Source organism: Rattus norvegicus, chromosome 18 (genome assembly GCF_021556685.1).
Source record: "Rattus norvegicus strain SHRSP/BbbUtx chromosome 18, alternate assembly SHRSP_T2T, whole genome shotgun sequence".
In the NCBI taxonomy this organism is placed as follows: Eukaryota; Metazoa; Chordata; class Mammalia; order Rodentia; family Muridae; genus Rattus; species Rattus norvegicus.
In genome coordinates, this window is record NC_141551.1 from 46,392,583 (window position 1) to 46,680,940 (window position 288,358).

Consider the following 288,358-nt stretch of genomic DNA (forward strand, 5'->3'; position numbering starts at 1 on the left):
ACCTTCATGGAGGCAGTGGGGGGCATGTGATGGGTATTTCCAGAAGGGAAACTGGGAAAGGGGATAATGTTTGAAATGTAAATAAAGAAAATATCCAATAAAAGAAAAGAGAGAAAACTAAAAATTGGGCTGAAAAGATGGTTGAGTGGTTAAGACTGACTACTCTTCCAGAGGTTCTGAGTTCAAATTCCAGCAACTACATGCTGGCTCACAACCATCTGTAATGAAATCTGATGCCGTCTTCTGGTGTGTCTGAAGACAGCTACAGTGTACTTAAATATAATTAATTTTTTAAAAAAACTTTGAGAACAAGGGCCTGTTTGCTTTGATCATCATTTGCTTGAGACAAGGTACATAATATATTATTTATAATTTGCAATAAATATATAATCCTTTATATTAGTTATGCTAAGTAGAAATTGTATGAAGCAAATATTAGGTAACAGCACTCCATTCACCATAAGCCATATACTTGACTGATGCCTTGGCCATCATATCTAGGGAGATTTTAGTGGATATTATCCAATAATTTTCTAATGTCTTTGCTAACTTAATGTGAATAAGCAGCATGCGATTAATAATAGGCAGTAAGGTGGGTAGTGTAGTGTGTTCTTATTATCCACACAGTTGGTAAACCCAAGCATAAGAATCATGAATCAAAGCCAGCCTGGTCCACAAAGTGACTTCATGGCCAAATCCAAGCTACATGACATTCTTTCTAAAATGAATTGAACAGAAATAAATTGTCGACAATATTGTTAATAAGTCAATATTATTTTATGTGTAATTCCAGCACAATCAGATGAAGTCTCGTTTATTTCCTCACTTTATATTGATTTCCAACTTTGACTTCTGTCACATTGACCTATTTATTGTTATTTATTCTTAAAATTTCTTTAAATATCTACATTATTTTCATAGTAATTAACATCTAAATATGTCATTGTAATCTAACTTGTTATGATCATAGGTTTCCCCATTATTAACTCCCATTAAAATAATCTTGTATCCTACAAGTTTCAGTGTAATGTTTCTCTACACCTCAGGTTAAAGTAATTCATTAGTATTTCATAAATGAAAACGTTTAACCTGTAGCTTAAAAAATTAAATTTAGGGCTCTGATACCTATGAGTCAAATACTACATTACTGATGTATATCTTTTTCCCCTTTCAGTACCATTACAAATAGATTTTTAATATTTTTTATTACTCCTTACTGCTCATGAATAAAGTAGGTTTGTTGATTTGCTGTGGTGAGCAGCCATTTAGGATGTTAACTCTTCAATTATTTCTGACTTTGTCCATTCCTTAAAGCTTTCATATGTGTGTGTTGAGAAGACAATTTTAGTTCCTCCATTTCTTTTTTACTTCATTAATCTAATCATTTTCCTCTACTCTTACACTATCAGCTTACTGTGTTTATAGCTGTATATTGTTCACTGATACACTTTATTATGTTGAAAAGTTTGTCTTGTAACTACTGTGCTGAGAATGTCATATTTAATAACAATGAGATTTAATTTTATTGATATGGAAATATTCTTCTGCCTTATTCTTTAAATGTAGTAAATAAAATCATCTGTTTTTTGAATTTTAGAGAAGTCATTCCTTCCCGAGGCAAATATCACTTGGTTGCAATACATTATTCATTTTTATATACTGCTTAGTGTCATTTTTAAGTACTTTGTAAGAATTTTTGCCTTGCTGTATGATGGATTCTGAACTTCGATTCTCAGTATCTTCACATGGAGTTTACATATGATTGATATTTCTTTCTTATAAGTAGATATAATTCATTAGTGAACACAGAGCTTCTGGAGAATAATCACTGTGCTTTAAAGTAGAGAGAGGAGAAATATTTTTTTTTTACAAATGATTATTCTCCTGGTTTGCAGCCTATATCCTTGCCTTTTCCTCTCATATTTCATGTTACTCTCTAATATTATGACTAAAAGTACAAATTAGATGAAGACACCATCCCCAAGCCATTGCTCTTGCATGCCCTTCTCTGGAGTGAAAGGGCTAGCATAAAAATTTATATAACAAAATTGACTGAGTAGATTCCCAGGAATGGTGCAAGGATAGGAAATCAGAGGTTCAAGAACAACCACTCAGGTGAAGTTTTCAAAGCTCAAGTTCACCTGCGTAGAGAAAACTGGAGAAATAAACTTTCTCTCAGATGAGAGGGGGAATTCATTAACTCATAAAAATGATGCAGATATCACATAATCTTCCTTTTAGGCAAATTCATTATGGAAAGGTTAGGTTGAAATTCACACAATCTCCATGCCCTCTTTCCACCTTTCAAGCCTGGTACATTCATCATCAGAATAGATGAATCTGTAATTATTGTCACTATTGATATTTCTTTTTTTTAAAAAAAACACACAAGTATATATTTATTTACTTTTGTTAATTAATTTTATTTTGATGCTGACCTTAATTTTTGTGGTGCTAAGGATTGAATCCACAAGTTAAAACACTGCACACAAAGAAAGTCTTCTACTACTGAACCCTAATCCCCAAACAGATATTTTTTTTATTAACTTGAGTATTTCTTATTTACATTTCGAGTGTTATTCCCTTTCCCGGTTTCCGGGCAAACATCCCCCTCCCCCTCCCCTTCTTTATGGGTGTTCCCCTCCCCATCCTCCCACTATTGCCGCCCTCCCCACAACAATCTAGTTCACTGGGGGTTCAGTCTTAGCAGGACCCAGGGCTTCCCCTTCCACTGGTGCTCTTACTAGGATATTCATTGCTACCTATGAGGTTAGAGTCCAGGGTCAGTCCATGTACAGTCTTTAGGTAGTGGCTTAGTCCCTGGAAGCTCTGGTTGCTTGGCATTGTTGTTCATAAGGGGTCTCGAGCCCCTTCGAGCTCTTCCAGTTCTTTCTCTGATTCCGTCACTGGGGGTCCTATTCTCAGTTCAGTGGTTTGCTGCTGGCATTCACCTCTGTATTTGCTGTATTCTGCCTGTGTCTCTCAGGAGAGATCTACATCCGGTTCCTGTCAGCCTGCCCTTCTTTGCTTCATCCATCTTGTCTAATTGGATGGCTGTATATGTATGGGCCACATGTGGGGCAGGCTCTGAATGGGTGTTCCTTCTGTGTCTGTTTTAATCTTTTCCTCTCTATTCCCTGCCAAGGGTATTCTTGTTCCCCTTTTAAAGAAGGAGTGAAGTATTCACATTATGATCATCCGTCTTGAGTTTCATTTGTTCTAGGTACCTAGGGTAATTCAAGCATTTGAATAATAGCCACTTATCAATGAGTGGATACCATGTGTGTTTTTCTGTGATTGGGTTACCTCACTCAGGATGCTATTTTCCAGTTCCAACCATTTGCCTATGAATTTCATAAAGTCATTGTTTTTGATAGCTGAGTAATATTCCATTGTGTAGATGTACCACATTTTCTGTATCCATTCCTCTGTTGAAGGGCATCTGGGTTCTTAACAGCTTCTGGCTATTATAAATAACGCTGCTATGAACATAGTGGAGCACGTGTCTTTTTTATATGTTGGGGCATCTTTTGAGTATATGCCCAAGAGAGGTATAGCTGGATCCTCAGGCAGGTCAATGTCCAATTTTCTGAGGAACCTCCAGACTGATTTCCAGAATGGTTGTACCAGTCTGCAATCCTACCAACAATGGAGGAGTGTTCCTCTTTCTCCGCATCCTCGCCAGTATTTGCTGTCACCTGAGTTTTTGAACTTAGCCATTCTCACTGGTGTGAGGTGAAATCTCAGGGTTGTTTTGATTTGCATTTCCCTTATGACTAAAGATGTTGAACATTTCTTTAGGTTTTTCTCAGCCATTCGGCATTCCTCAGCTGTGAATTCTTTGTTTAGCTCTGAACCCCATTTTTTAATAGGGTTATTTGTCTCCCTGCAGTCTAACTTCTTGAGTTCTTTGTATATTTTGGATATAAGGCCTCTATCTGTTGTAGGATTGGTACAGATCTTTTCCCAATCTGTTGGTTGCCGTTTTGTCCTAACCACAGTGTCCTTTGCCTTACAGAAGCTTTACAGTTTTATGAGATCCCATTTGTCGATTCTTGATCTTAGAGCATAAGCCATTGGTGTTTTGTTCAGGAAATTTTTCCCAGTGCTCATGTGTTCCAGATGCTTCCCTAGTTTTTCTTCTATTAGTTTGAGTGTATCTGGTTTGATGTGGAGGACCTTGATCCACTTGGAATTTAGCTTTGTACAGGGTGATAAGCATGGATCGATCTGCATTCTTCTACATGTTGCCCTCCAGTTGAACCAGCACCATTTGCTGAAAATGCTATCTTTTTTCCATTGGATGGTTTTGGCTCCTTTGTCAAAAATCAAGTGACCATAGGTGTGTGGGTTCATTTCTGGGTCTTCAATTCTATTCCATTGGTCTATCTGTCTGTCTCTGTACCAATACCATGCAGTTTTTATCACTATTGCTCTGTAATACTGCTTGAGTTCAGGGATAGTGATTACCCCTGAAGTCCTTTTATTGTTGAGGATAGTTTTAGCTATCCTGGGTTTTTTGTCATTCCAGATGGATTTGCAAATTGTTCTGTCTAACTCTTTGAAGAATTGGATTGGTATTTTGATGGGGATTGCATTGAATCTGTAGATCGCTTTTGGTAAAATGGCCATTTTTACTATATTATTCCTGCTAATCCATGAGCATGGGAGATCTTTCCATCTTCTGAGGTCTTCTTCAATGTCTTTCTTCAGAGTCTTGAAGTTCTTAGTGTACAGATCGTTTACGTGCTTGGTTAAAGTCACACCGAGTTACTTTATATTATTTGGGTCTATTATGAAGGGTGTCATTTCCCTAATTTCTTTCTCGGCTTCTTTCTCTTTTGTGTAGAGGAAGGCTACTGATTTATTTGAGTTAATTTTATACCTAGCCACTTTGCTGAAGTTGTTTATCAGCTTTAGTAGTTCTCTGGTGGAGCTTTTGGGATCACTTCAATATTCTATCATATCATCTGCAAATAGTGATATTTTGACTTCTTCTTTTCCGATCTGTATCCCCTTGACCTTCTTTTGTTGTCTGATTGCTCTGGCTAGAACTTCAAGAACTATATTGAATAAGTAGGGAGAGAGTGGGCAGCCTTGTCTAGTCCCTGATTTTAGTGGGATTGCTTCGAGTTTCTCTCCATTTAGTTTATTGTTAACAACTGGTTTGCTGTATATGGCTTTTACTATGTTTAGGTATGGGCCTTGAATTCCCATTCTTACCAGAACTTTTATCATGAAGGGGTGTTGAATTTTGTCAAATGCTTTCTCAGCATCTAATTAAATGATCATGTGGTTTTGTTCTTTCAGTTTGTTTATATAATGGATCACGTTGATGGTTTTCTGTATATTAAACCATGCCTGCATGCCTGGGATGAAGCATACTTGATCATGTTGGATGATTGTTTTGATGTGCTCTTGGATTCAGTTGGCCAGAATTATATTGAGTATTTTTGCATCGATATTCATAAGGGAAATTGGTCTGAAGTTCTCTTTCTTTGTTGGGTCTTTGTGTGGTTTAGGTATAAGAGTAATTGTGGCTTCATAGAAGGAATTCAGTAGTGCTCCATCTGATTCAATTTTGTGGAATTGTTTGGATAATATTGGTATGAGGTCTTCTATGAAGGTCTGATAGAATTCTGCACTAAACCCGTCTGGACCTGGGCTCTTTTTGGTTGGGAGACCTTTAATGACTGCTTCTATTTCCTTAGGAGTTATGGGGTTGTTTAACTGGTTTGTCTGTTCCTGATTTAACTTCCTTATCTGGTATCTGTCTAGGAAATTGTCCATTTCCTGCAGATTTTCAAGTTTTGTTGAATATAGGCTTTTATAGTAAGATCTGATGATCTTTTGAATTTCCTCTGAATCTGTAGTTATGTCTCCCTTTTCATTTCTGATTTTGTTAGTTTGGACACACTCTCTGTGTCCTCTCGTTAGTCTGGCTAAGGGTTTCTCTATCTTGTTGATTTTCTCAAAGAACCAACTTTTGGTTCTGTTGATTCTTTCTATGGTCCTTTTTGTTTCTACTTGGATGATTTCAGCTCTGAGTTTGATTATTTCCTGCCTTCCAATCCTTCTGGGTGTATTTGCTTCTTTTTGTTCTAGAGCTTTTAGGTGTGCTGTCAAGCTGCTGACATATGCTCTTTCCTGTTTCTTTCTGCAGGCACTCTGCGCTATGAGTTTTCCTCTTAGCACAGCTTTCATTGTGTCCCATAAGTTTGGGTATGTTGTACCTTCATTTTCATTAAATTCTAAAACGTCTTTAATTTCTTTCTTTATTTCTTCCCTGACCAGGTTATCATTGAGTAGAGTATTGTTCAATTTCCACGTATGTGGGCATTTTTCCCTTATTGTTATTGAAGACCAGCTTTAGGCCATGGTGGTCTGATAGCACACATGGGATTATTTCTATCTTTCTGTACCTGTTGAGGCCCGTTTTTTGACCAATTATATGGTCAATTTTGGAGAAAGTACCATGAGGAGCTGAGAAGAAGTTATATCCTTTTGCTTTAGGATAGAATGTTCTATAAATACGTTAAGTCCATTTGGCTCATGACTTCTCTTAGTCTGTCTACGTCTCTGTTTAATTTCTTTTTCCATGATCTGTCCATTGATGAGAGTGGGGTGTTGATATCTCCTACTATTATTGTGTGAGGTGCAATGTTTGTTTTGAGCTTTAGTAAGGTTTCTTTTAGGTATGTAGGTGCCGTTGTATTTGTGTCATAGATATTTAGGATTGAGAGTTCATCTTGGTGGATTTTTCCTTTGATGAATATGAAGTGTCCTTCCTTATCTTTTTTGATGACTTTTAGTTGAAAATTGATTTTATTTGATATTAGAATGGCTACTCCAGCTTGCTTCTTCCGACCATTTGCTTGGAAAGTTGTTTTCCAGCCTTTCACTCTGAGGTAATGTCTATCTTTGTCTCTGAGGTGTGTTTCCTGTAGGCAGCAGAATGCATGGTCCTCGTTGCGTATCCAGTTTGTTAATCTATTTCTTTTTATTGGGAAGTTGAGGCCATTGATGTTGAGAGATATTAAGGAATAGTGATTATTGCTTCCTGTTATATTCATATTTGGATACGAGGTTATGTTTATGTGCTTTTCTTCTCTTTGTTTTGTTCCCAAGATGATTAGTTTCTTGCTTCTTCTAGGGTATAGCTTGCCTCCTTATGTTGGGCTTTACCATTTATTATCCTTTGTAGTGCTGGATTTGTAGAAAGATATTGTGTAAATTTGGTTTTGTCATGGAATATCTTGGTTTCTCCATCTATGTTAATTGAGAGTTTTGCAGAATACAGTAATCTGGGCTGGCATTTTTGTTCTCTTAGGGTCTGTATGACAACTTTTGATATTTCTATCATTTAACATTTGCCTTCTTTGTATTGAGCTAATCTAATACTACAAAAGTTGATTTCTAAAAAAAATAACAGCTTCATAAGAATCCTTAATGAATCCACATTCAATCTCACTTTGAAAATTCTATTCTTGGATATAATAAAAAGGGCAATACAAAGCAATAATTATTATATTTCAAGGTGGAGAAACATAGCTGGAAAAATGCAAGCCGTGTTTGTCCATTTCACTGCATGAGACAGCTGTACCATGTGACCCCTGTTACGCTGTTACATTATCAGCCATTTCCGTTTCTTCACTCTTCTCTTTCATAGCGCCCTTTACATAATTTACTAAATAGATTGGCTTTAAGCTTTATTTTGAGAGTACAAGTAATTTGTAGCTCTTTTTGATAAGATTTATAATTGCAAATATAGTTCTAAATTATTTATCAGACTCTTTATTATTCTGTGTTAGCCCAGAGACTCCATTTCATGACCTTACTCTTAGGCTGTTCAAATAATGTCACCAATGATCCACAATGGTCAAATAACAACTTTAACTTTGAAGCCTTGTACTCATGGTCATTAGCTAAAAGTAAATTCTGCTTTGATACCTCTCAGTAGAAAGCATTTATGAAAATGTTTTGCAAGCTTGTGGTGGACTCATCTAACAAAACTTAAGGAGTGGGGATTTACAAACATGTTTTTGCTTCTGCACTAGTCAGGCTCTCTCAGTATAAATAGGTTGTGGATAGATGTTTCAAGTGAAGTAACAAAACAGTGCTTTAGTAATTCAGATTTTTTTTACTTTGATGTTTATTTGATTTATATAAGAAGCATTCAATAAAATTAAAAAGAAAGTGTAAAACAAAAAGTTGTTTGTATCAACTTGCAAAGAGACAGACATGATGATGAGTAGAACAGAACAGAACAGACTGGTTTGGGATGGCATAGGATGGGATGGTTTGGGCTAGGATAGGATAGAACAGAAGGGAATACACAGATATGAACCCATGTCACTATAGCCAAGAAATTTTTGACAAAGATGATAGAATAAAAAGTAAAGGAAAGATAACTTGCTCAAGAAAAAGCATTGGAAAACTGGGTGTCTGCTCATAGAAGAATGGGACTAGATTCTTATCTTTCATGCTGCGGAAAATCAACCTCAAATGGATCAAAGTTACTAATGACCTGAAGTTCTGAAGTTGTTAGGAACAGGGAAAGCTTCTAGATATAGGCACAGTTAAGGGCTTTTTATCTAGGATCCTAGCTACTAACGAAATAATGCAAAGAATCAATAAACAGAAGCTAATGAAAATGTAAAAGACACTGTACAATGAAAATGTATAATAAGTTGAATACATATCCTAAATGATTGGAGAAAGTATTAGCTACATATCTGACAGGACTAATATCTAAAACACACAACGAATTCAGAAAACAAAATACCAAAAACCAGCAAACCAATTAGTGAGTATGCTGAAGAAAGAAGCAGACGGTTCTCCAAAGATGAAGTCCAGATGATAATAAAAATGCAACGAGATTTAATCTTGGTGGCCCTTCCTTAAAAACAAAGCATTAAGAGGTCATCTTACTTAAATCAACCTGGCAACAACCAAGGAAATGGAAGGTCTGGCGTGGCGACACATGCCTTTAATCCAACACCTGAAGGGCAAAGGCAGGTGGATCTCTATGTGTTTGAGGCTAACCTGGTCTATACAGAAATTTTCAGGGCCAAGTAAGTCTACCCAGTAAGACTCCATCTTTAAAAGTAAAAAAAGCAAGTCCTGGAAATGTTTGTGAAGGTACAAACAGTTGAGACCTCTTATACATTCCTGATGTGATGGAAGATAGTAGAGCCGTGATGAAAGTCAGTATTAAGGCTTCTCAGAATCTAAAAGTGTATCTGCCATATGACCCAGCAATACATTCCTGTGTATTCATTCACAGAGATCAAAACCAGCACAAATCAGAGATAATTGCATGTCCATTACTTACTGTAACACTACTCACAATAGATGCATTGGTCTGTGCTTTCTGTTGTTCATCAACCTGATACAAACATAGTCATATCTGGGAAGAAGGAATCTTAATTGAAAAAAATGGCCTCATAAAATTGGTCTGTGGGCAAGCATTTAGGACATTTTCTTGATTAATAATGAATGTGTGAGGCCCTGCTCACTGGAAGCAGTGCCATTCTTGGGCAGGTGGTCCTGGGTTGTATAAGAAAGCCGGTTAAGCAAGCCATGGGGAGCAAGTCAATAAGGAACATTGTTCTATGGCTTGTTTCGGTTCCTGCCACCAGGTTGCTCACTAGGCTCTTGGCTTGCTTTTCTCAATGGACTGTGACTTGGGGGATATATATATATATATATATATATATATATATATATATATATATATGCCATATAAAATCTTTCCTCCCCAAGTTGCTTTCAGTTATGGTGTTTTTATCATCAAAATAGAAATGTTAACTAGAACAGGAGTCAAACTTGGTATTATAAAACAGTAAGTAAAGAAAAATATGGTATAGATATGCAATGGACTTTTTCAGCCATAAAGACCAAAAAACATTATGTCATTTCAATGAAGAGACGCAATTGAAAATAATCCATCTTAAGCAACTTCATACTCAGAAGCATAAACATCCTGTTTTATCTCCTTTGCAGTTCCTTAGTCTAATGTAGACCCCTGACATTCTCAGGTATATATTACATGGAAGTAGAGATAAAAAAATCAAAGGAATCAAAGAGGATTAAACAGGAAGTGAGCAGGAAATGAAGGCTATGGAGAAATACAGTGCATATACAGTATACACTTGCATAAAATAATATGTGAGTAATAATGAAAGTTGGCATCAATCAACACAATTCAAAAGAGAAAAAGCTTCAGAACAAAGATATTCAATATCATTGACACCATTTTGTTCTGCTTGCAGAATGCTTTTCTTCCTGTCGGGATCTTTTAAGCATATTTTCATTTGGTTATTGAACTTTCCACATACATTTTTGTATTCGTTATGTATAAAAACCACTTGTAAACTTTAGACAAAAAAAAATTTTGAGAACCCCCCCAAAAAAAGTAGCCTGAATGATTGGTACAGGAGTCACATGAAATTAAACACTAGATTGTGTGACACATTTAAAAATATGTTAAGTGTTCTCCACATCTTTCTCCATTGTTCATTAATAGTGTTCTTTTGACTGTATAACACTGTCGGATATTCTTTGAGAGATTTAGGAGCAAGAATCCAACTATATTCCAGATGTTTGCAATAATGTGTGGCTAATATACATTCTAACAATGGAAAATACTTTGTAACAGGAAATAGTTTGCATGTTACATTAGCATAAAGCAAAGAGTTGGAAAGCTCTCTTATGGAGTCAGTTGAAAAACAACTACTAATTCAATACAAAAACCCCACACATAATGTGTCTCACCATGTAAACAAGTGTCTCACTATGTAAACATATCAGGAGAAACAAACTGAAAAGAGAGAACTTAAAAAACAGAGCTCAATGCATTTAACATCAGATTTGAACAAAGCTCAATGTTATACTATCAACATATTGTATTGGATGGCTAAATATTAAACACAATTTTAACATTTAGATTATAAGATGTCTAGATATTGTCACAAAGATTGTTACACATGATTTCCATTTTAATTACATTTATACACTCAAATTACATTGAATTGATTGCATATGCTCAAATATACATATCACAGAGAATACTGGCTATTAATAGATTTTACACAATGACAGAGAAGACTTGTGTATACAGATAGTTTACGGTATATTATGCTTTACATACAGTAGCTATATACGCATTAGACGGCCTAGTTTTAATATTAGGAGTGAAAAGTCTGAGTGACCATGATGAGATTTATGAATATAAGTAGTGTATAAGAATTGTTTTATTTGGATGACTAATATATCTTGCTATAAATCCCCCCTAGCAACTTATAATGGAAGCCAAGAGAAATGGCACATTGGCACCAAAGAACATTAAATAAAGTTTATTACAGTAAACTATAAAAGGGTTTCCCAAGGTGAAGGGCTCATGTTCTGAAAGGAGTGTAGCTAAAGATACCCAGAGAATTAGTGCCCTTATTAGGTTCTTATTAGATGGCCATGCTGAAATCAAGTCACCTACAGGAATAATTAGGCAGCCTTCAGCCAGTCTGGAAGGATGGGATGCCTGTATAGGGTCTCTCCTATTGGCTGCCTCATGTGGGGCTTCGAAGGCAGAATGTGGCAGGTTAAAAGATACTTGATCAAGCACTACAAACACTGTTCACAACTTCATCCTAAGAATAACTGGGGAAGAAATCAACTGTTTAGTAGATTGTGGTCAAATGCAGAGTTAAGAAAGTTAAGCTTTAAACTAGAGATATGTATATAGATCTAGGAATGCCTCAAGGGGACATTACAGTGGTGGCTCCAGAAAGGAGTTGGGCATGCTAAGGTATGAAGTGTTTATGAAGCACACTTAAGAATATGCTTTAACAAGGACTGCTCAACTGTTAATACTCAGGTAACTAAAACATACGGTCACAGAAAATCATTTCACTGTGGAAAAATCTATATATGTTCTTATAGAATATAATTATAATAATTCATTTTAACAAAAATCATTTTAAATAATGCAGAGAAGTTTGTACATTTTCTGAGAAGATCAAATATATAAGATGCACTTGGTATTATGTATAGTGTGTTGAAAGATGGCTACCTTCAAAAACAGCAATATTGTCTTAATATGGGAGATTTTTTCAGAGTATTAGACATATGATAAGAAATCCTGCATAATATAAAGCCTATATTCTTTCCTCTGTCTCACAGAGGGCGAGTACTTTTTCTTTAAGACAATAGGAAACCCTTCATGTGTCCTTGGCTAAACCAATGTTTGTTAAAAAGTTAGGTCATACTTTAGAAGTTTAACATACTTTTTACATATTTATAACAAAAAATCCAAATTTACTTCTTGTCTACCCAGATATACCTAGTGAATGTAAAAGTTCTTTTTAGTAATGTTAGAGCTGAATCAAACCATTATAGCTGGAACAGAATATTCTAATTTTAGACCACTTCAATGAACTGTCATGGCCCAGGAGACGCTGAGGGATAAATGCTATTTGGCATGTGCCTTAAAGAAAAACATCTTCTTTATGTTTTTAAGGTGGCTTTAAAAAGTGAGAAAAAAGTGAAGGATATTGATAGAGAAATATTTAGAAAGTATTAATATTTTTTCTCTAGATAAAAGATGATTCATACACAAATATAGAGTGGTTTTTCATTCTTACAACTCTGAGTATACTAGGAGTTTACTGAAAAATGAGCCCCAGCAGGCCTGAGCAGACTCTCATAACAGAAGACAGACAGATGGTAAGTCAGCAAATGAAAAGACTCTGCACATCATGTGTCAACAAGGAAATACAAATTAAAATAGTTACACACCCATTAGTGTGGCCAGAGTCCAGAATGCTGACAATACCAAATGCTGGCCAGAACATAGAGTGACAGGACATTCATCAGCCCTACTGAAGATTGCAAAGGGCTACTGACACTTACAGAGGAAATTCAGCAGTTTCTTCTCAAACAATGACTCTGGAAAAGAAAACTATTGACATGAACATAAGGTCAATTAATTGAAATAAGTAAACATTGTTGAAAAGAGCAATGGTCGCCAATGATCAGTGAGAGTAAAGGAAAGGCACGTGGGATTCTAAGTCTGTGACAATACCTTAAATGACACCCTCTAGAGAACACAAGCTGTAATTTGTATGTCCAGTTGCAGATAATGTACAGCATCAAGAATGAAGCTGGTGTGAACCATTAATTTGGGGGTGATGATGATATGTTACTGTAGGTTCATCTATTATAACAAAGCTACCAACAGAAGGGGATTCATTGACAACAGAAAAGGCTTTGCATATGCAGACAAGGAAGGAATGGAAGTTATTTGTACATTCTGTTCAATTTTGATGCAAACATTTAAAAAATTATATTTCTATTAGTTTGTGGGCCTTTCAAGAGCACATGTGGAGGCCAGCTTGTAGGCATCAGTTGGTCTTCCCTCCTCTCCCATGTGGCTCCTAGGGATCAAACTCATTCAATCAGGCTTCACAGCAATTGTCTCTACCCACTGAACCATCTTGCCCATCCTGAACTTCTGTTCTTTTAAGTCATTCATAAACTTCACACTATTCTAACACAATTTATTCAAAACAGCCTGCCTCAAATGATCTTATGTAATAAACAATAACCATAACCTTAATTTATCTTACCAGTGTCTTGGACCGGTGTCTTCCAGTCAGTGGAAAAATTTGTGAGTTTGCTTTTCCAACAATCTCTTTACAGCCTATGTTCAAAAAGGAGAGATGCTTAAAAAGTCCGTAGCATATGCATTATGAAATCACATAGTATTTTTCATTAGGATATCATATGCTCACTTGAGCAGGTTAGATAGTAAGTGGGATTATTTTATAATTATGACTCATCCCCTGTTTCTCAATCCACCTTCTTTTTATTCAGTCAATTGCTATCAAGAAAAAAAATGAATGATTAGCGAATCAACAAAATGACATAAAGTATTATGAGAAAATCTACTTCAAAGCCAATATCCCTAAGATCTGTTCGGTGTCGTCACCTGCAAATTCTCTTATTGACATGTGCTTACTGTGCCTTGCTCTCAAGCTTGTCCCTCAATCTAGTGCTGCTCTGTTTCATTTGTATGTTTATAATGTATCTTCCAGTTATACATTTAAGAGTATTAAATATGCACACTGGGGCTTCCTGGGCTTAATGTAAAATTATAATTCATGAAAAGCAGTTAATATTTCACTGAATATTACTAAGAAAAAGCTTCTGATTTTTCTTTTTGTTTGCCTTGCCATTTACAGCTAATATGAAAATGACTTTTCTTTTATCTAATAAATGTCATGTTGAGAGAATGTCAAATGTCACTTACTGAGGCATATGACACTCTTTTTAAAGATAAATGAAAAGGAGAATCGAAAATGGTATTGCATATACACAAGTTCTGTCATTTCTGTCACAGTCAAAACATGGCCAGCTGCTTTTGAGATGGTATCAAGTGACAATTAAAATAGCGTCAGTAATGTTACTCTACAGGGAGGTACAGAAAATATTCTATGTGGTAAAAGCAAGAATTATATTTGGGTGGTTGGGATTTATATTCCACATGAAAAGACCAGATGTTCTGAAAGATTAATCTCTGGTGCCACCATGTCTGTTTGTGCATAATATTGGACACAGTGTGGCTTCTTTCAGCCAGATTCCTACTTTGTCTAACTTGATTGCACTAAACTATGGTCTCCCAAGAATCTCCTGAACACCACTATTTCTGGAGGTTACTAATAGAAATTCTATTATGACTGGGTTCCATAGACAAATAAGATCTTAAAAACCTAGTTAAAACTGTTCATTTTTTCTCTTCAATGAAGTGTCAGACATTTAATATTCTTTAACATGTTATAGGGACTCCTAGGAAAAAATCATCACTTTTACAAACTATTTAACTACAGACCTTGTGTTAGAATAACCATTAGCCTCTAGAGAAATAAAATACATGTTTGTGATCAAGAAACTAAGGAACCATTTTATATGGGAAATGAATATTCGCTTCAAGCACCAAGTAAGATTATACTTGGGATAACATAATTTAATTAGATAATCTACTTTACTCTAAACCCTGATGTTCTAGTTGTGCAGACACAGTAGATATGAATATAATTCAATATCTTACAGAAATCCACTATGTAGTTAGCTACTTAAAGTAGCTTAAAGTAAAGTCATGACTGCAAATATAAATGGAGTGCAGAGGAACCTGTGTGGTGGATAATCCTGCTGCTAAAATCTACAGATTATTAGACAAAGTTCCAGTACCAAGCTTGGGATACTACCTGATAAGCCTTTGATCAATAAGGTCCCAAGAGTCCCTTAAATAATAAAGGCCTGCAGCATTGCTCGTGGGTGCTCACTAGAACTAGATGGCAGAACCCTATTGCTGAAATCAACACATACTTTACTAGTGTAAAGTGTGAAAAAATAAAGTTGGAACTAATTTATATTATCTGTTGATTAGCATCCATAGTTTTTATGTGGGAAGCTAGGGGAGAAAAGACATGAAGCAGTGCACTTTTCCTTCGATTAGGTATGAACGTGCCAGGCAAGTGCAGTAGGAGTATGGCTGTCTGAGCAGTAAGCAGCTACTTCTTCTTCTTCTTTTCTTTATTAACTTGAGTATTTCTTATTTACATTTTGCTTGTTATTCCCTTTCCAGGTTTCCAGGCCAACATCCCCCTAACCCCTCCCCCTCCCCTTCTTTATGGGTGTTCCCCTCCCCATCCTCCCCCTATTACCGCCCTCCCGACAACAATCTAGTTCACTGGGGGTTCAGTCTTAGCAGGACCCAGGGCTTCCCCTTCCACTGGTGCTCTTACTAGGATATTCATTGCTACCTATGAGGTCAGAGTCCAGGGTCAGTCCATGTATAGTCTTTAGGTAGTGGCTTAGTCCCTGGAAGCTCTGGTTGCTTGTCATTGTTGTTCATATGGGTCTCGAGCCCCTTCAAGCTCTTCTAGTCCTTTCTCTGATTCCTTCAACGGTGGTCCCGTTCTCAGTTCAGTGGTTTGCTGCAGGCATTCGCCTATGTATTTGCTGTATTCTGGCTGTGTCTCTCAGGAGAGATCTACATCCGGTTCCTGTCAGCCTGCACTTCTTTGCTTCATCCATCTTATCTAATTGGGTGGCTGTATATGTATGGACCACAGGTGGGGCAGACTCTGAATGGGTGTTCCTTCTGCCTCTGTTCTAAACTTTGCCTCTGCCAAGGGTATTCTTGTTCCCCTTTTAAAGAAGGAGTGAAGCATTCGCATTTTGATCATCCATCTTGAGTTTCATGTGTTCTGTGCATCTAGGGTAAGTCAAGCATTTGGGCTAATAGCCACTTATCAATGAGAAGCAGCTACTTCTTAATTGAGTTTTTGGTCCATTCTACAGGAGGTAATACATTCCTGTTACTGAAAGCTTGGTCAAGTACTCATGGTTATGGAGGTTTATAAGCTCTAGTGGAAGTTATCATCCATCATTGTCTTATTAAATAGACACTGTTGTATTGTGAAACATACTTGTATATATTTTGTCTATATATTGTCTATATCCATACATCTGTACAACAATCATCATTGGCCAAACATACTTATTTTTGAAGTGGTTAGTGGTTATTGTAGAGTCATTATTGCCCAAAAGTGAAGAATAAGTGACTGTTGGGTATTTAACCCTAAATGGTTTGTCTAAATCACATCTCCTATCGAGGGCTCAGGAATGTCATGTAAAACAAAGCTAAAAGAATATGTAAACCAAAGGGTAGGGAGAAGTATTGTGAAAAGCTGTCTTTCAGACCTGACATAGCAATAGTACTCAGGAGCTCCCAGCACTTATTGTCACCTTCATAAAATCTACAAAAGATCAAACTAATAAATATTACAGCATGTTTGGGAGATGAATTCATGAACCCTCTTTCTCCCCAAGGAACTATAGGATACTAATGATTTCTGGAGACTTAGTAATCTTTTTAGTTTTTCAATAACATAAACACTGGAGTTGAGCATGCTCTAGTAAATAACTTCACATATATAATCATAGAAGCAACCATTATTAAACTTAATGGATCATTGTGTATGAGAGTGTGTGTCTATGTACTGCATATATATATATATATATATATGAAAATTTTAAATAATAAATTTAAATTGTTGTTCAAGCATTTTCTTATAAATGGATCTATGATGAACATGTCTGAACAAGTATCTAATTAGAAACAGGTAGACATCTTTGGGCATACTCCCAAGAGTGGTATAGCTGGATTTTGTAGCAGATTGCTTTTCATACTTTAGCAACTTCCACATTGATTTCCATAAGGGTTGTATTAGATTGCATTCCTGCCAGAAATGAGCCCTTTTCCACATATCCTCAACACCATTAGCTGTATTGCTTTTTGACATTGGTCATTCTAGCTAGGGTAATATGTAATCTCATATCTTTACTTTGTGTTTTCATGATGACTAAGGATGTTGAACATTTTAAAATCTTCTCATCCATTTGTGGTTTTGACTACTATGTTTGGTTACTGGCTTAGTTGCTGTGAAGAGTCATGACCAAGAATTTCTTTTCTAACTCATTTACTTTTCCCAATGCTATGATAAAATACACTGACAAAAGCGACTTACGGAATTAATGGTTTGTTTTGTCTCACAGTTCAAGGGTACAGCCATCATGTTAAAGAAGTCATAGTTAAGTAGCTTAAAGAGACTGCTCAGATCACATCTGCATTTTTAATAAGTGTGTAGGGATCTTTCCACCTCTCAATTTAATCAAGATAATCCCTTCTAGTAATAGCTACTGACTAACCTAATCCAGAAAACCCCCCATATGTTTGTTTGGAGGCTTGTCTCTTGGTGATTCCAAGTCTTGACATGGTGACAACCAGCACAAAACACGTGTGTACCAACTGCAAAGTTATGAGTTTCATCTCTCATGGCAAGAAAAAAATCAGTTTTAGTACTTTACTTATTTTAACAATAGATATTACATTCACAGTCGTGTTCGTGCAATCACTGTCCTGTCACGTAACTTTCAAAATGAGAAAAAAAATTAAACAAAACCTATAGCTTAAAAAACTAAAATATCAAGTAGTATTAAAAAATAAAATTGTTATTCATCCTGCTCAGAAGTAAATAGATATTCCTTAAAACTGATAAATTCAGAATGAAGCTGATTAATTATAAATGCAGAGGTAAATGTCATGAACAACACTAGGAAACTTACTGTGTATTATCCTTAGCCAACAAAACTAAACATAGAAAATATGACATATTCCTTTTTTTCTCAATTTTATTACTTTAAGACTTTGTCAAGGCTTGAGTATGCTTGGCCTAGGGAGTGGCAGTATTTGGAGGTGTGGCCTTGTTGGAATAGGTGTGTCACTATGGGCATGGGCTTTAAGTCTAGAGTCTTCTACTAATAGCTCTGTCTGCACCATGCATGCCTGGATGCTGTCGTGCCCTCACTTTGATGATAATGGACTGGACCACTGATCCTGTAAGTCATTCCCAATTAAATGTTGTCCTTATTGACGTTGCCTTGGTAATGGTGTCCGTTTACAGAAATAAAACCCTAACTATGACAGACTTATTTGTTCAATTATTTCCATTCTTTTGGTTTACCTGTATACTCTTTAATATTATAGTTAATGTTAGAGTAAACCATCTGTAGAAGAATTTTAATCCAGAACATGGCTGCTCTGGCAAGTGATCCCATCCAAAGACCTTCTGGGTCTGTGTAATCTGGCTGAAATATAAACACTCCTTTAACACTCCTTTAATATCAAACAATATAAGTAAGGTAAGGTTAGTTTATCAAAGAAAGCAGCAATGTTTGAAGGTGACATCTAATTGAGGGGCAGACAAAGCATTGAATTAGTAAAAGATTTGACAGAATGAGTCAGAGATAGGATATACCCAAAACTTAAGAGAGCAGGAGAGAGACAGACAGAGAAAGAGAGGGGGGAGGGAAGAGACAGAGACAGAGACAGAGAGATAAAAAGACAAAGAGACAGAGGGGGATCAGTTTTACTGTGAGAGTTTTACAGAGACAGGTTGCAAGTAAAGACAGAACAGTCCATAGAGTGAGAAGTAGCCAGAAAATTAGAACAAATTGCCAGAGTTAGTTTCAGGCCAACCAGAGTAATTCAGTGATAAGTAGGGAGAAGCCAGTTTAAATCAATAAACTTGGAAAGGAGTGTGAGCCAGGAGAGCTGAGTTGAATTAGCCAGCCAGTGTTCAGAAAAAGAGAGAGAGAGAGAGAGAGAGAGAGAGAGAGAGAGAGAGTTTATTCATCAGTAAGCTTCCAAGATGACAATTACATTACATCTGGATAATAAAACTTACTCTTGCTGACAGAAGCCCAATACAACTGTCTCCTGAGGCTCTGCGAGAGCCTGACAAATACAGAGGTGGATGCTCACAGGAATTAGAGAAAGGATTGAAGGTGCTGAAGGCATTTGCCACTCCATTGGAAGAAAAACATTAACCAACAGAACCCCCACCCCTACCCAGAGCTCCCAAGGACTAAGCCACCAATCAAAGAGGACACATGGAGGGATCCATGACTCCAGCCACATTTGTAGCAGAGGATGGCCTTGTTGGACATCAATGGGAGGAGAGGCCCTTGGTCCTGTGATGGCTCGATGCCCCAATGTAGAGGAACACCAGGGCAGGGAGGCATGAGTGGGTGGGTGAGTGGGTAGGGGAGTTCCCTCATAGAAGCAGTGTGGGGGGGTGAGTGGGATGGAGGTTGCTTGAGGAAAAAAACAGGAAAGGGGATAACATTTGAAATGTTATCAAATAAAATATAATTTTCTAAAAATAAAAGTTATAAAATAAAAAAAACCTTATATTCATGGTCGTCATGGTCATCAACAATGTTGTAATTGTTGTAGCCATTGTTGTTGTTGTCATCGTCATCATCATCATCATCACCAGCATCTATATCTGAGCTTGGATATGCAGACCAGCATCTTATCATTTTCAGCTGTGTTGCCTCAATTATATGCCAATCTCCAGCAGTGGCAGAAGAGTGGGAGCATCTTCATAGAAGCATGGAGAGATGGGAGAGGGGGAAAAAGGGATAAATAACATCTGAAATGTAAATACATGAAATAGGCAATAAAAATATATGAAAAAAGAAAGATCATTGGCCTTCATCCATGGATAGCATCAATGGCTAAAGTAAATATGAGAGTTGAAGAGAATGTACTGTTTTGTGCCTAAGAACTGTGTGGAGAGATGCACTGTGCTTGGCCACAACAGCTACTGTACAATTACTCTGTGATAGAGTAGGGAGGAAGAATAATTAAAGTAGGATTTAGTTCAAATACCTTGCCATTTTCACTGAGCGTATAGGTCCTTATATCTTTTTGTGTTGTTGGTTAGTCATACTACAATATGAGTTTCTTAAAATATGTATACATTAAAAAATGGTTTAATGGATTTATCCTTTAGTTAGGGTATCCATTGCCATGAAGAACACCATGGCCATGGCAACTATTATAAAGGGATTTAATTGGGACTGGTTAATAGTTTCAGAGGTTCAGTCCATTATTATCAAAGCAGAAAACATGGCAGCATCCAGGCAGACATTGCACTGGAGGAGCTGAGACTTCTACATCTACATCTGAAGGCAGCTAGAAGACTGACTCCCACATATTAGGAGGATGATTTCATTGCCCACCCCTAAGTGACACAATTCTTCCAACAGCACCAAGCATATTCAAACCCACCAGACATTCCACTTAGGGAACAATTTACCAACTAGACACATCATTCTAACAAATCCAAGCTCCAGGACCAGGAATGAGTTTCTTCTTTTGAATTCTTAACTCATGGGGATTATAGACATTCACACGTTACAGTTTATGGCTGATAATTTTGGGTAATCTCTAGAATTTGGTGATAAGATCTTGTTGTTTATGGTACCATACACTTGAGTCACAGAATATTGAGAAATTAAGGAGGTAGACAAGGACCTGAAGGTTTTGTCCCTATGGGCAGGGTTTCATATAAGTACACTATCACAGGAGAAAATTAATCTTTAATTTCACTAAGATATGAACCCTATAAGCTGCAATAATGACTATCCTGGCATGATATGCCCATTTATATAAGTTGCATGAGTGTTATGAGAGTGATCAGTCACTTTATAATTGGATCTAAGGCTGTGTTTCAGAGATATAAAATAGAACACATACCTGAAACTGTCCCAGACACCAGAACCCATGTCCATATAGGATATAGGTCATGGTAGAGAACCCAATACTATTGTTTTTGCAGAATGGATTTAAGATTATTCCTAATGACCTATTGCTATGCTAATGGATCTGCACATCTTTCAACCCTCAACAGAGAAGCTTCTCATAGTAATTGGCACAAACATCATGACAATGTTCAGAAAATAAGAGACTGTGCTCAGCTGTAACTGGGCCATGTATATTACACCCTATCCCACAAAACCTAGGACCTTCTGACAAGAGTTGGGAGAAAGATTGTAAAACCAAAAGTGGTGGATAATATCATGGAAATATTGTTTTACCAGACACAACAGGGCACCTGCACATATGAGTTCATGGTGATTGCAACAGCATGCCCAAGACCTGTACAACTTCCATTAAGGAAAAATCAAAACACAGAATAGGAACGTGGCCATACTTTCTCACCATTAGCTGAGGATCTATTGATATCTGAGAGCTGCTCAGAAAGGGAGCCTGTTTTCTTTAGTGATGTGACCCTGCTAGACAGACCACACACTGGACAGTCCCCATGTTTAGTACTAGCTGTGTAATAGAAACTGGAATCAATGGAGAAGATATTTCAAAGTTGGATGACAAGAGAGATGGTAGTTACCAGTAAAATTGGGGGAAGCCGGTGAATATGTTCAAAATACATTATATGAAATTCTTGAGGAATTAATAAAAAAGTTAAAATATGTGTGTACTTGTTTATTTCTCTTAAAACCATTTCTAAATAACTGCACTCTTGATTTTAAAAGTTAATGCTCATGCTTGTCACTTGTTATTTCCTTACATTTCCCTTCCAGAGATGCCTCTTTTTAATGAGGTTTTGATTTTATGTGAACAACAACACATCTTAGACATTTGAAAATTGTTCCTTTAAAGTGATTATAATGCAACCTAGCTTTCAAAAATTTTAATTACAGAGTGATCCATACATATTTACGTGAAAGACATTATGTGAAGAACGGCTGTTGTAATATTTAATTCAAGGTGATCAAACTCACCTTATACTCATTCACCCATGAAATAATTCTTAAGTGCCAGTTGTGTTCACTGTTCCAAATTGTGAGAATTTTGACAAAACCAAAGATCTGCTTTGACAGCTATATTCCCTGATTATATATACATATATATATATATATATATATATATATAATTGCAAACTGATTTCAGAAAATAATAAGCACCATTATGAAAAAAATCAAATTAAGTCTGGGAAGTGATATGAACTTCCACATGTAACAGTCACCATCCCCTTTCACCCCATCAAAACAGCAAAATAAAACAAACAAACAAAAACAAACAAACACCAAGTACCAACTCATTTGGACTTTGACAATATGTGTATTTAGAGGATATATGTCCACAGCAGTGTTTAGATCTAATAACCTGTAAGGATTACTTCTCTGCTTTTAATCTCAAGTGTATATGAAAATTGAAGACAAACTAATAGATTCCTTGATTGCTTCCGATTCTGTTTTTCTATATGAAAATACACTTACTCTGTATGAATAGAAATTAAGAGAAAGTAAGAAAGAGAAAGTTCTTCTAAATCTTATCAGGTATTACTAGAGTTAAATATTATAAATGTCAGAATTCATTGTCCAGAAAGTAACTTTTAAAAGTGTGGAAAAATACAATGGGATTTTATTTTTAAAATGGGATTGGAAGAACTAAATCCCAACTTGGTTTTATGCATTAATATCCCTAGATGAAGGATTTTTGAATATTCACTGTAAATGACAAACAGCAAGAATCTATAAATTGCCTTGTGCTATCTGTGAATGCAATCATAATTAGCTAAGGCAAGCTTTTATCCTGGTTAAAAAGACAATAAAACTACTGTGGAAATCACCATGTAATATTTATGCACATAACATCATTCTAGGGCTAGCGGTAGGATGAAGATAGCCCTATAGTTACTCTACTCAACTGCTTTTGTCTGGAGAAAATTATTGTAGGAACTGAGAGGCAGGGATGCTTTCTTTGTATGCTCTGCCAGAACACACACACACACACACACACACACACACACACACACACACACACACACAGAGAGAGAGAGAGAGAGAGAGAGAGAGAGAGAGAGAAACACAGAAAGACAGAGAGACAGAGAGACAGAGAAGACAGAGAGAACTCAGTAGGTAGATATGCTCACAAATTGCTTCTCTAAGCAGAAGTTTCCCTGTGTGGCAGTAGGTGAGAGGAAGGATATACTATGGCATGCAAAATATCGCATTGTTTTGGGCATGAAGTTGGCTACAAAGAAACTATGCAAAGATTGGACACATTTTTTCACCAAGCTGAAAATAGGCTTGTTCCAAGGATTCAATAGTCTCTGAGACCAGTCTCTTCAAGAGTTCAGTCTATGCTAGGAGAGAAGATTATTTCATAATAGAATATAGGCCTGTGGCTTCACTTTGCCCTTAATGAGTTGAAATATATATATATGTATATATATGTATATATATATATATATATGTATGTATATTACAAACATAAGTGCACCGAGAATGAGCTACTACAATTTCATATATAGAGCTTCTAGATTCCTGCCAGTGAAGTACTTGGAGGAATAATGTGCAGGGCATTGTCATGTTATTTGTGTTAAATGAACAAACCGAAACATATGAAAGAACTATGAATGTCAGATTCTGAATAGATAACATACAATGAAATAAATTAGCATGATGAATAATGAACGTGACATGTCATGGTAAAATGCCTTCTACAGTCATTTTATGAACGAATGGCAATTAGCCATATATAATGGGAGCACTTGAAAGTGACTAGAATACCCAAGAAATTAAAATTTAAAACATATTTGATTTCACCTAATTTTAATCTAACCACATTTTGCCAATGGCTCTTGTTTTATTCACTGCCATTGTACAGATCTGAGAAGACACGCATGTAAATCAGTATGTGGGTAAGCCTAATGTGGATAGCATTGGATGTCTACCAACTTGTCTTTGTACCCTTATTAACATTTATACTACTTCTCTGGAGATCCAATAGCCCAAAGGCTGAACAGAGCTTGCTATGCTTGGGAAGAAAGTATTGGGCACGCCGTTGTACTTACGGGCTCTTATTCATTATGTGACACTCATGAATATGCCCCTCATTTGTCTTTATAGGTTTTCTTTCTGCTGTCAAAATGTCCTAAATGCTTCTATATTGAGGATGCACTTCCCACAGTTTAGTGTATGGGATATTGGGAGTTCTCAGGATTCTTATCGATGATCCTGTAGGTGAAAATACATATTCAAAATGTATAATTAGTGTATTTGACTTTTAGCTCTGTGCTGACATTAGCACCAATTTTACAGAAACTCCCAACCACAAGAGTGATAACACACTAAGCAAACCTTAATTGCATTCTTTATTACCAAGCACTTATAGTTTAAAATAGCAAATTTTATTGGAGAATATTTTAATGAGGCAATATAATTACTAATTTTATTGAAATTAAAATAACATAAAAGTAATCATTAAAAATGAAAGCTAGATTTAATATAAAATAATCCATAAGAAAAATAATTTTATTAAATTTCAATCAACACTATATCACTAAAGAAAAAAATTGTAGTTTTAATGACAATTTAAACTTCTTTTTTTTTAAACAAGGTTTTTTTTTTTTTTTTTTTTTTTTTTTTTCCGGAGCTGGGGACCGAACCCAGGGCCTTGCGCTTCCTAGGCAAGCGCTCTACCACTGAGCTAAATCCTATTTTTTTCAAGGTCAAAATATTGATGATGGGATTGGTTAAATATATTATTTTATTTTTTTTACCTCTATTCTTTTTTTTTCCTTTTTTTTATTAACTTGAGTATTTCTTATATACATTTCGAGTGTTATTCCCTTTCCCGGTTTCTGGGCAAACATCCCCCTCCCCCCTCCCCTTCTTTATGGGCGTTCCCCTCCCCATCCTCCCCCCATTGCCGCCCTCCCCACAACAATCTAGTTCACTGGGGGTTCAGTCTTAGCAGGACCCAGGGCTTCCCCTTCCACTGGTGCTCTTACTAGGATATTCATTGCTACCTATGAGGTCAGAGTCCAGGGTCAGTCCATGTATAGTCTTTAGGTAGTGGCTTAGTCCCTGGAAGCTCTGGTTGCTTGGCATTGTTGTACATATGGGTTCTCTAGCCCCTTCAAGCTCTTCCAGTTCTTTCTCTGATTCCTTCAACGGGGGTCCTATTCTCAGTTCAGTGGTTTGCTGCTGGCATTCGTCTCTGTATTTGCTGAATTCTGGCTCTGTCTCTCAGGAGCGATCTACATCCGGCTCCTGTCGGTCTGCACTTCTTTGCTTCATCCATCTTGTCTAATTGGGTGGCTGTATATGTATGGGCCACATGTGGGGCAGGCTCTGAATGGGTGTTCCTTCTGTGTCTGTTTTAATCTTTGCCTCTCTATTCCCTGCCAAGGGTATTCTTGTTCCCCTTTTAAAGAAGGAGTGAAGCATTCACATTTTGATCATCCGTCTTGAGTTTCATTTGTTCTAGGCATCTAGGGTAATTCAAGCATTTGGGCTATTAGCCACTTATCAATGAGTGCATACCATGTGTGTTTTTCTGTGATTGGGTTACCTCACTCAGGATGCTATTTTCCAGTTCCAACCATTTGCCTACGAATTTCATAAAGTCATTGTTTTTGATAGCTGAATAATATTCCATTGTGTAGATGTACCACATTTTCTGTATCCATTCCTCTGTTGAAGGGCATCTGGGTTCTTTCCAGCTTCTGGCTATTATAAATAAGGCTGCTATGAACATAGTGGAGCACATGTCTTTTTTATATGTTGGGGCATCTTTTGGGTATATGCGCAAGAGAGGTATAGCTGGATCCTCAGGCAGTTCAATGTCCAATTTCCTGAGGAGCCTCCAAACTGATGTTTTATATCATGTAGATTATTTTATATCATGTAAGTAAAGTATGTAAAATCTTGAAAGATTGACAAGGGCAATGAAAGCATTTCCCAAATGACCAATTCACAATGATTCCTGAATTAACTATTCAGACAGGCTCACGGAGTTTAATGACACACAGCAAGAGAATGGTTGTGATAGTGTCAGCATGCACACTTGTTAAGAATACTATTTTCATTTATGTATAAAGGTTTTGGAAAGGGAATAACACTCGAAATGTATATAAGAAATACTCAAGTTAATAAAAAAGGTTTTGGAAATAATTCCTGCTGTTCAATTACACAACAATATGAGGTAGAAATCCACAGGACAATAGGATTGTATTACAGGAGCAGTAGCAGTGCAGAATATACCAAGAAAGCAAAAGTATTAAGATTTCAAAGGGATCCGTATGATTATAAAACAATACACTTTTCAAACTTCTAAATAGGTCGATCTTTCTGTAAAAAATGTATTTTATAGGCACGAAATTAGTTTTAAATGAATTAATTAAATGCCTTGTAATTGTGTCCCTTAATTTATAGTGTTTACATTATATATACAATATTAGAATCTACCTGAAAAGGGCTCTTTAATAATATGTATCTCATACTCCCTCCCATACAAGGCTCAAGGAATATCTCAGGAGAGGGGCCAGAAAGACAGACATTTAGAAATACTGCTGGAAAACCACATCTTTTGGTCAATATAGAGACAATGCACTCATGAGTGCATAGCAGCCATGGTTGACTACACAAAACCAAGCTGGTATATTTTCCAGCATTGGTGGAGTAGTGGCTCAGGAGGTCTTATCTCTAGCTAAGGACCTATTGACCATTGATGGCTACTGAAAAATTTCTCCAGTGGTGAAACCCATGGTAGGTTGCCAATGACTCATGGATGAACCTACATCCCTGTTCATATCCACAACACTGATTGAACTCAGTGAGTTAAGTGGGGAACAAAAAAAGAATAAGAGGACAGGAATTTGGAAGCTGGATATGAGTGGAGATCTGAAAGGAGTTAGAAGAAGGATAGAGGGACAAGAATACATTAAACATATTGTGTATGTGTGTTAGATTGCCAAGAATAAATACATTTTAAATGGAAAGAATTGTAGTGTATGGAGGATAAAAGAATATTTGCCATATTTTAAGAAAAGAAAAAGTAAAAAAATAGAAATAAGTGAGACTGTAATTTGTTTTTTGACAATATAGAGTGTATTCATGTTGATTCATGAAATGAAAACAGGGAAATAAAGTGATGTCTCCAAACGTGGTTTACTCAAAAATAGTGTTGAAATCCTAGCCCCAGGGTAGTAATATTGGAAGGAGATTAAGTCATGAGGTCTCGTCTTAGTGTTTTTTTATTCTTTTTCTTTCTTTCTTCCTTCCTTTCTTCCTTCCCTTCTTTCTTTCTTTCTTTCTTTCTTTCTTTCTTGATTGACTGACTGACTGACTTTACATCCTGATCATTACCCTCCTTCCTCCTCAGTCCCTCCCTCCTGTAGCCACTTTCCTCTCCTGATTTCCTCTGCTTAGGAGGAGGGAGCCCTAGGCACAAACCTACTCTGGCACATCAAGTCACAGTAGAACTAGGCACATCCTTTCTCACTGAGACCAGAAAGGCAGTCCAAATAATGGACCAGGATATAGGGACAGACTCCGGGACAGTCTCTCTTCATTGTTGGAGGATTGCATAAGGACAAGTTGCATGTCTGCTAGATTTGGGAGAAGAGTTAGGTCCAGCTCGTATATGTGCTTTGGTTGCTGCCTCAGTCCTGCTAACAAAAAGTGCAAGGATAAAGTAGAAGCAGAGACTGAGGAAATCACCAACCAATGAATGGCCAGCTTTAGACTCATCCCTTGAATAAGAGCCCATCCAAGCCATTATTAATGCTACTCTGTTATACTGGAAGACAGGAGCCTAACATAACTGAACTCTGAGAGGTTCTACCCAGCAGCTGACCAAAATAGATGGAGAGACCCACAGCCAAACATTAGATGGAGCCCAGGGAGTCTAGTGGAAGAGTTATGGAAGGATTGAGGGACCCAGGGAGAAAAGGGAATCCACAAGAAAACCAACAGAGGCAACTAACCTGGACTCTTGGGGTCTCCAAGACTCTGAAGCATCAACAAAAGAGATTGGTGTTCTTACAAAGGGGACCCAAAAGGGTTGTGTTACTCTTTCTACCAGGTATGCTAGAATGTGCCAAGGGAAACAGAAGTCATCATTCGCTAAATCCACCATCACCCAATCTTTAACTCCTTTGAAATATAAACTTGTGGCTTACAAAGCAAATGTTTATTTTGGCTTAAGTAGATAATGAGAATTTATTTTAAAAAGATGTTAATCCCCCACCATTGAAGAGGAAACCTATATGAAAGAGAAGAGAAGAGGAACTTTGCAAGTTTGCCACTATGGTCCTTAGGCCCTGTTATAACACAGAGACAATTTGAGAAGATTTGCTGTGAAGTAGAGAAGGTATGGCCATTCTAGGTAGCTCAGAACTTTATTAGTGCTTCCCTGAATAAAGTCTGTCTGTCTCCATAATATAAAACAGAGCAACTTGCTCAGACTGTGAAGTTCAAAGCTAGTGGAGAGTTAGTGAGCAGCTTTGGCACTCAAGGGATTCTTGGGGGTGTGGAAAGGGAGGTTTATTTGTTTGCTTTACTTGGCACATTTAATTGTCTATTTAATATAAAGTAAATTACACTAATAACTTACACTGGCAAACAATTGGTTTATGTTATCATCTTTGATGTCTGGCAAATGCCTAACTTAATTAAGCAACTTTACTAATTATAACTGCAATCATAATTCTTTTATGAAGGACAAGGAGACCTTGGGGTAAAATATACCTTCTGGCCTAACCATAGAAAATTGTGAAGCCTGGCACCATGGGACTCCTTTTATCAGCAGTTGCTCTTATATTAGCTCCCTGTCTCACATTGGTATGGTAGATTCTTGATGATAACAGCTTATAAAAAGAAGGGTTTGTTTTGGCTCTTGGATTGAGTCAATATGGTCCATAATGCTGGGGGATCATGGTGGCTGTGGACGCTTAGGCCACAGTTCCAGTTGGGAAGCAGAAATGAGAGCATGGATGCTCATTTTGCTATTTCTTTTTCCTTATTTACTCACATCCAAGGCAGGCTACCACTCTTCTGTTAAACCCTACTTAAAATGTCTTCAAGGACATGAGCAGGTATCTTACGTGATCCTATATCCAGTGGAATTGACAAAGAAAACTAGCCACCACAAGTCTCAAAGAAAGTTGATGACAGCAGAAACGTTAATGTGAAATATAGCCTTTTATATTATTTGAAAACTTCATCTCAAGATGTATTAACATACTGCATTTTCTTTGCTACTCTTTTTTCCCATGTAATTGTCTAGTGTTTTGACCTGTGAGTGTGTTTGTGTGTATGGTCTTCAGGTATGGTTTAATACATCTATAAACTCAATCCTAGATAGATAGGGGCAGGAAGAACTTAAAGCAAGGTTGTTCCTAGATACATATTGAGTTCCAGACCAGTTTATTATACATGAAGCTTTGTTTGAAGAAATAATATTTAAACAACAATAACCAATGGGTTGGTTTATTTCTACCATGGGAAGCCTTTAATTCATCTGCCAATAACCTGTTGACTCCTTCAAAAAGCCTTTAAAAAATTCCCAAAACTTTTTGAATGTCTTCTTACTGGAATTCCATACTGTGAAGATTGGAAGGTACCTTAAGAAGAGGATGGCTTGTGGATTGGTTCCAGCTTTTACCAGGCGTATCATAGGGATCAAACTGAGATTGTCAAAGTAGACAGCAAGCACATTTCTGACCATCTAGCCAGACTTGTTTTTGGTTTCTTTACAGTGAAACTCATGCTTAGTTTTCATCTCGTCACTCGGAATATTGTTGCCACAAAGAATTTTAGTTCAGCATCAAGATACCTGCACCCATTTTTATTGCAACACCATTTATAACAGCCAGGTGATAGAGTCAGCCAAATGACAATTAAAAGATGAATGTATAAAGAAAATGTACTATTAGGAATGAGTTATACCTTGTTGGATCACTGCCCATGGCAATCTTACAGATCTCTCCAAAGACAACAAATTATTCCCAAGGCTGTTACTGTCTGTAATCTGATGGTAATGTTGTATTGCTGAAGACACAACTTACTTATTTCATCACACATGCAGAAGTTGAGCTGGTTCCCAACTGAAAGTGTCATCCGTGACATGCATTCTTTTAAATACCTTCAAGTATTCCTGGTAATCACCGGTGTCACCCATCTACAAATCCTACAACCTATAACAGTGATTCACCTGCAAGATATACTGGTAATATATATTGTGTCATAAATATTGTGCAAGCAAACAACCAGATTTTGGTTGAATTTGTTAAGATCTGTGTAAAATATTAATGCCTGGAAGGAATGGTAAAGGCTAAGCAACTGTTACCTGGATAACCTATCATTATAAGGAAACTTTCTCATATGCTTCTTCTGTTACTAGGAAACTTTATAAAGCTGAGATGGATTACATAGTCTATTATGTTCTGAACCCTTGGGGACTAATCATGATGGAAGTCAGTAGAACTGTTTTATATAGTTACTCCAATAAGCTTAGACCCAAACCATCCATCTAACAGCACTTCCTACACACACACACACACACACACACACAAACACACACACACACACATACACACACACACACACACACACACACACACACACACACATATATATATATATATATATATATATATATATATATATATATATATATACTTTTGGTTATAAGCTGCCCCTAGAATGGATGGACCCCAACATAAGAGAGACATTTGCACCAATATAAGAAACTATTTTGAATAAGACTTCCATTTTGAATAATGTTCTAATAAAGTTTAAGTTCCCAAGACCTCCCTAGGAACTGACATCCTATTTGCCAGAAAGAAATATGTATGTGGATAACTGATAGCCTGGTTGGCAAGTTAAGACATGAAGACTAGACAAACCAAGTCCCCTGCCTAGAGTTGAATACCCCAAAGAATGGAAACAGGATAAGTATACAATAAAAACATGTCCCTAAGGAAATATCACTATCCCTAAAGCCAAATTGGCACAGACTTTTGTGGATTTGTGGATTAAAAACTGCATAGAATCTTAACTCAATATCATGGTTCAGTTCAGTTCCTGAATCTGGACCCTGGCTCTGGACAATCAGTCCTGGGGCAAGTGCTTAATAAACTATCCCTGTTTGACTGAGATTAGTGGTTTTGTGTTTTATGAGGCTATTCCTTGACCCTAACAGGATTTAAAGCCCTCTCTGTGAGATAAAACTAATGTATGACACTGCCAAAGTGGCAAAGAACCGGAGAAAAGATAGCCCACAGGCCTAGGGGAAAAAAATCTCATTACTATTAGGCTGTTATAGGAACATAGCAATAAAATTGATCCTAATGACTTATTGCTAAATCTGTAGATCAGAGCATCATTTGACTCTCATCAAATAAACTTCTTCTTGCAGTAGATGGGAATTAACATCGAGATCCACAACAAGACAATGTGCACATGGTAAAGTCTTGGGAACACTCGGTCCTTAATGGGATGTCCTGGTCAAAGCCATTATTATCTCAAGGCTCAGGATCTACACAGTAAAGCCAGAAAGAGTATAAGAGCCAGAGGTTGTGAGTATTAAGAGCCAAGGAAAGAGTGTTTCCACGGAACAGGACTTATGCCCAAATGAACTCAATGAGACTATGGCGGCACACACAAGACCTACACAGACTTAAACACAGTCAAAAACTCCAGCACTGAGAAGGGGAAGTGGACACAAGGCCCTATTCTTTACCAAGAAGCTATTTGCAATTTAAATCTGTTGGGAAAGGGAGAAATAGCTTTTCTCCAGTAGAGTATCACTCTAGAGCAGACTCATGTCCTGGAGGAGTTGACCAATACAACATGGCCTACACTTTTTGTTTGTTTGTTTTTTACTTTTTTGTTGTTTTAATATTTATCATTTTACTGATCTTTTTCTCCTTTTTTTCCAGTGTATTTTGATTTTATTTTTTCTCATTGCTGTTCTCTCAGTTTTATCATTTTGTTTTGTTTCATTTGAGACAGAAAGAACATGAGGTTGGATAAAGAAGGAGATGGGAGTTGAGAGAGAAGAAAAACATGATCAAATATGGTATAAGAAAAGAAAAGAAAAATTAAAGAAAGAAAACATTCCTTACATGAACAACATATTTTATTTGGTCATGAAGAAGAATGTGTTTTTATCATGTGCAGAAAAAGGGTTGAAACTTAAGGCACCGTATTAATTGAAATGAGTTAGACACAGATGCACAAATACTGTGTTTTTTCACATATGCAAAACCAATTTCTATTAAAAAATTCTGTAAAGAAGCACACTTTCTCACATATGCAGGACTAGTTTTTTTAAATGCTGCAATGAAACAAGTCGTTCAAGATAGGAAATATGTAAATAATAAAAACAAGAATTTAAATTATGTAATTAGCAGTTGTGCTTCTGAGTAACTGAAAACAGGATCTTGGGAAAATGTTTCAAAGGGATATTTTTAACACAGTCCAAGAGCAGAAGAATGGAAAGGCAGGATGTAGCATATGCATGTAGTAGAATATCATTTTTTAAAAATGGCGAAGCATCTATTGTCCCAGTCCTCAGTAGGCAGAGGCAAGAGTTCAGGAGTTTGTTTTTTCAATTAATTTATTTGTTTATTCATTTCTATGTTCCCAGTCCCACCCTCACAAGCCCCTCTCCCCATTCCCTCCTCCCCTTCTCCTCAAAAAGGTGAAACTCTCCCCCCTTGGGAACCAGCCTGCCCTAGGACATGAGTTTGCTGCAGGACTAAGGCCTGACCAGGCAGTCAGCTAGAGGAAGGGGATCCAATGGCAGTCAAAAGGGTCAGAGACAACCCTGCTTGCGGTTCAGGAGTTTATCAAAGATCATTTTAACTTCATGGCCAGTCTGTAATACATGAGACTCTGTGTTAAAAGCATCACCTGAAAGAGTATTCCCACTGTGGGAAAATCATCTTTCAGTTGGCTGCGACTTGGCTTCTTGAAACTTGCTGAATGTCGTTCTTCTTTGGGCTCCATACTATTGTATGCCAACACATTGCTACAGAATATGTCAGAAGATGGAGGCATGCGTATTTATTTGCTTATCTGCACTTCTCAGACAGTGATTTTACAAAGATAAAGATATGCATGAACCATATTATCATACAGGCCAGCCCAGACTCAGGACCTGGAACAACACGCAACTAGTAAATGTTTTTGATAAAATTAAACAAATACATAAATACTAAAGAAACAGTGAATGTTTTTAATTTCAGGTGAGACAGATCGACACCCAGGCAGGGTATTCAAGGATGGACTGCTATGGTATAACACAAGCTGTTCTTTATTATGTGGTGTCAGGATGCTTTAATATAAACATTGTGGAGATGGTCAAAAATAATTCCTTATCATTTATTAAAGCAATTGGGATCCTATGTTCTGTCACTCGTAGTAAAATTATTTAAATATATGGAATATTTCATATAACCTTCATATTCATTAAGAAAATAAAAACAGTAGCCAAAAAAATCTGGGCCATGGTGAATTGTCACAATTATTTCTTTCAATATTTTTTAAATTAGAAAAGATTTGCCCACCTAATTCTATCTTAGAAACTTAGAAAGTTTGGAGATTACAGCTAATTGGACATGATGCTTTGAATACACAGTACATAAAATAGGTACATTATTCCAAGATTGTAAAGGAATGTGCATAATAGAAGAATTCTCCATTATTTCCAGCTGACCCAGCCACCAACCTCTATGTGCTTATGGCAGACACTGAAAGATCCAAAGATAATTCGTACAATGAGAGCTTGACTTAAGTAGAGCATATTTCTAGGATGCAGAGAACCTCCTGGCTTCTTCACTGTGTTCAACTATCATCTGCTATATGAATTCATGGTGTTAGGTAATTTTCCCTTTATAAAATCATATCCAGAATTTTTTCATGATTAATATGAGTATAATTTTCAAACCAGGTAAGAAAACGCATGGAGTTTATGAGCATACCCTTAATTTCATCCAATACCTCACACAAGGTACTGACATGTATAGAGAACTTGATGTAATGTTTCTACCAAAGAAAATGCCATCTAAAAATTATTGCCTCAAAGAAGATAAATTAAAATCTTGCTATCTCAAAATGAGTGTACTACATAGGTATTAAATTTCTATGTGCTCAAAAGACACTTCAGGCAAACTCTGGGAATGTGTATCATCATACATTCAGCAGTGAATAATGCATGTTAATACCTGCAGACTAAAAAGAAATATGATTGGAGTGGTTTGAATATGTTTGGCCCTGGAGGTGGCACATTTGGGAGGTGTGGCCTTGTTGGAGTGGGTGTGGCCTTGTTAGAGTAGGTGTGACCTTGTTGGAGTGGGCATGGCTTTGTTGGAGGAAGAGTGTTATGGTGGGGGTGGAAGCCAGTATTCTCCTAACTTCAGAACAAGAGCTAGAACTCTCAGCTCCTCCAGAGTCATGCCTATCTAGACACTGCCACGTTATGACAATGAACTGAACCTCTCAACATGTAAGCAAGCCTCAATGAAATATCATTTATAAGAGTTGCCACAGTCATGGTTTGTCTTCACAGCAATGACACCCTAGCTAAGACAATGCTCATTTCTGGCAAACTGTGTATGTCAAACAACTACAAACAAAATGTATAAAATATCAAAAACTATTTGCTTTTCCATAAACAAGAGCATTTATAATTTCTGAAATATTAAAAATAGTATGATCATAAAATTTTCTGTTTTTTGAAACCAACTTTGTGATTCAAACAATATGTTTGACCATCAGAAAAACATTCCAGACCCTTATGTATATAAGTATTTTTCATTACTCTGAAAAAACAGTGTCAATTACATAAATATGGAGTTTCCAGAATGTAAGCTATGTATCTAGAATTAAAATGTTATTTGTAAAGACTTATTAACAGGAGAGAAACATTGATATATTGTGGTTTTGTCTGAAATAATTTTGTGCATATTCATGGAAGGGAGCAAAAAAACAAACAAAGCAGCCTTTGTCTTACTGTTTCTTTGTTGTTGTTGTTGTTGTTGTTATCTACCAGTGCAAACACCCAAGTAAGAGAAACTCAAAAATAAATAAATAAATAAATAAATAAATAAATAAATAAATGCTCTTGTCATGGTAAAAAGGAACGTTTTCTACCAGTTCCAGTGAGCTGTCTCCACTCCTGCTTCTACTCTACCACAGAGTCCACAAGTCACCCTCTCCCAGCTGTCTCCCTTTTAGCCGCCCTCTCTGTGCGGTCCCCTAGGTGGTAGTTACCACACCTGGCACACACACACACACACACACACACACACACACACACACACACACACACACACACATCTTGTTCTGATCTCGTTCTGCAGGCCCTTGAACGTTCTCACTCCATGTGGACAACAGAACCAGATCTGAATGCTCTAACTGCCTCTCAGTCATTTCTTTTACACACTGTCCTCTTTAGCCCGGTAAATCAAAGTTCTAGAAACTTGTAATTTAGCAATTAGATTTACAAGTTAATTTCTCAATCCACAATATATTCGCTGCCAATTAATAAAGATATAAACTGCCCACCTAGACAAGATAACATTGACCTAGTCCACCTGGATCTAGATCATCCTGCTCTGTCATCTCCATCTTGATTCCTTTCCTCCCTAGACTTTTCCCCACCTACCCTTCTTTCTCATCCAATGATAGGCTATGCCTTATCCTGGACCTGCCTGGCTGCATAATGACATCATCGTACATGCTTGAACTTTCATTGCTTGGATTACTTGCTGATGGACTTCAACATTTCTGAGTACATGTTGCAAGTTCATTAAGTAAATGACCTGTGGAATATTTGGAGTACGGTCAGTGGAAAATTGCTTAGAAATTAAATAAAAGATGTTCAAGATGTTGGAATCAAAAGAAGGGCAGCATTTACCCCAGTTAGATACCTACTATTGTTCAAATAGAGAACCAACCTACCCATCACCCCACTCCCCCACATACCTTCCTTCAGAATGATTAAGAATTTGGGCATATGTATCAGAATTGGGATCAGTTTCAGAACTGAATGCCCTCTTGTGTGACCAGGCACAAAACTGTCTTGTTCCTTTTCCTTAACGGTACTTAGAGAAAAATGTAGCATCTAACTGGGGAAAGTTTGTAAAGATGAAATGAAGCAATGATGGAAAATGCTGTTTAATAAAAGCTTGAGACTGGGTGTGGTGGTTAATGCCTTTAATTCTAGCACTCAGAAGACAGGAGCAGGCGGATCTCTGAGTTCAAGGCCAGATTCGCATACAGTGAGTTCCAGGACAGCCAGGGATTTTTACTTAGAGAAACCCTGTCTTGAAAAAAACAGCACAACAACAACAGCAAATACAAAGCAACAATAAGAAAGAAAGGAAAAACAGGAAAGAAAGAAAGAAGGAAGGAAGAAAGAAAGGAAGGAAGGAAGGAAAAGATGAAAGGGAAAAAGAAAAGAAAAAATTTTGAGCAGAGTATAGGCTATTTTCTTAGTCTATAGCAATACCTTCTGATTTTCCAACAAATAGTGCTCAGTTGCTCATTTGAATTGGAGTTACATTCTATCCCTGTGGAGACTTAGAGGAGGAAACACTAATCATTCCCATATTATAATGGTATTTTCCTTATGATTCATTGTGAGGTAATAATATCACTGTGGTATCTTTCTTTCCCAAATGGTCTTGATTTCTGCTCCCCTAATAGTTTCCTTAGCCATAGTAGATAGCCACCTAAAATCAAACCGATTTCCTTAATCATGTAATTTGTATATTTAGGTAATAAAAAATCCTTTAAGTATGTCTTCATTGCATTTAGAGGATAGAGATTCAAGAGGGCCTGTGCTTCTTGGCCAGGTCATTTTTCTGTTGAGGTCTAAAGTAGGGTGTTGATGGCCATTTTCCTACTATTGACATTCTAAAATGAGCACAAAAAGGCAGCAATCATGAATACTATTGATGGCAATGCACCGATTAAAAGTTTCAACATTGGATAAACATCAGCTGTGACTGTCGAGAAGATCATGCTAAGCACATCAAATGCCATCAAATGCTCAACATTTAATCAGACAAAGTCTCTCTCTCTCCCTCCATGTATATGTGTGTGTGTGTGTGTGTGTGTGTGTGTGTGTGTCTGTGGTGTCTGTGTCTGTGTGTGTGTCTGTGTATACTGAACACTACCAGTAGCTGTCTTAAAGAAAAATTGTGAGGTGAGCAATACCAGCTTCTTATGAAAGTGTTATTTGATTGGCTCAATGAAATGTGAGGACAGAAGCCTCGCTCTCCCAACTGTGAGTGAAAGATACGTTAGGTAGAGGTCACAAGGAGTCATAAGCAGAAGAGCGGTGGCAGCATCACTGATAACTGGTGGCTGAACTGCCTGTGATTGGTGGCAGCTGCTTAGCATCATTACTACACTAGAAGCTGAAACATAAGGGCTCTACAAGATTAGCTATTGGCTTAAAGTAAAGTAACACTAAGAGAGCCCTTGTCTGCTGTGTCTGTGTATTCTCATCTTCTATGTCCTGTAGTCAGGAAGGTGGTTTCTCTGAGAAGCAGAGTCAAGACTTACTGGTAAAATGCTTAAAATGAATGTTTGTAGAAGATTAAACTCACAACCTTGCCAAGTGTCTCATGCCAAACCAGAGCCTTCCTAAAAACAATGTGCTAGGCAAATAAATAATTCTCCCCTAGTCCTGGTTTCCTAGACCAATCTGGAAACTGAAAAACAGAAGAACTCTTGGAGTTTGCACAGTGAATTTTTTGTACCAAATCACTGCATGTGAGAGAGAGCAAGGAGTGTATGTGAGTTTATGGATTCAAATTCCTGTTCGGATGACTTTCCTGAAATTTCAGTTCATCAACCTACCATGTTCTTGGTGTCCAGGATCCAGAATCTGAAAACAGAATAAATTTTAAGAATAAGTTATTTTTAATTCTCATTTTTGTCTCATAATTCTGTTATTGTACAAATTTTCACTGAAACAATTTTTGTATTGTCTGGATGTCAAAATAATTAAGTTACTTTTATAATTCCCAGTTTGCTCTGAATTTTAATGAAATATTATATATTACAATATTTTTTGGACTTTGTTTAATTCTCTCATACAACACATCCCTATTGTAGTTTCCCCTCCCTGTACTCCTCGAGTCCCTCCCCCACCTCCCCGTTTACCCTAGATCCACTCGTCTTACGTTGCCCTTTCAAAACAAACAAACAAACAAGAACAAGCCTTCCAAGGATATGAACTGAATGTGACAGACCTAGTTAAAATAAGACTAGGCACAAACCCTAATATCAGGACAACCTATATTGAGGCACCCTAGAGCACTAGAAGGAAAGGGGTCCCAAAAGCAGGCAAAAGAATCAAAGATATTCCCACTCCTGCTGTTAGGAGTCCCACAGAAACACCAAGCTAAAGACCATACATGTTGGCAGAGGATCTCTTGCAGACCCATGCAGGCTCCAGGATTGCTGCTTCAGTCTGTGTGAGCCTCTGTAACCCTTCCTTGGGTTATTCTGTGGACTGTGTTCTCCTGGTGTTCTTGACCACTCTGCCTCTTATAATTCTTCCTTGATACACTTCTGGAGGGTTCACCCAAGCTCTGAGGGAAGGACCCCCTGGAGCTAATTTGAGGCAACTTCACCTAATGCTCAGCTGTATGTCTCTGCATCTGCTCCCATCAGCTGCTGGAAGATTCCTCTGATGAATCTTGGGCACCAATCTATAAGTATAGCAGAGTATCATTAGGAATCATTTTATTGATTTTTTTTAATCCTAGGTGTCTGGACAGGTCAGCCTCCAGTGTTTGTTATCCAGGCAGTGTCTTGCATGAGCTCCCTTGTGGTGTGACCAAAGTACATTCTTATGCTTAAAAACATTCATTTTATCACACAAATAAGAAACAGTTTGTATCATTATAGGAATTGGGAGTGAATATTGTATTGATATTAATTTAGTAACTTTATAACCAATATAAAGTCAGAAGAAAATTAAAACAAATGACCACATTATTAAGGTATTTGCTTTTGATAATGTCCCTACTATCTGTTCACTTGGTGGTAAGTCACCTAGGTGACCTGTGGGGGAGAGCCCTATGATTGGTGCTCTGTCAACTTAGTAAATGCTGTGTTTCACAGTCCTGTGATGCTCTACTGGGCAGTCCAGAAATCTCAGCAACTCTACTGACAATGTGTCCAGTGCAGGTACAAATTACAGGATGCAAATCTTTTTCTTTGGTGTTCTTGATTGTATGAATATGTTGGAACTTTTTAACATCTCCAGACAGACATTCAAACAACTTTTTTTCTTTCATAAAATGTTGGCATGCCCTTATGTCAGGGCAATATTCATTATCAAGTATGTGTTATACAAAACTATCTCAAACCACAAGGATCCAGAAATGTCTGTTCTTCAGAAATTTTGAAATAGCCAGTATCTTTGAAATTCCTTGAGTAGTTCTGAGTCTGTAGTTGAGAATGGGATATTTTATTTTATTTTCCTTTTGTAATTCAAATCAGTTAGCAGTATCCCAATGGTCTTTTCCTGTTCCAAATATCCTGTTCAATTATACATAAAAGATCTGATGCCAGATAGATAAATGTAAATAAATTTTATCCTTTATGTTTGTAGTATGAGGAAGAGGATGCAGCGATTTAAAACACTTAAGGTCAGCACTCTATGTGGTTAGACTCAGAATAATAGGAGATGATTTTACATTAGAAAACAACTTGAAAATTTGTAGGGATGCTTTTTTTTTTTTAAGAAGAAACTCAGAATGAATGAGTACAGTAGAATAAGATTTGATTTATAGAAAATACTGCTGAAATTGGTATCTCTACCCAGCAGCATACCACATTTATGGACAAAAACCTTCCAGATTTGGTAATTTAAGCTTAAAGAATCAACCTTTGAAAAAGCAAAACACAAGGAAAAACAATCAGAGAAAACTTTAGTACTTACCAAGGTGCGTTTCATAAAAGCTGTTTGAGAGTTATTTTCAAGTTGTGTAAAAGGAAAAAGGAAAAGAGATTTGCAGTGATGGAGGGAGAAAGGAAGTCACCAGGGTTGAGAGGAGGAGGGACGAAGGAAGTCACAGAGGGGGGGGAGAAAAAAGGAAGACAGGAGTGCAGGAGGGAGGCAGAAGAAAGAAAAAAACAGAAAAAAAAACGAAACAAAGTAAGCTTTGAAACCAAAACTAAATAGATAAAATTTTCCGATTTTATCCTTATATTTGTACTTATGAGTGGAATATGTAGTTTGTAGTGACCTGTCCCCAGTTCGACCACTGAAATGGCTGGAATATACTTTGAAAAATGCTGCTATAGAATAATTTCTTTAAATGATATTTTTGAGAAATCAAGCAATTCTGGAATGTATCCAAATCCTTTAAGAGTACAGGTCCCACATTTCTGGATGCACAGAGTATATTTCACAACAAAGACAAAACCATATATAATACCATACTGGTGAGAGCTGACCCAATAATTCACAGATTAGAAATATTCCTCAGAATTATCTCTTTTTGTTCTCAATATACATTTTTATATATTTTTTTTAGAAATTAGTATTACATCTACACACCCAAATAAAGCAACTAATGCTAGTGGAGTTGTGGCCTTCAACATTCCAAAATCAGCAACAGAATATCCATTTCAAATGCAAAATCCTCCAGCTTCCATCCCACCGCCCCTGCTGCTGAAGTGTTCATTGGCAATAATTAGAAAGGAAAGCTCTTCTACAGTTCTTTAAAATGAAGAAAAATGAAGGTTAAAGATTTTCCTCTGATACATATGCCACACTTTCCGTGAGATACCCCCACCCCCGCCCCAAGAGAACGGAAGCACTCTATAGAAGGCTTTTCAAGTCCTGAGCATGAAATGGTGTTTGGCAAGCCAGGGATGCTACATATCAGTCATCTGTGGGAAACGCTTGCACCACTTTCGAATCTCATACTAAATTGACAGTTTAACAACTGTCAAACGTACTGAAAAATGCAATGAGCTGGGACTTTGGGCATGGTAACACTTAATAAATTTCATAAAACTTTAATGAAATACTAACTAAAATAGGTGATGGTCATTTTGATAGGAATTCCCTGTGGAATACAGACTGTGCCTTGCCACTTAGCAACATTTCTGTCATCTCTAATAGTGCATTTGCTAACTCAGGCTAGGTTAAAAAATCAAAATAGGTATGGCAAAAATGGCAAACCATTTTAAATATACAAAGGGATATAGTGCAGTCAGTAATCTGACATAATTAGAACAGAATGCTATGAAAAGAGTGGAAATATTGAAGTTAAATAAATGGTTGTTATTATGATCTTTACATATTCCCATCATTTATATATATTTACACGTATACACATTGTAATTGTAATTTTGAAATAATATGGTGACAATTCTGTTTAGAGAAACATTTTCTCTAAAGTATTTACTGAAATTGTCAGGGTGCAATATGCACACACACACACACACACACACACACACACTCACCCCCCACACACACACAAGTGTGATTAAATTTGGAGGTCTTCTATATAGCTTTCTAGAGCCACTAGTTAGGGTTTTAAATCTATTTTTTATTTAAAATTTTAAAGTACTAGAGACACAGGGAGCACTTAAGATGGAAATTTTTCTTCTGATACCTTGTTGTCATCACACCCTGTCATGGAAAGATTCAGTTGATGAAATTTTCTGTCTTCTTTACCTACTTGTTTCAGTGTAGAGACCACTGCTTGACCAAATATTGGCACTTCTGATTTTGGTTACTTTGATATCCTGTGGCTTTGAATTAACAATGTAATTTGTATTAAATAGTGTTCTATATTAATAGAGATAATGGATTTGTACTATATTCAATATGACAGTATTTCTAGCTTAGGAGTTTTAAGATCAAAAGTAAATATTGTATAGTTATTGCTGTATACCAGACAGAGTGCACGCGTTCATAACATTAGAATATTTTTCTACTGTACATTTTGAGTAGTAGGTAATCTCTGAATAATTTATCATTTATATACACATTTGAAGGCCTAAAAGAGCACAGTTCATTTTCATTTGACTTCACACCATGTCATATGTATTTTCTTTAAGGTTTTTCTTTGATCTATATCACTACCTGATTATAGGTGATATTTTATGTCTTTCAAAATACACTAGAGCAAACACTTTCAGATAAAAAGACTTAAATTAGATGATTTGAGCATGTGGTTGATGGCTTCTTATTCCCTCCAAATCTGTGGCTTTTCCAGTAGAGTGGCACTACATCAATCTGGTTTACTCCCATGGGTTCTTTCTATTGCCTATCCATAGCCACAACCTTGATCAGGCAAGCTTCTCTCTCATCTTTCCACAGAACCTCAAAAACCAACAATACAAGCTCTGTCTTCATTCTTGTCCAATTGCTGGTCTTCAGGCCTTATCTCTGACTCTGAGAAATGTGAGCATTTCCATGTGATTTTAAAATTCTTCTGGAATAAGTCACATCTGGTTTGAGTAGTTTCAGTTAACATACAATTAAAAATACATTTTTTCACAGCGCAGGTGGTTTTAACCACTGTAAAACTGTTATCTGTTCTCACAGATTTAGAGAGCAGAATAATTAAGGTGAAAGTGTTAACAAATTGGTTTGCTGTAGAGACAGACAATTTATATCTTAGGAATACCACCCAGGTTCCTAGGTAAGAATCCTCTCTTCAAGTCTTAGGCACAGCCATCGTGTACTCAAGGAGTTTGAGGCTGAAAAGTAATATGATGAGAATTAAAAAGTCATGAATATTTCCTATGGTTTCAGGATGATTAGAAGTTGCTGAAAATGTGAGCGAAAGGGAGGGAGTAATCAAACAAGGCTTGTGCATGTAGTAAGGATTTGATATCTGGTACCCAACACTGAGATTAAAAAGATGTGATATTTGGAGGCATGAGGAAGTAAAATGTCCAAACAAACATGAGTGATGAGAAACTAACACACACACACACACACACACACACACACACACACACACACACACACACACACCTTCAAAATGCCAAGCTATAACTGTGAGATTAAGTGGATAATTCTCTCCATAGGATATCTGGCAAATACATACTGAGTTTGTTTTCCAGTGAAATGCGTCCTTTTTGGAGGAGTACTTAGCTGCATGGGTAAGCAACTGCATAATGAATCATTATACAGCCTTAACTTGGCTTCTGATCCAAATAGGATGACCACTAGTTCATGTGGCATATTTCTCTGTGTGAACTTTGAAAACAGTGTTGCTTTGTTGAAACCTGTTACTTCTATCACAAATTATTACCTATAGACCTTGATGGGAAAAAACAAAACTCCTTTTACTGCCACCTACTGGAGAATCGTGTCCCACAAATATGTGACAGAGTAAGAAAAGATCAGCCAAAATAGTTTGTGCACTGCAGCCATACCTTGATCCTGGTGGTGGCCCACTGAAGTGTCTGTGTTCAGGACTTGCTGTGACGATCTCTTCTGTTTATAGATACACTGTGGTGAAGAAAAAGTTTGTACTTTTCAGTGACCAAGATTCAGTTTTGTAGAGAAACTTTATAAGAGATTAAAGAAAAATAATTTAAGTGGTCCAACGTTTTTGTTTTTGTTTTTGTTTTTTTTTTTTTGGTATGATCCTTCCTAAATAAATTTCTCTTCCCTTCCCTTCTCCTCTCTCTCTTCTTCTCTCTTCTCTGTTCTTCTCTTCTCTTCTATTCCCTTCTCCCTTCTCCTCTCTTCTCCCCTCCCTTCCCGCTCTTCTCCTTCATTTCCCTCTCCTCTCCTCTGTTCTCTTCTCTGTTCTCTCTACTCCTCCCTTCCCTTCCCTTCTCCCTTCTCTCTCCTTCTGTTTTCTCTCCTTTTATATCTACTCTTCTGTAAATCCCTAATAAAGTAGGCATTATTATAGACTATTTTCTATAGCCAAATGTATATGTATATGTATATGTATATGTATATGTATATGTATATGTATATGTATATGTATATGTATATGTGTGTGTGCAGAAAGAGTAGAATATATATATATATATACATATATATATATATATATGAATGAAAGTGGTAAAAGAACTACTTGAAATGTGTGTGTGTCCTGCTTGAACCCAGGGTCTCCTGCGTACTAGGCAAGTCCTCTGCCATTGAGCCATATATCCTCAGCCAAAAGTTCTTTATTCACAAGTAATTTTTAGCTGAGCAAAAGTTCAATTTCCTGTCATATAAGCAAATTATTGCCCAACTAACAAACACTAGACATTATTTTAGAACAAGTTTTCTATAACCAATATGGTTATATAAATTTAAAAACCGTTTCACAGTAGTGAGGGCTGGAAGATCAAAATCAAGGTTATGGAGAACACAGTCTCTAGTGAAGGTCCACTTTTATAGAAACGGATCCTTCTAAAGGTAGCTTCAAATTATGATGGTGGGGGTGTAGTACTCTGGGGGCACTCTTACAAACACTCTAATGCCATTTATGAAGATTTCCCAATGTCTGAGCAATCAATGTGCAATCAATGCCTGATCATCCCTCAAAGGCCCCACTTTCTAATACTATCTCATTGTCCGTTAAGATTCCAGGGGATCACAAATACTCAGACCCTAACAGAAATTCAGGAAAATGGCCTGGCCACAGTTTAGCAGGGAAAGACAGCTGGAGACCACTCCCTTTTATATTAGACTCATCTGTGAAATTATCTATTTGTTTCTATGGGGGCAATTTCTTATCCAATGCAGTGAATGTGTACTTCTCAGACTAGATTCTTATCCAGAATAACCATTTAAAATTTTAACAAGAATTAATTTGAAAACACATAGAAAAAGACCCTATTCAATCATTTGATTCTTTGGTATTTATAGAGAAGTTAGTTTTCAATAGTTCTGTATGTTGAGTATAAAATAATATAGTATATTATTACATAACTATTATGCTAAATCAGTTAATAAATTAAAAGGACGCATTAGGTGTATGATGTGGTATATATTTTTGACCCTGGAACTGGGGAGTAATAATCTGCATGAGTTTGAGGCTAGACTGATCTACATAATGAGTTCTATGTCACCCAGGACTACACAAAAGAGATATAACTTTGTTTGTTTTGTTAGGTACGTGAAGATTGAAGATGCCCTTTAACCTACCCTTAAAGTTTTACTTTACTCATTATAAAATAAATAGATAAATAATACTTATAGCTTATACAAGGCTTAGTGCAGCTAAAAGAAGCTTAAATCTTTCCAACAATGTTTTGCACAGTATGACTACCTCCAAGTGTACAAGTCTGAGTGAAATTCCCAGACACACTTGCACACCTACTAAGTCAGGTCTTCAGTAGATTAAGATCACTAACCTGTGTCTTTAACAAGTTAATATGTGTAGTAGAGTCTGACATTCACAGCCAGGAAATGCATGATGCATCTGATAATCAATGTGTTCATACCAACAGTGTCTTTTCTTAACTTCTACCTCTACTAAAACTTCCTCCTCTCATCTCCCAGGGAGAAGTATTTTAATGAAGATGAAACTTTTCTTTGTGCTTCAAGACTTCAGATATTCTTAATGGCTAGATGGGATATTACAAACAAAATGGGCTAATGTAAAGGATATATATTAAAATTAATCTCTAAGGTCTGTAGAGATTTCTCGGTGCTTAGCAAGCTCGCTGTTTTTATAGAGCTCAGTTTGCAGCGCACACACAGCAGGTCATAGCCATGTCTGAATCCAGCCCCACGGAGCCAACACTATTTTCTGGCCTCTGTGGCCATTGCATATGCATCGAGCACTTATACACAGTCAAAACATTCAGACACATACAATGAAAAGCAAAATTTTAAAGAGTAATCTTGATGATTTTTTGAAAGTCAATGTTGGAAAATAAAGTAGAATTAATAGTATCAATACAAGTTTCCAACTAAATAAGCAGGGAGGAGTATTTTGGTGCCATTTTGTGTTCAGTGCTAATAGTTGGGTTGGCACAGGAATTTCTCCTGAAGGCTAATCTTTAGACACAGCTGTGATGGGTTAAAACCACAAGCCCATGACGCACTTTAGAACAACCACTAAGTGATCTCCCATATATATCCGGCTCTTTATGCTACAAAGCAAGGCATAAAAGTGAAACTCTCTATATAAATGAAAAATATCTATATAAAATTCTGGGCACAAAATCACTTCATAAAATGAGGATGACTCCTCTCTGTTTTCAAACCTGTTATCCTCTCTAAGTTTATAATGTGGTCTGGGATAACACTCTCGTGCATATTTGGTACTGGTTTTTTAGGCACATTTATAGAAATGTTTAATCAGAAATCTTATTAGGTGTGCATGTGTGCTTTTGGTCCCTATAATTGACTTTTTAAACATTACAAACCCTGATTTCTGAGGGAGTCTATTATAGTTAAACTTGGGCCTGGAAAACAGTTTTGACTTTTCACTTTTAGTAATTGGATAATAAGGAGAGATGTAGACAGGGGCATGATTTGAGAAAAGAGGAGATGATGAGTTCAAGGATGTGCTTCAGAGTGACTGGGGTTTGGTTATGAGCTAAACCAACCAGGTTTAATAGCAGCAGCAGTGGAAATTGTGATGGTGGATTGGGATCGTTTCTGTTTAATCTGTAGGGGAAAGAGAATTCAAGTGACTTAACATTGACCTGTGTTTTGAGAAAATTACTCCATGATATGCAGGGAAAGCACTTCTTCTCTTCTCCATTACCCTTCCCGAAGATCATTGTTCTTTGAGTTCTTGGCTTCCTCACTCATGGCCAAGACTCAAAATTTGAATATGAGTGATCACTCTTTTCTCTTCTTCCTCTCCTCTGCCATCTCTAACATCTATTTTCCTCAGATTCAGAATTGGAAGAACATCGGGGACTTGGAATGTCCAGGGGTGGCTTCTGAAAAGCAGAGGCTTTACTGCCATAGCTTCATAAAGAATCAAAAAGACACTAAAGAAGACAGGACACCTCAACTCTTCCCCTCTCCTTAGGGAACTCCAGCATGTTGGTCATTTAATGCTTCCACATTTTTCTCTGCCCCTTCTATCTAGTTTGCAAAATGGTTCTTTTATTATTTGACTGCTATGTTTCCTGGCTACTGTTAACTGCTTCCTACCTTCGTTCTGTGTTCTTTGTTTGTTTAATGGTTTACCATCGATTTGACACCATTTTATAGCATCTATGCTTAAATGAATTTTTATTTCCTCCAATCCCAATCCATACGTAACTATGCAGAGGGACCATTGATTCACTCGAAGATTGAGTATTATGGCAAGGGGGGAGCTATCGGGTATTTTTCACTTGTGAAGCATGGCCTCGGCTCTCCAGACTTGAAGTGAGAGAATCAAGAGCTGGAGTCCAGCTAAGGCAGGAGCAAGCCTCTAAAAAGAATGTTCCTAGGAGTTGCAGAGTAGAGCCAGCCTGCTAGGTCAGTAGCTAGCAGCCCATGAGCTTGCTACTAAGGAAATTAAAACCTGAGCTGATGAGATGTCAGGCAGCTCCTGAGATGAGCTGCCTACTAATTTTCTTTTCTAGGTATCTTTCCCTAAATAATCTTAAAGTTGTTTCCTATTTGTCTAGAAGCACATTTATAGAAAAGAAGTTGGAGGCCAGCTCTTAAGACACTTTCCCTGGAGATGTTCCTTATCAAAAACATACCCTAGCATGGGTCACCAGAGGGGAAGGGGGGTGGGGAGTTGGCATAGATAAGAACACCATGAAGATGACTCAGGCAGTCTCAAGGGGGATTTCTGACGCGAGGGCATTAACTAATCTGCTTTTGGCTTTGTAATCAGCAGTGCTTCCCAGCACACTACTGTATTTGGAGAATTTCAGGTGTTGAGCTATCCTAACTCTGTCCCCCCACCCCCAGTCCCCGAATCCTGACCCACTACAGAAGTCTATTCAACTTGGTTACCAAGACAGTGATTGGAGGTCGCTGGATATCCCCTGGTCCTGAATAAACATTTAGGGTTACTTTACAGACTGGGACTCTAGATCCTGATAACGTAGTAGTTCCTTAAGAAAAGAAACCAGGTCTTGGCCGGAGGGAGAAGCCGAAGGAGTCCTGGCTGGCTGGGTGAAGACACACAGCTGCAGGCTGCGGTGATAGGGTCATTTCGGAATGAGGATGTAAGGGTGGACAACTTGTGAACTTGTCCCCAGGCACCATGACACCTCTGAGGAGGTCTAGGAGAAACCCTAGCAGGATGTACCCAGGGCGGTGCAGCTGACAGCCCCCGGCGGCGCCGCGCGGCCCCTCTCCACCCGCGAGTGTGCGCGCGAGCGGCGGGCGGCGGCGGGAGGAGGCGCAGGCGCGCTGCTCGCCCGTCTGCAGCTCCGCGCTGAGTGCCTCGTCTCGGGGAGTTGATGGCAGCACCACAGTGCGGCCGTCCGGCCGAGCGCACCGCACAGCCACCCGCGGCTGCCCGCCGAGCAGTCGACATGTGGGGAGACTGGGGTGGGAGCGGCCGGAGCAGTGCCCGGGACCCAGGCGCGCAGCAGCCTCCGCTCGCTCGCCTGTCCTGACCTGGCTTGCTCGCCCCACTGAAGAATGTCAGCCAAGTCCAAGGGGAACCCCTCCTCGTCCTCCGCAGCCGAGGGACCGCCGGCAGCGTCCAAAACCAAGGTGAAGGAGCAGATCAAGATCATAGTGGAGGATCTGGAATTAGTCCTGGGCGACCTGAAGGACGTGGCCAAAGAACTTAAGGAGGTGAGAGGCACGGGGGTGGGGGAGGGAGTGGAGCTCCCCGCAACCCTCGGGTGGGTTTCGGTCCTCCTTTTGGCTTGGGACTATCGCATTTCCAAACTCCTGGTAACTACGGAGGGATGCCTGCAGACCGACTTTCTTTGCTCTGGCTACTCGAGAAGAGTTGGAGCACTTTCTTTCTCTCTCTCTTTTAATCAGACAGAAATCAACTAGTGTTTTAATTGATGGACTGGATAGGATGGTGGGAGGGATGGAGGCAAGCTACTGTCTCCACAGGACTGTCAGTGGTGTCAGGGGAAGGGGTTAACTGGGGGTGTGTCGACCAGAAAAGACGTGGGCACGGGCTGGCCAGAGCTAGTAGGATGCTCTTTGCCTGCCCTGCTGCTCCTCCAGAGTCCTTTGGCAAGTCCGTCCCTGGTCTGGCAGCCCCTGGAAGCTGAACTGAAGGGGGGCGGCTTCTGGGCCCTGGGCCAGGCCAGGGAGGGCACTGGGAGGGGGAAGCCCAGCTCTTGCTCGCCTCCCTATTCTCAATCCCTATCCGAAAGAAGGCGACTCTGGGTGCTGACCGGAGAATTGAGCTTGGGTGACTGAGAGATGTCTGGGACTTTCTCACTTTCGCAATTCCTGAAACATTCCCTGTCCTTTCCCAAATGTTTCCAGCAACTCTGGGCCTTCGCGCCACCCTGAGTGTCGCCATTCTTCACTTCCTTCCCTTAATTCTGTCATCACTTGGCACAGAACCTGAGCAGTAGTGCTTACAGGAGAGTGTGTATGTGTATATGTGTGTTGCTTGTGTTTTGTGGTCTCGCCATTAGCATCCTGGCTCTTTAGAACAGGAATTGTTTTCCCCTCCCCCGCCAGTATCCGACCCCCAATGTACTCCGCCCCTCCCCACCCTGGTGAATTGGATTGGAAGAGGTGAGGTGTCAGGTTGAGGCTGTGTAACTCAGGCAGTCTCAGTGGCTCAGGGCCCCAGTGAGAGCCAGCGTGCTTGAGGTGGGTCTCATTGTCAACCTGGCTGCCTCCTGTGGCTGGGGGAGCTAGTGGCAATGCCCAGCGCGGTGCTTCACTAAGGAGTAGGCTACTGGTGTGGCTCTTGGTATCTGCAGCTCCAGCTGCAAGAAGGCAAACTTCTTAGGTGGTGGTGGTCTCCCTGGAAAGATAAGGGGACAGGAGATCATAGCCTAAATCTGAAATTGTAACTCGGTTTTCGGAGCCAAGGGGGAGGAGATTTGGGACTGTTTGGATGACTGACCCCTGGAGATTATCCTGACATTTCCAGCCCAAATATGAGGACTCTCCCCGGCATTACCTCTATGACCAAAACCCCGGGTTTGTGACCAAATTCAAAGCTCCTTAAGATGATCCATTGCTGGCCAGTGATGAATTCATTCCTGCGTGTTTCTCCGCAAACAGAACAGGATTACAGCTCAGGTCCTGAGATTGGTTTTGGATAGCGATGGATTAGGAAACTTGTTAGTGTTTGCAAGGTTTTCCTAGGCTTGTTTCACAACTAGTTGGCAGATGGGAAGGTTATGCCCTGCAATCCAAGGCTCGAGATGTTTCTTTCTTCGTTATGTTTCTACCTTCTATGTTCGGCAGTTTGTGTTTTCATTTGTAACGTTCTCATCGTTTTAAAAATGAACAGTTCAAATGAACTCCTCCTGGCACACCCCTGGTTTATATATTTTTTTAAGATAGTGGATATAGGAAACCATTAGCACCAAAGGGTATGGACTGTTTTGTTTACAGGGTGAGACTAAGAAAGGTAGCCAGGCCTCTGTGGGCTATAATCATGTGTCAGGACAGTTACTGTCTGGGACAGAATAATGCAGAAATCACTACTAACGATCTTGTTGTTGTTGTTGTTATTATTATTATTATTATTATTATTATTGGAATTTAAGAACATGAAAATATACAGGAAAATGTCTAACCTCTCTCTAGTTTTTGGCTAGAATTGGAGATGTAAACAGAGGAGTCTGAAGGTCTTTCAGTGAACTCATTTTTTAAAGAAAATTATATTTATGAGAAAAAAGTCCGTTATTTCTTAAAGGGATAGAAAAGCAACAGAACAGATGGAGCGTTCTGACAGAGGTAGAAGCAACATCATCTTCTGATGCTTGCAAGATTTCATTCACTACCATGGCCTTTTGGGGTAAAACCTCGGCACAAACGTGAAATTTATGAGTGACAAATGAGTATTTATGATATGGTATCACTGTCACTAACTTCTCTGTGGACATCGTCATCCTAGGCTTGCACATGGGAGTGCATATACTAAACTAAGTCTCAAAACGGGCTATTTATATAAGAGGAATGGGAGTTATTTCCAGGACAAAATATTTATAGGGCATGTTTAACCTATGACCTCTTGCACTTGTGCAGTCTTGATCTGTTTTGAACAATAGAGCATGCCCGACTAAGCATGTCTTTCATGAAGCGAAAGATAAAACTTTTGTAAACTCTACAAAGCCTGTTCACTCCTCTACCCAAGACATGTACATATAAATGTTGCAATTGATACGTCAAATGTGACATGTAATATTTTGGCAGTTCATAATAATGTGTAATTATACGTCATATAAATTATTGCATTCAAAATTCAAATTTATTTATTGATAACACTATGTTTTAAAACTATAATATACTCATATAAATTAATAGTGAACTTCTGTTAGCTTGGAATGAAAACTAATGTAATAGCATAATTTTGATTAAAGAGCTGCCAGTCACTACATGGTGTTTGCTTACCACTTTTGTTTTCTATTTTAATTACAACTTAAAATTTAAACATCCTGCCTTTTACTTTTGTACAAACCTTACCACTAAGACTTATTTTTTATTTGATTATTTTAATAGTTTTGAAATTAAAGTATACTTACAACGTTTTCTTCATCCCTCTCTTTCTTCCCATCCCTCCCATTCAGTCCCGCCTTTTCTCTCTCTTAGATTCATGATTGTTTTAATAGTAGCTTTCTGAATTCAGAAAGGCAGGGTGAATCTGGTCCCTTTACTAGCTGTTTAAAACACTTAATCATTAGTAAGAAAACTCCAATCTGTTCAGTAAAAGGAGTCCTTGTATTTTTCTCTGTTCATTGTTTAGTAATAGGCATTTAATTCATTATAGTTGAATTGACTATTATTAAGAGAGAGGTGGGATTTCTAGAACACGCAAATACAGTTCATTCAACCTCACAATTGAATAAAACCTCAGTACAACTTAAGACTTTCATAAATATTATGAATTGTTTAGCTTTGTGTGCTGTCATGAAAAAACAACCTAAAATTGGCACTCTACATGTGTTCATTCCATATCTACCATGTAACAAGTCTGATTGTTACTAAAATGAATACATTTTGTTCATACCCAAAATTTTACCTAAGATGTGTTTAGCCTACCATTAACCATCAGTAATATAAAAGTCATTATGGCTTTTACTGGCTACTCTGACTGTTGATGTAAAGAAGAAATTGAGGTTGAGTACCTATTCATACAAGTTCATTTTAAAACTGTACTGGCTATGTACTCAGGAGTATGGCATTCTGTGAGTGAAGAAAGTGCGATGTAAGAAGGCATTAAGATAAGAACTTTAAGAAACTTAAAAATTATCCAGATTTTCATAATGAACGTAAATGGATCGGTGTATAAGACATCACATATTCATGTGTCCTGAGTAAATACTTGAGACCTCTGTGAAGAGTTAGAACTTTGTGAAAATATAAACCCAAAATAGAATTCTCCCCTTTAAATAAGTATACGATTTGAAGAGGTAGTCAGGAAAAGGCATTAACAAAATGCATCATTGAGATACATAGTTTATTTTTGTGATTTCTATTAATTGAAAAAAAAGTGTTGGTGAGACTCTAGGGTTTAATGAATAAAATTAAACACCTTGGTATAACAGGTGTTGGTGATCAACTTTTCACTAAGGAATGTAGAAATAAATCTAGTTTAAAAAAATTTCTCAAATAATTCAATATACTGTAACAGTCTGTGTGCTACTTTAGAAGATGGAAATTATGAAACATTTCTCATTAAATGTTTATTTACAGGAATCTCTCATAATCAGTCTTGGTTGGTTTAGCTGAATTATCGTTTTGTTCAGACTGTTTACAGCCTTGAACTTTTATTGTAACATCTCATTGCTTTAAATTTTGTTACTATTATATGAAGGAAACAAACTTTAACAGACAATATGTAACCTTTATGTTTAGATCAGATAAGATGTGTGTTTGCCAGTAGGTATCATGGAGGAAAAATAGAAACAGTTCTGTTGTTAGTGAGCTAGAATTATTTCATGAATGGATTTAACAACTAGGCAGGTAAATGGAAAGCACCCATTTTTTTTATATTCCATAGTAAAAAAGAGTACAATTTAAGTTAAACTTAGAAAACTTGGAAAATCCATCTGGCATTGATTAATAACAGAATTAACAGTGGTCAGATATTCTTGCTTTGGAATATTATTTCTTTTTAAAAAGTACTGTGCTATTGTTTTTGTTTTTGTGGTTTTTTTTATTGTATTTTGGCTATATGTGTGCACCTTTGAGGCCAGCAGGGGGCGGAGGATCCCTTGAACTTGGTTGTGAGCTAACATGTTGCTGCTGGGAACTGAATCCAAGTCTATTGATGGAAGAGCAGTCAGTGCCTTTAACCACTGAGCCATCTTGTGAGTCACGTAATGGTCTTTTTTTATTATTTTATCCACTTGGAGTTCTGTATTTTATTGCTCTGGGAAATCCTACAGTATTTTTAGTTAATGAGTCCATGCGTATAAAAGGCATTATTAGAACAAATTATAGGGAATGATCTCTGCAGTATTTTCTGAGTTCTAAAATCATGACTGAATGGAAGCCAACAGTGCACTAAATAGTAGGGATCACTGTATCCTTACTACTTTATACTTTACCTTACCAAAACTGCAGTGTGCCTACTAAATGTTGGAATCCACCTATTACCCTTAATTTCTTCTTAAATATGATGCCTTACAACGTGACTGAAAAAAATGATTCTATGAGCACATTGACAGCTAATAACAAGCCCTAACCATCTCTCCCTCTCCCTCTCCCTCTCCCTCTCCCTCTCCCTCTCCCTCTCCCTCTCCCTCTCCCTCTCCCCCTCCCCCTCCACCTCCCTCTCCCTCTCCCTCTCCCTCTCCCTCTCTCTCTCTCTCTCTACCTTAATGAGTCAAATCATTTAAAACATAGAGAATCATCTGCTGAGAAACTGAAGCAGCCTTAAAGTACTAATGTGCTTCAGGCAATAGTAAAGTAAAAAAATAACAGAATCGATGTAATAGCTTTCATTGTTACCTGGATTGTGTTTTTCCACCCTGCTGTTCTAAGGATTTCAAATACTTAAGTCGAAGTCTTAGGAAAGAGAGGAATAAAAATCTGGGCTACACATACTTTCCCCCGAAAAGAGATGACAGGGTCTTTTTATGGAGCTAGTTTACAGTCTCATTAAAAGTCTGATAAATGAAACCAAGATATCAGGCTGCTAATGTGAAATTAACGTACAACAAAGGCTATGATTATTTTAAAGAGCATCCTTTTTTATGACAGAAATCATGCCATCTTATAAAACATCTATGATGATGCCTCAAATGAGAAGATAAAAAATATTACCCAGAAGTAGATAATAGATAATACTGAACATTCTTATATTTATTTTTAGTCTTTTGGTATGGATATTGTAGTGGGGATGCAGTAAGAGAAATATGAGTTATATATAAAATCTCTAGTGTATAGCTACTATATGGTAGGTGATAGCTATAGATACCATTACCTATACAACTCTTCTCTAACTTGTGTGGTTATTAAGTATCATTGAGAGGAGCAGCTTTGGCAACAAGCATGGCTAAAGAGAAGTGTTACATTCTACCAGGCTGTCTACTACATACTTGAAACATTACTAACCTATCTAATCCTTGTAACTTTTATTTCTCATTTTATCTATGAGAAAACTAAGATGATATGTGTTAAGTCCCTTGCTCATAGCATTTGCACTAATGAAGTGAAGCTTAAATACCACGTTTGTGTTGGAGAGTAGACATCTCACTACTATATTGCTTCTACTTATTTTGACTTTGTTTTTTCTTAATTTAAAATGGAAGTTTTAAATTCTTCAAGTATACCAGTTTTTCTGCCAGCAATTACGTGTGTGTGTGTGTGTGTGTCTGTGTGTGTGTGTGTGTGTGTGTGTGTGTGTGTGTGTGTATGATTTAGAAGGCTCAAGTCAGTGATACCAATTCTAAACAAGAACCGGAATCTAATTTTTACCAAAATGAAAAGATAAAACCTTATCTAATTAATGTCCAAATCAGAATACACACACACACACACACACACACACACACACACACACACACACACACATGTTTTATGATTCAGACTGATACTAAAAAAAGTATTTGAGCCTTTGTGTATGAATTAATATCTCACTGGTAACAATCTTTTTATTATCCCCCCCGGGAAGGCATCCTGAGATTCAGGTACCTGGATGAGGCAACATTAATAGTGAATAAATTAGATTCTGCAGTGTTGATTTTTTAAGTAAGTAAGTGGTTCAATAAATTGTGAATGTTATGCAGATTTTCAATATCATGGCTTAGAACATAAAAGGGAAAGCCAAGAAGCATGATTCCAGAGTCTCAAGATATGTTCACGTGTGTGTGTGTGTGTGTGTGTGTGTGTGTGTGTGTGTGTCTGTATCTGTGTCTGTGTCTGTGTCTGTGTCTGTGTGTGTTTGAATGCTGGGTATCAACCAAGGGCATGTACATGCGAGGCAAGCACATTAGCACTGATCTACAGCTCCATTTCTGCCCAGGTCGTTCCAATGAAGAAAAAAGTAATTTGGGAAGTACTCATCTTTTGTTATCGTATTGGATTTGAAGTAAGAGTCTACCTTGGTGGCTGGGATTTGACAGTTGTTTTACTTTATGTTTTATTTAGTGAGTTAGGAGGATTTATTAAATTCTTAATCAGGTAAAAAAAAAGAGGATTGGGTTGATTCATAATGTGAGTATTTTGTGTTCAAGTGATGTGACCCATTCACTTTCTAGCACATTAAAAAGAAAAGTCAAGAAGTAGCCTTACTTTGGAATACTGATTGTTTCCTTTCTGGTGAGATATGAGGAAACGGATTTCATCATATTGCAAGGTCATTAGGAAAAAACTGCTCTATGTGAAAATTTCCTGTGTGATCTAGAAGGCTAAAGTCAGTGATATCATCTCTAAACATGAGCCAGAATCTAATATTTACCGAAATGAAAAGATAAAACCTTATCTAATTAATTCCCAAATCAGGATACACTCACGAGGTGGCCTGTCAATGTAAGACAAATGCTGCCTTATTCTGCTGAGCTAGTCTGTGTATTTACGTACCTTCCTGAAGATGGAAAGATAGGAGTCTCCGAGTAATTAAACTCCAAGATCCCACTTTCAGGTAAAGAATAGGACTATTGTAAGCACAGAACATTTACTTAGGATCCTTGCCACTTCTCCTAAACTGTGCAAATGCTACACAGATACTGTTTAAGGACAGTTTCATGTGTAGAATAATCTGAATGACTCAGATTAATGTGGATTTTTAATTGTACTGTTATCGTGATGTTTGGCACAGCATGAGTAGATTCTTCACTGTGGAGAGCATGCTTATCTGCAACAGGAAAATTTAATGATTCCTAACAGGTTTTTCTCCCTCTAGCACCGCGACCAAGGTTAACAGATACACTACTCTGCTACTTTCCTTCTTCACAACATTGAAATCTTATCACAAGATTTCAAACTGTGACGTCTGTGACAGAAAAATGCCAAGTTCAGTATCGCTGACCAAGTCAATTTTCTTTCAATGTCAGTGGTTCTTAATCTTTGCTACATATCATACTCTGAACAAATGTTCAAGATAGGGAACATTTCTCCTAGAACCAAACTCAGGCTATCATTGTGTGTCTACACATATCGTGTGAACTTTCTATGAATGAGGAGTAAGCAAGGAAAGTGATAAAACAGCCACTGCTAAACTCACATGTTTTCGATCTGTAGTGTGAGCTCTGTCTTTAAAGTTCAAAGACTAACAGTCTATATTCATGAAAATGGAACAAACGTCAGTATACTCGTAGCTGAAATCAGATGGTACACTGTTAGTTTGTGTCAGCTGATTCAAACTAGAGACATGTGGGAAGAAGGCCCCTATGCTGAGAAGTTGTCTGCCGGCATTTTCTTGATTTCCAATGAAGAGAGGAAAGTCCATCTCATTGTGGGTGGTGCCACACAGGTCAATTGGCTCTGGATTGTATAAACAGGGAGCTGAATGGGAGCCTGGAAGCAGGCCAGAAAGCAGCATTCCTTCATGGTCTCTACTTCAGTTCCTGCTTCTTGGTTCCTGCCTTCCATCCCTGCCCTGACTTCCTTCAGTGATAGTTCATGACTCATGATTTGTAGGACGAAATAAAAATGAACCCTTTTGTCCCTAAGTTGTTTCTGGAACGTGTTTTATCGGAGCAATTGAAATGGAAACTAGAACAGATGGCTTTATTCTAGTGAGCACATGAGCAGTTCATGAGGAATTTGGTTATTTTTGAAGTTTCTAAGTGTGCATGTCTGTAAGTCCACTGCTCTTTGAAATTATCAAGACAACATGTGACTGACGGCTCATTCATTTTGCTGTTTCTGACATAAGCAACACAGCATAGCATTTTTCTATGAGATAAAATATTCCCAGAGCTCACTTTTAAGCAGGTTCATAAAACTTGCCCCAGGAAGGCATCATTCTTTGTTGTTCTTAGTTTTATTTTTTTCTGCAATGTATATTTGTGAATTATGAAATATATATTGAGTTTCTGATATACGCAAGTTGTTGTTCTGTAGATCCTGAAGGATACATGCATGAATAAACTTAAGGACCTACTCTCAAAGAACCTTACTTGTGGGAGGGAGAGAGCCTCAGTTCTAGGTCAGTGGTTAGAGAAATATAGGAAAAGCAAAGACCATGCTATTGTATAGTGACCAAAAAATAGAAGACAGATCTATCTCACTTTTTATGTTAAATTCTGAGTTAATTCTGTAAAAACCTCTTTGAGTAAACTTGACAGTAACTCCTGCATTGTATCATGATTTCAAGGTGAGGGTAAGTCTTTGGAACTTGTAATCATATGTATTAGTTTGTTATTTTACGGTAGTGAGTCATATTGATATATTCTGAAATTTTCACCAGTTACAAAGGCTGGGACATACTTTTATGAAACAACTCTTGCAATGAGAATTTCTGTTGTCAAAGAATGATTACATCACAATGATCAGTTATTATTTAAATCTGTCAAATTATTAATGTTTACATACATTGGAATGAGCTTTTTACGTGAGTTCCGTTGTATACAATGTGAATAATTCTGGCAAAATTACTGAAAAGAGAAATTTTCTGATCATAATTCCTCAAGACCCACAGAAGCCAGAGTTTGCTGGAGAGAGGATTGCGTAGCTTGCAATGGAGCGGATGTTACTTTTGGGGGAAAAAAGTCATGTGTCAGTCACTACCAGAACTGCATAAACTGGCAATACACAAAAATAACCCCATTGTTACTAGCATAAGCAGATAACATCCATTGAAGAACTGAGCAAGCATTTTCTCATTTTCAACATAATTCTATTCCCAGTGGGGACATTGACTAAGCATCTCAGAGTGTCCTCAAACTCCACGTTATTGTCTCTGCATCCTAATATAATTGGGATATAATTGGGATCACCACTCATGCTCTAATGTATGTCCAAAGTTTCATCCGTATTTGATGGAGAATTTGGAGAGTCAATTTTAGGAATACCTAGCAAGCATATCAAGGGCTTAAAGCCCATCACTCACTGGAGGGTTAAGTTATTCTTGTTAGTTTACTCAAGGAACTCACTAACCTTCCCATTTCTCTCATTACCCTTGTATCTTTTAGCTGTTTGTTAGAGGATTGCTCTTAAAATGTAAATGAAATGAAATACAACTATTTTTGACATAGTTTCCTGAATGTTGACATACCATTTCTTAGTTTTCCTTTAAAATAAACTTGAGCCAGTGGTCTATTGTGTCAACACGTGTTTCTTCTTACCTTTTTAAAAATCCCTTACAACAAGGTCTCTTCTCATCACTAAAGCAAAGCTGTCTCTTCCCAGGTCGTCAGTGGCCCAGTTATTTAATCTAACAGTCGGTTTTCAGTGCCAGATTCTGTAATATAGAAGGTGCTAGTATTATATATTAGTAACTCTTGAAGTCTCTGATCATTTTTTTTCCAGGTGATGGAAGATCCTGTAGTTTCACATCCTACTGATAAACCCTGCCACCTTCCTTGGAGATGAGTTAACTCAAATTGCTATACTTTGTTTGTAATTTAATTTTTCCTTTTATTTATCCAAACTGAATAAATTCCAATAATGGGTCCCTGACTCTTAAATTTGCCTAACTAGTAATTAACGTCTCCATCTGCATTTTACTTTCCAATCTTTTTCTCCTTATAGACAGTGTTCTCTGTCGCCTTTCCCATGTCTCTTGGAGATGTCTCTCAACTATATTTGGGGGCCACTATCAATTAACTCTAAGCCACATGATAGCCTGATTGGATATATGTTCAAAGTTTGAACAGGTTTTCACTTGTCTGCTGCTTGTACCCAACCAATGCCCTGTCTTACTTGGGTATTTACAGTGCTACCAAGGCCCTGCTCTCCCTCTCCCACTCTTTGTCATCCCCCTTGGCTGTTATTCCCTGCAACTTCTCTGGCCTTCATTTTTATGAATTTCTAACTGGTTGTCTTTTTTTAATTGGATATTTTTTTGTTTATATTTCAAATGTTATTCCCTTTCCCAGTTTCCTGGACATAAGCCCCCTATCCCATTCCCTCTCCCCCTTTTTCTATAAGGGTGTTCCCCCTCCCCACCCACATACCCCTTCCTGTCTCCCTGTCCTGACATTCCCCTACACTGGGAGGTCTAGTCTTGGCAAGACTAAGGGCTTCTCCTCCCATTGGTTCCCAAAACATCCATCCTCTGCTACATATGCAGCTGGAGACATGGGTCTGTCCATGTGTCCTCTTTGGATAGTGGTTTAGTCCCTAGGAGCTCTGGTTAGTTGGTATTGTTGTTCTGAGGGGGTTACAAGCCCTTTTAGGTCCTTCAATCCTTTTTCTAACTCCTCCAATGGGGACCCTGATCTCAGCTCAAAGGTTGGCTGCTAGCATTCGCCTCTGTATTTGTCATGCTCTGACTGAGTCTTTCAGGACTATCAGCTATATCAGGCTTATGTCAGCATTTACTTCTTGGCTTCATCAATATTGTCTAGGTTTGGTGGATATATATACACACACACACACACACACACACACACACACACACACACACACACACACACACATATATATATATATATATATATATATATATATATATATATATATATATATATATATACACTTATGCTGAATCCCTAGGTGGGACAGGCTCTGAATGGCCATTCCTTCAGTCTCTGCTCCAAAATTTGTCTCCATATCCCTATGAATATTTTTTCTTCTTTTAAGAAGGACTGAAGCATCTGTGCTTTGGTCCTCCTTCTTCTTGAGCTTCATGGGGTTGTCTTTTCTTAAGCAGCAGTAATCTTGCTATATCATGAGTGAATGTGATAGGTACAATCAAGTTGACTTCAACTGCTAACTCTTTGAGGCCAATTCTGGCACCTGCATATGTAGTTATATGTAGTGTATGTATTGCCATATATTCATGTGCAGGCCAGAGGTTCAATGGTTCCTCTATCACTTTCCACCCTAAAGCATATGCCACCAATTCAGATAAACTAGCTGATGAGACTAGCAACCCCAGGGAGACCCTACTGTCTTTGTCTTTCCAGAACTGGGAATACAGTCATATGCTACTGTGCCCGCTGTTTTACTTGGTTTTGAGGATCAAATTGAGGACCTCATGCTTGTGCTTCAAGAACTTTACTAACCAACACTTCTCCCTTGGTCCTACTTCTGTTGATATTCATGAGTTTTGGAGAGTTTGCACAACATATTTTTCACATTTTGTTTTGTTGTCTGTTTCTTGTCTGTATAATGCTAGCTCTTAGAAGTTAGTAACATCTGTATTGTCTCTTTGTATGTCTCAACTAACAGCTGACTTGCAGTACATGCTCATCAAGAAGGAAGAGAGTGAATGTAGGAACCAGGGAGTTTTCTGTAAGGTTGTTGCTCCTTGTAACATAGCAACTTCCACTTATAAATTCTCACCAATGTGACTGCTCAGACATGAGCTTAGCAAGTGGACATACCAAACTGACAGGGAAAAGCCTGTGAGACCTTAACCCTACACAAAATCCCACAGACAACTAGGGAATACTGAGCAGGAGAATTGTCTTTCCCAGGAAAGAGCACACCTGGTTTTCCAATCTCAAATGTTAGCTCTGAAAACATACATGCAAGTAACATTATACAGGTTGAGCAGATTGTATAATACACATGAAATAGCAATTAATGTAAAAGAGGCCATGGATTTGAATAAGAACACTGAGAAGTATGTGAGATTTTTGGAGGAAGGAGAGGGAAGAGAGAAATGTTGTAATTATATTATGATTACCTGAGCCATATAAAATACAAATAAATAGTATCTTTTTCTAATTCTAAATGTATTCTCCTAAACCTGACCTCATACAGTTCACAGCCATCACCATTTACTTTCTACCACTTTTCTATATGTTCTGAGAATTAATATACATAATACCTATGGGCACAGTCTTTTGAATTCTTTCCACTCTTATCTATTTATCAATGTTGTTTGAATGAGTTCATGTTTTCTCTTCTTTGATTTCACAATAGAACAACATTCTATCCTTTGAAATGGCCAAAGGTTTTCCTGGGGAATGCTGTCATGCTGAATGATGCTTTATATGCCAAAACTCAAATTACACAAGACCAAGCAAACAAAACCTTATCAAATCTTCACTGTTCTCAGTCCATTGGTTCTTAAAGTATCCCTTCAATATTAAAATTCTCAACAAATTCTTCCTGCATAAGCCATGAATTTGGTGTGGAATACAACCGAGAAATCTCACTTGCTTTTTAATACAAGGATGTCACGTTAAGATCTTTGAAACAATAGCATGATCCATCAATCAATTAAAATTCTTTCAGTATAACATGTAAATGGAAATGGAGAGAGAGAGTATATTTACATTCAAAAAATATAACATTTACCTTTCTTCCTGCTTGAATATTGTTCATCTTCTCATTAACTTTTGCAAATTTTAAACAAAGTGGAAAAGACATTTAAAAATTGACAATGGGTCTTGTTTGAATAAAAGTCTAGTACACTATTTGAGAATCAAGCATGAACAGCTTAGTGAGACCTAACAAACAAAAAGCCGAGGGACTGCAGAAGCTCTACATTCAGCTTCCCGTATTTTTCTCTTCTATACTCCCTCTAGTGTTGGAAAATATGGACATTTAAAATTAGCCCATTGTCACTTTAGCACAGATGGTTGTGTGGAAACAGGGTTTCTCCATAATATTGTTTTTTTTTTTCCTTAAATAATGTTACTATGACCCTAAACTCTCAGAAACCACCATCCCCCCTTCTCTGAAGATGCTGCCAGGCCTGGCTCTCCCATGCCCATGTGTAGAATCTCTGTACTTCTGTCAGGGACACAACTGGATTTCCATCTCTGTCTTTTTCCTCCATTTGTAAACACCTTCAGTCAAGAGTTCTGATTTGCAACTTAAACATGATCAGGTATCTACACATTCAAAAGATATGCAAGCGAAAAATAAAAATCCCTGTTTACTCTATGAATTGAATATGGATAGGAAAACATTAATGATGGAATTTTGCTATAATATACTGAAATGCCTTTTAGATAAATCCCTTTCAAACTCCCATAGGAAATAGCCATAAAATCTGCAGAAGAAAAGTGTTAAAATGAAAAATATATGCTTATTTAACATAAATTACTAGTAATTTTAGCACATGTAAATGATTAACCTGTCATGAAATTCCATTGCTATTTGCTGTTTTTTTGTTTGTTTGTTTGTTTTTTATAAATTAGGGCCTAGTGTATACATTTCTTTTCTAAATTAACTGACGATATTACAGAAACAATGTGACCTATAGTTTTTAAGCCATCTTAATATTTACCATTAAATTTCAGTTTCTTATTATTCGATAAAGTTAAAACACATGAAGAGAGTATTCAACACCACTGCCCTCCTTCTGTCCTCTGAGCATAACAAGGCTTTGGTACCTTTGAGTTCACCACACAAGGTCCCCAAGTTTGAGCCTAACAGCATTCTGTCAGGAAGCAGGAAGGAGATCATGAGGTGCTCTCTGAAGACTTGCATACCACTAATGACTGCTGAGGGGAAATGGGACATTAATTTTTCTGTAGCATAGTTACTGGAAACGTGTCCGTGCTCCTGGAGAGAACCCCCCCCATTGTGCTCCAGTAAACAAACCTGAGACTAGAAAGGAAAGTAAGTAGGAGAGGGTAGTCATTGAGGAAAGGATGAGGACCAGCAGGGATTGGAGGGAGGAGGGAGAGGGAAAGGGGGATATAAGGTCAAGCAATGTTTCTCTCTCTCTGTCTATCTTTCTCTCTCTCTGTCTATCTATCTATATATCTATATCTATCTATATACATATAATGCAATAAGAAATTAAAGGCAAAAATAGAATAAAATTATTTTCAATGATTTTTCAGTGATACTGCTTCAAATTTCTATTTGCTATTTGGTAGTATATTAAAAGATTGATACACTTTAAAATAGGACTTAAAACTTAACAGGCACTCTTTAGAATTCTTCCAAATTTATTTTATGTACATAATACTAGATTATAACTGTTATGTTGCATGCCATGTTGGAAACAAATTTTTAATATAGAGAATAATGTGGTACAGTGCATGCACTCTTGATTGTTTCATGAACCACAAATGCTTGAGATTTCTCCATCTGTTTCCTGAAGTTACTAATACTCACAAATCAAAGGATTATATTACCAGTAGCTTCTTAGCATACCAGAGCCATGCAGCTCGGTGAGAGCTGTGCTGGCCAGTGATGTCCTGGCATGTTCCAGGAGCAGTAGAAGGCTTTCAGGAAACTGTCCAGGAGAATCTTCATTCGTAATGTGTGTTTCTTTCCTCAAGGTACCAAAAAAAGTTCCAAGTTGTGCTCAAGCAGTTTAGTGTTACTTAATAGAACCAGCTTTAATGCTGTACAATCTAGCTTTCAGAGATTTGAAATGTTTCTAGCTATGCTAATGCTCTTATTGGATTATGAAAATGTTTCTTTTTTCCCTAAATACTTGGGAAGAAAAAAAGATTTAACATCTTACATTTTTTTTTCTTTAAAAAAAATTAGAGATCAGACCTGCCATTAGATCAGAGTTGCAGAATGGGAAAAAGAAACACAAAGCATTGTCATTGGATGGGTGGATGGAGAAGGGGAGGCTACTTTGCTTGGTTTGGGTAACCCGGAAGGATGAGCATAGCTACAGGAAGTAGGTCATTGGGGGTGGCCTTCTCCTTCTGCTTTCATTTCTTCTTGCCTGTCAAACAGTGAGAATAGCCTTTACCAAAGGCTTTAAGTGACTAGAGTTTCTGCCCCAGGCCATGGTACAAGCAAATATGGGGAGAATTTTATAAAATGGTAAGCTAAAACGATTCCTTCTATCCTGAAGTTGGTTTCTCCAGAAACTTGCCAGAGCAATGGGAAAATGAGCACATATACCACTACAGATATTCGCTTTCTTTATTAGCAGGAAAGGAGTCTAACTCACGTAGGGCTTTGTAAATTCTCCTACAAGCCTTTGCAAGAGGTTTTGTTACTGTAAAAAGTAAAGAGGAAAATAAAGGTGTTATTCCAATACTTGTGACAAATTATAGAAAGAATATTATAATTATTGATACAGGAAGAATATAATATATTCCACAAATAAAGTCATAATTTTAAAATCAGATGGATCTTTGAATTTAAGAAAAACTTTCTATGATGCTCTATTTACAGTGTCATAAATAATGTATTTGGCTAATGATAATATGAAACTGATAGTAGCACTTTAATAAAATTGAGCAAAATTTATATAACATTTCAAGAATGATATTATTGACAAAAATTTATAAACTTAATTAGGAAGTAGTTCAATCTTTATAGTCAAATTGATTTGCAATCCTCAAGTAAACCAGGAAATATCCAATCTGATTTACTATCTAATCTACCATATTGATACAAAACAGTTCATGATTGTTTTATTTGGGTGTTGTTACTAAGATTGCCACAATTTTCATATTTATAAGCAAAGTTTAACATGGGAGTAAAAAATATTTCATATAAAAATGGGGAAATTGACACTTGTTAAATTTTACCTAGGTTTCTTGTCCCATTGCTGTGATTAAAATAAAAGCAAGTAAGGGCTTGTGTGGGATGGGATTTTGTTTTTTTGTTTTGTTTTTTGTTTTTTTTTTGTTTTTTTTGTTTGTTTTTTTTTTGGCTCATAGCCCAGTAGGGAAACCACAGGAGGGGAAGTCACAGTTAGCTACAAGAGCCTGAGGAAGCCTGCTACATTGCAACCAGAGTAAAGAATTGTACTGAAAAATTCTTGTTCTCAATCATCTTTTTATGCAGCCTAGAGAATGGTGCCTCCCACAGTGAGCATATTCTAGCACCTCAGTTTACTCAATTAATACATTTCAGATGCTCCAACATATCACAAGGACACATACTCTACTTTGTTCATAGCAGACTAATTTATAATAGCCAGAAGGTGGAAAGAACCAAGATGTACTTCAACAGAGGAATGGATACAGAAAATGTGACACATTTATATTGTGGAGTACTACTCAGCTATTAAAAACAATAACTTCATGAAACTCTTAGACAAATGGATGAAATTAGAAAATATCATGCTGAGTGAGGTAACCCAGTCACAAAAGAACATACATGGTATGCACTTACTGATAAGTGGATATTAGCCCAAAAGCTAGGAATACCCAAGATACAATTCACAGACCCCATGACACTCAAGAAGAAGGAAGACCAAAGTCTAGATGCTTCAGTCCTTCTTAGAAGGGGGAATAAAATACACAATGGAGGAAACAAAGAGACAAAGTGTTGAGCAGAGTCTGAAGGAAAGACCATCCAGGGACTGCCCCAACTGGGGATCCATCCCATATACAGTCACCAAACACAGACACTATTGCAGATGCCAAGAAGTGCTTGCTGACAGGAGCCTGATATAGCTGTCCCCTGTGAAGATCTTCCAGAAACTGACAAATACAGAGGTGGATGTGCACAGCCAACCATTGAACAGAGCATGGGGTCCCCAGTGGAGGAGTTAGAGAAAGAACTGAAAGAGCTGAACAGGTTTGTAACCTCAAAGGAAGAGCAACAATATCAACCAGCCAGACCCCTCTATAGCTCCCAAGGACTAAACCACCAACCAAAGAGTACACATGGAGCAACCCATGACTCCAGCCTCATATGTAGCAGAGGATAGCCTTGTCGGGCATCAATGGGAGGAGAGGCTGTGGTTCTGTGAAGGCTCAATGCCCCAGTGTAGGAGAATGCCAAGTCAGGGAGGCAGGAGGGAGTGAGTGGGTGGTTGGGGAAGATGGGGTAGGGGAGTTTCAGAGGGGAAACCAGGAAAGAGGATAACATTTGAAATGTAAATAAATAAAATATCCAATAGAAAAAGAGATTTCACAAAGCATGTACAGAGATCCATAACCCTGGTGAATGTACATCTCATCTGTTTGACAATTCAGATTAATTATCTCAAAATATATAATAACCTGTGGGCATTTTCTCATAGTAAGTAGAACCTACCTCATAGGAGTATTATAAAATGTTAATACACAATTATTGATGGTCTGGTCTCATAAGTTTCTAAGAGTTTTTTCTTGACAAGTATATTTAGCTTGTCTGGAGAGAATGAGTAATTTGAATAAATGAAATTTGTACCTAAAGTTCTGTATCTGCTCCACTTTTACTACTTTTCTTATTTCAGAATTCATCTATCATATTATTAATCCCAGCACTTAGGTGGCAGAAGCAAGAGGATCTCTTTTATTTCTAGACTAGCCTACACACACACACACACACACACACACACACACACACACACACACACACACGTTTACACACACATAGACAGACAGACAGACACACACACACAGAGTTGGGGGTGAGAGAGAGGGGGGAGAGACCGACAGACAGAAAGAAAGACAGAGAGACAGAGAGAATATATATCCAGCTATTGTATAGGCTAACACCATGGTGCATTATGCTATAATCATAAACTACCCTCAAATGTCTGTTATGTAATTCAACAGTAGTTCATTTTGTCCAGTATAAAAGCACTCTCCAAAGCCAGTGAGTGAAGATTTGTGCTCTAGTGGGTCATCCTTGGACTCTTGTGATTCTCTTGTTGCCATTGTGGTCTCAGAGGAGAAATGCTAGGAGAACCAATATCCAAATGAATGCTTTAATCTGCAAACAAAATAGATTCTTCTGTGCATACAGAAGTGTGTTCCATCAGGAAATGTAAAGCAATGGAGCTTTACAAACCCACAGTGGAAATGAAATCTGTTGGAACTTGAAGGCTCTGTAGGATCCTATCCACAACTTTACTGGATTATCCTTTTCAAACAAGGTTTATGTGATATTAATTTTGTAGGATTTTACATATAAACACACACATATATGTGCGCATGTGTATACATGCAGAGTTTCATGCATAGAGAAGATGACCAATTCAACATATTGGTATTATTTTCCAAATGTTTGAGGATAAACATTTTGCCTTTTGGTGGTGGTGTTGGGGTAAGGGATGCTAGAGAAATGGTTCAGTGGGTAAGAGCACTTTGTATTCTTCCAGAGAACCTGAATTCAGTTTCTTCATCCAATGTTAGGTGGTTCACAATCACCTGTAACTCCAGCTCCAAGGACCTCTTGCTTTCTTCTGCCTCCCACTTCTAGGCATCTGCGCATGGTTGCCATTCTATCATACAAACCATGCACACATATACATAGATAAACTTAATAATATATAAATCTCTTAAAGAATGTTTTTCCTGAGATTCTGTGTCAGAATTATTGATTTGTAAAGAACTATTCATGAATTTGAAAATTGAATGAATGTCAGGATGTGTCAAAAATTTACCTTTTGTGGAATCTATAGCAAATCAAGGATATGTCACTTTGTATGTGTCAGTAAAACTGTAAATAGAAAAATATAATGTACCCTTTATTCTATAATAGTGAACATTTCTGAATGCTTCAATAACAAAATGGAGCTCAGAACACAAAATCATAGTCAAAAGTAGATATCTACTATTCTCTAAGCAATTCTTAACTCGTGTGAGCAATAACACAAAGTAAAATTAGTAGTTTTTGAGTTTCAACTTAGTCTGAGCCAGTTCAGGACATTTCCAATCTTATTTGTCTATAGTAGGCTACAGACACCAAATCAGAATGGGCACAGACTTCCTTCGATATTTGTATTCTGCCCCTAGTGTGAAACAAAAAAAGCAAGCAAATATAACAATCTTAGAATAACCTCTATGAAACAAGCATGCTCACCAACAAGGGTGGTTTTTTAATAAAATATATCCCTAGCTACGCCATTTATGCCCATGAACATGCATATTCTGCCTGAAGCATGAACTATGGCTAAGGCATTGTGACTCTCTGGTAAAACATGAAAAGATCAAAGACATTTCCATCCCCAAAAGCTGTAAACTTCAAAAACATGAGCTTTCAGAAAATATCCTCTTTCCACCAGATTTTGCATAAAATTGCAGAATGCTGTCTTGAATTCATAGAATAAAATCTGCAATGACAATTTTAGTTTATTTTCTTTTTACTAAGATGATGCAATCTTTAGAAAGAACAGCACTTGGACGTCTATGGAATTCTGAATTCTATCAGTTACGTATACTTTACATAATTTAAATTATTTGGTATGCAATTTGAATAAAATTCTAAAAATGTATATTATTTTATTAGTTTTATCTTTGTGTAAAAACTGGCATTTTACAAAAAAATTTGAGACATTTTAAAACTTTAAGAAAAAGCAAAAAATAAATATTGGCTATTTACTTTTTAATTTTTAAAAGATTTATCTATTTATTTTCTAATTGTGAGTATACTAGCTGTTTTTAGACACACCAGAAGAGGGCATCAAATTCCATTACAGATAGCCACCATGTAGTTGCTGGGAATTGAACTCAGGACATACGGAAGAGCAGTTAGTGCTCTAAACCACTAAGCCATCTCTCCAGCCCAATAGTGCTATCTTTAATTTTAAGAATATTATTAATGCGAAATTATAAAAAGACTGTCCAATAAGTGTCTAGAATATTTGGTGAGCACAGAAAGTGCCAAAATTACATAGCAATCACCATGGTCACCTCTTGGCTTATAGCATCTGTTTGTACTTGTAAATGTGCTAGGGTTCTCGTTAGTGGAGGCAGTGATATAACATGCACATCATGCATTATGAGTGGCTATGACACTTGCAGATGCTGGTTGAATTATGACTACGTTTTCTTCCATGTGTTTCTCTGCTAACACATTAAGCCTCCTGAAGTGACTTCAGAAGAAAGCAAAATAATGAGGTCCCATGATTTATTTTCTAGGCAATCTGTAAACATGACAGTGACAATGCCTTACAAATGCCGTACATCACCACCTCCTCTCCTCGCTCTGTGTGAGCTTAGGCACGAGGTTGAGTGGCTATACACATACATTTTTAGTGTTATTCCTGTTTTGAAACTACTATTTGTAGGCAATGTTTAGTTCACAAAACCTTGGCAATAAACTGTTACATGTACTTGATAAATCAGTGAATTTAGGATACCATAATTACAAGCATAAATGTGTCACAAATTGGTAAATGGAACTGATAAATTAATATTCATGTCTTTGTCTACTTTTAATTTGAATTCACATATGCAACACATGCTGTATATTTAAAAATTAGTTTTGTAACTAGTTTTTTGCTTATATGTTTTATCTTCCGTTAAAAGACAACAGAAAAGAAATATTCATTGTGACAGAGTATTTTATGCCAAAATGTACCTTTCTTTGTGTTATTTAATGAGTCTTAACGAGTTGATGCTGTTCGATTTTTAAACTTAAGCTTTCAGTCTGAAATAATTGTAGATTCGCATGCATATATAAAGAAGGATGCATGGAGATCTCTTTGACCTTCTCCAGCCCCCTGCAGGGAAATACCTTTCAAATCTTCAGCAAAATCTAATAATCAGGATATTGACATCAATGGAGTTGTGATTCCAAACTTACAATGCAAAAAGGATTTCTCCAGGCATCTTTTACAACTCTCCCAAAATCACTACCATGCTCATTCATTCCCTAACCACTTAAAACCTTTTTCTGTACATTTTCTTTTGCAATAGTTATAGTTATCAAATTATATGTACTCTTTTGAACCTTTTTTTACCTTATATAATTATCTATGGATCAACATGTCCAAACGATTTGTCCCTTTTTACTGCTGACGAGTCTGTCATGCACCATCCAGTGTTGAAAGTTCACATGTTGAAGGACATCTGTGTTGTTGACAGTTTGGGAATCTGATGAACAAAGCTGGACTGAATATGTATCTATGAGTTTTCCCTTGAGCATAAGTCATCTTTTTTTGTTGGAAATTCTGTCCGAGCATATAATTTCTGGATCATGCTGCAGTTCTCTATTAATTAGATTCATCAGAAACTGTCAACTGTACTCCTCTGTGGTTGGGTCATTTTTCAGTCTGACTTACTCTGCATGTGCTACCGTTTCAGTTGCTGTCCCTCTTCACCAGCATTGAATGCTGCTATTTATCTGGGGGCATCCTGACAAGAGTAATGGGTTTATTCCACAATAGTTGGTGGTGATGATATTGAGCACAAGTCCTCATTGATCGACTGTCTTTTTGATGAGCGTTATTGTTTATATATGCTCGGCCCATGAGTAGCACTGTTAGAAGTTGTGTCCCTGTTGGCATAGGTGTGGCCTTGTTGGAGTAGGCTTGTCACAGTGGGTGTGGGCTTTAAGACCCTCTTCCTTGCTGCCTGGAAGCCAGTATTCTGCTAGCATCCTTCAGATGAAGATGTAGAACTCAGCTCCTCCTGCACCATGCCTGCCTGGATGCTGCCATTTTCCAGCCTTGATGATAATGGACTGAACCCTCTGAACCTGTAAGCCAGTTCCAGTTAAATATTGTCTTTATAAGACTTGCCTTGGTCATGGTGTCTGTTCACACCATTAAAACCCTAATTAAGATAATGCACATGTCTTTCTGTTTTGAAACTTTTTGGTTTTGGGTTTTTTTTTTTTTACTATTGAATTTAGACAGTTCTTTACATACTTTGGCTACTAGTCCCATGTCAAACATCAGGTTTTCTAATATGTCACCTCTAATATAGCATCAGTTTGACTTTTTTTTCCTGCAGAATTTTTAGTGATTCAAATATACAATTTTATGAAGTTAAACTTACTGTTATTTATATTAGGAATAATGCTCTAGGTATCAAGTGTAACATTTCTCTGCCCTGTATATTGAACATTTTATCCTACATCTACAGTGTTGGTCTATTACTATACCTTATGCCACAATGCTTCCCCAAAAGTTTATAATCCTATACTTGGCATGTCACTCTGTGGTCCACTTTGAGTTATATTTTATGAGGTATCAGTCAGATTGAGGCTGTTTGCTTTGCTATGGAAGCTGCATTTCCATTTAATACCATGGAATCGTACACCTTAGCATTCTTCCATTATGTGCTTTTTAACTTTTATGAAAATACATTTAGAGATGTTTCGTTGGATTATGAATTTGCTGTTTATGAGTCCCCTCAGTATAAGTTTCCATCTTTTCAATGACACTGCATAGGATATAAATAAGTACTCTCATATTAGTCTTGAAATCGTATGGACTAACTCTTCTTACCTTAGTCTTTTCCAACTAATTTTGCTATTCTAATTCATTTAATTCTAACATCAACATTAGGATCATCTTGCATATGCCTTAAATATAGTTCTGTAAGGGAGGCCACAGAATCCCCTCCCTCCCACCCCCCAAATATCCCAATTCAGTTCCTTGGCCACTTCTTGATTGCCCACTAGAGCTAATTGGTAAGACCCTATTAGGGTTAGGAAACCACATACCTTGGTAGTAAGGTTTAGAAAAAGCAAGCCAGAACTGAACTGGAAGCTTCCTTCCTGGTGGATATAGGTTATTATGTGGGGGAAAGTATCCAGTAATTTACTCAGTTGTGAGCTCTATTACTCTATTGTAGCTGGTCTTCGCTACATTGTGAGTTGTTCATTTTCCCACCCTTTACTCTTCAGTCCTCTCCCCACACTAGTTAGGACAGAAACAAGGATAGGGAAGGGAGACAGAGAGAGATCATTGAATGTAATTTCTTCCCTTTTGTTTCTTCTTTGACCACAGCTACTAACAAACTACAGTCAACCTCCGTAAATTACCAACAGCCACCCACTCCACCTATCAGGGCTCTAGCCTTTATATAACCTCTGAAAACTCCCCAGAATTCCAAACGTCATGTAATCACAAAAACAATCTGCAGCTGGCAAAACAATGCCTCTGCGAGAGCATTAGGCTAATCACAGTCAGCTGTGCACAGTCCACATGCCTACACCCGGGAGTAAAACGAAAGGACATTGGTATAATATTTCTGTGTTTTCTAAAGAAATCAAAATTCCAGAATTCTCAATAGTGTCACTAAAATCTATCATATCAATTGTCCAGAAAAGATGTCTCCACCTATACAATAGTGGCACAACTGTTATGGGAATAACCAACTACTCTAATTGTATTTGAAGCCTGCTTCACAAGATTTCATGCCCAGTATTGTAAATCCAGTCAAAAGAAGGCTAAGAGGTCTCAAGTTCTAGGGGGAATTTAATTCTGTTGTTTAGCTAAACTGTCCTGAGTGCAAGCTGCCTTCCGAATACTTATGTTTTTACCCACAGAAAATGGTACTCCCAGCTTTAATCAGAGAATGCCTTCCTGTTAATGAATAGTAATAAATACACAGACACATTAATCCCTACGATGTTAAGAATATGTAATTGGTTGCTTAACCCTAAAGAGAAACAACCTCAGGGGTTGGGGATTTAGCTCAGTGGTAGAGCGCTTGCCTAGCACGCGCAAGGCCCTGGGTTTGGTCCCCAGCTCTGAAAAAAAAAAAAAAGAGAGAGAAACAACCTCACTGAAACCTCTTGGCACAATTCAGAAAGAGGGACAGAAATAATATAAGAGTGAATAGGGAGATGGGCTATGAAATGCTGCCTCTGGGGATGGCATATCTAATACAGCCATAAACTCACAGTAGCTGAGGCTACATAAAACTTTCAACAATCAAACATGGAAGGGGGGACTAGCTTATGGAGCTTTCCTTCTGCATGACTGCCTCCCATGGACTCTGAGGGAGGTGTGGTCATTACCTTTTGTTATATATACACTGAGGAGGTCACCAGGTTTCAATAGATAGTTCAAAACCAATGTCACCCCTGGAATTAAACATGCCACTCAAAACAGCAGTCACCACAAAACCACAAAAGATCTTAAGTTTATATGGGAGCCTATAAAGAAGAAAGGAAGTAATAGAGACATGAGGGAAATTGGAGGGGAGGGACTATAATCAGAATGCACCTCATACACACATATGTACATATATGTATATATACATGCGTGTGCATGTACGTGTGTGTGTGTGTGTGTGTGTGTGTGTGTGTGTGTGTGTGTGTGATATTGTAAAAGGCAAACTCACTTGCCAATATCCTCTTGGCGCCGGGACTTCTTTATTACCTCCGCTTTCCATGCTGATATTTGATATGGTCTTGGGTCCTTTGGGACTTGTATAGTCATTGTGAACTGTTGCTAAACGACAACTCCCGGGAGGAAGGGAGTCCGTTTTCCTTAAGAAAGTTGTGTCTGGTAAGTCAACTACGCTCCAGTGGAATGGAGGTCTAAGAATGTATGGCCAGGAAATAGTTAGACTTAATGGGTGAGAAAGCAGGGGACATAAATGTGGGTAACAGGGAAATAGGGGTATTTCGGTGTGGTAGCTGGTATGAGAATTATCAAAATAATTAGGAGGACTAATTTTATAGAGTAGGGATAGGCTTAAATGCACATAAAAATTATGAAGGAATGATACTTTTCTCATAAGTTTAACTAAGTCCTAGATATTTAATTTGTCAAAGAAAAGGTAACATGGTAATGCTAAAATATATGCCCCTCCTAATTTAAACTGAATGTGAAAAAGAGATTAACTTTTTGGAAAAACAATAGCTTATGAAATTATTACGGAGTCATTTTTTACTATCCTTTCTTGACCTTATTCTTCCAAGGAATTTTTTTTATTAAAACATAGCATGTTTATTCTGTAAAGAGGTATTGAATCAATATTGTTTCTCAATGTATTCACATATCTCCATTTGTAGAAAGAAGTGGAGTTATCCAAGTTGAAAAATTGGGATATAATGTGATCTACTGACTTATCAAGGAGAAAAATTATTAATGTACATATCAAAGGTCACTGGGGAAGAGAGGGAAGGCTCCAGTATTCTCAGAATGAAATGTCTTCGTGATTCACTGTGAACTGAAGCAACTCCTGGAGGAAAATTTGTCAGGACAATCAGGACCTTTCTCAACTTTCTGTAACAGTGACTCCACTTGAAGGAATTACAGATAAATATAGAACAATGACAACATCAATATCCTGTTAATTCTACTGCAATCCTTAAACAATTTAATGTTGTACTTTTAGTACCTTTTTAAGTTTAATTTTTCATTATTTTAATATTAGAGAAATGTATTAATTCTTTTAAGGTTTATTTATTTTTATTTATATTTATTTTATGTATATAAGTATGCTGTCTTCATATACACCCAAAAATGCGCATTGGATCCCACTACAGATGGTAGTGAGCCACCACATGGTTGCTAGGAGTTCAACTCAGGACTTCTGGAAAAGTAACTGACCCATCTCTCCAGCCCAGACATTAATTCTTAATCAGCAAATAAATATAATATATATTATTCTCTAAAATATAAGAATATCCCTAGATTTTAGTAATTCTTGGAGAATTTTGTAAACTGTATTTTGATCATATTTACCCCATCTCTACTCCTCTATTCCTCTTCCCCACCCACTCAACCTTGTGTTCTCACTGCTTAGAATACATCTAGTAGATGCAAATCTGGCAAATTTAGTTTGCATTACTCATAAACTCTTGGGGGTGTGGCCCTCACTGAAGCATTGTTGATGTGGAATTTTTAGTTCGTGTAAGTCACATATAATGAATAGTCAAGGGATAAGTATTCTTATTGTCTCTGTAACCTTTTCGGCAGGGAAATTCCTTTAATTATTCCTGTGGCTATGATAGAAAGGTTTTCTATTATACAAAACAGAATTTGATACAAGGGCAAATAACAGGAAGATGCTGTGCAGGCTTAAACTACAGTCCAGCCTCGGCGTGAAGCTGGATCCTTTAGATCCAGCTCTGATGCAAGTCTTCCTCCTTGGAACAGTTCTCTTTTTAATACTTAGAGTGTGGATGCTACCCCTTTTTGTCTTTTTATATCTAACAGTCTCATACCATCAATTTTGAGTTCATCCTAATAAAACTAAACTTGAAGTTAACGCAATTGGGTTTAAGAAATCAAGTACTTTTTGGTTTCTATGTTTGCTGGTCTTAGGAGGTGAAGGAATGTCTGTGACTAATCAAAACTTTCTTATATTTAGCAGTGACATCATTATATTGCAAACCGAAGACATGTTTATTCACTTAAGGAATACTTCGCGGAGTTGATAACCTTATGCTGTACATTGAAACATGTGAAATCCCACATGGAGCACTGGGTTGAAAATAGTTATGTACTCAGTGCATCTTAAGTGAAAGATACCGTATTCCACCATTGAAAGTTTTATGAGGCCATTAAAATATAAAGTATTGTTTTATTTTTAGACCAGAATGCCTACATTTTATGTTAGCTAAAAGGAAAAAGAAGAGAAGCTATAGAAAAAATATTTCCTCAGAAGATGATGCAAATTCCAAAGATTGTTTATGTTAAAAAATTGTGTTTCAGTCATTTCTACTCACATGAAATTCTGTACTAATATATGCTCTTATTTAATGAGGGGTAGGAAAATGTGTTCACTCATCAACTGTGTGTGGCCTTATCAGTGTATGCAGTGTCATTCCAGAGAATGTCTGTAACCCATTGCTGTGAAGCTATGAGCCGTGAGCTTCACATAGTCTTAAAAGTTGAGGACACTTACTGTCTCTTAAATAAGAGTCATAACTCTTTGAGGAAAAAACTTGCCAGTAAAATAACCCAGTTGCTGCGGACACATTGGTATTTGGCAGACAGGTTTCAACTCCCCACAGCTCTGTCCACCACCACCCTCCTCTTGACACTGATGCTACCGGAATTGGATCAGTTGCTCTCAAGTTCTAATAATCCATCATTGGGAGATTGCAACACTTATTCTGTATTCATTCCACTGTAGCATAAATGAAGCCAAGGGATGATAAGAGCCGTGAATCCCTACCAGATTCTCTTGAAGCATGCAGTTAGTAAAATTCTGAATGATCATGGTGCTGAATCTAATCTTACTTATGTTGGGGCTGCTTGCTTTGAAGGAGGCTGTCATGCACTGTGATGATATATTTAAAAGAAATGGTTTGTTCTGAATTTTGAGACATATTTTCAATTTAAAAGAAAGTAGTCTCCCAGCCTGCATGGGTTTTACATGTATGAAAACCATTTGATCCAAGATGGGCAGAGTTTTGGAACAAAAATCACAGTGTGACTGCCAGAGGATATCAAGTGGGAACTCACAGGAGGCCATGAAGCCAGTGCTTACTACAAAAGATGACCAGCTCCCTTCAGCAGCAAGGAGCAGAGATCCTAAGGGGCCTGGCAGCCCTGTAACACTTTCACTCCCTGTGTTAGTTGTTTGCTGTCAGAGAGTCTCACACACAGAGAGATCACCTGCACTTCTAAATGAAAATTTCCAAGGCCTACAGTCACAAATCTATAGGTAAAGACATACTGTGTATTTAAGAATTCTAGCAAACATGGGATTCAGACAGAAGGAAGGTTTATTGTGTATCCCTTCTTCCACATTCTTAGGAATTTTTCTAATATCTTTTTCTATAGACAATTTAGGAATATAATCTGAAAATCCAACTATATGGCAATTGTTTCAAAAATAATACAAACATTGTTTGCACCTGATTAATTTCATTCCCTCCATTTTCTGTGTCTTTTTCCCTCTTTCCCTCCTTTAAGTATTCTAGGATATTCAAGATTATACTAATATAATGAGGCTTCTTCAGGATGCCAATAGAGTTCTTTTCATTAAAACAATAACTTACCACCTCCCACTGTGTGTATATGAGTATGTGTGTGTGTGTGTGTGTGTGTGTGTGTGTGTGTTGTGTTATGTTGTATATGGTATACCATGCCATACTTGTGGTGGTTAGAGGACACTTTTCTGGAGTCAGTCCTCTCATTCCACATTTTCTTGAGTTTCAAGGGTCTAACTCACATGTCTATTCTTGTAAGGCAAGGGCTTTACAGGATGAACCATCGTGTAGTTAAGAACTCCTGATAGGGTTCTTAATGAGGAAACAGTCTCTGACTCATTTGGTCACTGAAATATTCTTGAACAATGTATTGACTATGTTGAATGGGGCCTTACCTCTGGTGTACACAAATCCACAGACATAAAAATACTTCCTAAATTTTAACCCTGTATTCCACAGAACAGGTAAAGAAAACTTGTATAGCTGAAGTTAAAACTCCAATACTCTAACTTAATAGATGATTTTAGGAGGGAGTTCATAAGTGGTCAAGATTTCAAGGCTCATGAAGTTTTTACAAGAGGAAAAGTGTACTGTTGGAAGTTGGACCAGAAGCCATTGGTAATACATTCTGGTGAAGTTTTGGCTGTTCTACTTTTGTTGTAGAAACTTGAATGCAGGTGAAGTAAAATGCAATGGAATAAATTCTGTTTGGGGACAGTATAACATCTGAGCCTGGCACAATTATTACTTTCTGCTCTTGGTCAGATTTATAAAAATAAGAACAAAGGGTTTGAAATGTGTAGCTTGAAGAGGAAAGTAGCTTGAAAACAATGTTGTGAGCAGGGCAGGTAAAGACAAGCAAATTATAATTATTGAACATACTAACTTGATTAAGAAACCTTACACTTAGCACTGAGATGTATTTAAGGAGGATGTATTTAATGGAGAGCACTTTAAAGCTCTAGCTCAAAACATGTTAATGTATCTGTAAAGAAAGAACCTGACTCAAACTGATACTGAAGGAGGTTCCTGCTCAAAGACAACTACCTACGGCTGATAGGCACACACAGCGAAGGCACACAGAGAGAAGCATCATATCCGTGGTAGCCAGGGGTTATACTTCATCTGGAGTTTCCTGCTTATGCTGCCATCCTCCATGCTGTACTGGTTTTCCAGCATCTTTGCAGGCAGGCAAAATAAGAGATCGATGTCAGGTCATGGAAGAGCCACGGTTCCAGACAACAGTTGAGGAAAGGCAATATGCTAAAGGATTAGAGTGCCTGCATGGACCTTCTGAGTACTCTGTTGGGTTGGGGATTTAGCTCAGTGGTAGAGCGCTTGCCTAGGAAGCGCAAGGCCCTGGGTTCGGTCCCCAGCTCCGAAGAAAAAACAAACAAACAAACAAAAACTGAGTACTCTGTTTATGCTATCTGCGCACAGGAAGCCTAACTTGTATAGAAACTCAAGTGTATTGTAGATGCTGGGAACATGGGGTACTTGTCAGGAGTAGATGAAGACTTGGAGTTGAGACAGTGGCTATATACCCCAGAGGCAACACAGCTTCATGAGTAGAGCTACCTAAGCCTGGCGAAACTCAGTAGCTGCCCCAGGTACTGGTCAGGAACCTGCTTTGCTTGGCCTCATCTTAACTTTCTATGTACTCGTTATTCCTGTTTACATACCATGCCATTGCATTTTCTACATGTGTAACCTGAGTTTTAATATTTACAGGGGAATATAGTTAAGACATTGACTTAAGGGCTGGAGAGATGGCTCAGTGGTTAAGAGCACCAACTGCTCTTCCCGAGGTCCTGAGTTCAATTCCCAGCAACCACATGGTGGCTCACAACCATCTGTAATGGGGTTGGGTGTGTCTGAAGACAGCTACAGTGTGCTTATATACATTAAGTAAAGACATTGACTTAAGTCTTATAAGAGACAATGAGCTTTAGAGCCACATAGAGCATTAAGACTTCGGAATGCATTAAGATGGGCTAGATGGATTATGTCCCATGAGATTACCATGTGTCTTCGTGTTCCAACACTGACTATTTTGACTTCAGAGTGATGTGATCGGGTGTCAAGATGACAAGAGGTGTACTTGACGTAGTTATATTTCATTGCCAGTGTGACAGGATATGGTGAAGGCCTTTCCAGGAAGGTTCACCTTAACATGGTGGTATTGTCTTGTTTGATGAGGGTCCATACTGAATCGGGAGTCTGGAGTAGGAAGAACTCTGATGAGTGCCAGAGTTCCCTTCCTCTGTTTTCAGATTCACTTCGTGTGAATGAGCAGTTTCGCTTTTCTCTTCTCAAAGCTATGAGCCATTTCCTTTAGCATGTTTTTCCGCCCATGGTGGAACCTTAAGGAACAAGCCACAATGGACAATACATCTTAAGTCTCTTCTCATCCTTCCTAAGGTTTCAGTGATGAGTGAGCTTCCCACGCACACACTCTCACACCACAGGAATTTAGTACAAACTTTAATAAGAGTTAATACCCTACAATTAGTGCTGTGTAGTACTACGTAAGGATTCCAACTCAGGACACTTTCATCATATACATACATACATGATGCATATACGTGTGTATATACTAATGCTTTCAAAGATAAAGGGACATTAGCATTTATTTCTACTGATCTGTGTTCAGAAAATATTTATTAAATTGAAAAAAACAAACTTTTCAGTGCTAATCAGTACTAGTTTGAGACTAGGAGTTGGCAAAAAGTGCAAATGTTTCGCGCCCTCTGCAGGACAGATGACACCTCACCAATTTGGTTTGACTATCAGAAAGCTTCATTTCCTCACTGTCTAACATGACCAGATTTTACCAGTGTGGAGAAAGCTAAGCTCAAATGCTGGCCTGATATGTTGCAAGCATCAACGATAACTCAGAAGTAAAGAGTGTAAGTGAATATGCTGGATATTTGTTTGATTGTTCAAGTTTAAAATGAAAGTGTTCTACAAAAAAGTTAGTTGATCCCTTTTTTGTAATTTTATTTCTTTTCTTGCGTGTCTATGTATGCATGCGTGTACACATGTCTTCACTTGTGTAACATATGCTTGTGTGAAGGTGGAGGCCTGAGATTTGATGTTGGAAAATGTCAACTGTTCTTCCATCCTTTCATCTTTTTTCTTCCTTTCCTTTTTTGGGGGGGTGGGGGAGGTAGGGTCTCATATCAAACCTAGATCTCATAGATGTGGCGAGTTTCCAATTGTTCAGGGGATCACCTGGCTCTTTCTTTTGAGGCTGTAAGTAAAGAGACCCACAACACTCACTCAGCTTTTCCGAACGTTCTGGGAACCCAAGCTCCTCTTGTATGCTTAGGGAGTTCTTTATTCCCCGGCCATAGTTAATTACTTTGTAAGGTCAACCTGAGGTGTTTTGCTTCTCATCGGGTAGTAATTATTATTTGATGAACAAATCCCTGTAAATGTTGCCAGAAACTTTGCAAACTGTGACTCACTTGCTTTGTGCACAGAAACAACTGGGCACTAGAGCAGAGCGTAGTTGACACTCCTAGCTTGTCATTATTCTTACTGTTTACTTCTGTCGTTTCCTGAGGTGCTAATGTGCCTGCAAAATTCCTTGTTTCTCAGCTTCTCTTAGGATAATGTATCACAATAAGGGCATTTCTACCTCTGTAGAACTCATTGGTGAAGCTGGGAAGAGCGTAAAGGGAGCAGATGGAGGCACACGTTCCTATTCTGTCTGACCTTCCTTTATGCATTTCCCCCGTCTGGCTTGGGTATACGATATCTAGCATGCCTCCATGCCTCCACCGTCAGATCTGGATGAAGAAAGCTGTGAATGGCATTGGGTGGCATCTGGAATAGGCATTCGTTCCAGACTTCTTGGAGTTGTTGCATCATCTCTGGATGGCTTAGATTTTGGTTTCCCATTATATAAAACCCTGTGTGCTGACAGCAGTGTTATTTGATTTTTCTGAGTGAGAGAGAGAGAGAGAGAGAGAGAGAGAGAGAGAGAGAGAGAATCTGTGTGCCTTTGTACATGGGTGTATGTCTCTCTGTGTGTGTCTGTGTGTCTCTGTATGTGAGTGTTGTATGTGTGTATGTGTGTGCATTTGTTTGTGTGTCTGCCTGTCTTGGTTTATGTCTCTGTGCATGTCTGTCTTTGTCTATCTGTCTGTCTGTCTGTCTGTCTGTCTGTCTCTGTGTGTGTGTGTGTGTGTGTGTGTGTGTGTCCTCTGTGAATGTGTGCAATTTAAGACATTTTCAACCGTTACAATTTAAAGAAGACCGTGAAGATCCTGATATCCCCCCTCTTCACAGCAGTCTCTGTAGCATGATGTAATCAGCATTTTTCAGAGCAGAGAGGAAAGGCTTCAAGTTAGCACGGAGCCATCTGATATAATTAGGCTGCCTCATTTGTAGAGAGAAAGCATGTGACTTCAATATAAGTGGAATGAACTTCATAGATCTATGTTTGTCTGGAGAGGATTGTATCTCCTGGCAAATGCTTGATACTTGCCATGTAGGTGTATCCTTCATATTTGTAGGGATCATTGTACATTTAAAAAATCTTCCTTTAATGGCAAACTTCCTATGTTATTAAATGGTTTTATCAACCATTCAATGTCTTAAAATATATTGCCATAAGCAGTAAAAGTTCTAAGGTTATCCTTATCTGGATTTAACTTAACATTACTGGTTGTGCTGTCTGTACAGCACATTTAATTAGGTTTGGGATATATTGGCAGTTTAGTTAGTTAATCAAAAATTATTAGATTGAGATTTTATAGAGACGGGGCTAGCTTTCTCTACCACAGATGGGTGTTTACATTATATATTACATATATTACATTATGCCTAATATGCACCCTTGAGATACTAAATAGTGGAGCTCTAATTAACAGGAAACACGCAGTAGCTTCATGCTGCCCATTCACACATGTTTTGTATTCCTCATGTTCATCTTGTAAATACTTCTACTCATACAGTTTGTAAGTGACCGCAGACCTAGAATGCTGTAATCTACATCTGTACACCAGGCTTCCTCCACTGGTTTCTGTGGAGTTATTCTCATCCATGTCTAGCACTGTTACAACCTTCTGCTTTTGGTGATATATAAGGATCAAATGACAGCCTGAGACCATCAGAGGAAAAGTGGTCTGTCATCTTGGACTCTCACACATCCCGCTTGGATGCAGTTACATAGTAGGAAGTCTGTGATGTTGGTGAAGATGTTTTGGTTCGTGTCTGAAGTGAGACAAGAAAGGGTGGGTGACAAATACTTCCTCATTGAGGATTTCCGTATTGATAATTCCTTCCATTCCCAGTGTTAATCACTGTGACATTTAACAGGATTTAGCCAGGAGGTTTAGATTTGGAAAAGCAGCCTCTCATCCACTTTAGGCTACTGATGGCTGGTGTATTTTCCCTGTCTTCTGGTGAAACTGCGGTGTTACACTCTGGTACTCTAGAAATAGCAGGAGCGTAATGTGGACTGCAGTTTGTCAGGTGAATAGCAAGCAGCTCAGCGTGTATTGTACAAATTCAATCAGATAATTTCACTAACACAGAGCAAGTAATTTTTATTTTATTTTTTAAATTAGCCTGCAAAGTATTAGGTATCTTGACATTTTCAAATATTAATTTCCAAATAATCACTCCTCTCTCCATCCTTCCTCTTGCCTCCCACTCGAATCCCAGTTTCATGGTTTTTTTTTTTCCTTTTCTTGTCTATCTGGTGTCCTTTTGTACCCCTCCGCCTTCGCAATACTTGTTACCCTCGCTTGATTCTTTTCTAGTTCTTTGAACCTTTACCAGTGATTATAGCATTTCCATATGTGCATATAAACATATCTGTATCTGTATCTGTCTATGTATAAGGATTATACACTATGGTTCATATGTGAGAGAGAACATGTAGTTTAAACTGGAACTTTGTATGCTGATAAAGTACTGTTCTATAACTTGTCATCCTTAGCGGCCTACCAGGGTTTCAAGTTGTTTCACAGACATAGTCTCCCAGGTGGACATGCTGGTTGCAGGCATGCAGGTGAGCTGATTACTTCTCGTCATGCTGTCTTCTAAGTGTGTGTTCGGAGTAGTGTAGCAGGTAGGCCTAACAGCTTCAAAGCCATCCCAAATGGGGCTAATCTATAAATGTCAATCAAATAGCCTTTATGGTAACACAGACAGAACTGGGTAGATACCAGTTGTAGTGTAATTGAGCTTGTCACTAAAGACTGGCCTGACTTTTGTCATGAACTCATTCTGACTTAGTGTTAATTTCTTACCTGCAAAGAGACAAGAACAATTTGCCTCTAAAGAGGTGATATTTATGAGCATAGTATTTATGAATGGCAGAACACTCTGGGCTCTTCAAAGCCATTTAAGTAATAAATAATAGCATTTTGTGTGTTTCGAAGGAGCTTGCTAATATACGTTAGAATACAGCTCGTAATGGAAGTCTGATGAATAGATAGGTCTCAACAGTTGGAACTGCACCCCAGTGGAAATTGCTAAAATGAAAAATTACTGTCTGGCAGGCTTATCATTGTGCCACAGAGCCTGCTATCTGTGGTGGTTTATTTTGCACTTCTTATCATATGTAGGAAAGGATGCTGATGCCCCGTGAAATGCCATCTGGATCCACATATTGGATGTGAGACATGATGTTACCATTTTTTTAAGAGGCAGCTTTGCACCTACCAGACTAGCGAGAGGGAATGCAGTAGTTGGGGATGGCATGGAGAAGTTTGCAAAGGAGACACTCAGATGAATGAAGTCGACTCTATAGTCCCCAAATGGTACTACCCAATTCATCCCTGCTTATGGCACACCTCCAAAAAGAAACAATCACGTTGTATCTTATTTTCCAATGATAGGGTAAGGTTGTTAAGAAAGGAATGGTGGGCTAAGAAAGAGGAGGCTCAGATTATGTCCCACACCTGGTCCACAATGACCATGTGATTGAGATCAGCTCCTATGTAAAATCTGTGGCTCCCTTTTTAATCATCTACTAACGTGGATACGATGTGGTTGGGAAGGCAGGGCAGCCTTGCATTGTAGTCTGGTTGTCAGTTTTACTGTCTTAAAACGTGACCTACTGCATATTAAAGGTAGACCCGTCCTGAAGCTTCACAAACACATGGTCCCAGGAACATAGCATAAGAGGATAATGGATCAGAGGATGCACAGCTGGACAGTGAGCTCCGGCGTTACAGCTGCTTTGGGCTAGCTGATTATCTCCCTAACGGCAAAGTACTTGGGAAAACTCAAGTGTAATTACAAGCTGGCATAGCTTTCATGGAAAGCTTAAGAAGTTGAATGCTGTCAGTCTTACACATGTGAACCTGTCCAGATAAAATTCCTGTCATTAGAAACAAAGGGAACGCATCCACAGCCTTCCTTTGGACTGTGTTTCTGAAAGTGTTCCGTTTCTGATACTTGTGCATGCTTCTGCTCCTGACTCTTCTTCCGGTCTGTTCTCATTGGTTGTCAGCTTTGCATGTCTGGCAGCCATTTTTAGCTCTTTGAAAGGATTTCCCTTATCTTTCTCTCTGATCTATACACAGTGATATTATAATTTAATTTTCAGAAGAAAAATTTTTTATCTCTTTCGTTTCTAAGTCACTGGCAAAACTTTTCAATAATCCCTTCTCTTGCCCTCACTGCATGTAGTAGGTTAATTTCAATATCTACAGGGCTCACATTCAGGGCAAGTCCTACTGAATTTATTTATATTGGGACTTAATGTTTTAGAGGCAATTATACTTCTCGTTTCAGTCTCATCTAGAGGGATAAATTACTTAATTCCTTTGAAAGCCGCAGAGGTGAAATGCCATCTTTTAAAAGTGTGTGTTAGCACTGACGTGTGTGAATATGTGTGTGTGTGTGTGTGTGTGTATGTGTGTTCTAAGTTCACATGTACTGTGTTGCTCTGCACTCCCGTTGTTAGTCTTTGCCATGAGCACATTTCCCATCTTACCACCTCGCTGGCATAGGGTCTTTCTAATACACTGAGGCAACAACATACATAGACACAGCACTAGAGGATTGACTCTAGATAAGGCGTTCCTGACAACATAGAAAACTGGGCAAATTTTCCCTTCCTCGAGACACTCTCAGAGTGGAAAGCTGGTGTCCGGGTGTGAGGGAAACCTGTCTGTGTCTTTAAACTTCACTGTGAATACACTCAGACTTGTGACTCAGTCCAGCAGTTAGGTAATGTTTTATTAGAGTAGTTAGGGACAGCAAGAATTTGGAAAGCAGTTAATGACATTTCACAATCATTCCTAGCCCCGCTACACTGACTGAGCACTACCTGACGTTCAGGCATCTGCTGACCAGATTTGCTGGCTTCCCTGTGGTTCATGGAGGCCTGTTCCGTTTACCACATTTCCCTCTAGCTACATGGATAGCATCCATCCTCCATCTACTGCCCTTAACTTGTTTATGAGGCATAACTTTCCATTTCCCTCTAGCTTTAAGCATCAGGTTTTGAGGGCTGGCTCCTGCTGATTGAATACAAAAAGGATCACAGAGGCCTGGCAGTCGTTCTGCTCCTAGCTAGAAAAACGTCAGCAACCATAGCAAAGAGAGGAATTATGAGTGAAGCCAAGGTATCTCACACAGCACCTCTAGGTGGGAGTCTCTTGCTGTAGGAAATGATCTTCAGATTATTGTTCATTTGTAAAAGAAAGAAGATTTGATGTTGTGGGGTGGGAGAGATGGTTTTCTGTCTGCAAAAATAGACTAATGGATGAACAAACCAAGATATAAACACAACGCAATATGACTGTTAGAATCAAGCTTAGTCTTGTGATGGGAACATGGCATTTGGAATGACAGTCTCAGTCAAAAGTGCCATTCCCATTAAAATGTGTGCTGCTTGGCTTTGCTTTGACCACTGTGAAAACACCCCTTTGAAATGTAGGTAACTCGGCTCTTTGCCTTGTGTGACTTCAAGGACATTCAGATGACTCTAAACTAACTTCTGATTGAAAGCTCTCACTGCTCATCTTTCCAGTGTTGTTCCTTGCTTAGTAGTCCTTGGCATACTCACTCCCTGCCACTTCTCAGAGATTTCATACACCAGCACTCAGTCTGCTTGGGATTCTGTCTCTGTCTTCACTCCTATCTGCTTCTCTCACCAGTTCTCCCCACAACACCTACAATTTCTTCCCTGTGTTCTATTTTTCATATGCCTGCCATCATTTGTATTAACCTACAGACTCATAGTTTTATTTAATATTCCATTTGATAACAGGGTTTATAAGTCGAGAGATCACATGTTTTATATCATAAGTCCATCACTTAGCATCTTTTTTTTAAATTTGGTATTAGTAAGCACCAATATAAGTTACTCATGAATATACAGTGAAGACTGACCTATGATTCAGTTTCAGTGGACCCTTTTCGCTGTGCAATTGCAATGATTGGCATTTGGGATGTTTGCATATTAAGCAAATCAAAGTGTTTAACTCATGCTGAGTCAGGTTGCAGCTCTTTCTAAACATGCTGCAAAGGATTATCAATGTATTTTCTTTAGATGCTTAATATTCACATATGTCATATATTTTCTAGACATAGTTCTTGTGTATTAGTCAATCTTGATGTTTTAATTAACAGAACATATTAGTCTATCTCATTTTCCATTGAGGTCCCTTTCTAAATGACTGCATTTTATAAATTACTCAAATTTTGGTTTGTCCTTAATTATATTAACATATAAACTGATTGTTAACATGGGCAGTGAGACCATTGCACATGGTGCTGTAGGGGAAGTTGTTTCTTAGTTGACCTCCATTAATACCAGTTTTTTACTAAAACTTTACCTCTCTTCCTAAAAACAGAACTGAATAGCATTTTCTATGAGTCTTTGATAGAATCTACACATATGTGATATCGATTCAAGTAATAGTCATAGCATAGCATCTTTTCTTTTCTCTCTTTTTTTGTTCCTTTGAGACAGGATTTCTCTGTGTGACCCTTCATGTCCTGGAGCTCACTCTGTAGACCAGGCTGGCCTTGGAATCACAGAGATCTGCCTGCCTCCACCTCTCAAGTTCTTGGATTAAAGGTGTGTGGCACCAGCATTTTCCTTATTATCAGTATTAACATATGCCATTAAATAGAAAGGCATAAAGTATGTTGTGTGAATTGGGATAGCTTACTAGATGGCATAAATTGTATTTACTCTGTAATCTTTTTCCTGAGCAATGTATTGCCAATATTTCCTTCTCAGGCTAACATCAGGAATTTTTCTCTGTCAAGAATTTGGAATGGGTAAGATTTACTTCTCTAAGACTTCCTTGCCAGCTGCTTCTCTAGCGTGTCCCCATACCCAATTCTGTCATTAATTAAAGTAAAAGTTTTTTTTATAATATACTCAGGAGAGAAGCAAACATACATTAGCAATTCTAACATGTTTATATTTTGTTTACAATCTTCATAGCTTTAATATCTGTATAATAGTAAGTCTGAAAGCAAACCAGGCCCTACATGGATGGATGCTTTGCTTTTCACACGCAATTACTGACCAAAATGCAATGGTGCATTCCAGCTGCATGTTTTCAAAACTGTGTTGGTGGGAGTGAGTGGAATTCCAAGTATTGTGGGCCTTCAGAAGGCAGGGGTGTTTTCCCCTGTAGACTAATGACAATTCTTCTGTGGCAAGGAAAGCTGGTGGCTTCAGAACCTGCTGCTTTATTTCCTGTTTTAGCAATTTCCATATGGCTCCTGTGGTACCTACCAGTGGGGTTTGCCAGGCAGGCCAACTGCATTGCCTGTGGCATTTTGAATATCCTGCTGTGTTTGTATCCCAACCAAGAACAATTTCTATTGTTAGCAAGCTCTGAGAGAAATACCCACAAGGTAAATACAGGCCAAAGAGAAGGCTGCTCTGGGATTTCCCTGAGTCAGAGTTAAAAATTGGTGGAAAGAAATACTTGGCAGTGTGAGCTTTCACAGCGCTGTGCTGGGATAGTGGGGGCGGGTGGGGAGTGAGATGTTATGATTGAGAACCTAGTGAGACGCATGTGCTTGACATGAATCCTTTTGAAAAACCTGTTTTTCCTCATTGTAGCATATTAATTTTAATATTTTGTATATTTTAGTATGCAACCTATTACAGAATAAAAAGTATAACCCTTCAAAATATTACAGTCAGAGGGATAAGTCTGTTCTGACCATATAACAAACAGTCAGTAATGGGGCGCTCTTCTTTTCTGGCCCTCATTCCCACTCACTGCAAATTTAAATATGATAAATGCTTTCGCCTACATTGTTCCTGATACATTTAGAGCATATTTCACATACACAAGTGGATTTACATGAAATGAATAATTGTCTTTAAAAGACGTGTATATGTATTATACACATATGTGTATATTTACATATATGTGACATTAACATACATATACATACATGGACAACAAGATTTGATAGTGGAAAAATATCTCCACACAATATCTAGGATTAAAAAATAAGTTATGAGGTTGCCTTTCTATCAAAACTTAACTAGGGTATTCAGAGTTTGCAATCTGGCAAGAAAAGCACTCCAGGATGTCTACTGTGAATGCTCAGGATAGAATTCCCAAACTAATTGTGGCTTCTTTGACTCTATCATTCTCTCTATACTGGGGTGCACAGAGAGAAACTTCTGGGGATGCCTGCCTGACTGGAAACTGTCAAGAGCAGGGGACGTGGGAGTTAGTTTCAGTCACTGCTCTTGGTGTGGCATTTTCACATCTGACCTCCAGAACACCAGTAAGGAACCCCTAGACTCTGTGAAGCTGAGAACCTGTACAATGTTTTAGCACATTTACATGTGGAATAAATAAACCTGGTATTGCAAAAAGGTATGTCTCATCGCAATGAGTGATGCATACTTTCTAAGCTGAAGGATTTGCTGTTCAACTGCCTACTGGGAAGCATTTCTCTCTGCTCTCAGGTATGTAAGAGCCATAGAAAGTTATATGTCTTGTTTCCAGCCTTCTTTTTTTTAACTTTGTCCTGGCTTGTGTAATCTTTAAAAATATTTATTTATTTATTTTATTAAACTTTTAATTTATTCTTCTCTCATACATTATATCCCTACATCGGTTCCCCCTCCTTCCCTCCTCCCAGCCCCTCCCTCTCTACCTTCTTTCTCCTGCACATCTACCTCTCCTCCTTTCCCTTCATAAAAGAGCAGGCCTTCCAAGAATATCAACTAGACATGACATATCAAGTTGCAATAGGACTAGGTTCATTCCCTCATATCAAGGCTGGATGAGGCAACCCAGTAGAAGGAGAAGGATCCCCAAAGCAGGCAAAAGAGTCAGAGACAGCAACCACTCCTACTGTGAGCAGTCCTTCAAGATCACCAAACTACACAACCATAACATATATGCAGAGGACCCATTTCAGACCCATTCATGCAGCCTTATATTCTTAGTTTTAAATTTTTATGTTGAAATGGAGTGAGGATTCATACTTCCAAGGCAGCTTATGGATGAAATGAGAAGGTATTTATTAAACATTCAGATAAATGTGTGATAAAGATATGGAAATTTTTATTAAGTTTGAAGTTACACCAGCATACATGATTTTTCTGACTGTAGTCCTTCTTGCACTCTGGTTTGTTCAACTTTAATAATTAATAGCTTTATTTAATTCATGAGTAGATAGGTATTATCAGTTATGTAGGATGACTGCAAGACTGGAATTGTGAGAGCTCTGGGGCCCTTGAGAAAGGTGATCGTGATGGGCCTTCCCTATGGGATTCAGTAACAGCATTGGCATTGCTTTTACTAAAAAGAATCATAATCCCGTGACCCTTACAGAGCTCACTTTGTATAGCAAGATAACTGTGAACTGAAACCAGTTCCTCATTAAACTCAGTACACAGCCTGGGACTTGGGTCTGGTATTTGCCTCTCATTGTTAACATCAAAGTTTTTTCTTCTGGAGAAGTGGCCTTTTTGCATCTTTTTGAATAAGAAGTGAATTTCAGGTTTCTTTTCTTGACTGTAGTTTATAAAATTAGTGCATTTGGCATAGTGGATAGGAATAGAAGCAATGAGTATCATTTTTATATTCTGTTCTGAAACAATAAAAGTGACATTATCTGGCCTTTACATTTTACACAGCCTAAGTTCTGGATGAAATGGCTGTGTTGGAGTGGTCATCAGGGAGTCTCTGCATGGATGTCTCTGCAACAAACTTTTTTTAAATTATTTTTTCCATCTTTATTAAATTGGGTATTTCTTATTTACATTTCAAATGTTATTCCCTTTCCTGGTTTCCAGGCCAACATCCCCGAGCCCCTCCACCTCCCCTTCTATATGGGTGTTCCCCTCCCCATTACCGCCCTCCCCTAAAGAATCCCGATCACTGGGGGTCCAGCCTTGGCAGGACCAAAGGCTCCCCCTTCCACTGGTGCCCTTACTAGGCTATTCATTGCTACCTATGAGGTTGGAGCCCAGGGTCAGTCCATGTATAGTCTTTGGGTAGTGGCTTAGTCCCTGGAAGCTCTGGTTGGTTGGCATTGTTCTTCATATTGGGTCTCAAGCCCTTCAAGCTCTTTCAGTCCTTTCTCTGATTCCTTCAACGGGGGTCCCATTCTTACTTCAGTGGTTTGCTGCTGCCATTCACCTATGTATTTGCCATATTCTGGCTGTGTCTCTCAGGAGATATCTGTATCTGGTTCCTGTCAGCCTGCATTTCTTGCTTTATCCATCTTATCTACTTTGGTGACTGTATATGTATGGGCCAAATGTGGGGCAGGCTCTGAATGGGTGTTCTTTAAGCCTCTGTTCTAAACTTTGCCTCCCTATCCCCTCCTAATGGTATTCTTGTTCCCCTTAAAAGAAGGAATGAAGCATCTGCATTTTGGTCATCTTTCTTGAGTTTCATGTGGTCAGTGTATCTAGGGTAATTCAAGCGTTTGAGCTAATATCCAGTTATCAGTGAGTGCATACCATGTGTGTTTTTCTGTGAATGGGTTACCTTACTCAGGATGATATTTTCAAGTTCCATCTATTTGCCTATGAATTTCATAAAGTCATTGTTTTTGATAGCTGAGTAGTACTCCATTGTGTAGATGTACCACATTTTCTGTATCCATTCCTCTGTTGAAGGGCGTCTGGGTTCTTTCCAGCATCTGGCTTTATTAAATAAGGCTGCTATGAACATAGTGGAGCATGTGTCTTTGTTATATGTTGGGGCATCTTTTGGGTATATGCCCAAGAGAGGTATAGCTGGGTCCTCAGGTAGTGCAATGTCTAATTTTCTGAGGAACCTCCAGACTGATTTCCAGAATGGTTGTACCAGTCTGCAATCCTACCAACAATGGAGGAGTGTTCCTCTTTCTCCACATCCTCGCCAGCATCTGCTGTCACCTGAGTTTTGACCTTAGCCATTCTGACTGTTGTGAGGAGGAATCTCAGGGTTGTTTTGATTTGCATTTCCCTTATGACTAAAGATGTTGAACATTTCTTTAGGTGTTTCTCAGTCATCAGCATTCCTCAGCTCTGAATTCTTTGTTTAGTTCTGAACCCCATTTTTAATAGGGTTATTTGTCTCCCTGCAGTCTAACTTCTTGAGTTCATTGTATATTTTGGATATAAGCCCTCTATCTGTTGTAGGATTGGTAAAGATCTTTTCCCAATCTGTTGGTTGCCATTTTGTCCCAACAATAGTGTGCATTGCCTTACAGAAGCTTTGTAGTTTTATGAGATCCCATTTGTCGATTCTTGATCTTAGAGCATAAGCCATTGGTATTTTGTTCAGGAAATTTTTTTCAGTGCCCATGTATTCAACATTCTTCTCCACTTTTTCTTCTATTAGTTTGAGTGTATCTGGTTTGATGTGGAGGTCCTTTATCCACTTGGACTTAAGCTTTGTACAGGGTGATAAGCATGGATCGATCTGCATTCTTCTATATGCTGACCTCCAGTTAAACCAGCATCATTTACTGAAAATGCTATCTTTTTTCCATTGGATGGTTTTGGCTCCTTTGTCAAAAATCAAGTGACCATAGGTGTGTGGGTTCATTTCTGGGTCTTCTATTCTATTCCATTTGTCTATCTGCCTGTCTCTGTACCAATACCATGCAGTTTTTATCACTATTGCTCTGTAATACTGTTTGAGTTCCAGTAGAGTAATTCCTCCGGAAGTCCTTTTATTGTTGGGGATAGCTTTAGCTATCCTGGGTTTTTTGTTATTCCAGATGAACTTGCCAATTGTTCTGTATAACTCTATGAAGAATTGGATTCGAATTTTGATGGGGATTGCATTGAATCTGTAGATCGCTTTTGGTAAAATGGCCATTTTTTACTACATTAATCCTGCCAATCCATGAGCATGGGAGATCTTTCCATCTTCTGAGATCTTCTTCAATTTCTTTCTACAAAGGCTTGAAGTTCTTATCATACAGATCTTTCACTTTCACAGATACTAAAGTCACACTGAAGTATTTTATATTATTTGGGACTATTATGAAGGGTGTCATTTCACTAATTTCTTTCTCAGCTTTTTTCTCTTTTGTATAGAGGAAGATTACTGATTTATTTGAGTTAATTTTATACCCAGCCACTTTGCTGAAGGTGTTTATCAGGATTAGTAGTTCTCTGGTGGAACTTTTGGGATCACTTAAATATACAACAATATCAGCTGCAAATAGTGATATTTTGACTTCTTCATTTCTAATCTGTATCCCTTTTATCTCCTTTTGTTGTAAGATTGCTCTGCCTCGGACTTTGAGAACTATATTGAATAAGTAGGGAGAGAGTTGACGGCCTTGTATAGTCCCTGATTTTAGTGGGATTGCTTCAAGTTTCTCTCCATTTAGTTTAATATTAGCTTCGGGTTTGCTGCATATGGCTATTACTATGTTTAGGTATGGCCCTTGAATTCCTGTTCTTTCCAGGACTTTTATCATGAAGGGGGGTTGAATTTTGTCAAATGCTTTCTCAGCATCTAATGAAATGATCATGTGGTTTTTATCTTTCAGTTTGTTTATATAGTGGATTACATTGATGGTTGTCCGTATATTAAACAATTTCTGCATACCTGGGATAAAGCCTACTTGATCATGATTGATGATTGTTTTGATGTGTTCTTGGATTTGGTTTGCAAGAATTTTATTGAGTATTATTGTGTCGATATTCATAAGGGAAATTGGTCTGAAGTTCTCTTTCTTTGTTGGGTCTTTGTGTGGTTTAGGTATAAGAGTAATTGTGGCTTCATAGAATGAATTCAGTAGCCCTCCATCTGTTTCAATTTTGTGCAATAATTTGGATAGTATTGGTATGAGGTCTTCTATGAAAATCTGATAGAATTCTGCACTGAACCCGTCTGGACCTGGGCTCTTTTTGGTTGGGAGACTTATAATGACTGCTTCTATTTCTTTAGGAGTTATGGGGTTGTTTACATGGTTTATCTGTTCCTGATTTAACTTCAGTACCTGGTATCTGTCTAGGAAATTGTAGATTTTCTCCTGATTTTCAAGTTTTGTTGAATATAGGCTTTTGTAGTTGTATCTGATGATTTTTTTAAAAAATTTCCTCTGATTCTGTAGTTATGTCTCACTTTTCCTTTCTGATTTTCTTAATTTGGACACACTCTCTGTGTCCTCTGGTTAGTCTGGGTAAGGGTTTCTCTATCTTGTTGATTTTCTCAATGAACCACCTTTTGGTTCTGTTGATTCTTTGTATAGTCCTTTTGGTTTCTACTTGGTTGATTTCAGCTCTGAGTTTGATTATTTCCTGCCTTCTACTCCTCCTGGGTGCATTTGCTTCTTTTCGTTCTAGAGCTTTTAGGTGTGTTGTCAACCTGTTGATATATGCTCTCTCCTGTTTCTGCAGGCACTCAAATCTGTGAGTTTTCCTCTTAGCACAGCTTTCATTGTGTCCCATAAGTTTGGGTATGTTGTACCTTCATTTTCATTAACTTCTAAGAAGTCTTTAATTTCTTTCTTTATTTCTTCCTTGACCAGGTAATCCTTGAGTAGAGCATTGTTCAACTTCCATGTATATGTGGGTGTTCTTCCCTTATTGTCATTGAAGACCAGCTTCTTCAGCCTGTGGTGGTCTGATAGGATGCATGGAATTATTTCTATCTTTCTGTATCTGTTGAGGTCTGTTTTTTTTGCCTGATTATATGGTCAATTTTGGAGAAAGTAGCATGAAGTCATGAGAAGAAAGTATATCTTTTTGTTTTAGGATAGAATGTTCTATAAATATCTGTTCAGTCCATTTGGTTCATAACTTTTGTGAGTCTCTCTATGTCCCTGTTTAATTTCTGTTTCCATGATCTGTCCATTGATGATAATGGGGTGTTGAAATCTCCTACTATTATTGTGTGATGTGCAGTGTGTGCTTTGAACTTTAGTTTCTTTTATGTAGGTAGGTGGCCTTGTATTTGGAGCATAGATATTTAGGTTTGAGGCTTCATCTTGGTGGATTTTTCCTTTGATGAATATGCAGTGTCCTTCCTTATCTTTTTTGATGACTTTGGTTGAAAATTATTTTATTCGATATTAGAATGTCTTCTCTAGCTTGTTTCTTCAGACCATTTGCATGAAAATTGTTTTCCAGCCTTTTACTCTGAGGTATGTCTGTCTTTGTCTCTGAGGTGTGTTTCCTGTAGGCAGCAAAATGCTGGGTCCTCATTATGTATCTAGTTTCATACGCTGTGTCTTTTTATTGGGGAATTGAGTGCATTGATGTTGAGAGATATTAAGGAATAGTTACTGTTGCTTCCTGTTATCTTTGTATTTAGAGGTGAGATTATATTTGTTTGCTTGTCTTCTCTTTGTTTTGTTCCAAAATATTAGTTTCTTGCTTTTTCTGGGGTGTAGCTTTTGTCTCCTTGTGTTGGGCTTTACCATTTATTAACTTTTGTAGGGCTGGATTTGTAGAAAGACATTGTGTCAATTTGATTTTGTCATGGAATATCTTGCTTTCTCCATCTATGTTAATTTAGAGTATTGTTGGATACAGTAACCTGGGCTGGCATTTGCTTTCTCTTAGCATCTGTATGACATCTGTCCAGGATCTTCTGGCTTTTACAGCCTCTGGTGAGAAGTCTGGTGTAATACTAATAGGTCTGCCTTTATATGTTACTTGACCTTTTTCCCTTACTGCTTTTAATATTCTTTTTATATTTTGTTCATTTGGTGTTTTAACTTTTTTATGATGTGAGGAATTTCTTTTCTGGTCCAATCTATTTGGAGTTCTGTAGGCTCCTTGTATGTTTATGATCATCTTTTTCTTTATGGTAGGGAAGTTTTCTTCTATGATTTTGTTGAAGACATTTACTGGTCGTTTGACATGGGAGTCTTCACTCTCTTCTATACCTACTATCCTTAGGTTTGATCTTCTCATTGTGTCCTGGATTTCCTGTATGTTTTGGGGCAGTAGCTTTTTCCATTTTCCATTATCTTTGACAGTTGTGTCGATGATTTCTATGGAATCTTCTGCTGCTGAGATTCTCTCTTCTGTTTCTTGTATTCTGTTAGTGATGCTTGTATCTATGGCTCCTTGTCTCTTCCTTTGGTTTTCTATATCCAGGGTTGTCTCACTTTGTGCTTTCTTTATTACTTTTATTTCCATTTTCAATTGCTTCACCTGTTTGTGTTTTCCTGTAATTCTTTCAGGGATTTTTGTGTTTCCTCTCTAAGTGCTTCTATTTGTTTACTTGTGGTTCCCTGCATTTCTCTAAGGGAGTTCTTTATGTCTTTCTTAAAGTCCTCCATCATCATGATCAAATGTGATTTTAAATCTAGATCTTGCTTTTTTGGTGTGTTTGGATATTCAGTGTTTGCTTTGGTGGGAGAATTTGGCTCCGATGATGCCATGAAGTCTTGGTTTCTCTTGCTTGGGTTCCCGTGCTTGTGTCTTTCCATCAGGTTGTCTCTGGTGTTAACTTTTTCTGCTATTTCTGACAGTGGGTTGACTGTCCTATAGGCCTGTGTGTCAGGAATGATGTAGACCTATTTTCCTGTTTTCTTTCAGCCAGTTATGGGAACAGAGTGTTCTGTCTTCAGGTGTGTAGTCATTCCTGTCCACTGGCTCTCAGCTGTGCCTGTGGGCGGGAATCAGAAGGGCCTGCCCCTACTTCTCCTAGGTCCCTCTGTGCAGGAAGTCCAGATGGTGCTAGGCATTTTCCTCTAGAGTCAGAAATGTGGGCATAAAGTAGTCTCCCCTTGTTTCCCAGGCATGTCTGCCCCTCTGAAGGTCTAGCTCTCCCTCCCATGGGATTTGGGTGCAGGGAGCTGTTTAACTGGGTCTGTTCAGATCTGGGTGCAGTCTGGACTGCGGAGCTCCTGCAGCTTGACTTCTCTGCAACAATCTTAAAGAAGCAAAAATTTCAGGCAAGCAGTAGCAGTGCTTGGTATAGACTACTCATTCGTGGACTACTATCTATTCATTATCACGTAGTTCTGTTGCTGTTCGTTTAGTGTATTTAACCACAAGTAGTGAATAGTCCCTACTGTTTCCCTAGCAGAACATAGAATTTGGAGGGTACAGAGTGAATCTTGAGCTCCAAACATGAAGGACAATTAGTAGGATCAGGCCTCTTAGAAGAAAGATTCAGTCATTCAAAACAACATTAAGTTAGCATCTCCTGGGAAGGACTTTTGCTAGTGGGAGTGGAGTATGGAAAGACTATTTGGTGTGTTGTCTAAACACATAATCTAAGAGTAAATAACAGTTTCATAGCAATAAGCTGATTCGAACTTGTGTCATGTATAATACCAGAAACATGGAGTAAGGAAGAAGTGCTAAGTTGGTGTTTTGTTTTTTTCCTCTGTATATCCTAATCAGAGGATGAAACTTGGAGAGTATTCCAGTGTCTTTTCACTCAATTAAGATTTTACAGGATGGGGTGGTAAAAAACACCAGTGTGTTCTGTGACATTATCTCTAGCAAAGTTAATTATGCTTCTCTCACTGTTAACTTCAATCTCTTAGGAACTTACCACAGTTCTCAAATAAAACATACTTTGCACTAACGATGAAATGGTGCTGATGCTTTAAACTCTGAGATACTTTGGAAAAGGGGAAATGTCTAAGTTATTTTGCTGGGCTCTTAAGATTTTAGGTTAAGAAAACATGCATACAAGTAAAATCCTTCTCTGAAAAATAAATTGTACTGATTTTTCTGGTTTAAAACACTTGGTTGTAGCACTTTTTGATCTTTTTTCTTTTTGTTTTTATTTGCAAAATATTTATCTAATATAAGTATTGGAACAAAATGAATATAATTAGTTCAATTTTAAACTGGTTAACAATTTTTTAATTAAAGAAGACATTCATACATTATATATACACATATATATGTATATATATACATGCACACATTTGTATAGAGAGAAACATTATAACTGCATTCTCACTGTAACACATGAGACTGAAATGCAAAAATGACAATTCGAATCCTACAAACATGTTTCTAGTCATTTGATGTCTTTTCAGATGACTTAGCAAAAACAAGAAACAAATATAAACAATTTATAACTAAGAAAATTAAGTCGGAAGAGCATGTTGCAAAACCTACATGGAAACTCAGGTGTCTCTTCAGTATTTTTTCTGCAAATCTTTCTTTTTTCTTTTATTGGATTTTTTTATTTACATTTCAACTTTCCCAGTTTCCCTGAACATAAATCCCCTTTCCCATCCCCCTCCCTTTTTCCACCCCCTCTTCTCGCCCCACCCCACATTCCCCTATACTGGGGTGGGGGGAATCCAGTCTTGTCAGGATCAAAGGCTTCTCTTCCTTTGGCACCCAATAAGGCCATCCTAAGCTACATAAGCAGCTGGAGCCATGGGTCAGTCCATGGGTAGAGGTTTAGTCCCTGGGACCTCTGGTTAGCTGGCATCCTTGTTCTTATGAGGTTGCAAGAACCTTTAGATCTTTCAATCCTTTCTCTAATTCCTCCAACAGGGAGCTTGTTCTCAGTTCAATGGTTTGCTGCTAGCATTCGCCTCTGTATTTGACATGCTCTGGCTGTGTCTCTCAGGGGACATCTATATCCAGCTCTATACATCTAGATTTGAGTTAACCTTTAATTTAAATTAACCTTTAATTGTTCTTTTCTGGACCTTCTCTACTTATTGTTAGTCCTGATCATGTTGCTCTTAAAATTTTTTTATTAGAATTTCTCCCACGGGGTTCAGTTCCATTCCTGAAATTATAGGTTAGTCACTATAAAGCAAAGCAAGGCAAAGGACCTTGGCAAGCAGATGCCATCTTTATTTAAAACAGACCCTGCTTGAGAGGTAGCATTTTAACTGCACCGGAAACATGTGCTACTCTTGCCGGCTGTAGGACATCAATATTTCTTTGGGTTCCGGTGATGTTTTAATTTTTTCTCATTGCACTTTACACTTGACAACTAAGAATCTTATTTTGTTGTTATACATATGTCAAAGGAAAACCATATGCCTACTATAACCTGCTCTTCAGTACAGTGTCCATCAGACACATAGAATTCTTATATAGTGAACTGTGCCACATTGGGTTTTTCCTTTGGTTCTTATAGCATGAGGGGTCTTTTTGTCTTTAGAACATGGAGACTTACATACGTATGTATGTATGGACACTTGGTTATCTTACAACAATGGTGTTAAATTTTCTTGAATGTGTGACTATTATACTAAACATTTAATACTAATATCAACAATTATGGTTTATTCTTATAGAATTGAGATTCTTTAATGCTTAAACAGTCACATTTTTCATTAAAATTTTTAGCATATCATAATTCTACTACCTTTATTTTTAAATTAAATATATTTTTCCCAGGGTTTTTTACATTCAATGATTTGTCATGCTCGATTTAATACATGTGTTAATTCAACAGAACATCTGTTTATCTTTTATTCTGGTGGAAGTCACCTGTCATTATTTTCAGAATGACTATATATGTATATATTTGAATATTGACTACACAATTATATTTATTTAGATTCATACATATTTAAGTTGAATTATATCACAAAATTTTGGAACGGTATAGAAGATACACTATAATAAAAGTGGTGTGCACGACAAAATGATATTTAGTATTTGTAAATAATAACTGAGTACAGGGGAAATAGTATTAATGTAGAGTTATATAAAGTGGTATGAAAAAGAAGAGAGCCTTATGATTTGTTTCATTGTATTTAGTCAGCTAGTCTTGAGTTTTGCCATGCTGTGTTCTCTGTTCATGCTTAGTGGTTAAGCTTGATTTTTTCTATTGATCTTTATACTTCCAGTGCTATGTCCAGTCAGGACTCTAATAAATTGTATACAAATTAGAGATCTGCTATTATTTTGATTCTCTTCATCCCACTCTGTTTGTAAAAATATAATAATAAAAAGTATTGGTGTCCTTTACCCGCTAAGTCTACACCTCGGTGCCCCAAGATATCTGCTAGATATTTTGGCGGAAACACAGCCCAGCCACACACTTTCCTACACTCAAACCCCCACATAAAAGAACACACAACACAATAATCTTAGATCCAATTGGTAAGATATAATTGCCCACTTAAACATACAAAGCCTGGTACTATCCATCCCTTGAGAACATTAATAACAACCTGTAAATACACAGAGCAGAATCTTAACATCACCTGCCATGGCTTCTCCCCTCTCTCCGTCTCCTCTTCTCCTCCTCTCTCCCTTAGTCGCCTCTCTTCCTTCAAACTTCTCTCCCGCCCATCCTTCCTTCTCCTCCAATGACAGGCCTCCTTCTATCCTGTACCTGCCTCACCTGTGACATCATCCTACACCATTCTTTTCTAATTCTTTCTGGAACATGGCTGACCCTAAATAGCCACACATTAACTGTAAGTTTCATATCAATATAACAGCATAATGAACCTTGATACACAGGTAATACTGATGTAATTTAATAAAGTTTTCTTTACTGGTATCCTTCATATTGGTAGTTTTAAAGTAGTAGGTAGGAAACTCTTGAAGGCGTTGTAAAGACCAGTGTCTTCGGAAGGTCACCCCCAGAAATAATTATTGATTATTGCAGGAACACACACACACAATGTAGTTATAGCACGTCAGTACTGGTAAGTCATGAATGCACTTTTCAAAATTAGGCCTTACTGAAAACTTGCCAGCGCAAATGGCCAAGTTGGTACAATTCGGTGTTAAGCACATTTATATATTTTTTAATTTTACTTTTTTATTAATCATTTTGTTCATTTATATTTCAAATGATATCCCCTTTCCAGTTTCCCCTCAACAATCTCCCATCCCATTTCCCTCCCCTTTTGCCTCTATGAGGTTGCTCCTCCACCCACTCCTCCACTGCCACCTCACCACTCTAACATCCCCCTATGCAGGGGCTTCAAGTTTCAACAGGACAAGGGCCTCCCCTCTCATTAAGTCAGATAAGGCCATCCTCTACTACATATGCATCTGGAGTCATGGCTCCCTCCATGTATACTCTTTGGTTGTTTATTTGGTCCCTGGGAGCTCTGCGTGGTTCAGTTGTTGATTTTGTTCTTCCTATGGGGATGCAATCCCCTTCTCCTACTTCAGTCTTTCCCCTAACTCTTCAGGTCCCCGAGCTCCGTCTGATGGTTGGCTGTGAGTATCTGCATCTGTATTGGTCAGGTGCTGGCAGAACCTCTCAAAGGACAACCATATCAGGTTCCTGTCCACACATGCTCCTAGGCATCAACAATAGAGACTGGGTTTGGTGTCTGCAGACAGGATGGATGCCTAGGTGGGGAGGTCTCTGGATGGCCTTTCCTTCAGTCTGTGCTCCATTTCTTTGTCCCTGCCTTTCCTTTAGACAGGAACAATTCTGGATTGAAAGTTTTGGGATGGGGGTGTGGCTCCATCTCTCATATTGGGGCTGCGCCTATCTAGTGGAAGTGGTCTCTGCAGGTTATATCTCCCCTTTGTTGGGTATTTCAGCTAATGTCATCCTTGTTAGTCCTGGGAGACTCTGGCTTCCCTCGCATCTGGGACTATTTAGTGGCTATGCCCCGTTCCCCATCCCCCACTACTACATATCTCTAGTCAACTTCCTGACCCTCTGTACTTCTCTTCTGTTCCTTCCCACACCTGATCTTACTCCCCCTTCCCTCTCCCTCCTGTCTCCCTCTCAGGTCCCTCCCTCCCTCTACTTCTTGTGATTATTTTGTGGTGCACATTTATCTTTCTAAATGAGGCAATGAAAGACTTACTAGACAAAGATAATCCTTGCCTTCTGAGTCAACTATTTTAAGAATCATTTTGAGTCAGGCATTTTCCTATTCAAAAATAAAAGAGGAAACTAGAGTTGAAATGAAGTCAGATTTACTCCATTCTTGGCTTTGAAAAGAAGTCTCACAACAAAGATTAATGCAATATAAAAATTATTCTTCCTGGCCTTTAGGGAATTTCATCCCTAGTACGATGTATGAAGGATTGTCCATGCAATCTAACGCCTGGAATGTTTGTGCTTCAGGTAAATGAAGGTCTAACTGTGTGCTAACCTTCTTTTCAGTCTTATGAGCCTAAGAGGCATTTTTCCAATTCATTCACTAGGTCCCACCTGTCTCATCCTTTGAATATAAACAAAAGATACCTATGACTTCAGTCGGTACTCTAAGATATGTGTGTTTTGGAGAAACATTGATGTATTTATTTATATCCATGTGCTGTTTCCCCCTTCCTTGTGAGGTTTTCATTTCACGCAACAAACCACAGCAATAATGTGAAATATTTCACTCCCTTCCTTGCCTATCTGTACTATGACACAATTACTGTGCTCCAGTGTATCCTTGCCTAAATGAGACATATCTAGTCAATACAATCCCTTGCTGACCATGTCAACCTTTTTTCTACTAGAAACTTGTTATCATAAAATGGAGATACAATATCTAGAAGTGCAATTATTGGTTAAACCAAATCCCTTAAAGTTGTGAAAGAACAGTAAAGTTAGCAATGCAACAGATGGAAAATATGTAGTTATTTATTTTTTATCAAAATAATAAATATTTATTATTTTGGAAGTCCAGAATGCCACTAAATTTATATTTTCAGTGAGAAGAATTACCCTATTTGAGATCCTGGAAACAATAAATAAATTGTGATTTGATTGGGAATTTGGGACCACTTGTAACATGACATTCTGCTCTGGATCAGTTCATTATGTGGATTAGGGGGCTTTAGAATCATAGAAAGGTGATATTGAAAAAAAAAACACTAGCAACCATCTTAATAAAAGCAGTAAACATGTCAAGTATTACTGGTTATTAAAAAATGTTGCCAATGTCACGTGTGTATTAAGAGCTGAGGCAAGTGGAATGTTGATAAGCCTGCTGTGAAGGTGAGACCTTTCCTGATGCATTAATATTCATTTCCTATAATCAATGCCCTCATAGATAATGTTTGCTCAGTTAAAGCGTATTATGCTCACACCAAGTAAAATTTGCAGTAAATCATAACAGCTTCCAGTCTAACTCCCACTGATTTGGGCTCCTCTGAACAAATTTTCCAATTTCAGATCAGAATATGACTCAACCCATCCAGAGCTCTTCAGTGTTGTCCTAGTCTTTGCCTGTGTATAGAGATCTGTAGTGAACTTTGCAACTCAAATAAGTTCAGGGTACCAGAAGTTCTGATTAGCATTGGGACATAGCTATTGCTACATTCCCAAATCCACATTTACAAAGGCTACTTCTGCAATTCCTAAGGGGACATTAAAGAACAGCGGGAACAACAGTGTAGACTTGTTACTTTAGGGTGGAGACAGTTAAAGAATCTGAGTTACATGGGCTAAACACCAAGGGATTCAATGCATCTTTGAGATTTGGATCAAACTGACCTGTAGCAGGCACAAACCAGTTTGCTTTCCCAAGTTTCCATTTGCAAAAGACTCTTTGACTTTGAATAGAGTTTATGCAATGCATAAAAACCAATGTTAAATAAACATTCAGTGCTAGCAACAAGCACTATTAATAATTTTAAAATGTCAACACTTATGAAAAAAGTTAAAGGAGTTACAATGTTTGGCATATAGTTATTAGCACAGAATAATATAGAAAAACATAATGTGAAACTTTGGAGTTCTTGCCTTCATTTTAATGATGTGCAAACGTTCCTTTGCACTTTATGATGGCTCATCTTTTCCAGAGTAAAGGCTTATTCCTTTCTTGTTCTTATTCTTATTTTCTTTTATTATGATAAGAGTCTCTGGCTGGAGAGATGGCTCAGCCATTTAAGGTGAGGCTCGCAACCAAAAATATAAGAATCTCTGAAAGGCAAATATTGGTAAAGCTCTCTCTCTTTCTTTCTTTCCCTCTCTCTCTGTCTCTCCCTCCCCCACTCCCTCCCCCCTCCTCTCTCTCTCTTTCTGTGTGTGTGTGTGTGTTTGTGTGTGGTGTATGTGTGTGTGTTTGTGTGTGGTGTGTGTGTGTGTGTTTGTGGTGTGTGTGTGTTTGTGTGTGTGTGTGTGTGTGTGAGTGTGTGCGCACACACCCGGGTGCATGTACCTGTGAAGGGCAGACGATTTTAGTAGACAGGATCTCTCAGCTACCCTGGAGCTCATTGACCCCTAGACTAGCTAACGAACTGCTTCAGCTGTTCTTTGTCCTTCCTATTCCAGGTTAACCCAAGTAAGCCCCAGCCCCAGGAATCCTCCAGTTTCCTCCCACCTCAGCCCTGGGCTTTCATACATGGACTATGTGTGTTGCTTTTAACCTGGGTGCTGGGGATTGGACAAAGTACCTTCTGCACATGTATCTTGCACTTTACTGACAAAACCATATCCTCAGCCTCCAAAGTTTAATAAAGTTTCAGAGTAACTATTTTAAACTGTATAGGATGAAAGAGAATTAAAGATAAAGTGAAAATATATAAAAATATAACACATTACCACATTTTATCAATAAATTAAAAATAATTGCATTCAAGTATTCCCAAAACAGAACTACAGAAGAGACTAATTAAAAGGGTATTAATGTTTATGGGATTGAAAGCAAGGGTAATTTTCCCCTTAATTGTGGTTTAAGTTAGTGTTACCTATCATCAAATTGATTTCTTCTTATTTTTACATTATTTTTATTGGTTATTTTATTTATTTACATTTCAAATGTTATCCCCCTTTCCAGTTTCCCCTCCACAAACTCCCTATTCCCTTTCCCTCCCCTCTAGGAGAGCGCTCCCCGACTCACCCTCTCCAGCCTCAGTGCCCTAGCATTTCTCTATGCTGGGTCATTGAACCTCCACAGAACCAAGGGGTTCCACTCCCATTGCTGCCAGAAAAGGCCATCCTCCAATACATACACAGCTGGAGCCATGGGTCCCTCCATGTGTACTCTTTGGTTGGTGTTTTAGTCCCTGGGTGCTTTGGAGAATCTGGTTGGTTGATATCACTCTTCCGCGGATTGTAAACCCTTTCAGCTCCTTCAGTCCTTGCCCTAAATCCTTGTTTCGGGTCGCTACGCTCAGTCCTATGCTTGGCTTTCTGCAACTGCATCTGTATTAGCCCGCCTCTGGCACGGACTCTCAGGGGACTGATATACCAGGCTCCTGTCAGCAACTGCTTCTTGGCATCTGCAATAGTCTGGGTTTGGTGTCTGCAGATAGGATGTATCCCTAGGTGGGGCAGTCTCTGGATGGCCTTTCCTTCAGTCTCTGTTCCACTCTTTGTCCCTGCATTTCCTTTTGACAGGAGCAATTCTGGATTAATATTTCTGAGATGGATGGGTGGGCCCATCCCTCAATTGGGGACTGTGCCTATCCACTGGAGCTGCTCTATCTTTCCATTGTTGGGTATTTCAGCTAATTTCATCCATGTTGGGTTCTGGGAACCTCTTGGGTCCCTGGCATCTGGGACTTTCCAGTGACTACCCCCATTCCCTCCCCCACTGTTACATACCTCCTTTCAAATTCCTGACATTCTGTACTTCTCCCCCCAACCCACCCCATGTCCTCACATGACTGGTCCTGTTCTCCCCTTCTGTCCTCCTCTCTCCCTCTGAGATGCTTCCCTCCTTCCACCTCCCATCATTTTCTTCCTCCTTTTAAGTAGGACTGAAGCATTCACACTTTGATCTTCCTTCTTCTTGGGTTTCATATCGTCTGTGAGTTGCATCAGGGGTATTCAATGAATTTTTTTTATTTGGTCTTTCTTTCTTTCTTTCTTTCTTTCTTTCTTTCTTTCCTTCCTTCTTTCTTTCTTGCGTTAATATCCACTTATATGTGAGTACATACTATCTGTGTTCATTTGTGACTAGGTTACCTTACTGAGGATGTTTTTTCCAGTTCCATCCATTTGCCTGTAAATTTCATGAAGTCTTTGTTTTTAATAGCTGAGTAGTAATCCATTATATAAATGTATCACATTTTCTGTATCCATTTATCTGTTGAGGAGCATTTGGGTTCTGTGGGATTACAATCTGGTACAACTACTCTGGAAGTCCATCTTGGCTGTTTTTCACAAAATTGGAAATAGTTCTTACCTGAAGACCCAGCTATACCACTGCTGGGCATATACCCAAAAGCTGTTTCAACATATAACAAAGACACATGCTCCACTATGTTCTTAGCAACCCTTTTTTATAATAGCCAGAAGCTGGAAAAAATAAAATTGATTTCTAAAAGTCTTTTTCACAAATAACCTTAGTTTGCATGGTAAAACCATTGCAGACTTAATTTGGCAGAGGGCTGGCCTATAGTTTCCTGTCTCTGTCCTTAGATTTAGAAAGCAGGGGACCCATCGACACTTTTCAGATTAACACACTGAAGAAAACTCAAGTCTGCTTGAAATGCCTCAGAATCTGACCACATTTGAATGGGAAGGAAGATTCGAGATAGTCTCATGGACCCTCCTTTCTGAAAGAAGTCTCTAGAATCCTTAACTAAGCTTCATTTGACATTTCAGACATATTGTGTTTAAACATTGATTAGACAGTGTTGACAAGTTCTTACTGACACCATCACAGACTTGTGGTCATCTCAGCAGAAAGAGGAAGACCAATTGAAGGAAGCTCTGAGGTGTGGTCATCTAATATCTGCTCTCAGGAGAGAACATGTAAGAAAAGTAGACAATTGGAAAAAAATTTATTTCTTCATCTCTGTCTCTTCTATCTAAAAACAATGTGGAGAGAGGAAGAGAACTTCACAGATAGAATAGCGTTTGTATAAATAATGAAATTGCAATGGCATTCTTTAGTATTATTGTAGATGAAAGTTGGGGAAAGAAGGTGTGCCGACATCTCAGTAGGAGTAGCATGCTTGGCTTCCCCTGCCATACCATGAAGAACATTCTGTGAGCCCCAAACAGAGTAACTGTGTCTTCCTTGCTGCTGCTGCTGTTTCTGAAAATTCTGAATGCTGAGACCAATGGAGAGTCGATGTCAGTAGAGGTCATCCAACTGAGTCTTCATAGGCACACAAGTTCTTAAAGAGAACTTTATTATATTTTTAATTTGAGGCTTTCCTCATTTTTATTTTATATCTATGAGTGTTTTGCCTGCAGATATGTCTATATGTCCTGTGTTTGCAGGACTCAGAGTCCGGTAGAAGGCATTGGACGCTCTAGAACTGGATTTACACATGGCTGTGAGCCACCAGGTGAGTGCTGGGAATGGAAGTTGGCATCTCTGAAAAATCATGTGTTTTTACCTGCTAAGCCAGCTCTCCAGCTCCCACTTGAAGGTTTTAAACTAATTTAGCATCATGAGAAGTAGAGGGGAAGCAACAGAGATGAACCACTGAAGACTTAGTTCAAGCATGGTAGAATTGACATTGCTTGGGTAAACTTGATTGGTGATTGCCACACTTTTGTAGGAATCAGGATGCTAACCAGCTGTGTCAACATTGCCTCCTTTTCAAGGGAAGGGATATGGCAAAGAGCCCAGGGAAAAGGAAAGAGTGAAGGAAAGTTATGCTTCTGATGAATTACAGACTATAAGTCAGTTATGAGTTTGGGCTCAGGGAACGCATGAGAATTCCTAGCAAAAGCCTAAGACCTCAGTGCAGAATGGATAAGGATAAGAGCCTGCTTAGAGGGCAAAGAAGGGATGACAGAGTTAGGAAGTCCACGGGTGCTGCAGAGATCGGTGTGAGCATAAGGCAGGGCCAAGCATTTTCTTCACAAGTTGGAAGGTTTTTTTTTTAAATACTGGGACTTGGCCATAGAAGTTCTCTGGATTCTATTAAATTCAGTGTACCAACTTACGACTTACATACTCATGAGGAGTACATGCTGTATGGACTTCTCAAACTCCTAGAAGAGCTTAATATAGTTCACAGGGAAGTTAAAATGATGTAGTTTGTAGAAAGGGGCTATTTCTTTGGATGGCAGTGACCTTCAAAGAGAAAAATCATGTGCTTTGCATACCTTTGGACAGTCAAGTTTGGTGATTTAATTTTTATTTTCTCTTAAATTCCATTTCAATTCAACAGACTTTAGTTGTTATTGAATATTAAAGCAGTGCATGCCATTAGTGAACATCAAACCAGTCTTCATTCATTATGACTGATTTCTCTCTTTTCAGTGTACACCGAGGACCCAGTAAGTGCTGTGTAACATTTTAGGAATGAACTTGACATGAATTCTTGAGAGAATGGATAGAGTAGTTGTATTACTTCTGACATAATGGTTTATTGCTAATGAAGAGAGAGATGGAATTGCTGTAAAATATAAAGAAGACAATAACTAACATTTTATTTTCTTTTCTAAATACATAAGAATTCTTTATTCACTCCATAGTCTGTTTTTCAGACAACATATCTACTAAAATGTAGAAGAAAGACTTATTTTCACGAGTTGTCTAACCCCCAAATCAAATTTTTCTCTTGTAAAATCACAAGCACAATAAATATTCTCTGGATTGTATAAAATTACTGTGGTATTTGTCTATTTGAATCAAGCATAGAATTTCCTGCTTGGATTTTAAGTTTCATAGACTATACCAGATTTTAGCTGTATGAATTACTGCTACTTAAATCAATTAGATGAGGAGTAAAACAGGACAAAGCAGATACATTTCTTAAACATCATGGGATGAATATGGAAAGGATTAGGTAAGGATACACTGAGTGATTATGAATATTAGAGCTCTAGAAGACATTTTAACTCCATTGTATTGAATCTCACTAAAATAGAATAATTGTCAAAAGATCTAGTTACCATGGTAATCCATCTTTTAAGAGTAGGTAACTAAAATCACTCAATTGTAATACCAGAAAATATTGAATACAATTTACATGATTTTTCTCTTTTCTTTCAGCATTAACTTTTTTAATTATATAAGAATACTATAAAATTAAGCTTTAGGTGCTAGAACCAAATGATAAGGAAAGATCGCATTATGAACCATTCATTTCAGATTGACAGAAGCATATATTTCTATACAATTGTTTCCCTGTTGTATAAAATATAACAAAATCTGACAATTTGAGAACTAAGAAAGATCTTTGGAAAATATTACTTATAAGTATGCTATACACACATATATGTACACACATACTTATACAAATCTAAGTGCATACAAGCAAATACATGTTCATATGTAAAAATACGCAAAGATGTGTGCACATATGCACAGACATGTATGCATATACATCAACACTGTACAAAAACCACATACACACCAATTCACACACACATTTACACAGACACATCACACATATACACATAGAGGTACATAGTCACATAAGTACACATGTAGATATAAACACACATATGCATGGATATGCTCACTGAAATATATATGTATATATGTATATTTGTATGTTTGTAGACATATATAAAACAACATTGTTATGTATGTGTATATGAATATACATATAAAGATACACATGAAAGAAAATGTACTCATATACATGCAGTTTTCACACACATTCAAATACATACAGACACATACACATATTCATGTACACACAAAACACTTTCCCATATGCAAATATGTGAAATAGTTATACACAATTATATACACACACAGACACACAAGTACACAAATTAAAACATACATATATACCTATATATGCACACATATACACACCTATACCCATGCATATAAAATACACTAATACACACACACACATACACACACACACACACACACACACACACACACACACACAGAGAAGCTCAAACACTGAACATAAAGTATTTAGAATGGTGCTTATTCAAGAACAAGCTTTTGTGTGCTTGAATGGTTTTCTAATAGTCAGTACCTGTTTCCTGACTTCCTTTCCTTTAGTCCTTCCTTCTTTTACTTTCAACATGTCTCTATATACAACATGTTTTGTAACATTCTATGTTGGATCTTGTGGTGGTCTGGATGAAACTGACCCTCATAGACTCCCATGAGCGCTCAGCCCGCAGTTGTTAGAACTATTTGCTACTGGATAATATGCCTGCTGCTAAAACAGTTTGCCACCTACTAGGTAGTTTAAGATTGACAGAGACAATCTGTAGCACGCCCTGGAAGGGAGGATGTCACCAGCAGTTGCAGTGTTGATTGCAGAGGAAGAAGTATGTTGTCCTTGCTTCACAACCCTGATAAATGCCAGAGTACTTCAGCCCTTCAAGGAATCATTCATTTGAATACGTTCCCACTGTCTCTTCCCAGTTCATCTGGCATGGGATGGGATAAACATGCACAGAATGTCTGGGGACTGTTTAGGGAAGAAAGTGTTTGCCTAGACTAGATTGATGGTATTTTCAGTTTTGTCCCTTGGAGGAAGATTGCTAATAAAAACACCAAGCAGGTAAAGAGAAATACAAAAGAGAAGGCTAGTATGAAGGAAAGTGGCTAATCCAGGAGCAAATAGGAGACCCCAAGGGCAAAGAATGATGTTTGAAATTTTTATAGGCTTATTCTTTGTTGTTACTGTTGTTGGTGATGATGATTTAATATCTTTGTTCCCACGGAAACTGCAAAGAGAAACTCAGCATGAAGCTCAGTGGGACTTGTGGCCAGCAGCTCTGGGGACATACCTAGAATAGAAGGACAACTGCAGGCTCTTAAGGACATTTCCGTCCGAAGGACAGGATTTCAGAAATCACAACACTAGTGAAACTAAGTATTAACGTCTTGTGGATAATATTTTCCTATGAGAATAAACATACTGAGGTGAGCCAATTATTTAAATTTAAACCAAAAACAAGGTTTTAAAAAGAAGAAAAAAATGAAAGATAAAGTCTAAACATGTTTGAAATAATTTTCATGTAGATATTTTTGTAAATTTGGGAAATTGAGATAAAGTAGTATTGGGAATTGCTTGTGTATTGAAATGATATCCTTTTTTTTTTGGTTCCCTCTTTTTAAATAATATCTTTATCAAGCATTCAACTAGCAAAAGTTGTCTGGAAAATCAGGAGCCCAGTGAGAATTAGAGAGTGTTAAAATAATCATTTTAGTACAATACAATTAGATATTTAATTTTAACAATAACTAATAATCCACCTTGAAGCAGATAACTGACACATGCATCTGTATATCCACACACGAACACTAAGTTTATATCTTATGGAAGGATTGTTGTGAATAAAGCTGTAGTCATAGCAGTCTTTTTTTCTTTTTGGGCTCTCGATGAGCAGCTAACACTTTGAGTGAGAAAGGTGCCTGATCCATTTTTCGTCTTTTCAAACTGAATTCTGAAGGCCCGTGTGACTTCTCAGAGGCTGCGGCCTGTGAAGATCAAATTCTAAGTTTTCTTAGAAATGAATGCATTGTTGGTGACTCTACATGCTTTGCTATTGTGGTGGATCAGTAGGCTGAGGAGACCCTTGTCAAAATTCTGCTTTCTGGGATGAAGGACACTCACTCTAATAGATGTTTTTACTTGCCAGCAGCTGCTCCTTAGAACAGCATAGAGATTCTCTACAGGGTAGGTGGAGTCCCAGGTCCCAGAGGATTTAATCTATTTGTCTGTACAGGGAAGCTAGGTTGGAGTTCCCATCCCAGACCTCCTCCCAACCCCCACCCCTGCCTGCACTCTCCCCGCCCCCGCCCCTCCCCCCACTCCCATCTCCACAAGGATGTCCCCACCCCACCCACCCCACCAATATTCTAAACTTCCTGGGGCCTCCAGTCTTTTGAGGGTTAGATGCATCTTCTCTGACTAAACCCAGACCGGGGAGGTCTCATCTCAGCTGGCGTATGCTGCCTGGTTGGCAATCCAGTGTCTGAGAGATCTCAGCGGTCCAAGTTAATTGAGACTGCTGGTCCTCCTACAGGGTTGTCCTCCTTTGTAGCTTCCACCAACATTTCCGGAATTCAACCAGAGGGGTCAGCAGCTTCTGTTCATTGGTTGGGTGCACATATCTGCATCTGACTCTTTCAGCTGCCTGTTGGGTCTTTTGGAGAGCAGTCATGATAGGTCCCTTTTTGTGAATGCCCCATAGCTTCAGTAATGGTGTCAGATCTTGGGGCCTCCACTTGAGCTGGATCCCACTCTGGGCCTGTCGCTGGACCTTCTTTTTCTCAAGCTCTTCTCCATTTCTATCCCTGCATTTCTTTCAGACAAGAATAATTATGGGTTAGAACTTTGGCTGTGGTATAGCAACCCCATCCCTCACTTGATGCCCTGTCTTTCTGCTGGAGGTGGGTTCAGTAAGTTCCCTCTCCTCACTGTAGGGCCTATCATCTAGGGTCCCGCACTTTGATTCCTGAGTGTCTCTCACTTCCCAGGTCTGGTACATTCTAGAGGATCCTCTCAACCTCCTTCCTCCTGAGGTCGCCTGTTTCCATTCTTTCTGCTGACCCTCAGGGCTTCAGTCCTTTACCCCCAGCCAATACCAGATCATCTTCCCCTCACCTCACCCCCATCCCTTTTCCCTCCCCTGTTCCTCCCTCCCTCTCTCCCACCCTTGTGGTTGCTTTCTTTTGAGATTACAGTATCACAGCCTTTTGTCATTAATTGTCGTTGCACACATATTTGTGTGTGTGTGTGTGTGTGTGTGTGTGTGTGTGTGTGTGTGTGTTGTCCCTAAATATCATCCTCTCAGCCCATATGTTGTTACTTGTATGTATGTTTACAGAGCTGGCCATTTGATATTTTATAGCCTCTTAGTGCACTCTTCCCTGGAGAAGATTTCTAACATTTTTAGCATCACTATGTTGCTTATAGATCTTTGTGTACAGTTGAAGCCATGCGAGCTTTCTTCTTTCAACTATGGCATGACCATTAGTATCAGTTTTTTTTCCAGCTCACTGCTGGCAGGCATGTTAGTGAGACTTTTTGTGTGTAGATTCAGATGTTACAAGAAAACACGATCTCACAGCAAACTCTCTGATGATACCAATATGAAGATGTCTCTTCTCTCCCCAATACTACATATTTAGAGCTGTTTATTTCCCCAGAAAATAGTGATTGTTTGAGGATAATTATTAACATTCTGTCAATATTTACCAGTTTAGAGCGAATGCCACTCTTACATAGGTAAATTAAGGAAAGCCATGTACACAGGAGATATGTACCAAATGCATTCAGAGTCACAGGTATGGATGTGTATGTATGTAATATATATATATATATATATATATGTGTGTGTGTGTGTGTGTGTGTGTGTGTGTGTGTAGTTTTCTATATGTGTTTCTGTCAGTATGATCTATGGAGTTACTTATTCTAAGCCTTAAAACAGGCTAACCTGGGGTCATCACCAATTCCATGGCCATCACAACCATTTTATATATATATATATATATATATATATATATATATATATATATATGCACTTCATTGATAGTTTTGTGGTTTGCATTTTCTTAGAGAAAAGTAAACCAAAATATCTATTAGATTGTGCATTCCACTCTCGAGCACTAATGACAAGCAATTAAAGAATATATTTTGCCATAAAAGCCTTGAGGCTATAAATTATTGCTTAAGGGTGTTTTGACAACTTATTTGTTTCCTGGATTTTTGAAACTGAGCTAGTTTTTATATTAATGGTTCATTCTATAACGCATTTAGCCATTGGTTCAAATTATGTCTTCAGACATAGAGTGTACATTCCAGAATAACAGGGTGCAGCTAATGTTCAAGGCTAAACTGAACTTCTGGGAATAAACGTGTTTATTAGCTGAAAAAAGTTTTCCTTTATGCAGCTCTGGACAATTCAATTTATGCTCTACTAATATTTATTTCCTTCTTTGTTATTTTTGAGTGTTTAATTTTTAACTGATTTTATATATATACATATAAAAGAAAATTAAAAAAGCTAATACTCATAAACATATGAGCATACATATACATATGTATATACATACATATATATGGTGATAATAAGTATATGAGTATGTATATACATACATATATAAATATACATACATATGGATATACATACATATGTACATGGTGATAATGGCCTGGGACATGGTGATGGCCCCTGGTTAGCCTGTTTTAAGGCTTAGAAGTACTGTTATTTAGGCTTGACAGAAACTTTTTGGAAAATATAGATATTTTTCTCCATGTTAAATTTATGGCATTTTAAACTGACTCTATCCTATCTCTCTTTCTGTCCGTCTGTCTATTTTTCTATGTATCTATCATCTATCTATCTATTCTTGTACATGCTAGACAAACACAGTACCACAGGGCTATAGTCTCCAGCTCCATTTTGTTTTGTTTCCTTATGTTCTTACAATGGGGCTCCTTCTACAACCCATGCTTACTTTGCAGGAAATTTAAGAAATTTTCCTGTTGGCTTTCTTTTGATCTTTCTCAAACCTGTAATTGAAGGGTTCGTTCCTCCTTTTCCTGAATGCTCTTTGCAACCACATATTAAAAATGAGTTCTGTGACTTTTTGGACCAACTTTTGAAATCCTATCAGTTACATTTTGTCTCATGTGTTTCCTGTGTTTCATGAGTTACTGGGCACCTCTTCAGGTATAGTGTAGTCCTTGGCCCTGGTGATGGCCAGGTTGACCTATTTTAAAGGTTATAGAGGTTATTATTTAGGCTTGAGAGAAACATTTGGGGAAAATAATATTTTTCTCCAAGTTAAATTTATGTCACTTTAAAAACGGATAACAGATAGGACATCTCCTATCATCTACAGCAACAGTCTTTTTAAAAATTATTTTAATAAACTAAACTGTAACTGCTGGCTCGTTCCACCCACACCCCATTTCTGGATATGATGACTCTGAGACTTCGCTGCATATTAATAAATGCCTACACCATAAGCTTGGTCTTGTTCCCTGACTAACTCATAACTTAATTAACTCGTCTATTCTATGTCTCCTCAGAGTTTGGGATGAAATTTTTTCTGTGCTTACTTCTATCCAAGAGTTTCTTTCTCCCCCTAGAACTCCCACTTCCTATTCCCTGCCCCCCATTAAGATTTTTATTGACAGGTGATGCCCCCCCCACAGTACACATGAGGTTCTTTCTGCAGTTCCCTCTTTTACTCTAGTAAAAGGCTCTTTATCTTTTGACAATAAATTATAAACAATAATAATGATTATGAAAACTATCAGGCAAGGTTACATTCATAATGTCTGGTCCGTAGATATTTGGCAGTCTTAGATAATGCATTCTACTCTCTATCTTGGTAAGTTCAGAGTTCTGTAACTAAATTAATTTCTATCATAACTTGCATTACCAACCAAAACCATCTTCTTAGACCTTAAAACATTAGGAGCAATAAATATAACATGAGCATAAATTCTAGAAATGAGAGTGATGGTTGCCTGGAAAGTCCCTCAAAATTTCTCTTTTGCCTTTGGAGCATCGGGATTGGCCTCTGACCCAGTATATGTGAAAGGCTTCGCTATGAAGCAGGAAATAAGAAGGATTATGTGCCCTGCCTTGGCAATGCTCAGCAGTCGACCTCCCTGCCTATTCTTCATCCAGTTTGGAGAGCATACTAGCAGCGGTTGAAGCAAGGGAAGTTTCTTGCCTCTTGGCTCGCTTGCCAAGTATAAAATAAACTCCATAAAAACGTTCTTTGACGCTCATCAGCTTCTTTAAAGCAGAATGGGGGACTGCTAGGAGCTGACCTGTTTCATTGTCAAAAAAGCCTTTTGTTAATAAAACATCCTTAAATGCTATTTTCTGAGGATCTCTTGGGCTTCTGAAGAGCATTTATTTATCTATAGTATACCTGAATAGGCAAACATTGTTTGTTTCTGGCTCGTTCCTATCTGTTCAACCTACAATGCTTATTTATGTAATTAACTAAGCTAGTACCTAACATGACCATATGTTTAGTTGTCTGACTACAGACTTGTGTTTCTTTTTTATCCTAAAAAGTTTATAATAGCAGGTTTTAAAAGGACTATCACTTATTATTGCATTTTTAAAGAACTACATAAGCATAATACCTTAAAAAGTATTGATACATAATATATATTATACAAAGTAATAAAATATACAAAGTCTCTACCAATGTAAAAATATCCGTCTTCTTGCCCTTTGGTTTAAGAGTAGAGTCACTAATGTAACTTTTCATCCTGTGGTTCCCAAGTCTCTTGTCTCCTTTTTTCTTTCATGTCTGCACCCAAGATCTTCAGGGAAACTCCCCTTGTCGAATCTTATTTTTATCAATTTGAAAGGAAGCCACAGTATTTCTTTTCCTGTGACAAAGCTTCTCTCCATTCTCTTCCCTTCTTTTTGAAGCTAAGACATCCAGGCTGATTTAATTCAGCAGATTTTTTCCATAAACCAATGTTTCTCAACAGGTGTTGCTTTCTGGCATTTAAAACATTTGAAGTTAGTAAGACACTATGTGATCTATCTCTGAGGATCTTTGTCACCCCATTTTGTTTGCTAAGCATCTCCTTTAAAGTATAATTAGATCTCTGTAAAACTGCTTGTCCTATAAAATGGTGTCTTCAGAACTTAAGACAAAACCCCATTGGAATTTAAAATATGTATTAATAGTATGGTGTATCAACATGTACACATATCTTAATTTTCCAAACTCTAAAAATTGAAACATATATCTACTATATGACACAGTTCTAAGGAAGTGTCAAACATATTTGTACTCTTACTTCAATATATTGCATCTCTTGGGTTGATAGTCTAACTTCTCAAGCCTTTTTGGGTTGTTCTTATCTGGAACTAATGACTGTTATTGTAGATTCCAGATCAGATCATCTGAAGTTTCTTTATTCTGATTTCCCTTAAAGGTGATACATAAAATTGTAATTGTTACTTAAAAAAATAACTATTTGTATGCTGATACGTGAAACAAAATTATATGGGATCCAGACACATAATGTCACTGCACTTTACACTCACAGAAAATATTTTTCTTTATAATCTCCAACTCTTTCCTTAAGGACTTCACTTTCTTATTTTCAAACTAAAGATTTATTCCTATACTTTTTTATACCCAGTTTATTTTCTTTTTATTTTTTTCTGAATGAAGTAGTTTTAGGAGCGTGCTGTCGATGTTTACTCGGTAGCTGTTGGATCAAAGTAGATCAAGAGTCGCCTTGTTTTTCCGTTCACTTAGGAGTCATTCATTCACCTCAGATGCTGCCACAGGAACAGGATGCTGTGATGTTGCAATGGACCTCTGCGGTAATCAACTTACAGCACGATACACTTCTGGCAATTGTAAATAAATACTTTACAATTTGTCTCCATTTACAAGATAAGCTGCCAGGGAGAGTAGAGGAATGATTAGTGGAACATTGTTTTTTATCAACATTGTCCACACCACAGACTTGGCTGGCTTGAGTGCGTCTATGCTGTGAGTCCACTGCCTTGTGATTTTTGGAATATTTGACAACAGGGCATTCAATGCATGATTGAAAAGGTGTCAGAATGAGGGTAAGCAGAGTTTAGTTCTATGTTATGTTCAAACTGAGAATTTTAGCAGCACATTTGTTCTCTGTGGGTTTCACTTGGCTAGAATGTGACATGAGAAATTGAGACAAGAACCTTTACTGGAGTAACACTAAGGGATGTATTGGCCTTACATGTCAATAGCTTGAAATTTTATTGTCATAGTCATTTATAGTTTCGATTTTGTGTCTGTCAGACTTTGGAGATATCTGGGATAATTGATAGGTTTCTATAATGCTTTTTGGTCATCATGAAAGGAGAGATCTAGACTAAATGTGACAAGTTCAAATGTCTGGATTACGTATTAGGCTCAAAAATGCGCAAAGAAAGAGAGAATAAGAAACCTAGGAAACCCGTCAGTATGTGTCCTTTCTAAGGGTACAGCTGTTGACGCCTTCTAAACTTTAAGGGGAAGCCGTGTAAATTGCCTTTTGTATGAACTCTCCAGTTGTTAAATGTTAACAACTAATACAATGTGTATTAAATATTCAGAAGTTTGGAACACACGCACCAGACACTAGTTTGGATTTCTGCTTCATATCAGTGATTTTCAGACATTTTTCTCGTAATAACTATGAGTAATAATCATAGTAATATAGTAACATAGTAACCCCATGATTTTTTGTGTTTATATAGGAAACGAATTTCTAAAGCGGTATGTGTAATGCAACTATGTTTCAATTTTACTCTATATTGCAGAATTTGTTAATGCAAAATACAGCTCCCACTTCAAAGACAATAAAAACAGTTTGTTCTGAGCAAAACGCAAGTGACCCTGACGTGAAAAACGGATTCATGATGCTTCCTATAACGTTCTAATGTGGAAGTAGGTGCGCGAACATTTTTATACTGACATAACAAAAGAGCGCGATAAATCAAAGCATTTACGAAATACATTGATGGATCTTCCAGTGAGTAAGCTACCTTAAAAATGGGGGAGACTCTACTACACAAGTCTCAGACGCAACCTGAGCTTAGTTTTTGGGTTATTAAGAGTAAATATGTGCTAAAAATACAATTAAAAAGTTTTACCTGTCACGAAAGGTGTAGAGGGAGTCAGTGTATGACTACGGGGACTAAAGATAGCCCAAGATAATTTAATTCTGGATTTGCAATGGGGGATTGCTTCCTTTTCCATGTTTTATCAGTTCATTGACTTCTACAGCATTCCATCTCTTCTTACCAAATATTTCTATTAGTCAGTTTTGTAGGTATGACATTGTCTGGGTAATTTTATTAATAGGTCCCTGTTGGCTAAACATCACATTATTTGTACATACAGTCCAAGTACTTTAAGTCCGGTGGTAGTGACAGGAAGACTCATTCCTGGGATCACAAAAAGAAGTTAGTGTGGGCCAGAAAGCTGTCTTTAGGGTATAGTTGTTAAAAACCATTAAGAAAGCTTCCCAGATCCTATGCATATCTGTAGTCATCACAGTCTGGACATCATGTTCTTTCTGTTTCTGCCCATGAATCTGTCATAACATCTATGTGCCACTTACAGTAGTAAGATTATACCATAAGTTCAAATAGTCAAGAATGCAGAATCCCTCTACAAGTAAAGATAGTAGATGAAAGAAAGACATTTTTAACTCACACAAAAAAACACACTCTTTAAGCAAGCTAAGTATATATAGTTTTTCCCATGTCAAGTTATTCATATTTTGTGAACTATGTCATGTGAGGTTTGCTGTATTTGCAATGGTTTATTATTTTTCTTTTTCAGAATTTCATGCATGAGCACCGAATCTATGTTATTTCTCCTCTCCTTTCTCTTCCTTCGTTATTCAATATTTTCTTCTTTTATTACTTTTCTGTTTCTCTCCTGTGTGTGTGTGCGTATGTGTGTGTGTGTGTGCGTGTGTGTGTGTGTGTATCCTACTAAGTCAACTGACTGGATTTTTTTTTACTCTAGATTATTTTTTTGGCTAAATCGATTTTAGAGCCATAAACCCATCAGAGTTTGGTCAGCTTTAAAGTTTGAAAAGGCTCGGGTTTTATGTCCAGGTCATTGCAACAGTTTGGGCTTGTACTTTTATTTCTCTTATTACTTGGATACTACACCAAATTACAGTTTAGACCAGTAAAAAAAATAGTCTCATTTCAGAGGAAATAAGACAACATTTCAGTGTCATTTTAAAGCCCTTCCCTCCAAACTGTCCTTTCTCCATACATCAAACAATAGTGGTAGACACAGAAACAAGTGATCAGAATCATAAGAAGTTAGGATTCCCTAGTTGTTGTGATTGTAACAAAATCCAATTACATGTTTCCTTTTTTTGGGGGGGGGGAGCTGGGGACCGAACCCAGGGCCTTGCGCTTGCTAGGCAAGCGCTCTACCACTGAGCTAAATCCCCAACCCCCAATTACATGTTTCCTAATCACAAAGAGAAATGGAATTCTGGAAGGAATGCATGTTATCATCGACTTCCCTTTTGTGAAGGTTAGTGCTGTCTAGTATTTTTCCAATTCTGGCTAAATAAAGTACAGTTCCCCCAGACTTACTTTTAGAGGTTTTAATGTTTATTACAGGATTATTTTCTAATTATGTGTGCTTTTATAGGGCTATGTGCACTGGAATACAGTCAGAAACCAAAGAGAGATGAATGCTGGTGTTTAGCTGGCTTCCTCATCTTTTTTATGCAGTCTGAGCCCCCAGTCCCTGGAGGGGTGCCACTCATATTCAGAATGTGTGTTTTCACCTCAATTAACCTGATCTGGATAATTCTTCATTGGCAATCCTAGAGGCTTGTCTTTTGGTGATTCATGCTCCTGTCCACTTGATAAGTAATGTTAATCATTAAAATAACACAAGATCAGTTAGCTCTGTATTTTCAACCTCCCAACCTCTCACCATTGTGAATTTCTAATCAGTCCATCAGCCTTTTACAATCTTTAACAGTTGTGTGGAGTTTTTTCCCTAGGAAAATTATCTATTCTATTGTGAATTTTTAATCTAATACTAATTTTCTCTCAAAAGGACTTCTCATATAGCTATTAAATAATTTTTACAAATCTCTAGTGGATTATTATTTTCAATATATTTTGTGGAAAAAAAGCCTAGATGGCAGTATTGTTAAACATGAATGGGACTGGTGATGTAATTATGTCATATCTTCAAGAATAAAAATAATTATTATAAAAAATACATACAAAACATGTTTGGGAATTCCTGTCTAGAATCTAGACTTCCAGAATATTTTACAGTCAAATTCTTCAGCTTAGAATCTTAAGGAACACTTCATACCTGCTGTGAACATAATGTTTTCTGCGTTGTATGTAAAGCCTCTGCCTCTAGACCTGACCTGCCAGTAGCCAGCATGTGACAGAGATGAGTTTGATCCTGTAGCCATGACAATAATGTATGCAAAATAACACAATGTTTACTAGGCGTATAATAATGTTAACAGTCTGTCATCACTGTCAGTACAAGGTAACACCCACTTGAGATTCTGTCCACTACTATCTATTGCCTCCCAACTCCACAGTATCTTAGAAAACAGTAGTGTAGACAAAATGGAGACACTTAAGTCAGGACACCATGATACAGCTTCTATGAAGCCACTAGGACTTTTCAGTGATACAGCTGTGGTTTGATCACTGATGTTCCGATGAATATCCACTCACAAGTGGTCCTATAGTAAAGCACAATAAACTCATTTGTTCACCAAGCTGGACTGGTATAGAATCTATTTCTTTGGTCTGTCATTGGTACCGAACATGAGTTAAGTGAGTGTTTATTAGTATCTCTGCAGGAAATTAAGTAATGCAACATAAGAAACTGCGAATTATATGTAATCCATAACCAGTAAATAGTTCTAAGAAGACAGAGCTGAAGGAAAGGCATGGGAAAATATATGATAATACACTGGAACATATAACTGAGAGTGATAATACCTCTTTTTTATAAAGGAGATCATTTTCTACCCTTTAGTTAAAACAGGTAGCTTGTATAGGTACTTACTCATATGGTCTGTGGACATATGCATCTCGGATTTCAAATGTTGTTTCCTGACAAACAATGTGGATTTCTTCAGAAAGTAAATATAGATGCCTTCATGTGTTGGTTCTGTTCATACAATTTATATTTTATCAGAAATGTAATACAGAATTGATCAATGTTCTCTGCGTAATGTCACATTCTTTCGCACAGCTTCTTTCTGGTTAATATAGTTTATTATTGACAAGTCTGTGTATGACAATAGCTTTCAGATATCACAGAAAGATGTGAAAACTTCACAACAAACTATAGCTCATGGAATTTACTATTGGGGAAAATAACAGTAAAGGAAATTATTAAACTTTTGTAATTATAAATATATCATTTAACATTTCCGAAATCTATGCAATACCACATTGTTTGTTTTATGTTATATATATATATAATATATACATGTATATCTTAAAATTGTATATATTCTCAATCAGTTACTAAATATGAAAACTATATTATTTGTGATGTTTTAAATAGAAATGGCCCCAATAGGCTCATACATTTGAATGCTTGGTTATTAGGGAGTTGCTCTACATGACAAAGATTAGGAGGCATGGCCTTGTTGGAGTAGTTTTAACTTTGTTGATGAAAATGTGTCCCTGGGAGTGGCTTTGGGGTTTCAGGTACCAAGCCAGGGTCAGTGTCATCCTCTCTTACCGCTCTCTGTGAATCTGGATGTAGAATTCTCAAGCTCCTCTCCAGCACCATGTCTGCCTGCATGTTGCCATGCTTCCCACCATGCTGATAATGGACTAAGCCTCTGAAACGTCTGCAAGCCTCAATTAAATTCCATCTTTTATAAGAGTTGCCATGGTCCTGGTATCACTTCACAGCAATAGAACACTAAGACATTGTTTTACTTAAAATTAATCATTTGTATCATTAAAAACGGAATTAGATACTGGCTAGGCACAAATTTAACCTCATGTTTTATACCCACTGTCTGATAAACGTGTTTCTTAATTCTGACTTAAGTTGAAGGAGTGTATTCTAAGTAAGTATCTTCCTCCTAATTCCTTCTTACATTAATTTAGCACACACCTGAAGGCTCTAAATTACTTTGACCCTAAATTTCTATAATTTTGACAGTATGGTTAGTTAAAAATACAATCGTTAGTAGTACGGTAGACATGTACCAGATTTATTGAGCCCTCACCATGGAAAGTGTTTTCCATATATTACTTTATTAAATCTCATTATTTGATAATGTTTTATCATTGCCAATTCATGAGCGTAGAAGCTGGAGTTAGTAACAGTTTTGCACAGTCGGTGGCATAACCTATGTTTTAAACGACTGAGATATTATGCCTCTGTGTTTAGCTTAACTGACATTTATGTGCCAGCCAGTAATCAAATCAACAGAGCTCCTTGAGTCTGGAGGGGGGCCTTTCCATATGAATATGGTTAGTGTTTATTTACTACACACCAGTAAAGTTATATATCTGTCTTCTGAATATTAAAAAAAATTCTGTATAGTATAAAAGATGATTGTTGGCCAGACCAACTCACCACCAGCTGGTTTTTCTTAAGACCCTCAATGTGTTTTCTCTGATTCAGTAGCTAAATGATTCTTACCATATACTTTGGTGCCAGAGCTGTTAGGCTAGTCTATGATCAGCTGGCAGTAGCCACTGGTTGCTAAAGGTTTGCACTCATCCTTGAGTAATAGAGTTCAATGCAGTGCTCCCGGACAGTCTTGTGTAATGAAGCAAAAGCACTTAGGGAGTGGTGGCTAAGGGTTTAGCTAGAGTGCTCTGCTCTTGAATGTGAACATTGGAATCAAATCATTTCACTAAAAGGAAAGGCCTGTCTGTCTGTCTGTCTCTGTCTGTCTGTCTGTCTGTCTGTCTGTCTCTCTCTCTCTCTCTCTCTCTCTCTCTCTCTCTCTGTGTGTGTGTGTGTGTGTGTGTGTGTGTGTGTGTGTGTGTGTGTGTGTGTGCACTTGCATGCATGCACATGTGGCGATCACAGGAAAGCTTTCAGAATTAGGTTCTATCCTTCTACCATTACTTGTTTCAAAAGCTATGTACTTGGACATTTATTTATTCTTAAGAATGTACCAAAGAGGTGGGGGAAGCAGAGACTGGGGAGATAAATCACTCAATGAAGTGCTTGTCACACAAGCATGAAGATTTGAGTCCATCTTTATCACTCACATGATGTCACCAGTTGTGATGTCTTGCTTTTGTAAGCCTAGAACTGGGGATGAAGATTCAGGAGAAACCCTGGGGTTCACTGGTCAGACAGCTAATTTTTTTCAAGTCCTGCATCCCACCAAAAGACTTTAAATCCACTTAAACAAAGTGGATTGTTTGTAAGGATAAATGACAACCAAGTTTTTTTCCATATCTCAAAACACATGAGCAGGACACACAGGGCACACACACACACACACACACACACACACAACCCACACAGGTAAATAAAGTTATGGGGGATCAATTTGTAAATTATTGCAACATAATCTTAATTACAAAGTTAGGCAGAAGAAAGAAAGATAATTCTTCAACACTATCTCCTTATGGGGTAACTGTAGGGATGTTAATATAAAAGTCCTTCTAAACCAAGAATTTGCCTAGTCACGGGGATGGGGATCACTGAAAGATTCAGTGACTCTTCTGTCTGGGGTCTTCATCGTGAGTACTTAACAAATGTCCCTAGACCTATGTTTCCCTTGAAAGATAAACTATCTTCATTATGATGCAGTTTTCTTCTTACATTGAATGATCCCTTGTCATTTTCCACAAGAACATGGAGTTGAAAATGTTGTACCTGTCACAAGATGTTTGAAGAGCAAAGTGTCAGTCAGTACACAGACTAAAGTGAGCAATTTTGAAATTATATAAAATTCCCTGTTCCAAATTTTCATCCTGTCATGCTATGAGCTGCACAAACATTCAAAAGAACACACAGATCTATCTTATGTCTACACAGGTACAATAATAAGCCATGCTTCAAAATTTATGCTAATTACATGAGATTTTCATACATGTATGTACTTGTCATAGATATATGTAAGTAGATATACATCAAGACACCCGGTATGTTTATTTATCTAATTTTAGAGGAGCATCAATAAATGATGTGTTGTGTATTGATGATAAAAAAGGACTTTTATGGGTAAATTCGATGAGTTGTGGATTTATGGCAAAGTTCAGTAGCCTCTGTGTGTTAAGGATAATAAATACTGTGTAAAGAGATAGAGACAATGAATGACAATGTAAATTGAAAGCTGTGGTTTATAAAAACACAAAAATAACAACAAAAGATGAGTTGATTCTGTTGGTCTTCCTGTGGAGTTCCTATCCCCTTAGGGGTCTGCAATCCTTCCTCTTATTCTCCCATTAGAGTCCCCAAGCTCCACCCACTGTTTGGCTGTGGGTGTCTGCATCTGTCTGAGTCAGCTGATGGGTGGAGACTCTCAGAGGGCAGAGTATCATTAACAGTGTCAGGCACTGGTGCTTGCCCATGGGATGGGTCTCAAGTTGGGCTTGTTGGTGGTTGACAATTCTCTCAGTCTCTGCCCTATCCACATGCATTTATTGCAGGCAGGATAACTTTGGGGTCTTAAGTTTTTTGGGTGGGTTGGTGTCTTTATTGATCTATTGGAGTTTTTGCTTGGTGACAGGAGTAGCCTTTTTAGGTTCTATGTCCCCAATGGTGTGCATCACAGCTATGATCAACCCCCCATCTTGATTCTTGGGTGCTTCCCTTATCCCAGCTCTCTGTCTCTTCCTGGAGATTCCCCCACCTCCCCACCTGTTCATTTGTAGATTTCCATTTACTCCCATAGTCATCTGGCCATCCCTCCTGTCCCTACTCACACCTCATCCTGAACCCCTATTCCTTTTTCCCATCCACTCTACCACCTGATTACATCCCTCCATCTCCCTCTTCCATAGGAGGAAAGATTGTTCCACCAGGGCTATAGGAATTCCACAGGAAGAATCAACTCACCTGGACCATTGGAGTTTTCAGAGGCTGAACCACCAACCAAAGAACAGACACAGGCTGGACCTAGGCATCCCTGCACATCTGTAGCAGATGTACAGCTTGTTCTTCATGTGAGTTCTGAACAACTGGAATGGGGACGATCCCAAAAGCTGTACCTGGGCTATGTTTTTCTAGATGGGTTGCCCTGTCTGGCCTCAGTGGGAGAGGATGTGCCTAGCTTCACAGAGACTAATGTGCCAGGGTTGGGGTATACCCAGGAGGAACCCACTAGCTTAAAGAAGAAAGGGAGATGGGGAAAGATTGTGGGAGTGGGAGACTGGGAGAGGGGCAGTGAGCAGGTTCCTAAAAAGTGAATAAAGAAAAAATAAACAAAAATTAAATTAAAGATGAATGAAACCCACAAGAATTTGCACTTTTGATCTCACAGCAGCTGTGACTGCAGACAGAAGACCTGCACATATTCAATCCTCACAGAATCCCAGCATGTGTGGAAATGGGTCTTACGAAGTTCCACCTCTAACTAAGAAGCCCAACAATTGGGCTTCTGGGGTAAAAGAGTCATTTTTTCAGGGTGCAACACCTGGGGGATACTGGTACTCTAGTAGGTGACCCTATAGCTTTTGCATATATTGACAACACTAAAGAGAATCAGTGTGTAAAACCAAGCCAAGCCAAACCAGACCAAACCAAACCAAACCAACCCAAACCAAACCAACCCGAACCAAACTAAACCAAACCAAACTAAACCAAACCAAACATTATGTGAACTTGGGAGGGAATAGCTGGAATGGAGGGGGAAAGTGGAACTAGGAGGGGGATGAATAGGACAGGATCCAGTTGCATCATGTGAATTATGAATATTTTAAACAATAAAGTAATATTACAAATAGAAACACCATAACCAATGTTGTTATTCACTGTATTTCCCAAGCTGAACCATCTTGTAGGCAATCAATTCTGTTTTGCTTCCCTGGCCCAACTGATTAAATGTCAGCATTTCTTTTCAGAGGTGGAGAAATTGATATTATGGTCTTTTACTTACATTATTCTTACTCTTTCATAAATTTCTCCCCAAGTTTCAGACAGCCTTCAATTACATTTTGGCAAATGTTTCACGATAAAATTTATTTGTAAGTATTTTCTATGTTTTGTTACTGGTAAAAGGAAGATACTGTGCTTATTTAAATCAGGGTTGCTATATTTTTTTTTCAAAGGAAAACAGGACTCAAAGAACGATAGGAGGCATTATGCCATTTTAAAATGCCCCTGCTTTTCCTAGTTGACAAGGATCAAAATGCTATAATTAACCCTCAAGTCATGTTCCTTTTCTCTGTCATTGTCCAAGAATTGTATTTTTCAGTTCTGTTGGAAACTGGCTGAGGCTTGATGTGTGCTATCTTTCCAAAGATTGATTATGGTGTGACATCCTAATGGCATCTGGGTTGCTACTGACCAAGAGGTGACAATGGAGTTAGGGAACTGACAGTGATGTAAAGGGTACATGACTGCCAAGCTCTCTCTTTTGGGCTATTTTTATACATTGTACTGAGTTTGAGCCCTGACTCTCCACTACTGGAAACCTGTAGTCTTTACCTGAATAGTCTTCGAAGCACAATACCCCTATCTAATCTCCTGTCGTATATTGATTCATTCTCTCTCTCTCTCTCTCTCTCTCTCTCTCTCTCTCTCTCTCTCTCTCTCTCTCTCACACACACACACACACACACACACTCACACACACACACTCACACACACACTCACACACACACACAAACACACATACACACACGGCACTCATACAATCTTGTTTTTTCTATAATAGAACCTTGTAATCCTTCTTGTAAGAAAAACAAAATCACAGTTGCTTGTTTTCTTCATACTTGCAAGTCTCCTAAGCTTGCATTTTCTATCTTTTAAAAAGAGAAATGTATTACAGCGGTCTTTCTGCATGGTTGAAGATGGGAACTAGTTCAGTGTGGTCTGCCTCATGAGCTGAGGGACTGTGGAGTGTGCAGCAGAAACATTATTATGCCCGATTTTGTCTTCGTATGAAATTTTCATAGTATTTTCACCTGTACAGGAACCAAACAGTTCTCCTTTTCTTCCTTCATATGTGTTTTCTACAAACATCTAGCAAGGTACCCTCCCTCTTCTCTGTCAGTGTCTGAAGACCCCATCTCTGCCCCTTAATGAGCTCTCTCTTTATTACTCTTTATCCAGTCCTGTCATGTCCTTAGGTCTTCCCCTTGCTCTGAGCATCCTTAGTACATTTGTTAGGTTAATCATACTCACAAGTATCTGTGGCTTAATATTTCTTATATTTTTGAATACTGTCATGTGCATGGAGGTTTTGAGCATATTCTTATTTGTTCCTTAAAATGAACATTTGTCTTGTTGGTTTTGAGGAAACTGACACACAGTCATAGAGACATAACAGACATAACATGCAGGCAATTCAGAACTAATGGACATAGAGTGTGACACTGTTTCAACTCAAGGGAGTTTCTAATCATTTCATGAACATACTAGTGACATATGTAAGTTAATTGATTCAGCATACACTCATTGGACAGCCACAATACACAGGATTGTTGCTAGGCAACTAAGGATACAAAACGAAGTAGAGCAAGTTAGATCCCTGCCTCTAAGAACGTACATTTCACTCCAGAGGACTAAAATTATATAATCACGCAATGAACTGTTTGGTTGTCTCTGCCAGCAGTACAGTTTGGATGCATAAAGGGATTTATTGAGTTAGAAACACTCTAGGAAGAACAAACCTTACTCAGAGGGGACTGAAACTATGAGGGGACTGAAATTCATCAAATAACAAGAGAAGGAACATCTATGTTAGGCAGGAAACATCAATGGCACATCAATGAGGAAGCAGAGGGGTTCCATAGGACATTTCATTGTACCCATTCCCATTGTTACTGCAAATACCCTGAGGCACATGTTCCTCTACTTTTGCTTAATAACAAGTCTAAGCATGTTCTTCAAGTCATTATAATTTTGTTTTTGAGAAATAATGGTCCTGTTTGTAGAATTTAATAATTTGCTTTAGTTTTTCAGAGATTGGGCAGAGTAGAAATAATTTGACCCACGTCAAAGATAAAACAGGTTTGAGAAGTATGAGCCAAAATTAGTGCAGTAAACGTATGAGCCTGCTCCCTAGGGACTCCTTGGGTTCGGTGACAAGGAGAAATACAAAAAGTAGGCAGCCATCCCTTTCTGTCTGAGAGCAGGGCACTCCCTCTGCCTCTTATGTGGATTAGGGCAGATAGAAGGCATTAGGCAGGTCTCAGCATGGGACAAACAAGTGTGTCTGAGAGAGTGTTGTCTCTCAGTCAGACAGGCCTACATCCTGCTCCTGGAGCTATTCAAGCTAACTTCTCCATCTGGGAAAAACAAATAATACAGAAAGCCCAGCTATTATTGGTGTAAGTCCTAGGGGTAATGTCTTGAACACAGAAACTCTCTTCATTTATTTCCTCTTTATTATTCCTTTCTTCCTCGTTACTGACACATTTCTGTACAATGTAGCCACACGGGGAGGATAAGAGCTCAGGAAGTGACTGGAAATTTTATCCTTTTTTAGATTTTAGCTGCCCTCACCACTGTTCACTTTCTCTTCTTCAGTTGATTAAGATACTTGAACAATGCAAATTATATAATTGAAGGTATTAAGTGCATCTTTTTAATGTATGAATACATTGTGACATGATTGCCTCCAACAGCCTTACTAACCTATTACCTTACCTAGTTGCCTTTTGTTTTTAACTGCTAGACATGCTATTTATTATTCTTTTATAATTCAGAACTGGTTACATTTGTATTCTATTTAATATAAACTAACAAGAAGTATAAAGTATAGCACATTATATGTATTCATATATATATTCACAATTCAAAATGTTCATATATATATGAATATATTAATAAAGTATAGTAATTTCTTGGTATTCATACATAGAAACACTGTGCTTTATACCGTCAATGTGTACAGTTTGTGGTATATAAGTTGTTTGGCCAACATGTCACCTCTGCCTTCACCCTCAGGTCTTGGTAGCTACTCTTCTCTGTTTCTTTGAGTTTGGTGTTTAAAAAATCCCACATATGAGAGCAAGCAGTCCGTTTTTGCCACTCACTTACTTTGTTAACTAACTGAAACTATAGTTCACACTCAGCTTTAGATTTAGATGAATTATCTATTATCAAATTGCTGCTCAGCTGCCATAGTGCATGGCACGTAATCAATGCCTGATAAATCATGTTAGTTTCCCTTGAATATTGCGAACCAGCCAAGTTTAAAATTCTGCTTCCTCAAAAGTCACTATGTTCACATCCAAGTGTTTGCTAACAAATGCCAATGAATCCTTGGATGCACATGCCACAGGCAGACAAGGAAATCATGTTAGAGAGCCTGCAAGGATGCAGAACTAGTGAATGAGTACGTAGAGGCATCGTCAAAGGATTTCTTGGCTAATCATAAGGAAGACACTAGGCTTCTCTGACTTGGTCAGAGAATCCTCTAGTATGGGCACCATAGGCTCTTATAATGCACTTAACACCTTCACTTAAAAATGTGACTGTGTGATTGTGTAAGTGAGAATTTCACCAGGAACCCAGCCTAGGATGTACAGAACATCTGAGGACTCGCTTACTCATTACATAAGATCTTTCCTATTGGCTGTATCTAATCAATCTCCTGCCGCCATACCGCTAAGATTTTTAGACAGGTGTGCCAACTCCCAGTGCATAGCAGACTGTAAGCTTGATTTGTCTGAGAAAGGGCCCACCATTTTAGTTCAGGTTTACAAGGAAGTTACTGTGTAGCCAAGGCTTCCCTCAAACTTGGGATCCAATTACCTCAGCCTCCTGATTGCTGTGTCCACAGAAGTATGGCACCGTGCCCAGCTACAAGGACACAGGGTTTAGTGAATCTCTATAGTTTATACTGATTGTACAATCAATTTATGTCTCTCAAAAGCTTCTAATGGCTTCTAAAGTCAGCATGGCTAATGACATTGATTTTAGTAGTAAACATTTATTCATTTATAATATCACCTCAAGTTATATCATTATATATATTATATATTATACATATTATATATATTAAATCATGAATATAATAACAGTACAGTAAGCACATTTTCTGACTGTGGTGTTGGAATGTAGTATATAAAGTCAGAAACAGTAAAGTAGTTAATGAAACAATATTTATTTATTATTCTTTTATAATTCAAAACTGGTTACATTTGTATTCTATTTCATATAAACTAACAAGAAGTATATTTTCTAATTGTGTGAACTATTATTGAGAGAAAAATAAATGTAGTTTTTGGGCATTCTTTTGCTAATAATAGTCTTGCAAATGTTTTGTCGTTTTGGAAACTAGAATTTTTCTTGTATAACCTGGTTCATTATTTAGAAAAACTGCTATGAAATTAATGTAAAACTTTCTACTGTAACTTTCTATACTTAGACAAACCTTGTCCTTGACTTTGATTATTTGTATAAAATTGTGTTTAGTACTTTGAAATTTTTGCAGAAGAAATGTGTGTTTTTTTCCTTCTGTAAATTTTTATTCTTTACAAAGCTTTCAACATTCATTTCTTCTTGATTTTTCAAGATGGACAGGGCATGCTTTTAGTTATAAGGTTGTTAGAGTACACGCTAAAAGAGCTGAGGTCTGAGCTTGTGTGTACAGCTAGCCAGTTTCCTGATCATGACTAAAGGCTTTTTATTTTCCACAATCACAGTTCACAGAACAGTCCAGAAAACTCAGACAACGTCTGTCATTTAATAGAAAGCCCTAATGCTCTCACTAGCTTGTTCAAAACACATTTATCTGAGCAGCAGACCCTAAACTGAGTGGTCTGACCTTGGCTTCAGTCAAGTTTCCATATCACAGAAATTGACACATACCACAGAGTACTCAATCTCAGCTCATCTTTCCATGTTATAGTCAAAATCAGCTTGCATGTCTGTGAAGAGGTGAATGTCCTTATACACTTTTATAAACCCATTATTATACCCCAGTCTGATGTCAAAGAGGGTAACATGACTAGACTAGAGTGTAGATCCCCAGGAACAATAAATATCACTCTCATGTAATGTTTCCATTCAGTACTAGTAACAATTGTATCGTTTGTACCATACATTAGATTAGAGAGGCATAGCAGACTGGGTCATAATTTGTTTACTACACAATGAAACTGTTCCTGAAATCAGGAAACAGTGTTTTCCTTGAATTTTTACTCAGTTTATCAAAAGTAAGATCATTTTAAAAATTACACACACACACACACACACACACACACACACAAACATACACATACACATATATTCAAACCTGAGTTTTCTCAACATGGTTAATCATTACTATCTAGTTGATTGGCTTGAATGATGCTTATGTTACTAAAGGAGCTTCCAGCATGCCTGCAGGGCATTTCCAAGGAGGAGTCATAGAAAAAAAGAAAAAAAGAGAAAAAACCCCAGAAAACCTACTATGGAGATGATTTTGGTGCACCAGGCCTTAGCTAAGGGCATGGGGGTGGGGGATGAGGTTGAGAGAAAGCCAGGTGATGTACGTCTCTTTCCCTATCTGCTTCCTGTCTACCTGCAGTAACAGTGTGAACCACGTGCTCCTTTACAAGATGGAGTGAAATCCTGGAACCCATGAGTCAGAATCAATCCTTCCTTCTTTCAATAGATGTTTTCTTCGGGTGTTTTTTTTCTACACTGTAGACAGCAGTTTCTTTTTTTTCCCAAAATACTTTCTCTTGCCTTTTCAAAACCTATTTTCTGTTGATTATAGGTAAGTATGCCACACTTCACAATGTTTGGAAGGATTATTTGAGCATCACATTCTTTTAATTGACATTCTTACATAAAAAATTTGAGGTCAAACCCAGAACAACAGCTGAATCCACTTAGAAAACTTGGACATCTCTTACTTTCAAGGTGAAACAGTCATTTACTCAGACCCACACACTACTATTGTCTTTGTTCCTCCTACACTCTAGTTAATATTGTCTTAATTCTCTACATCAAAGCAATAGTATTTAAAATAACATTCTCATTGATGTAATCACTGCTGTAATCATTATCAATAAAACAAGCATACTGAATGGGCAGCTTTTCATTGAATGAGGTAGCATGCAAGAAATTGTCCAGCAAATCACACACTAGGAGTTACACAAATGCCCTTTTTCAGTTGAACCAGCACAGGTGACCTGTTTTGTTCCCTTCCTTTGGCTTCCTGTTCTTCATTTGGATAAGTCCATAAAATAAATACAAGGTATATTAATACATCATTCTTAAGCAAGAGAGACTAAAAAATATATTAACTTTTGGAATCCAGTTCCCAAAATCATAATTAATGCTTTGTTAGGAAGGATCGACTGTATGTGCAACAGTAAGGCAGAGAATTTTGAGGCTGTCCATATCATGGAATAAACACTGTAGACGGGTATATTCCAATAAGCTGTGTACAAGTCTGCAAAGTATGTATACACATATAAGTAGTTTCTGTTTGTTAGATTTCACCATGTTTTTTAGGGCATGGTCTGTCTAATACAGCTTTTACATGGAGAACACTGCAGTTCCTCACTCTCCCTTGTTTAAAGATTATATTATTAAGCCATACTTCCTAAATTCTGATATATATATATATACCAATTGAAGAAAATTTTGAATTAAGAAATCTTAAGGATATTTACTTATAGGGGGTTGGGGATTTAGCTCAGTGGTAGAGCACTTGTCTAGCAAGCGCAAGGCCCTGGGTTCGGTCCCCAGCTCTGAAAAAAAGAAAAAAAGAAGAAGAAAAAAAACAAAGTATATTTACTTATGCTTGTGGATATAATGGTCCTTTTATAATTTCCAGTGAAGATTCTAACCCACTGGGCAGCAGTCATCCCAAAATCTGAAATAATTTCTAAGTATTTTTAGGTTACAAATAGAAGGAGTTCCAAAAGAAGGAGGTCTTCATAATGCATATCCATATACAGAAAATCTAACTTTGAAAGAATTATTTTAAGATATGCTAGTTTCAAATTTTCATTCATGTATTTCTTATGTGTGACCAGTATTTCTTACATTAAGCATTTAGTGGGTCAAAATTACATTTTTAGCCCCCACTTATACACCTTTAGCCCACATATAATTAAACTTTTCAATAGTATGAAGAAATTAATACCTGTAAGTACCAGAGGTTTCCCAGAGTTCACAAGGTGACAATTATTTGAGTCAATTATTTTTGTACCCAGCTCTCTTTAAATCTAGCCCATTTACCTTGTCATCGCATAAGCACATATTCAGCTAATTGTGTCAGTAGTGACAATTTGAAGTCATTTGGAAAGGGGACAAAATATAATTCATTTCCTATCCATGTACGTTAAATAAAATATAAGGAGTGGATGATAATGTAGACACAATCTCATATACATTCACAGATTAATATATGAATGAATATCTAGAGAACATACATATATTGAGGTGTATAGATGCAACTCGAGGACCTAATACATCAGGCCAGCCATCAGGCAAGAGTTCATGCCTACAGGTTCGATAACCTCCAGTACCCCATCTGCTGATGTCTAAGTGTTCACGAGCACAAGTCTCTGGATAAAGTTTCCTATCCACATTATGTAACTACTCAAGTAAAAGAAAATAAATATATTTACATTTTTAATTCAACTTAAAATTAATTCTCCCTAATAAGTAGTTCTCTCCACATTAGTAAATGAAATGTTTGACCTGTAGAAGACATGATGGATGAGAATAGTTTTTGAGTAGTCGAGGCTCTATGAACACATGTGTTTTCGCCTTGTGTTGAGGTACTCAAGGACTCCATGTATGATCTGTCAAAAGTTAAGTAGAACAAGAAAAGCTTTTTTTCTTTTATGGGATTTTTTATTTATATTTCAAATGTTATTCCCTTTCCCAGTTTCCCAGACATAAGCCCCCCATCCTATCTCCCTTCCCTTTTTCTATAAGGGTTATTTTCCTCCCTAACCACCCACACTTCCCCTTCCCCAACATTCCCTGATACTGGAGGTCCAGTCTTGGCCGGACCAAGAGCTTCTCCTTCCACTGGTGCCCAACAAGGCCATCCTCTGCTACATATGCAGGTTGGAGCGCTGGGTCAGTCCATGTAAAATCTTTGGGTAGTGGTTTAGTCCCTGGGAGCTCTGGTTGGTTGGCATTGTTGTTCTTAAGGGGTTGCAAGCCCCTTCAGCTCCTTCAGTCTTTTCTCTAATTTCGTTGAACTGAGAACAGGATCCCCTTTGGAGGAATTAGAGAAAGAAAATCTTTTAATGTAAGAAGCCTAGGTTACCTTGCTTATAAAGTGGGGGAACTACTATAATTATTCATCCCACTGAGATTAGATGGCCTGTTTTGTGTTTGGAAAACAGATTTTAAAATAGTTCAAATGTTTAACCTTGCATAAAAATGGAGAAAAATGCAGATATAATAATGTCAAGAAGACTGGTTCTACCATAGTTATTTCCAACTGATTAAAGTGCAATATGGGAAAATGAAATACTTGAATTAAAGTATTGTCATTGGTTAAATTAGTCTGTTTTACACTAAGTTAAACATAATGTTTTTATACATGTACATGTACATCACACACACACACACACACACACACACACACACACAGAGTCTAAAAAATAAGACTTGGAGGAGAAAACTGGGAGAGTCTTTAGCAGTGGTTTTTAAACTCCTTAATGCTGTGACCCTTTAAAACAGCTCTTCATGTTCTGTTGACATCCCCCCAACCATGTAATTATTTCATTGCTACTTCATAACTATAATTTTCCTACTGTTATGAATTGTAATGGAAATTTGTGATATGCAGGATGTGGCCCCCTGATGGATTTCAACCCACTGGTTGAGAGCCACTGCCTTAGAACCGTCTCTAACACGTGCTGGCTGGGAGATTTCTAGACAATCTTTCTTTCATGTAGCAAGTAAAACTTGTTCCTATAATTTCAAGCATTCTCTGATGCAAGAAAGGTAGACCCTTTCCTATAAAATTGCTTTATTAATTCTACCACATATTCCAAGACCTAGCACTTATCTTGTCAAAGCCCAATCCTGCTAAAAACCTCATTCTACTTCATTGTTTTGAGCATTAGGCTTATGATACTTCCAATTAAACTTAGAATTATATCATGCATGGTTTTATTTTACAGTATTTTGACATTTCAGTTTACTTCAAATGGTTCCCCTCCCCCCTGAATTTTGACAAGGTTGACTTGCACATCGCCCATGGATCACAGAAAATTCTATTATTTGAGAGCATAGTAAGGCTGACAAGCATGTATCCCCTATCACTCACCCCAGCGATTTAACTCTTATAAAAACATTTGATTGCCTCATTTTCCTGATTTTTATATATTATGTTGGTGTTTATTTTAAAGAAAATTTTGGAATTTTTTGGTCTTATATTCTTTAACAGTAACTTTGAAATAAGAGTATAATTCATGAATGAAAATTTTTTTGACACTGATTTATGATATGGTTATATAAATATATGAAAAAACAAGAGCGGGAAGAGCATTGGGCAGAGAGCAGTAGATCCATTGTTGTCTGTAGACACAGGAGGCCCTCAGTCTGCATTGGTATCAGTTGTGCAAGCAATTACCTATTACAGAGCAGTGTCAGGAATCGGAGATGGGTGACCCAGAGGCTTAGTGACAACCAGCTTGGAAGTAACACAGAGTTCCAGGTTTTGTGAAAAACTCCATCTCGTAAAATAGTGTGGGAAGCAATAGAGGCAGACACCTGATGTGTGCCTCTGACTTCTATGTAAGGCTTTGCACATGAGGGTGCTTGCACACACCTGTACACATTCGTAAATAACACGCATGCCATAAGAAAGAGAACAGCTATGTTTTTTTTTATCTTTACACTGATTCATTTAAGACAGTGGGTCCAGCATTTGCTTTAGAATTTCAAAGTTTCGAAAGGGAATGAACTTTGTGTTGCAACTTTTCCCTGTCAACAATCCTGCCTTCCTTCTCCTGGGCAATAATGACTGCCAAAGGTTTCCTGTAGTCTAGATGGGATTCTCTAGGAATTCAATCGAAGAAGTACTTCATCCCAACCTAGCCGGTGGTATTGTATTTCAGGGTTCACTCATCTTTGTTATAGTGTTCTTAAGTTGACAAAACAAAAAGAGTTATTTTCCTACATGCTCTTGAATTTTTCTCAACTTTTTTTTTCATTTTAAGGCATATTCACTTCCTGTACAGATTCAACATATACGGTCACTCATTTTTTTTTTATTTTTTGGCCTTTTTTGTTAGGCAGGCATGCTGTGTTATTCTTTCACAGTTGTCATAGCGTATAAATGGATAGAGAAGACTAAAACTCTTGTCCAGTATTTCACACTAACCTTTTGATGCTGAAGTGATACTTGCAGACCTATTAACATTCAGTTTGGAAAACTTGGATGAAAAAAATGCATACCCTATCTGTGTGGCTGGATGCGTGCTTTTGTCTTTAGGACCTGTGCATAGGTTACTTGCCTAGAGTCCTGGCAGCTTACTAACCTCTCAGGATTTATTGCCCAGGGGAGTGGACCTTGACAGGATTCTTCATTTTGCCTTCTTGCCTGTCATGGAACTCTACAGGTTGAATGAGAATGCTCACCTGGAATTGAGTTCACAGAGGCCAGGATTTCAGAAATAGATATTACCACCTTTATGGATCAGCCGTTTGTAACGGACAATCTACCAATCACTTTGGTGCAAGGTCATATTCGTCAATATCCACTTCGTTCCCCACTCCAACTCCCTCAGCCATCTCCATCTCCATGAATGAGACTTCAACAGAAGGTACATTTTCAATAGTTTATGATGGGAGTTTAAATACAATTAAATGGATAAATGTTGACACTCTGCTGTTTCAGTTGTTAATTGATTGCCTCAGTGAGATGAACAGATGACTATGAAATGCACTGGGATGCAGTTCCTTCTCTGCGTAGACTTCATCATCTAAGGTCTGTAAAGCCCAGAAAACCTGAGGCACATAAGCAGGCAGTGTGCAGCAATAGCGGGGACTGGAAATACCAAGATGTGCTCTTCCTAGGCTGCTTTGTTTTTGCTTTTGTGAAGTCTACATCTCAGTGCTCCACCAGAGACATCATGGATCAACAAACAGGGCTGAAACAGAACCCAAGAAATATATGTACATTAGAATCTTCATAGGTAAACACGGCTGGGAGGCTGGTGAGGATTAAGTATGATATGGAGCAAGGGATAGACTTTCTGTGACTGTCTGTGATGAAGGTATTTGTGGGAAACAGCATTCCAGAGAGATGGCAAAAGAAAGGAATTTGGAAAAATGATATGTTATGGCAGGATATCAACACCACATGAAGACTCGACTCTTCATCCTCAGTTTCCTCCCATTCCCCACCACCTAATCAAAGAAAAACACCTTCAAGTAGAAAACATTGCTCAATATTTTGGTGTTTCTTCTCTACCACATTCTTATTACATGTAGTGAAAAGATAATGCAAAGTGGAGGATTACACATTCGTAATGACAAATTATATCAAACAGGAAATATATTTCCTTAAATTCGACTTAGTTGCTCCGTAGCTGACATTAACTCTCTGGTAGATGAAATTACCTTGTCAGAGCCCACCATCTGAGAAGGAATTTTGCAAAATAAATTCAGTACATTTTAGGAAAGCTGTCAAGATATTTTTGGTATGCTGTTGTTGCGAGCTCTTTGGAGATGTGATAGACTATCAGACTATCTCTGTAAGGTGTAATTCCCATTCGATGTCTCAGATAGCAGAGACTTATCCTTGGTTGTAGGAGGATCACCCACTTAGTCATAAGTTCTCCTCTTACCTCTTGCTCCCACCACAATCTGTTTCCAAGGGTTATTTGTTTACTTTTCAGTCAATAAATGTTTATAAACATTTTGTCTATTAAATGAAGCCTTTCTGTTGCATACTTATACATACAGTTCTTGAGGCAGTGCTTCACCAAGCTGTCCAGGCTGGCTTCAAATTTCCCCTTCCCCTTGCTCAGTCTGGGAGTAGCCAGAGGCCAAAATTACAGTCACCTGCCATTGTACTGGGCCATTCAGGAAACACTTTTCAAAAATAAATTATGTGTTCCATAATCATCAGTGAGATTTAGTTTTAAAATAATTTATTTTCTACTCTAGCGATTTATATGCCTGTGTAGATTCACACAATGATTGTCACATTGTGAGAATATCTGGACGAGTGCTCTGGGGAGATACCCTCACTAGGACAGCTAGTTTAGTTTTAATGGTGACAGGAACATAAGGGTTTTGTATGCAACATGGACTTTTCTGTGTGAGACACAGAAGCTGGAATTTGAAATTCTCCTGCCCCTTGGAGTAAGCATGGACACAGTGTGTTTACTTAATAATTATTTATTGCCTTGGAAGAAATAAAAAAATAAAATTTATGATTTCTGAAAGCCTACAAATTTTACAAAGAGGACAAGCAGACTATAAGATATGAGAAATTATCCAGTGAAACAGAAGTCTCCAAAGAGTGATACAAGCAGAACATTACTCCACAAGGAACAGCACAAAAGCATAGCTGTATCATCATGAGAAAAATACAATGTGGTCAGGTTTGACAGAAAGTAAGAGATGTCAGGCTGGTGTTTGGAAATAAGATGATCTGCTTGTGAATAACAGCAAATATAAAGACGTCGATTAGAGATTAAACTAGGGTGGAGGTGTGCCTGCTTTGAGACAAGTAATCGGAATTTCATGTGAAAAAAAGTACTGGTGTGGAGTATGGAATCACAACAGTTTAAGTTTTCAAGCACATCTGTTGTGGTGATGCTTACCTAAGAAATTCATGGACAGCAGACTCAAGCTGATGTTTGAAGCCTACCTACCATACCATGAGATCCTATCTCATAAAAACATCCCAGCAGTAAGAGCTGGATTTACTGTAGTGTGGTTTATTAGGACCTTAGGTTGTAATTCATACTGTTCATTATCAACAACAAAGAAAGAACATCTTTCTGTTATTAAAATAAACCTCTTTCTCTCAGAAGTTTAGACATATACTTCTAAGAGGATTGCCTGTATACCTCTGATCAGCAGCTGTGGACAGAGAAGATAGAATTTATGGGAATATCTTTTGTCACACACTTCTAATCCTATAGCTTCCTAAAGTGCTTAGAATGGAGATAGAGTAGGATTATGATGGGAAACTCTCAAATTCCAATAGGGAATAAAAGGACAAACTGAAAAGGCAGCCACTATTCTCTCCATTAGGTTCCTCCCACTATGGCTCAAGGAACCTTGTGGAAGAGGAGGCATAAGGATTATAGGAATAAGGGAGATGGAGGGCACCTAAATAACAAGGCCTTTAAACACAATAGGGCCAGGTTACATCTGAACTCACAAAGGCTGGGGCAGCATGCATAGAGCATGGCAGGGCTGGGCCAGATTGGATACCAGAGGAGAGGTGCGGACAAGTCCCAATCTGTAACCTAGAAACTGTCTCCAATTGAAACTACTCACTAATGAAAAACGTTAGTTTTCTCCAACAGAATCTCCCTGGATATACAAAGGATATAAGCATAGGCCCCATGTCTAACATGTGGCCAACACAAAATGAACTCAAAGGTATTTTTAGAGGTTTTCTTTTCTTTTTTTTTCTTTTCTTATCTTTTTGTTTTAATACTATGGTTTCTGATTTCGTGCTTTTGTGGGATTTCTTTGTTTGTCAATGTGTGGGTCTCTCTCAGTGTCTATATTCTTCTTTGCCTCTTTGTTTTTCTGGTTCTTTTTTCAGGTTTTTATTATTGTTATTGTTTCTTGTTGTTCTTATTCTTGTCGTCATTGTTGTTTTTCTTCCACATTTGATTTTTAACAAAAAAACAAGAAAGTATATAGATTTGGGGATGTGTAAGGTTGGAAGGACCAGAACACTAGAGAAGGCTGACATCATACAAGGTTATCTTTTAAGGATCCAGCTAGTAACATAATGAGATAAAAATGTACTGCAAGGTTGAGATCAGAGACTAATAGCATTTTAACAGATTAGCAGCGGGGTACTTTGAAGAGAAGAATTGAGGAGTGGAATCAAGGGGATCAGAGCTTACTTAATTTGCTTTAAACTCAGCTAAAACCAGGTGGGACCATACATTAAGAGAAGGTGATGTCTAGAATTGTTTCTTTTCTGTCGCTGTGACAGAACCTCATGATCAGGGCAGCTTATAGAAAGAAGTGTTGATTTCACTTCCAGTTTTAGCAGCTTAGTATCCATAATGGCTGAAAGAGTACAGCAATAGGTAGAATTCATGGTGGCAAAACCAGAAAGCACACACCTTGAACTGCAAGCATAAAGCAGAGACGGGAAACTGGAATTACCTAAGGTCTTTTAATCTCAAAGCCAACCCCATGTGATAGCAAGGGCACACCCTCTAGATATTCCCAAACAACTCTACCAAGCGTGGCCTAAGTGTTCAAATAGCCAAGACTCTAGGAGACATCTCGTTCAATCACCACAATCTGATTATCTACTTTATTGGAAAAAGTACTACAAAGAGTGCTATTTATAATAGCTACTCTATGAAGAATTGTACTGTGTATTGAAAGGACATGGGGAGAGCTCTCTTACAGACATTTCTGTTTCATGAGCATTTAACTAAAGCTGTTTGAAGGTGACATGTCTGGAATATCTAAATCAACTTTGCCTAAATACTTTTAGGAACCTGAAGCAGGCTAGGCCTCGCTGAGTCCTTCTTTTCTTCCATGTCGTCCCATGGCCTCCCATATGGTTTATCCATCATGGTGTTTAGATAATTTACCAAACATTATGACAGCAAAAACATGTTCACAATGGATCTGAGTGATTCTGAGCAGTGTCTTAAGACCTGGACATAAAAGCTTGGCATATCTTGCTTCTTTCATGGTCCATTTATTTATATAATTGCAGAGTCTACTCAGATATCAGAGAGTCTTCAGTCTGTCTCTCTTCCCTTTCATCTCTCTTGTCCCACCCTCTTTCCTACTCTTTTAATACATGGAGTAATATATATTATGTACAATATAGTGTTACTAAAATCTTTTCTGAAGTGTGGAAGGAAAACCATTTTTCATAGGTTATTTGTTCACACAGATGGGGTAATGAATTCTGCAACATGCATAGTTTGTATGTACAGCAATATACATGCTATTTGGGAATAGCTCCTAACTCACAGTTTGGGTTGCTTTTATGTATGTTGTTATCGTTGGTGAAGTCACTTGTTTTTCACTTTGACACTATCCAATGCATTTATTTTTTCCCATTTTAATGCTTCTAGTTTTTAGTTTAGACGAAATAAAATTACAGTGTTTTACATAATTGCAGAGTATTTTAATGCATTTTGTTATTTTTTAAATCTGTAGGATATCCATGTAGCAACAACATGCCATTTTCTTTCATTTCTTATACTTTAAGAATATGCATGTTAGAAATAGATGAAAATTGGCAGACTAAAGAAAACTCTATCATGATTCAGGTTCTCTGAGAAAGAAGATTATAAGATGTAGTGAGCAACGTAAACAATAATGACATCCAAATGTATCATATTTATGGTCTTTTGTGTTTAGAAGAAGACATTTGTGAGAGTGACATATAGATATGGTTATTTTTTAATATGTATTTATTTTTATATATTCACTTTATATCCTACTCACTGCCCCCCTCTTGGTCAACCCTTCCCACAATCCTTCCCCCATTGCCCCATCCCCTTCTCCTCTGAATGTGTTGGGCCCCCACTGGCACTTCAAGCCTCTGCAAAGCTAGGCCAGGCACTTCATGTCCCACTTAGACCAGACTAGGCAGCCCAGCTAGACGAACATATTCCACGTATAATGACCAGCCTTTGAAATAGCCCCCATTCCAGTTTTACAGAGCCCACATGAAGACCAAGCTACACAACTGCTACATATGTGGAGGGAGGCCTAGGTTCAGCCCATGCATGATCTTGGGTTGATGGTTCAGACTCTGAGAGCTGCAAGGGTCCAGGTTAGTTGACTTTGTTGGTCTTCCAGTGGAGTTGCTATTCCCTAGGGACCACAATCCTTCCTCTTATTCTTCCGTAACAGTCCCCAAGCTCCATCCACTGTTTGGCTGTGGGTGTATGCATCTGTTTGAGTCAACTGCTAGTTGTAGTTTGTGTTTTGATTATTATATGCTGGGAGGATTTGCTTTTCTTATCCAGTCCAATAGGTATTCTATAAGCTTCTTGTATGCTTACAGTTGTCTCTTTCTTTAGGTTGGTGATGTTTCCTGCTAGATTTTGTTGAGAATATTTTCTGGACCTTGAAGCTGGGACTCTTCATTTTTTTCTATTCCTATAATTCTTAGGTTAGGTCTTTTCATGGTATTCTGGATTTCCTGGATGTTTCAGGTCAGGATTTTTTTGGATTTAATATTTTTTAACTGATGTATAAATTTCTTCTATCGTGTCCTCAATGCCTGAGATTCTCTCTTCCATCGTCTGCATTTTATTGGTGATTCTTGCTACTGTTGTTCCTGTTCTCTAGGTTTTCTATCTTCAGGATTTCCTCATTTTGTATTTCTTTATTGCATATATATTTCCACTTTCAGGTCTTGCACAGTCTTATTTATTTTATTTACTTGTTTAATAGTATTTTCCTGTAGGTCCTTAAGGGATTTATTCACTTCCTCTTTAAAGGCCTCTACCATCTTTATAAGATCAGATTTAAGAATACTCTCTTTTGTTTCTGTTGTGTTAGGATATCCAGGATTTGTTGTTGTGGGGTTACTGTGCATTGGTGGTATCATATTGCCCTAGTTTTAGCCGATTATGTTCTTTCGAGGGCCTTTAGCCATCTGGATTTTTTTTTTTTTGATCTGTTCTTGTTGTAGTAGGTATTAGGAGGGGGAGTGAACCTCTATGGTCCTTGTGTGGCAGGCGTCTGATCAGTTTCCTTGGGCCGTATGTAGTTCTGTATGGTTCAGGAGCATCAGGTCTGATGAAGGTGGGCAGAGAGGCAGCAAGAGAACAGAGATCTCCCTGGAATAGCGGGCTGCTCAGGGAAGCTTGTAATATGTCTATTTTAATAGCATATTATTTATATTTTTCTGACACATAAGAATTTCACATATTTAAGGTGAAGTATAACAGCTCAGTCCAATGCTTAATAATCAAAGTTAAGTGATTATTGTTTTCATCTTCTTGGACACTCACTGTTCTTTCGTGTTGGTGGACTTCATCACTATAAGTAACTATTTGTTATTTGCTTGAATATAAGTTTAAATATAAGTATTTAAATGCTCAAAGAATTTAATAAATATCTCATTGATGTGGTTTATTAAATTGGCATTTGTTCGAAAAACAAAAATAAGTGGTGCTGTGATTTTTTTCTGAGCAGAGAAACAGCTTTGTGATTTTTCTGGGTGGGAACATTGTAGAAAGGAAAATCAGAAGTTATATTTCGATCGTATAAATCTGTGTTGCATTTTAGATTCCCAAGCAGACATCTATGTAGCCTGTGGGATATATGAAGAAAAGTTCAAGAATGTAGTCTGAACAGAGAGCTGTTTATTTATAGATACTCTTTTCGTTAATTAGACTAGATGGATTTCACTTAGGGATGAGGGGAGGAGTATAATTACTGAGCCTCTGAGAAGTTCAAATGCTAACGGTTATAGCAGTGAGAAGGAACTAATAAAGAGAACTAAGAAGAAGTAGGTCTTGAAGTAGAAGAAGAGGAACATAGTGTCCAGCAGCCCGGTGAAATATCTGAAGGAGTGGGCATGGTCTAATTGGTGTGCTCTGTTGATTGCTAGGTAAAAACTGAAAATGGAGTAGTCATTTGTGGACTGGAACCCAATGACTTTTATAGGCGCAGCTTTGTTTCAATCAGATTGAAAAAGATAGCCTATGGGACATGTTCACAAATGTGAAGAGCATATGAGCAGAGCTGGTATGTAAAAAGTGCATGGTATATTTTCCAGTATGCCTGCAGTCTGCGAAAGTGAAATGTCACTCTTCTGTCCTGGCTTCCTCTCCAACTAGAGGGGACATAGAATGTTTTCTTTCACTACATCTGCTTACGTACATCTGCTAAAGTGAATGCCTGTGAATTAAAAAATATTGACAGGAATTGTTTTTGAATATTGAATGTATTTCTGCTTGTCTTCCTAATACAGAAGGCTTCCTCACTTCAAATTAAACTCTTGGATGGAAGCGCTCTCTTACTAGTATGCTAATACTACCCAAATGAATAACTCACTATGTCAAGTCTATTAGGAACAGGTGAATTTGAACGCTTTTGGACTTATGTTTCTCAAATGGCCACAGCTTGCATAATTATCTGTTGTCTGAATATTTTCTGCCTTGGTTGTGAAGGCATTTGCATTTGAGCAGCTGAGTTTGTGGTGAAAGGTCTCAGACTTTTCTTGGACTGATTCAGTAGAACATTATAAAGAGCAGAGTGAATAAAAAGGATACTCAGCTGGCAGATAGAGTACCTGAGAACCATGCCTGGATATGCTACATGGGTAACTAGAGGGACAGTGATGGAGATGAAAATCCCAAAACATAAACTATCCCAGCACACTTTCTACAAACTGAAGTAAGAACCACTTTCACTCAGTTTTACCTCACACGGCATTGAGGCATTGTGTGGTTGTGCAATGGTCTAATGTTCCATAGATCATTGTTAAGAGTCAATGTGGAGGCCTGGCAGAGTCTACACACTGGGGACTTTGAGTATCAGCCCTTCTCCTTCCGAGTTAGGGTTCACTGTGTTTTAGTGCAGTAAAGTTTGTAAGAACTTACCTGCCATTGACTTATTTTGAGAAATAAGATCAGAAACAAACATACTTTTGAGTGCATAAAACGTCATATCATTTTGTGATGTCTCTGAAATCTAGTTGAAATATTATTTGGACTTTCTTTGAAGGTTCTTGCTCAGATGGTGATAGAATAGAGGTGTGATTCAGTAGTCGCCTTTCAGGGCCCTGCAAAAAAAATGGTTTCTGACTGTCTTTTATATAAAATGAAGGGCAACATATTTTTGATTAGAAAATAAAAATTTTGTAGGAGTTTTCTTAAAAGAACATTTACTTGTGTAGTTGTTAGTTTTTTTTAAATTATTTGTTTTTAAGCTAAAACTAGCAAAGCTTAAAGGAGATAAAGAACATTCATCAGATAATCCCAGGGCAAGAATTAAAGCCTGTAAGTAGAAATACTTTAATTAACAAAGTATTCTTCACTAGATGTAACTGTTCTTACATATTGAGGCAACTGTTGTGGTAAAAGATTGCTATTCTTATCAACTCTCACCCTTAAAAAAGAATATACTTATGGTCCAAAAGATATGATTTGGTGGTTACAACTGCTATTTGCTCTTCCTGGGGATCTGGGGGATTCTCAGCACCTACGTGGCAGTTCACAATCATCTCTAGCTCCAGTTTCAGGGAGTGTGACACTACCATCTAGCCCCTGTGACACCAAACATGCATGGAGTGCACAGACATATAAACAAACCAAACACACATATACATAAGAATAAATAAATTAATTAAAAATCTTATTCTATGAATATATGACACTTAGCTTTTTAAATCAATGTAATTTATATACATAGTTATTTTGAATTATATATGTATTCAATACTAATAGTTTACTATTATTAAATATTTTATAAAGAAATAATCCTGTACTATGAGATTATTTTAAAATCATTCCATTGAGAAAACAATTTGAGAATCTTAAAAAGAAGTTTGTATATATATCTTATATTTTATGTATATAATATGCATACAAACATATAATTTGTGGTAGATACTAAGTGATTTCAAACTTTTTGTTTTTACATTAGCAATGAAGTTATACAATTGGAAAAATAATTGGAATAAGCTGTTAATTTGTAGGAATTGAAATTATCTTGTATTTTTTTTTCTTTTTTCTTTTATTGGAGCTGGGGACCGAACCCAGGGCCTTGTGCTTGCTAGGCAAGCGCTCTACCACTGAGCTAAATCCCCAACCCTATCTTGTATTTTTTAAAAGAGCAGAAGTAGCTTTAATATTTTCATTTTACATTTGTACATTAACTATACTGGTTAGTAATTAGCCATATCAAGTGGACATAGACCAGAAATAGCAAAAGTTAAGTCTTTAGATGGTTATAAAATAATATTAACATGATTATAGTTCCGAAAGTGAAAGGTAAAACTATAAATGTTAGAAAAATAGAACATTTTCATGACTTTTTAATTTTAAAATCTAATTTTGAAGATGATTAGTAAGCTGTAACTGTACTGGAAAAGCTTTAATAAACTGGGCTAGATGGAGTTGAATTAGTGCTTAATGAAAAAAAATGGTAGAACAAGGTACAAGGAGAGAGGCATGCGACAGGAGGATATTTGAGAAAGGGCTTCTTTCGGGAATACGACAGCTTAAATGTTAGTGATGACGCCAGCTGATAAAGACAAACCATTCCAAGTGTACAAATGGTAGGAATGGTCATGTTGTGACAGAGGACATCCAGATGGCCACAAATGCAAGAGGCTGCTCAAGTTTGTTAGTCAGAGAGGTACACAAATAAAACTTAAATTACTTCATATATTTCTTTTTCTTTCCATTCTCTTATTTCCTTCTTCTTTCTGATTTCCGAATTGCCTCAATTTTCCCGAGCTGGTTTGAAATCCACTATGTAGGTCAGGCATGTGGTGGCTTTTAACTCTCATTAGCTTTCTGCTTCCGTTTTAGAACCGTTGGAATTATAGTCATTGAGTCACCACACCTCGTTTTTCCAGTATTTCTCCACATTTGCCAGAATGATTATGACAGGAAAGAAGATGGCATGGGTTAGTAAGGGAGGGGAGCAATTAGAACTACTGTATACTGTCGGTGAAAATGTAAACTTTTAGGTCCCTGGAAAAGCATGTTTTAGCATCCACTGAAGCACGAATAATGCATACACTGACCCTACCTCTGGGTGATACTGGTACATGTTCTTTATGTCATCAGTCTGTTGCTTAAGTATTCATGGAGAAATGTGAACACTCCTCTGCTCGCCCAGACAGAGCACTAATGTGAGAAGAATGAGCAATTCCTCCCGTGTAACTTGCGGGACCAGTGAACTTGTAGCAGTTACTAAGAGGGAGCATGGGTAATTTAAAGGCATCTCAAAGCCAGGTAAGTATGGGCAAGGACTCCTGAAAGCTCGTCTATAGAGCTGAATCCCTGGCCAATCAGCAGGCAGCTTGCTCAGGGTTTCTGTTCCGTTACTAATTGTTTGTTGTACAACTTTAGGAGGGTCCTAGTGAACCTTGTAAGAACCACAGTTTCTCAAGCCTTGTAAATTTCATTAGCTTCCTTGTCTTATGAACCTTCCCTCTTCCTTTTGTAAACATTTTAATTTGGAGGAAATAGTTATACAGCAGTGTGCAAATGATCACTTACAGAAGGATGACTTAAAAGAGTCCAAAACTGGGAGTAACCCAGAGCAATAGTACAGGTGGAGTATGACAAATGAAATATTTCCTAGCAAAGGAACAAACCCGATGCTTCATTAGACAGTAATCTTAACATTTCATATGCTTATCAAGCAAAATAAGTCAGTCATGAAAGGTAAATTACTTTAGATAAAATTTAAAACACGTCGATGAACAAAAATAATGCATACATTAAGTTGTACTTCTAGGTGTATTCCAAGGCATCTTGCCGTCTGTAAGAAGCCTGGTAATACTTCTGAAAACAGTGAGACCTATAGGGACCCCTAGAGTTTTGCTCACAATCTGTTTCTTGAGCTACCTGCTAGTTTCATGGCTGACTTCACTTTGCAAATGCAAACGCTCTGTGTCTTTCTGGGTATGCATGAATACAGTAACAAATATTGATGGTTGAAATTTAGAAAAATTAAGGGAAATTGAGGAAGACAATCTGCAGCTAAAACATTTGCTTACACTAGCTCTTCTTTGAGAGAAGACGAGGTTTTTAAATAAAAAAGCCCTGCCGGAGTCTTAGGAAGAAGTCCAGTTTTACACAGTGTTCTTTGGCAGTCTGGTTTTCACCCTGCAAGGAGCTTTAGCCATACCACTAACACATTCTTCCATTTTTATCTTAAAAACAGAAAATTATTAATGTAAAAATCATGACTAAAATAAATATTTAAAATCATTTTTCTTATTAAGGACTTACTGGAAACATTTTATTAGGTAATGTGAGACTTTTAAATCAACTTGCTTAGTCAGATTTATTTCTTAGCATAACACTTACGCTTTCTTCCTTGAGGGATTTCCTTCTGTCTTCATTTTCATTTTTTTGCTTTATCCTTTGCCATGCCCCCAGCACCTTATTTCATATCACAAATAGCAGGTACCAGGTACCTTTTAAATATTTATTTGTAATTCTAATGCATGAAAGTTCAATCTAAACACTATGTTTAGGTTGGGCTTAACAACTTTGAAATATGTACTATTTTGTTATTTAAAAATCAAGGGGCCTCTCTTGAAAAGGATTATTTTGCATCTTTAACCCAATATGTGCATAAGTAAGCAGGTCTTATTGGAGTCCTGTTTCCTAAGACTGACTCAGGAACAGAGAGCTGGAAAGATGGACTTGTATCATGCCCATGTATCCTGTACATGTATCAGCTAGAGGTCAAAGCTTACCAGAACAATAAAATGTTAACCTGAGACACACATTTCAGCAAATGGCCTTTCTTTTGTCTCCTGGATTTAGGAGTGTCCTTCTGTCTGTGTTCATTTTTTATTTATCCATCAAAGTAAATCAATGCACAACATCCACTCCACTGTGCTGTAAGTTTCCCATAACCCGATCTCACATACTTATGAAAACACTTATGAAAACAAGGTCTTATTGAATCTGGAAAATATGGATATGTTACTATATTTCTCTCTAAGCAACTCAGTGTCACAAAGATAAGAAAAATTCCCCTAAGCTATGCTACTAAAATGGTTATAATTGTTTTGTACTTATATAGTTCTTCAATTCTCATGTGTAAAGTAACTATGAACTTTTATGTATTGTGTGTCTCCCACCACAGCTTCATTTACTTATTTTATAAAGAAATAACAAAATACGGGATTTTAATTTTAATTTTATTTTATTTGTAAATATCTATTGTTCACAAAAACTTACATTGTATATATTAATTGATAGTCATATATGTACCGTATAAGGTTTAAATCCAGCATAACTTCTGAAAAATCTCCTTAAAAGATTGTTGTTTTTTGACTGGTAAAATTTCTAGTCATTTCTTCTAGCAATTTAAAATGTAGAAAACATTCTTAATTTTCTTTTAGAGTCAAAATGTTTTTTTTCAATTGATAAGACATAATTGCCCACCTAAACATACAAAGCCCAGTACCATTCATCCCTTAAGAACATTAATAACAACCTGTAAATACACAGAGCAGAATCTTAATGTCACCTGCCATGGCTTCTCGCCCTCTCCCTCCAGTCTCTTCTTCCTTTCTGTTCCAGTCTCCTCCTCCTCCTTCAAACTTCTCTCCTGCCCATCCTTCCTTCTCCTCCAATGACAGACCTCCTTCTCTTCTGTACCTGCCCCTCATCTGTATTTTACAAATTCAATGAGGAGAAGGTTCTGTTGAAGTCACCTGCCTAGGCAGCTGTCCTTAGGGTAGTGGAATTAGCATCAAAATACAGATAACTCCAGGGCAAACCACAACATTTACCCCTTTTTGTCCAGTTAAATGGCCTTTTCACTTACATATAAATTGAGTACGATCATTACCATTCTACATCAGTTTTTATTTTATTTTATTACTATATCAGTTTACTATTTTTTACTATTTATTTTATTACTATATCAGTTAAACAGAACATTTAGTTATCCATTCCAGCTTAAGAAAGGCTTAAAAATCTATATTATATATTGATTAGCTTGTATACTATCTGATAACTATCCAATAAAATATGTATTTCCAGAGTTAAACAGCCTGATAGCTATGAAACTATAACTAGTCTTCAACCCCATCAGAAATCTGAGAATGACCACATATCTATACACATAGGAAGCCTAACATGGCTTCTAGAACTGAGAGGTTGTAGAGACAAATCTCCACTAGCACAGTCCCCTGTCAGCAACATGTAAGCACAAGTCTTCAGCCTTCTGGTCCCAAATCAACTGACAGACTCTTGAAATGCAGATTTTTGAAGGGCTGATCACCCCATCTTGGCAGAGCTTATCAGTCAACTATTCTGCATAATTTGTCCTTTTCTGGACAGTATTAGTCTACAGATGAAACAGGCAGTTTTGTCCAGTGGCTGCCTAGCCACAACGTATTGCCTCACCTGGAGGTAGGGATGTTCACATTCTTCATTAAATCCACCAAAGGGGAACTGTTAGGAGCAGATACGTCTCAGCAAAAGATAAATAGCTTCAAATCTCAAATTTTGTGAATTTCTGACGTTTTTGAAAACTATCTATAAAAGACAATCTGGACTGTTATCTTGAAAGTACTCTCACAAAGTCAGAGCCATGAATTTGCTATTTGGCCCTTAATTCACATGTGTAATCAACTCAGAAGTTTGTAATGACATCAATAGAAGGACTGGCTCTAAACCTTGTACTTTTAAACTTTTTTGACAACTAAATTCTATACCAAAGCAAAGGTTTGATTTTAGCTTAGTTACCAAATGAGATTATGACTGCACAACTCAATCTAGCTAATTCCTCCCTGTTAAATTACAACCCATTTTAAATTCCTCATAAAAACAACTTTAGAATAACTGCTTTCAGCCCCCCAAAAGTCCAGGGAATTGGGGTAACAACTCGTCCATTACTTCTTCAAGCTGTACATGGGCACTGAGATATCCTTGGGGGTAGCGGGTAGGAAGAATGAAGCAAATGCTGTAGCCAGATGTGTCCTGACTGGACCCAGCTGACAAAAGTTTAGAATCTAGATATCTTTTTGTTTGATTCTCCTGAATCAATTTTTTCAGGCGGTCTACCTCTATCAAATCTGATCAGTATGACTCTGCGAAGTTTCCAGAGCCTGCCTAATGACACTTTTTAAAAATACAAAGACAAAATCTTTCTCCAAAAATACTGTGTTTCGTAGTCTGTAATCAGAAAAAATTGTATCTTGCACTCTTTCCCAGAGTAATAATATAACCAAATTCAAAGTCACACCCATTATGAAGATTAAACAATTTTAAAAAGGAAGTAAGCTAAACAATGAGTCTAATAGGCTTTTGAACTCTGTAATATCAGGAAATCAACCCAAAATTCCTGTGGAGCCCATGTTAAGAGAATCTGAGCTTCCTGTTGTGGTAGATATAAAAAATAACCACAAACCCTTGCTAGCCGGCACCAATGAGCCATATGGCCTTTAGCGGGGTAATTCATAAAACGAACTAAACTCCTATCAATTCTAATACCAATAAACAACTTATCAAACTAGGACTTTAGCCCAAATATATCCATCTGTTAAGCTCTCTATCCAGAGCCACAAATTTTTATCTAACCTTAATAACTTTTATAATATATGTCTTCATTCACTCTGCCTGGTGTTACAGGCATTCATCACAACTCTCTACTTGGAGTTAGTGACTAATTTTTCCGTATCTAAGTTCTGAACCGTGGTTGAAAATGCCCACCTGATTCACGTAATCTCTTTACTCTCTTCTTTCTAAAAACAAACTCAATCAAACTTAATAATACCTGTCATCAAGAAGTAGCTTGTCTAGCTAAGAATTCAATCCAAAATTCCTGTGGTGGAGCCCACATTAAAAGGAATATGAGTATCCTGAAAGACTTTCTAAACAACTTTCTTTAAAAAGCAACTTTTAATCTCTAACTCTCTGATCTGCCATTACTTATCACACAGCAGGGGACCTATAGCTGCCAGGTCAGGCTACTTCCCTGTTTCTTTGTTAAATTCCCAGCCCTTGAGATAACATATGAGTTAACATGGTGCTGGCCTCCTCTTACTTAGAAAATAAAGACTTTCTCTCAACTCTTAGGATTACTAGTGGATTCTTGCCCATCACATTGTTTTGCCATCTGTTGTTGTAAAATTACAAAAAATAAAAAAAGTAGGGTGGTCTTTTACCTCATTATGTTCAGCACCACAGTGCCCCAAGATATCTGCTGTATATCTTGGTGGAAACACATCCCAACTCTACAGCGGCCCAGACCAGCCACCCCACACTCCATTACACTTAAATCTACACATGAAAGAACACACAACACAATAACCTTAGATCCAATTGATAAGATATAATTGCCCACCTAAACATACAAAGCCCAGTCCGTCCCTTAAGAACATTAATAACAACCTGTAATACACAGAGCAGAATCTTAACATCACCTGCCGTGGTCGTCCACTCCTTCCTGTCCTAAATGTCTGACAGTAATAATTCAGAGTTTCTTCTTCTTTCCAATATCCTATAGAGCTCATTTGTCACCCCTGCTTCATCTCTGTCAGGTCCTTGCCCAACCCATTTACCATCTCATTTCTTAAAAAACAAAACAAAAAACAAAAAAACAAAACCAGAAAAGAAACAAACAAATTCCTTTCAGATTCAACGGATGAGTGAGATCAGACAAGCCTCATCTTTCTGTTCCAGGTTTGTGTAATTAAATAAAATGATGTGCTGTTCTAGCTATATTTCCATAAATTATATGGTTTTATTCTGTCCGTACCACTGAGATCACTAACAGGGGTGCCTGTGTATTTATACCACCTAACTTCATACATCCCTCAGTCAATGAACACACGCATTGTTTCCATTTCTTGGCTCTTGTGATAAATGTTGAAATGAACATGGAACTGAAAAATATCTCTTTAACATAATGATGTCATTTCCTTAGGTTCATAAGCACTAGTGGGATTGCTAAATGGTGGGGTAGTTCTAATTTTAATTTTGGAGAAGACGCCATACCATTCTCTATAGTGGCTTTGGTAGTTTACGATCCCCAACAGAATATTAGACTACAGTTTTCAACACATCCTTCACTTTAATTGCTGACTTTAGATTTTTAATAGACCCTTCTTTGATCTCACTCAGACTTTGATCTTCATTTCCTCAGTGATTAGTGATATTGCAGTTTTTAATCCATTGGTTGTTATCGCCTTTGTGAGATGTTTATTTAGATCTGTTGTCTATATTTAAATTAGTTTATTTGCTTTCAACTAACTTCCTTCCTTCCTTACCCTCCCTCCCTCCCCCTTTTCCTCCCTCCCCTCTTTCTCTCTTTCTTTCTCTCTCTCTCTTTCTCTCTTTCTTTCTTTCTTTCTTTCTTTCTTTCTCTCGCTCTTTCTCTCTCTCTCTCTCTCTCTTTCTTTCTTTCTTTCTTTCTTTCTTTCTTTCTTTCTTTCTTTCTTTCTTTCTTTCAAGACAAGCCTTTATAGTGTAGCCCTGGCTGTCCTGGAACTTACTGTGTACACAAGACAGACCTCAAAGTCACAGAAATCAACCTGCCTCTGTCTCTTAAGTGCTGGAGTTAAAGGCATGTGCCACTGCTGCCCAGCATGCTTTCAAGTTCTGTAACCTCCTTTATATTCTGGCTATCAGCCCCTTGGCTGATGCGTACACTACAACTATGTCTCCTATTCCACAGGTGTCAACATCTAGTACATGGAGGGCTCCCAAGTGAGAGTCACATTAACCAGGACACAGGGGATAGATGCAGTCATCTCCTGCCATAGCTCTACACATAGTCTGCCTTTGCACTGTTCCCTTGGCTGTGCAGAAATATTTTAGGTTAATGTAATCCCATTGTTATTTTTTTTAAATAAACTTTATTTTATGTGCTTTTAAGAAGAAAAACAAAGCTTTGCTCAGCGGCAATATCATAGCCAATGAGGTTTATCTGAGGCATGATTATTGCTAATTGAAAACTTAAGAAGAAAAACAAAATTCAGCATCTCTTGTTCCATGGTAATCTGCACATAAGTCAGAATATGTTAATTTACTTTTGGAAATCACACATATTCTACGTGTTGTGCACAAAGGTAATGTTTTCCACTTGTCGTAATGCAGGTAAGGGGGAGGCTATGATTCCTTTGCATTCATGCTTTAACACCTGAATGTAACACTGTGACGTCATATTTAATGGGGCAGTTTGACAGGGCTATGGTGAGTCTATATACAAATACTATTTGTGTGTGTTTATGAAAATATTTTGTGTGGTATTTAACATTTGAGCTGGTAGACCAAGTAAAGCATATTACCCATCCTAATTTCCAAGAGCCTTCATTCTTAATGTTAAAATTCTTAATAGAATGTTTGACCTCAGGTGAATAATTGTGAATGCCTGCCTAACTGTCCCACAGGACCTTTGTTTTCCTGCCTATCGAGTCAAATCAGAATAACAGCAATTCTTGAGTTTGACTCTGTCTTGTCTTTTATTGGAATCCAATATTCTTAATTCTCTTGGTTCTTTTCGTTTGTTTATTTGTTTTTTTGTTTTTTTAGGTTGTCAGATTCTGTAGAACCATGCCAAATCTATTGTGCATGTATGAACACATATACATAAATATATGTGTGTTTATAATGTTTTACTTCCCCCTGGAGAAATCTAATTAGCCAATTTAATCTTTTAATGTTGAAAAAAGAAAGAAAGAAGGAAAAAAGAAAGAAAGGAAGGAAGGAAGAAAGAAAGAAAGAAGGAAAGAAAGAAAGAAAAAAAGAAAGGAAGGAAGGAAAGAGAGAAAGAAAGAAACCATGAGAGAATGCCAGGAAACAGTTAAGTGGGAACAAATGATTATGTAATCTTGTGAACTCACATAAATGTGATTCATCTGAAATTATATATAGCCATGTATACAGATAAAAGAAAACTGTATTCCAAGGATGTTCTTTGAAATTTTAACAAAGAAATTGAAGCAGGAAGAGTTTTGTATTTTCATCTAAGTGTCCTTGATTGCAGTCTCGCCATGTTCATGTGAGGAGTGGCTAACATGAAATCTCAGTTAGCAAGGACTGTAATGTCTGAGAGACTAAAATCCAATCCAATCTGAACAGAACAAAACAAACAAAACCAGAAAACTACAAGAACAACAACAACAAAGAGAGATGGGTTGAGGGTGGGGTTCTAGAAGGTGAGCTTGGTAAGCCTTCGTCCTCATAGGCTATTTTGTTGCAAGCAAGTTAGTTCAGTTTTTAGAAAATAAAATAGCAAAGAAATAATAGCAATATTTAATTCAAGGCAGCATCCCATTCCATGGCTTTCTGGGCTCTGATTATTTATTTTTTAGATTTTTATAAACATATAAAAATGACTTATAAATAAAAATATATGTCAAAATCCACCAGACTCCAAATATATAATTTCCTAGTTAGTGAACTTTTATACAATTAGAATATTTTTGGGAACTTTTTTCTCCGACTGGGTTGTCTTGTCCAACATATATATATATATATATATATATATATTCATATAATATATGACATATATATCCAATATATATATATGTTCATATAATAATATGAAGGTAGGTGCCTAGTCTCATTGTAACTTCTTCTAACATGTTTGCTTGATAGCCCCAGGAGCCTTGCTATTTCTGAAGGTAAAGTGGAGGCCAGGGAAGAGATCTGGGGAATGCCAGAGTGATCGGTCGGGAGGAGGAGAGAGAGGACACTGCAGTCAGGTGAAATATGAAGAGAAGAATAAAAAAGAATAGGCATTTGGAAGAGAGGCTGTGGAACTTCACATCAAATTTTATACTTTCTGTTTCTAATATATTTTATGGACTCATCTTTTTAGAGGTAGATACCTTTCTGATATTTGGGGAAACACCATTTTATGAATGCTGCTCCCCAGAGCACCTTTAACCATCTTTTCACACCAGCCAATGAGGCATGAAAAGATACACAAATGTGTGCTTTGGTTATGGGATGTTTGATGCGCCCTCCACCTATTTACAGTGGGTCAGATGGGAAGCGGAGGATGCCAAAGCCTATTATCTTTGAATGATGCGTACCAGTCAGGTGTAATAGGAAGACCTTTATTTCTGCAAAGCCACTTGATTTCCCTGGAAATCAGAGTTGGAGATGGTATAATTATGTGAGTCTCACAGACTGGGATGAAGTTCACACTGTTAGAACATGATTGAAATGTTATATAAACCCAATCATTTTGGACTCTTTGGATCAGACTTTCAATTAGCATGGCAACTTACAAATAAAGGGAAAAAGGAGACGAGAGAAGGAATGAAGAAACCAAAAGGAGGGAATTAAATTAAAAACTACTCAATATGAAGTTAAACATGCTGCCAAAAAAAAAGAACCACTTTGAAAACTAGCAAAATATTAAGAGGAAAAAGTCGACTATAAACCCCAGATCTAAAGCCTCATTTCCCCCCTCTCTTATTATGCACCACAGGAAATCATGTTATTTTAAAAGTGTTGTCCTCACTAAGCAGAATACATTAAGAATTTTCTGGTACTGTGACTCAGTGTAAATAATTTACTATTATACAGAATTATACTGAGTGAGCTTTAATTACAGTAACATCCTCACTGTTGGCATGTGTCTGTCAGTGTGATACACAGGACGGGGACACCAATGGAGTGCTGGCCCTAAACTTTGAGTCGGTCCATTTCCTCTAAGTATCTATTTTATATAAAGTGTTAGTGTTGTTTCTTCACAGAAGTTTTAGTTGTAGAGATTGTACATTAACTTATCCATTTATACATGATCAAAAATGTCAACTCTGACCAGGAATGTGACTCAATGGTTTAATACTCGCTCGGGATTCTCTGGCCTCGGTTTCCACTATCACAAACCAAACAAAAAGTAAAAAAAGAAAATAGTTATAACGCTTCACTCTTTAACTCGATAAAAATATTACCTATCGTTGGTGTGTATGGCAGACTATACCTGTTATTTCCTGGAGGACTATCATACTAGGAGCTCAGACCATTTGGACATTCTTTAGCCACAGTGCATGTGTTTGCAAGAGTTAGGTTTGTATTTTTGTTTTTTAATTTTTTTTCTCACTCTTCCATATCTTTTCAAGACAGCCCTGTAATGACACTGATTAGAACCATTCAGATGGAGATGCACTTTTCACAAAGTAAGCATTATGTTTACAAACCTCTCATTGTGTGTAATCTCCTCACCTGCGCATTACCAAGGCTTCCATTATCTCCTCCCTTAATGCAAATCTCTTCCTCTCCTGGGTGTTAGCAGCATCATCAGAGACTGACAAAAGTGGCTTTGCTTTTTATTCTCTCAGCACCTTGAAATGAGCTGAAAGCTGCACTTTTTTTTCAGGGAAGAGTTTGTTCTGTGAGCTTCTCGCAGATGTAGTTCTGGTTCATAGAATTATTTTTCTAGCTAAGTCATTATAACGTGCCTTTTCGATTTCCTAAATATTTTGTCAGAATATATTCTTCACAGGTGCTGGGAACATCACCTTTTCCTTGTTTAATCGTAATTCACACTCGTCTCTTGAATTTGAATATCTCCTTTTGCCCTTCAAATAAATAACTTACAAGTTAAATGTTCTCACTTTTTCTGTGTATAATCATGTATAATTGGACACAGTGGTAAAGTAGAATAAGGGACTTTCTCAGAGTTCATCCTTACTCCTTATCACAATGGTAGACTTATCTCAATATATATATTATAGATACACTTCAGCTGAATTATTTCCTTCATTCCCATGACAACCTTAGTAACAAGGTGCAATTTTTCCATTTAGAGATGGGAGAATGAAACATAGATTTAAATATAAATTCTAAGCAGGAAAAGAAGTTGAGTAATACTGGCCTTGGGTCTATACTACTTAGCAATTTGGAATAACATGTTTCAAGAAGGTTTATGGAATGTGTGTGGATGTATTTGTAAATGGACTATGGATGTTAGAGACAGTCATAGAACCTGGGTGGTAGAGTGCTTTCATAGCATGTAAACATCCATGGCCCTAAGTTCTATGCTTTGAGCTTAAATAAAAGAAACACAGAAGGTAGCTATAAGCACAGGCTTAAAGAGAAATTAGAATAGAATTATAGGGTGAGGAAGCAAAGCTATATTTCAGAGAAATGATTCCTAATTCAATTTGTTTGAATGGAGCTGAGCTTGGGTTTTATATACTTGTTCATTTTTAAACCAAAATAATTTATTTTTATTTAACATAAAAAATAATTTTTAACTGGAACAAAATAATAGCAGTAATAGTACTGGTGCATTTAAAACCTACAGAAAGATATAATGGAAAAACCCAGAAAAATATTGCATTGTGTTTCAGAGATGACTTGGAAGATTTCATCAGTAGGAATTTGAAATTTTGTATATTCTTTTGAAAATTATTTTTTGTATCCTCAATGATGTTAATGTTAATTGTAGGAGTGTGAAATGCAAGTTGATATTTTCTGTCAATAAATTTATACATAATGTGTAAGATATATCAGACTTCCTTACACTAGAGTTGCAAACTGATATTCCAAAATCCAGGCAGTCTTCCAGATCCATGTTGGTGCTCTACTGATACCTAACAAGTCATCTCATAATCTGTTGCTTTAAATATAGCAATAACAATCTCTTGCTTCTATTATTATCAGGATCTCCAGAAAACTCAATTGTTGAGGGTTTAGAACTCTGTGTTCTGATTCCTTCACAAGATTGCCAAGACTAATGTGGATCTGGATTGGAATATCTATCTGGGGCATCTCCATGTTGCTTGTAATTGCTTACAACTTGGTCGTAAATGCTTACAGCATTTAGACACTGAGCCATGAAGTTATGTGGCCTTTTACATTCTAACATTAGATGCCATTCAGCAACACTTCATCTGCATTTTGTTGGTAGAGAGTGTTACAAGTTCTATCCATGTTTCAGGAGAAAAGATCTGCAAATCTGATGTTTTATAAGATTTCTTATGCTGTATTTTAATAGAACACTGAAAGGAAGGTGCCTGGCATATGAATGACTGAGTGTTTGTGTGTGTGTGTGTGTGTGTGTGTGTGTGTGTGTGTGTGTGTGTGTGTGTGATATGTCACCATGCTTGAAAAATACAATCTGCCACTCTCATTCCACCTAAGAGTTCTAAAAATGACCAAGGCCTGGCCACAAAGTAAGAAGTGATGAGTCACATTAACCTCCTGGAGGTATTTTATTAAGCACATCAGGGGCTAGCACTAGGGGAGACATTATCCTTTCTTTCTTATACTGCTGAATACTTGTACTGCAAAACTTCATGACATTTTGATGAACTAGATTGCAAGTCTAAGCTTAGTTCTCTGATGCAAGGACAGCTTCCTAAGTTGTTACTCAAATAGAAAATACCACCTCCTGAGTGCTAACCACCCAAGCTGTGGGCTGTCCACTAGCTGTGTAATACTATGAAGGCTCTCAGGACGCTTGCCAAACAGCTGTCATCATCTAGGCAAGTGACCCAGGATGCCCCTAGTGTTCCATAGATATTTAGGGATTTCAAAGATGCCCTGACATTATTAATTTGTTTAATATTTATTAAATACTTGTTATGGATCAAGCACTGTGTATTATTAGCAAACTTCAAAGATCAACAAAGATTCCCATCTCTCTAGTGATATTACTAAGAAAGAGACATTTTGTAAAGAGATAGGAAACAAAAAGAATTTAGATAATTTTTAATACCTTTTCTATAATGACATTATAACAATCCTTCAAGAGGTTAGGTCAGTTATTAGGCCAGAACCTTCAGGATCCCATTGCTTTCCCAAGACCCAAAGGCTGGCAACAAAACCTTATCACCTGAGTCTTTGTGGGAGACATTTCATACCTTAACCTGAAAAGAAAATTCTAACTACGAAAAACCAATTGGACTTAAAAAGTATATGCTGTTCTGAATAATGCGACAAAATTTTGTTTCTTCCCATTTGTCCCCACACTATATAGGAATCATCTTTGTCTGGTATCCACATTATATATGCTCTCAGTCCTGCCTTTATGATATTAGTGGTAGTTAAAATAAAAATGGCCTCCAGATACTCATACATTTGAATGCTTGGTTACCAGGAAAAAAGAACTATTAGGACATGCGGCCTTGCTAGAGTAGGTGGTGGTGCCTTATTGGAGGAAGTATGATAGGCTTTGAGGTTTCAGCCGCTCAACTCAGGCAAGTGTCTCTCTTCCTGCTGCCTCCCTATCTGAATGTCAAACTCTCAGCTACCTCTCTAGTACCAAGTCTGCTTGTGTACTGTCATGGTTCCTGCCAGGCTGCTAATGGACTAAACCTCTGAGGCTGTGAGCAAGCCCCAATTAAATGATTTTCTTATGTAAGTGTTGCTATGGTCATGGTGTTTTATCATACTATATAGTAACCCTAACTACAACAGTATTGCAACATTGTGTACGAGTAACCTTTATTTTGCTTAATAATGGCTGGAAAGTACAAGAGTAGTCATGCTGGCAGTTTGGAAATGCCAAAGAAAAGATATAAAATGCTTTAATTAAGTGAGCAGATGGAAGTTTTTAATTTCATGAAAAAAAGACATTACATACTCCAAGTGCTAAAAGCATACAGAAAGCATGAAACTTACATTCATGGAATAATGCAAAAGGAGAGACACCCATATGCCCCTTCTCTTTGCATCCTCGGCTATGAACGCCTTAGCTACAGTGAGTGATAAAAACTCAGCAAAGGTAACATTAAATCATGAATTGTGTTAGTATCTGTGGTGCCATGGAATTCCTTAGAGGTCTTGGGACCCATCTTCATGGCTGAAAGCTACTGTGGCACCCAGGACCTAGAGGACAAATTTATTGTTTATTCTTGAGGAATGACACCTGAGCTAAATACAAAGTTCAATTTCTTCCTTTTCCCACTTTCTGGTTTAGAGTCTGACTCAGCACATTTTACAAGAAGACATTAAAATTTATAAAACTTAGGGCTAGAAAAAGAATTTCGAGGTCATTATTATACAACTCTAGCTAAGTACAGGGCAATAAACTGGTCTATCAAATAAAAGCACATCACGCGTGAGTAACAGACTGAACTTAATTGTTATTTTTCTTCTCTTTATTCTTGAATTTTAAAGCCATTTTATGAATGCTACTTGAATTTATTATACTTCATTCATTGTTCTTTGGTAACTAGATAATATGCAAACTAATGTTTAAGCAAAGTTTTTAAATATGTACAGAGTCGATCGCTCCCTTTTATAATGGACTGACAACATTCCAGGCAACATAGGCTCTACCTGAAAAATCTCAGCTCTGAGTATTTACCAATTGCATAGTTCAATAAGGTCTTGTGACATCTGCCTCCTGTAATTTCTCAACACATAATGAATTAGTAAAACCTTGGACTGCATCATTTTAGAGTATTTGATTTTGAAATTACTCTTTGAGTTCCTGACTTGAATTTCATAAATGATTAAATGAATTTGGCTAGGGTTTAGGAAAACATTTGCAGCAATATCTTAATTGGTCCTAACCTCTCTCTCTCTCTCTCTCTCTCTCTCTCTCTCTCTCTCTCTCTCTCTCTCTCAGTTATTTGAGAGTATCATACTTACCTGATCACCATGTCTCCCTATAACGATGTCCCTCCCTCCCTCCCTACTCACCCAACTTTATGTTGTTTTTTTTTTAATTTTTTCTCATTAAATTAAATTTGTGCTGCCCAAGTATTTTTGGAGGTGTGGTCTTCCACTGGAGCATGATTGATTTAACAGGGTCTGTATCCTTAAAGGACACTGTTTCTCAGCTAATGATTGCCCATAGCACAACAGTAGGGGTGGACGCTGTGCCCAACTCGCATCTCCACGCTGAATTTGAACAGGCTTTGGCTTGCATAAGTTTTGTGTATGCAGATGAAAGAACACGTGAGTTCATAGGTGCAGCTTCTCAGCTGTGTCCCAAAGACACCATTTCCTTATAGTCACCCACCACCTGTGGCTCCTACATGCTATCTGGCCCCCTTCTACAATGATCCCTGAGCCTTGGTAGGAAGGGATGAGACATACACATTGCATTTAGAGTTAAGCATTCTGCAGTCTTATAGTCTCTACGACTTGACAGTTCTTGTTCTCTGTGCTAATTACCATTTGCTGCAAATAGGAGTTTCTTAGATAAAGATTGAGAAATGCGTTATCTATGGATATAATTGTAAGTCATTAGGAGTTGCAGAATAATGGTAGTAAGTTCTTTATTATGGCTTGTAAACTGTCAGTCCAGAAGAGTTGCCAGCATTTGTTATTATAAAATCAAAATATTGAGAAATCTTGTGTATTGGCTATGTGTGTTGGCTAGTCTTGTGCCAACTTGACTCACAAATTAGAGGTATTGGAAAGGAAAAAAAACATTAATTGAGAAAATGTCTTCGTAAGGTCTGGCTTAAGGCATCTTCTTAATTAATGATTGACAGGGGACCACCCAGTACACTTTGGGTGGTGTCATCCTTGGGCTGATAGTTTTGGGTTCTGTAAGAAAGCCATGTTAAGAAAGCTAAACAAGTCATGAGGAGCAAGTCAGTAAGCAACACTCATTCATGGCCTCTGCATCAGTTCCTGCCTCTAGGTCCCAGCCTTGTTTATGTTCCTAACTTGACAATGAACAGTGCTGTAGAAGTGTAAGCTAAATAAACCCTCTCTTCCCCAACTAGCATTTTGGTCATGGTGGTTCCTGACAGCAGTAGAAACCCTAACTAGACATTTAAAAAATTAAATATTACCTAAAGACTATACATGGACTGACCCTGGACTCTGACCCCATAGGTAGCAATGAATATCCTAGTAAGAGCACCAGTGGAAGGGGAAGCCCTGGGTCCTGCTAAGACTGAACCCACAGTGAACTAGTCTATGGGGGGAGGGCGGCAATGGGGGGAGGGTTGGGAGGGGAACACCCATAAGGAAGGGGAGGGGGGAGGGGGATGTTTGCCCGGAAACCGGGAAAGGGAATAACACTCGAAATGTATATAAGAAATACTCAAGTTAATAAAAAAAAAAATTAAATATTATCCAAGCTTTAATTCTTATGTAAAATAAATAAGTATATCTGTTGCATTAGTATGCATGCTTGCTTTCATTTTTATTGATACAATTATGTATATGCATATACATAATTTATAATATATATATATATATATATATATATATGCATACTTTGGTAGTTTCAATGAGAATGGCTTCCATGGGTGCATAGATTTGAATACTTGGTCCTCAGTTCATGGAATTGTTTGGACAAGGTTTTAAGCTCTTCCTTATTGGAAGAGCTGTATCACTGTGGGTGAGCTTTGATGTTTTAAAAGCCAGTACTCTTCACTGTTAGATGGATCTCTCTGCCTCTGGGTTGTGTTTCAGGAAGTAAGCTCTTGACAATTGCTTCAGTACCATGCCTGCCTGCCTGCCTGCTGTCATGCTGTAATGGTCACCAGACTGTGTAATCTTTTGAAACTGTAAGCCCCACAAATTTCTTTGTTTTATAAGTTGTTATGGTCATGGCCTTTGACCAGAACAACAGAAAACCAATTAATTCACAGGCTTATATAAACTTTTCTCAGAGAAAAGGATTGCAAGTGGGAAAAGCTTATTAAGAAGGCCCTTCTGTGTGGTATCCATTTCTTCTTTTCATCCCTTCCTTCTGTGTGCAAAGGAACAGCCAAGACCTTAGACACAGCATGATTCCATTCCATACAGTAGAGACACATTTTTACTGGACAGATGGAGAAGGTTTTTCTGACTCTCAGAAGAACTTTTTCTCAGAATAGTAGCTAGAAGGAGCTGGAGCAAGGATATTGAAAAGTGATGTGATCCTATTCCAATTGAAAAGGAAGTGAAATTCTTTTTTTTTGAAAGAATGGAGTTAAGAGTAGAAAAATATCATTTCTCAAAAGCACAGCAATGTACTTGTTCCTCCTCCATATGAAAGGAAAAGCTCAATTGTGGAAAAGTTTTGTTAGAGATTAACAGATTTTGCAAATGTACGAACAGCTATGTTGGTCTCCCATAGTGTATGCATGTCCTAATGGAAACGGGCACACTGCTCGCTAGTGAGAGAAGCTAGAGCATTTGCCTGCACAAAGCACAGTTGGGGTGACATGGGAAGGAGCATATCCTAGCTTGGTTAGTATTTTTTAAAGTTCTCCCCTCTTTCCATGCTCTTCCTTTGTCCATACTGAACGTTAGTAATTTGTTTGCTTTCTATAATGCATAATGGACTAAGAGCTTCATCTATATCAATAAACATTTGAAGTGACATTTCAAGAAAACTGTGTTTCAGATACATGAAAGCACTGTATTATTTAGGATTCTTGTTGTCACATGGCTTACTCAGTAGGGAAATAATATACAAAATATTTTCAATAGACTCATTAGAATTATTTTCATCCTAAAAGTAATATGCATATCTGTTGTAAGAAATACTTGAGTAGGTACTTCTGTCTTAAGAATAGATAATCTACTAAGAGAAATGCTATAGGATTATCTTTGTGTCAGCTCTAATAGTAAATAGTTTTGTAAAATGATATTTGAAAACTATATATCTTGATTACTTCTTTTAACTGTGAATTTCAGTAATTCACACTTAAAATTCTGGCACTGGACTCCTTATCTGTTGTTTAGTCACCCTTATTTGTCCCCTTTCATTTCTTTACTTAAAATAGGACACTATCTGTCATCATGGCCTATATTTTTAATCCTAATACTCAGGAAGCTAATGTAGGAGGCTCAAAAAATCAGGGCTAGCCTGGAAAATGTTCTATGACACTTTATCTACAAACATACAGAATACACACACACACACACACACACACACACACACGCGCGCACACACACACGCGCGCGCGCACCACACACACACACATACACATGCACACACACACCACACACACACATACACACACACCACACACACATACACACCCACACATACACACACACCACACACACACACACCACACACACAGACACACAGACACACACATACACCACACCCCCTCACACACATACACACACACACCACACACACATACACACACACACATACACACACACGCACACACACACGTGTGTGCGCACCACACACACACATACACATGCACACACACACCACACACACAGACACACACACATATACCCACACATACACACACACCACACACACATACACACCCACACATACACACACACACCCCACACACACACACACCACACACACACCCCACACATACACACACACACCACACACACACACACCACACACATACACACACACACCACAACTGTGCAGAAGTAAAATTTTAATACAACTAGTGTTTTCATCTTCCTCTATCTAAAATAAAATTTAAACCATTCATATTAAAACTCAGTTCTAGTAAGCTTCTTTTAAAGGGCGAAGAGACTCAGTAAACTTCCCAGCTTAGAGTATTTATCTTCAATTTCCTCCCTAACTTTAAACTACTTAATCTCTCTGATTCAGTTTTACTAGCATGAAATAAATATAATACTAAAACCCACTTTATGGGTTTATAAGGTTGAAGTGAGTAAGTATATTTCAATAAATAATAAAAACTATGATCATTGACCCAATTTCAAGGCTTATTAATGTCTAATATGGAGGTAGTCTCTGAAATATATTTTCTGGCTTAAAAAAAATGTGTCCTCAAGTTAGCAAGAATTGCACCTAATTTCTGAATGTTTCCTATCAACTCCCAATTTCCTACGTTTCCTGATGTCACTCAAACACTTTAAAGTGTTTTCTATTTAATATTCAGTTATCATGATTTTTTTTTATTGTTTCTGGAAACTGGGATAGTCAACCTGATGCAGTTTTCGATGTCTTTTCTCACAAGCTTCATCTAAAGCTGTGATTTAACACACTGGTGCTTTGACCAGTTGAGCAAAGTCCACAATAAAGAAAAAATAATTTAGAATAAAGAATATTTTTATATTTATGATAATATTATCCATGTCATAGTTCATATTTCTCTATTCAAAAGTTTATGTCTGATTTTCTATTTATTTCACATTCTGAGGGAGTTCCTTTTGAATAATGTTTGATCTTTATGAGGACATTTCTGCATGTCAGACTTTCTCAAGTTCCAGGTTCTATGATTAAAGGTAGAGTAGAGAGGCTCCATGTTTCAGAGCCCTGGCTGTTCTCTCAGAGGGTCTTGGTTTGATTCCCAATACTCACAGTCATTTGTTATCCCAGAAGATCTCATGCTCTTCTTTGTTCTCTGGGAACACACATGGTGCACAGACACACACGCAGTCAAATCACTCATACAAATAATAAAAAATAAATACTTTTTCAAGAAGCAAGAACAGAAAGCAAAATGTCAAGGTGAAATGCCAATGCCTGGCTCATAAAGGATTTCACTAAAATTTGCTGGTTTTAGTAACAGTAATATTAATATTGTTGAAACTATATGGGTCAATGATTTTCTGTCTCAGTTTTGACATATACTCATGAACACTGAAGAAAATCCTTGTTCTTTGTTACATGCTGTATTGTTTAGATTTAATGCAATAGTATTCCAGACTCTTCTGAGAATATAAATTACAATACTGTTTCATACATTTTACATTACCTCCTTGAATTACAAGAATTTTCTGGGAAAATTATTTATATAAACATGCATACACACATACATACATACATACATACATACATACACCCCTACATGCATACATATAATTCTTTATGATTTCCTGCCACAGCCACTGCTTTAAAGACTCTATAGGGGCTGGAAAAATGCTCAGTAAAGTGCTTGTCATAAAACAACAAAGGTTTGAATTTGGCTTCCTAGCAATCACATGAGAATCCAGACATACATGCTCACGTTTGCAATTCCAGAGCTGGGAAAACAGAGACAGGACCCTGGTGCATAAATCCCAGACAGTCTAACTTGTTGACAAGCTTCAAGTTTAGTTAGCCTTCCTAAAAAGATAAATATGAACAAGCAAAAACAAAGCAAACGAACAAAGCAGACAGAAACAAAAACAGAGAAGAACTAAGGAAGACATCTGATGTCAACCCCTAACACAAGCCTACACAATTACATCAAGCACACAATTGCATACAAACCACCTGCAGGCATATGGATTTATATGAACATGCATATGTCACGAACAAGTGCTAATGATAGCACAAAAGACTATAGATACTATTCTATTTTATAAATGCATGTATCCAAATTAACTTATGATGGGTTTATTTGAATGTTTTGCATAGCAAATGCGCTGTATATTATAAAGTCAAACATGAACTGGAATTTTTTTTATTCAGTTGATTCATTAAATCCAAAAAGTTGTTCTGTGGGGTGTCAATTGTTTCCTTTTATGAATTACATGTGTAATTACTTTACTTTTTTTCCATAGTAGCATGCATTGTCAAAACAACTAGTTCTGTTGGATGCAATTTTCATGATTATGGAAACTGTTGTATAGTATCATGTTAAGAGTAATTTTAAGACAGTAAGCTCATAGAGATTAACAGTTTAAATAAATGTATAAAGAATTAACAATTCCTTATTTTGCATTGAAGTTATGTACAATAAAATGTTTTGGTTCTGTTCTAAAACCTGCTAATATGACAGCTTGGCTGGAACCATTTATGTGTTTACTTGCTACAGATGAGAAGAAAAGGCTAGCATTGCTGTCATACCCTTTATTTCTTTTGCAACCCAACAGCTTGAATGTTTATGTGGCTTTCTGTCGCCTCCATCATCAAATCGTTGGAAATGACAAACTCCACCATTTTATGCTGTCATAATTTTGTCATACATGATAACGAAGGTGTCATCTCATCTTATCCTTCCATAAATTTTGCTAAGTTATCTTGGTTAAAGTCAATATACAACTTCCCTTCCACAGCATCACATTTCAAGGATGCATTTCCTAGGGGAAAGTATTAGTGTTCTATATTAATTACTTGTGGGTTTGGAGAACAAAATTCCAAGTAGGTTTAGAGGAAAACTACTCTAATCAATGGATGTGTAAATAAATGCTGTTATTTGAATTGATGGGAGAATGATGATGTGCTATGGGACTGGGTAATTTCTTATTGTTCTACTCTCATAGATGAATCATTTAACACAACACCTTTCTAAGGCTAGGTGAATCTTTAAAAAGCATTTTTTTTAAAAAAAATTAAATTGTGATTTAAGAATATGGCCAGAATCAAGAAAAACTTATTCATTCATTCATTCTCTCTCTCTCTCACCCTCTCTTCCTCCCTCCCTCCCTCCCTCTCCCCCCTTCCTTTCTCTTTTTTTCATGTGCAGAATTTCAATACTTTTATGGGCATGAAAATTGAAAACGGTCTAACTATTTGGGAAAAGCTAAGGAATTGGGAAGTGAGGGAAAATGGAAGATGGAACAAGGAAAAGGGGGTAGTAAATAGCATCAAAAATAATATAAATATGCAAGAAAACATTTCAATGGCACCTACTGTGGGTGGCTCACAATGCCTGATGACCCATCTCCAATGGATCCAATACGTTCTTTGGCCTCTGTGGGTATCCCAGGTAAATGCCCATACACACTTAAACGTGCCCCCACACACATACACATAAATAAATAACAAAGTACTTACAACAGAACTAAAAAGAACAACGACGTGGAGCCACTGGTAGAAATACACATTTTTGCAGTAGTTTAGAAAGTAATTAGAAATATGACTTTTCAACACTTACTGTTCTGTTTTCATTGCTGACCAACTGTTTGTGGCCTATTCTTAGGAGGACCATGTTTCAAAGTTTAAGTTGAAACAGTTTGTTCCCATGTCTTATCTAATCATGTGGGCTCTCACAAAACCTTTCATTGTCTGGTAGGACATGTGGAAATGTTTTGTTATACTGTGAAAGATTTATTATGACATCTTCATGCCTTAGCTTAATTTCCTCATTTAAATTTTCACTTAACCTTTTCTTAAATATTCTTTGTGTCTATTTTCTTATTATTTCCTTCTATTCTAGTTTTAACTTTCAAATTGCAACTTTTCAGGTAATACCTTTTGTTTTTATCAACTGTGTGTTCTTTGAAAATTGTAGGCATGCCTATCGTGTATTGCGATTGCTTTTTTCCTATCATCTTTCATGTCCTACTCATTTGGATCAAATTCACTTCTCTTCTCCCCTCAAGACCCTTTCTGAGAGTGACCTCTTTGTGTTTTGAATTTAACCAAGGCAATCTGCATGACCACAGCTTTGAGGATATTCTGGTGGATTCTTCAGTTTGTAGACAAGTGAAGTAATTCACACTTTTTTCAGAACCTAGTAGTTGCCAATAATTCATCAGTGTCAGTGTAGATAGGGTTCTAGAGCTCCTCTCCATTCATGTCCGAATGTTGACATCCTCTGCCAGACTAAGTATATCCATCTCCCACTTCTTTGAGTTCCTGATCAACAGAAATGAAGGGTCTGAACTGGAACACGGCAATGAATGCTACTAACATGAAGGCAGGATATGTATACCACTCTGAGCTAATGGAAACTTCCAGGTCTAGATACTCCACTGAGAGTCTGATTCAGACTAAAATGGTCAGGGCTGAAACAACTGTTGCACAACTCACTGAATGTCCTGTGGTCCCATGATCCAGCAGCTATCAGATCTTAGAGCAGTGATTCTCAGCCTTCCCCATGCTCTGACTCTTTAAGAGCGTTCCTCATATTGTGGTGACCCCGGACCATAAAGATACTTCGCTACTTCATAACTGTAATGTTGCTACTGTTATAAATTGTAATGCAAATATTTCTGGAGATGGAAGTTTGTCAAAGAGGTCTCAACCCACAGGTTGAGAACCACTGCCTCAAAGTATCTTAGGAACTGACCTCCCCATCAAACAGCTGTGGACCTCTGCAATGAACAATAAGATGTATAAGACTATACTGCAAATAAAAAGAAAGACAATCCAGGCTAAAATGAACAGACAATGTAGGGTAAAGCCATCATTTTAAGACTGAAGATACCTTGGCTATGAAGCATGAAGTTCAAATTCCCAACTTTCAGGTATAAGCTTTGGGTGACAATAAGCACCTGATATACTACAAATGCAATAGGGGGACAAAAGTATGAAGATAATTGGGGTTTACTGGCCACCAGCCTATCTTCATTTTCAGTGACAGAGCTTGCCTCAAGGGAATAAGTTGAGGAGTTATGGTGTTTCACCTTGTGTGTGCTCCTCTGGACTCCCGGCACTCAATGTGTACATAGACCATAAGCATATATCTGATACTCATACAAATCATAAAATAAACAAACAAACAAAAAATACAGTTTAGTGTGCTCAATTGTACCTCATCCAAGCTTGGGAACAAACCCTGGGAGTCAAGAACTCTAGCATTAAACTATTAAGTTCCTAAATTCACCAGCCCCAGGAGTGCTAATGTGTTCTGTCTTAGAATAAATCACAGGGGAATTTAAGGTGCATTAGAGAAATGAAGATTTCACTAATTCTGTGTAAGATTTAAAGGCATGTATTATATATAGTAACAGGGGTGCAGCCCAGGGGATTGCTATTGGCAAAGAGTGGGTGCTCTGAGCTTCCTCGGGCTTTTAGCATCTGTAATACCTATCTGAATTTATTTTCCCTTAGGGCTGTAGAAGTATTTTTTTAAAAAAAGATTTAATGAAATAAAATTAATCAAGTCTTCCCTTATGTCTCCCTTATGCCTTCCATGTGTACCCCTTACCCCCTCCTCCCATCCATGGCCTCTTCTCATTCATTCTTACACAAGTGCACAGACCTACACATGTGTATGCTCTCTCTCTCTCTCTCTCTCTCTCTTTCTCTCTCTTTCTCTCTCTCTTTCTCTCTCTTTCACACACACACACACACACACACAAACACACACACACACACACACACACACACACACACACACGAGCCCCACAATTCCCTCCCCATATACCAAAAACAAAGTAATTACAAACTGTTGATTCTTTTTAGTGTTCACCTTTTGATAGTCTCATTAATGAAGAAAGACGTTTCATACCAACATTTACCAACTCTCTAGGCATGTTAAGGAAGTTTGTGTTTGCTGGTTTGTACTTTAAATCATAGTAGGGTTTTGGTTGCAATGATCTTGCCATTTAATTTGTTTGCCTGGATGTTATTATCTGTGTGCCTATGTATATATTCAGCTAAATGAACTTTAGATTCAATAAGATGTGTTTGAAACTGGACTGTTCTTACTCTTCCCGAAGGCCTGTGTTTCTTTTGTTGTATGAAAACATGTCCAGTGTTTCATGTTTGACAGACGTTGATGAGACAAAGGCAGATGTTCCTGTAACCCAAGAGGGGAAAACTGCTTAACATTCCCTGTTTTCCTCATAGTTAGCTTCTTCCAATAAACCTATGTTAGAGGAAATGTATTGTCCTTATGCAAAACAGGGTTTTTGACAAGGTCCTGGTTCTGCCTTTGCACTTAGACCAGATGCCTCTTACGACTGAAAACAACACTGGGTTTGGAATGTGTGATAAATTAATATTCAACATAAAAGATGGAGGTGAAGATCGTTAGGGAAAAATATCCCACTTATGCAAAAAAAAAAAAAAAACAAACCAAAACAAAGCCTGATGCAGTTCTGCTTTCAAAGTGACTGCTAATTGTGAAGAGCCCTAATTTCATAATCAGCATTTTTTATAGTTACGACTTAGTGTTCTAATATTCGGGAAAAATTAGTATAAATCAAGTTAATTAATTTAAGTATTTCTGCTGTGCTGTTTAATGACAGCTTTTCAGTTACAATTTGGGTTGCTTTGACATGAAGGTTTTGATGATTTCAAGGTCTAGTAACTTCCAGAGAGTCTGTCCTGGCTCCATTCCTTCTCGCCAGGGTGCATGCTCTGTTTTATATTTCACAAGAAAGTTGTGAGTAGCCTACTCATTGTACTTTCTGGAGTGTAATGTAGGCCTTTAGTCCCTGTTATATTTCTCTTTTTCATTGGATATTTTCTTTATTTACATTTCAGCCATCTTCCCACCCCCTGCCTCCATAAGTATGCTCCCCCACCCACCCAGTCAGTCCCTCCCACCTCCCCTCCCTGACATTTCCCTACACTGGGGAATCCAGCCTTCACAGGACCAAGTGCTTCTCCTCTCATTGATGTCCCACAAGGCCATCCTCTGCTACATATTCGGCTGGAGCCATAAGTCCATCCCTATGTACTCTTTGGATAGTGGTTTAGTCTTTGGGAGTTCGGGGAGCGGGGGAGGGTGTCGTCTGGTTGGTTGATATTGTTGTTCTTCCAATGGGGTTGCAAACCCCTTCAGCGCCTTCAGTTCTTTCTCTAACTCCTCCGTTTGGGAGCTCAGTCCAATGGTTGGCTGTGAGCATTCGCCTCTGTATTTGTCAGGCTCTAGCAGAGCTTCTTAGAAGACAGCTATACCAGTCTCCTGTCAGCATGCACTGCTTGGCATCCCCAATACTTTCTAGGTTTGGTGACTGCATGTGGGATGGATCCCCATGTGTGGCAGTCTCTGTAAGGTCTTTCCTTCAGTCTCTGCTCCACACTTTGTCTCCATATTTCCTCCTTTGAGTATTTTGTTCCCCCTTCTGGAAGGACTGAAGCATCCACACTTTTGACTTCCTTCTTTATGAGCTTCATGTGGTCTGTAAATTGTATCTTGGATATTCTGAGCTTTTGGGCTAATATCCACTTATCAGTTAGTGCAGACCATGTGTGTTCTTTTGTGACTGGGTTACCTCACTCAGAATGATATTTTCTAGTTCCATCCATTTGCCTAAGAATTTCATGAAGTCAAAATTGTTTTCAATAGCAGAGTAGTAATCCATTGTATTAATAAATGTACCACATTTTCTGTATCCATTCCTCTGTTGAAGGACGTCTGGCTATTTTTTTCCAGTTTCTGGCTATAAACATAGTGGAGCATGTGTCCTTGTTATATGTTGGAGCATCTTTTGTGTATATGCCCAGGAGTGACATAGCTGGGTCTTCAGGTAGTAAGTACTATGTCCAATTTTCTGAGGAACCACCAGACTGATTTCCACGATGGCTATATTCTTTTGTCTATTGATTCACCCAGCTTCTCTTTTCAAATATGAAGGATGTTTGCCAAATTATTGTAGGATCTTATTAGAAGGGAGATAAAGATGAGGCAATGAGAAGTTTTCATATAAATAAGAACACACCCCCAACACACACACACAGATACACAGACACACATACACATACACACAGATGCATACACAGACATTCAGAGATTCATACACTATGTCTGCACATGTATATGTGCACATACACTCACACACTCACATACACTCTCACACACAGACACACAAACACACTCACATACAACCCTCCTTATGTCACAAACATGAATGTAGGAATTATGTAATTAATGTCAAGTTGTTTCTTCTCCTTTTGACTACTTTTTTTGTTTTTTGTTTTGTTTTGTTTTTGTTGTTGTTGTTGTTTCGAGGTGGAGCTTTATTTTGTTTTGATTTTGAGAATTAGTTATGTCTGAACACAGTGTGTATATATTTTTGCAATTAAATAACTGGGTTGTAAATTTATTTTTTATTTTTTTAATTGCCTGGGAAAATTTTCTCCAGTTCCATTTCTATTCCCTGAAGAAAAAAGAGGTTTAAATTGTGTGAAAAGCTTCCACAGTTTGCTTTCTGTTCCCACAGTGGCAGAGTTACTTCTGCACTGTGTTCAGCCTTTCAGATTCTCAGACCTCCGTGAGATGAACGTTTCCTCTGCAGCTCCTGCTTTGCTCTGCCTACCTGACGTAAACAGGGACATTTAACTCAGGTGGAGTTCCTGTGCAGTTCAAAGCTCGCTCGTGTGTGACTCCCTCCACAAGTCTGTTTTAGCACTCTGGAACACTGTGTCTCAAAGACGGGTGGAACACTGGCTCCTTAACATTGAATGTACTTTGGAATAGGAAAGTTTTCTTCATTGCTAGGTAGTTGATACTGATTATTGAATAAATTCTATAACAGGATGAGACACTGACCCTCAATACTGTTTTGAAATATTTTATAGAAAAATCCAAATGTGGTGCACTTAATATGTCAACATAATATCCTCAGGTAATACATTACAGTTAAATATACTATCAAACTATTTTCAAAATATATATTATTATTTGCGTTTCAAATGTTTTGGTTTTTAATGGCTGTAATTTTAATCGTACTGAGTGAAGTATGTATGTGGCATTACTTCCACAAATCCATCACTGATTACTAAGTCACATTTTCCTTCACAGTAGCTCACAATGGATGTGATCAGTTTGATCCTGTGCATGTTCCTGGTGTGTTCACGTGATTAAGGGTTTCCTGTAACTGTACTGCTTTATGCAACTTTGGCTCATTGGGCACTGCTTGAGCTTCATGAAGATCTCACCTAACGCATAGAGCTGCAGTGCACTGGGTGTATTCAATGCAATTATGGGCACAGGTGTAACATCTGGAGTGTGATGCAAGTGTCTCTTCCTCTAAAAGTGAAGGAAATTTATCAAGAAAGTGCTTGCATTTTAAAGCACTAACCAGTTCTCTTATTTGATCGCTGATGTGCTGGATGATCATAGAATGTAAAGTAAGCGGTACAGGCCTTTTACATAAGAAATATGCTTTAAGATCAGATGGTAGCATGCCTTGCGGTCACACTTAAGCTGAAATTCATTTAAAATTGAGCGTTTTCCACCTTCTTCTTTGTTCTTTTTCTTAAACCTTGAGTGTTAGTTTGTTCTTTGGTCAGGAATACTTCTTTTTTTTTAACAATAATTTTTAGACATATTACTAAAATTCATGACTGAAATTCCTTAAAGGCATTAATATAAGTGCATGTAGATTTCTAATTAGGAAAAAAGCAATGTAAGTTTTCAGTATGGGGCTTAGTTCAATTATTTACTCACGTATATGATTGGCTTTGTCAAATTAATTTTTAAATGACATTTCTTTGTAGCTTCCTGCGGTTGATTGTTGTTTCATGGTTGGTGTTTGATATATACATTTCTTTTGTAGCTTCCTACGGTTGATTGTTGTTTCATGATTGGTGTTTGATATATACATTTCTTTGTAGCTTCCTGCGGTTGATTGTTGTTTCATGGTTGGTGTTTGATATATACATTTCTTTTGTAGCTTCCTACGGTTGATTGTTGTTTCATGATTGGTGTTTGATATATACATTTCTTTGTAGCTTCCTGCGGTTGATTGTTGTTTCATGGTTGGTGTTTGATATATACATTTCTTTTGTAGCTTCCTGAGGTTGATTGTTGTTTCATGGTTGGTGTTTGATATATACATTTCTTTGTAGCTTCCTGCAGTTGATTGTTGTTTCATGGTTGGTGTTTGATATATACATTTCTTTTGTAGCTTCCTGAGGTTGATTGTTGTTTCATGGTTGGTGTTTGATTATATACATTTCTTTGTAGCTTCCTGCGGTTGATTGTTGTTTCATGGTTGGTGTTTGATTATATACATTTCTTTTGTCATCAGTGTCTTCCGTGTTCAGTTCACAAGAGGGCGTGGAGAAATGTAATTACATTATATTTTAAAGCAATAGTTTTCTTTAAGACAGAAACAACATTTAGATAGTGGCCACTGAAAATGGGACAGAACTGCTTTTCACGAGTTTAAGACTTATTGAAAAAGAAAAGTCGGGTTGAGACTCCTGGCTTCTGATGGTTAGCCTAACTGAACTTTAATCAAATGTGCTTAGCCAGTAAACAGACCTGCTTTGAGTCTCAGAAACCTGTGCTTCAGGGATGAGTGGAAGTTACCTCTTCTCTGAAGGAACTTTCCATCCTGCCAGTGGGATAATGATTAGCATTTGAAAGAAGCTTTCCTTACCAAAGCAATTCCACACACATGGATTCAATTGAGGGATATTTGTAGCTTATGGGTTATGGTCATTTTCCTAGATAAATCTGATGGCTTAACACTGAGACATTTGTTTTTCTTCTATAATGTGGTCTGTGACCCCTGTACATGTGACACATTTTAAAAACATGTGTCATTGATCATACAGGAGATAAGATAGGGTGGGAAGCTCAGTGTGGAACTTTCCTGAGAAATCTACTCAATATTCTGTTCTCAAAGTGTGGGATATTTTGTATCTTGCCTTTGGAGAGAAAAGCAAACCCTTTAGGTGGAGTCATTGAACCAGATTGTGATGTTGATTCATTCTGTGAGGGCCAAAAATGCAAATGCACAATGCACAATGCACAGTGCGTGTTTGTTAGGAACATAAGTTCTTATTCTCCCCTTGAACAAAGTCATGTTCTCCAGTTTCCAAGTAACCAGTGCCAAGCATGAGTTAAGCAGACACCTCTGATAATTGAAATGTAGTTGGATTATTCACTTGAAACTTTTTTCCATCTTATTTAGGTTAGCTTTGTCTAAAACCTTCTAAGGTATGTTGAGAGAGGAGAATGAAGGGAGGAATTGTTCAGCTTATAGTTGGCAGAAAAATGCCAGTGCAGAATAAGATCACAAGCTTTGGTTGGAATGGTTTGGTAATAGGTTTTTCCACTGCACAAAGCCAGACATCTCAGCCAAGCAGTAGAACACAGTATCCAGTGTCAAAACAGAAAAAGAAAATGGTGGTGGTTATAAAGCTGGGGGATTCTGGAGCTGGGCTGAAATTTTGGCTCCTTTACTTCATTGTGAGGAGGACCTTACGCTCACCAATGATTGCAGCCTGTTACACTGCTACCCTGGATAGGACTTGAGGACTGAGTCCAACCTTGAGGACTGAGTTCAGAATTTTAGACTCAGTGTTTTGAGAACCTTGGTCATCACAGATTTGGACATGTGTCGCCCTTCCCTGATCGTGCATCTCAATCACAGAAACAAAAGCCCTTGGCTGAGCCTTATACCTGTTCAGGCCACTACTGCATAGCTCATTTCATTGTTACAGCAAACTGTGAAGCCAATTCTTTCTTAGCCAGACCACCACTCACCACTGTAGTGTTAAAAACAATGAGAGAAACATTCTTGATCAAGAGAAGAATTCATATTTTCTTCTCCAATTCCACAGGCCCTCAGACCTTTATGTTTAATGTTATTTTTTAGATAACTATTTTGAGAGAGAGAGCAAAGGTATGTGAATTCCTTCTAACATGTTAACTACAGTCTATAAACTCTTCAAAGTTCATTTTTGAGTGTGTTTGTTAGATCATGGTCTGTCTGTTTAAGAAACTGATCATTCTCAGAGACCAAACCCCATACCTTGAAGAAATCAGGCTACAGCCCTCTATAGATCTCTCTCTGAGACACAAAGTTAAGAAGTCATGTTGCGTGGTGGCCTAACAGCCCTTGATATACTGTAACATGCTGTCAAAGTTGCCTTGATTTGATACTGCCTAGAATCATTTGTGGGGCAGTCCCAATTGTGGGATTGCCTAGATTAGATTGACCTGTAAGCATGTCTGGGGCCATTGTCTTGATTGGTAACAGCTGTAGAAAGGCCAAGATCAATGTAGGCAGTACTGTTCATGGGTTGGTGGTCCTGGGTGATATAAGAAAGGTGGCTAAGCAGGAACATGTGAGCCAGTAAATAGCATTCCTCTGTAGTTTCTGCCTACAGGTTCCTGTCTTGAGTCCCTGATAGTATGTGACCTGGAAGCATAAGCCAAATAAATCCTTTCCTCCCCTATGTTGCTCTTGGTCATTGCACCAAGAGAATGAGACTAAAGCTGACCAGCTCATTGTACATGGTTTCTCAAAGCTCTCTGTTTCATATGCTACTATGAACTAAATCACATGGTGGGGAAGCTACCACCATCCCAAAAGGATATAAGAATTAGTTATTTTCATTATGGGCATATTTTCCTGGAAGACTCCTCTTAACCCCTCACCCCACCCCATTACCCTGTGTATGAAGGCTGCCTCTCTGGTACTTTCGGTTTAAACTCTCCCTCTTCCCGTATTTTCAAAGGAAGCTTCTCTTTCTCTTTAAGACCCCATCTATGTTTTCTCTGATGTATTGTTTTCTGTCAGTGCCCTTCTATCTCAAGTCCTGACAAGGTCTCCAGACTCTTTCCCCAAATAAAGAATTCCTACAGGGTATTCATGAGTCAGCGCCTTCACAACAAACCCACCTTCTATGCTGCCTCTTTCTAAACTTTGCTTTCTCATTCCAGCAGCTTTGTCACTCTCCAAATTCTACCAATGTTATCAGGAATACTCACTGTAGATTAATAGAAATATGTTGGGATATTTTGGTTGCACTTATTAAATTTTTATTTGTTTATCCATTTTTGATTTGTCTATTTGTGTATGTGTGTGTGTATTTGTGTGTGTGCCTGTGTGTATGTGTATGTACCTGTGTGTGCCTGTGTGTGTGTATGTACCTGTGTGTATGTGTGTGTGTGTGTGTATGTGTGTGTGTGTGTGTGTGTGTACACATATTCTATGGCATATTTACAGGGGTCAGATGGACAACTTTTAGAGTCAGTTCACTCGTTCCACCATGAAATTCCTGACGATTCCACTCAAATCATCAGGCTTGGCAGCAAACACTTTTACCCACTGAGCCATATTCTAGCTCCTGCTCTCCTGATTTTAGAATCTTGATTCTGGTAAGTGGTTGAAGCACAGAATTAATACTGAGTAATTAGTGTCTGTACAATGTTATTAGCTAGGTTATTATTTATAATTCAGAATGTATAATCAAACTTGTAATTAGATATTAACAGAGATGTTTCTTATAATCCATGTGCACACAATAAATATTTGTTAGGGTTTATGTGTGATTTTTATTTATTTCCATATATGCTACAATTGAAAATATAAGCCCATAGTACTAAACAAGAATTTGCTGATTCTAAAAATGGACAAATAAAAAAGTTAAAGCATCGAGTTTATTCAAATGTAAAATTTTGTTTTCTTTTACTAAAATTCAAGGATATTTGTAGTTAAATGAAATAAGTAACAACACATCAAGAAGATGAAAAAAATGCCCTTTCGCAAATTCTATCTCATGCTAGCTCCTGTTGAGTTCCATGAAGGTGGGGAGTTCTCTCTCTCTCTCTCTCTCTCTCTCTCTCTCTCTCTCTCTCTCTCTCTCTCTCTGCCTTCTCAGAACTGATCCATCAAATTCCTCCATGAGGAATAAATGAATGTATAACCAAGTAACTCTTTAATTCTTTCCTATTTTTTCATAACTAGCTTGAATAATTACGTCCACCGTTATGGGAGAGCATCTGCATCTTCCAGGGGCAGCATTCCAGTATCTCTGGGTTGAGCACAGCTCCACAGAACTTAAATTCCAGTGGCTATTTCGAACTTAGAATCTTCAAAGTGTTCTCAGCCAAGAGTTCACCTAGCCTCTGTCTTTAGTCAGTCTTTGATTCATATGATCTGACCATTCCACTGGTGCCTGAGACACCAAGTGGGAGTGTCTGAAAAATGAGATTTGTTCTCTTATTTGAAGATTACTGTCTTCTATTCAGAGGCAATTGCACACTACCATGCTTAATGGTGTGTTTATATGTGCACTGGTGTTGACTGCCTCTTCTGCATCTTCTCTTCTGGATTACCATACCCAGAGCTGGTACTAATATTTCCATGGGAATTAGATAGAAATACTCAACAATATTGAGTCAGAACTCAAGTTTTAATTGTAAGAAAGTTTACAATGCTTGCTACAATATTCAATAATACTTGATTAAATGACCCCTATGCAGAGTTTTCAAGCTTTCACTCACAGTATGTAATACATAACATTTATTTCCTTCATAGACTTTTTCATCTTTAGATGCTATTTCTTTTTCATATATATATATATATATATGTTCCTTCCATACACATTTATTATTTATGCCCACACGCTATTGCACACATAACTTTATCATCTTATTTTACCATCATTTGGAAACTCTAAATATTAATATTTTCAATATTTATTTAATTTTCTTAATAGAAGTCCAATAACTTGTGCCCACCCACACTCCTCCTATGATCAAATAGGGAACAGAGCTATAGATGGGTACTGACAAGTCACCAGGAAATGCCTGTGGAGCCCTGTCTCACCTTTGACATACTTTCAGGTTTTTAAATACCCCATGGCAATACTTATAAGGAAATGCAAATACAAATAATATTTCTTTCACAATTTGCACAAAAGGTGCTGCTAACAAGATCTCTTTGAATATTAAAATTACTAAGAAACATGAACATCATAATTAACATAGTAATTAGGATTGTGCAAATTATATATTTTAGTCTTTTTGTGTTTATATTCTATGGGAGGAGATATCTATAACAATATCATTAGTTTCCTCAATATTTACTTAAAATATCTAAAATATTTTAAGGAATATTTATGGTATTTATTAAATAACAGTACTAAAAGTTTGCAGTGGCTGGATTAGTTTGCCTTAGAAACTCACATTTTATAAACAAACAACATTTTTATAATTGTCTTCTTACATATCGATGATGGAATATTAATTTAGCCTTTACAACATTAAAATATATGATCATTTAAAACTAATGCTCATTTATACTTAAATATGGATTTTTGCAAGGAATTTATTATTACCATAGCAAGGTCTTTATTTCACCACAAGTCATCATGAGGATCTTTATCTTTAAGAGCTTCTTATGAGCTGAAAGCATGCACAGTCAAGGGCAACAACATTCTTTTGCTGAGATTCTCTTGTTTTCTCATCATAAGAAAGCTGCCAGTAAGGGTTTTATTGGTTTCAGTATTTTTCTGTGTAAAAGAGACTATAGACCTATTAATGAAGCACTGGTGCTTCTGAGGTAATCATTTGAGACTGTGCTTATTGTGGGAGCCTTAGTAAAAATCTAAAAGATGCCAGGGGCAGTCAACTATTGTACTAGAAGAATAATTTATTAGCTCTAAAAGATAAAAGATATCTGGGTAATCTCAAGCACTGTGGCTATGTGAGCAGGTTTGCAATGACTACAACTGGTTACAGCTCTTGTCCTGCATTTTACAGCATGGTGTGGACTGAATTCCTATGAGTAATAATTTTTGGTTAAGTTTCTTTTAGACAATTTCTCCATATTAGTGTATAAAATATGGGAGTATGATTAATAATTTTGTCTGTGAAATGATAGTAGTTATGCTTCAGATTTTCTTATTTCTTAATAATGTGTTATTAAATAAGCAGAAACATGAACACCTGCATGAAGTAGTGCACACACACATGGAGGCAAGAGGACAAATCTGAGGACTTAGTAGTGTCTTTCCATTAATAGTTCCTCGAGATTCAGGTCAGGTCATCAGGTTCTACTGTAAGTCTTTCACCCACTGAGCTCACTTTCCTGCTTATCAGTTGATTTTCTAACAGTTAGTGGGGAGTTGTGTTGAGAACCTAATGTTCATTTTAACATGTTCTAGTTAGTTTAAAATATGAAAAGACTATTTGGAATTTATATGCCAATATTCTTCTTTCGATGTAACTACAAGAAGAATTTATAGACCAGATTAAATGAAAACTATTTAATGATATTATACAGGTACACTTTGATCTCTCTCTATGTATTAAGACCCATGGAAATATAGTTGGAATTACTGTGGTTTGCCTACTCTTTTAAAATCAATAGTGTGAATTCACTGTGACGTTTTACAATTTTGAATTTCAAATTCTAGTACTAAAATTAACTTGCCAATTAATATTGGCAAGTCATGTGTTCAATCTGAATTCCTATCGCCCATTTCAACTAAGTTCCAAAGACCAATAGTTGATTTAGTGAACCAAAACTCTTTTTTCTGTTGTTTAGTTTTATTGTTGTTGTTTTTCCAACCTGACACAAGCAAGGGTCATGTGGAAAGAGGACCCCTCAACAGAGGCTATATATCTTACTAAGATGACAAGCTTTGGAGACATTTTCTTGATGAATGATTGATGTGGGACATCTCAGCCCACTGAGTGGTACCACTTTTGGGCACCTGGTCCTAGGGGTTCTAAGGAAGAAGGCAGAGGAAGTCATGGGGAGCAAGCCAGGAAGCAGTGCTTACATGGCCTCTGAAACAGCTATTGCTTCCAAGTTCATGCTTGAGTTCCTGTCCTTAGCTTCCCTTTGTGGTAGACTGTATGTTGTAAGACAAAATCAACCCTATAGAAAGCAAATTAGGATAACTATCTCCTGTCAACTTCAAATGGCTTTTACAGAAGAAGCAGAACAACTATAAAAAGCGGAAGCTTACTTTTCTTTTTCTACTGTAATGAAGTCTTACTATCTACAATACGACAAAGTTTTCATTTATATAGAAGACACTTGATTAAAGTACCTAATATTTGAGGGTGAAAAATTAGTACTGTCTTGGTAAATATATTTAGAAATGAACTCAAGAAGATGTTATGTGGAGCCTAAAAGAGTCGTCACCAAACTCAGCATTTTGTGTAGTTTAAATGGTTCATGTCCTTAATTAAATAATGAACCAACCCTTAAACTAAATTATGATTTTTTAGTAAAATATCCAGAGTTAAATATTTAACTATAATTTAGTTCAGTGGCATAGGAAAGATAAATTCACTGTCGACATAAAGTTGACAGGCAATATTTAACTGAAGTAGGACTTTGTGAGAATTAATGCTAGGAAAGCTCTCCAGTGTCTTGTCATAGTTACAAGGACTATCAGTTTTGCTAAAATATATAAAATATTTGCTGTGTTGAGCCAGAGGGAGAAACTATTGTATAATATATTATTGATTTTAATCACATTGGAAGTTCCAGAGGATCAAAAAAATCACAGTTAAATTTAATAGCAGGTATCCACTCACAATGGTTTATTCTTATGCTTGAATTCTAATGAAATTGATTCAAGGGACTATACTGAATCTTTGAGACAGAAGGAATTTTCCAAGTGTCCAGTTCAAAACATAACAACACAGTCTCTGATAGCTTTATCATTTTTAATAAGCTAAAATTTATTAGTTCCAGGAAATCTCAAAGATCCTATAATTATTTTATTTCATACTTAATAAATACACTTAATACATTTATTAAGTATACATAGGTTGTGCATTAGAAATAAGATAGGTGAGGGTTAAAAAGATATATTCACTTTATGACTGTAAAAGAGAGAACGAGTCTTTGTTCTGTTATGGTTTGGAATAAACTAGAGGAGAGCTCGACGTCAATAAAATATTTTATAAAATAAGAATGTTAGATAATAGTAGGGAGAAACTAAAATTGTATTAGGTCAAATCTGGAGTAAGTAATACTGAATAATCATCTGACTCTCAAAGGAAGGAAGGCTGGACAAATTGGTGAGCTTGGTAAACAGGCTGTTTTGTGAACTAAAAAGAACATGAGAAATGGATAACAGAAATTTGAAATATTGTGCAATTCCACAATAAAACAGAAAATGGAATTTATCTTAAATGCATTTGTCACCAAGAGTGACCTTGAATATGATAACAGTGACGAATTATGAGGTTGGTGACAGCAAGGCCAACGGCTGCAGCAGCTAAGGGAGCAGATCAGTTTTGTGATTATGTTGCTGTTCTCAAAGACCGGGCCGGTGATTGATCATCTGTAGAAAATGTGCTTGTGAGGTGGGGTTGGTTAGTTTAGTTGTCAGTCAAAACAACCAGAGGAGTTATGTCAGAGAATCACTGTACGCGGCCCCCGTAATCAGCAAGCAAGGCTCTGTGATACTGTCCAGTGAACCAGCTACGATCCCTGATGGCTAAGTGACCACCCTCATCTGTATTTTGCTGAATCCTGCTTGTGTTTTCTCAGTCTTTAAATATGAAAGGGCCCCTGTGGTGTTATCCTTACTCTCAGTTCTCTCTCCCTTTTCTCTTTCTATACTTCTACTTTTCTTCTTGCTTATGTTGATAACTCAGTGTCTAACAGCAGATGTGTGATGAACTCCTAAACATCTAGCTCTAGTCTCCGCCTCTTCCTGAGCTCAGCCCTACTCAGCATGATTGCTTAATAGACATCTCAAACACTTCAATAGTTTTGTGTTTTTAGTGTGGACACCACAGCCTGCATCCCAACAATGATAAAGTGAGGCAGCCTCAGTATCACTGGAACTCGGGACTTTGAAGTAGCCCAGGAAACAACTCAGATGTTTACTGGGCCCCAGTAAAACAAGGAAAACTACAAACCCACATCTCAGGGGAGGCTGCATTTTTCTTCCATCTCCACTGTCAGTCAACCATTCCGTTGCCTTAAAAGCAGCTTCATCCAAAATGCTGCCCATCCTTTCTGCTTCACCTCATTTACTCCTCTTCACATCTCATGCTTTACAAAGTTTGATAATGTTTGCTTTGAGCTATGCTCTGTCTCCTCCTTGTCATGTTTATTACCCAACCCTAGCCATCTGAGTCTTCCAATTCGTCTGCCCTAATGGGACTCCGAAGCTAGATTCTGCACCTTTTCCTGCCTCTCCATGAATAATTTTCCCTAACACAACAAGCAATCGACAATGATTGAGATAGGAAAGGATTCATGCCAGGTGACATAAGGCACTTGGATGATTCCCTTCTGTCAGTCTTCCAACCTTGACTATTTACATTGTGACTGATGCACAGTAAATTTCTGTGGCCACAGAAAGCACCTAGTATCAAGCTGTGTTGCCCTTGCCCAACACCCCACTACGCAGATCTCTCTTGTTACTGGCTAAGCTTCTCAAGCTCATTTCCACTGCACATCCTCGAACTTACTAAGTAGATGGCTCATCAATTCTATTCTTTGAGTCTTGTTTCATGTGCCACATGATTCCAAGATGCCCGTGTGGACTGACCACCTTATTCGACCTTCTGTGGTTCATGTATCTCTCCTCACAGAGATGCCTGATGTAACACTACTCACTATACTGTCTGTGTTTCTTACCTAGGGGCCAGGGAACACCTTGGCCGTATGTTTGCCTGCTCTCTTGTTGTATGGCTCCTAACAAATGTGACCTGCGAAGAGCATGGGCCTCATCAGTCCTTGCATGCCTGAGACATCAAGGGCTACAAAAGTACCCACGTAGTGAGTGTATATGGAGGGAAGGAAGGAGGGTCTGTACCTCTAGATTTTCTCTTCGTCCTACCTCGAACAACTTTAGTTTGGTTACCCCGAAACAGAAAATCTACCCAAAAAAAGTCTCATTTGTCACTCTGATATTGTCTTCTGAGAGCAAAGTGTGACAAGACTGCAATTCTTTAAAAGTCAGCTCTCCATATGTTAGCAACTTCTCACTGTTTAAATGTACTTTTTGCATTATTTCGTTTTGTTCTTTAAAGCTGAGTGTCAGAATAGGATTTGATTTGCAACATCTTAATGGCAACGCTTCTAAAGAGTACAGTGTGAAGAAAACCATAAACGTGAGCCCTGTTCACTTATGGGCACGGCATACTTTGTAGCTTGGACTTAATGCAAGCAAAATCTTTCCTATAAAAATGAAAAATAATCTGAAATAGTGCTTTGACTGCACAAATAACTTTTTTAAGCCTATTTACAGAATATTCTGGTATTTGGAAAGGTGCTGGCACTGCAGTTTTCTGGGGGAGAGAGGAGAACAATCATCATAGTCCTCAATGGTGAGCAAAAGAGATATGAACAAAGGGAAGGTTGAGGATAGAAAGTATCAGGAATTAACATGAACCAAGGTGAGGAATGAACTCTATCTGCTGTTCCCAGATTTTCTTTTGTGGTTTTATGGAATTATTGCCCATGTTCCAGTCCATTCATGTTATAGCATCTATGTGTCCCAGGACCTGATTTCCCATGATGTACTGGGAAGTGCTTTGCTGTGTAATGGATTTTGTGTGGACAGCGCATTCAGAGCCCACTTGACTGTCATTACCTACATGCTTTAGGCACATCACTCAGTTTATCCGTCTGTAAATATGGATTTTTGCCATTTGAAGCATCAAGTAAGACAATTAGGCTAATTATACTCTGTTTCTTATCAGTTTAATGTTTACCTCCGCTTTTATTTCCTACTTCTCGTTATTGTGTCATGTCATGGATCCCCAAGTAGTAGATTAGAATATGATTCTAAAGGGGGGATTAGTAGAAATCATACTTATTGCCTTTTGTATGGCTGATAACAAACTTGGAAAGGCAAAGAAATGCTTCTGTCTAGTACAGAGTGCTGCTCATGCTTCGACTTGCTTTCTGGGAGCATCTAGGAATATTTCATTGCCACACCTATTTCTACTTTGAATAAGCAAAGTGACTTAGCATGCTATGACACTACAAACCAGGTTTGCAGCCCAGCTCCACTCTTAGTAACTGTGTGATGCTGGTCAAAACCCCCAGTGTTTCTGTGCCTTTGTCATCTCCTCTCGAGGGAGAAATAGTAGATTGGGCTCCACAGGGACAATAAGGTAATAGGAGTTGGCAGTTTTTAAGAGTTAGCTATTTCTTCTGTTTATAATGCAAGTCTATATTTGTTAAATCAATTAAATTGAAAACATCATAGCACTTTTTCACTTTATTTTTTATTCCATTTCTTTTGTTATGCATTTAGCATCACATTATCATGAGCTCTTGATGACAGGGACTTAGTAATCCTTTGATTCTAGGTCCAATAAGAAGCTGTCTTTAAGAGTCTCTTTGAGTTTCTACTTTCCTAGTGGCTTTGTGGTAGTAACTAGATTAGAAAATAACTATTTTGCCCTTTCAAAGAAAAGCACAAGGTGCTTGAAAGCATTTTGTGTCAATCAAGAAGAAGGCTTGCATCTCTGAATGGGAACACAGACTCAAAAACTTAGTTGTTAGTTAGCAATACTAATCTCTTATTTTCAACATGAATGATGCATAGATACACTTATGATTTACATAATTTAAGCCTCATGGCAAGCTTATAGCACAGGCACTGCCATCATCTCTATTCTACAGTGGGAGAAAATCATGAAAGATACTGTCTTAGTAAGGGTTTTACCTCTGTGAACGGACATCATGACCAAGGCATTTCTTACAAAGACAGCATTTAATTGGGACTGGCTTGGAGGTTGAGAGGTTCAGTCTAGTATCCTCATGGTGGGACCATGGCAGTATCCAGGCAGGCATGGTGCAGTAGGAGCTGAGCGTTCTACATCTTTATTTGGAGGCTGCTAGGAGAAATCTGACTTCCAGGCACCAAGGACAAGGGTATTAAAGGCCAATCCCACATTGGCAAAAGTACTCCAACAAGGCCAGACCCTCAAATAATGTCACTCCCTGGGCTAAGCATATACAAGCTACCAGTTATACAAACTTGCCTAATTTAATAAACGTAGTATTGGAAGCTCAAAAAAAAAAAAGAACACTCAAAAAAACTCCAACATGCATTGACCAACATTTAGGTCTCCCATTCATTGACAATTGTAGAACAGCTCCTAAGCTCTAGCTTAATGCTCACTGGATATTACTTTGGTACAATTACCCTTATCCTGAATGCATGGGAACCTAAGTGTTTTCAGCTTTTCAGATTTTGGAATATTTGCACAAACCTTAACAATTCAGCATTCTTAGTCTTAAAATGTGAGATACACATTTCTCCTGAATCCAGATATATTAAGCATTCTATTGGATTCAAAAGTTTTCATATTTTTGAGCATTTGATTATCATGTTTTCAGACTAGGGATATTCTATTTTGATCATTTTTCTCATACACGCGCGCGCGCATGCACACCCACACCCACACACACACACACACACACACACACATTTCTTTAGCAGAATTATTTACCATATCTGAAAACAGAAACAATCTAAATGCCCATCAACTGTATTTATGATAAAAATATGATGTATTCGTCCAGTGAAAAACTATTTAGTCATACAAAGGACCAAGTATTTGCACATGTTGTATAGATCAACCTAAAAATATTTGCACTAATGAGAGAAGCCAAAGAGACTGTATAACATAGTTATAACATTCCATCTACATAAAATACCCAGAAAGTAAATCTATGACATCAGAATTTATATTGTCGGTGTGTAAGACTAGGAGTTACAAAAATGTGGCCTTTGAAAAGTCTCCTGAGAGGCTCGGCCAGAATGTGACAAATATTGAGGTGAATGCAAGCAGCAAACCACTGAACTGAGAACAAAGTCCCCACTGGAGGAGTTAGAGAAAGGATTGAAGGAGCTGAAGGGGCTTGCAACCCCCTAAGAACAATACCAATCAACCAGAGCTCCGAGGGACTAAACCACTACCAAAAGACTACACATAGACAGACCCATGACTCCAGCTGCATATGTAGCAGAGGATGGCCTTATTGGGCACCAATGGGAGGAGAAGCCTTTGGTCCTGTCAAGGCTGGAACCCCCAGTGTGGGGGAATGTCACAGTGGGGAGGCTGGAATGGGGAATGTTGGGGAGGGGAACACGCTTATAGAAGAAGGGGGAGGGAGAGAGGATAGGGCACTTAAGAACAGGAAACCTGGAAAAGGAATAACATTTCAAATGTAAACAAAAAAAAAATATCCAATTAGAAAAACAAGTCTTTTGAAGTGACATCAGCTTTCTCAAGCTGTCACAAATTCAGGAATGTCCTAAAAGTTATGTCCAGAGAAGAATCATCCAAGTTTGTGAGACTTTTTACGACATGATGATTGTTCCTCAATAAGGCTGTTAAAAAGACAAAAACAAGCAAACAAAGAACAGAAAACCTAACCAAACAGGTTTTAAGTTTCAGGCTTTTTTGTCTTTTGTCTATAATTAACATCATAAAAGGTAAAAGGTTATTTTCATCGACCTAAAATGAAAACTATGTTGATGCAGTAGGAACGGTTATTTACTTAGAATTAGAATACCTAATTTTGGAAATAAACAACTGAACTTAATTTTTTTTCATCTCTTTAATAGAAATGTTTAACTGGAAACTGCATTGTGTTCTTATATTTATGGACAGAGAGCCTGGAAGGTATTAAAAAAATCATAGTCTGTACCCCAGGGAGATAATTGATACATCTCCTTAAAGTCCTTTACTCAGTTGCATTAAGTTCTTTTTTTGATTTTTCACACAATTCCACCTAGGACAATGTATCATTTTCTTCGTGTACAGACCAGGCCACCAAGTCTCACTGGAATTAAGCCCAAATCATGTAGTGTTACATACTTGAGGCATGGCTCGTACTTATCTTTTCTTAATGCTAGTTCCAGATGATTCTTCCTTGCTGCCATTGATTGGTTCAAGCAACAGCTGTCTGCCAGCCATTGCCCTATTCTGTAAATCTTTGGTTGAAATCATAGCTGTGTTCTCAAGCACTTGTATTGATACCACCCGATGAGAGCCCTTTACTATTGTAAGTTGGAGCTGCATGCAACTAAGCTTTCAAATAGGACTCAGAGATTGACATACCCTGATCGTCTTTAATGTGCATCTAGACATCTTGAGTGGACAGATGGAGGAAAGGATGAACCCTAATGAAGTAGTGTACCCAAATGCGCCATTGTTCATTCCTAGCCTTCAAGGTGTATTAAAAAGTATTAGGAAGATGCGGCTGCTTGTGTGACCATCACCCTGCCTGCTTACACCAACGTGCAGGGCACAGCCTTACACTCCTTCTGTTCAGGTGTCACTGGACACTGGTGTTGCTTCAGGCTGCTCTTTCAGGAATATTCTGAATCATATGGATACTTAGAAACTTTAGATCCCAGGCCATTCCTCACAGGCACAAAACACTGTTCAAAACAAAAGAGACCAACCAAATCAAAAGGCTCACAAATTCTCCATTTTTAGTCTATTTAGAAAGAAATGCTACCTTTCGTTTCATTTAACCAGTGTACTTTACCTGTTTTTGGAATAATTATCCACCTCAGCAGTATTTCCCTGCGTTGTCTTTATTCTGCGGTTGATTTTCTTCCTTAAACAGGATTATACACACTACAATCACTTCTATTGCTTTGCTTGCCTTGTGAATTTATGTTCCTTGAATGTGAGGATGGATTGCTTCCCGGATGGTTGAACACCACGCTTGGCTTCTTTGATTTTTTTTTTTCACCTGCCATTTCCCTGTTTTCACTCTGTTTTTTTTTTTTTCTTTTGAATTCAGACATCGATACGCTGACAGACAGGGAACAAAGATGGGTATCTGTTTCAGAAATGGCTGTGCACAGGAACTATGTTATTCTGGTTCCATGTACTTTGTTTTCAGGACAGTTTTTTTCAGATATGAGGCAGAGTTGGGCAGACTTAACGTAAAGCACATGTACTGGCTAGCCTGCAGACATGCGCTCCACTTCTCGGAGCCCACGCTTAACAATAGATTCTGTTTGTGTTTTGGTTCCTTGCCAGAGCCCTACATTGCACTTCCAAAAGTATGGGAAGCAATCATTGGGTGGGAATTACTTTTCCCTCCAAAGGCTTTTAAAAGAAACAATAAAAGTTATGAACAAGAGAGATTAGATTTCCCTCAAATAAAACAGATCTTTATTCTTCGTATTGCTAATGAATTTTTGTCTTTCAAACCCTCCGTTAAATGACCAACGTGAGGATGCTGCAGTACTTCTCAAAGGGGGAACAAAAATATTCATAGAAGGAGATATGGAGACAAAGTTTGGAGCAGAGCTGAAGGAATGGCCATTCACCTGGAGGATCCAGCCCATATACATACAGCCACCAAACCCAGACAATATTGCTGATGCCAAGAAGTGAATGCTGACAGGATCCTGATATAGCTGTTTCTTGAGAGGCTCAGCTAGAGCATGACAAATACAGAGGCAAATGCTTGCAGCCAACCATTATACTGAGAACCAGGTCCCCATTGGAGGAGTTAGAGAAAGGATTGAAGGAGCTGAAGGGGCTTGCAACCCCTTAAGAACAACAATACCAACCAACCAGAGCTCTCAGGGACTAAACCACCATCCAAATGTACACACGGACAGACCCATGGCTCCAGCTGCATATGTAGCAGAGGATGGTCTTGTTGTGCAACAATGGTAGGAGAAACACGTGGTCCTGTCAAGGCTGGATCCCCTAGTGTAGGAGAATGCCAGGGTGGGGAGGGAGGGGTGGGTGGTTGGGTTGGGGAACATCCTCATAGAATAAGGGGGAGGAGGCATGGAATAGGGGGTTTGTGTACAGGAAACTGGGAAAGAGGATAATATTTGAAATTTAAATTAAAAAATCCAATTAAAAAAGAACAAAGAGAAAAAAATTTCTGGAGGCAAGAACTTTCCATTTTTATAATTGAATTCTTTAACTTCTTTGAAATAAACATTTATTTACCTAAGGGATTGGCCAACTCGAGAGACTTTCATGGGGATTCTATATATACTTCTAATTTCAAAATTTATCATTTTCAGTAAGTGTAATTGACCAGAAAAACAGTAATAAGAAACTTTAGAATGCTTTCATTCTGTTCTTTGTTGTGCTGTCTTAGACTTGTAGTGTTTGTGTATCATAAAGTAGTTGTTGAAACTTTGATTGTCTCATACCAAGGACTGATTTAGACTTAGAGACTTGCTCTCCAGGGTCTTTACTGGCCCTTCCCCCACACAGTCTAATGGCTCCACATCTATATTCTTAATGCACACCTAGGACTCTCCTGCTTGCTTTGTCTCCAGTTAGGATCAGCTGTTGCTTCAGATATGCTTATTTCAGTCCAGTGTAGGAAGTGATTTACCACTGGGCATAAGAGGCCAGGCAGTTGTTTCCTCTCCACAATTTAAAAATATTAATCCATTACTTTCTGGTTCTGTCATTCCTTTTGAGTACTAGCTGTCAGCATAAATCTGTCCTTTAGCAAGTTGTCAGACTTTGTTCTCAAGATTTTTTTCCTTTGGTCATTGGCGACTATAACTATGGGCTTATTTTACTTTTAAATCATGTCATTCTATATGTCTAAAGATTTTTCATTTAATTTAGAAGGTTCTCAGCTGCCTTTCTTTAGATATTATACTCTCTATGGATAGTGTATGAGTTTTCATTTTCCTTCTTTCTATTTCCTTCTTTCGTGTTCCCTCTTTTTCTCTCTGTATTTCTGCATCTATGAAACATCATCACTCTTCACTGAACCCGTTACACCTCTCTTAGGTTTGAATAATTGTCTCATGAAACATTGTGACCACTGTCCTCTGTGCTACTGTGAGGATAAAGAATCTTTAAGTGGGTGGAGGTTAGGTCAATAGGGGTGTTTCTGAATAGACTATTGGGATCCTGCTACCCCAGAGACCCCAACAGAACAGCAGTCCGTGGGCTGAAATTTCCAAAGCCATAGATGGAAGTGAATCTATTCCCTTTCAAGTTGATGGTCCAGGTGCCTTTTGCAGACATAGAGGGATGACCAGCACATTACCTAAATACTTTTTTCTTACTTCTGTTGTCTCTGTTTTCCTCCCCTCTTTCCTCTCATCTAGGTTCATTGTCTTCTCTTCAGTTTACTTTTAATCACTTATATTTTCTTTATATTTATGTGTAATATCTTATTCTTGGGAAATGAATTCCTTTGGTTGTTTTAAACTTGCTGTTTTGCCATTTCTCCACTTGATTATCCTCAATCCTTGAATTCCTATAATTACTATTGGCTTTCTATAAACCCCCAGATCCATTAGCTTGTTCTCTTATGCATTTGGTCATTCTTAGTGCAAGATTTTCTTACCCTTTAGAAGTTTGGAATTTTCTCTCTTTGCCAGGCATGTCTATGCTATTGACAGCTTTCTGATCATCAAGTTCATGGTTTTCTGGTTTAGACTTGTTAAGATGTAGAAGCTTTATAATTAGCATCCTGAACAATTTTTTAGATTAAAATAAGAGAGACAGAAAGAAGTGACTTTTACCCTTCCACCCCCTGGAGTCCCGGAAACTTTGCTTATATACCTTACCTTATTTTTATTGCCTTGCTTTCTCCGGGTGCAGCTGTTGCAGGCTCGGTGTTCCATGCAGGTGTCTCCACCTCCTCACTATGTCTGCACCATCTGTTTCCTTTCTGAACAAACCTAGAAACACATCTTGAGAGAACTTTCAGCTTATCTAATCTTTCTAGTCTGGTAAATATTGAGAAGCACACATCTCTCATGTTCTGTAGTAATTCAGAAATGCTTTCTCTAATCCAGCATCAACACACTAATAAACAGATTTTCAACATTTTTCATTGGCTCACAGCATGAAACAAGTGCCAATAAAATGAGCAGACAATGAAGGTATATCTAAGACACAAAGCTTCAGAGAAGACTTGCTGACTTTAAAAATAGACAACTCATTCTTACACCAGTACAATCAAATGTGCTGATGATTTAAAACTGATGATTGTGGGAATAGAAACAGGCCTGGTTATAGCTGTAACTATACAGAGTAGCATAGAAGATTCCATTTCTATAGAACTTAGTGAAAAATACGTTAGAAAGAATGTCATTTAGCATCTGAGCCTCATTTCCTTTTTCTCCTGTATCTATTTCCTCTCTGTCTGTGTCTTCTTAGATTTTGTTGCTTTTCAACTCATTCTGTTCCACACTTTCAGAGGAACTCTCTTAAGAAGAGGTCCCTGAGTTGGCAGTGTCATTGTTGGTTTGCTTTGAAAGACGTGTGTCTAGTCCTGGTTTGAAAAGGATCACGTAAAAGCAGAGGAACATGTAAATGTTCCAGATGCTTGCCTTGTGGGTTTATTCAGAGTCATTGATTCTCCTTGAACCTGCTGGTGTTGTGGACAGCACAGTGATGCATACAAGCGTATGGATCATCTCATAGGCAGGGTGCTTCACCAGTATTGCCTGTAATGTGGGATTTTAAAATGCTAATTTGTCTCAAAGTTCTCGAAGCAGTGTGTATGATCAATTATTATTTAGGATGTGTATAATTTCAAAAGATAATAGTTTTGTGAGCCAGGCACTGCTCTGAAATTTTCTGAAATTAACTCCAGACATGCATGGTATTTAATTGTAGTACCACTTACATATTAGGTCCTCTGAGAGGCTTCACTTTCTCAATCATTCTGAGATTTGTAACTTGGTTGTCTTTAGTATGGCTCTACAGACATCAATCAGACCAGTTTTCTGTTTCTTCTTTCACTTTCTTTCTCCCTGACTCTCTGACTGACACATCCCTCTACTCTGTCTTTCTTACATGCGTACAAACTCACACACAGGCACAAACACATACCCTATGTACACACACACCTCTGAACGCATACACCAATATATGACCAAACTATGACCTGAACTGTAACATTTATCTTAGAAATATTTTTGCACATATTTTCCTTTCTTTCAACCTGGAAAAAAGAGAAAGAGAGAAAAGAGTCAAACATGGCCATTCCGTTTCTAATCATGGCTTGAGCATAAGGGATGATCAGACCAATCACACTCCTGAGGAAAGATGTGATTTGTGAGGCTTGGAGGTTTATAGATCATAGATGGAACTGAACTTTTGATCTCAGCTATGCAGTTAAGCTTTAGGAGTTTTCAAATCATGACAATTTATAGCTTCTATTATGAGAAAACAACAGATTTCTCTTAAATACCAGTATTTGGTGGCTTAATCGAGCATCTGTGCTTTTCACTAACTCAGAACCGCAAAATAAATGACATTTACTCATTGTAAGGAAATTACTTTTTGGTATTTAGCCAAATGATACATAATGACTACTTATTAACTAATATTAGAAATTTGATGATAATTTCAGAGCTAAGTAATGCATTTTCATTGTCGAATATTTGTCTTTTATTTATTACAAACTTCTAGAACTCTAATTTTCAGGATGAAAAAAAAGCTTAGTTACAGTCAATTTACTAGTGAAAGGGTTAGAGGAGATGGGATGTTCCAGTAAATAGGAAGCGTTCTGTTTCACGTTCATGACACATTTATCTGTTTCATGTTTTCTGTAATTTAGCTGATTAAACCAGGCAGAGGAAACATGCTATAGAATTGGCATATATCTGCTCATAATCAAAAGCTGCCCCAAATGATAGTGGCTTCTCTGTTCCTTTCTTGCCTTAAGACATTCCTCTGGCCCCTTGCCTCCAGCGTCAGTGCCTGCACATCTCTAAACTCTACAAGGCTTTTACGTTGTTGGCATGAGTACGCTTGGATCTGTGTACAGATAAACCAGACACTTGCGAAAGCGTTAACAGGAAGTCATTTTCAGAGTAGATGTGTAATTCACTACCCGTGAGGTACCTGCATTTAAGATGGTATGAACCCAGAAAGGAGTGTATACACTGTAATTGCCTATGTTGAGGGATTGGAATTTTTTTTTTTAAGGTTCTTTTTTTTCGGAGCTGGGGACCGAACCCAGGGCCTTGCGCTTCCTAGGTAAGCGCTCTACCACTGAGCTAAATCCCCAGCCGAGGGATTGGAATTTATTTCCTACAACTGATAATGAGTGGAACTCTAGGTATGGAGTCCACATTGGAATATGAATAAGTTGCTATTTTTTCCCCCACAGGATATCTTCCAGTGCTTTCAAACTTAAGTGAGGATAGATGAACTCCTTACTTTAAAGGTTACAAAAAGAAAAATAGAAAAGAAACGCTAACTTTCTCAACTCCATTGTAAGGCACAGGCTATGGTAATAAAACTTCTAGGGACAGGGTAAAGGAAGAAGAGCTCAGCGAACAAACCAGGTTAGGAGGAGGGACTAAGCAAAACTTCACCGTGCTTAGCATGAGGCTGAGACAAAGGCAGAATATCATCTTCTTTCTGGGTACACGCATGGTGGGGATGGGGTTCTCAATTCACATAATTAGTGCTTGTGTCATTGTGAAATTATTGTAGCATCAAGAGGTCAGAAAGTCTACACCTGGTCTGGTGGCCATAGCCAACAAATGATTGAGAAAAACAAATAAAAAATGAAGAAATGACCTGCTGTTAAGTATCAGCAACAACTCAGACACATAAGTATTATGTAGTTTCTTAAAAGAAATGTTGTTGTTGTTGTATTGTCATTTGTCTTTAAAGCATCCAGCTTTCTAGAGTACATTAAACTTCAGAACCCTAGTAGCCCAGTGACATTGTCAGTTTTCTTCCAGAATTAGAGCTGATGCAAGAAGGATGCTCAGGTAGAGTTTAAAAGAGTGGAACAATTTCCCTGGGTTACGGACAACGCTCTGGGCTTTCTTCTGTTCTATCTCCCATCCATCCCTTCAACAGGAAACAACTAGTATAAGACATTGTCACTGTATGTCTAAGGTAATATGCCTGAGACAAATCATGCATTTGCAGCTGTCACTTCTGATGTTGAGCTGAAGCAGTGTCAGACTGAAGGCATAGGAGTACAAGTTAGATTTTAGTCCCACTGTCCAAAGTTAACAGCTTCTCTGTGTTGACTATATATATATATATATATATATATATTTGGGAGTCCCTGGAATTTTAAAACCAGTGCCCAAAAGTTAGCCCATTTTTTCCTCAACCCTTTCTGCAACCACAACCTAGCACAGTGCATCGAATAGCGTGCTGTGTATTACACTGTCCGCCTGATTCCTCAAGTCAGAAATCTACACACCTCCAGCCTCCTTGGTCTCACACACAGCACACATAAAGTATTACCAGGTCCTATCCATTCTCTTTTCTTGGTTGTCCAGTATTTCTTCAATCCCTTATTCTTTATTCTGTACAAGACGCTATTATTTTTCACCTGCATGATGGGGTCACTGGCCTTACAAATCATGGTCAGGGCCATCAGAGAACAAGGAGGTTTTCAAGTGTTGTCTGCCTGCAAATCTAATCCTATCATTTTCTCATTAGAAGATATTAAAATTCTCCCTAATTTTACTAATAGTGACTTAATTAAATGTAATGAATTAACCATTCAATCATTTATTTTTTTATTTGTAATGTTAGGAATGTAATCATGGATATTTCTCATGGAAAGCCATCTCTCTAGTACCCTCTATCTCCTGCCCAATATATGTTTTATTTTACATAGAATAGTAATCTGTTAGGTTGCCCTGACTGGTTTTTTTGTTTGTTTGTTTGTTTTGTTTTGTTTTTACAATCCAGATTTTATTCCCCTCTTGATCCATCCTCCCAAGGGTTCCATGCCCCCCCACCCTCCCACCCACCTATTCCCACCCTTAACCCCCACCACCCCTGTCTCCACATGGATATCCCCATCTTACCCACCACACCAGACCTCTAAACTTCCTGGGGCCTCCAGTCTCTTGAGGGTTAGGTGCATCGTCTCTGACTGAACCCAGACTCGGGAGTCCTCTGCTGTTGAGGTCTCATCTTAGTTGGTGTATGCTGCCTGGCTGGGGATCCAGTGTCTGAGAGATCTCGGGAATCCAGGTTAATTGAGACTGCTGGTCCTCTTACAAGGTTGTCCTCCTCCTTAGCTTCCTCCAGCTTTTCCATAATTCAACCAGAGGAGTCAGCAGCTTCTGTTTGTTGGTTGGGTACACATATCTACATTTGACTCTTTTAGCTGCCTGTTGGGTCTTTTGGAGAGCAGTCATGCATGGTAGGCCCCTTTATGTGAATGCCCCATAGCTTCAGTAATGGTGTCAGGTCTTGGGGCCTCCCCTTGAGCTGGATCCCACTTTGAGCCTGTTACTAGACATTCTCAGGCTCTTCTCCATTTCCATCCCTGCATTTCTTTCAGAAGAACTATAGGTCAGAGCTTTGACTGTGGGATAGCAACCCCATCCCTCACTTGATGCCCTGTCTTTCTGCTGGAGGTGGATTCAGTAAGTTCCTATTCCCCACTGTAGGGCCTTTCATCTAGATGCCCCCTCCCTAACACACACACACATACACACACACACACACACACATACACACACACACAGACACACACAGACACACAGACACACACACATACACACACAGACACACACACACATACACACACAGACACACACACAGACACAGACACACACACACACACACACACACACACACACACACACACACACACACACTTTGAGTCCTAAGAGTCTCTCACTTCCCAGGTCTCTGGTACATTCTAGAGGGTCTTCCCAACCTTGTTCCTCCTGAGGTTGACTGTTCCATTCTTTCTGCCAGCCCTCAGGGCTTCAGTCATTTTCCACCACCCAATACCAGATCATGTTCCCCTCTTGCCTCAGTCTAATCCCGTTTCCCTCCCCTGTCCTTCCCTCCCTCCCTCCTTGTGGTTGCCTTCTTCTCCCTCCCAAGAGGAACTGAGGCATCCTCACTTGGGCCCTTCTGCTTGTTGACCTTTTTGAGTTCTGTGGACTGCATCTTGGGCATTCTGTACTTGAACACGTTTTTGCAATCTTCTTTCCTCAACCTCCTGAATAACTGGTCTCATTGTCCTCTGTGACCATGTGCAGTTAGAAACTTCCCACAAATAATATTTCATGTATCATCCCAACTACATAGGGTTGACTAGAGTGGAAAAAAATAGTTTCATTTGTGGTATGCCATCATAATTTGCTGCATAATCTAAAAATGCCTCAGTGCAGTCTCAGGGAAACACAGAATGTTGCTTGTAAAGCACTGATTCATACAAAACCAAAGACCATCACTTCCAATGTGCAATATATCATTAATTATTTAAGTGCTCAGTTTATTTATTTACTTTATATCCCAGTATCATCCCCTCTCCTTCCAGTCTCCCCATACACATCTCCTTCCACTTCTCCTCCTCCTCTTCTCCTCAGAGAAGAAAAATGACCCTCTGGCTACACCACTCCCAGCACATCAAGCCAATACAGAACTATGTGAATCCTCTCCCAGTGAGGCCAGACAAGCCAGCTCAGGGGAACAGGATCCACAGGCAGGCAATAGATTCAGGGATAGCCCCCACTCCAGTTGTTGGGGGATCCACATGCAGACCAAAGTGTAGGTCTGCTACATAGGTTCAGGGAGGCCTAGGTCTAGCTCATCCTCACTTTTTGTTTGGTGGTTCAGTCTCTGGGATCCACCACACGTCCAGGTTAGTTGACTTTTGTTGGTCTTCTTGTAGAGTCCCTATCGTCTTCAGGTCCCTCGATCCTTCCTCCAACTCTTTCACAAGACTCACTGAGCTCCATCTAATGCTTGGCTGTAAGTCTTTGCATCTGTTTCCATTAGGTGGAGAATCTCAGAGGACAAACATGTTAGGTTCCTGACTGCAAACATACCTGAGTATGTGATTGCTTTTTGCCCATGGCATGAGTCTCAGTCTGACGCAGTCTGGTTGGCCGTTCACTCTGCCTCTGCTCCATCATTGTCTCTACGCATTTGGAGGCAGGACACAATTTGAGTGGAAGGTTTTCTTGGTGGGTTGCTGTCCTTATCCCTCCCCTGGGATTCCTGCCTGGTTAAAGGAAGCATATCCTCTACTAGGAGTCTCAGCTAAAGTCACCCCCATAGATTCTCTCCCACTCCATTCCAGGTCTCTGACACACCCTAGAGATGACTTGCTCTGTCCATTGTTGAGTTTCCTACTGTAAGAGACTTTTGTATGACTGATGCCATGTCAGAGGCACCATTCTGACATAAAAATCCAGCACACAGGTCCTCATACCTGTCAAAATGGTAGTCAAGATCTAAGCCATAATTCTAGAAAAGTCCCTGAGTAAGAGTCCCTAAATGTACTAACTGCTAACTAGGATATGGTTTTTGTGCATGAAAGGCAAATAGATGTAAGGCTTGGGGCTCCCTGATTTGAACAAGTTACCTGTACAGCTATAGTAATAAAGTCTTTGTTTCCAAGAAGACTCATAGAATCAACCAACCTGAGCCTATAGGGATAGCCAGACAGATCCTGAACAACCAACCAGAGGACCTGCATGGACTGACCTAGGCTCTACATTCATATATTATATACAGCTTCATTTTCATGTGAGATTTCTAACAGTAGGAACAGGAGTTGCCACTGTGGCCGGCTTTTGGTACCCTTTCCCTCTATGGTGTTAACTTCTTGTAGCTTTTACAGAAGAGAAGTAGTCTTACTCCAACTTAATATAACATGGCTGGTTGATATCCATTCAGTCCATCCCTTTCTGAAGAGAAATAGAGGAGAATTACATGCTCTGACCTCCATAGGCAGAATGAGAGGAGAGGAGGAAGGAGAACCTGTGGTCAGAATGTAAAAATAAATAAAACTAAATGGAGGAAGAGAAGAGAGAGAGAGAGAGAGAGAGAGAGAGAGAGAGAGAGAGAGAGAGAGAGAGAGAGAGAGAGAAAGGGAGGAGGGAAAGGAAGAAAGAAGGAAGGAAGGAAGAAAAGAGTATCTGTATGGTCGTTTCTAGTGGACTTATCATGTGACAATACTTCACACTATAGACAAGAACCCTGAGCGTGGCAGCCTACTAGCATCTCATTGCTGACAGCCCTGACAATATCATCTCTACTTGACAGGTGCCTTGCTGTTGCCCGTGTACACTGTGGGGGCTTCTTTACTACACACTCTTGTGTTCCTATCCTAACTTCTGCCACATGTTGCTTTACAAGTCATTTCAAACATCTTTTTCTCTAAGATACTGACTCTAGTCAGCTATCATGCCTTTATTTTAATTTCTCTGTACCTTGTATAGTCATCCTGCCTCCAATAAATCAATAAAGAATATTTGACACATAAATACATAATTAGTTTTCACCAAAAATTATTAAACTGAGGGTGAACTTCATTTGTTAGATAAATATATCAGTTAAAATATTGTATATTATGGTACTTAATGCTTAAATATGTAAAAATTCAAACATGGTATTTATTGTTAATAAAGTGATTGCAAAAGGACAGTATAAACGCCATTTCTCTCCATTTAAGGGCCACGCATGATTTCAAAATGTCTGTAAGGCACCAGTGTCAGAAACTAGGTCATAAGACACCAGCTCAAGGAACAGACCATAAAACCAGAACAAGATCATAAAATCTCCCCCAAAGAACAGCCTGAGGATAACCACAAAAATGGGGAAATACCTTATCTCAGAATGGGCCATCTGTGCTGGACTCCCCTATTTCATCTCATGCTTGAAAGTTCATGCCAAGGAAATGCAGATCACTGATCACCTTGACAGCCTATGACCCACCAATGCACTTTTAGATGACCTAATCCTTCTAGAGTGTTTTCCTGGTTCCCTAAAGGAAGGCCTGTAGACCTTTATCTGAGGTCACCATTTTGGAGAATGGTTGACACCCCCCCATGCTGGCTGCTTCCTCAGAATAAATGCTCTTTGTTTTTCATACCATCTGAGTCGGGGGTCTTCCTTCAGTGATTTTCAGACCCTTAAAATTGAAAGCAACAATATACATAATTTTTTTAAGTTTCCAACATCTAACAACTTGAGATCGATCATTTGAATCTATAATTTTCAATTTCTTTTCTTATTTATTTGTTCTTAGTCATTCTGAGATATTTGAAAAGAATGTTTTGAATCTTGAGCCAACTCACAATTTGTGTTCTGTATAAGAGTCTACTGTGATCACCTGACCACAACCCATAATTGCCTTACTTTTGGGAGACACTCAAATAACAGTCTTAGAAATTAGAAATTAAAAATACTGAAGAAAATAAATATGGTAAAAATGGAATGCTCTAGTGGTACCGTTACTTCACAGTGCTCAAAAGTGTGTACATATGACGTGATACTAAGATTGCAATATATATGATAAAATGACTTTTAAAACAGCCTTGGCATAATGGGGGGTCAGAGAAAAAGGGTATCTGGGAATACACACACACACACACACACACATACACACGTACACACATACACACACACACATACACACACATACACACGTACACACACATACACACGTACACACTCACACACATACACACACACACACACACACACACACACACAGACTCAAGTCAAGTACTGGATCCAAGTTGACGACCAATATTCTGCTTGATCCAGCTTTTCCAGACTGCTTCTATGTTCTGCTTTCTCTCTGGAGATTTCTCTATGATCTGCTTGCTTGCTATTCTAAAAGTTCTCTGGATAGCTCATCTCCTGCAGTACACAAGTCCAGCCTTTTATTTTACATACCAAGCCAGTCATTTACTTCAGGTTTTCCTATTGATTATCTTATGAATCAATATCCTATGACCCCCAGCTCTTTGATTCTTAGGAGAGAGCTAGCATACATATTTTAACAAAAGAATTCAGGGATCTGTCTGTCTTTTTTCAAGCACAGAAGATGAGCTAGCTGGGTAAGACCCTGGCCTGAAATTACCATTTCTACCACACCTGGACCTGACCTTTCTCTGTTCTAGGCTGATCCTCAACACACAAATTTATCTGTCTTTGTAAGCATAAATGACAGAAAAAACCCAAAAAACAAACAAACAAACAAACAAACAAACAAACAAACACTTAGCTGATTGGGATCTCTTGTGATCACCAGCCCCTAAAGCTCTTTTATCTCTTTCCTTAATATTTTCTAACAAGTTACCTTACCATGGGACTGTTTTTACTGTTTTAGATTTGTGAAGCCTCTCTTACAACTCATACTGCATCCTTGTATTTTGCATAGTTGAGAAATTATATATTTTTAAACCTATGTATTTAGAACTCTTTCCCATAACCTTAAGGGCTGTACTGAAGGTCCCAGTGTTTACCATTTTGCAGAGACCAAGACATAGTCACAACCTTGACTATCTAATTATCATGAATAATATATATATATATGTATATATATATATATATGAGAATCATGGAGGATGGCAAGAATCCTTTATTCTGGTCCTCAAATATGAAACTTATTAAGGGTTTTGCCTAATGTATGGCTTGAAACCTTGTAAATGTCACTAAGTATGGCCTGAAAGTCTCAGAAGGACTAATTATCTTTCCTATAAACAGTATGTAATTTCATCCCTACATAGGGAGTTTGGAAACCTGGGGAACTTGGTAGTCCAGGATTGCCTTGGACTAATTGTTCTTAGATCTTGAACGTGTTTATAACAGTAAGAGCTGATCCATCAGTTAGGCAAGTTTAATAGCCCATGCCCATTTCAGGAGGAATGACCACCATTACCTCAGAGGCAAAAAGTAATGCAGATAGTACTATGAACTATTAGTTTCACTTTCACCATGAGGTAAACAATCAATAAATATTGACTGATATTTCTATTGTTTTATTTCAATGGAGAGAGTATGATTTTTTTTTTAATGATGCACTGGCAGGGCTGCTGACGGGGAATAAACACAACGGAATGCTTTTGGCTAATAAAAATGTCAGACATTGATTATGAAATAAATATGTTTAATTTGGTTCAATACTTAAAGAAAGACCCAATGGGATTTAATATTTGAAAGAAAGATGGTGAGGATTAAGACAAGAAGTGAAAGCAGGCTTTTCAGAATATTTTATGACTAGCCATTGCCTTTCAACCCAAGTCAATAAAAAATCAAACCATGCTTCTATTTTATCTTAATCATGCCTTTTAACTATATATATTTCATAATCTCTTAAATTGAAGAGTGAAATTCCTAACATTATTTTAAGAGATGTGCAGTCCCAATTCTTCATTTGACCAGACACTTAGAAAAATGTTTCAGTTCCTTTCATAGAGGAGTGGATGGTGCCTGAGAACTGACACGGAGAGTATTTAATGCAGTGAATTAATGTCGCTGTTTTATGTAGGTCAGGTGGTTTATACTATGAGGTCACAAATCACATGGTAATTGAAATAATGGAAAATGAGAACGCTGATGAAAAAACGTTCTTACCCAACGTTCATTTACAGTAGAGAGATTCATGTGTGCAACTACTTACTTTATCCAGAGCCAAAGTGGAGTCAATCAAATGCCCCAGGACTCCCTCTGCAGAAGGTGCTCTGCCAACATTTATATTTCTATGATCTCTGAGAAGAGTTAGTGTTTTACAACTTCTCTCACACCTGTAGTTTCTTAATTCTCAAAACTGCTGAGGACGGGATTCTATTTAGACAATGTTACAGAACAATATACTAATATTTACTGTTACTAACAATTAGAAAAATTGAAATCAATTCCCTCTCTGTTTCTTTATGTCATCTTAAATGCTCAACTTTTGTATCTCAGTCTCCTAAGAGACATATTTCAACAGAATGGAGGCTTTAAATCCATTTACAGCTACATCATGAATGCAATAGAATATTATTTTGTTTCAAGTGCAAATTCAATTTTTCTTTTCCCTTAACTACTATTTCCTAAACACCTAATATGAACAGAGTTTATTCTAGATATTCTAGAAAGAATGAACAGGAAAGGACCTACCCTTCACCTTCACAGTGCTTGCAATTAAGGTACAACATTTGTGTATTTCCTGCAAATGAGTGATTTTATCAAGAGTGAATACATTAAAGCCATTTACCAAGTACCTTAGTATTTCGGGCACATGCGACTTGCAGTAATTAGAACTGCACAGGTTCATTGTTCTTTTGCTGCATCGTGTCATGGTTGGGTTTGTATTGTGTTCACCCTAGTATCTAATTACCTACAGTGCTTATCAATACAGGATATTAAATGTCAATATATATGGCATACTCACGTAGTTATGTCTCTTATACAAAGGATAATACCCTGAGCACAGAACAGCAGCACCCCTCTACGTCTCACTACCCAGTGTGTATACCACAATAAATTAGACTAATTATATGAGAGGTGATTGATATAGTGCTAACCTATAATCCATGAACTGGAAAGATGAATCAAGCTGTAATAGGTGTATATATGTTATTATGAATATATACACAACAAAAATTTGCAAATAGAACTACTGTCATTGAAATATACAAATGCTATGTTTAATGATGAGAAATATAACTTTAGTCCTTTTGGATAAGATGGATAGATAAAGAATACGTGAAAACATTTATATGCATTTGTCACATTACATCTAACTTGCCCATCATAACAATCATCCTAACAGCAAACATTCTTTTCAGCTCTTGACATTATGTTGGATTCTCAGAAGCTCAGGCACACTGACCCTCTCTTTGATTTATGTACCTTCTTTTTAAATATAATCCAAGAGTGACTGAGAATCCTTATAAGATCTGCTGACTCTTCACAGGCAAGAGTAGGGCACTCCACACACAGGAGTTCCAAACACAGGAGTACCATTAACATTGCCATCTCAAGAAAGCTCAGATACTTTCTTGTATGTTTAGGCAAGAGTAGAAAAAAAAAAGTTAGTGCTGGGGGTAATGGCACATAGTATGAAATTTCAATGGCAGTCATTAAGAAGACCTCAATATTTCATATTGAACACCAATATGCTAAGTATACTGCTCTAGTTTTAACAACTTTACTATGATGTGTGTCAAAGACCCTACAAGGGAAAGAATGGTGTCGGCAGTTGAAAGGGTATAATGATTCAGGATTAGTCAAGAAACACAACTTCAATAAATCAATTATAAATATTATTGATGAGAATTATGATAAAAATATAAAATATTTATTTGATATGTGTATGCTTATGTGTATGTATGTACACCATTTCCATGCACTGACTTTAGTATAAGCAGAAAATCAAGGAGTAGCAGCTGGAACACTCAAAGTAGCACAGTAACAGAACTGGAGGTAGTAGTAGCTAGAACTACATTTTGTATTATTTTTTCAGAGAATCTGAGCTGTACAGGCCATGTTGTATTAAGAAAAATCTGTGTTTTATTTATTTTTGGTGGATAGACAATTTCAGGGTCCAGAGTCATGGTGTGAAATACTGTGTTGGGAATTTTATATTATGAACACAAAGAGTAATTAAAACTGTATTAGCTTTATTCTGAAATTACCTAATTCTTTCACTATCTCAAAAGAAATCTGAAATTAAGAAGAGAAAGACAGGGAAGAAAGACCACTAAATGAGACATTTGAAACAGGAAATACTGGATTTTCCTGGCACATTTTGCCCAGTAATCATTTGGCTGTTTCCTGATACGGGTCTTGGCCCTTCTGTGTATTTATATTCCGGAAATGGACTTTATGATGTCATCCAATTTTCCATCTTTCTTTCAAGAATAAGACAAGATATTTCAGATATAGATAAATATGCTTAAGGACTATTTCAAGAAAAGAGATTTAATGGTGGTGTATGTCTGTATATATGTATGTATGTAAGTATGTATGTGTTTTTGTATGTATACCATTAGAGAAATGGTGATAAGTGTTTAAATAAGTATGCTTCAGAGATTGAGTGCAAATGACCTACTACAATTTAAAATTGAACTATAATTATATCATTTCTTTCCCTCTTATCCTCTCCACAACCCTCTAAGCCCCATCTTGATCCTCTCCCATGCTTATCCGTTCTATGACTCTCAAATTGATGGCCTCTTTGTATAATACATATATACAGATACACACACACACACACACACACACACACACACACACACACACATATATATATATATATATATATATATATATATATATATATATATTACAATGAACTGAGTCCTTTCTAGTGTGTATATTATTTCAGGGCTGGCCACTTTGTATTGGATAGTCAGTTTGCAGTGTTAACTCTGGGAGAGGCATTTCCCTTTCTCAGACATGATTAATTTGCCTAGGCAAGAACTCCATTAGATTCTCTACTTTCGTGTAAACATGTCTGTTGATATCACCGTTGATAATGTCCTGTTTAGGCAGCCATATTATTGAAGTGTCATGGGTACAGTAGAATTCCTGGTCCTCTGACTCTTACAATCTTTCCAACCATTATCTGCAGTATTCCCTGATGTGCAGGAGTTGCGCTGTAAGTTTATCCACAGAGCTAAGTTCTCCAGGATTCATTAATTTTTATATTATGGCCTGTTGTGGTTTTCTGCAATGGTTTCTGTGTGTTGTAAAAGAAACTTCTTTATTGAGTGATTTTCCTTCAATTTTTTATGATTTTTTTTGGCAGTATTGGCAATTGACCCAAAAGCTATCAATGTGTTTAGCAAGCTTCTTACCACTAAATTTAACCCACAGCCTATACATTGCTAGTGTTTGTAGAGGAATGAGTTATTTATTAACTGAAATTGGACCATCAGAGAAAATATAGGTCTTAAGGATAAATACTAACTATATTTATTTAGTTTTTTTGTATGATGAACTCTTGAGATGCTTTGACATGCTAATACTCAAAGTAAATAGACAGGTAGAGCTAAGAAAAAGGTTGATCTGCACTAAACTCATGAGGGAATTTCCATCCATAATTTCTATTTTTATAATGGTATCATATTGTAAATACAGTTACATTCTCTACATACAGCCAATGCATACTATATACACAGCTTTAAGTAGCAGCTTGTTTATTTATCAGTAGTTACATGTTTTTCACTTACTTTTTATTAATATAACTTTCTCTTTAATTTTCCTTATAAATAATAGTATCATTTTGTTCTCAAGAAATTTGTCCATCTATATAAAAATATGATCATATCTACACCCATTCACCCTCCAACTCCCTCCATAATCTTGCTAACACATTTCTATCATCTCCCTATCAACTTCTTATTGCTGTAGACTTCTTTTTCTTTTTCTAATTCTTCTTCTTTTACTAATTCTTCTTTCTTCTCCTCCTCCTCTTCTTCCTCTTTTTTCTTTTTCTCTTCTTCCTCTTCTTTTCCTCCTCTTTCTCCTCTTCCTCTTTTCCTCCTCTTCCTCTTTTTCTTCTCTTCCTCTTCTACTATTTCTTTTTTTCTCCTTTTCCTCCTCCTCTACCTTCTACTCCATATCCTCTGCCTCCTATTTTTATCCAATAAATGTTTCTCATACAAAAATGGGTGTCAGTCCATCCACTGAAACATAGAAAATTTACCTATGGTTTTATCACCCCAAAAGGAATGATTCTCTCATTTAGTAGCTGCCAATGAGCTTCAGAAATGCATATAGCCTAGAAAGCACCTTTTTTATCTACAGGGAATTCTACTAGCTTGATTTTGTATAAGTTCTGTGCAAGTAAGCACAGTTGCCATGAATTCATGAATGTAATAAACACAATATTTCTAGAAGATAGAATTCCACACACCCCTCATTCTATGACTCTCAAATTCTTTTTGTTATCTCTTCCACAATTATTCTTGTCAGTGAGGTAGATGGGTAGTTAACAAAGATGTCCCATTTCAGGCTGAGTACTATTTAGGACTGAGCACTCAGTCTCCTATTCTCAGCACTATTAGCATTTATGCATCTGTAAATTAAATACCCTTCAAGGCTAAAAGATGTTTCTGTGACCTAGTTTGTGAGCAACCTAAGTCTAAGTGTATGGGTATAAACATGAATACCTAAGTCAGTTTGAAAACTTGACCTTTAAGCAAAAATAAAATATCAGGTTCTACTGTAGGGGCTATGAACACCCTAGTCATGGATGTCTCACCAGTATACAGTACCAGGCATGAGACATCTTCCCATAGAGGAGGCATCAAATCCAATCAAAATGTGGGTTTTACCCTCATATCAGTCATTTCCTCTTTTGTATCTATCAGGTCAGCATTGTGATATGCAAAGTCCATCCCCAAGTAAACACCAATACTTTAAGCAGCTCTATAATGTAGGATATAACCATTTAAAATGTGAATAATGATTTGATAGGTTTTGTTACCAGTGTAGAAAGTAGCATAGACAAGATCAAACTCATTTTATTTTAGCATGAATATGTTCTTATGGCTTCTATTTTATTCAGAAGTTGTTCTGTGCAGTCTAGAAATTTTCTTTCTGAAAGATAGTTGTTTTCCAAATAACAATGAGTATTAATTAGCAAAGTGGAATAATATGAAATTGATCACTGGTGCACTGGTAATAGCTGACTTTGGGAGAGTGAGAATTAGAAGGTAGAACCCTGTTTTATAATATTTGCCTATTTTCAAGATGAACTACTGTATACATTGCTAATTTCAAGGTATTGACTTTGTCACTCAATGTGAATTTGAAGAAGATGCCTGAGGCCCCAATACTAGCACTATACCAAATTTTAACATAGCTGTGTCATCAGCAAAATAAAGAAGAGTAAAGAATTTTTTAAAAAATGACTTATCTATTCTAAAGAGAATGAGATAGAATGCTTACAATTACCAAACCATCCTGGATCACACATTATGGGCCATAGTTTTTCATGCCTGTATTCCCCAAAATCAAGGAGGGTGAGAGGTAGGAGAATGCTGAATTTGAGGTCAGCCTGGGATACGTGTGTGGTTAGTGCAATACCAACCTGAGCTACAGTGTGAGAATGAGCCCCATTCTCTCAAAACTAAATGAAAGAGAATAGTTTTTTTAACCTGCTAGGAATTTATTAATTCTAAGCATAAAATAAGGCAGAGGCTGCAGAGTGAAAGAAATATCAGAACTATTCTAATATAAGAGTTTTGGTGTGGGCATGGAGTAAGACAGGGCTTCATACAGTCCAGACCTGCCTCAAACCTGTAAGAGAATAGTTTTATATACTTATTAACAATTTTACTATGATCAGTTATGTTTATAGAATTTAAATTTTAATAATGGCTTTAAAATAAATAATGAATTACCAAATCGAGAAAGTTAAACCATTAGCTCCTGAGATCTAGTATGAGGATTTTCCTATATATGACTCAATGGGCGTCAAAGAAACAATTTATGTCACGTAGGCAATAAACAAGGAGGGGCGCATTTAACTCAATTTCAGTGCAGAGCGCCTACACTCTAGTGTCAGTCTGTGCTTTAACATAATGGAGCTTTAGTGGGTTGGGGTTTTCTACAAAGGTTGCACTGGAATTCGTGCTAATTTACATTTTCCTCCAGATTTGTGATTTATGACACTCAGAGCAGCCTGTGTGATTCATTCTTAGCAGAAAGATCAAGAGTCGTTTTGCTTCAGGGATGAATGAAGATAGCAGAATATGCATTTGATGACCACTGTCATTTCCAAGGCTCCTGCCTGCAGAGGATTTTTGACTTAGCTGGGTTCATATGTTTACTACAGTTTGTACTAGAGGAAGGCAGCTAATATTAAGCATAAAGTGAGCATGATAACCTTTGCTTATAGTCATTTAGAATGTTGATCAAAATGAACAGATTTTAATTTGAAATGTAATATATTGAAAAATATAATATTTCTTGGCAGCCAAATTAAAAATATTTTACATTTATTATGAGATAAAAATTAAGTCATATGTCATTCATATTTTCCACTGTATTTAGAAATATTTATTTTCTTTTTTTTTTATTAACTTGAGTATTTCTTATATACATTTCAAGTGTTATTCCCTTTCCCGGTTTCCGGGCAAACATCCCCCTCTCCCCTCCCCTTCCTTATGGGTGTTCCCCTCCCAACCCTCCCCCCATTGCCGCCCTCCCCCCATAGTCTAGTTCACTGGGGGTTCAATCTTAGCAGGACCCAGGGCTTCCCCTTCCACTGGTGCTCTTACTAGGATATTCATTGCTACCTATGGGGTCAGAGTCCAGGGTCAGTCCATGTATAGTCTTTAGGTAGTGGCTTAGTCCCTGGAAGCTCTGGTTGCTTGGCATTGTTGTACATATGGGGTCTCGAGCCCCTTCAAGCTCTTCCAGTTCTTTCTCTGATTCCTTCAACGGGGGTCCTATTCTAAGTTCAGTGGTTTGCTGCTGGCATTCGCCTCTGTATTTGCTGTATTCTGGCTGTGTCTCTCAGGAGCAATCTACATCCGGCTCCTGTCGGTCTGCACTTCTTTGCTTCATCCATCTTGTCTAGTTGGGTGGCTCTATATGTATGGGCCACATGTGGGGCAGGCTCTGAATGGGTGTTCCTTCAGTCTCTGTTTTAATCTTTGCCTCTCCCTTCCCTGCCAAGGGTATTCTTTTTCCTCATTTAAAGAAGGAGTGAAGCATTCACCTTTTGATCATCCCTCTTGAGTTTCGTTTGTTCTAGGGATCTAGGGTAATTCAAGCATTTGGGCTAATAGCCACTTATCAATGAGTGCATACCATGTATGTCTTTCTGTGATTGGGTTAGCTCACTCAGGATGATATTTTCCAGTTCCAACCATTTGCCTACGAATTTCATAAACTCGTTGTTTTTGATAGCTGAGTAATATTCCATTGTGTAGATGTACCACATTTTCTGTATCCATTCCTCTGTTGAAGGGCATCTGGGTTCTTTCCATTTTCTGGCTATTATAAATAAGGCTGCGATGAACATAGTGGAGCACGTGTCTCTTTTATATGTTGAGGCATCTTTTGGGTATATGCCCAAGAGAGGTATAGCTGGATCCTCAGGCAGTTCAATGTCCAATTTTCTGAGGAACCTCCAGACTGATTTCCAGAATGGTTTTACCAGTCTGCAATCCCACCAACAATGGAGGAGTGTTCCTCTTTCTCCACATCCTCACCAGCATCTGCTGTCACCTGAGTTTTTGATCTTAGCCATTCTCACTGGTGTGAGGTGAAATCTCAGGGTTGTTTTGATTTGCATTTCCCTTATGACTAAAGATGTTGAACATTTCTTTAGGTGTTTCTCAGTCATTCGGCATTCCTCAGCTGTGAATTCTTTGTTTAGCTCTGAACCCCATTTTTTTTATTAACTTGAGTATTTCTTATATATGTTTCGAGTGTTATTCCCTTTCTCGGTTTCCGGGCAAACATCCCCCTCCCCCCTCCCCTTCCTTATGGGTGTTCCCCTCCCAACCCTCCCCCCATTGCCGCCCTCCCCCCATAGACTAGTTCACTGGGGGTTCTATTTATTTTCTTATGAGTTAAAATGATAGTTATTATTTGCTTATTGATTCTCTGTTTTAGAAGGTACTGTATGTTAGTGTAAATAATATAATCTGTGTAACTTCATGACACAAGGTGTAAGCATACTTTATTTGTGATATCACACTTAGTATTCCATCATACTTATTTGTAGAAATTGTCCTGAGAAACTCCGAATGTAGGTCTTGTTATTCTAGTGAAAAGTAAAGAATTAAACCACCCAAATTTAGGATAATCCACATTTCTACTGAGTTTTATACTTGAGTAACTTCATTCTTTTTTTAGTGCTTCACTTTGCTTTGTGTGGGTATGGTGTGCAACTATTTCTATGCATGTAGGCTGAATCAAGTGCCACTTTAACCAGCTGACAGCCAATTTACATGATTCTTTGACAAAGTCTATTTATAATGATGTCTCCTGTTTTCTGAATTTATATTCTATGTATAGATGTAGAATGTAGTAATTCTGACATTATACTTCTGAGTAATGTAAGCTCACTATTTTCCAGTACTTACTACTTTCTTCTAATATTTTTATAGCAAGAAAAAAGAGGGAAGTGGATGGAATGTAATTTAACATTGAAGAGGCTAGGTGAGTCCAGATTACCAAACATAAGTCAAATTGATAATAAATGTTTTTGATATGGGTTGAGAATTCTCTTTTACCTTCACAAATTACAACCTAGAACATCCATGGATGCAAAATGGTCAACACACACACACACACACACACACACACACACACACACTCACACACACACTCACACACTCACACACACCCACTCACACACAGCCACTCACACACACACTTACACACACACACCCACTCACACACACAGACACTCACATACACACACTCACACACACACAAGCGCACACACACACACATACACACACACACATAAGTCAAATTGATAATAAATGTTTTTGATATGGGTTGAGAATTCTCCTTTACCTCCACAAATTACAACCTAGAACATCCATGGATGCAAAATGGTCAACACACACACACACACACACACACACACACACTCACACACACACTCACACACATACACACACACTTTGCCATTGTTTTAGTTAGAATCCTACTGTAACAATAAGATGTTAAGTGAATGATGAGGAAATAGCTGTAAAGAGTGAACATTAACTTCCTATATCATATTGATTCGTTAATTTTTATAAATGCACCATTATTATTATAAGATGTGAAAAACAAGAGAAGTAGTCTGAGAGGCATATGACAACTCTATACTCTTCTCAATAATTCAATAAATACTACAACATGTTACAGTATAAAATGGTTATTTGATGTCAAAGCTATGTAAGCAATGATGTAGAAATATTAGTATGAAGTATTGTTTAAACATACACAAGACTACACAAATAGTATATAATCCCAGAAAGGTTAGGCAAATAAGTCTTAGAAAAAATATCATAGTAGCAAAATGACAGGAATTAATAAATACTCTTTATTAACACCTAATATTAATATTTTAAATTCATCCTTAAATGGACATATATTAATATATTGGAGTTGAAATTTGGCTTTCTGCTTCCTCTAAGATACCTTACCATCACGGACAAAATTCACTTTTGGGTAAGGCAATGGAAAAGTTATTCCCAGCAAATGTAACAGTTAAAAAAGAGATATATTTATTCTAATATCTGATAAAATAGACTTAAACTAAAACAAGTTTGAAGAGATTTGGAAGGACATTTTAAACACAAAAGGGAAAAAAATTCAGCAATGGAATACTAAAATTCTAAATATTTGTGGATAAGCACAGGGACAGCTAGTTTATAAAACAATATTAGATCTAAAAATCAAATTGACCCCAACAGAGTGGTAGAGTGGGTGACTTAAGTATTCCACTCTCACCAATAGATATGTCATACATATAAACCGTTAATAAGAAACTCTTGAGCTATGTGACATCATATATTCAGTGTACTGAATAGGTATCTACAGAACATTTATCCCAATCACTAAAGACTACACCATAGTACATAGACTACATCTCATAGTTTTTTGCATAATCAACCATGCACTACATAAAACAAGTCTTGACAAATAGAGTAAAATTGAAATAACTTCCTACGTATTACCCTACCACAAAGGACTAAGCTGGAGATGAACAAGCATAGAATGAGAGAATATCGCACACTCATGGAAGAGACCCAACACACCACTAAATGAAAATTGGAGTCCAGGGAGAAATTTAAACTCCTGGAATTGAATGAAATGTTATACACAAAGTGTGCAGATTTCTAATAACATCGGTGCTGAGGCTCTCTCCCTTGTTCCTCATGAACAGACCTAACAAGTTCTCCTCACAGTCATGTGCTGCTTCTTGCACAGGACACATCACTCCTTACTTGGCTTTCTTCTCCTTTCAGCAGAAATGGCCTTTCTGAATTAAAGAAGCCAGTTGGAGAATCTTTTGCTGACCACTAAGAACTAGAGAAACCTAAATCCTGAGGCAAGACTATAAAGGAATCTGTTGATATTCTCGTCCTATCTCAATAAAAAAATCTCTGGGTGCCTTCCTCCAGGGGTACTTTTGTCAACCTTTTTTTAAAAAATGACAAGTATCACTTGGATCCAGCTAGTGGAAGGTAAGTTCAGCTCATGGATATTATCTTTGCTTGGAAACATTTTCCATCTACTCCATAGAATGAAGTCATGAGGGAGGAAGGGAACATCTGAGACAACAAAGTACACGGTTCACACTGTCCTGCAAGAACTTCTAATTGAGAGGAGAAGAAATTATGCATCTTCCTTGTTTATATGCCTCTTACTCTGACCTCTGAATCTAACTAAACTATCATCCCCTTCAGCATTTGGATCTTTGCATGTGAAATTAGCTGATGGACTCATTGGGGAAAATAAAACTTCTTAGTGTTTTTGTTTTCTCTATCACACTGCAAACTACTTGACCACTTGAAGCATAATATTTGGCCTCAAAAGGTGTATTATACATAAATAAATAGCATAACTACTACCTCAGGCAAAAGGTAATAGTGGGTGGGATACCTTAAAGCTTAAGATTGCCTGCATTCCATTTTCTTCACTCAACCAGAGAAACACGGTCACACATGTTTTAATCCTAGCTCTTGGGAGTAAGAAGGCAGACTCAGGAAGATCTCTGTGAATTTGAGGTCCCCTGTGTCTACCTGGTTTCTAAGCTATCAAAGTCTACATCATGGGATCCTGTCTCAAATAATTATAATAATAATAATGTTGTATTCAACCAAGAACATCTATTACCAAATTCCCAGGTATCAGAAAAAGGAAGAAAAAAGTAGTAGAAGGCATTTATCAGAAACAATGTATAAATTTCAAGACATGCTAAATGACTAAATATATAGATTTTAAAGAACATATGTGTCCATTATCTTGTGAATGTCAATGATAATATTTATCATGTAATGCCTTGCAGAATGTTAGTCCTTGGAGAGGAAAAAATAATAGATAAAGCTTATGAATTCTAGCCTCCTCCTGTTATATTTCTTTCTTATTATATTAACTCTCTCTGCGTGATGATGGATAAATAAGTCTTAATAAAAGTAAATGTTTCCTTTCTTTGTAATGTGTATATTCACTCATTAGCATTGAGTGCTTATAATCACTTCAAACTTCAAACATATGTGTAAGAGAGAGAAGGAGGGTAGGAAGGGAAAAGAGGGAGAGAGGGAAGAAAAAGGAAGGGAGGAAAAAAGAGAAGGAGGAAGAGACAGAGAGACAGAGAGAGACAGAGAGACAGAGATTAAGATTTATATTATAAGCTGGGCATGGTGGTGTAAACCTATACTACCCATATGTGAGATACATCAGGATTATCAGAAACTTAAGGTCACTCTTGGCTACAAGATATTCTCAAAAATCCTGGTATTTATCAGTCCTAATTTCTTGGATAGCTGTGGTAAAAGGGGTTCAAATTAATAAGAAATATCTGGGAATCAGTACCAGTCTGCTGAAACCCTAACTAGTCCCAGAATCCCATGCTTCCCATCTGTTTTACAGCAGAGTTGATGGTTGCCACCAGATGCCTCGCATTCCAGATGGCACTTACCAAAATACTTGACAAAGCAAAATAAAGAAACAAAGGGATCTTAGTTACTTTACATGTATCTGTGATGCTAAAGCAACTTAGAGAAGAAAGGGTTTATGCCATTGGCTCAAGGGTAGTTTCTAACTTGGTAGAGAATTCCTGGTTGCCAAAGGAGCTTGGGGAGCTGGTCATATTGCATATATAATTAGTAATCAGAGACTGTTCATCACTTGTACTTTGGTAGCCATGTCTTTTTTATGTAGTCCAATAGACAGACCCACTCAGATGTGCTGCTCAACTTTAGCATGGCTCATGCCACCTCAATTACCCCAACCAAGACAATTCTTCACACTGCAGATGGTAATACCCCAAAGCCTGAGGTTAACCTAATCAAGAAAATCACTCAGAAGCATGCTGATTTTTGTCTTGTTTCATAGACAAGACAAAATAACTCATAGAGTTTTGTCTCATAGTTTTGTCTGATTCTTGATCCTCTAAGATGACAATCAATATTTTTGTGGATTAAATAAATTAGTGGTTAATGCCAAAATCCCAATAATACATTCATATTACAATAGGAAAAAGAAATAAAAGCACTTCCCCCGGAAAGTCACTTAACCAAGAACAAATCAAGATTTGAGTCCTTTGCTACCCTGCTACTGAACATGTCTCAATCTTTGCTTACTTGAAGGGTTCTGTCTTGTGAGTCTTTCCCAGTGTCTGTACTTGTATGTGCCCTGTGTGTCTGTCTACAGTGTGACTGTGTGTGTCTTCATGTTTGTCTCTCTCTATGTGTATCTGTGTCCATGTGGGTCTGTCTGTCTATATTCCTCAAAGAGCTTTGTTCTGCCTTTAATGAGCAGCTCAGAGAGCATTACATATGGAAAGAATGCGATATTTTACAGAAGTCATTGAGTCATTGAGTTTAACAAGGATTAAGTCATTGACACCAAATGACTGAGATAAGAGGGATGGACTGGAAGGAGGAGCAGAATTCGTGATGTGAATACATACATACATATATATATATATATATATATATATATATACATACATACATACATAAGTACAAAACAGTACTTATCATCAGTGTTTATCGATCAATATCCAAATGTTGATGGATTTAGCATTTCTAGTAGACAGTCATATTAGACCAATTTCAACCTCTGTATTTGCTGCTTCCAGCATTAGATGCGCATGTATTGTTCTGAGAACAATTTTCTATTATAGCTCTGCACTAGCTCAGGTTCTAGAAGTTGATTACCTGGAAAATACAATTCAAGTAAGAAAGATTGTTACATTGCACTCTTAAAATAAGGTTAAGGGAAGAGACTGAGTGCATAGTGGGACTGAGTGCATAGTGGGACAGCAGTCTTAGGTTTTAAGTGACCTCAAGCTATTTTGAGTTTTAACTTTGGCTCTGAGGTCTAGCAAAATTACCAATTAATATGTAAGAGATATAAACATTAACCACTATAGACTGACTTCCTTCCTTCCTTCCTTCCTTTCTCTTTTTCTTTTCCTTTTTTTTGGCTCACAGTCTGTCTAAACATACAGTCTATGATGGGAAGGACATGGAGATGAGAACAGGAACCAGCTGGTCATACAGCATCCAGAATCAGAAAGCAAAGAGTAATGAGTGGGTTCAGCTTATTCTCTCCTTTTCACTTAATCAGGGATTCCAGGCCATGGAAGGATGATACTACTTTTATGGTGGGCCTTCCTTGATAACCCAATCTAGAAACTTCTTCTAGAAGTGTCCAAAGTTTGTCTCTTAAGTGATGCTAGATCCTGTTGATTTGACTATATTGACCCTTGCAAACGGCTTATCATACTGCTAGCAAATCTTTACTTTAAATCATGCCATTTGAAATTCTGTAATTATAGTATTACCAGGGACTACAGTGGAAAAAGTCAGTAGATCAGGATGATTATGTCACTAATTTAAATTCATATCTTTGCTTTCTTTGGTACACTTGACTATCGACTTAGTGCTACAGTTATCTGAGGTGTAGAAAGGAAACTAGACAGTGTTTTAAAACCATTTTCTCCATTATTTCTCATGCTACATTTAATTTTAAAAGAAAATAGTTTCCTTATAGAAAAATGGGTTAAATAGATAGTTATTTCTCTTTTCCTCTTCCTTTTCTTCCTTCTAATCCTTGACATATATCTGCTTTCAGACCCCTCCCAGGTACGTGTTCACAGAATCAATAGCCTCTTCTGATTTGGTTATGTTTGTGAGTGTTGTTGCTGCTGCTGTTGAGGCTAGTTGCGATCATGATAATGGTAATGGAATGTGTGTGCATTTTTCAGTGTGTGTGTGTGTGTGTGTGTGTGTGTGTGTGTGTGTGTATAAATATATAAATACAATGCTTAGACTTTTTGTTGTTTGAGTGTTTATGGTTTTACACTGCATTGGATGTCCTGTAGTCTTCACTTCAACCCACTTCTAGTCCACCATCCAAAAGTAGGAAAGAAAAGATGATAAATAGGACAAGCAGATGTAGACCTGTTTAGAAGTAGTTCTTCAGGAAGATTCCAATCTTCGTTTATCAGGATACAAGCAGTCCAGTTTACTAGTGTCAGGATATCAAACATGGATCAGCCTCAGTGGCATGATCCAGCAGAAACAGCCAGGCCTCTGCTGAATGGGTATGGGTCAATGGAAGCGACCAGAACCAGCTGGGAGTCCAGGATTTCTCTGCCATGTCTCTCTTAGTGAAGATCAGGTAAGATGCCAGACCAAGGAGGCGTTGCAAAGCTAGCTATGCAAATGTGCCATCACTGTTCGCCGTACCTTGAGTCTTGCTTATACTCTCTCCAAACATCACTTGCTCTCCCATAGGCCTTGCCTCTGCAAAATGCTATGTGAGTGTGCATCACATGATACAACCAGAAACTTCCACTTCAAAATCCATTAAAGGGCTCACCCCGGGAGAGACTAATTCTGCTTCATCCAGCAGTCAATAATTGCCCATGGTCCTTTATTGAGAGTGAACCATACAAAACAATTTCTCTTCCATGTTAATAAGTCCATAAATATTGCCATACTTCTAGTCTTGTTTTTGTAGCCATCAGAATATAAACTTTCTAATGGTAACCCTATTCTTCAGGAAAGAGATTAATTATGTATCAAAGTATATCAAAACAGGGATAATTGTTTTGGTTAAAAATAACAACATCTGAAGCCCAATGTAATTATATGTGGCTATAAATAAACTTTACAAATGATCCATTTCATTTGACTAATTTACATATGCCCCATCAAAGCAGCTTCTTGCTAATTTTAAAATCACTTCTCTATTTTTGAGTTCATAGTAAACACATATGCATTTAAATACCTAGTGATTGACCTATTATCATATGTAACTGATGTTTCTTGCTAAATTTCTCTATATAAGACTTTTTAGGAATTAATTTCATTCAACCTGCATTTATTATGAGATTACTGTCTGTTTATAGTCCCTCTTTCTGAAGCCTTCCAGGAGAAAATGCATACAAATGCTCTTGGTAGAAATATTTGAGGTTAGTAAATAATTTAATTATTTTGTTCAGCAAAGCTTCTGACTGAAAAAAGCCTGCATTTATCTTTGAAGTAGCCAAATGGTATTTTAGGGCCTAGATTGTTTGACTGGAGACTGTGTGAAGCAGTAGTTTATGTATGTAGAAATATCTTCATAAAGCCGTTAAATGAAGCTTTATCGCTCTCCTTTTCTAAGTCTTTAATGAGAGTTCATTACTGTTTTAATGACAGAGCTGTAAATGCAAACTCAAGTAGTCCATATTTACTTAGATATTTGATGAAGAAAAATAATCAGTACTCCTTTCTTTGGGATAAAATATCAGAGCCATTATAAATAAATAACTGAGCAATCAGATTGAAGCGCCGATAACATCAAAGTTTCTTCTAAGAAACTTCATTGCAGGTTGAATCTCCTGAGCCACCGCATGAGCTCACAGAGGCAGTGGGAGCTGATGGTTCACATTATCCCAACCTGGTGTTCAGTGACTTCATCTTGTTGTTACTGTAAACCCTTCCATAGTGGGAGTAATTACACCATGAAAATTGGTAAATGACACAGTGAGAGATTTTGTTCCCTGGGGCACCCGTTGCTGAACACTTAACACAATAGCACTGTTAGAGACTAAATATTGGCTCCCAGGGTTGCTTATTCAGATCTACCAAGTGAATGGTGTGAGATTCATTCCTTGCGTTTGGAGCTGAGGAAGTATCTTATCCACATAGCTTATTCATAGAAGGGGGAAACAGCAAGACCTTAAATGGTAATCTTTTGAAACTGTACTGAATGGTTTCTATGAGAAGTGGAAGTAAAAAGATAAGATGGGACTTTGAAGCAAGCGTTAATAATGAGAATTACGTCTCTGAAATCCTTGTCTCCATTTTTACTTTGTATTCTCTTGCCCACTGAATTTAATTATTGAGAACGAGATATTATTAAGGGTACGGTATTTCCCTCTATAGGAAGGAAATTAACTTTCTATTGGGCAGCTCTTTTCTATGTGAGGCTGAGTATGTCTTTGTGCACAATGGTACTCATTGATATTTCTAGAAAGCTATACAGCTTAGACCAATTATCTGAAAATTAGATATTGATATGTTTAATTCCAATATTCTTTCTATAGCTTCAGCTCCAGGATTTATTTGTGCATAGCTTCCCTGTAATTGTGTGATTTCATAAAGGTAAGCATATTCTGAGAAGGCCTTGGCAATGTATCAGCATCTCTCTAACAAGATACATGAGTGTGAGTGTTCATGTGTGTGAATGTGTATACGTGTGTTACATATCAATGGAACATGTATTTAGGCTAATCAAATTGGAGCATTTCTGTTCTGTAACAGCTTCCTATGAGTTGGCAAAGATGTACACCATCATGTCTCTCCACTGAGCCATTGCATATACAATTACTGATACAACAACTTAGAAAGGAAACAAATAGGAAATATATTTGTATCCTCAATTATACCATCCCCAAAAAGAATGGAAATATTCAATCCAATATGAGGCTTAAATGAATTCTAAAGGCCACATATATTTCAGTATAAAAATTTAATTCTATGTTTTTTCATCTCATATTTCTAAACACATTATCTAAGAGAGTTAAAAATTTTGGAACAATTAACAGTAAGATACTTCATTAGCACATATGCATGTAGAAATCTAGTATACAAAGATGTAAAGTATATTATTCCCATAGTAAATGTCAATAGTATACCACATTTATGCATACATTTTTATTTTCTAATATTTGATACTAAGTTTATTACTTGATAGATATTAGTCTAGGTTTTCTTAGTTCTTTGGAGGTTTCTGTCACTTGTTAAATATCTGATGGATAAATGGTATTATTAAAATGTCCTGGTAATGTATGTTATTTGACAGAATAGCAGCCCATCCCATACAATAGTGGTCTAAACTTTGTAGCACTGTTTTCCTTTTCATCTTCTGGGTTGTGAATTCTTATCATCCTTACAGACATGGATAAGAAACTGAGTCCCCTTAGAATCATACTCAAACAGCAGTTTGGCTGGTATAATAATTCCCTTCCTGTTCTTGTGACTAACTATCTAACAAGAAGCTTCATATGGGATAAAAGATTTATATGGGGTCATAATTCTAGGTGTTCTAGTTGATCATGATATAGAAAACATGGCAACTGGAATGAGCTTGGTGTCAGACAGCAAGAGGCCTCTTCATATCCCAGAGAACCAAGAAGAAGAAATAGGATATGATGCTCATCCAGGTTATGAATTTAGAAAAAAAGAAGAGTCCACTAGAGGCTCAATTGCTCAAAGGTCATACCAAAAGCTGTGTGGACCAACTGTTCAAACACATCAGTTATGGGAACAATTTGCATCAAAATCAAATGAGGCATCCATATCCTATCTCTTCCTCAAATGGCTCAGGGGTCAGAGACACTGGAAGAACCAGCGTTTGTAGAGAACTACTACGAAAAGCCTAACAGAGATTGGAGGAAGGGATTCATCACAAAAACTCAGTATGAACTGAGGAGCATTGGCCCTTAATATCTTCTGGACAAGGAAACTCAATTTCTTCAAGGAAGTAGCCATTGATAGGTTGATCTAGTGGATGGCCCTACATACTAATACTGCCTGTTCTCAGTGGACTATGATATGAAATTGGGAGTATGATGTGTCAGGAAATGTTTGAGAACAGTTAGATGAAGAATGGAATGTTGATATGATGAAAATACAGTGTCTTTATGTATAAAAATCCTAAGTATAATATAATTTTAGTAATATATATTTAAAAATAATGAATGAGTGGACTTCATAGGTCAAATGAGATAATGATAATGGGGGAGGATGGTTCAGCTTGCAAATGTTTGAGAATGCGCCACTGGTATGGACAAACTGATCCCTATTGGTTGAAAGAGGTGCTTATTGTGTAACACAGGCATCCTCTACCTTCCAAATGGTAGGATTATAGATGGGTAGAGCCATACCTCGCTTTGGTTTTTAAGATGACAAATATCATAGAAGAAAATCCTTTGAATCCCGGCTGTTGACCCAGCTCTGAAAAGACATCCATGTTCTCCAAGCTGAGCCTCAGAGCTTCTCTTTGCACCTGGGCTGCCTCTAGCATTCTTAGATGCTCTGCTTTTCTTAACTTGCTTCCTCGGATTTGGTGAAGCCTCAGACACAGATGACTGTTTCATTGCTAAACATACTCTAAATGTATGAAGCTAGCTTAAGGACAGTATAAATGCAGTCATGTTTTACATAAAAAGCATTTAGAAAACATATAGGTGTTTTATTTCTTACCCCCAAACAAAATTATTGTTACCTTACAATTAAAATTGTGTTTCTTGCACAGTTTTACAGTTCATGTTCTTACCAAAGAAAGTGATATCATTAGCAACACATTTATTTAACGATTTTTCTTTTTATTTTTATAGATATTACTGCAAAGAACTTTGTGCCTTTTCTCTTATGTTTTCTTAATAAAGAAGCTGTATTTGAATAACTTCCCATATTATACACTTAAATTTTTGAGAGATTTTACTTTGTCAAGCAAGTGAATATATTTTATAGGCTTTGTATTTTTAACATATTAATTGAGAATGTTTTAAGCATATAGAATGTCTTATAAAACCTAATCGGCACATAGTACCATTGATGTACGTTTAATTACGTTCTTGTTTGGCACATTTGGCTAGGGACTTTCTTTTCCCAATTAAGCCAGGCAAATTAAGCTAAGCCCTGTACCTCCTGGATCTCAGCCTGATCTCCTTATCTCTTTCTGCCGCATCTCACTGTTCCCGTTGCTTTGAACGCTACCATAAAGATTTCATGAAAACATGCTTGCTTTGGGAATTTGCATAGCTACCATAATGTCTAAATTTACTTGAAATTATGGTGTTGTTTTCATTGATTAAAGGAAAATGACTGCAAATTCTTTTCCATGTAAATTTTTTTCATGTATAATATGACCTCCCTCCAATGCCCCCCAAGCATGTTGCCAAGTAATTTTTCTTTGTCTTGTCCCCCTGTCTAAAAGACTCCTCAGAAGGCTTTGTACTCTACATGCTTTCTGTTAGACAGTCATCTCTGCAGTTGGAGAAATCATCAATTTTAAAGTTGTCTCAAAGAATACACTGTCCAAATTGTGTGTATATTTGCACATTGAATACTTCTCCCATCTTTTCTTCATAGCTTTTTCTTTCATCTTCTGGTTTGGTAAGTTTAGGATTTGGTATCTTTCTTGGGACTTGCATCTTGACACTGCAATCCTTTTTGTTTTTGAACTTTGTAGAATCCTTGTTGTCCACGACACCCTTGGGTCATACTTTCTCTCAGAACATTGTGTTCAATGCAGTGAGTCTTTTGCTATTTGGTGTTGCCCTGGGAAAGTCCTACACTAGCCTCACTTTTCTGTCTCATACTCTTTCTGCTTTAATGTCTGTCCTTGAAGTGCATGATATTTCTTGGTGTCACCCATGCCCTAATAACCTCTGTTGAAGTACAATTTACAATATAAAGGGCAAATTTTAACCTTCTTTTAGGAAAATTTACCCTTGAATGCATTTTCATTTCATAATAGTGAAGTCTACCTTATAAACATAGTACATACTATGACGCTATGAGTCTGTCCAGTGTCTGTAATGTGTGCTAACTTTAAACCTAAGGAAGACAATAGGCTTTGGGTTTTGTGCTAAAGATTGCTACATAGTGCCTCTTCTAGTTGCAGTGTGAAGGCAAGCAGCCATGACTATCTTGAAATTTTTCACAGTGGAGAACAAAATAGTGCACTCCTACATCCTATAATCATTGGTTTTAAACATATTTCAATGACTTAGAGTGAGTTTTTGTTATAAATTTAATTTGCTGAAGCAGATTGACCTGGTGGTGAAAAGAAGATTCACCAAATAAGACACTGGATTATGTTTTAGAGGACTGATACCCAGTTCTCAGTACCCAAATGGAGTTTTAGAACTCTTTGTAACTCTAGTTGCAGCGGGGATTTTAATATCTTCTAGAATCTGTGTGCCCTGCACATACTGTGCACAGATGATATAGGCAAACACACACACACAGAGAGAGAGAGAGAGAGAGAGAGAGAGAGAGAGAGAGAGAGAGAGAGAGAATGAACCCTGGGAGAATTCTGCTATTGCTATGTCTATGGAATGACCAGCAGATGCCTGCAGACATATGGACAGAGGTTGAAGGTACACATGTACATCTGAATCCTCCATACTGTGGTGGAGACCTAGGTTGAGAGACAGAAGAGCTAAGCAGTGGTCAGGACCTGGTGGCTAGAATTTAGTTCTTATTCAGTGACACATACAAATTCTATGCTCAAAATTTGTTTTACATGATCGTTTTCTTTAAAATCAAGCTATATTTTTCAGGCAGGACAAAAAATAATGTAAACATTTTAAATTGGCATTTTAGCCTAAAATGACTTTTACTTGGTCTTTACATATATTGTATTTTACTCTCAGCCCAAGCTCTGAAAGTGTTAAGGGCAGGCATTTTAAAAATCTCTGCCTTTCCTCCTGTGGATACAGTGATTATATCCTGCCCCCCTCCCCTTTATGTCTGTAATTGAATTTCAGATCATGTCAATTCTCCATTCTGCTTCTGGCATTTTATTTGTTAATTTTGAAATCATGACATTTTTAGATCTCAGTCTTGTTCTTTGACTCCTCAATCCATTTTCTGTTTTCCTTTCTTCTTGCCTTTTATATCATATTAATATTTCTCTAGCACAAATCCCCTCAGGAATTATTTTTATTTTTTTGCCTTTTCTTCAAAACTGGATTCTTCATGTGCCCATTCTTTTTTTCATTCTTTTTCTTTCCCACTTGTTACAGTTGTGGAGATCCAGTCACCTTCCCATTTATTTTCCTTTTTATTTGTTAGGTAAATTACTCTCCTATGAACTTAAGGGAGTGACAGGAGTGGCTTTTACTTAGCATGTTCCTGTCTTATATAAGACTGTCTTCAAAGTGAACCCAGCATGGAAATCACCTTGCTTTACATATCCCCATATTTCTAGCTTAAATGCCTGTAGGGAGGGTACGTGGCAGGTGGTGGAGGGGTTCTTTGTAAATTAGGGGAACATGGCTCCCAGGGTCTTGCTTCTACCACATGCAGGGGATATGATAGACTGGCTCCAAGTAGGCCCAGATTTTTATACATATTTCGTTTCCTACATTGTAGCATTTCACCAGCCACTCTTTGCCAGTCTGCTTATCCGCAGCTTGTATTTCATTCTTCATACAGAACAGTTTTCACAATAAATTCTCAGGCCTCTATTTTCTCACCAATTTAGTATCTCTACTGAACTGACATAGACCCATTTTTTTCTTGATAAAAGTTTCAAATTTGAGATATCCAGTAGTACCTTCTTTGTGTTTGTATGTTTGCTATGTAATGTCTGTGTTATTTGTGATGTTTGTTCCTAAGAAAGAAAATGCTAGTTAGTGTTCTCCATCATCTTTTTCCTGCAGTTTTTAACATTGCACCACCTCTTATGAGTGGAAGCCTTGCATGAATGTCCTTGGAAGGCTGGGGAGGTTAAAAAGTTACAAGTTAAAACCAAAAATAATGACCTTGCCAGACCCCTTCAGGGCACACTTCCTTCCATGACCCCTAGTTCTCATGGCCTGGGGAAATGTCTTTTATCCTGGGCCTGAGGGATTCTGGTCTTCATCTTGCTCTCTTTAGTAGAATCTGTCCGTTGCCTAGCTCTTGTGCTAAAGCACTCAAAGCGAGGAAACATGGCTGAGGATGAAAAGCTTTGGTTAGAAAATCAGGCATTCTGGCTTTTCACCATTCAAGTGGACATCTCTCCTCAAACTCTCCTGCCTCTGATGTACACATTCCTGCCAACGCTATGCAGGGCCTCCTGCACGTGTTGCTGAGAACTGAATTCATTATTTTCTTGCTTTTGACAAGTAAGCCTGAGCTGTCTCTCAGCATCTCTGCAGTCCGTGTTAGGCAATTCTTTCAAATGATTATAATCAGGAGCCTCTCAGTGATTTATTTTTAGACTGTGTTTGTTCCAATTTCCTGAGATGGGCAGGGAGCTAACTTTTGTTTACTAATGGTAAATAATTAAGTCAAGTTAGTTTGCTTTTGCAAATTAATCATTATGTCAATTTTATTATTTATCATATTTTGATTGAATGATTAAAATTCATTATGCGTAATGGTACACACTCAGTGATATGTAAAGGAGAAAAAAAGCTGTGTCAAGAATTACACTACTTCTCAACGTTCGTTGTGTCACTCGTGCCACAGGATGAGTTTATCCTCTGGCATATAATGATCATACAAAAATAAAGGAACTCTTGTGACATAAGCCAGATGTGGTGGCCCACTTGTAATGCAAGCCTTGGAAAGCAGAGACAGAAGTCACCAGAGCAAGCTTGATATAAGTAATATCAAGTTTGATTGAGAGACCGGGTCTCAGGGCCTAATGTGGAAGAGTGAGGATGTTTCCAGCATCAACCTCAGATCTTCATATGCACGCACACACACATGCAGTAAATACAAGTCCACATATGTTCACAACACATATGCTCATAAAAGAAATCAGGAAAAGAGATCAAGTGACACACTGGCAACAACAGGCACGGCATTAACTTACTGCTGGGGGAAGATGGCGGGCGATCGTGGTATGTTGATTTTGAATTTTACTCAGGCATTAGTTTTCAATGTACCAGAAGAGGATAATTCTGTGGTGGCTTCTCATCATGATTCTTGTCCATTAAGCCATAGGTGTCTAATGGGAGCCCCCTAGATTAACTCCTACATGTGACTTAGCTCCATCTGTCCAATCACTTCTTCTAAGTGTACAGTTGTTTGAAAATTAAATTTCAAAGTAAGACTTTCTGTCTTGCCTTAACCATTCCAGACGGATGTGAAAGGGAAATCTCTCATGGTTTCAGTGCCCGGCCTAGTGCTCTGCTCATCCATCGCTTCCCTCCAGTGTGATCACATACCTCCTCCTCGTGTTTGTCAGCTCTGCTTCCTGAAGTATCAGGAAGGGCTCTATCACTTCATATAAATTCCATGTATAGAGTTTTGATAGAGATATTCTGAAAGTTTTCATTAACTCGAACTTTCTAGAAAAAGATGCTAGTGAGGAGACAGCAGCATCTTGCTAACCGAGCTGTTTAATCACATCACGGAACTTTTTCCCTCTTACCACAGTAAAACTATGTAGCTACCAATCCATATATTACATTTTTGAAATTTAAAATTTATTCCCCATTGACTATTTTGCAATGTTGCATATTTTATAATTTTCATCTTAGTATGATCTTAAGTGCCATACCTGTCTATTTTCTTCCAAATGAGTCCCTGTTTTTTTTTAAAAATAAATCCAATCTTGTTCAAAAAGATAAAACAATATTCTTACATTCTATGATAAAATCATAATCATATTTTAACTAATTTAAAGAATAAATAGTTTGCTAAATCACTACAGTTATTTAAGTTGCTGGGCACAAGGGGACTTTGATTTTATAAGTAACTGAGACTGTGATTACAAGAAGAAACATTGACAGAGCTGTTGAAAGTGAAGCAGAAAACTGAGAGTCTTCAGTAGCCTTACCCTACTTAACACGCACCACAGAAATACTGAGCTGAAGCGGTTTCAGTGGGACCACAGCACTCTGTATTTTAATATATGTAAAGGAAAGTATAAGGTGGGCTTACAAACAAGGAGCATTAACTGTGTTAACATTTGAAAAGGGTTGCAAAACATAATTTACATTTCTCTCCCTTCATCACCTTATGGAGATCTATGCATTTATAATCATTTCCAACACAGTTTGTTAAAGCAAAACAAGGGTAGGTTTTTACTATAAAAACTATGTTCTCAGAAAAAAAAATGGTGCACGTTGAAGCCTTTCAGGGATTTAGCAACAGAGTAGTGGTCATAAAAGATTAATTTTCAAAACCCTTTAGCAGATTTAAATGGCTCTTGGCTCTCTATGATGAAGACTTTCATTGTATCTCAAATTAGGTTTAATTTATTTTTATAAACTCTATCTAGAGTCTCCTGACAGTGAAGACAGATGCCTGAAAAGCCCACTTTATGAGAACTCACATTCTAAATTTCCTCTTTCTCTTTCATCTCATATATTCTGGTTCATTAAATTCAGCATGAAGTTATATTTTAAAATGAAACTCCCAATTCTCCATTATGAATGCTAGAACTAAGGCGCAGGAAGGGGTGTCACAATGCTTGCAAACCCTTATTAATCAAGGATAATGTTCCCATGTGCCTTCACATTCCCGTCATAACCGAGCATAAGCAGGTACTGTCAAGATGAGGAAGACATTCAGAAGATGAGCCGTAGAGCTTCTCAAATGTTTTCACGAACGCAAAAATAATGCAGCGCACCCTTCCCACTTGCATCATTTTCCATTATCTTCATTGGGTTTGCTTATCACATTTTTAATGACTCGCTATACAGATCTTTCCGCTTCCTTTATGTTCTGCAAATCCTGGATGCTCACAGCACCCAGGCATGTGCACACATGTCTAGTGCCATCCTGTTACCTCTGGCAAAGGCAAAACTTTTCTGAGCAGGTTGAAGATCCCTGGTCACTTCTGAGTGTTGTCATCTGCCTCTCTATGTCTTTTTGTTTTTATATGGTTCTTTGTTTTGCTTCACGTTCCATTTCATTAACTAAACATTTCCAAATATGCACATTTACACCTATCCCATCCAAGTTAAACTCTACAATGTTAGTTTCTATTTCTGGAACTCTTGTTTTCTTGTCTTTCTCTCCCTTTCCCTCTCCCTCCCTCTCTTCCTCGTCCCTTCCTCTCCCCCTCTTCCCCTCCCCCTTCCCTTCCCCCTTCCCATCCCCCTCTTTTCCCCCCTCTCTGTGTATGTAGATAGATATGCTTCAGGGTAACCTTTCAATCCTTTCTTTATATGTACCTTCAAGTCCAGATATCCCAGAAATTCTTCTCCTGCTTATTTCCTTACTTTTAAAATTAATAAACCAGGAAAGTAGCACCATAAAATGACCTTATGATTAAACAACTGTTGAAATTCTGAATTATAGCCATGCCCCAAAGTTCCGAATAACACTGTTATTAATATCAGCAGTACTAAAAATAGTACTTGAAAATTTGGCTAATGCTATTATTTCTGCCATGTGATTATGTGCTTGGGAAATCAAAAGTATGATTTTTTATTACCCTGAGAAGAAATCTAATATTCTACAAATATTCTAAGAAAATCAAACATATAGTTGTACAACTTACTATTTTTTCTTTATTATAGTCACTAAACATTGGTCTTACTAGAATATTCATGGTAGTATTATCCTAGAGTAGTTTTAATGTAATGCAAGGTATTATTCGTTTGCATTTATCTATTCCTCTATCAATTCACCTATGTATCCATTTATTTATATATTTATGTGTGTACATGTGGAGAACTGAGGACAACTTGTAGGAGTCAGTTTCCTCCTCAAACCATGTGGATTGTGGGAGTTGAATTCAGATTGTCAGGCCTGGGGGCACAGGCCTTGCAGTAGTTACTGTTCTATTGTTCTGATGACATAATATGACCAAGACAACTCTTACAGAAGAGCTCTTGCTCACAGATATACCATGGTGGGTAGCTTGGGAGCAGACAAGAAGGTATGGTGCTGCAGCAGCAAATGGGAATTTTATATCCTGATCGCTAGGCAGCAGGCAGAGACAGACAGACAGACAGACAGACAGACAGACAGACAGACACACTGGGCCTGAAATGGGACTTTGAAACCTCAAATCTCTATACTGACACATATCTCCACAAGACTACTTCTCCTAGTCATTCAAACCACTACATACTTTTACCTGCAGAACCATTTTACCTTTATGTGAGCATTATTTTAATTATGAATGTGTTAATATTGTAAAGTCATGCAGAGTTACTTTAATATTTTATTTCAATATCTTTATTAAAGATTTATTTCTGAATGTATTATATGTACATGTACCTTCTAGTCTCTAACTATAAGAAAAAACAAGTAAAAAGATGAGAGATTACAAGGATTAGAAGCATGGTTTTACAGCCCAAATTTATTCCTCTGAAATTTATAGATGTATTCAGAACCAAAAAGAAAAGAAAAAGAAAAAGAAGCTATTTTGTGGGTACCATGCTTTGTTATAGTATTTTGCTCTGTTTCATTTATATTTAACATTTATGTATTTAGTATATTTTCCTTGTTCCATCTCTAAAAGCATGAGATTTATTTTTAGGACAGTAGACTTTCACAAGAAAAATATGAAGGCTCATTAATTAATCACTACATCATACAATGGCACATATGAGGGAGGCATATATGGGAGTTCTAGCGCTGTGTAATAGAATTGAATGTGATCAGGAGGATTGTTTGGAGAAGCAAATAATATGTGGACTAATAGATAAAGATAGTAGGAGAGGAGAGGGAGAAGGTGGAGGGGTAGAGAGAGAGAGAGAGAGAGAGAGAGAGAGAGAGAGAGAAGAGTGGTAGTATAGGGGGTGCTGGAGGAACATTGAAGCATAATGAAGCCCAGATAGATAGATAGATAGATAGATAGATAGATAGATAGATAGATAGATAGATAGATAGATAGATGATAGGTAGATAGATAGATGATAAATAGATGGTAGACAGACAGACAGTCAGACAGACAGATAGAATCTGAACCCATGTGGGAGCACATCGTCTAGCATCATTTGAGCACTAGAGCATAGAATAATGCTGAGTGACCAAAGACCACTTGTATGTGACCTCAATCCTATAAGAACTAGTCTTGTTGTCACTTTTTCTTAAGACCAACAGAAAATACTACTTAAAGCTTTTAACGTTTTGTGTGTGTGTGTGTGTGTGTGTGTGTGTTTGTGTGTGTGTTTGTGTGTGTGTGTGTATGTGTGTGTACAATACATTTTAAGAAATCTCCAGTGCAACATGAAGAACTGGTTAAATGGAAGTAGGAATTGATTAGGTACAGAAAATCTCTTCGTACTGGTGATGTTTGCAGAACTCCCTTCCCCCTTGGGGCACTTTGATATTAATTGGAATAGTGGCAGCTTAATTCATTTTTCATTTGCCCATTTATAAATGCAAAATGATAGAGATTGGTTACAAGTGGCATGCAAGGGACAGGATAATTCAGTATCCTGGAGAAACTAAAAATCTGGTTACTGTACAACTGTCAGATCAGGAAGTCTGACCATGTAGGAAAACTGAAGACCCAAACACATCTAAGCTCTCCAGACTTAGCCTCACATTAAGATTGTGATTGGCTCCTCAAAGGAATAAAGTAGCCTTTTCACCTTTAGAGGGTCAACAAGAGATCCTTAGTTCATGGGGCTGCTTGGCTGGGCACTATAAGCTCTGTAGTAAAGAAGTCCAAGGGAAGCAAATAAGCTTTCTTGGCTATAATACTAAAATATATTCCCTGGAATAGAGCTAAGCCCATTCTCACTAGAATTGATATAAAATTTTAAAAATTAATGCCAAAACACACAATCAGTCAAAGTGCAGAGAATGTCAGTGAATTGCTCTTCCACAATGGACATCACTGTTACTTCCCTCCCTGTTTTAGGGTTCTCTAGAGGAATGCAACTGGTAGCACATATGCATCTATTAGAAGGGAATTTAGCAGACTGACTGGCCAGCAGCAACTCAGGTAATCCAACAATAGATGACTCCCACTGGCAAGGTTGAAAATCGTGTAGCTGTTAAGTCCATGAGGCTGAATGTCTCAGCAGTTCCATTGTTGTGGAGGCCTGGGGGACTCTGGGAGAGCAGCTGCTCTTCAGTATGTGTTGGAATTGTGAAGATGTTGGTTGCTTCAAACATGAGGAATGAAATGTCACAGCAATCAGGCAGATGAACTTGCCAGGGAACTGAGGACAACAGACAAGCAGTAAATACTCCTTCTTTGATGTCCTTTTATCTCAGCTTTCACCCGAAAACACCATCCAACTTCAGCATAGGTCTTCCTTCCTTCAAATCTTTTCAAGAAAAATCACTGACCAAGATGTCCAGCATCTTGGGTTTTAGTTGGTCGCAGATGTAGTGAAATTGACAACCAATGTAAGCTATGATGTAACTAAGGCTCAGCACACCCTGTGAAAGACCCTAAGAGGCAGAGGTGAGACACTTCTGAACATGACAGGATCTGTACCTTCATGAACTATAGAAGCTGTGGTTGCTTGCACAAGAATAAGGAAGTTAACATTCCTGCATAGAGGGCTGGAACTCTTGAGCCACCACCCCAGTGGGTGCTTGAACAGTTGATGGTTTTGGAGCAGTGAAAGTCAGTTTACTATAAACATGTGGCTAGCTCCTGGTAAATAAACCATACTCTAGTCATTGGCCTCACAGCCAGCAATATATGGGCAATGCAGATTGGTTTCTATATATTATTATTAACAATTTTAAAGGAAACACAAAGTGTAGAGGAGGTGGGAATGGATTTGGAAGGAGTTCATGGGCATAGTAGGGATTGAATATGATTAAAGTACGTCATATGAAGTGTGGTATGGTGGTGCATGCTTTTAATTCTGGACTCTGAAAACCAAGGCAGCTGAATCTCTTGCAAGTTTGAGTTGAGGCCACCCTGGTTTATTCAATGAGTTCCAGTCAAGCGGAGATTACATCAGGAGACCCTGTTTCAAAAATATGTGTTATCTTGAATGGTTTCCACCATTTATATAATGTGTGGTGTCAAATAAAAGAAATAAGGACAAGAATAAGAATTATCTAATGTAATTATCTTACTATGAGATTTGTGGTGTTTTACGGTGGGAAAAAGACACTCTGTTGCTGTGGACAATGATGGCATAGCTCAGTTGAAATGCCTCAGTGACTGAGTGGTCTACCTAACTAACAACAGAATGGAAATACATGTTTTTCTAGACATCTGAAGACAGCTCTATATTCCAAGGCTCGTCTCCTTGTCTCTGAGCCACTTCAGCCTCTTTTTTCATGCTTGTAACTGAGGTATTTCAGAGACTGAGAGAGAGAGAGAGATTCAGATCATGCTTGCCTTTTAAATGTCTTACAGATCCTTTCACATAAATAAATGTAAAAGCTAGACCAAATTGTGGAATAAATTAAATGTTTCCATTTGCTACATTTTTTAAAAGATAAGTACAATTTAGTGTAATTTGACCACTCACACTGTAATTACTGGGTTTGCTCATGCATAAGAATTCCTTTGCCCTTCCTCAAACGTGCTGTCATCTAGCAGCAAAATACAAAGTTGTGATGAAGAACTATTTACTTTAATCCCTACAGTAGATCATTTGGACAAATAGAAATAGATCATGTGAGTTATGACTACAAATGGAAGGCAGATTAGCTCTCCTTATTAGTGACAGAGAACACTCAAAGCTGCCCCCTGCTTGCTTGTTTTGCAGACTTGCATTCCATCCATCACAGGATGAACCAAGTGCTGTGTCAGTCAGCTTGTGTGCTCAGTAATAACAGTGTCTGGGACGCTGGCATGTGGCCATTCTTATTCTTATCCATGCTTCTTTTAGTAATAATTTTTGTCTCTTATTCATTTTTCCCTTCAGATTTTTACTATAGACCATGGGGTGTGGGTGGGGAGGTGGGGACATCCTCTTGGAGACAGGGGAGGAGGTATGGGATGAGGAACAGCCAGAGGGCAGACCAGGATGGGAGATAATGACTGGAATGTAAAAAAATAAATAAATAAAAAATAGTAAAAAGCATAATTAACCTCTTTGCTTCGTGATTTTAATTAACTAAGATTAGTGGTAATCAGAAAACGTCTGGATACATTTAGAGTTATATTTAATGACAAATGCATGTCTCAATTCTCTCAGTCTTTTGGGAGTTAAACTGAAACTAACTTTATCTAGAGCTTTGGGACAAGTCTGTACTTCAGTCAACAGGGAGAAAGTTCCCCATGTCTCATCAAGCGTCCATCTGCCTTCTCTTCCCTTCCTGTTCTGTATCTGTCTTTCTGAGTCATATGGGATTAGTGGGTCTGATAACCATAACAACGAGACATAAACCCTGAAATCATGAGAAGGATGAAATATGTCTGGGTCTCTACTCCATCCCTTTGCTAAGTAAATTGTCGTTTAGTATCTCAGTGTGAAGTCACTGCACGGTGCCAGGCACAACAGAAAGTTAGCATGAAGGGAACACATAAAAACATAGTTCCCGTGTATGAGCTGACCGTTTGATGAAGGAATGGGGCACACTGTGTGGGAAAGAAACCCCGAAATTTTGTGTATTGGGTTTATCTATCGTGTCTTTCCTTTTCTGGATAGTTTTACTTGTGGTGATATAGTTTATGAAGATGATTCCTTTCTATTTTATCATATACTTTGAGCATATTCATCATCTGTATGTTCTCATTCCAAGATTCAATCCCTTACTCTCCCAATAACAACTATTCTTTGCCTATCTTCCCTAATTATCTTACATTGTTCCTGTTCATATGTGTGTGTGTGTGTGTGTGTGTGTGTGTGTGTGTGTGCGCGCGCGCGCGCACGCGCACGCTTGCAATCAAATATTCAGAAAAAGAAGTGAAGGGCACATTTGTCTTTGTGGAGCTGGCTTATATTTTTAATATAATAATGCCCTCTCACATATATTTTTAGCAGAGGGCAAGATTTTTCTCTATTATGGCTAAATAAGATTCTATTTCTAATTTTCAGTTCATCGTCGTAACCATTCATCTGTTGGTGGGCATCGAGGTTGATGACCCATAACCCGACTGTTTACGATAAGCATGGGTGTGTTATATCTCTGCGGCTTGTTGATTCAGGGTCCTGCAGAAATACACCAGGAAGTGATGTAGATGCAGCATATGGGAGTTCTACTTTTAGCTTTTCACTCCATACTCATTTACATTGTGACTAGACCAGTCTTTGTTCCTCAAGGAGTCTATGAAAGTTCCCTTTGTCCATGCCCCAGCACCTCTTGCGTGTTCTCTTAATGATAGCTATTCTAATTCTAGCGAAATACAATCTCAGCCTATTTTTAATTTGCATTTGTTTTCCTTGTCTTGTTCATGGTTTCAGTGGCAATGCCTTTAGGCTTCCCCCTATTTGAGTAACATTGGCTGTAGGCTTCCCATTTGTAGCTTTACTATTTGAGTGATGGACTTATGTTCCGAGTTCCTTTGGAACTTGTATAACTAAGGATGCTGTACTATGTTCTGTGACTTTTTGCCATCTGTTGAGATTCTTAAGAGGCCTGGAATCTATTAATGTGATGTATTATATCTTCATTTCTAGCTTAATTTTAATATGACTTATTTTTCTCTAAGTCAGGCTCCTGTCTGTGACTCTAGGTTGACAGATATAAACATAGCCTGAGGCTCCAAGGTAGTTGAAGGAGGAAGGCAGGCCAGCAATGTATCCAAATAGAACTTCTGAGTTTGGTTCAGCACCACCCCCCAATTGGAAATAAAGATGGTAATAAAGTTACTCTTTATTACTCTCCCACTTTTGAAGTAAAGATTATTATCTCTTGATCCCCTCTTCTCTGTTACTGGGTCTTCGGTTCCCCCCACATAGACCTTTCATCTATAATTGCTTAATTTTTGCTGGTCAATAATACTTGATGCCTTCTTGCTGCCCTGTTTGTTTGTTTGTTTGTTTGTTTGTTTGTTTGTTTTGGTGTCCTATAGTTTCACTGTTGTATATTGAGAAAGGATTTATAGTTTTCTGTTTAAAACTGTGATTTAGCTAGAATGTACTTCTGTTATAAAAATGCATATGAACATACTTTCCCTTCAAATCCTGCTTCTGTCACTACTGGAGCTGACTTTGAAGCATGTGACACTTTATTGCTACACTCTCACAGGGTGCCTGGAGCTCCCTCTCTACCTCCTACCCTGTGATGCTCTTCACTAGCAGGGTTTCCCTTAGAGTTCCCTCACTCGGTTTTCTTTATTGGAGACTCTTTTTCATGCTCTTTCTGAAAGTATGCTTGAATCATTGCTCTTCTGCCAATTAGATCTGTCTTACGTCTCAGGAAGACTGCACCCACTTTATCTCAGGTCTCAGACCCCTTGTAACATCGAACATGCTGTTGATCACACTTTTACTACTTGTCGTCTATGGTCTCTAGGTCCATGTGGATGACAGGTGGTTCCACTCGGTTCCTTGCTTCACAGAAACAGTGTTGGTTTTGGCATTTTATTAATCTGCATTAATAGTCATGCAGGAAATGAGAATGTAGAGATGGAGAGTAGCCAGGACTTATCACAACGTCAGTCTTGAGGCAGTAGCTTTTCATCAGCTTCATGTTTTTCATAATAGATGAGGTTTTTGTTTTCTTTGCTGTAGAAATTTAATGTTACTTTCTCCTCCTCCCCACCCAGGGGAAATCGAGCACAGCCAAAATGAGCAAAGTTGATTTCTTACTTCTTGCATCTATTAGCTGTCTCATAACTGTAATTGCTACATGTATGACGAAGAACTAAAGAATATGTCAGTAACCATATAGTCCTTTATGAGTAAGTCTATTTTAGAATATTTATTTTAGAATAATTGAGCAAGTTCTAAAATCATGTCACACCACCATCGTGGGAGGGGGAATGCTTGTGCTCACATTTGACCAAAATAAACAATCCTCAAGGCATTAATTAATAAATATTTTATGAGCCCTGTAAGTGCTATCACTATTTTATAATTCTATAGGGGAAAACAGTCAAATTCCTCTTGGTCATAAGAGGAGGCAGGATCTACACGAAAAAAAAATAGTATTTCAATACTTATGTTGCTATTCAAAATGTAATTCAAAATTATCTGAATACTTTAAATTTAAGAAAAGCATTTTGGGGACTATTTAATAAATTAAATTGGCATAGAGTTGCAGTAGGAGTAGAAACTCATAAACAAAGATTGACTCATAATTAAGATTTTTTTTTAGATTTGTGACCATTAATTCTATGGGGGAGAATTTCATGAAGAGATGTTACTGTGTGCAAATATTCCATGGCAGGAAGTAAGTGTGCAATTATAAGAGTTTAAAAGAAGGCATAAAGGACATAGTTAAAAGAAAAACAAAAGAGAAAATATTTGGAGTTAAGGGTTTGGAGGATTTTTTTTTAGACTTACAAGTATAATTTTAGGGTAGGACCTTTTGAATTGAAACAAAACTTTGACAACTACATCTACAAAGATCACTTTCAAGAACTACAGAATAGGAGTAACAGAAAGCACAAAACGTTTTAAGTAAACTTATCATTTCATGCTGGGCCTCATTTGTCTGTCCTCAACATGTTTTGGGAGATGTCTTACTTATGGTTTCTATTGATGTGGACAGACACCATGACCACAGCAACTCTAATAAGGAAACATTTAATTGGGGAGGGCTTACAGTACAAAAGCTTTAATCCATAATCATCACGGTGGGAAGCATGGAGGCGCGCAGACAGACATGGTGCTGGAGAGAGAGAGAGAGAGAGAGAGAGAGAGAGAGAGAGAGAGAGAGAGAGAGAGAGAGAGAGAGGGGCAGGCTGGACATAAGTTGTAAATCTGAGACCTCAAAGCCTACATTAATTACACACTTCCTCCAACAAAGCCATGCCCACTCCAAGAAGGCCACATCTCCTAACAGTGTCGTTCACAGTTCTCAATGGGCCAATGGGTGCCACTTTCATTCAAACTACCACAGAGGCCAAAAAAGAACAGTCATCTTATTAAAAGTATAGCCACTAGCCAAATTGTTCAGATTATTTTCAACATGGAAGTGATGCTTTGTAACTCCCTGAATGGTAAGAAGATCTGGATTGACCTTTTACTTTTAAACATGGCTTATATTTTAGCATATGAATTCTACCTCTGGTAGTAAGTAACAGCAGAGTCAAATGGAATTGATAGCATATTAGGTTCTCGGCTTATGAGATTAGGATACCAAACATGTAATGGTCACCATGACTACATTTATTAACTAAAATCTTGTGGGCACCATGGAGTTACCAATTCAGGATCAGTCGGAGCTTCTGTAAAAGATCAAAGCTGACCAGAAAAGGTTTGTTTTATGTCTTCTTGCTTGTGATTGCTCTTCAACACAATTACCTTGTCCTTTCCACCAGGTGGTTGACCAGATTGATACCCTGACCTCTGACCTACAGCTGGAGGATGAGATGACTGACAGCTCCAAGACAGATACTCTGAACAGCAGCTCCAGTGGGACAACAGCTTCCAGCATAGAGAAGATCAAAGAACAGGCCAATGCCCCGCTCATTAAACCTCCCGCACATCCGTCTGCTATCCTCACTGTCCTGAGAAAGCCAAACCCTCCACCACCTCCTCCAAGGTTGACACCTGTGAGGTGCGAAGAGCCTCAAAAAGCAGCGCCAACTGCCAATCCTTTAAAGACCAACGGCACGCTTCTAAGGAATGGAGGATTACCGGGAAGACCCAACAAAATTCCCAATGGAGACATCTGCTGCGTACCCAATAGTAACTTGGATAAGGCTCCATTGCAGTCCCTAATGCACAGACCTGAAAAGGACAGGAGTCCTCAGGCAGGGCCTCGGGAACGAGTACGGTTCAATGAAAAAGTACAGTACCATGGCTATTGTCCTGACTGTGAGACCCGGTATAACATAAAGAATAGGGAGGTCCATTTACACAGTGAACCAGTCCATCCACCTGGGAAGCTCCCTCACTACGGACCTGTGCTCCCTCCTCCACCTCATCTCCCCACTTTCCCACTAGAAAACGGGGGACTGGGAATAAGCCACAGTAACAGCTTTCCTCCACACACACCTGCAACCGTGCCTCCTCCACCCACTGCACCGAAACCACAGAAGACCATCCTGAGGAAATCCACCACTACCACCGTGTGATGTCTGCCATTTAAGAAAACATTTCTGTTTGTTTTTAATTTTCTATATGATAAACGTAAAATAATAAGTAATGAGCACTTTCTACTCAAGCAATAAAAAGCCCAAATATATTAATCTGCATTCAACAAAGTGGCATAAAATTCACCTGGTAAGTATGCAGAATGATGCTTCTGTCCTGGACGTGCTTGGTTTTCTCTGTCCCATCATCAGAAACTGCAAAAAAAAATTGAGAAAGTATGAATGCAATTTATTTTTCCTGATTGACCTAAGACAGACTGTGACCTTCGTATTCCAAGTATTTTGATTTATGATAAGAGCTGGGATGTCATATATTTTGATTTGTTAATAAAGCCAGGACAATCCATTCCATTCATGCCTAACTCATCTATGCATTGATGATGTCATAATCCTCCCTTTGATCTAATGCTTTTTATTAAGAATTTTAATACTGAAGGACTATTTTATTATTTTTCTAAAGATGTTTGTCAATAGTTTTGCATCATGAAATGCTGAGGACACTACCAAAAAGTTTATTTTCTATACTATACAATTTGACTCATGTGTTCAACTCTATGTGTAATAAAATATTTTGAGCTTTGGAAATATGTCAATAAATAATAGTAAATAATGAGAAAGCCTAACGTTCCCGAGGATTAAAATGACGTAGAAGTTATTTTAACTCATGTTAACATTCACTGCAATGGGAAGCCAGTCCCTAGAGTTTGAGCAAGGTGACACTGATTGGATATCACACTTTCTAGACTAAATATCCAACCTATTCGGTAAGTAGATCCTTACAACAGTTTCCTACTATACACGTCCATTATGATCCTTCTAGAATCATCCGTTGAAAGCCTTTGATGTTGTTAAGCCTTCTCACAGGACTCATTGTAGATAAGTACATTGAAAGGTTGAAATTTTTGCCTTCTGTCTACCTGAGCAAGCTCAAATTTCCTGAAAGAACACAGAGTTATAGCAAGGAAATTGGAGGTATGTCTATTCACAGGGTATGTTCAGCAATGGCCTTTCCTTTTCTCTTCTAAGTTAAAGGGTGTCAGGGATTTTTCCATGTCCCATATAAGAATCTTTTCTTTCTATCTTCAAACCCAAGCCTTTCTCCGGAGTAATATCCACCAACTTAGGAATCGTAACCAACTCATAGATCAGTCACTTCCCAGTTGCACTGATTTGGACTGATGTGACATTTTGCCTTGGAGATAAAAATTATTTATCTCCCAAAAATCATTGTGAGGTAAAGTGCCTGTAACAGGGAGGGGCAGGAATCTTTTATGAGGTAATAGTGGAGGGCAACTGCTGGTGGGAATTAGTGTACTGTGTGATCTGAAAATATGAGTGATCTTTTCATATATGTTCCTTATAATTTTAAAACTTTAACTTTTGCTGCTACAGAAAAGTAGTCTTATGAATACTCTTCAAAACAGCTTTCTATTGATATGACAATGTATTTTGGGGGAGACTATACAAAGAATATAGAATTTATTATTTAAATGAATGACTGGATGAACAAAATAAAGGAGAGACAGAGAATGTCCTGTAAAAATTTACTCAGTGTGCTCTTTTCATCTTTTTGTGTTGTACATGAGGGTGATGTAAGCTGGATAATCCAATATTTTAGAAAGATATAAGACAGTCATGAATAAAGACCCTAATCTAATATTTATTAACTGTATGATTAGTGTATTTAAGAGATACCACCAAGGAAAATAAGTTATTTTGAATTGTTGAATACTAAAATAATGTGTTCTTAACTTTTTACTCCATGCATTTCCTTGAAATAAAATTACTTCAGTAAAATAACCTTTTTAGATTTATTATATTAGTGCCTTTTAGCCAACCTAGTGCTAGATGATTGAATTTTGTTTTCTTCCTTTAGTTCATCTTTCTTTATTCAGTCAGCCACTAAAATCTATCAAGTACGATGTGGATTCAGGGTTTGACCCATGGTGATGTCTGGGAACCACATTGTGTCTCAAGGTATCACAAATAGTTCACAAAACAGATAATTTTTCTTGAAGTAAAACAAACTGAATGAACTAAAGTATTAAAATTTCTTGAAAGAGGAAGGACATTGGCTAATATATCTAGGGAAAAAAAACCTTAGAGATCTAAAGCCATATCTCTTCTTCAAAATGTAGACCAAGTTTCCTCATAAAGGGACATCTTTTTTTATTTAATCAGTGACTACATTTGTCTCTAAATCAAAATATTTATAATAAAATAACTAGAAAATCAAGTTAAACATCAACTGAAAGTTTCATGGTCATTGTCATATAATTTATATATATTTTATAAAACATATACTAATTTATGTATGAAACAAAATAAATGGTAGAGTGCAATAGTATCAAGACTAAATATATTTTAAATTAAGGTTATTTCAATTTTCTTTTATATGTAATATGCTGTACAATAATGATATTTGCAAAATTAATAATTTCACATCATTTATTGGAACCTGTACTTTTAACCTATACAAACCTATAAACAGTGTAATGAAATTAAGATATATCACAATATTTTTCTGGAAGCATATAATTAAAATGTCACCAAGGAAAACAGTATTTGTAACTAGCCAACGTTGTTTGCCAAACTGAAAAGTTGAAGTACTCACATTGCTTAACATGGATTAGAGCATTAGGGAACACATCATTGCACATGTAGGAAGCATGATGCTTCATTCCTCACTCTAAAGGGTGAATTTGTACAGGTGGAAGAGCTTTCCTTATTTTAAAGGCAGCTTCTTGTTATGGTATTGATTTGTGAACTTTTATTTACATAGTTTACACAAAATCCATTGCAGGTGCGGTTCCTGCTGCGTGTAGCGTGGCAGATGCTACTTATGACACCATCCCTTCATGGCTCTGTGCCAAAATTTATTTCCACTGACACAGTTGTTGTTAATTAGACCATAGTGTGAATGACTTCTGCCTCTTCAATATAGGCAAGTACTTTCAAATTTTAAGTGCTATTATATTTCTATTATAATAATTCTATTTAATAATAATAACAACAACAAGAATGAGGAAAATCCTTCCTTACATTCCCAATATTTGTAGTCATTTTATAAAAGAGGCAATCTACTATTTCTAGATCATTCTTAAGCTAAGTATGAAAGTATTTTCAGAAAAACACAAAGATATACAAAACCATAAAACTCTCTCCTCTTTCAACTCATCATCATTTCCATGTGTTTCTTCATTAGTTTACTAAGATGCTGGGAAGAAAAGTATGAGTTAGAGAGATGGTTTAATTGTCCTAAGAAAGCTCTGAGATTCAAAGTATAATCCCACTGCACTGCTACTGTTCAAAGAGTAAAAGAGAAGACACAATTGATTTTTGGCTTTCTTTGGACAGATCAGTATTTGCTTTTAGTATGAACAAGGCAACATCATCACCTATGATAGCTACTTACAACATGTAGGTCACATCCCTTTGGGGGTTGAATATTAGATAGTCTACATATCAAATATTTACCTTATGATTTATAACAGTAGCAAAATGACAGTTATGAAGTGGCAACAAGATATTTGATGTGGGGGTCACAACAGCATGAGGAACTCTTTTAAGGGTTGCAGCATTAGGAAGGTTGAGAACCACTTACCTAAGAGAAGTATGAAGCTATTCACAGTTTTCTGTTTATATAGTTCAAGGCTCTGGTTTTGTTGTCTTTTTTTATGTGTATATATTATATGAACACATTCTAAGTAGTTATGTACTTAACTGCTTGTAATGAAGTCAGGAGCTATCTCTTGCCTGGATACACTTCTGTAGACTATATGTGGCTGAGACATATAATAATCCTGAAACTTTTGGGTATTAGTTCTCCTTATTTTTTCTTGGTAACACGTTTCTGTAATGTGCTGTTAAAACAAGAGCAAAAAGATTGCACAGCTATTTACTTTGCTAAAGTACTGATGATTTCTAAGTGAGGAGATGATTTATGAGCCATGGGGTTTTTTAAGTCATACCACATAATTAGGTAAAGTGCTTGGGCTATGACAATTACCAGGCATTACCATAAAATCACATGGCCTTTCCTGGGTCAATGTGTAGCTGTGCCACTACAATTAAGTTTTCAGAGTAAACATTTCAGAGTTGTAGAGTCATTTAACTTCAATAGTTCTGAAGAAATGACAGGCATGGTGCAATAGGTAAGATGCATGGTGGTATTGAGCATACACTGCAGTTAGCTTGGCCCTTATGAAGCTGTGACTATGTGGGTGGCATTTGAATCACTTTAATTTATCGTCTCTGTCTCTTATAGGGGGAATCTCTTTTCTGCACATTTTTATGTCGGCATGAGTCCTCAAGCTTTTTCATCCCCAAACACCATCATTAATTTTGTTCTTCAAGCCCTGAACTCTGCCCAACTCTTCTGCATTCTTAAGCGTTATTTGGACGCTTGAAAAATGATTTCCTAATGTTAATTTGACATCCTTAATGTGTTTGATCTTTACAGGATATAAAAAGGGATTTCAGACAGTTTAGCAGGCATCTAAATGGAATGAGTCCCTGAATTACTTTCCCATATGAAATAATGCAGCAGCACCTCTTAGTTCTTTCTACAAATTCAAACACCATTATTATGATCCTTTCTCCTAAGATGGTCTGGTCTGATTCCATGATGACTCTCATGTCATTCTGTTCACCAGTGTTTCCTTTATGAATTTCTTCTACTTCACATTGACCCCAAAAACTAAAATAGTGCTGCTTCACAATGGAACCTTTAAGGAACCAGTGTAATAGATCCCTCTCTAATGAGAGTCACCAATCTTATGCTCTACAACAACAGAGGCAATTTCGATAATTTAAAAACATAAGTATCAATTCTCATAACCTCAAAGGGGATTTTGTACCAGATAAAAATGAGTAAAATGGTGTCTGTCTGTCTGTCTGTCTGTCTGTCTGTCTGTCTGTCTCTCTCTCTCTCTCTCTCTCTCTGTGTGTGTGTGTGTGTGTGTGTGTGTGTGTGTGTGTGTGTGTGTGTGTGTAGTTGGTGCCAGTTCATAATAGCAAGACTGATATGAAATCCTCTAAGGAGTTTATTTAATGCTGAGTCTGCTGCAAAAATGTTCTGTGTACATTATTTTTCTTTCAACACATCTCTTTGTCTCCATAACATCTTGATACCTAAAGACATTGTCATTCCCTAAATTTTACGAAGGAGCAAACTGTGGTACTGGAAACCTGCTGCCTAAGATATTAGATTTGTTCATGGGCAAATGCCAAAGTTCTAACTCAGGTACATTTCCTCCACACCCCACATTCACTCTCCCCTCCAGAATGATAGCATTGGTCATGCATTGTTTACATATAGTCTGTTGAAATCATTGTTTTCTATAATTTACTTAAGAAGCTGTTCAATGATATACCATGAGAAGAATTAGTATATTTCTACATGCTACCATACTACCATAGAGCAAATAACTCTAATGCAATGGTTCTCAACCTGTAGGTCCAACCCCTTCCAGAGTCAAGCAACCCTTTCACAAGGGTAATATATAGACATCCTACACATCAGACATTTACATTATGATTCATAACAGTAGAGAATTACAGTTATAAGGTAGCAATGAAAATAATTTTATGGTTAGGGGGATCATCACAACATGAGGAACTGTATTAAATGGCCTCAGGCTGAGGAAGGTTAAGAACCACTGCTCTTGTATCTGTGCCTACCTAGGCCCACAGCAGCCATTTAGAAAACAGACGATGAGGATTCAAATTCATCTTCTAGAGCAGCAACAGCCAAAGTAGGTGGAACTGAAGACCTGCATGCATCATTAGTAGCACTAGTGTTGTCAGCTCACCATGCCTGTCATCATTTCCAAAGACGGTTGAGTTTGTAGTGTATAAACCCTGATCATTATACCGACCATCATAGACTTCTCTCTTTTTTGTATAACGTAATGTTGCTTTAATTGCATCACAATGACGGTGTTTTGTTATATTAATAATTGGTGAAGAGAAAATCAATACAACAGCCATGTTAAATGACCAGTAAGAGAAATTCGCATCTTTTAGTACATGTGAGTGATGAGATGTAGATTTTATTTTAGCATCTAAGGACATTATAATTCTGTCTGAAGCTACTCAACCACGTAATAATTTTTTAAGTAAACCTCTCAGAATTGCTTACTAAATTTTCCTTTTATAAACCTCCTTTAATAGAGTGTTGGTGTTTTAATTCAGGAAGTCTAGAACTTATTAGATAGCCTGGACTGACCTTGAACTTGCACCAGTCCTCCTGCTTCAGTCTCCTGAGTGCCGAGTCAACATGATTCAGCTTTAAAATGTATAAGTTATGAACTATTTGGTATATTATGTCCCCATATACATAAATTTACTCAGAAAAATGCATTACCTAATTTGACCACATACACTCATGAATATAATTGTCAGAGAAGAAGCAGGCAATCCTACTCCAGAAATATGTTACTGGTCATATAAGTTGTGACATGTGTATGTCATGTTTAATATGGTTCAGAATGAAAATATATTATTGTAAAACATCAATTTGAAAAGAGAATGTATAGATTTTAGTTACATTTTTCTCAGTACCTAAGAGCATTCTGGATAAAATCATTTAACCAGGTCAGAGACTTTGGATCATAGACATATGAGGTTGTGGCTATAGCTCATTGGTGTGTGCCCATTACACAAGGAGCCATTGTTCAATCCTTACTAATAAACACCCAGGAAATCACAAATAAACAAATTGAAATGAAAATAATGGTGCTACTTTTTATTCCTGACTGTACTCATCTAATCCTGTGTGATAAAGCAAAGGAGCAATGGCAGCAGAAGGAGGCTGTAATTGCATCAACACATGCTAAGGTGCAAGCTTCAGTAATTTCATTGGCGTTCATGCTGAAATGAAAAATGGATGAGGCAGCTTCAAGGTTCAGCAAGGCTGGGAACTTCAGAGCTGTTGAACATAAAAAATCACCAAAACTCCTCTCTCTCTCTCTCTCTCTCTCTCTCTCTCTCTCTCTCTCTCTCTCTAAGAAGAGGTTTTGAAAGAAGTCTTATAAATGAACCCTGGGACTTAAGCATGCTATAGGGTACCAACTCTGAGTGACGTGGTAGATTTTCAAAGAGAGCTATGTTATGTTCATGGAGTGGAAACCTTTGTGCTGAGAGAAATGGGATATTTACACCACTTAGCTCAAACACATCTGCCATTTTACTTACTTGTTCAGTTCACATTCTTTTCCAGCTGATGCCTCTCTTCTGGTCACAACCCAGTAGTGATGTCTATTCTATTCCTTTACCCATTCCACCCTAACATTGTAGAACTGCACTCACACCTTGGATTATATCCTTTTATTTCATAGGTTATAAATCTCTCCTGCAACACTACTTTATGCCTTAATAATTTTCTGTGTTTCTGAGTACACCATCTGCTAGTATGTTTACATTAGGCCATAGTTATGTAATGTGGATAAAATCTCTCCAGCAGTAGTAAAACAACAAATAAGCACAAAGTGTTGTCATTAATCTGTGATACATGTCAAATTACTTATGGTGTTTGCTAATCTGGTAAATTTATTTGTGTTTACTAAGGTAAATGCTAGTGACATTTTATCATCTCATTTACGAAGTGACAGTTTAACTGAAATACTTTTCTAGCTGTCGTTATTATTAAGTAGCTCTAATTACTTACCTCAGACATAGAGAGATCATATGTAGAAGTCTAATTTTTAATTTATTACACTTTGTGAATTAACAAGTCAGAAAATGAATATGATATATATCCGAGAAAAATGCAACAAAAAACAAATTGTAACTCGTTAAACAAGAGTGCCTTAATTTTAACTGCTTATGATAATATGAAATACAAACACAAACAAACTTATTTAGCATCGAGCTTCCAAAGTAATAATGCTAGAAGGCTTTATGCATCTTCTAAAAATGTTTGTTCAAATAAGAAATGAAGCCATAGAATGATTGTTTAAGAGAAACAGTCTATATTTATATTACAAGCATTATTTTTGTCATAGTTGCTAATCAGTGAATGAATATTTCAGTGACATACCTTTTTAACTACTGAAAAATATGCTAAAATAGGTCATATGGCCTCACACTATGATCATCTAATAGGATTATTTCCTCCTAACTGAAATCACCATTCATAGAAAAGAGAGTATTTTCAACCTCAATTTATGCTGCCTTTTTAAAACTTCAGTGTTCTGTCTCACGATGTCTCTACTTTGCCAACTACCTAAAACACACAAGACAAAGTCCTTTCTTGTGGGCAGACAAAGCTGGTCTCCAGCTTGCAGTTCTCCTACCTCTACCTCCTGAGTGCTAGAGTAACAGCCAAGCCACTATGCCCACCCTAGAGCATCTAGAGTTTTAGCACAATGCTTTTTGTGATTTCTCAGTAAGTTATCTGATCAACCTGCTTTCCCATTCTGGCTGCAGTGGCCTCTCTTTTCTTTTTTTATTCTTTCTTTTTTTTTGTCTTTCCATACATCCAAGTCTCTTTACTTTCTGCTGACTTTTCCTTTGTAAAGTCACAATATAAGTAACTGCCAAGGATGATGACTTCTTTAATCCTTTCCCTCTAGACCATTACCTTTGCCACTTGCCTGGTAACTGATCTCTTGTCCCTGTGTTTGCTCTATTTCAACCCCTATTTCTCACTGTTTAATTATAATACTGAAATGATATCAGGTTAGGAGTCCATACTCTTTAAGATTTTTCACTGAGCTTGCCAGTTCTAACGAAGCCTTTCCAGCTCAACATTTGGTTTGTTTGAGAATTTCACATATGGACATAATGTGCTTTGATGAAGTCTACCTGCTATTCTCATTTTCAGTTTCTTGACTATCTACAGTTCTATGTGGGGAAAAACAAAATGTCTCACCAAAGGATACAAATATGTTTATGGGTGAAGGCCATCTATTGTATCATGAGCAGCCTCTCCGGAGCTACATCTTGAAAACATTTGGTTCTCACTGTCTCAGAAGTCATCAGTTGTCAATAGCTCCTAAAGTCAGGTTTTGCCTTTCTGTCCACCTTGGTCTTCCATGATAGCATTTTTTCATTTGCTTTATGCATGGCTTGTACTGGCTGCTTCTGCGAGTCAATAAGAACAGCTTCCCTTTTGTATCTGGAAAACATTGTTTGCTGTATTCACCCACTGTATCTTGCTCTTATAATGTTTATACCATGTCTTCTGGACTGATCTCTGAGCTTTAGGAAGAAGGGTTCTATCTAGATGTCCCATTTAGCATTGAATGTTCTATAGTGCCTTCTACTATTCATGTTGACCAGTTGTGGGTTCAGTAATCAAAAAATTCTGCAAAATGAAGCCTCTGTGATATTTTCTGGAAGATGACATTATATATGGGAATAAAGATACGTCCTCAGGAGTTGATTAAAACTATATCCTCTTAGAAAAATAACAGTGGCAGGCTTTTCACTAAGGTTTGCACATACCTAGACACAGGTTCATAGCTCTGCCATCAGTGAGTATGAGTTCTGTCTTGTGTAGAAGCCCTTAAATCTAATCCAAAAGTGGCTGTTTATCCCCACAACATTCTTATCGCCTTTGAAGCAGTGGACATATCCTGCTCGGTCAGACATGATTGTAGTTTTGAAGTGTTCACGCCTTAACCAGATGGATAATGATTTTCCTTTCTGGTAGTGTACTTAACCTGTTTCAGAACCATGAAAGCCAGCCAAAAACGATCAAAGCTTCTTAGGCAGAAATAACTTGATTTCTCCATGTTCTATGACTCAAGTATGAGGCATTTTCAACAATGTTTCACCAGGTTTTGGAAAGTAAGCAAGAGCAAGAGCAAGAGCAATAGTATATAACAGTTGAAGGAATCTGGGAACCCAATGACTAACGATTGCAAAAGAGCTTACTAGTTGATAGTCTATGATGTTTAGGAGTAATTTTACCCCCTTGTTATAAAGAACTTCATTTAGACTATTGTCATGTATGTATGTGTATACATTTTTAAAAGCTCTATGTTGGTATGTTTCATATGACTTTGTCAAAGGACTTTAATGTTAGTTATCCCTCTCATACAATTTGTAGAGGCTCCTTTAAAATTCCAGAAATAGATCTACCCTGTGACCCAGCAATATAACTCTTGGGCATATAATCAAAGGGTTCTACATACTTCTAGAAGGATACTTGCACAACCAAGTTTATAATTACTCTATTCAGAATAGCGATGAATTGCAACAGCCTAGATTCCCATCAAATGGTGACTACATAATGAAAATGGGGTACATTAACCCAACTAAATACGATCCAACTGCTTAAAAAAACTAAATTATAAAATCTTTGGGTAAGTGATAGAACTAAAAATAGTCATTAGTGAATAAGGTAACCCAGGATCAGTAAGAATGTGCCAACGGTTGCACATTCTCCCTCGTATGTTGATGTTAGCTTTCAATCTCTAAATATGTAAATCTAAATTAGAGTAGTCATAGAAGTCAGGTAACCAGTAACAGGTCATGGATAGAAGAGGTTCTAAAGAAAATGCATATGGACCCAAGCAATATAAAAATGGCATTGAAAATACTGGAACAAAAGAAAACTAACTGCAGTGGGTGATACTCATACTGATACACAGGGGAGCTTGTTCACTCTCTCCTCTTTTATATCTTATTTTCCATTGTGACGTCTTCTGCTCCAAGTGGTCCCAGCCTAAAATGATGCTCTTGTTCTGTAGATTCTGCTCTCTATAACTTCTGCATTGATTTGATGATCTTACTCATTAAAAACAATAAAATGCCTATGAAATGGTTATGGAACAGTAAAGTTTCATGAAAAAGTAAACATAAAAGAGTTTATGGAAAGGGGCCTGGAAAGATTGCTGAGCAGATAACGCCGCTGGCCGCTCCTCTAGTGGACCCAGATTAGATTCTCAGTTCCCACATGTATATCACAGACATCTGTTACTTCAGAACCAAGGGAGCCAGTACTCTCTCTGGCCTCCATCAGTAACAGCCACTCATGGTACACAAATATAGCTGCATACTCATTAGATGATGAGTATATAAATATTAAAACTGTCTATGAAATATACTATTTTTGTTTGTTTCTTAGAAATTTATTTCTTGGACTGGCAAGAGGGTGCAATGTTTTCTGTTGCTGTGATAAATACACTGACAAAAGCAAGGTGGGATATAAATGTTTCTGTTAGTTCATAATTCCAGTCTAGATTTCATTTGATTTGCATTGACATAGTGGCAGTACCTTGGGATAGCTCATCATGTTACATTCATAGTCAGAGCAGGGAACAAGGAATTTATGCATACATGCATGCATGCATGCATGCTCTTGGTCCATTCACTTCTATATTTAGAAAACATTATTGTTTAATCCTTTAATACATATAAACAATGTGTTTACATGATGTATTTCCTGCTCTTAGAATGGTACCATCCACAGTGGAAAGGTCTTTCCAATTCAATTAACATACTCAAGATAATACTCGACATATATGTCACAGGTTAATCAGTTGTATATAATTCCTTCCTTACATTCTTTCCCAGATTATTATAAATTATGTCAAGAAAACAAAAACAAACCATTGCATCAGGTAAAGGTGCTTTCTTCAAGCCTGAGGACTTCAGCTAGATTTCCCAGGATCCACAGCATTGAAAAAACAAACAAACAGACTTTCTCTAATTATTTTCTGACACACACACACACACACACACACACACACACACAGAGAGAGAGAGAGAGAGAGAGAGATAGATAGAGAGAGAGAGAGAGGTGTTACATTAATTATTTAAAATGAATGTTAGGCAAGAATATTTAAAGAAAACATATGTCAGGTCAGGCTAACAGTGGACAGCTCCAATTAGCCCGTCTTCACATAATGCTTATGTACTCTGAAATGAATAAGATGCAGCTGTCAATATAAAAGGTAAATAAGGACTGCAGAAAAGGCTCGGCAGTTAAAAGTACATACTGATCTTGTAGAGAACTCTCAATCCTTTCCATCTATAACCTATGTAGGTTGACTTAACAATTGTCTCTACCTCCAACTGTAGGGGGTCTGACAGTCTATTCTCAGCTGCTAGGTTTCTATATGCATATGTGCATACCTACATACACAGACACAGAGACATACACACACACACACATGCACATGCATACATATGCATATGTACATGCACACAACCAGATAAATACTAAAATAAAACATTTCACAGTATTCAGACTTATAAAAATAATCCCTGAAATTATATGCATACTAATAACACTAGATGGACTGAGCAGGTTATATTTATATATCTAGGTATAAAGGCATAATAATTAAAGTACAAGGGGCCATGAATGTGAGCTGAAGCAAGGTAGGTATGTGGGAGGAGTTGAGGGAGAAAGGGAAAGGAAGGAAATGCTGAAATAATGTTTTGATTAAAAAACATCTTAAAACTGAAACTCTAGTAAAAGTTGCCCTGAACACCGTGTAGTAAAAGGAAGATTCTGAATTCAGTGTATATGTGTTAGCTATAATTTTACCACTGGGATTTACATTAAAAATATTATTTACCCTTTTTAAAATTTTGAAGCTTTTTGAATCTACTTTGACTGAACTATGTAAATTTTCAAGGGACGAGTTTAGCTGCTGAGAAAGATTATTGAGAGACAGTCTGCTACATGAATGATGTTTGCAGTTAGACTCATATTTATCCGTTTTCATTGCGTGCATTTGAGACCTGGCTCATCCTCAGCTCCATCTAAATCTCTACGGTCCTGGGGATGGCTCACCCTCAGTGTCAGAGTCAAGCATAAAATAAGATATGCAGATATAATTGAAAGTTGGAATTGCACCAATGGTATTCTTAAACTATGTTGAACACATCCACTGACTGGGATAAAGCACACAAAGCTATACATGTTTTCTCCTCTCTGACAAGAAAAAAAATGAGCTGCTTTGACACAGTTACAATCAGCGATTTTAGCATGCTCCTTTTGTAAACCTAGTGACCTGAAGCTTTATGTTTTGTTTCTTACATGGTGCAAATCATGTTCTCCAGGGCACTGAATCTAGGACGTTCTATCTATTACTCTTCTCTTTTCTCTTTTAATATTTTATTGGTTATTTTGTTTTTTATTCCAAATGTTATCTCCCTCCTGGTTTCCCCTCTGAAAACTCCCATTCTACCCTCCTTCCCCTGCCTCCACAAGAATGCTCCCCAACCCACCAACCCATCCATTCCTGACCCACTGCCCTAGCATTCCCCTAAGCTGGGGCATCAAGCCTTTGCAGGACCAAGGGCTTGCCCACCCACTGATGCCAGACAAGGTCATCCTCTGCTACATTTGCAGCTAGAGCCATGGGTCCCTCCATCTGTACTCTTTGGTTGGTGGTTTAGTCCGTGGGAGCTCAGAATCGGGGGGTCTGGTTGGTTGTTGTTGTTCTTCCTATGGGGTTGCAAACCCCGTCAGCTCCTTCAGACCTTTCTCTAACTCCTCTTTTGGGGGCCTCATGCTCAGTTTGATGGTTAGCTACAAGCATCCACATCTTTATCCATAAGGCTCTGATGTCTTGCCGGAGACATCCATATCAGGCTCCTGTCAGCAAGCACTTCTTGGCATCAGCAAGTGTTTGGGTTTGGTGGCTGCACATGGGATGGATCTCTAGGTGGGGCAGTCTCTGGATGGCCCTTCCTTCAGTCTCTGTTCTCTATTATTATTTTTAATGAATCACTTTGATGAGGATCCAGCAACTACTTGGATGTATATATTTGTGAGTGAAGTCACAAAATGCACAATCAGGTTTAACATGATTTATTAGTTGCCATTTCCTGCTCTCATGACTTCTTATATGCTTTATTTAATGTATTGTTCCGTGCAATGTTTGGGGAGATAATTTTGAAAGATCTTGGTGACTTAGACTTCCTGCATGGAAGATTTCCTATCAGTAGTTTAAAGGTGTGACATTTGCCTAAGCTTGCAGTTATAAAGGTTAGTTCTCTTGCATTTCCTAGTCCAGGCAATAAGGAAAGTTTGTTTTGGATTTCTGGTAAGCCAAGGTAGACACAAACAGTGGCCGATGGCTTGATACACAGTAATCCTTTAAAGGAAAAGGATATGGGATTAGATTTTGTAATACTGCCTACAGGTATTTGGGAGCTTTTCTAAAATGAGTTGGGTCCCCTTGATGCAGTGGAGCTTAGGAGAGCAAATAGAAGCATGTGTGTTTCGCTTTATCTGCTGTCATAATTCAAACACAGAAACCAACTAATATCAAAATCCTTTCTCTTAAGAGAACACAGGGTCCTCGATTCCATTCTGTTCTCCACAAAGGAAACTGCCTCATACAGAAACACACACACACACGCGCACACACACACACACACACACACACACACACACACACACACACACACACACGGAGGTAGAAAACCATATGGTCACTCCTTGACTCTGTGTTATGAAGGGCTATGGAGAGTAAACTTCCAATGTTAGATCTTAGAAATACATGAGTGGGAGGGCCTGGGCCTTCTGGGTATAGGAACTTGGCACCATTAGTCCTTTGAAAGATGCAGGGTTTAGATAAAAATGTTTGTGCTAATTGGATCAGAGACAACACACTTTTATTTTCCATATAAAAAGATTAGCAACACTTTGAAAAACCTGAAAATGCTACACGTTTTATGGTTCACACCACAGAATGTACACTCAAAACCACTTTGTCTTCAGTACACTTTATTTCTGGTTCTCCTTATACAACAATGTGTTTCTTATTCCTGACTAAACATTTGATTCATCTAGTAGCCTCATTACAGACTATTTAAATCGCATTATATTTAAAGTGGGCGTGGACATCAGTATGTCTAAATAGTATCAGATCATACTGGTATAGGAACTCACTACACCCAGCTTAGTAAATATGACATGAGTTCATCCGAGCTACAATAACATAGGATCAGTATGCACAAATCCTGTTAGCGATTTATTTCATTTTATTTACAAGATGACTTTATTTAAAAAATGACTCAGGAATCTATGTTTTCCAAAGTTTAAATGTTGACTAAATCCTTGTTTTATCTAATGCAAAATCTCTGAGTTAGAAAATAAAGACTATACAACTTCTAGGTATGACATTGGCACTCTGATTTCTTAAAATGAGAAAGTAAAATATATTAGTAAGTTACTACCAAAAGCATAGGGCGAATTGTGTGCATATAAGAAAAATTGTCTAGGTAGTAACAGTATGCTCCGACATTTGTAATTCTAAACAATGTCCTTCTAACTGTATGAAAAATCCATGTAGAGTCTTGGTTTGGTTGGGTCTTGTGTTGGGTTCTGTTGTTTTGAGACAAGATACATCCTTAGCTAACCTGGAACTTGTTAGGTAGACCAGGCTAGCCAGGAACAGACAATAATGTTCCTGCCTCTGCCTCTAAGTTGGGAATTACAGACATATACCCCACACCAGTGATCTTTGATTTACAGTTACATTATTCATATTTGCTAATGCTGTAGGTAAAATATCAAATATAATATCTTGACATTGTTAGAAATCTGACATTCTGCATAACCCCCTGAAATGAAATTGTCCTTCAGCAGTGGCGGTTATTTATAATAAGGTTTTATATCTTGGCATGTTTTATATGCTTTAAAAATATTAACTATCTCCTTATCTTTTTCATTTTTATTCTAAGGCAGAGGAAATTATTTTTCTGTGTAGAAAAATATTACATTTTCTAAATGACATTTTTCTACTAATTATACTCTTTTGTGATTACTTGGTCTTTTTCCATACTACTTTTAACAAACTTCAAACTTTTCTTTATTCTTTTATTTGAATGCTCTGGCTAAGGTAGTCAAGGTCATATTTTGATGATTCTGAGAAAGAAACTATTAAGAACATGATGATCGTTTAAAAGATTCAAATTATGTTTTAAACACTACAGATAGCTGTATTGTGAACAATTCACAGTGCTCTCCTCTGACACTCTGATAATTGTTTTACTGACAAGGTTTTTCTTTTCCAGCGCTGGAGATGGACTTCCAGCGCTGGGGATGGACTTACAGCTTCTTCAAGATAAGAAACTACCATTGTATTACTTCCTTAGCAATGAGATATTTTCAGATAGCCAATGGGTTGCAACTGGAATGGGATAATGTGAATTGGGAGAGAAGCATAGCACACTGTAATTTAAAAACATGTTTTCTGAAAGATACCAGGGTCCCACTGATTACTTACTGCATATCAGAAAAATGTCACCTTTGAACAAAGCTCTTTAGATACATTTTGCATTTTCCTTTCACCATGCTTCTTTAGCAGTTATGGAGCAAAGTTCAGAGAAATGTACTCTAATTAAAATGGACATAAAAATGCAGCCAGATGCTCTAACAAAGGATCCAGCAGAAGTAGAAAGGGGAAGAAGACATTATTGTTTGATTCGTGATGTGGTAAGGACAATCACTGACTTTGTATCCTTTTGTCCTCAGAGCCTGGGATCTTTGCTTTAACTACAGAGAACACTTAGACCACAATGAAGTGTAAGATTTTTACATTTAACGATTGCAGAGAATGTCACCCTTGTGCTTTCTGAGGTGATGATGCTCAGTCTTGTTTCCCGCTTTCATCGGTTCCAGGGAGAAAGCTGCAGATTTGCTTTAGGGGACACAGTCCCTGTCGGCTGTCTGCTGTTAACTGTGCAGCTAAGACTCTGAACTTCAGGAGTCTGGCCAGGATGTGGCTGTTAAAGTCCCAGCACTTCTAATGAGTGCCATGCAGACCACTAAGCCATCTCAACTGATACCAGAAGCAGATTTGCTATAATGTTTCTTGCCTATTGTACTTTAAAACAGAATACCAAATAATAAGCAAACTATAAAGGATCTTATCTATCTAATTTTCAAAAGATACCATAGCAGAAACATAACACCTGATCATGAAACCAGTATTTTCGAATCCCTGAGGCTGTCAGCACAGAGAAGCAGTCTGTGATTTGTAAAGGGAGTAAAGAAAAGATAACCTTTGCTGAGAAATCAGTATAATGTTGAGTATTTCACATGTTACTCTACTGTTTATGACAGCTTTTCTCATGGAATCCTTTGAACTGTCTGAAGAAGACTTTATGCATTGTTAAAGCATAGGGGTAAGATTATTTCAGTAAGGAAAAAAAAAAGACCACAACCGACGCTACTGAGGTTAAAGGCAAAGGAGTGCCAGCTTCTGGGCAGGCTGATGGAAAGGACGCTGGTGGTAGTCAGTGTGCTTAGACCATCCTTGTATTCTAACTGCTTATTAATCTTTAAGTTCCTAAGCTATAGAGAAACTGAAAATGAATACTACTTCTGGATCATTTCATTAAAACAAAACAAAACAAAACAACGACAACAACAACAAAAGAAAACAGACCTCTACGGTGAGAAAGAACGTATATGTATCCTAGGAATAAAAGTTTACAGTAGAAGTTTCCGAAAGTGAGTTCATAAGAAAGGATGTCCTTGCCACATGTAGAGCAAGTCCCTGATGGGTGTAAATCTGAAGTCCTGTTGATCATTCTGATGCTCCTTCCCCCTTGCTGAGTTCTAATGACCGAAGCCTGGACCGTTTAAGGTAGCTTTTCCTGCAATAAAAGGACAGAGTCCGGATTTAACTATAATCCTCATCTGGGGTAACACATGTCTTTTCCACTGAACTTCAGTTTTACATAAAATATCCCAGTCTAGAGTAGATTGCTGGTCCACACAAGAATGATTGTCACAGTGGGTTCTGGAGTCTTTTCTCAAAGCTATTGGCTACTTCGATAGAGAAGGCTCCTCTTACGGACATAATCTGCCCCAATCAAGACCATCTCATGGAAAGATATAATTTTGGAACAGAAAGGACTGCGCTAAACTATCTATCTAACCCGCCAATCTGTTTGTTCATTTTCTTTTTTGTTTTAAAAGTCTGTGAGAATACTAAAGCTTCCTTGAGAGATAGTTCAGCAGCTGAGAGAGAGAGAGAGAGAGAGAGAGAGAGAGAGAGAGAGAGAGATGCTCACCAATGTCTGTTATAACAGGTCTAGGAGAGCAGATGCCTTCTTCTGACCTGACCACCTGGGAATACATGTGGAATACATACCTATGGTTGGGCAGAACACAGGTACTAAGGAAAAAGTTTTAAAAAAGATAAATACAAAAATTTATTTTAGGATTTTGTGAAATAGTTATATTGTAATTGTAATAAAGAAAATGATGAGTAGAAAAATACAGGTTCTTCTTAGTTTAAACTGGAAGAGAAATAAAGTAGAAGAGAGCTGCCTGGGAATCTGCAGGACAGGGGAAGCTTGCTGCATTGCTTATAGAGGAGAACACGCATGGCATCTCGGATAGACTTGACCTGTCTCAGCTCCCTATGGAAAGCTGTAAACAGTGGCTCAGAAGCCTGCACAGAATTAGGGCTCACCAGAAAACTGACATAGTTTTACTTTAATAACTTGCTGATTTTTGATAAATAGCAATCCTTCAATTCATTTCTCAGCATTTGTAATGAAAGTTAAACCATCACATAATCAGGCAAATTTTGAATTTAGTATCAACAACGGTTCATAACGTCGCCTTTCCCACTTCATCATTTGATAGGAATTCTATTTAATGTAGTCAGTGTTACACAAAATATCTTGCCTCTAACCTTAGGCATGAACTATGACGACGACGACGAGGACGACGGCGATGACAACAACAAAAACTTTTGCTAATGAATTCATCAAAGGTTTAGAGAATTCCAATCAAGAGTGTTAGATATTGCTATCCCAAGTTTTCAAAAGAATGGTGTGTACTTGCTTTTCTCTGACTGAGGGGTTACTCCCTTAGAATAGTTGTAATGTAAGGAGCCCTACCTTGTGTTTTAAATGTTAGAAAGCTGTTTCCTTTTGATACCTAAGATGAAATTTATCAAAGTGTGGTTACATGACGATGTCAATGTTCTAGTAAATTTCATTCAGCAAAAGTGGAAAATGTCCATATTACTGAGGAAATAAAAGGGAAATGTAAAAAAAAATCCATCATTCAGTGAGGCGAGAGGATCCAGTATGTAGGCCTGTAAGAAGTATAGTTATAGATTGAATTATATTAAATCTACCTGTTTCACATCCATATACTAGATGAGAAATTAAACTAAATTTGGGTGAGAAATGTTCAGTTTGGGGGTTCGTTTGTTTATATTAAGAACTTGAAGGCATAGGATTAAATACAAGGACTGAATGTTAAGCATACTTAGTTTAAAGTGGCATTTAATTAAAATGAACTCTTCCAACACATACCTAATCTCATCATCTGCAAATTGTTCTAGGACTTTCACAGAAATTTTGAAGAGAAAAAAATTTACCATAGCTTTTGAATTTAGTTTATTTTTTGGAATATTTAAAATTGCACATACTCTTACATTTAATGATCTTGTCCAGGAAGTATATGCTATAACAAAAGTAATTGTATATGATATATGCGTGCATGTGTGCATGTATGTCTGATTTTATCATTGTTTTCAAAGTCAGACAAAGGCTTCAAATACACAGAATTGTGCAGGTACATGTGTGTGTGTGTGTGTGTGTGTGTGTATGTGTGTGTGTGTGTGTGTGTGTGAGAGAGAGAGAGAGAGAGAGAGTATGAAAGTATAAAGGAGCATTTAACTATCAAGACTCTGATACATGTTTATGTGTATAAGGGCTTCACTCATAAAACATCTGGACTTTCAGATACATTTTCAAATTAGTACAGTGCATCTATTTTGAGTATTATACTTTCTTTGTCCCTGGAGCTTGGACTGGGACTCCCTCTTCACTTATGGTACCATATATTCTGCAGTCTTGCTGCTAAAGCTTTCAATTTATGTCTTGAAAACAAGGTTTCCAACTGAACTTTCCTACTTGGTATAATTTTTCAGGTGATTCCTGAAATGGACAATACACAGCCTTACCTTCATGGACCCTTAGCATTTGACACAGAGCAAAGTGGGAGAATATTTCCATATTCTGTATTAAATAAAATTAGTTTGTAGTTACAAATTTAGATGGGATTTTGAGACTTTTTTCTAAAGAATAAGGACATGTCACTATTTTAATAGATTCTTAAAAATTGTAATAAATTGAAAATCACTGCTTTCATTTATATACATACTAAAAATAGCTTAAGTCCCTAAAGTAGAGTGTTATACTGTTTCTGCTTATTTATTGTGATGGGTTTTACATTAACTTGATTGGACACATTGAGATGAACTTCTACAAAAATGCTAAAGTTCTACAAAACCATCCCTGTGCTTATCGTTAAATATTGGAAGTCAGATAAAATATTTGAACACTGTGATATCAGATTTCAGAAAAAAAAGGCTTATTTAATATGTTATGGATGTTAAGTTTGTCTTAAAATTTGGAGACATTGTTCAAGGCATTTAGATACAACCAGCCCCGATTTAAGATGTTTCTATTCTTAGAATTACTGGGCACTAAGAGTAAGTCACAACTAAAGTCACTTTGATTTGATGCCAAATACTAATGTGTATCTGATGAGTTTAGAGTTATATACTTTCTTATTTGTAATGGAATTCCCTTTCTCAAACCAAGAAGCATCTGGTTTCAAAAAAAAACTTTATATAATTTGTTCTTAACTGACAATGGAACGAAAAGAAAAAAAAAATGCCCCTTTAGCCTGAACTCTGGACCAGATAAGAAATAGAATGTCAAGTTAAATTATTCACAATATATTGTTATTAATGTGATCTGTGAGTTAGGAGTCAAAATCAATGGGATTCATTGAAATTTTAGAATTCCATTTCTTTACTATAGATTTCTTTTTATTGAAAATGATTTCTCATACAATATAACCTGGTAAGTTTCCCTTCCCTCTACACCTCCTAGTTTGTCCGTACCTACCCACCCATACAGATCATTTCTATTTCTCATTAGAAAACAAAAGACTTTTAATAATTAAACTAAAAGCCATAGTACATCCATAAAAGAAAAAGTAGAACAAGAAAAAATAATTTTAAAAAGATACAACCAAAAGAAAAGAAAAGAGCCCTTCCATAGCCTAATGAGTCAAGGATCCTCCAAAGGTGCTAGTGACCACTTTCTGTTGTCCATATTCTGCTGAGCATGAAGCCTATTCTTTTTTAATTATTATTATTGGATATTTTTCTTTACATTTCAAATGTTATTCCCTTTCTCAGTTTCCAGTCCTTAAGCCCCCTATACCATTGTCCCCCTTCTTCTATGAGGGTGTTCCCCCTCCCCAACCACCAACCCCCCTACCTCCCTGCCCTGACCTTCCCCTACACGGGGGAGGGGGGCTCCAGCCTTTGCAGGATCAAGGGCTTCTCCTCCTATTGGTGCCCAACAAGGCCATCCTCTACCTGCTCTTAAGAGTAGTGTTTCCCCAGTGAGACTCTCTTTAAAGAAACTAAATTTTCATTTGTAAGTGGTTATCAACTGGAGATAACTTCTTGAGTTAGTGATCAGAGCATGTGTCCACTTTTCTTCTCAGCTCTGGGACCCAGTCTAGCTTGAACCCATGCAGGTCCTGTGCATACATAGATACCCAAGTCTCTGTGCCTTCAACTATGCATTGATCATGTTGATTAAGGGGCCTTGTTTTTGTGGTGCCCCCCATCGCCTCGGGCTCTTGCTTTCTTTTTCCTTTCCTTTCCTTTCCTTTCCTTTCCTTTCCTTTCCTTTTCTTTCTTTTTTATTTTAGTTATTGACTTTTTAAAATTTTTATTGGTTATTTTGGATATTTACATTAAAAATGTTATCCCCAATCCCTGTTTTCCATCCTAAAACTCCCCATTCCACTCCCTCCCCCTGCCTTCATGAGGGTGCTCCTCCACCCACCCACTCACTCTAGCCCCACCGCCCTCGCGTTCCCCCAAGCTGGAGCATCAAGCCTTCACAGGACCAAGGACTTCCCCTGCCACTAATGCCAAACAAGGTCATCCTCTGGTACATTTTCAGCTGGAGCCATGGGTCCCTCCATGTGTACTCTTTGGTTGGTGTTTTGGTCCCTGGGAGCTCTGGGGTGTTCTGGTTGGTTGATAATGTTGTTTCTCCCTATGGGCTTGTAAACCCCTTCAGCTCTTTCAGTCCTTCCCCTAACTCCTCCATTGGGGTTCCTATGCTCAGTCTGATTAGTTACAGGCATCCTCATCTGTATCAGTAAGGCTCTGACAGAGCCTCTCAGGAGACATTCATATCAGGCTCCTGTCAGCAAGCACTTCTTGGCATCAGCAATAGTGTCTGGGTTTGGTGTCTGTATATAGGATGGATCCCCAGGTGGGGCAGTCTCTGAATGGCCTTTCCTTCAGTCTCTGCTCCACTCTTTTGCCTCCTCTTCTGAATAGTTCCCTGAGCACGGAGAGGGATTTGATGGAAACATTCCATTACAGACTGATTACTCCAAAGTCTCTCATTCTCTGAATATTGTCTGACTATGGGTTTCTGTATTTGTTCCCATATTCTGTAGGAGAAAGGTTCTTTGTTCACAGCTGAGCTAGCATTGTGCAAGCATATGGTTCAAGCAGGATAGATTGTAGGTTAAAAGTTTGGTGACTATGTTGTGTCCTAATTTGTCTGTTAGCAGCCTTCAGAGTAACTTCCTGCACTAGAGATGAGGATGTAGGAGTGCTCCATGTAGGCACCAGCTCGACTTCCTCAGGTTCAATGAGTTCTGTGGGGATATGCTTATAAGGCATACCAATATTCACTTCTTCTTAATTTGATAGTCACATAAAAGGTATCATACACACACACACACACACACACACACACACACACACACACACACATTCTCACTTGGAAAATATCTTTATCCCATTCTACTTCCAAATGAAAAAGATATAGCCAGTTACCAATTCAACTAGTTTGTTTTAGGAAAACAAGTTTAAAATCTTGTCCAAAACTGGGAATAACCAACCAAAATCGGATTTGATTTAAGTCTGACTCCACACATTGGAACCTATACCCAACACTACTATTGGAACAAACGACTCCTATTCTACTAATGGAGTGTAACAACAAAATGACTACTAATAACATTCTGCTATACTCATAGATCAGGGCCTTGCTCAGCTCAGAGAGGCCTCTTCTGGCAGCAAATGATATAAAAACCCAGAGACAATGTGTGGAGAGAGAGTCTAAATTGTAGGTCTCCATCTACATCTGTCTTCTTAGAGCTCAGGGAACTCTGTGGAAGAGGAGGGTGAAAGACTGGAAGAACAAGATGGATGGAAGTCACCAAAAGAACAAAGCTCTATGAATCAAATAGGCAAAGCACATATGAGGCTGAAGCAGCAAGCACAGGGCCTACACGTGTGTGCACCAGGTCTTCTGTGTATGTGTTACAGCTATTAATGCATTTTTATGGGACTCCTGACTGCTACTCTTTTTCTCCTGTTGGTTGCCTTGTCTAACTGCAATATGATAGATTTTGCTACATATTATTGTATTTTATTTGGTCAATGCTTGGTGGTTATCTCTTAGAAGCCTGTTCTTTTCTAATGAAAGGCAGAATTGGAATGGATCTCCAGGAAAGGTGAGATGGGGCAGAAATAAGAGGAGTGAGGGAGGGAGGGAGGGGAAACTAAAATCAGAATACATTGGATTAGAGAAGAATCTGATATATATATATATATGTATATATATATATGATATTTTTCTTGCATGTATGTCTGTGTAGCATGTGTAGGCCTAGGGCCCACAGAAGGTACAAAAGTGGGTTGAATTCCCTAGAACTAAGGTCACAAATGGCTATAAGCTAGGAATTGAACCAGGGACCTCTGGAAGTACAACAAGTGTTCTTTTTTTTTTCTTTTTTTTTTATTAACTTGAGTATTTCTTATATACATTTCGAGTGTTATTCCCTTTCCCGGTTTCCGGGCAAACATCCCCCTATTCCCTCCCCCTCCCCTTCTTTATGAGTGTTCCCCTCCCCATCCTCCCCCCATTGCCGCCCTCCCCCCAACAATCTAGTTCACTGGGGGTTCAGTCTTAGCAGGACCCAGGGCTTCCCCTTCCACTGGTGCTCTTACTAGGATATTCATTGCTACCTATGAGGTCAGAGTCCAGGGTCAGTCCATGTATAGTCTTTGGGTAGGGGCTTAGTCCCTGGAAGCTCTGGTTGCTTGGCATTGTTGTACTTTTGGGGTCTCGAGCCCCTTCAAGCTCTTCCAGTTCTTTCTCTGATTCCTTCAACGGGGGTCCTATTCTCAGTTCAGTGGTTTGCTGCTGGCATTCGCCTCTGTATTTGCTGTATTCTGGCTGTGTCTCTCAGGAGCGATCTACATCCGGCTCCTGTCAGCCTGCCCTTCTTTGCTTCATCCATCTTGTCTAATTGGATGGCTGTATATGTATGGGCCACATGTGGGTCAGGCTCTGAATGGGTGTTCCTTCTGTGTCTGTTTTAATGTTTTCCTCTCTATTCCCTGCCAAGGGTATTCTTGTTCCCCTTTTAAAGAAGGCGTGAAACATTCACATTTTGATCATCCATCTTGAGTTTCATTTGTTCTATGCATCTAGGGTAATTCAAGCATTTGGGCAACAAGTGTTCTTAATCATTGAATCATTTCTCTATCCAGTAAACGTATTACTGAGCACATTCATTTTGAAAAATGAATACAAAATATTTGAAAATATTTTGGCTGAGCAGCATGGAAGAGAATCTCTGTATAACTGTTCATTATTGATTAATCCAAAGGCTCTAATTATTCTGACAAAAAATCCACACTAAAATGTATTGATAATGTGGTATGTGGAAATCAACAAATTATATGTGTCCCCTAAAAGTGGAAGAATTAAAAATGTTAAGCCTCCCAGACAACCGTCCTGGCCTGTGTGCATGGTCATTCACCCAGCTTACTGCAAACACATTGCATACTATTATATATACTTGTCTTCATAATTTTGATCACTACTGTAATCTACTGTTTCCTTTGCAAATTCTGTTTATAAATAATGGCATGAAGAAACCTAAGGGCATCATATTATACCTGTAGTACCATTAGTCCAGATGAGTAACTGCTCTAAAATCAGGGAGTCTAGAGACCTTAGGTGGCAATCCACTTTTGTACTTTCTTCTAGTATTTAAAGTTAGACAACTAACCTTGGCTCTTGTCTACTTCCTTCATTCAAGGCCAGCAATGTAGCAAAGGAGTCTATCTATATTGGATCAACCTCAGTTCGGCCTTTCCATTTCCATGTCAATATTTAATGAATTCTTGTGATCACAATGGGCCTGCATGGAAAATCCAGAACAGTTTATAAATCCCCAAGTCAGTATTTAACAGTGTTTACACATCCACAATCTAAATTCCTACTTAATATATAAAAGTTAATTGAGACACTCTGAGGATGGATGTGAACGTCTTTGAAGAACCATGCTTCCATGAAAACTACAAACCATGTTTATTTTCTCTACATATTTTGTATAAACAAATGCAGAAGCAGAATAATGTCTGTCTTAAAAACAATTCACTGAGGAACTACTGGTGGGGTGATAAATGTGTCTGAAGTGTGGACAGCTGTGGCTTTCAGCTCCCTGTAGTCTACTCCTCTATGTTGATCACGTTGAGAACGATTTGAGGTTTATGCAAAGTCAAATAAAGGATGCTGGCCTGCTCACTTTATGGGAATAAGAACTAGAAAGGAATTGAATTTGTGTAGACCTGTAGAAGCGGCACACCAGGTTACCAGCTATAAAGCCAGGTAAAGTAGGAAATGACCTCCCAAATTGCTTATAACTGGACACACACACACACACACACACACACACACACGCGCGCGCGCGCGCGCGCGCACACACACACGATTAATATTTAAAATAATTAGAATATCACAAAGCTTCCATGAATGAAATATAAAATAAAACACACAAATATACATACTAAAAATTGGCCAACAGTATTAGTAGGCATCTTTCTAAAGATAACATAAATGGAAAACATTTAAAATATCCAGCATAACTAGTTATCATTAAGTGAACAGAGAAGTGCAAATCAGAACTACAGAGAGCTCTACATTCACACTTCTTAGGATGCTATTGTCAGGACACCAACTGATAAGTATGTTTAAGGATACAGAGAAAACGAGCAGTTGTATAATGATGGTTGGAATGTAAATTGGTAAAGATATCCTGAGAAATACTATAGTTTTTCTACCAAAGTTAAAAATAGTGTGACAGGTACTTCCCAGCTTATTTCACTATTATTCCAGATGTGACAATAGACTGTGTTGGTAGAGAGGTGACTGGGTTAGGGCATTATAAAGAATAGAACACATTCACACATGTATACACAAAAGGTGGAGGGAGTGAGGAGGGAGGGAGGGAGGGAGGGAGGGAGGAAGCGGCTATTAAAATAATATTTTTGAGTCTGTAAAAACAAAAGAGAACTCTGATGATACTGCCGTTAGGTAAAATGACCTGGACACAGAAAAACCACACTCAGTGATTGTTTACTTGCAACCTCTCTTTCAAGACTCTTTAAACATTATTTTTGTAATCTTGTTAAGTCAATGCATTCCCAAGACCAGATAAGATTGATGAAGCTAAAAAATGCATGTGGAAAGGGACCGGATATAGATCTCTCCTGAGAGACACACTTCATAAAATAAAGGAACATTGACAGGCAGGCAAACTACTCGTGGAGTAAAAGGTGCCGTGTAAACTGTAAACAAATATTGCCTATATGCAATCAGAAACTTAAATGAAATTAGAATATAATTATTTATACTAATTTCTCATCCAATGTGTTAATGTCACTTTTTGGAAAACTGTATGCTTACACATCTCTTGTCAACACGAACTGCAATTTCATGTCTAAGCTAATGTCAAGTCATTTGCCCGAGTTGTATTAAGAGCGCATAGAAAAGAAGCAGCCATGACAAGAATGGTATGTATGAAGTCAAATAAGCAAGAGCCTGTCTTGTTTTCTGTTGGTATTCTTCACGATCGAAAACCGCAATAAACACTTTGTCCTTTGCAATTGGCCCCTGTGCTTCCCTCTAATCTGTTTCAGTAGGAAGAACACAGGAAGCTTCTCCAACGGCCGCCAGTTCATCTGTGCAGGTCTTTTCCCTAGAGGGTGGGGGCTGAGGTCATCTATGCTGTTTTCCAGCTGGCTGTGCACCACGAAGCCTTTTCCTGCATAGACTGGCAGTTTGGATACAACAGTATCAAGAAGTAGCTCAGTTATAATGTGCGCTCCATGTGTGCTCATCACAAATATCTAATAAATTAGAATAGTCTATTTAAAATCTGGAAAAACAGTCCAACAAGAGGAATATGTAAATGCAGAAAAAAGTGAATGCAAAAAAGGACTAGCATTATTTTCCAAGTCTTCTTTTGTCTCTAATGCATCAGAAAATGTCTTCTTTCTTTGCTCAGTCCTTTCCCATTCCCCCACCTCTCCCTTGACCTTGTAATGAAGTGCTGACTTCTCACCTGTGTGAATAATTTCCCCATAGTGCCATGGAGTTCCTTTTTTTTTTTTTGAAATGCAGTCAATTCTAATTTTCTTCCTTTAATTCTATTTTTTTTCAGTATATTTCCCTTGGTGACATTCCATGTTTCTATCTAATCAGTAAATCACCACTAGACATCTGTATAGCATCTGGGCTTCATAATCCTACGTTTCTGCTTTTCTCTCCTTCCTATATGACAAATTGAGTTGACGGTATATGCTCCAGCAGTTTCAGTTGCTTCTTACTTCTGTCCCATCAGTGGCTAGGATAACCCTTGAGTGGGTGAAAACTTAGTAAGCAGTGGAGCGTGTGAACAGACATCACAAATGAGTGAACGAATCGCAATGTCACACCAGGCACTGCAGACAGCTGAAGGAAAGATTAATTTATTCATAATTTTTACCCTATCAGTAATTATAGTAACTATTTTAGTCATTATTTGATGAATATTTTAAGTTGAAAGGTTGTATTATAATGTGATGAACATGTTATTTAAAAAAATAAGTTCCTATACTAATAATTGACAATACCTTTCCTGACTCAGAATTAATGATTCAAACCACTTCAATTTTTATTAGCATTTCACATTTCTTGTAAAATTAGGAATATATATATATATATATATATATATATATATATATATATGCACACACACAAACACAGACATATATAACCAGAAAATATTTCTGAAATTAAGAATTGTAGTTTCAGATGTCTTATTTCTGTTGAAGCCATTATTTCCAATTTTTCTGGTTATCATTATTTCTTTTAAAAATTGCCAAGGAAACTCAAAAACATTCTGATATAGTGATTGATTTAATAAATGCTCAAGAGAAATTGCACAGGGACACAAAGCTCTTTCTTATATGAGTCTATTTTTAATTTCCTACGTTGCTACTGTCCATAAACAAAATGTCAAGGCTACCTGTCACATATATACGCTCTGTCTTCCATCCTGCTAACAGTCAAGAGAGGAGCTGACATTCGGCTTACAAAGGAAATGGCCTGAAATGATTATTGTGCAATATTTGTGCTCTGAAGAGATCAGCGTGCCCTCAATGACTCTGCTCTCTATAAACCACTGTTCAGAAAGGAACCAGGCAGTCAGACCCAAGAGTGCTAATTACATTTCAATATCAGAAAGGACCTTCATGGACAACTTTAAGGTGTATTGTTTCATATCCAAACCAAAACTGCATGAGGTTTGTTTTGTGCACCAATTGTGCTTCCTGTCCAGTAGTTTAACTTTAAATACTGAGTTATTTTGCTTTTACTCCTTCTCTACCTAGAAAGGCCTTCTTCATTAAACAAAAGATAAATTATTTTTGTAATCCACACATTATCTTTATAAGATATTTTGCTTGTTTGAGTTTTAGTTATTGGGCATTTACTTTGCAGATGCAATTTCAGAACTTTTATAATGTGTTTAACAGTTTGCATAGATGATATATTTACTAAATATTTCTACAGTGAAAGTCAATTTGCTGTTTCTTTGATGTATTTAAAGTCTAGTTTGATATAGTACAAAAACCTAGAATAACTATGATTTCAGACATCAAAGAACCCAACAAATCAAATAAGGCTGACAGATAAAGAAATCAAGTATCCTTCACGCCCAAATGTTGCACGACTTCAACAGCAGTGGGAAGAAAGCAGCTAGTAGAGGGAAGAAAGAAGTTTCTCTTTCTCTGCTGGGTAGATCTAGAAATCCCCACAATTGTGTGATTTTTGTTCCACTTGCAGATCGATGGAGACTCCAAAGTTTTGAAAGGAGGAAAGCATTCATACTTTCTTGTGCCTTATTGTCCTAAGGTTTAATAAGCTTCTCCCATTATCACCGTAAAGGCTCCCTCTGGCCTCTCCTTGGGCAGCATTTTACTTAACACTCATTTCTAAGTCAAGCATGTGAACAAAAGTAAATTGCAGTGTGGTTAGAATCCATGTTTCATCCATGAAAGAAGCCACTTTGTTCCCCAGGATTCCATGGAATATAGCAGAGGGGTGATTCATCACCAAGGAATTACAGGGGTACAGCTTTTGCTAGGCAGCAAATATTACCTGAAAAATAAAGTCCGACTTTGAAGGACTTTATAGTAACGTCTGGAAATGCATTAGACAATAAAGAACTGAAAATAGCAATAAAATGTGTATCACTAATGTACATCACTAGTGTTTAGGTTGTTCCTGTGATTCTGACAGAAGCCTTAAGATAAGAATAGGACCATAGAACAAATATTTTTGTATACGATTATCACTACTTAGGGCATTTGTCATTTCAGTTTTCAGTCCACATTTTTATAAAACTATATAGAGCATCATACATTTGCATGGTTTAATTTTTGAAGCAGTATATTGTTGTCATTTCCTTTGTTAAGAAAATTTGTTTAAAAAAGGAAAAACTCTCAAGTCCAAACAGTAATTTTAGAATCAATAAGTTAAGCATCCCAGAATTATGACACTGATATCATAGTCATAAAATCACAGACAAATGTGACAAGGCTGTTTATTTGACTGTGTGTGATATTACAGCCCAGCCTAAATGATACTCTGGCCCTTGGTTTCAAAACAACAAACATAAGTAAAACATTATCTGATACATTAATTTCATCGAGATAATTTTCTACTTTTTTGCCAGAAAATAGGTTGTCATTTTGCTTTTTAAAATTTGTTTATTTGTCTACTCCAGATTTATTTGCCTCCTGGTTCACCCCAGAAGGTTCAACATTCTATACCTCCTCTCCTCCCCCTGCACTCCCACCACCCTTTCCACCAGGATGACCCCACCCCACCCACCACACCAGACCTCTAAAGTTTCTGGGCCTCCAGTCTCTTGAGGATTAGGTGCATCTTCTCTGACTGAACCCAGACCTGGGAGTCCTCTGCTGCATATGTATTGGAGGCCTCATCTCAGCTGTGTATGCTTCCTGGTTGGTGGTCCAGTGTCTAAGAGATCTCAGGGGTTCAGGTTAGTTGAGACTGCTGATCCTCCTTCAGGGGCACTCTCCTCCTTAAATTCCTCCAGCTTTTCAACCAGAGGAGTCAGCGGGTTCTGTTCATTGGTTGGGTGCACATACCTGCATCTGGCTATTTCAGCTGCGTGTTGAGTCTTTTGGAGGGCAGACATGATAGGTCCCTTTTTGTGAACGCCCATAGCTTCAGTAATGGTGTCAGGTCTTGGGACCTCCCCTTGAGCTAGAACCCACTTTGGACCTGTCCTTGGACCTTCTTTTCCTCAGGCTCTTCTCCATTTTCATCCCTGCATTTCTTTCAAACAGGAAGAATTATGGGTCAGAGCTTTGGCTGTGGGATTTTCAATTAAAATACAAAAGAAGAGACACATTTAGATTATCACACATAGAATCATTTTCATTAAATCCATTTGTAAGTATGACTATGATTTGAGCTTTATTGTGGAAGTAGCAAAGAAACCAGTTTTTGTCTTATGAAATACATGACTTAATGCCAGGAAAATTACAAAACGATCATAGCATATATAAGAGAAGAAATTTCAATGATTTTATTTACAAAAAAATTAGTAATGGGCTTGGAGAGATGGCTCAGTAGTTAAGAGTACTTGTTGCTTTTCAGAAGACCTGGGTTTAAACTCTAGCATTCACATGGCTGCTAGCAATTCTCCATAACCAAATTTCAGGAGAACTGATACCTTTTCTGATTCCCAGAGGACCAGGCATGCACACAATTTACACACACACACACACACACACACACACACACACACACACACACACACAAGCAAGCACCAATACTCATAAAATGGAGAATACTAAAATATAAAATTATGTATGAAAAATTTAAAACAGTAGATATCCTAGCAACAAACTAATAATGAAGCGTTAATGAATCTTGTCTTCAGCATACATTATATTCAATTAAGTTTCTTTAAAACTTACTTGACCTTGCATGGGAGGTAAGATGTTGCACATGTTAAAGTGAAAACATTGTACATGCTCTCTGCTTGGACTGAAATATAAATTCATTTATAATAAAATATTTATCAAGTTCACATTTAATTTTTTTAAATGAGTAAAGTAAAAGAAGTCTATAAGCCTTTTAATTGTAGGAGATTTTTATCAGTTATTTACTTTAATAATCCAAATTGGGGAAACATTTATTATATATTTTATTTTGCCTTCGTGATATTACATTTGTCAATTGGCCCAAAAATAATTAATCACAGCCTTAGAAATAAGGCCCATAAATGAGTTTCCTGTTCCTCAATCTTCTGGCAGGAACCTGGATTCTGAGAACACAATAATAGACCTAGTATTCAGCATGCACTCTCATGATGTTTCCCTCAGATTTTACATGCTCTTTGTTCTCATGTATTCTCTGGCCATTCTTCCTTTTATTATTTTTTCATCTTTATTCTATATCTGTCTCACTGAAAATGTAGATTATTAAATTTCTTTGATCTGTTGTCACTGCTTATCCAAATAAAAGCATATACATCTTCATTTTGCATACATATGAAATTAAATCCCTCCAAAATCTCTTTCATTGTTTGATTTATAGTAAAATAATTTACATCTTATACCTAAACAGATTGGCAATTGTTCTAATATGTGTAACTATTTTCTGGATTCAACTATCTACAGAAGAAATTTATAATACTCTCATTATCTCTTTTCAGTTGTATAATTTATGTTTTATTGGGAATTTATCAAACAATAAAAAATAAAAACAATAATTTTGGAATTATTGATTCCAAAGATAGTGCTATGGCTTCTTCACAATTTTATGCTTTTTCTTCCACATTAAATACAACTGTTTTCTTACATAATGTCTTGAATCTGTGACAGTTTTAGAATGTTTTGCCATATCACTCTTTGAGTGAACAATAAGTAGGGTTTCATTTTATAAAAATACAAAATAGTCAAATACCTTATTCTTTTAACATTAGCCTTACCAAAATCTGAAAGGAAAACAGTATCTTAATTAGTAACTGAAGTAGTCACTACAATATAGAAACATTTTGATCTGAATACTACTTTGTAATATATTAATTTCTTGTCTATATTATGTATGTAAGGTGGTTCTCAGTAAATAGTAATTGAATTAGAAAGTTTAGAATTGTGTTTCCACCCACTTATTAAGTGTGACTTGACAGAACAACTATAATGGATTGCAGTTTCTCATACTCGAAAATGTGTAGCACTGAACACAGATTGAGGGCATTGATGAATATTTTTATCCCAGAGAGGCAACAGAAAAATTATATGGTTAGCAAATTAAATAATTATGCCTCATGTAAGATATCATGGGTGGAAATCCAGCTCTAACCCTCATGAGGCTCTAGCTTCAAATTTAAGTCCCACAAACAGAAGATCATAATGGATAAAGAAGATGAACCCAACATAAACCGAGTTTCGAACAGCACGTCAAGAGTATGGGAGATCTGGTTAGTAATTTTAAGTAGAGCTGGCAGGTGTATCCTCAGCAAGAAGACATTTTAAAGTTAAAAGAAAAACAGGGATGAGAAAATAAGTTAAGATGTTATATATATCAAGAGATTTTGAATTAGAGAGCAAAGAAACAAGAATTTCTGAAAAGAAAGCTCACCTGAACTTTAAGGAAGAAAGAGCTCAGGAAGGTTGAAGTAATACATGCAAAGTGTGCCAATCAGGCTGAAGATGCAGGACTCCCTCAGCGCTTGTGTAAACAGAGGACTGGCATAGATTGACTTCTATTTTAAACTCATCACCAACACTAGTGTGTTGAGAATATGTTATACAGAATAAGGACACAAAATGGAAGAACAGTTAGATGACTGTTATTGTCATTCAGGCAAGATTTAAAAAAAAACAGTAGCATGTGGATTAAGCTTTGGAGGAGATGAAAACATTAGCATTTTTGTAGTCAATAATCCTTGGATCTACAAATAAAAGTCTCTGGAGAGATTATTTTTATAGTATAGAGATAAGTATGCTCCTTTTAAGCAAAATAGAACTTCAGAGTATGCCAACATTGTAGTGAGGTTCATTACATTAGATTCCATTTTTTTCTTTTACAAGATCTTTAAAAGTTTCTTAGATGTATAACGTGAACGCCAGCTGTCTTCTTTACCCCTTTCCCTCTTGCACTCACCTCCTCTTACTTCCAGCCATTCCTCACTCTGCTTTGATTATTTATTTCTGTGTGGGACTCAGTTAGAGCTCTTTGTCACTCACTACTAAGTACATGGAAAGTTATTCACTGCAGAGAAAGAAATTTACCAGTATGCCATGATTCCTGAAGATGTAAACAAATGACTACTCAACCCTAACAGAGGATTTACGGCAGTAAGCATATTGCTGAAGTCCAACATGGTGCTACATCAATGAGTTTTATTGGGGTTACTTATTGGTTTAAGGTTTCTTACACCAGCAGAAATGACACAAAGACAGCTGCATCACCAAAAGCATGAATGTCAGCTTGGGAAGGCTACACACCTGGAAAGCAATAAAAAGCCTGCAGATTCACAAGGTGTAGAATAGTTTCCAAGTTGTTCAATGTGGTCTAAGCCTTTCCTAGGAAGCTCATCTTGTCTGAAAGTGCCTCCTAGAAGTCCTTACTGCTTATATATGCATGGGGAAGGGGAACATGGCCAGTTTCAGGGAGTTCCTAACCCCAAGCTATGTTCTTTCTCCTTTCATGTCTTTGTCATAATGAGCTTTACTCTGAGATGGAAGGGTTTTATCTCAGAGGAAACTTATACAACGTGAGTGACACGGCCACTCGGTCTTTTCCACTTTCCTTATCCACATGTACTACGAGTACTTACAGTTTTGGAATGTTCAGTTTTTGTGGCTATCTCATAAAGATAGACACTCCAAGAAAGAGTATAACTATTTCATATATATTCAAATATGTATATTTTAAGTGACATACATGTTTAAATGCTCACACATAAATTCTTTCTGTAATCACATGTATATGCATGTTATGTTAATGTATATATTCTTTATATGTTCATACAAAAATGTATAGACACATTTATTTCACTAGGAGCAAAGCCTATATAGGTGTTGTGTATATATGCCTATATCACTGAGAATAGTGCCTAGCACAAAACCGTGATGGTTTTACCAGCTATACTTTTTATGTAAAAATGATATTTAAATGATGATAAATAAGCTGGGTGGTAATGGTGTATGCCTTTAGTCCTAGCAGTCGGGAAGGAGAGGCACAGGCATTTCTGTGAGTTTGAAGACAGTCTGGTCTACAAAATGAGTTCCAGTACAGTCTAGGCTACCTGTCTCAAAAACAAACAAACAAACAAACAAACAAACAAACAAAACCGAAACAGAAAGCAAAAGGCAAAAGGCAAAGAACAAAACAAAACAGAATAGAAACAGAAAAGAAAACCAAATTAAGCAAACAAAAAATCCCAAACATATTAAAATAAGAGAATAAAATTTAATATTTTAACAAACAATTACATCCCACATTATTTTAACAACAGTACCATCATTATAGTTCAATCTGTAATTACTCATGTAGCATAACAGCAAAGGCTATGAACCTATGAATATTCTATAATATTTAATAAAATGGGACCTTTAACATAAGAGTCAAAGACTATTATTCTTGTAATAGCACCCATTTCTGGTTCCTTAAATATGGTAGATACTTGATTTCTTTTGTTTTTCTTTGAGTAATGTCATTATACCGTGATGTATAATATGACACCAGTGAACCTGCTTATGAAATAGACATGAGATTAGATTTGTCTCTTATTAGGAAGTAAGCAAGTAAAAGATGGAGAAAATTAATGCATTATACTGCAACTGATTGCAGAGGTGAGCTAATGCTTTAACAGTTATTTTAAGTGACATAATTTCAAAAGTAGTTTAATAACATTAATAGTATGATCACTAAGAATTACATACTGATTACAAATTGTATTATAGATACAGAGAGGTAAACACAAGAGTACTTGTATCAACTATTACAAGCCATTTACATGTCAAACAGAAATAAGACACTTGATTTGGACCTAGCCTTGTAGTTCAGACTCTGTTCAATGCAGCTATTAGCAAGATTAGTTTCTAAAGGGGGAAATTGGTTTTAAAATCAGCCTGCAGGTGATACAAGATGAAAATAAAGATATAAATAAAAGACAATTTTGACAAGAGATCCTTGAGAACAGAACAGCCAATAGAACTTTCTAGAAGGCTTGATTAGAGCTACAAAGAGAAAGAAGACTTGGCACCAGGGTTTCTGGTGAAGAACTTTATGACTGTGAGCCAATTTTTAACATGGACAACAGAAAGATGAATGTTAATAATACAATTTATTGCTAGTTTCTTGTATACATAGTGAAACAACTTAATATAATGCATGTAGATAAAGCTTGTGGTACATTATACTACCATCCCCATCCCACTGTACATTGAAATATGTATAAGGTACATTATAAAGTATCTTTTTAGAATTTTACATAACAGCTCATTTTATTTCATGTAAATTTTAAGTGTAAGGATCCGGGGAAAGAAGAGTCCATGGAATTAAGTTCATGATTAAAGTGAAATCTCTTTGCCTGTGGAGGTGAACAGAATGAATGATTATCATCGGTATATTGTCTATGAGACAAGATAGTGTACCAATGTCCCTATGTTAACTCTATGGTTATTGTTTCAACAGATGGAAAGTTGAAGAAAAAGAATTGAACTATTTTGCATTAATAAAAACAATGTCAAAATTTCATTGTAGTGTTATCTATTTTTAAACACAGGTCAAAAGGACTAACTGTTTTTATTTGGCTATAGAGGGTGACTTTACTCAGAAACGCCTACTAAAATATCACGATTCCCCAGGCACCTCTAATAACTATAATGAGCCTTTTGTCACATGTATTCTGACTGGTTTGTTAAGTTAATGTCTTCTACTTATGCCAAGTGCCTCCCTTCTGGACAATTTGTCTTAACTTCTAAGTAATCTCACCGATATTATAATGTTATGGTGTTCCATTTCTCAACCTTTCAAAAGAAAAACAGGAGTTGCATGTTAAAATTGACAGTGCCGTCCACTTTATTAGCAGGATGTACTTCATGTGTATATATAACACTTTATTCCAAAAGACATAATGTTTTCATGTTTGTCCTGTACGATTTAACTAGATTAATTATACAGTTTGTAGTGAAGTAATTAAGTGTATAAACACCAGGCATTTAATTACCTGAGACTACTACTCATTCTATCTATCCCATGAGTTTTGGCTCAGGAATTAATTAGATTAGCTTAAAACTTTACCTACTTCATACATAGTAATATTAAATTAACATTTAACATTAATTTATTTTGTTATCTTCCCTGACTTCCTCATCAGCTATAAATGTAGATAATGACATGCGCACTGCTCCTCATCACTCGAGAGAATGTTAGCTGCTTCAATTTGGGGCTTTAGAAAAAAAATCTTTTTTAATGTTTTATCATTTGACAGAACTTTTATCTCAGTGGCAGGAAGCTATATGGTTAGCTCCATGGCACTAGGTGCCAAAAAAGAATGCTCATGCTGTCACTAAGCCTACAATACATGTTCTCTTTAATACTTTTGGAAACCCACTCTATCCCCACACTGAGCACCATCACCCTAGGTAGCACATAATTCCATTTTTTTTTTTTTTGCTGTGGTATTCACAGGCTGCCTTTAACTCCCACCACTGACATACTTTTTCCTTCAGCCCTGGGAATACCTTCAGTGCAGAAATTTCTTTTTATTTTATAAATGTTCAAGGTCTGCAGAAATAAATAATGGATAATGCTGGTTATTACTGTGTTTTGTTTCTTTGCTATCATGATTACAATGCAGAGCAATTCTTATCATCTGTAGGAGGAAGCCAATAAATGCTACCCGAAGCATGTTCTTAAAGCATCGTTTTTCAGATACTGTCTGCTGATAAGATCTAGCAATGTCAAGATTTCGGGACTCTCGTGAGAGGAGATAACTGTTTAGAATGTGCCTTTGTATTTCGTAGTGAATTTGTTCAGTATATGCAATTAAAGTTATATTTGTGCAATTTGGGATTAAGTGCAATCAGCCATAAAATTCTATGGACTTAGAATGACTTGGGTAGTTCATCTAATGCATCGAATACAAATCACAAGAAGGGGATAGATATAAAATATGGGTTTTTATTTGTTTGTTTTTATTGTTTTGTTTGGGGTTTTAGTTTGGTTTGGTTTGGTTTTTGAAGTTTTTTAAAAAATTTTTTTCCTAAACAATAGAAAACTAGAACAAAGAATTATCTTTTTCATTTTCAAAAACTGGTCATGATAATTATATGTGAATGTGAGAAGCCATCAGAGAACGTTTTCTTCCTAATTCTTTTGCAACAGTGCAGCAAGAACTCATATTAGGGCTGCAGGGCTTAAAGGTCATGCATCTGGGATGGGTGAAGAGGGGGCTCCTACATGACTCTCCTCAGTGCCTTACAATTTGTTTGCTTTTGTAAAGAAAATGCAGATGAATCATTTGTTAGGAAACTGCATACTTCTCAAACCCACAAGAATCCCACTGCGTTCTCCTGGTTCTTGATAAACAGAAACAGCAGGCAGATTGGAAAATGCAGCTGTCATCATTGCAATTTACTCTACTGATTCATGTACATTTTGACATTTCTGAGTTTAGTTTGTTAATTAGCTTATCATTTAATATATTTGACTATTGAAAGTGTCTTGGAAGGAGGACAACAAAGGATAATTTGCAGTGGTTTAATCCATTTGGAATGTAAGCTAACAGACTGGTTGTATTGTCTTTTCTGATGGATGAATCTACCGTGATGGAGAGAGAAAATTCTGTGTCAAGTTTCCAAGAATTTATTCTCAACTAAGGGGTGTAGATACTGAAAAGGTCCAAATGGCTCTCTCTCAGAATGCCCTGAGTGTCTATCTGACTAGTCAGGAGATTGGTTACTGTTGTCTACAAGAGAACTTCCAAGCATCTTTCCCACTGGCCACATTAGACTTCTGAAAGAGCTCTTTCTATTAAGTCAAACATATCTTTCAACCCTCTAAAGCTCCCCTGAAGTTTGGGAATATCATCAAAACCTCCCCTAACCAAGTTCCCAGTAGAAGCCATATTATCAAATAACCAATATCCTATCACTCAAATTGCACCCTTTTCTGATTTCAAACTTTCCACTCAAACATTTTTTTATCTGTTTGCTTTGTTCTTTGAGCTTTCTTTCTTCATCTTGCCAAGTACATCATCCATCTTGCCAACAATTTGCATGCTGTCTTTTCTTCACAGGCTGAGAACTTAACTGAGATGATATCTTTTGGTTTTGTGATCTCAAGTCCATTTGTAACCTAAAACTCTAAAGCCGGTGTTTTTGAGAGAGCGCTTAGTCCTTGGGAACCCTGAGGGGTCCAGTTAGTTGATTTTTTTTCTTCCTATAGGGTTGCAATACTCCTTGGCTCTTTCAGTCCTTCTCCTGACTTTTCCATTGGGGTTCCTGGGCTCAGTCCAATATTTGGCTGTTAGTATCTGCATCTGATTAGTCAGGTGCTGGCAGAGCCTGTCAGAGGACAGACTTACTGGGCTCATGTCTGCAAACAGTTCTTGGCATCAACAATAGTGCTGGGGTTTGGTACCTGTGGATGGGTTGGAGCCCCAGGTGGGGCAGTCTCTGGCTGGCCTTTCCTTCAGTCTCTGATCCATTTTTTGACTCAGTGTTTCCTTTAGACAGGAAAAATTCTGGGTTTAAAATTTGGAGAGGGATGAGTGGCTCCTTCCCTCAACTGGGAGCCATGCCTATCTACTGGGGATGGTCTCCTCAGGTTCTATCTCCTATCTATTGGGTATTTCAGCTAGTGTCATCACCACTAGGTCCAGGGAGTCTCCTGCAACCCTAGCATCTGGGACTTTCTACTGCTTGGTCCTGTGGAAGCTTGTTACCCCAGTGACGGTGGATGCGAGAACAGTGAGGTGGGAGTGGGTGGAAGGGGGAGCAGCCTCTTAGAGGCAAAGGAGAGAAAGAATTTGGAGAAGGGAAGTGGGACAACATTTGAAATGTGTAAATAAATAAAATAAAATAATTAATTTTAAAAAGAGAGCATTTAACTCCAACACTCAGTTCTGTGCACTCAACCTGCTTATCATGCACGCCTATGTTTCTACAGGCAGTCAGTACAAATCCAGTGTACTCCGGACAGACAGTAGTCTATCCTCCACAAACTTGTCCACTTTTCCTGAGATGTCTGGTCCTCCAGCACTGTGAAAATCTAGAGTAGTATTTCTCAAACACTAGATCCTTAGTTATCTGTGAAATTAAAACATGGATTTCAAAAACAATAATTAACAAAACATGATTGTTACTTCCTTTGCGGATCTTTGTAAAACTAAGTCATGACACTTCTGATTAAATATGAAGATATGAAAATAAGGAAAAGATTATTTTGTCTTTGAAGGTCCTCTGCAATCTTATTTTATAATGAAAAAGAAAATCTTAAGTAAATATATATATAATTTAAATTTAATATATAATTTAAATAAAACATGCTACAAGTCTCTTTGAAATCAGACAAACAAAAGTTATATTAGAAATTCTAAAGTCAACTTTTAATTTCCTAGAAGCAAGATTAAGTAATTATAGGTTATTAATTAAAAAGAATATTAGACATCTATTATAATGCTGTGTCAGCAATAATAATTTACCTAAAAATATTATGATATAGAATTATACATATGGCAGGTTAACTTATTTAATATAATAAATTCATAAATTGGTATTGCGAGATAACATTCTCAATATTAGTTATTAAAAAAAGACTATCAAATTAAATAATCAAAACAATATTTTTCTCAAAATACTACAGTAAAATTTTAAACATACATAATAATTTAATTCAAACACAATAAGAATTTGATTCTTTGATAAATAAAATTATTATGTAGCATCTTGAAACTATTTTGTGTAATAGAACAAATAAATACTCTAAATTGAAAACAAGACACACAGATAAGTTTATCTTTTACTTTCCAAGAAAGCCATAATCTTTAATATATTCAGTTTTACTAAAACTAGAAATGCTTTTGAATTATTTCTCTTCTGATATCAAATTATGCCCACCTGCATCATGATAAATTCCTTCCGTCTTTCTTAGTAATGCCATGTGTTAAAGCAACTGATTGGGAATCAAAATATCAGCTGAGCTGTGATGGTTTGGTTTTGTCCTGGGGATTTATGTTGGTAGCTTCCAAGAGGGCATTTATTTGGACTCCATGGAGAAATGATTTTTCTGTCTGTCAAAATAGATGGAGCATTTTCTGCATCTGGGCAGCAGTAACCTGCAGTTCCAGCTCTCAAATGCTCAGGGTTTGATGTTGTTTACATTATTTATTTTCGCTCTATTCTTGTAGTCACCACATAATTCTGTGAAAGCATGTGTTAGTGATTATATTTGAAGCTCACATCTATCATTTGAGACACTTACTGGAAAGCTGGAAGCATTTTCAAAATGAATACCTGAAGCCTTAATTTGATGTTCATACAGCAACAAAGGCCTTCAACGCCAGGTACTCGGGGAAATTTTCAAGCTCACCCCAACCTTCTTGAGCCATTTTTTAAAAAATACATAGTATTGGACATTACATTGTCCCATTGTTCATAGCAGCAGGGATCTGATGGTGTATGTTTCAGATGCACTACTCTTTGTTAAGTCTTATGAATTTTAAGTACAGATAAAAATTTCCTCAAAGTTTGCTAGAGTTTAGTTGAATCAGGTCAGACTAAGAAATTTAACCTAGTGAATTGCATTCTGATCCATCCCACTGTTTTCCTCTGTCTTGTGAGAGTTCAGATTATTGGTATATTCCCCATGCCCAGACTCCAAAATGCTTTTTACCTTGAAATGCAACATCATCATAACAAATGTGGCTTACTTTGGAATATGGACATTTTTGGATATGTATTCATATTACACTATTTGTGTGTTTACAGGAAACCTTTGAATGCAAAGATGGCAGACCAACATCTGTCTCTTATCATAGCTTTGTGATTAAAAATGAGCAGACTCATAGAAACATCTAGTATTGAACATGACACTGTACATTTGTGTATGTGTGTGTGTGTGTGTGTGTGTGTGTGTGTGTGTGTGTGTCTGTTATTTGGCCAACATGGCACTAAAAGATGCTGGAATCTGTGTATAAGTCACTGTCTGATTCTACCAAGAACGTATTCTCCATGAGAACAGGCATGTTATTGATATTATTCAATATTCAAACACATGTTTTTAATAAGTGCTACCGATTTCACTCTTACTGATTACAAAGGCCAAGTGTTCCTAAGCAAGGAGAAGCGAATATATTTTGCATAAAGAAGATGCATGTCCAAAGGACAGGGAAAAGATTGCAATACAAGCTAGAGAAAGAGACAAATCATTTCATGCTTTCTGGGATCCGAGAGTCAAGTGGAAAGCATTTCATAAAGGGTTTGTCATGGTAAGCAGTGAATGATATCACAAAATTAATCAGTTTCATATTCTGTTACATAGATCCATTAAATCCAATGTTTTCTCAAGTCTATCTCGATTAACAACCAAGGAATGCTTAATTCCTTTCCCATATTTTAAACCATGTTCATTTTCCTCTAAGTAATATTGTACAAACACACACACACACACACACACACACACACACACACAGAGAGAGAGAGAGAGAGAGAGAGAGAGAGAGAGAGAGAGAGAGAGAGAGAGAGAGAGGTTAACCTTTTAGGGAAGAAGAATACTGGTTGACTTTCAATAGGTAACTCTGGCAGCTCCCTGCAGTATAAATGCTTGGCCTTAATCTGAGAGCACTTCCTGCTTTTTCAGAGGACTCAACTTTAATTTCCAGGAACCACCATAGGAGATTCACAACCATCTATAAACTCCAAAGAATCTGAATACCTCTTCTGTTTTTTGCCACTACCTGGACTTAGATGCCCCAAATGAAAACAAGCACACACACACACACACACACACACACACACACACACACACACACACACACACACACACACACCTGTGTGCTTACTCACTCACAATATAAAATAAATAAAAATACTTTTAAAGAAATTTAATCTTGGTACAGTTTATGTGGGTATCACAGGAGACCCAAATCAACCTTAGTCTGAAGATATCTAATGATTTTACATCAAGACTGAACTTGTATAACAACATGAAGAGTTTCCAGCTACTGATGTCTATATTAGTTACTTTGCTCTGCTGAAATACAAGCCATGGAACAACTTAAAGGCTGGTTTCCTCTAGTTTACAGTTGAAGTGAATACTCTCCATCGTAGTGGTCCCGGTTCAAGGCTCTGTGCCACAAAGGATCTACAGTCAGAAAGATGAAGATGATGAATGCTGGCACTCAGGTGGCTTTCTCCTTTCTTTTTGTCTAGGACTCCAAACCCATGCAATGGTGTTGAACACATTTAGGATGGGTCTTTCTACCTTCGCTAACTCAGCCTAGGACCTATCACAGATATATCCAGAGGATTGTTTCCATGGTGATTCTAAATTGCATCAGTTTACAACCATGGTCAATCATGAGACTGTCAAGCTAAACTCCATAAAGAAGCTTGAGGAAATTTCTGAGTTGAAGTCATGGGTTTGACTATTTTTTTCAAAGAGGTTAAACTATTGTACTAGATCAAATTTAGCAAGTTGTACTAGGAGAAGAGCACTAGACTAAAGACCTTTTACAACCACTGGTCTTTGAAAAACCAACATGAGGTAAGAAACCCAAGAAAGAGATAAAGACAAAGTTAGTCAAAGAAAACTAGGATAGTTTATAACAAGGGGTCTTTATTTTATAGAACTATTGAGGTTAAGAAGGGCCATGGAGCTTCCAACGAGTTGGCTCAGCAAATAGAAACATCCTCCCCGAGACTGACAGCCTTAGTTTGATCCCTTGGGCTCACATTGTGGGAAGATTGAATTGACTTTTAAGCTTTTCTCTGACCTTTACATGTACACTATAACACATGTGTGCACACACAACCACACCCACCAACAAAACATTAAATGTCATGAAAGTTTTACAAAGGAAAGCATGAAGGTAGGTATGAAATATATGCTGATTGTGTCTATGAAGTACAGACAAAATTATACTTTGTATTAATAAGAAATAGGAAAACTATTTCTAGCAGCACTAGATCATTCAGCTTAGCCGAGGATACTTGGCTCTTTTTATTGCTTCTACACTTACTTATCCATGCCTTCCTCATTCAGTCTGAAAACTGCTCACATGAGGATTATGGTTAATGTTTATATTTTCAGTGAGGGCTTTGAAGCATGATTAAAGCATAAATTATACAGTAAATGGTATGACCTTGAATATGGGAAATGTGTTGGAATATTTAACATGTTTCATAGCATTGGCAAGAAGGTCGAGCTAAAACACATACTTTGTAAATCCACAGATATTTGAACATACCCTGAAGTCAAGAGTGTGTGTCTAATGGGATATTTCCCTTCAAAATATTGAGAAGGATGTCAGGTAGATATAGTAGTATATGTCATAGAACTGGTGATATGAAGGCAAAAAAAGGGAGTTCAAGCCCAGCTGGACCCTAACAGAGAGGAAGAAAGGAAGAAGGGAGGGAGGAGGGGGGGGAGGGAGAAAATACATATAGTTTTTAAAACACTGGAAGTAAATACTTTCAATGTGCATTTAAAAGTTGGTAGTTGACTCAGACACATTCTGGAACGTTATGTTAGGGATTTTCGTGATTGTTCCTCCAAAGTTTCTACTAGTCAAAGAGTCCTTGCAAATGGCTGGGGCTCTTTTCAATTATAATAATATTTAACAATAAAATATGAGGATTCTCAAAACTTTCTGGGATAAAATGTCGCCTAAATTGACATGCTTGTTTCACGTCAGTATTAGTATGTCTACACTTCTTATATTGTCTGTATACCCCTTTAACAGAGATGCTAAAAGAAGGGAAAAATAAATTTAGTATTTGATAGTGTTCCAGCACAGTGCAGGATCAGCTCACAAGCTAATTAAGTGCAATTTTACTCAATTCTGCGTTCAGTATGCTCATGTCAGTGTGTCTTGCAAGCAGCTGTTGTGGGGATATTTACAACCATGAAATCTGTCAAAAGCTACAAACCCTTTTTGTTTTGTTTTTCCCCTTTCACAGTTAGTTGGTAATGCTGTCCCAGTGCAATTCTGGAGTTGAACCGTTTGGCAATAGAGGCAGGCAAGGGCAAGCTGCATTCGTCAGCTTTTTTAGTAGGCATCCACCGGGCCCTAGTGCGTTGAGACACATCACAGTCTTAATTTCCACGGTGTACGGGAAGGATGGGAATGAACACACACAGGAGTGTAAGCAGCTGGAGCCCACTCCACTCCGGTGCCCTCCGTTATAAAGACCAACATAGCAGTTCCCACTAACTTCGCTGCTCCGGATCTATTCACTCCCCTTTTCATTATCAGCTTATGCTAAACACCTGGCGGCATTGCTGAAAATTGTTGAAACCTCTCATGCAGCAGCTCGAGAAAGGTTGTAATCACGAACATGAGCACTGTGCACAGCTCCCTCCCAATTATCTCCTTGGGAACTTAGTTACTGTGCAACTGAGAAGCATATGTGTTTTCTAGCTATAAGCAACACAGAATCCTTCTAACCAGGCCAGTCACCCAGGAATCTCGGTTTGCCTCAAGTAGCTAAATAATTTTTTTCATTACCCTTTGCTTTTTTATTTCTTTTTCTTTTCTTTTCACTATTTTGGTAGATTTTCCAAAATGGGAGTTATAGAGCATTTCATTATATAAGATATCTACTCTTAAGCACTCTTTAAAAAGATACATTTTTCTGAACTTACATAAATTGTAAATAATTTATTTTCATTTCACAAATGTAAACCTCACAGTTAACATTGCTTGAATTTATTGTATATACAATAAATGCTTCTGAGTGTACTAATAAATTATATATAATAACCTCAGTTTCCCCATTTATAAAATCTGAACAATGACAACACTTTATAATGGTTACTTATGAAATTGAGTTGTATACACTGTACTATATGTATTGAGAATAATATTTTCTATAAAACTGCTATATAAACTTCTGATAATAAGATAATTGAATGTTTAAAAAATAAATGTAAAGGAAGCTAGATGTCTAAAGGCATGACAATAAAGCCTTCCCTTTTTACTGTAAGGAATTTTAAAACATTATTTTTATAGAGAGTGGGGATGGAGATAGTAAGAATATATTTGCTTAACAAATGCAGCGCTCTGGGTTCAATTTCCCATATCACACCCGATTTATAAACTAAGGGTAAAGACACTCCTTTGGAATGGTCCGCTTCACTTTAATTCATTCTCCTCCGCTCTCCTCTCTTCTCCTCTCCTTCTTTTGCCCCTCTTCCTTCTTCTTCCCCTCTCTGTTTCCTTGTCTTGGTCTATGTCTCTCTGTTTCTGTCTCTTTCTTTCATTTCATTATCATGATTTCAAAAAATTTTAAAATTATTATTCTTTAATCTTTTTTACAGTCCAGTTGTAATCCCTCTCCAGTTCTACCCTTCAACAGTTCCTTATCCCATTCCTCCTCCCCTGTTTCTAAAAAGATGTCCTCATCACCCCAGACAGCAAGACCTCCCCACTCCCTAGGGCCTCATGTCTCTCCAGGGTTAGGCACATTTTCTCTCACTGAGACCATACCTATGCTGTACATATGTTATGGGCCTCATATCAGCTAGTGCATGCTGTCTGGTTGGTGCCTCAGTGTCTGAGAGATCTCAGGGCTCCGGGTTACTTGAGACTGCTGGTCTTCTTATGGGGTTCTCAGCTTTTTGCATTCTTTCCCTAATTCAACCACAGGGATACCCAGCTTCTGTCCATTTGTTGGGTGTAAGTATCTGCATCTGACTCTTTCAACTGCTTGTTGGGCCCCTCAGAGGGCCTCTGTGGTAGGGCCTCTATCCGTAAGCACACCATAGCATAAATAATAGTGAAAGAGTTGGTGGAAGGATTAAGGGACTCAAAGGATCGGGACTCTTCAGGAAGACCAAATGAATCGAATAATCTGGACCCTTGGGGCTTCCTAGAGACTGATCCATTAGCCAAAGAACAAGCAAGGTCTGGACCTAGTCCTTCTGCACATAGGCAGCATAAGTGTAGCTTGGTCTTCATGTAGGTCTCTCAACTATTATAGTGGGGTAGTCTCCCAAAAATGCAAATTTGCTACTTGCCTATGGATTCTGTTCCCCTAACTGAGCCACCTTGTCTAGTTTCGGTGGGAGAGGATGCACCTAATTCTGTAGTACTTGATGTGCCAGGGTGAGGTGATGCTTGCGGTGGGAGGGGGCTTCCCCTTCTCTGAGGAGAAGGTAGGGCAGAATGAGGAGAGGAGCTGTGTGAGAGGGAGACTGAGAAAAGGGGGGGCTGATATTGAGAGGTAAAGTGAATAAGTAAGAAAATTAATGAAAAGCAAAACAACGACAACAACAACAACAACAGCAGCAGCAGCAGCAGCAGAACACTTGCTGCTCTTGTAGCATATTAGAGTTCAGCTTCCAAGCCCATGTTGAATGGTTCAAAGATGTAACCCCAGCTTCAGGAAATACAATGCTCTCAGTTTGCTTCTGTAGGCCACTAGACACATCTGCAAATACACTTAAATAAGATTAAAATAAATCTGGAAAGAAATGGGAGACTTTAATCCACATAGGCTGCCCATTGTTCATGTACAGAAACACAATTTATATTTATGCCTTGTGCCTTGCTTTTGTATTTATTCATTTTTCTGAAATCCATTATAATTACTAAAATGTTTTTAAGTAGACGCTTTCATGTATTCTGCATTTAAAAGCATGTCATATGAAAGGGGAGACAGCTTAGCTTTTCTTCTTGTTTGGGATCCTTTCATTTTATTTATTGCCTCATTTACCCAATTCAGACTTCTAGGACTACGTACATGGATATGGGTGACAATAGGTAGCTTTGCCTTTCTCTTAGATACACAGGAATTTCTCTATTGCTCACTAATGTGCTGGAAACTTGGCTAACTCATACATGGCCTTTATTGTGTTAAGGCAAAGTCCTTCTGTTTTTAACTTGTTCGGTGTTTTCAAGGTATGTTGATTATGAATTAATGAAATAATCACATTGTTGATCCTTCAGACTCATGTCATAATATTTTTGGGGGGTTCTTTTGGTGGCCTTTTCTTCTTTTTAAATTTTTCTCCATCTTTATTAAATTGGCAATTTCTTATTTACATTTCTATTGTTATTCCCTTTCCCGGTTTCCAGGCAAACATCCCCCTAACCCCACCTTCCCTTCTACATTGGTGTTCCCATCCGCATCCTTCTCCCATTACCACCATCCCCCCAAAAATCCTGTTGATTGGGAGTTCAGTATGGCAGGGCCAAGGGCTTCTCCTTTGACTGGTGCCCTTACAAGGCTATTCATTGCTACCTATGCAGCTGGAGGCCAGGGTCAGTCCATGTATAGTCTTTGGATAGTGGCTTAGTCCCTGGAAGCTCTGGTTGCTTGGCATTGTTGTTTATATGGGGTCTCAAGCCCCTTCAAGCTCTTTCAGTCCTTTCTCTGAATCCTTCAACGGGGGTCCCGTTCACAGTTCAGTGGTTTGCTGCTGACATTCGCCTCTGTATTTGCTGTATTCTGGCTGTGTCTCTCAGGAGAGATCTACATCTGGTTCCTGTCAGCCTGCACTTCTTTGCTTCATCCATTTTACCTAGTTTGGTGGCTGTATATGTATGGGCCACATGTGGGGCAGGCTCCGAATGGGTGTTCCTTCTGCCTCTGTTCTAAACTTTGCCTCCCCATCCCTTCCCAAGGGTATTCTTGTTCCCCTTTTAAAGAAGGCGTGAAGCATTCCCATTTTGATCATCCGTCTTGAGTTTCATTTGTTCTAGGCATCTAGGGTAATTCAAGCATTTGGGCTAATATCCACTTAAAAATGAGTACATACCATGTGTGTTTTTCTGTGATTGGGTTACCTCACTGAGGATGATATTTTCCAGTTTCATCCATTTGCCTATGAATTTCATAAAGTCTTTGTTTTTGATAGCTGAGTAATATTCCATTGTGTAGATGTACCACATTTTCTGTGTCTATTCTTCTGTTGAGGGGCATCTGGGTTCTTTTCAGCTTCTGAATATTATCAATAAGGCTGCTATGAACATAGTGGGGCATGTATCTTTGTTATATTTCAGAGCATCTTTTGGATATATGCCCAAGAGAGGTATAGCTGGGTCCTCAGGTAGTTCAATGTCCAATTTTCTGAGGAACCTCCAGACTGATTTTAGAATGGTTGTACCAGTCTGCAATACCACCAACAATGGAGGAGTGTTCCTCTTTCTCCATATCCTCACTAGCATCTGCTGTCACAGGAGTTTTTGATTTTAGCCATTCTGACTGGTGTGAGGTAAAATCTCAGGGTTGTTTTGATATGCATTTCCCTTATGACTAAAGATGTTGAACATTTCTTTAGGTGTTTCTCAGCCATACAGCATTCCTCAGGTGTGAATATTTTGTTTAGCTCTGAACCCCATTTTTAATAGGGTTATTTGTCTCCTTGCAGTCTAACTTCGTGAGTTCTTTGTATATTTTGGATATGAGCCTTCTATCAGTTGTAGGATTGGTAAAGATCTTTTCCCAATCTGTTGGTTGTTGTTTTGTCCTAACAACAGTGTCCTTTTCCTTAAAGAAGCTTTGTGGTTTTATGAGATCCCATTTGTCAATTCTTGATCTTAGAGCAAAAGCTATTGGTGTTTTGTTCAGGAAATTTTCTCCAGTGCCCAAGCATCCGAGACTCTTCCCCACTTTTTCTTCTATTAGTTTGAGTGTATCTGGTTTGATGTGGAGTACCTTACGCTTGTACATAGTGATAAGAATGGATCTATTTGCATTCTTCTACATATTGACTTCCGGTTGAACCAGCACCTTTTGTTGAAAAACACTATCTTTCTTCCATTGGATGGTTTTAGCTCCTTTGTCAAATATCAAGTGGCTATATGTGTGTGGGTTCTTTCTGGGTCTTCAATTCTGTTCCACTGATCTACCTGCCTGTCTCTGTACCAATACCATAAAATTTTTTTATCACTATTGCTCTGTAATACTGCTTGATTTCAGGGATAGTGATTCCCCCAGAAGTACTTTTATTTTTGAGGATAGTTTTAGCTATCCTGGGTTTTTAGTTATTCCAAATGAATT

General features: G+C 37.6%; 1 protein-coding gene and 1 pseudogene across 13 annotated transcripts; both read left to right on the forward strand.

The window, feature by feature from the left end:
- The first annotated feature begins 48,580 nt into the window (after nucleotides 1-48,580).
- On the forward strand, nucleotides 48,581-240,742 carry Prr16 (proline rich 16). 13 transcript variants are annotated; one of them, XM_087593104.1, is made up of 7 exons: nucleotides 48,581-48,946; nucleotides 106,780-106,847; nucleotides 116,696-116,799; nucleotides 117,730-117,860; nucleotides 124,927-125,088; nucleotides 136,627-136,830; nucleotides 237,963-240,286. In XM_087593104.1, the coding sequence occupies exons 6-7, from the start codon at nucleotides 136,813-136,815 to the stop codon at nucleotides 238,719-238,721; spliced, it is 777 nt and encodes a 258-aa protein (XP_087449230.1). In that variant the 5' UTR covers nucleotides 48,581-48,946; nucleotides 106,780-106,847; nucleotides 116,696-116,799; nucleotides 117,730-117,860; nucleotides 124,927-125,088; nucleotides 136,627-136,812; the 3' UTR covers nucleotides 238,722-240,286.
- On the forward strand, nucleotides 153,799-153,973 carry LOC120098420 (U4 spliceosomal RNA; annotated as a pseudogene).
- Nucleotides 240,743-288,358: the final 47,616 nt, after the last annotated feature.

Bases quoted from the DNA above. Each gene is read 5' to 3' on its own strand.
- Prr16 (XM_087593101.1), top strand. From the start codon at position 48,788: ATGTCAGCCAAGTCCAAGGGGAACCCCTCCTCGTCCTCCGCAGCCGAG. The intron at 48,947-124,926 runs GTGAGAGGCACG...CCTCTTCCATAG, and splicing joins TGGCCAAAGAACTTAAGGAG to GAGGAAAGATTGTTCCACCA. The intron at 125,089-237,962 runs GTGAGTTCTGAA...CCTTTCCACCAG, and splicing joins ATGTACAGCTTGTTCTTCAT to GTGGTTGACCAGATTGATAC.